The following is a 288,358-nucleotide window of genomic DNA, read 5'->3' on the forward strand; positions in this document are numbered from 1 at the left end:
TGTGGAAGTAAACTCCTACTAATTTCATCTTAGTCCCCCTTACAGTTTTAAAAAAGAAAGACGTTCCTTCATTTACAGTATTTTGTCTCAGAACCTGGATCTCTGACAGATCCTTAAAGTGCTAGCATGAAAGTAGTAAGAGCCCTACGATTACTAACCTTCAGTCTTTCGAGCAGCTCAGATGGCTCGTGATTTTCAGGTGCTAAGAGTATTCCTTTTAGAAAATTTGTCCTCCAGCTTGCTTTACATGCTGTAGACAGAGCAAAGCAGATCTTATTTCTTCTTCTGATAGTCAGAAATCACTCAGATGTACTTGTTCTCAGCACAGTGACTAAAACAGCCTCCGTGGATATATCTTTTCAACAACTGACATGGTCTGTTTGGAACAAGGACGCAAGTTATAATTCTCGGGAGGAAAAGAATGCCTCTTAATACACGATTTTCATCATAACCAAATCAAAGGAGAGCAGATTACATCAGAGATGAGGTGCAGCTGATATACTGATACTCATACACAGTTGCAGGCAAACTGCCTACTGGCTATTTGAGATCCCCAGCATAAAAAACAACAAACTAGCAGTAGCAGAACTAAGTATCTGAAAATAACAGCTACTGTCAAGATAAAGATAATTTTGCCAGAATGTTAAACGTTTTGTTAAAGGTGAGATGAAATAAAGGATCTGAGCACTGCCTTCAATCTTTTGCTTTTTCTGTCCTTTTTTAAATTTGGAGAGGTAGTTGTGGAAATTGAGTTTTTGAAAAAGTATGTCAGACAAGAAAGGCAAGTACTGCACATTCAGTACAGCAGCTTCACCTTTATTCTTCATAATTTTTTACATACCTTAATGTCATTTTTAAGTTGCCTAAGTTCTCCTTCCTCCCAGAAATGTATAGCATGGAAATTTGCATTGATAAACTCAAGAGCTCAAAACCTTGAGAGCTTCCTACAACAATGGTTACAGGAACTACTTGAGAGTTTTAGGAAACATATTCCTAGAGACTTCCCTGAGGACACATGCTGAACTTTGAGGGTAGAATTTCTCTTCCGAGAATGTGTTTCTTTAGTGAGTATTCTGGCATATATCTGAAGTAACTTTGACAAACCATGAAGGGAACCACGCAACATACTCATTTCAGCTTCTTCTCACACAGCACTACATAGATTCTAATACTTCTACAATCCAAAGGTTTTTTTCTTCAGGTTGTATAAAAGAGAATTTGTAAATGGAGTTTGATAAAGAAGACATAGCAGAGCATTGTGAAACTTCTCCAGATTATTTGGCAAGAATTTGCCTGGTTATTTGTACGTACATTTCCTTTCCAAATCACAAAATAACTTATCACAAGAAAGATTTTGCTTTCCTCATTTATTCAGCAGATAAGCATCTTCAGGGTAAATATTGTGTTTATCCTCCAGGGGCTTGATCTGCTCACTTAGATTTTTTTATTACTTCTCTGCTGAAATCTTACCAGTTCTGTAGTGGAGACAGAACTTACGCAAGTTTCCCTAATTGTTGCCTAGAGTGCTTCCAAAGAAGCACAGAAGGACCTATGGAACCTATTAAAAGACAGAAATGAAATGCTAATTTCTGATACGTCCGATAACCTTTGCAATTTTCAATTACTTGTTGCAACTTAATTTCTAAACAAAATTCTGTAACCAAAATAATTTGATTCTCAAAAGTATTTCTCATATTGAATTTATCTGTAATTTTTCTAGCAACTAATACATGGCCTGCAATGAAAAGCTTGACATGTATTCTTTTTTTACCTGATTGGGTAACACTTGTTTAGTACCTATTCAGGATTTTTGTATTCAGTTTTAGTAGTCTCACTTAAAACTTCATTTTAGCCTGCTTTTCTAAGAAACAAAGGCACATGTGACAAAAGGCAGTATATTGTGTGTATCTGCTGGTGTTTGCCTACACGTCTCTTTGATCCCTGCTAATAATTTGCAAAGCCATCATTCAGGTTTAACCAGGTTTTACAGAGGTGTAAAGTCAAAGACATTGTGTTTCAACAAGTTCCATGAAAACTAGCGATTGAGTAGAGGAAAGAGACCCAAATTAGTGACTCTAAGCCCTTTTTTAAGTACCACAAAATCCACAGAGAGCTATTCAAAACTAAGTGTAAATGGTCATAAGCAGAAGTTAATGTTAGTTATAGAACAGAGTTGATCCAGAAATAGAGCAAAGCTAAGGTATTGAATTTCATTTTTGCTAAGCAAGTTGCACAGCACTGTTTCTTTACACTAACTCAGGGAACTCTCTAGCTTACAGAACTTCAAGATTGAAAATGGCAAATAGAATAACCCAAAATTTCCTATAAGGAATACTTCAGCAAAGTGAGCTGAAAAAAAAATCATTTGATTTTTATCTTACATAAAATCACCCCGCAACTGTTAATTATATAATTTTTTCAGTTCAAAAGAGGAACACCGTTTGTAACTATCTAGCGAAACTATAGGAAAGTGGATGTCTCCAGATTAAAAAAAAATCTCTTTATTTAAAAAAAGCATGATTACCTATTTGTAAGATAATCATAAGATGGCAAAAACTGCCTTAAAATTTTTTGGAAATTATATATTTACTTACTATGGAAATGCTGCAAAAGGTAACATTGTCATGTTTGAGACAAATAAAGGGACCATGAGCCTCCATAACTGCAGTAATAGAAAAAAGAATGTGGCCTTTTGTACTGATTACAGATATAAGTGAAAGCTGGGGATCTTTTACACATCAGAATACATTTAGAATAAATACTAAAGTAACAGATCAGATATTTTTTCCCTCCATAACTTTGCGGATGTGTGATGACATATATTTACAAAGTGACAAAACACTCTGGGGGACATACAATTCAAAATGGAAAGATAAGGCAGTTATTGTGGGTGATTTCAGCAATCAATTTTACTCTAAGGGGCAAATCTGATAAGAAGATCGAATGTTCAAAATTGGTTTTAATATATGTGATCAGGCTTTCTTACTATAAAAATCCTAGAAGACGGCAGTCCTTGAACTAAAGCTCACCAGTTAGATGGAAGTATATCTGACGGAGCTTGTTTGTAAACAACCAACATGTTTATTGATCCTTAGGAAAAAACAAAAGCAAACCTGAAAACGCTATAAAAATGTAGAATCTGTAGCCCCATCTATTGGCAGACCTGAGAATGCTTCTGACTAATCTGCAATAATGAAATACAGCTAAGAAAGAAGAAAATAAGGGAGAAATGTGATAATTGGGCCCCAATGTGTGACTGACCTCACTGGTACTGTTTACCCCACCACTGTCTCTGTGGAGGGTTCATTGGGAGGGGATATTCTGCAACTGGAGAAAGGAATCAAATGGTACTGAGTGCCAACTAACCATTTTTACAGTGAGCAGAGCCAACCTAAAACGCACAGAATCAAAGTAGCTTTTCTATATGTATCCTTCTAGTTGGGACGACAGAAGAAGGAACTATGATAAGGAACCGACAGAAAAGTTTTGATGAATTAGAAAGTCTTCAAAGCTAATGTGGAGCATAGAGCCTCATGGCAGTAACTATATCGCTTCTGTCTCTTTGGTTTCATCCAGACTGATCTGATGTGTTGTGTGGCTCAGTCTTGGTCTCTGTCACCCACAGCAGCACTCTCAGCAGCACACGATACTTCCGTTCAGGCTGAGATGAATGCTTGGCTTCCCTTTCCATGGGAATCAGGGAGGAATGGGGTGCGGCTGGGGTGTCTTGGATATTGCCACAGTATGGCTTAGTATGAAGCCAGGGTACGTACACCCCAGGATCTGAGACGGAGTGGGGGAAGTGGGAACAAGCAAAATGCAAAGTCAGGTATGGGCTACAATCCCAATAATTTCAAAATAAAGGTAGAAAATATTTCTCTATCCTGACAGGCTGAGATATTGGTTTAAAATAAACCAAAATTAAAAATTGGCCACTATAAATTGTAAAACAGTGGAAAAAAGATGGGAAGGGAATAGAATTCAGCTGATGCAGTATTCAGTCTTTATTCAGTGTGCTATTTTTAACAGTATGTATGATCTGGGGCCTCCTATTACATGTATCTCAAAATCACATGATCTTTCAAGGGCTCTTTAGTACCTTACAGAATCAGTCCCTGCATGCCAAAACCTCTTGGGAGGTTCAGGCATTTTTACACAGATTGTTCACTGAGTTTAATATGCTTCAGTGACATTGAGAGAGTAGCCTACGGCTTGTGACCTGCTGTCACTTTTGCTTCTTCTTTTCTAACACATTGAATTTGATGTATAAATATGATGGAAAAAAAAACCCACCAAGGCTCTGTCATTTTAGGGAATGGCAGCCGAGAGGTGAGACACTTGTGTGCAAGTCTCTGCTCTAATTAATATTTTAAGTACTTTATACAAAGTGGAACAGTGTCTAGAATAGAACAATGTTAACGAGAGAGACTGAGAGTAATTCATCCCAAAATACTTTCTTTCGAGTGGGCATAAACATGGAGTGAAGCCGGGTCTCTCATGCACTGAGCAAATGTCTTAATCAGTAGGCAGAGAACCTCTTTCTTCTCCCTGATGCTTTTTACGACTAAAGCCTAAAATGGCCTGTTATTTCCTTTTCCCCTTCCCCCACTTTTTTTTGGTTTTTTGCACTTGTTAAAATGTTCTAACTAGAAATATTTCATTGAGAATAGTTGAAAATTTCTATAATTATATTGAACCAAGGAGTTCTTAAAACAATTTTGCTTCTATGAGAAAAAACAAAGACCAATTAATGACAGCTCAGATTGAAATGAATTCCCTTCCACTCGCAATTTTCAGTTCAGCCTCAGTTATACTCAGAGACCAATTCAAAGAAGCAGTCTTACCGGAGAGCACTGGAGTCATTCAGCAGTCTACAAAGGAGAGTCTACCTGAAAGAGGAGTCTGGATAAGGGCACCAACCTAATCGTGCAGAAAGAACTACGCAGCAAACAAGTACATAGAACTCATTCGTTCTCCAGCCACAAAAGTCGTTTGTAGAATATGTGGTACACAGCAGCTACTCTTAATTCAGTCACGTTTTAATTCTGTCACATTATCATCACAAATGGCTGCCCTATGTCCTTTCACATTGTTGCTGCTAAAGAACTACTCAGCCCGAACTAAATATGACCTTTCTTATCCTCTTTATTTGAAGTAGGTCTGCATACAAAATGAAAAAAAAAGGCTTGATTAGGTAGCCAACTTGCTCAGGTGTGGTAATGACATTTAAAATTACTATAATATACTTTTTTCTTTTGAGAAAATCTAACATTCTGAAAGAGGGAAATCGAACTGACTAGGGCACTAAGGAGAAAAAAAAAAAGGAAATGGAGTTAAAAAGTAAGTGCACAGCAAAATGTCATGCCCTAAAGGCGAAACCTATTTTGAATCATAATTTTGTTACCAAAAAAATAAGACAGAGAAAACCTAATGGCAATAATAGCCGACTGAATGTGTGAACTTGCATACTTGCAATCAAGAAAAAAAGGTCAGAAGCTGTATAAAGATAGTAACCAAACAGCTATCTACATAATGATTCCTATTTCCAAGGTACCTCACACAGAATTTGATTAACCCAAGTTCTCAAGAGAATAACAAGCAAAGATACATACAAAGAATGATGGTGCACCCATATTATTCACAGTGATTTCTGCTGGTGAAGAATCACATGGTGAGTAGAACCACTGTGCTTCCAAGAAAAATTCCTTGAACATAACACGTAGCTTTTACGCACCGACAAAACCTGATGGAATAAGCCTTATTCCTTAACACATTGAAAGAAATAGCATTCAAAATATGACTTGCAACATTACAGTGTGCAGACAGCCATGACCTATTCTCCTTTGTCTTCCCCTGTTCTACCAAAAAAACCCAGAGCCTTTAGTCATGTTCGGAAAACGAACTAAAAATTAAGTAAAAAAGGATAAATGGATAATTAGCTGAATCTGCAGCAGGTCAGAGATCACTAACCCCAATCACTGTGAACACGACAGTTATGCAGCTATGGAATTTAGCATTTTGTCAACATACCATAACATTTTGTACTTCGCTGGATTTAGAAGTCTTACCGTCCTTAATTTACCTGTGTTGAAAAAATGGAGCTGGTGAGGAGTTAGAAGCCTTGAGACTGCTCTGGCATGCAAAAAGTAGAGATTTGCCTCACAGAAGCAAGATACTCTGAAAACAGCTTTCACAATGGAAAAAGTATGCACAATCTCAATACAGTAAGTTTCTGGTAGTTACTAAAAGATGTTTTTTAATCTCAGATAGTCATGGGACTTAAAAATAGGAGGAAAAGGTATTAGCAAAATCAAAGAAACAAAACCCTTTAAAACCCCTAAACCCTCCAGAGAATTTGGGCATAATTGCTGAATTATATCCTCTTATACAAGAATAATTTGGGTCAATGTTTGTGTTTTGTCTGTGTAGCTAAGAAATAGATTTAATGAAAAACTGTTGTTTCTCCTTCTTAGAATTGTATGCAGGTCTATGTATGCCAAAATGGCAAAGGCCCAAAAAAGAGTAATAAAAGGGTGCTCAAAAAAGAGTAATAAGTCAACTCCGACCCTTTTCAGTTCAGTTTATTCCTCAGGACAGAGATGAGAATTTTCTACAGTGATATTTAACTTTTTGCTTCATTCAATGGGGTTTTCACTGTTTGCATTCCACTGTAATAACTCAGAAGGAGCCATTTACCATCAAACGCTTTGGAAATGATTAAACCTATGGATGGGACTTGCCTTCTGGTTAAGTAAGTAAGTAAGAACGACAGTAAGTATACACACATCTAGTTAGGAATACCTTCTTACGAACTGTCTAGGAACACTTTTTAACGAGGATATTTAGAACATGACATCTAGTCACTGCTATTTTCTTAATAAATTAGAAAAAATAGTTGTTTTATAAGTGAACACATATACATTTTTTAAAGAATTATAGGAACAGCATTTGTCTTACTAATAGAAGAAAGAAAACCAAAATGGAGTAACATGGTGTCTAAGTGTACAGCAAAATAACTGAAGCACTGGAAACTCTTCAGAGACTGCTGTTAAATCACCTCAGTAAATGGTATTACCACACAGAAATGGGGCGGGGAAGGGCAGAAATGACTGAAAATGCATTTTTTAGTTGCAAAATTTTCTAAGGTCCTATATAGAAATGGAGTCCATATTAACTTTATTCTTACCTGTATAAAAATTATACGGCTTGTAAAAGGGCTGTGAACTCACAGATGTAGTTATATCAATACCTAATTCATAAATTTTACACACATGTAAATATACATTAGTATTATAAATCATATGTAAATTAATAAATGATTTAATTTAATTACTGCTACCAAAACAGAGTAATCACGGTAATCAAAGCAACCCATTGCCTTTCGGTAGAAATGCTTAGCCATCCAAAGGGGAAAACAGGGTATTAATAAACTGAAAAACGCCAGATAATTTTGTTTTGCAACTTTTTGCAAAGATGTCTGGTCCAGCTTTTAGAGAGGAAAGCTTTTTATGCTGAGGCTGAGGATAAAGTAGTGTCCGCAGTCACTCATTTCGCATGGCTTGTGCCAGAGCGCTGCGCAGGCCAGGGCTGCCCAGAGGCTCCCAGCGGGGCAAGCCTGGGCTGCCAGGACCGCTGGGCCCGGCAGGGCTGGGGCTGCCCTCAGGCGACTGGCAACTTGCATGGAAACGTGGGAGAGAAAAGGTTAATATGCAACTAGAGTCTTCCACCTACTATAGATATACGCTATCAAAACTCCTTTACAGAAATTATAAAGAAAAGAAACCTTGTTGTTTGATAGAATAAAGTTCCGTTAAAAGACTGATTAACCTGAATGTGCAAATTGTATGTACAGGTTGCGAAAAAAACACGGGTGGGGGTGCAAATAGATCCCCAAGTGCAATAGCCTGAAATCCAAATGCCTCCTAGTCCTCCCAGTTCCTCAGTAGTGCCTTTTTACTTCACCGTAAGCATTTCAGTCATTATGTCTGGGAGACCCTTCCCTGCAAATGGAAAAGGCTGTAAACACGGAAGAACACACCTTTCTAGGCAGCTTTTTGAGATAAACTTTCTTTCAAATGTTCGGTTGGTTACACGGAGCAGTAGGACATTTTATGACAGAGCCATTAGGTTGTGCCATAGGTGTTTATAAAGAAGATTCTGGAACAGAGCTTATAATTTGGGGTTAGTTTTAATGAGACAGGACGTTAAGTTAAAAAACAAGCAATGCAGATAGTTTCAGAGGGAAGGGATGCCTGTGGAGCTACTGGCGCCAACGGATGCTTATAGCTTCTAGCTGAACCTAGAACGCAGGGGCGAGAGGTCCTTGCGCGTCTGTCCCTCGAGCCTCCGCAACGCAACGCTGCTTGCAGTGTTCCCAGCGCGTTAACTATTAGGAGAAACTGTGGCATTTAGGCATTTAGCGGTGTGCCGCAGTCATGGTATTTCATATTTGTAGCAATCAAATCACCGTCGTTAATACCTGTCATCACCCTATTTGATTTTTCCTTTGCTATTTCTACATTTTCATTTAGTTTTGTTTCTCTATAATCTATATATTTTCTTTCTATTTGTACTGGCTTCTGTCCTAACACAACTTCCCTCTGTGAGAACGTTACTTTTCTCTAACTCGTTTTCAACCTCAGCGTAGACATTCCCTTTCCTGCAACACAAATTTTATCTTTTTGAGATTTTCTTTTACAACTACGTCTAACTGACAGAATCAAAGCAAGACTTACTGCCCAGCAGAATGTTATGCTTTCTACCTGGATGTATTCAACAGGATGGGATTTTAGCTCAAACACTTCACTGCAATTTCAGATACTACATTCATCTTTGCACCAGAATCCAATTCATGGGATTGGATAAGAGAAGCATTATATTCAAGATGATATTTCAGCCACTAGCTGTTGGATTCATTCGACTATCTGCGCAGCTGTAACCTCATTTATAATACAGATGTCTACGCCTGAGCTAGTCCCTCTAGGCTACCTATAGTCTCTTCCTATCATTAGTGCAAACTAAAGGAACTTGTAGGGTGATATTCATCTCACCATAAGGCAGAAGTCTAAAATCAAAGGAATTATCCCTTGAAATAGCTATTCTTCTGCATTTACTGCAGAGAGAAATCACGGTGAATAGCCTAGAATGATTTTCGATATCTAAAGTTAGGCAGTTTTTTGAATAATTCCCCCTCAAAACCACTTGCTTTTTCTCTCTTTAGGATATACTTTGTTTCTACTCTGTTTCAGTCTTTAATTTTGCCAGCTGCAAAATAAAAGATCTGTCCAAATGCTGGACCTGGGTGAGGTCTATGTTTTCTGCTATGACAGTGAAATCTTTTGTGCAGCATCTTAAAAATAATTTATTTGGCAGATTTCTCTATGAAATCTTGATTTTTACTTATTTCATTTTTTACTCGGAATATTTGTATGGGTTTGTAATTGGGTAAATCAATCTGCCATATTATTGTCTTGCTTTTCTTCTACTATTTCAGAAGGGTCTAGTTCTGTTCCAGAGCCTCGCACATTACCATTGCTCTCTCTTAAGCCAGGATCATCTCTTTTTCAGCTTTGAGATTCCAATCGCTGATGTCATGTTATAGATTCACAAGCAGATTCACAACTGCATTTTTAACTCAAAAGTTTTAAATCCATTACAAGAGCTTCAATTATTTGTCCTTTTGATTTTTTTCATGTAAAATGTATACCTCCTAAAAGGCATAAAGTTATTTTATAAGTGTAGGAAGGTCCTTTGTGCATTATAATACATTTTAAATTTCTTTCTTTTTCTGTCTGCTAGGTAGCCTGCTCTCCTTCACTCATCTAGAAAACATGAATAATATCTTCAGCTGCTGACCTAGCAGTCTTCAGAAGAATGACCCTATTCAGGAGACATGAGGAAGATTCATGAAGTGCCATCTTCTGCCTGGGGAGTATGGTCAGCCTGTTCCACTGCTTTTTTCTTTTAAAGACACTCACTGCTCATGATAAAATAAATGGTTATGTGTAATGTAATGTAATGCATAAAATGTAATGTTCAAATGTAATGTAATCTTTCAGTAATCCTGAATCCCTAGATCTCACATGCCCATGTATTTCAAAAAGTGTTTTCTGTTTCATTTTCCATTATGATCATCTTTCCATTTAAATATCACTAAATGTCTCTACTTAGGGATTTTAAAGATTTTTTTTCATACTTTCTAGAGAAAGAACTTTTTTACAGATCAACCCTTATCAATGTTTCAAGCATTGTGAAGTAATATCAATCTTCTTTAGCTAAACAGCTAAACCTTGTATAAAATTTCCTTTTTAGGCTGGGTTACTAGAGCCAGACAGTTGTGAACCATGCCCTGTGCTTAAACAAAGTTTGGAAACTAACCTTAGAAGGCAGTACACCAGAAAACTAGGAACTGCTGGCATTTCTAACTCTTTCTGAAAGAGTAAAAAAATCTACTTTCAGAGTTACCTGCTGTCTATAGTAGTCCACTCAATTTATTCATATTGTATTTGTATTTGTCCTAATGAAAATGAGCAGAGATTCAAATGTGAGGGCAAAAACAAGTATCCAAAACTAGCCAATTTTATTAGTTCATAATTAGCTGGAAAGTCTTCTCTAGCACGACTTAATTTAAATATTAGCAACTGAGCTAAGATTTATTGCTGTAGTAAATAACAACATAAAGTTAAACCTTAGCAAGAGGGGAAACTTCTGTTTACGAATCTACTTCTCAAGAGATTCTCATGACGATATACATAAATTTATGTCAGATAGAAATTATTTTATCTAGTCAGCACTTTACCACATAAGAATTCTTTAACTGAAGTTCTAGAAGATGTATTTACAATAAAATAAGACCTTTTTTTCCTCATTGCTGGTTTTTTGGTCAGTTTGATGTTCCCCTCTCTCATTAATGAAAGCTATGTGAAAGACTTGTGAAAAAATCTGAAAGGAAAAGCAAGGTGACGCAAGGTCATGTTCACACACTTCACTCCTTAATGTTTCTGTTTGATTCGTTTCCTTGCAGGACTCAAGAAAAATACTCTATGCTCTTATTTAGTACTTTGAATAGTAAGTAAAAATATTTAAGCGGAAAAGAGTCCTTTATATTTCCTCTGTATCTTATAGTACAGTTTGATCATGTAAGTAGTTTGAAAAAGTGCTTATGAAATGAATGCCACACTGCTTAAATTTACAGTTTTAAATATAGCTTAATATTTACTACTAGTAATTTAGTTTTATCCCCCACTTCTACAGTAAATGGCGTCTCATTTGCAGATCAATAGAGCATTTTACTGTTTTAGTGCAGTCTTCAGCACGTGCTCATGTGTTTGGTTTTGAACATACTGTGTTAATAACCTGCTCCTGGAGGAAAAGATACTGGCTGCAGTGGCTTTCAATTAAGGGTGAAAAGAAATTTTAAGAAATTAGGAAAGTTTAAAAGAATAACTTGGACACTTGGATTTGTATACAAATATAATTTGGATATTTGGAGATCTTTACATCCACCCTAAAAAGTTACCGCCAAAAAGCAATAGTTTCTATTGCCACAGAAAAAGACTGTGTCAAAGAGGCAGGCATCCTACCAGCTCTTTAACATGTGAGTCACAGATCTCCTGGAACATGGATATGATGCATTTACTAGATCAAAAAAATTTTAATGTTACTAGCTCTTTTGTGGTCCGCCTCTTAAAGCAGAAGATAGCTTAATAAGATTTCAGGCTCTGTGCCTTGCTAACCAAAAACATGCGCTTTGATAAACTGTCTGAATGAAGACAAATATAGGCCTGAACAACGGGATTGCAATACGCATTGAAATTCTTTTTGATTATTCTGAACTATTTCTTATTGCTTTTTTACACTGTATTGTTTTTGTTATCAGCGAATGAACTAAGCAGGCACTCCCAGGAAGTTCTGATGAAGTCTTTTACTGCGAATCATATCTGGCTACGGCCAGGAAGAATGTCTATGTATGTCTAGAGAGATCATCCAATCTTTCACAGCATATTGTGCACTTATTTTGTACTTTAAAACTTTTTAAACCATTTTATCCAGTAACCTCTGGATGCATGAATTCATTACACTCTTGAAGCATATTATTTCATGGCTGGTAAGTGCTTTTTATTAGTTATCGCTTACATGTGTCTAAACTATACAGTTATTCCCTGTCAGGGGCATAACAATCTGTGGCAACAGAATGCTTAAGTAAAAGGAGCAGTCCCAAAAGAACAATATAATCATTAAATTAAATCAGTTTGCAGAGAGAATTGCTTCACCCTCTTATTTCAAGAAGGTAAGACTGATATTATTAGTATATCTCTAGGTCATCATTACAAAATACGTAGTTGCAAAGCTAATGAGATAGAGTCCCAGAGACAAATAAGATTGAGATATGCTTTCTTTAACTAATATAGCTCCTCTTTCAAAGTTTTTGAATGTGACATAAATGGCCTATTTTATTTTAATAAGAAAATATTTACCATGTAAATACGGCATTACAGCGGCAACAATTTGTGAATGGAATTTTTGTTACAACTTTGGGCTGAGTCCTAAAGCTATATTTTTGCTCCATCAGTTGTCCAAGCTATTCATTCTCGCCAAGCAATCCCACTAAATTTAATTCCAAGTCTCTCTGAGCCCTAGCTAACAGCCTGAGATGACTACTCAGCTCTCAGCCTCAGTAATAGGTGAGTTGCTTGGCTTACTTACCAGAGCTTTTCCAGGAAGCAATTACTTTGAGAATCCACCACTTCCCACGTGCCAAAGGTGGTAGGACCATAAAAAAAGCCAGCTTTAAATACACAAAGAAGGTATTCCTAAATATATGCTTATTTAAAAAGTCCTAAAACATTGCATCAGCAGAAATGATGCTTGCATCACATCACAATTTCATCCTTTCCGATCTGTTACAATCAGCAACACAAATTACAAATGGATCAGTAAGCCATATGTCAATCTTTGTTATTTTGGTTATACAGCTGTGACAGATTCTGACTAATATTTACTTTTCTAAGTATATGAATAAATGCTAAATTTGAATTGAATGTAAAAAAATAAATAAATAAAAATGCTGAGTAAGCAATCTAAGACAGTATCTCCTCTGCTTCAGTTTAACCCCTAAAATCACAATAAGTAGTCCATAGGCAGAAATATTAGATAGTCACAATTTGTAGTGGATTTTCTGAATACATAAATAGGTGCTTGCAGAATAGGTGCTTGATACAGTGACAGGCCTGGCACCAAGAAAACAGAATACTTCTTTTGACTCTTAATATACATTGACAGTACAAGTTCTGACCTTTTGAAAATTTACCTCCTATATTTCATAAATACGTATGGGATAACTTTGTGTTTCAATAAGAAGGAAACTCCTGGGAGGGCAGTCAGGTATTTCCCCTTCAACATCCCAGGTCAGTACGGCCAGAGCAATCAGCAAGGTTCTGTTCATCTAAGAAAGAATGGCTAATGGATGCTCTCCTGGGCTCTTTGAACTTCAGACATAAATAAATACTGGAATCTTAAAACAACACATATTTTGAAATAAATCTCATTCATCGCATGGTAGGCCTAAAATAGAAGCATTTCACAGAGTAGCTAGAAATATATGCTTCTAGAAAGAAGCAAAACAGAACGTTATTACTTAGATCTAGGAAAATGACATAAACATGTATTCTTTTACATATACATTTTTACTCTGATCTGGTATTTCTTTTTTTTTCACTGTGCAAGTGATTGCACCTGACAGATTGTTTATATACACAGAATTGTTCCTCAGCTCTCATTCTTTCACCTGCCTTAGCTCAGTTCTTATTCACTAACATAAATCTTATGTTAACATAGGCCGACTTATTCAAAACAACAAAAATTACTGAGGATAAAGGAAGAATTAGACATAACAGAAATCTACACTATTGGATTATTCGGTACGGCTATATCTATACTGTGAAGAAGTGCTGTGAAAAGACCGTCATGCTATTTCAGGTTCTGAAAGCAGCATAATCCACCTTGATGAATCACTGTCCAGATTCATGTATCTGCTTCTCTGTGTGCCACTGTGTTTTTCTGTAGGTATATCCTAATACAGTGCTTTCATTTATGTTGTATGTCTCAGCACAGAACTCAGTTTCAAAAAAAAAAAAAACCCAACCTTTTCTGCATAAATGGATAACAGTCTTAATATCCTGCCAAAAGCCTACAGTTTGTGATATTTTTGAAGCCTGATCAGACATAAGTGGCAGCAGAAGATTTATACACTCATTACTGTAGGTAATGAGTTTCCTTGGCTCTTTTGATGACACACTTCTATTTAGAAAGAAACAACTACAGCAACAAAACACCACGTTTTCTTTAAATCATTTACTGGTCTTGAAAGATATTTTGAACTTAAGGGTAGGTCTTCAAAGCAGTCAGAATGAATAAGCACTTATTTCGTGATGCTTGGACATTAGCTAGCTCGTACATGGAGAAGGTGCTCCTGCCCCTTGCACAGGCTTGTCTTCAAGATGACCATATTCCATTAAGAGGCAATGAGAGTTAGAAGCAATTCTTTTAATTCTTTTCTTCTTTGAAAATCCCAGCACAAAGGAACAGGAACAGGGAGAGATTAGAAAGAAATACTATAATGTACTACATACCGTCTGGTTAATATATGAAATCATATCTACATAGTAAAAAAATCTCTAGGAATAATACAGCTGAATTGTCAATACCTGTTCAACCCTGGCTTTTCTTCTGAGCTTGCAACCCCAAAAAGATGTCAAATAGATAGAGTTGTGGTAGTCTTTATTATGCTGTGAACACCTGGTACGAGGAGAACAAACCATTTCAGATAAGCCTCAAAGCTACTATCAAATGGCATTTCTTATCTTTTGCCCACAATAAACAATGACATATTTCATTTATATTCATTTTGTAGGTGACATGGAGTTTTTTCTAGCACTTTTCAACAGTTAAAAATAATTCACAGTTATTTTCAATTCCTGTAAACCAGTTTAAATTTAAACCACCTTTAGCTTCATCCAACTTTTCAATTAACTTAAACAGAATAATCAGAAACTAAGAATTTGTTTAATACAGGTAAAATCTCTTTCTTTATAATTTCATTTTTCTACAGAAAAAGCAGATGAGAGATTTTGACTGTAAGATTATACTTTCACAAATGTTATGTCCACTTAGTTTTGACTGAAAAATACCTTCATAGATTTTCAGTTTACATTGTAGAATCCAAAATGAATTCTAAAATGTCATGCCCTAGCACACTCATTCTGTGTTTGGTTGTTGTTTCTTTCTTGTATTCTTGTTTTTCTCATGGCCCCGCTATTAACCAAATTACTAGAATAGCTAAGTTACCAAAATGTCCTGGTTTTACCACAAGGGATTTTTAAGAAACTGAAGCATCTTTCATTTTTGTCTACATTTTTCTGCTACTGTTTTATGTAGTTTCATAAAAAACTATTTTTCTTGTTTTTCGCATGGCCTCTGTTATCAGCTTGAACCCCTTGCAGGAGACAGGGAGCTTGCATAGGCTCCCTGGGTCACTTGCGCCCCTACCCAGCTTCCTCCAGGGGAAAAGGGCTCCTTACTGGCGGCCTGACCCTCTCCCATCCCACTTTCTGCCCACTTTCCCTCACCCTCCCACCATGTGCTGCACAGAAGAGTGTGGCTCTGTCCCCCCGATAGCCCTCGTAGGCACTGCAGGTTGCTATTAGGTGCCCTGGTAGCCATCCCTGCTCCAGGCTGGACCAGCCCCAGCCCTCAGCCTTTCTGCACAGGTCAACGGCTCCTGCACCCCCATCTGAGTGGCCCTCGATCCAGTTTATTGATGTCTTTCTTCTACTGGGATCCCAAAACCGGACAGTATCTAGATGTGGTTAATTTGTTCCTCTTTCATTTTTTCACCAGCTTTACAAATTCTGGCTTTTGTGTCCTTGCCATCTGCTATTACCTCTATTTTCACTAGTCATTATGATAATTATTTACAAAAACAATGCATTTCAATTCTATTTCCATGTATCTAGAACTGTTAGTCATGGATCAGAACGTTTTCAGCTTTTTTTTTGTCTACTCAGATGTGCCAATTTCTTAACCTTGCCAAATATATAAATAATTCACCAATCGTAAGGACAAAATTCGGGATCACTGGCTCTCAGTTATTCTGGTCAGCTAGCATCTTTTGAACATTAATACAACAGTAATTTTCTCGTGGGCTTCAGAGATTTCCTCAATATTCCAAGATTAAAAAAAGTTAATCACAGACCTTATTAGTCATGTCTTTTAGAGGCCATTTATTCAGATTTTCTGGTTGTGTTTACTTCTTTGTAATCGTTTTTCAATAGTAGGAAGTCAGGAACAGTAGTAGTAGTAGTAGTTACAGTCATAGTCATAGTGCTAGAAGAAAGTCAGTAGTATGTTCTAATCTAGATTAGAAGGAGGAGTCACTCGTTTTCTTATCATAGTCCACTATAGCAAAAATTATAACCAGAATGGTACTGAGCAAAATCTTCACATAGGTTCTGATTTTTCCTGCCTTTTGAAAGTAGTTATTATTTTTATATTGCTAAGATCAGTGAGGTCCTTTCAGAAAAAAATTCACTGCATTTGTAAAAGTATGTAGTTTTAAAGCAAGAAATGTTGTAGAGTATGGATTTTTCTAGATAAATGCCACAGGTAAGTGCTAAACTACTGTGTAGCTGTGAAGTTTCACAGGAAGTAATAAATACAAAATCAGTGTGGAGGACTGAGAATAAGTGCTAGCAGTTTTATAACGTTTTTGAGAAGGAAGCTGGTGAAAGATAGCAGTGTTACCTGGCTGAAACTAATGCTTCAGCTCCATCACCTCCTGCTCTGTTATCTACTCACTGTTATTAAGTCTAAAGCCTGACAAAATCAACGGTTAATAAAATGGTCAAGACAAATTTATTTCCAGTTATCCTGATACAGACTTACAGTTCCTTATCCAAATATATTGCCTCAAAATTTCAGTGACAACTCCATAGTTCCTTTAACAAAGACTACACGCCATAAAATCTTGACTTCCTCTATGATTTGTCTTTTACAATACAATCACTGTACAGGTAAACAATAATAATAGCAATAATAATAATAATAACAATAATTGGATGGAATAATAGAAAAGAGGTAAAAAATGAGGAGGTTTCTTGATGGGGTAAATTTGATACAGTTATAGACGACTTCCCTCTTGCTATTACAATTTGAAAACTTCATTCATGTGTGATAGAATACATGAAAAACATAGCCTAATGCACAGTTAATATATTCTGGGAAGCACACTTGTACTGTTAAGGTAAACTGATTTCTCTTAATATGGAGGCAGTAACACAGGGAGAAAATAATAGAAAACAATAAAATACATTGGTGACCTTCTTCGATCAAAAAGGTAATGAAACAATAAATGAGTGTAATAAAATATTACATTTGCTTCCAAACATAATTACAGAGTAAGTGTGGAATTCATGATGCTAGCATCTACACTTGCACCTGTTTCTTCTGATAAAAGCTAATTAACTAGAAAAATCCTTTCTTTAATAAGTAGATTAACATACCTTTTTGTGAAAACATTGTTATCTTTTTTAATTTATTTCTTCTTTTAAAAGTACATGAGATATGAGTAATAGTTAAAATACCCACTGCTGAAGCAGGCAGTATTTTCATGAGGACAGAGCATGTCCTGTGTTTAATCCCTATTCATTTCCTTCCTGAGACATGCTTTAAGGGTAACTGGAATAACAAATCTTAGTTTAATCTTCAAGCTGGTTAAGGTTCTCTTTTTCGACTTTCCTTTTCTCTCGACCATAAATACAAATGCCTCAGGGACAACACAAGACACTGTTTTGTAATTAGAGCTAAGGAAAGATTCACCCGCTGTTCCCCCTTATTCAGCAGTAGAGGTAAACTGAAAATTAAGAGACAGTGTTTCCAGGACTACTGGTAAGTATTGTTTTACTTGAAATAAGTTGGTGGATTACCCAGCCACATACTTAATGTGTTCATTGCTTGAAAGCTTGGCTTAATCCTACTCTTGAAAAGTACTCTGGATCATTATCTTCTGTTACTTAAAGGAAAAACAAAAAACAACAACAAAAAAAAACAAAACAGAAATATGAGAAAAGGGGATTGAGAGAAATTTTCCTTTTTTTTTTTTTGGACTGCGGACTTTAGGCAACGTAGTCTGAAGCTTATTATAATCACTTTTCTTTCTGTAAAGAAAACAGTGGAAACTCTCTGCAAGCTCTAGATCAGGTTTTCCATTTTTTCCCTTGCTAAACAGTAAGGAATTTTGTGAGGACTCTCAATTGAACTTAATATCAAAGGTAAGTGACTATTCAATGTGACTTAGAAGCATCCAGTGATTTAACCCGTATTACTCCCTAACCACGTTCTGATCCTTATCGAAGAGTCCACTGCTATTTTTAGTGAGTAAGGGGCTTTGCTTCAGCTAACTGTTAGATCTTTATATTCGCCTTTTTTTTAACTAGTGAAGAGACAAAGTGGCCAAAAAAATAAAGCTTATAATAAAACATATAGTAGTAAATAAAATATATAGTAGAACTGGGTTTTTAGGATGAATAAAGTTGATTTAATTGTATGAAATTTTTCTGCATTTACTTCAAGATAGCTAGTGACAAAAATATATTCCAATTTTTCTGGTTCTTCCTTTCATCATTTTTCTCAATAAAGAAGTGAAAGAAGGTGTTTTGCAATACTTCATGAACGCTACACTGCTGTTTGAAGGTGGTGATTTTGAGATTCTACCTTATATTGATTAGAGTAACAGAATCATAGAGGAATTTCATCTGACTCAGATAATACTGAAAAGTCCACCTTGCAGTATCACATAGAATTGCAAATCATAAAAATATTGCTTGGCACTTTTGGATGTCATCTAGCCTAACCTCCCACCTGAAGCAGAGCTGCAGCCAGCAGCAGATCAGATGCAGTCACGGCTTTACGTAGATGAATCTTAACCACCTCCAACAATGGAAAGTCCACACCCTCTTAGTAACCCGGTCCATCCAGGGCTGCATTGCCCTCCTAGTGAGAAGTTTTTCCTGATGTAAAACCTCACCCTCCCAGCTTGCAATCTGTGGCCTTTATCCCTTGATATATCATCTGCCACCACTGAAGAAGAGTTTGGCTCTGTCAGCTTTGCAATTGCACTTGAAGTAGTTGTAGCAAGCTCACCTTTTTGCCTTCGCTTCACCAAACTGAACAAACCCAGCTCCCTCAACTTCTCCTCAAGGCTGATGTGCTCCAGGCCCCGACCGAAGTTTGGAGTTCTGTCTTTTGTTGTGTTAATCACTCTGCCCAATATAGTGCCATTCATAAATTTGCTGAGAGTGCTTTCTGTTGCATCACCCGGGTCTCTAATGAAGATACTGAACAATATGGGGTCTATTATTGACAACTTGAATGCTTCACTTGTAGCTGGCTGCCAACTAGTCAATTAATTACAGTCAGTCACTGATTATCACCCTTTAAGCCTAGTGGGCCAGCTACTTGTCAACCACCTAACAGTACATTCATTCAGCCTCTGCTTTCCTGGTTTCCAGAAGAGAATGCTGTGGGACACAGTGTCAAAATTACTAAATTCAGGAATATTATTGTATCTACGGCTCTCCCCTTGCTCACATAACCAATCACAGGAGGCAATCAGGCAGGTCGAATATGCTTTGCCCTTAGTTACACCATCGGGACTGCCTCTGATTATGTGCCTGTCCTTTGCACAACTAAAACTGGAGCCCGCAAAGGTGTGCTCTGCGACCTTCCCATGGTCTGACTGACAAGCCCAGAGCTTCCCGGTGCTTGCTTCCTGCTTTGTTTGTCCAGGGTTGTTTTATTCATGTTTGAAGCTACTTTTCTAAGCAGAAGCATGATGACATTGGCATTTATAAAGCAGATCATAGTGAGATTAATAGAAGATACTGAATCAAACAGCTTATAATGGAAACCGAGATGAATTGCAGGAAGCATTTAAGATCCACTTACAAGAGAGCAAGCAGCAGGCACAAAGGTCTCAGTCACTTAACATAACGAGAAGTTACCAAAGACTAATAAGGCTGTCACTGACAGTGATCTATATTTATTGACTACTCCAGGAGTTACTATTTCTTTTTGTACCCTTGCAAGATTACCACACAGAATTAATAAAAGGGAGAGCGTCTCTTAAAAGTTCAGTCTGACAGGTAGGAAGAAAAAACTGCTAATGTTACAGGAAGGACCTGGGAAAACCTTGTTGCTATTGTTTTTCAGAGCACAGAAAGGTAGAGGACAATACAAAACCCTTTTATTTAAGGGAATTTTTCATATATCTTTTTGCCTCCACTTGCTTATAAAAGTCCGTAATCTCCTCATTATTTTGAAGGGTTTTGTCCCTTTATGTTGCTCTAACTTCACCAGACTGAATGAATAATCTTTATGTTCTAAGTTCTGACCTATGATCACTACAAAGCACAGTGTTGTACCCACAAGAACGTTGGAACAAAATCTTGAGGAAAAAAGGAGAAATGTTACAAATTTGATTTTGAATCTCTCTTCTCTCAAAATACATCTGTCCTGTCTTGGAAATACAAGGTTCAGGCACTTTGCACTCATTAAGCTGTGAACTTACTGAAAATTGTCCTGAAAGGATCCTAAAGCACAACAGCAGTTTTATAGAAGACAGTAGTTAGAAGAAACCTGTAACAGGTTGGAAAGCTAGCAGAATTAGAAAAAACAAGTGCTTTCTCACTAGCAAAACAGCAAAGTTTTATGAAGTCGTTAAAATAGAGGGAAGTCCCTTCATAGTTCAAAACCATATAACAGATACTTTGCTGCTTAGAAACGATCAAAGGAAAGCATCTTGAAGTATTTCTCACATCAAATTCATGCCTGTCTAGAATTAATATAGAACTTCTTCATGATCAAAAGAATTTCTAGGTCACAGAGATTGATTTCTCCTGATCGTCCATATTAAAAAAAATCTTGCAAGGATTTTTGCCACTTAAATTAAAAGCACTGACATCGTGCCAACAAAGAAAAAAGTGGCCACGGTACAAATGCAGTAATGTTTAGAGACACTTACTGGGTAATAAGATTTTGAAAAGAAATCCTTGACCATCTTCCAGCAATTTGTTCTGAACCTCCACTGTATAAAGTAACTGAGTCACTGCTTTTTAGTATGAGTCACTCCTCTGTACAGACTAGGAAAAAAATTAATGTTTTTTAAACAGCATTACAAAATTAAGGTTACTCTGTAGAAAGTTGTCAATGTAATTAAATCCTTACACACACAGACAGAAGAAAAACCTAAGTATAACTATTAAAGATATATTCAATTTCCAAAACAAAATAATTTGTATATCTCTAATTAGCAAACAATGACAGAAAGATTTTTCATATGGTTTCCTTCAACCCTAAAGACTTTCTATTAGCTTCTTTGTGAAGATAAAGTACATTGCGGTTAGACTTCTCGCTGACAGTTTGTTGTCAGATTTAACAGTAGACCGTGGCAGTGAAGAGTTAGAGTTAGAGCACATAAAAGATAATTTATTATCTAATAATCTATTTCTGTCTCCTCGTAATGAGCAAAAGGTGAGAAACAATACAAAATTTAATACTAACCCCTACCATCTAAGCCTCTCCTAAATTTTCATTCGCTGATTAAGAGATGACTACTTTCGGGGTGATCAGCAACACAGAAACCTAGCTTTTTACTTTTCATCACATGAGTGCATGTTTACGTACAATATTTTACCAACAAATAATATGTTTTCCTAATATGTATTAAATTGTAAATAATTTACCAACTGAGTCTCCTAAATTTTCAATATTTTATTTTAAAAGTAAGAGTGGTTTTAATTCTCATAAACATCATAGACGCAGCTTAAAGCAATTAACATCATCCTCTAAATAATAAAAACTGAGAAAAAATCTCAACAGAATAATAGGATAAAAGACAATTTGTAAAAATTAGGGTCAAATCACCCACTGGGTGGGCGGTAAACTGGAAAAAAGCCAGCAACCTTTTGCATGAGCCATGGTATCAAAATATCTATTGGCAATATAGCTGCACTTTATAAATTGCAGAGCCAGAGCAATAATGATCATATAGGATTCCTACTTTCCTGAATACTTGCATGTTTGGATATAGTGTGAACAGTTCTTCTAGACAAGTGGAGGCGTGGGAGTTATCGAGTTTCCATGAAGAACTATTTCCAATTTCCCCTTATAACCCCGTTATTGCTAAAGATCCTGAACGTTAACCGAACTTTGAGGTCTTTCTGGATCAAGATTAGAGTCACATTGTGCTCAAAGTCGTTTCTACAGACTTTATTATCGTTGACTCAGGATGATACAAACACAAGATTAAACCGTGTCATTTTGGATAGTAACTTGTGAAAACGTAGTATTTGGAGCTAGGAGAACATGCTCCTGCTAATTAAGGAAAATAAAGAGAACATCAGGATATGGGCTGCACAACTGAAGAAAAAACACACAGGTATAGGAGGCGTTACAAAAATTAAATTTATCGTGCCTATAAGGTTAATTACAGAGGCTATACACATATTTGAATAGAGCTAAACTGATTTAATCAGAGAAAGATTGTTACAAACAAAAAATTTTACCACTTCAAAAAACAAATCACATGATAATGTTTTCTCTACATATAGTGGTGAGCCTGTATCTTGGAAGAGCTTATACAAAACCATGTATCTCCTGAACTTCAACTTTTCTATTTAATGACCATAAATGACAACAAAATATTAGAATTTGTTTGCAAATAGAGAATAACATAGAAAAAAAAATGCTACAACATGGGCACATCATGTACACCTATTTTGAATATTGTTTTGCCACAAGAAAAGTATTAAATAACCTAGGACACTTCATCTTGGAAAACAGACAACTGAGGGGAATACGTGTATAAAATTCAGACTTGGATAAAGTTACCAGTGAGTGATTGTTCATTGATTCTTCCAAGACAGAACAGAAGGACTAACAGAAAAGAAATGCACACAATACGTAGTTCATCTGTAGAACGCTTTGCTACAGGAGATTGTGGAGGCTAAGCGTTTAAATGGGTTTAAAAATCCCCTGTTTACTTCAGGGACTTCAAAAAGTCCATGAGCCAAAAATCACTGGATATTGGAAAAGTAGGAATTGGCGCTGGCCACCGTTCCCTCCCTCTCTGTGACTCAAATGATGTTAGAGGACGTTGCTGCCCTTTTTGCTTAAAATTTTAGAATCTGACATTCTTCAAAATACACTTGTTCTGTAGGCACTGAGGCTCACAAACCCTGCATGCATAAATTAGCTAACTTAATTGGACCTAAAATATTTTATTGTTGCTGACATTTTAGCCATGAATGTCACATGCTGTAAGAATATTAACTTGTGTTACATATCACATTTGACAAGTTCAAAGAAAATTTTTCTTATTGAGCCAAATGTAAGTTTCAAATTGTCCTCCAACATCATGTTACTTTACTTCTGAACACTAATATTGTAACTTGATTTACATCTCTCAGCTAGATTCAAGTGGTCACACAACCAGTCTCCTATCTGGAAAATCTTAGCTGCTAAATTTTCAAGCTCATAAACTTACATTTTGGAATGTTCTAAAATGAGGGCAGTGCCAGACCTCTGCCAGCTCCTATAGTCATGGGGTTCTTCTGCTTTCGTATTTCAATTTTGAAAAAAAATCAAACCAACTTTGTGTTCCCATAGCTTTTATTAGGCCAAAGAAGTCCTTAATAATTACCGGATTTCTCCTAAACTAAACTGAGGCCGCTCTCGCTGTTGTGCGACAGCTACAGCACGTGAATCACTTCTTCCAGTCCAGACCTTCCTGATATTGCCTTCATTACTGGCGCTGCAAACACCAACTTATGTTTTTCATGTACTGCCTCACTTCCGAAATGCTTCTGCCCGTCACACAGTAAGGATAATTCTCTCCTCATCATAAAACTTCCCTTCTTATTTGCACTAAATAAGTCATTTGATAAACTGGTACTAGAAAATACTTCACTGAACTTCCAGACATGAATTCGTTGCCACTATCTTCTTTCTGTTTTGAATTAAAAGGCAGCTAAAAGCAGGCACTACACAGGCAAAAACAATGAGTAGTTGTTCTGTGCTTCATGAGATTAATTTCTATGTAAATTCTCACAGATTATTTGCTTAAGGCTAGGTTGAGCTTGGGAAATAGTAATAGTGTATAAAAGTTAATCAGAATTCAAAACAAAACCAAACTCAAAGGGACCCAATGTACTTATCAACCACTCTTATAATGACAAATAATCCTGTAATGTGTTGACCTGGGAAATATGACTGTTGAAAGAAATTTATAACCTTTCAAATTGCTGATGAAAAGGGCTTTATTATCCTCTTTTAAAAGTAAATGATCATACATTAACTAGAAATGAATTGCAGCCAGTCTAAGTCTAAATGTCTCCATTGTTTTGAGGAATTCAAAAATGAGGTTCCAGACTCGACTGAACTCCAAATTTTTAATCTGCAGGCCTGCTTCAGGGCTGTGACTAATTTTAAACTTGATAGTGAGCAGCTCAAACTTACCATGAATATAAGAAGTTTCCCTGATCTCTGTGAAGAAACAATAACACAATGGCATAAGGTCAGTGCCATTGAATCAGTTCTAAGGCGAGAGCCAGGCTACAAGCAATAAATCTCCAACCTTATTTCTCATTTTTATGTAATTCTGGTCTCCCAAGTTGGATTAGAATTAGAAAATATTCAATAAGAATAAGGTCCATGATAAGATAATTATTCCAGACTCTTTACACTCATAGTAGCATCTGAAATCTTGACCGAACTACACCTTTATCTGTCACCTATTAAAACTGAGGAAAAAATTGTCGAGTGCTCAGGTCTAAAGGAAAACTGTTATATATCATCATAACCTCTGTCAACTACTGAAGAAAAGGAGCAAATACACATAAAAATTAATGGATTACTCCACAAAGTATAGATTATCTGACTATTTAACATACCTTGATGTATGATGCATGAAGACCTGTTCTGTCATTCATGCTGCTTCCCTGATCAAACAGAGTTGTTCCTGGAAAGGGAAATAACACAGGAATTAATTATGGACATAGCAATTACTTAATAAAATATAATAAAACTTAAGGGAGATTTCAATATTTTTACTAATCCTATGGTCTATGTTTAACCTTTATAAAATTTCTTACTGCTGCATTGCTGCACTTCTCCTTACTGTGCCATCACACGAACCCATGTGGACCTTGAAACTTAATGCGAATAATTTTCACTGAACTTTATGATTTCTTACTTACGTTTTGTTATTGCTTTCACATTTTTCCTCTCATTTTATCTATACGTTCACAAGCTCCCATTTTCTCTCAGCTTTCCATGACTCTTTTTATTTATATCATATTTACATGTTTTCTGGGTTTCTGCTAGATGTTTGCAGGAAACAGTAAAGAATTTCCCACCTCCCAAAGATACCCAATCCACTAGATGAACAGGTCAGAAGGGGATTTTCCTCTACGGTTAGAATAGGAGGGTTTTTCCTTCCTTACTTTGTATTATTCTATCATTTGTCAACTGAATCTATGCAAATGTATAAAATGGGAAACTTTTTTCCTGAAAAATACTGTATTTTGCAAGGTGTCTCCCAGGATAATCATTACTGGGACACGTACAACTTTTAAAACAGAATAAGGTAAAATTCATGCCTGCAAATATCTTCTGCATGAGACTGCTTCACAGAAATTATAAACAAAGCCAGATTCAGAGATTTGCAAAGCAAAAATTGTTTAACTATGCTAATCTACTTAGGAATCAAAATAAAATTTTAGGGGCTTACTAATAGCTAGTGTCACTAAATAATTACAGTTTTCACTGTCCATAGATTTTTTTTTTGTAAAACAGGAAGTAATAATAATAATAACAAAAATCTCAAAGTACTCCAATTTTGCTTTTTAATTTTTATTTATATTGCAACTATACTATTTAAAATATGTTATTATATAAAAATTATTTTTTATCACAAATAATGATTTTTTATCATAAATAGAATTCATTGAATTACTTAAATGAATAGTTTTTTTCGCATTACTTAGTTTCAGATCCATTAAAACATGTATGTTATAGTCTAACTTAGAGAGATACATGAGATTTATTCTAGTAAACTTTTACAGTGCATTCATTACCATATACACAGCGGTTCTGGTGTTCAATATAATCACACCTCCTTTTACCCACATGGGCAAAGGTTATTCAGGAATTATAAAGCATGAGGCAGAATTCAGGATAATCAATGAGCAGCTCTCAATTAATTTCAGTGGGTTTTGGATCAGATCTTATTGCCTTCTCTTGACACAGACATCTGCATCTGCATTGTGCCAAAAGAATACTGACAATTAATTTGCTCCGCTATGAACTACTCTTTGATCAGTGTGGCACTAGCAGCTACAGAGTGAGAGAGACGCTTGTTTCATGTTGAATTAGTGAACTCCTACAAGCTACCCTTGCCAAAATTAAGCAAATCAAACTCTAAAACACCCTACTTCTGCAGCCAGCTTTTTTGCTTTGTAAAATGTGATGCCAGCAGAAAAAAAACTTTAAAATGGAAGAAACTCAAATATTATATGACAAGTGGCCTTTTTGTTTGTTTTGATGAGTTAGAGAATTACATTCCTAAGACTTTTCTGAGAACGATAATGAAGGCAAAACTGACAATCAGCATTGCCCCTTGCCGCTTTGCATTAGCCATATTGACATGCTGTGATTCCTTGTATAATATGGATTTTGTCACCTTTCTAATGCATCAGCACTGTTTGCTGCTCTGTTTGATAATGTGCCTGGAAACAGCTGTCTCCTCAGTCAGCCATTTCCATATTTGCCATCGTACATTTATGTTTTCACTTTCCTATGGAAAAAGATGTTTGCAGTTGACCCAAGCTGACCAAAGATGCCACACTGCATGGGGCAGCTGCACTTTCACTCAACAGTTTTGTGAGCTTTTAAACTGGTAGTAATTGCTTTCTACATGAAACAAATTCAAAGCAGAAAAAGCTGAGGGAAACAACATCTCCAGGCAGATAAGACATTAGTTTATTAGTGTTTATTAGTGCACATTTCAGGAAAGGGGATCATATTGTACTCTAATGGCAGTGCAAAGTAAGCTGGCTCCAGCATCCATTATTACAGTGGAGATAATATAAGTCAACAGCTCCAGCCATGTTCTACCTCCCTTCTTTCCCTCCTTTTCCTTTTCCTTGAATCTCAAATACACTTTTCCATAGGCATGTTTGTATCCCACACTTATGTTTGGTACATCTTTGACAAAAAAAAAGGAGCAGCTTCTCTGTACAAACAAACATTTTTGGGCAGTAAAGACTGTCAGTTAGCAAAGATTCACAGTCAACACATGTAACGTTTCATTGTGGTCTCTCACATGTGCCTTGAGCATAATAATAAAATCAGAATGGTTTCATTTCTGCTTTTTGGATATTTCTTGTCTCAACAAGCTGCAGACATGAGGTTCCCAGAACATAATCAGTATGTAGCACCCAGCTCTGGAAGTTGCATGTTTACCTATCACCGCTGCTAAAACACAAGCAGGTGCTTATTAGACAACCTGAATACCCAATACGGTTTGAAAACTGAAGCGCAGCTACCCCAGCTTTGGTATCCCAAGGTTCTGAAGTGTTTTGGTGAGCAAAATTCCCTAGACCAAACCCTGCATTGACTTTAGCTCTGTGCAAACTCCCCGAAGAGGTTAAGAGTTCGGAGACTGTCGATCGGTCAACAGGATTGACTGATGTTGACTATGTTGAGCATAGTGCTGCATGTAAGAGGAAGAAAATGCAAATAGAACAAATCAAATATACTTGTGGCCCAAGATATCTCGAAATGTTCCATTAATTTGCTTTTGGTAAATATTCAGATTCACATTTGCTTCTCTCCTTGTGGATGAAAAAGAGAAGGATGCTGCCACTTCTCAGTTGTATCGTTCGGCTAGGTTCATGAAACGTAAGGAGAGCTTGCTAGAGTCTTTCCCTGGCCAGCAAAATTGGTAAGTAGTTCCGGCTGCCTATTTCTTACTAAGGAAGGCAGGACAGGTAGTAGCTTGGAGAGAGTTTGCACAACTGGTCTTAGGAAGATATGTTGAATAGTTATATACTGCTGAAATTCAACATACATTATGTTTTGAAATAACAAATAGGAAGCCCCCTCCCCCTGCGCCACTCCTACGGAATTGCTTTCAGAGCAGAACTTGCACTTTAAATAATAACGTTTGTGTGCATAAATCCTGAATTTCTTTGAAATTTGCCCCTAAGGAACCACCGGCCTTTGCCATGTAGCTCTGCAACTGTAAAAGACTAAAGTCAGCCACAGGGCTTCTCTGAATAAACAGCTTTTATTTCGCCTATGGGACTGTGGAGTGGAATAGGTATTTTAGTGAAATGCAAACAGCAGTGGCCCACTTCTCTCTACTTCAGTTTGCAAACACTAATTTATTTGAACCTTTTGGCATTAGGAATCTTGATTTTTCCTATGTGATTCACTAATATGTTTTTCCACTAAGCCTCTCAGGATAGGAGCACTGGACCTATTTCCTACAAGAGGATAAACACGGCCTGATTAATCAGAACGCAGATATCGCCAGGGGTCTCCTCTTACTCAGCAGTTGTGCTGCCCGCACAGCACCAAGACTTAACTCTGAGACTCTTCCTTCTCTGCTCAAGCTTTTCCATGCCTATATGAACTGGACTGCATTACAGTTGTGCCCTGACTTAGGAAGGTACCTCAGCCCCAGTGAAATAACATAGTAATAGGAGGAGAATTAATGTTTTTCTGTTTTATGTATTTACTATAGTTTTCCTACCTACTCTCGTTACTCTGAACGCTAGCATTAAGTGGTCCAAACTGCAATATATGTAACTATTTTCTTTTTTTTATTTTTAATTTTACTTATTTTAACAGTGGACTTTTCCATTACTTTCCATCTCTGCCAAGAACAGAAACCTAAATGCTTTGTATTTTATTACCTGTGCTCTGCTGAGTGGACTATATTGTGTTAATTTTTATGTTGCTAGACAAATAGTACACTGGAAAACTGATCAGCTCACAATTTTTTTTTCCTTATTGTTATAATGTGCTTTACAGGGTCATACTGAAGCAATGGGGATTTCATCTGTCTGTGTTGTAGCCTTAGGAACAGCTAGTGTCCTTATCAAACAGATGAACGTCCGGGAAAGGCTGGGCCACGTTTCAGGAGATTAAACAAGGATCTCGAATTAATGTATTCAATCTATTCAAAGTAGTCTCTTCCTTTATAGACAAAGATAAATCCCAATACAAATATAACCAGTTATTTTCCTTGCCATTTCCCTAAAATGGAATGTATAAAATACATACAGCTGTGTTATATTTTATTATGAGTCAAGCCTTTGTAAATTTATTTATATGAGTTTCTGGCTTGTATGACCGGACAACAAGACTAAAAGATTGTCAAAGGGCAAAATATAGGCTGTTCTGTTCTTCAGTAGATTTAATTTATATCTCATATCAATGACCAGCATGTAAAAACTCCAATTGCTCTAGTTATTTTTGGAAAGGAATCCACTGCTCTTTGGCAAGTTCACAATAAAGGATGGCACTTTTGCATCAGAAATTTCTGCAAAATTAACAAGGTTTCATGCGTTTCAAGAAAACTTCCAGCAATAACTAATCTGGACTAACAAAGCGTCCCAAATCACTCTAAACAGGAAAGGTGATTCATTCAAATATTTCACACAGCTCTAACCACTACACAAGAATAAAGCAACAGAACCCATCACAGAATCACAGAGCGGCCAAAGTTTGAATTTGTGACCTTTTCACTTCTGCTACCGGTACGATTGAAACCTGGTTTATAGTAGAAATGGATGTTCTCAACATTTGTGCTTGTGTTATATACCTTATTTGACAAGAGACGTTCAATCTCTAATACGCTGCAGGTATCAAGTATACTGCAAAAAAATCAGAAGAAATACATGCAGTAGCAAACTGAGTCTTAGATACGATCTTTAGAATAGGTTTACCTAGCTTCACTTCGGAATCCATAGAGCACACAGTAAGATTGGATACTTTCTCTTGAAATGAAGAGGGGAACACATTATTTAACCTGTATGGGTTACTTTTCCTTAAGGAAAAAAAAAGTATCATGTCTATAATTATGGAAAAAAAAATGGCTGGCATAAGGCAAAAACTGTTTAAAATCTGTACAGTACGTTAAGGAACCCACTGTGTTTGATCCTTTGCATATACATAAGACACTTTACCTGAAAAATTATTGTTTCTATATATCAGGCTGTTAAGTAGTTCATAAAAAAAAATACATAGAAAAAAGGACAAAATAATTGGGAATTTTTAGCACATTGGCTCCTAGTCACAGTTGAATCAGTGTGCAGTCATCACAGCATGCAAGCATGCATTACAGCAGAAGTAGGATACTTAAAACTGGAAGAGGAAAGTGTAATGGTTTTGTAGAGGTTTTGTTTAGGTTCAGATTTTCACAGGTCATACAATACCCTTTAATTCAAATATTTCAGTGAAAATGAGGCACATTCGAGGATTTGAGAATCTGGGCCTTAGTGCCTAAAACAGTTCCTTTTTTTTTTTCCTTTTTTTTCCTTTCTTTTTAGTACATAGACCTAATTTTAAGTACATAGACCTAAAACTAAATCCCCTTCTCCCAGACATGGGCATGAAGGGGCCATCTGATCCTGGATTTAATACCGTTCACCTGTTCACAGATCATAAGGAAATGGCAAAGTGAGCGTATTCCTTTGCATGGAATGCAGACCAAACCTGCAGGGGATTCCTCCTATGCCATACCCAACATGTGCATGTGTGCATGAGTGTATTTTTAAGATAGGAAGGGAGATAGGCCAAATAAGAGGGCTAATCTTTCCCTTCCCATCAAGAATTGTTACCACTATATAATTCAATGACTCAGTTCCTGCTCTATGTTCTGCAGGGCTATTAAGCACTTCACAATTTTTTTCCAAATTACCACTTTTCAAAGTCAAACCAATTTCCTTAGAATAAATGTTAGGGAAAAGATTTACCCTGCGGAGCAGATAGTATAGCCAAATATTAAGGGTAGTTTTTCAGCACTGTTTCATTGCAGTCCAGGATTTGAATTCATCTCTAACATGCTGATGCTACTGTAGTAGATACAGAAGGAAAGAAAAGGAGGTTTTTGCTCTATTAGGTGTGTACTCCTTCAATAGATGTATTAACAGATTCATCTGCCTCTACCTCCTGTTCAGCCAGAATTTGAAGAGTTTGCATCATTTTTAACAAACTTAGAAAATACTCCTAGCATCCTGTTGTTTCTGATTTTTGCTGTCTGAAGTTGAAGAAATCTTATTACAACTGTTCATTTGCAGACATACACACTTTAATTCATTGCTTGCAAAGTGTTTTAGAACGTGAGATATGCCACAAGCGTCTAACATTCCTGAGACTCAACAGAATAGCTCTTCTGTGTAACATGAAGTATTAATTTTATTTAAGTGCCATCGTTATCAACCTTTGAACGAATATCTTGTGACTTGTTCATTTGTCTTATACAAAGTAATCTCCTCTTCCTGATTTCAGTGGAGAGGCTAGTGTGAATAAGGATGAAATTATTAGGGACAGTATCCTTTTTTCAGACTTGAATATTTATGTTTTATCTACTTGGATAAAACTGTCCCATGTAGCTACATTAACCCAAATATTTGAATCTGAATATGCTTTCTCTGATTCAACTTATGAACATTTTACTCACCTTAGTAATAACTTTTTAAAAGTTGAGAGGAGTTACCGTATTTTTCATCACTATTGTCACAGAATGGCAGAATGGGCAAGTAGGTTGGGGGTGGTTGTCCATTTTGGGAGGCTCTTTCTGCATAGACTGGCTGGCACTAAAGATTATTTTGCAAGAGATTTTGAAAATGACTCAATTAAAAACAAGTTAGACCCTCTCTCACTAGACTCTCACAGATAATATGGTTCATAGCACTTGCAGATCTACAAACATTTATGCAAGTGCTGAGAATAACATTATGTTTGCTTTCTAGATACCAGGATGATTGACAATGACGTTCACCCTAAGGAGACCAAAAAACAAAGCTTCGAAAGTTACAGCAGCGGCATGGAAGGGGGAACAGGTATTTTTCTAGAACTAACTCTTCTTACAGGTAGAAAACAAATATTTGTTATTTATGGAGTGGTTTTAGTCTATTCCTCTCTGGGAGTTTATCCTTCAAACCAATTCTTTTTGAAAATGCTAACATAATTTATTCAGCCATGAGAGAAATATGCTGTGCTTTCTGTTCAGCTGCTCTGAATGCACAAAATGTTTGCTTCCCTGTAACTTTCACAGTGGCCAGAGAACATGATAAACAAGGATAAAGACTAAAGCTGGAAAGCTGAGTATCACGGGGACCACAGGGATCTACGCTACATCCTCGTTTACTTAACACCTCCATTAATTCCCTGCAAGGGGAATAAACTGTTTTAATGAAATCTGTAGATGATTCTAAACTGACAGAACTTGTAAAAACCAATGAGAACAAAAAGAATACAAAGAAATTAGCAGAAACTAGAACCACAGACAGAAAGCAACAAATTCAATTTCCATTTGAATGTGCCAGAAAAACGTTAGGAACATGAAAGGGGAAGAAATCTTTCTGGACCATGAGAAGCAGTCCCCTGCTATTGAATTGTTGCATATATCCCACTTCATAAATGTTACCCAGCATCTTGTTATGCCAGCGGTCTGTCCCAGGCTGTTCCAGCTTCTTATACATCATAATCTTTTCTCCTGCTCAGCTGACAGTCAATAAGAGGGACGTGGAAAAAGATTCTCCAGTGTGGTGGATAGACAGAAAATTAGATACGTTTTTGTAGAAAGATATGAAGGCAAAGGAACTCAATGCAAATTTAAACTCGAAATTAATATTCCATGCAGTTCTGTCTTTATAAATCATTGTCACTGTTTAATCTAGCATATTAATATGAGAACCTGGAAAATTGGAAAATTGGAAAATGTTCGGAGGAGAGCTACATGTATGAGAAAAGGTGATTTAAAAAACACTTCAGACGCTCTTCACTCAGTATGAAAGCAAGAGGGTGCCAACACAGGTAGAAGCAGGTATTTTGGTAATGCCAATGGATTTCAGGCCACATAACCCTGGACTGAAAGAATGAACAGTCAGAGTCATAAGAAGTCTGCACACACAAAAGCAGCTATAATAAATACTACTACTGAGATAGCATTCAAGAGTTTAAATACACCAAAATTAAAATTGTGAGTTCAATCGCAACTTAGCTTCCTGATTATATGTGTATAACCTATCATACACACTACAGTAATTTTAACTGCATGTTCCTTTCTTTTATTCCAATTCTCTGTAAACGTTTTGCTTGCTGACAAAAAAACCCATATTTTGACGTTTTTCATTTCTGGGAAGAAAAACTAAGAACAAATTTCAGTTGATCAGAAACACATTTAAGAATTACTCTTGGTTTTTGGTTAGGCAGCTGACCTAAGAACTTAATTACTCATAAAGCTCCAGGGAAGGCGTCCAGTCAATCCACCTGCCCAAATAAGTGCCTTTAGTTTGACACAATGTAGTTTTCTGCGTGGTGGTGGTGGTGAGGGGGTTGCTTTCCCTTCCCTAAGTGCGAGGAGAGCTTAGATTTCCTCGAGGAAAATTGAATGCACAACTTCCTGCTGTATTTTTACCCCTGAGGAGAAATCTTTTCCACCTCTTTTTCATCCATAACCGAGAGACATCTGTGCAACTCTAATAAGTAATACATATTTAATTGGCAAAGGCAAAAACAGACAGTTCCCAAAAGTTTTAAAATCTGAGATACCTATGCAAGAGCAACCTCAGGTCATGATCCAAGTACTGCTTTTTCAGGTTGCAAAAAACACCATTTTTGCAATTCCTTACTGACCAGAACAGAGTCTATAAACATCCAGTGTTTGCCTTTTATGAAAATACAGAATCTCAGGACATACAATGTCTTAAAGTCAATAGATAACAACATAATAAAAACAAAAATAATACATAAGATTTTCTCTTATGCGTGAAAGAGAAACATATGACAGCTTCAGTTACTCTGCAGTATCATGAACTGGTATACAAGGGGATGAATATTTATGTGGGTGAGTGGTTTCCTGCTTTTTAAGTATGTATGATTTTTGAATGAGTTATACAGCCCACAAAAAATAATGAAAAAAGCAACCTCCTAAGAAAGGTTATAAGCCAAAAATCCTCACAGCTAGGAAAAATGTGTATTACAACTTCAAGGCAGATCTGCTGGTGAGATCTTCAAGTGAGCAGACCAAAAATACCAGAGCTTTATTGGATCCCACCCACAGAAAATAACCTTTGAAGACAGACAAGTCTGGACGCGCTGGGGGACCCTGGTGACAGGAAGGGGCCTGACTGCAAGGCCTGGCCTCGCCTGGCAGCGAGGGCCCGCCCAGCGTCCCCGTCACGGCTGGAAAACACCGGGGCCGCAAAAACCGATCTGCCCAGCCACATCACCAGGGACACCCCCTTCCTGTCTGTCAGCGGGGCAGCTGGCAGGAGTGAGCCCCCTGCGCACTCGCCCCTCCGCCTGACTTACCTGAGGGAGGCGCCGTCGCGCCGTCGCAAGATGGCGGCTGGGGTGAGGGGAGGCGCTGTCGCACCATCACAAGATGGCGGCCGGGGAGCTGTTTGGGCCAGGCCTCACCAGCCGGCCCCATCCCAACGCCCCTCTAAGGGGAGCGGGGCTGTTACGGGTTTTTTTGAAAGTCTGCCTCATATTGTAACAGGGAGTTGTATTATATTTCTTTTTTTTTTCTTTCCCAAAAAGCTTTGCAGAACTTTCAGCACAAGCATTTTTGTCAGCTCTACAGCTATCTTTTTTTGAAAACAAATAAACCTTTGATTTATTTAATACTAACCTAAACCTGTGTTGCGGCCAAAAACTGTGTCAACCTTCAGTGGATTTATCCGTACTATACTCCCAGACACAATCTCTTCTGACTAAATATTAACGTATTAAATAATACAGAGCCATCAAGCCACTTGGAAAGCAAACAAACGGAAAGGGGTGACGAGGCTGTACGGAGACAAGAGCACGTTAAATAAATAAAAAGGGAAGTCTCTGGGAGGAGAACTGGATGTCGCAAGAGCAGTTGGAAAAGAAGAGAAAACCAGTGCAGTGCAGAGGTAAGTCACGGGCAGAAACGGGCCACGTACACAGCTGGGCTGAGGGTATCGGCTGCGTCGGCTGCCACCCTGCCCGTCGCCGCCGAGCTGAAATACCACCCCCGGCAAGGAGTACTTCCTTTTCTCACCCGCTTGCCAGGGTAATTTTCTGCTTTTGGCGGGAGGGGAGTCAGATTATGTGATCAGGTTAAGGGCCGCAGATAGGGTAAAGTCAGCTGGGCGGGTAGGGGGAGAAGGGACCGTGTCACGTTTCTTTCAGAGAGCCGTTAATTCAGCCCGCGTCGTCTTTTGGAAGCCGGCGTTCACGCCTCAATCCTCTTCCCGGCAGCGCCACCGTAACTCTCCCACGCCTGCCCCGCGGAGGGGCAGGATTTGCCCCAAAGGTTGTGTGCTTGGCTTTAAAAAAATTCAAGAGTCTGTATCCTGCAGGTTTGCTTGGGTTTGTGTGGTGCTTTTTGGTTTTTGGTTTTGTTTTGGTTTTTTTTTTTTTTTGGTTGTTACCATAAGTTGCTGCAAATAGCAATACACCGCTGTTAATTTTAAAGATTTTGGAATTATTGCTTACCACTTCTTTTACACATTAATGTAGTACTTACTGGGCAGAGCTGGTTCAGCATATTTAAATCCCAGTTTCACACCTGAAACCAGAGCTTACCTTATAGCTGGATGCATGCGCTGGGCTCCGAAGGGGCGTCCTCTGCTGTCAGCCTCTACAAACCCCGGCACTCTGCCTGGACTAGCTCTACTTAAGGCACTCCCAAACAAGTCTCCGCTAAAAAGAGGCACAACTCATACGTACTATGACAAAAAACCCTATGCAATCCAGTAGAGGACAGTCCTAGTTTGATGGGAGCACAAATCAGGGTAAGAGAAGGGTCCACTCCAGTTCGGCTGGTTGCTTTGAGCAGAGATGATGCCGGTGGGTAAAGGCTGGGAAATACGCAAAATCCTCACTGCTGGGCAAGAAAAAGGTGATTTTAGCTATTTTTTCAGGACTTATGTCAAATATTTTGCAATTCACCCAGTTTGATGGGTGATCTGAAACGCTGCTTTGGTGTTCTCAGTCAGGCTGGGAATATAAAAATATGGTAGAATAAGGATGACCATATATTTTTCTAATTATGAATTTGTTCAATTTTGTTCAAACTGCAGAAGTTATTCTGAAGTAATGGTTGTCACCTGACAGCAGTTCCTCCCTTCCAAGCAGACAGTTGTTTGCATAAAGCTTCGCTTCCTGCTTGTCAATTTGTAAGTATTGAATCAGAATTTAAAGCAGCTCTGTTCCTAGTTGGATTAGTTACAATTAGGAAACATGCTCAGCTGAAATGGAAAACAATTCTTTCAGGCTTTTGTAGAATGTAGCCGCTTTTTAAACTTTTGTTTTTTAATAGCCCTATTTTTATAAAAGCTAGAAGCTTGTCGATTCTGAAGTTAAACTTTTTTCTGATTTTTTCTCAGCAGACAAACCTTTGTGTTTCTTTACCAATTTCTGTTACAATTAAGTTATTAATAAGCTTGCAATACAAAGAGCTGCATGATTGCATCAAAGCGCTTCACAAAAAGAGATTTCTGCTCACAACTAAGAAATGGATGGTTTTATAATGAAAAATAAACATGCACATTTCAAATGCAACTATCGAAACATGTAGTTACTGAGTATCATCTCCTAATAATCCAGTGAAACACAGCCAGATCCTGGGTATTTCTCTGTCCAAAGGGCAGGCTGACCCTTTCTGAGGCTACTCCAGAGTACACACCTTTGAAATGACAGGTCTCAGTTTCTACCTGAGATAGGACTCCATGACCCTCCTCCGGGACTCTCCTCCTTGGTGTCTCTGGATTATTTTTGTCTAGTTTTCAGCTGTGATACCTTGCAGTCTCCGTGGACATGGCATTTGCAGAAGTTTCCCTTGAAAAGGCTGTAAATAGCAGTTGGAACGTAGGGGCACAGAAACAGCATTTGAAAATAAAAAGTGTGGGTATCGGCACAAACCTGTGAGACAAAGATTTTACACTAGCGAGATCTATATGCAAACTACCTTACCTGCGCTTGCCATTTCACTCTGTTCTTTATGCAGACGTGATTTGGTATTTATGCCCTTGATGCGGGAAGTGATGGACCGCTGGCTGCAGGCTCAGCGCTGGATCTTGCAGAATCCCAAGCTGGTAAATCCGTACAGATCAAACCACTGCCTGCTCAGATCAGATCTAGACGCAGTATAAGCACATTAACTTAAGAATTACATCTGAACTAATAATCCCCAAGTCTCAACAGGGCTCCAGAGCTGTAACATCTCTGCACCGTGTCTGGACTCAACCCAGATTACACCTGACAGCTCAGTGGTTCTGCTTTCAGTTGCCATGCGCTTTTCAGGCTGTGGTTAGGACAGATGGAGCCTGTGCCCCACGCTAGCCCTCACTGATGTTGAATTTTTGGTTTCTCTGAGCTCAATAAAACTGCCTCCTCTACTTTAGAGTGAGGACTTGTAATGGTCTAACATTGATTCTAGCTTTAAAATCAGAAAGAATAATCCATTTTAACCTGCTTTATAGCCAACTTGTAATTTCCCAGTTTCTGCTCAGTTATTCTTTGCCTTTTTTTTGTATCCTCTTGCCCGTATATCTCCTTTAACAACTCTTTTAAACTAAATGAGGAGCAAATAACCCATCAAAAGGAATATACGCATAGAAGCAGGCATCATGGTTGTAAAAATAAAACAGATATTCCCCAGTCTGTCATCATCCAAATTTATGGTTGTCATCTTGATGCTTTTCCATTGATGGAATTAATCCATATTTATGACAGTATGAGTAAGAGCCCTCATCTTTTAAGGAGCCAGGGGTGATTTTTCCACGGGCAAGATGTCTTTCTCACAGAGGGAAACCGATACAAATGTCAGCAGTGACAGAAAGACATAAACAACCCATGTAACAGAACGCATAGCTGACTTTAAAACAGCTTCATATTGGCCTCTTAAGGCAATTACATTCCCTGTTGGTGCTGGTATGTGCAGAACGTGCCCACTCTGGTCTACAGGACAGGCAGTACTTCATAGGTTGAAGCTCAGCTGGGTTTTGGGAGCCCAAAATGGCTGTTTAACACAATGAGGAAATGCACTTATGCTTATTGTACTACTTGTACTGCTGGAAGTGACACTTTACAATGTATATTTTTCTTCTGGCACTTCTGTTTCATGCTGCACAATTTTATTTTCTCACAGACCACTGAAAGATACAAAGTGTTCATTTCAGATGCTGGGTTAGTTCAATAACATTGGTCAAAGGATTTTCAGTTAAACTTAGTTTTTGGCAGCAAATTAGCTCAGGCACAAGTTCCCTCTAGAAAACAGTTGGCATCTAATTTAATACAAACCAGTGACACTCAGGCTTCAGCATCCGGGGAGCATTTTTTGATATCTAATTGAGTTTCATAGAGCTGCAAAGATTTTGATACGACACAGTTTTCCTCATTATGTTGCTATTGCATCGCTGTGATTCAGTGCCTTGAAACATTTAATACAGGACAAAGATGTGGCAAGACAGCGTTTGTCCTCTTTTTTCTCACCCCCTTGGAGCTAACTGTATCCTCTGTGCTTCTGAATATTGACTCCGTTGCTGCTCGGAAACCAGGGGCTATTAACCTCGCGTGTTTTGTCAGGACACTTTCCTATGCCTCGTACATTGCTGTCACATGTCATGAGAAAAATTCTTAGAGGATGTGGTATATTTTATTTCGGTGCACCACCATTTCTCAGTAGTAATTCAGAGAATATTGCCTATTTTATCTGGGATTATGTATCCTTCTATCAGATGAATGTAGCCTGCAAGTGTGCTGTGATTTACGGAAAATTGTGTTCATAACAGGTAATCTTTCCAGAGTAAAATAGATTAAAACTTGCCCTCAGTTATACCAAAACCTTTTCAGATTGTCTCTGTGGTCCTCAATGCCACTCAAAGTACAATTTAGGATAATTTGGGGCATGATCCTTGGTATAACTCAATATCTTTGTGCTGATCTCAAGTTTGCTATTTGCAAATGCTCATTACTATAAGATACACCTCAGGTAACAGAAAATTACCATTTAAATTACTTCCAGTCCTTGCTTCCCTCCCCCATCCCTGCCCGCTTAGGCTCTTTTCTATGACATTTTCATACAAGGAAGTATATGAAACTTAAATACATTTTGTTACAATTTTTATGTTAACTGATTTTATACAATATGGCCATAAGAATAGAAATAAGCAAATAAACTTAATTCCACTCTCACTCATACATTTTTAGAAGAGCTGGTAAGGACATTCTTACTGAAGAGTCAAGTCTGCCTTCATTTACACCTGAGCAATGCAGTGCTTTGGGAGGGAAACATGGAATTTTAAAAAGTATACAATAGTTATCACATAGCTGTAATCAAAGGCAAAACTATCCTAGATAATCTTAGCAAGGATGTGCAAATCAGCAAAGAAATAATGCCTCAGTCTTACGATTTTGCACTTTGGAAAGGCAGGTAAACAGAGCACTTTTATTATGGATACTACTAAAACACAAAAAACAAAGAAGGTAGCGATTGTGGGTTTTTTCACAAGTGTTATGACTGTGCTTTAGATGAGGAGTTTTGGCAATTGTTCTGTTTGCTTATGGGACAAAAGAACTCTTGTGGGCCAGGATTTTGTCTGTTTACTATTAATGTTTAAATTGACTTTAGTGATTAAAAAGAGGCCAGATATGGTAATTAATTAAAAATATGGGATAGATTACAGAATCACAGAATGGTTGAGGTCAGAAGGGACCTCCGGAGATCATCTAGTCCAACCCCCCTGCTCAAGCAGGGTCCTCTAGAGCATATTTCCCAGGATTGTGTCCAGGCGGGTTTTGAATATCTCCGGGGAAGGAGACTCCACAACCTCTCTGGGCACCTGTTCCAGTGCTCTGTCACCCTCGCAGTAAAGAAGTTTTTCCTCAAAACTTTTGGCCCGTACAGGGATCGAACCCATGACCTTGGTGTTATTAGCACCACGCTCTAACCAACTGAGCTAACTGGCCCCACAAGATATTAATTCGTATTGATATAAATCTACTGGTATTCTGCCAGCTTAATATCACATGCACCATTATAGTCACACTGCAACAATCTGGGGAATTAGTATGATAGCAAAGAGGTTGCGTCCTAAGTAGAGGAACCAGCAATGCATAGTTGGTGGTTCTGCAGAATTTCTGTCCTTTTTCTTCCGTACTCCGTCATCTTCCCCACCTGCCTGGCAAGGTAATCGTAGCGCACCCTGTGCCTTATTTGCAGCCGCTCTCTGACTTGCAGGTGCCTCAGACTGGATCAGGAGCTGGGCTATAACTGTGAAAAGGGACATGGATGTTGCATTTTCCTTCCTACCAGCCTCTGAAACATCAAATTTGGAATCCTTTGCCCTGTGTCAGATCTGGCTGGTGATGGCCAAGAGTTCAAAACTAAGATGAGCAGGCGGACAATACAATTTCATAGGCCTTGTTTCCTCAGGGAACCAGGCAGGAAACCCAGACAGTAGCATAAAGTTCAACTGAAATAAAATAAGCTATGCAATCTGTATGTGAAAGCTGATTCAGTAGAGACTCACTTTAAACAGCAGGTCTGCGGCTGTTTTTTCAAGCTTTTGGAAGCAAAAACTATGCTTATTTAAACCTACACAGATTAGCATATCATTTATAGGTTCAGACTTCTGTTTTTCTAAATTACTGGTAGCTGCTTTTTAATCTGTGGTGTTTTAGGCAGAGATTTAACAGATGGTTAGGATTTCATGTAAGCTGTCATGGCTGGCTGCTGCGTTAAAAACAACCCAAAACTTGAAAGAAACACATCTAGATTAGAAAAAAAATCAAATACTAAGTAAAATAATCTCAACTCATGCCTGTTCTGCTTGGTTTACTGAAAAGCATAAAAATAACGGGAATGCAGGGCCATTGATCCCGAAGCCACATGCCTGGCTACCTGATTCATGGCGACTATATTGTCTAGAAACTGAGCTTCCAGCTCCTATGCCCCTGTCCCTTCCGCTTCTGGCATATAGGACATAACTAATACGATAAGAGAGATATTCAGAGGCAGGAATAGAATAAATATCCTCCTTTTAGTAGAGACTTACAGGTACTATGCTTGGTCTAGAGGAAAGACAGTGCCAATGGCGTTGCTTTTAGTTCATTCCTGCTAAGCATTACATTCCAGAATGATATGTTTAAGACGGCTTTGCAATCTAGAATAGTTTCAAGTACAATATTCTTCACTAAAATACACTTTTCTGTAACAACAAAAAAAGAAAACAAATTCTCTTGCTAGCCCTTAGCATTATTTAAAAAAAATATGGTATTATTGTGGGCCTCATACGCTATTTTAACACAAAGATCTAAAACAGCTGACTGCTAACTTCCAACTCTTTGATTCGGACTCCTGGTAGGTAGATGAAGTTGTATATTGACCAGAACATTAGAGAAAATTGAATTTAGATTCAATTCCAGCTCCCCACCATAAGAAACAATTACATTCTCTACTCTCTATAGATATTTGGAGTTTGAGATGACTGTTTATTCTGGGAGGATCTGTGATCACACGGAAGCCAAAGAAAATTTTTTTGGCTGAAATTGGACTATTATCAGTGCTTAGTGGCCGAAAGGCTGAAAAGCTGTGGAGTCACATTGTATCTTGTCAGCTAAACTGCTGCATGCTGGTATTCAAAATAAATGGCCTAAAACTCAACATGTTTCCAAACCATACTCATAATCTGGTAGAAATAGTATGTACTGGGATGAATCATTTATTCTTTTAACAAATCTGATAGCTATTATGTAGTGAACTGGCTGATTTATTTCTTTAAACATTTTGCCAATAATCTCTTCTGAAGCTTCTATATTCTAGTAGAGAAGAGAAGCACTTTAAGCACACACTTCTATTTTGGTGGAATAGACTATTTCCTATAGAGCACACTAAAATGGACTTTCTGAACATTGTCTTTAAAAATGAAAAAAACCTCCACATACTATGGATATGGTAGCAGGGATCTGAAAAAGCTTACCACAGTTCAGATGCCGAAAGAGGATGTACACTCCTTTTCCCTTTTGCATCTTCTAAATGGCTAAGCAGTTTTTAACACGAAAAGGAATATTAGGTAAGTACTCAATGTTGCTTAAGCAATCTTAAGATGCAGTTCAGCAGCTGAACTCCAGGAAGCATGCCAGAATCCTATAACAAGATAACGTTGCACAAACCACCAGAAAATACTCTATGGATCACTTGTTTTAGATGATATATCAAAAACAGTATGCTCTCTGAAAACACAGGCTGATTTTCATGCTTTCACACTGTAGCAACTGTCTCTGCCTCTTTTCTTATTACAGTGGTAATAAAAAAGTATCTTGGCTGCAGACTGAGATGACAGTTTTTATTATAGCTCCATTGTACCCTTACTGCAAAGTCCCCAATATGTTACGCTTTCAATTTTTTTCTCTGTAGGGGGATTTTGCAGTTCTATTAATAATCTTTTAGAGACGTTAAGGACTCAAAGCCAAAGGAAACATAACCATTGTTATTGCAGGAAAGATTTACATAAGAACAGCTTAATGGGTTTTAAACATGAGATTAAACACTTTTTAACAGAAAGGTGATGATATCCCAGGTTAGTGGAGTCATCCTTAAGAAATGCCTTGCTACTGCACACAGTATAATTTCAGTATTAATGTCCTTGTCAGACTGCTTAAAAATACTTTGCTTAAAAAAAAGAAAAAGAAGCAAAAGAGGTACTCAGTATGGACACTTGTCTGAAGTAGTCTTGTTACCTGCTTTATGTTCTGGAATCTGGTGTCATCCAAATACCAGTGACAATCATCGGGCCTATGAAGTCATTTTTGATTAGAGTCTCCTTGCTTCCTGTAGCCTCCAAGAAAAGTAACTACCAAAGATTTATGCTGTTACTGCACAAATTGCAACTGATTTAAGCATTTGCAAAAGTTAAGCAAAATAGAGCATCCATGTCCTTGACTGTCCAAGTGGTGCGCATCTGTGGGGTCTAGTGGATTGACTCTGGTTTCTGGATTTCCCACTAACATTTCCCTGAACAGAAAGAGCAAACATTATTTTCCTCTCACATTCAACTCAGATACGGTTTTCTAGCTGTATATGACTGCCAAGACAGATTAGTTTAAAAAAAGGGGGGGGGGGAATCAGGGGTGACCTTGAAAAACTTCTGGAGACAGAATCAGATTCACGATGCAGCCAACGTTCATTCTAGTGGACGGGCAGACAAGAATACATCTCTACCTAGGAATCCGGTTGGGAGTTTAATTGGCAGCCTATGTCCAAATGCGCAGTTGGTATGCTTCTTGGTGTAGCTGTACTGTTGGTATCTAGCTGTTAGCTCGATGAAGCTAAGGAAAGTACATTCTTGCTTAAAAGCTTTTCACCTGATAAAGTTCAGCAAGAATAGCTCAGGGGGGAGCCCAGGGCTCAAATGTTATTACTTCTGAGACATTTTTACTCCACAGGATCTGAGAAAATAAAAGGCTTTTTTCCATAGGAGGAACTGATTAGACACACTGGAAGGGAAGGAAGGAAGGAAAAGAATCACTTTCTTCATGAGTAGTTTGCAAATATGTAAAAATCCCAAATTCCCCAAATAAAATGGATCTGAAAAATAACTGATAGCAACAAATGTGCACAACACAAATGTCAAGTCCTACCTCGGAGAGGGATCTTGGTGTTCTAGTCCACAGCCAGGTACAACTTAGTCTTCATAAAATTAGTCTCCGAGTGTTTTCGCGTGTCACACAGTTATTGGGATGGTGGAACGTTAACGAGCTCTGGAACACCGAGAATTTATTCTCATGTTCATCAAGGGCCCAGGGTTCAGCAAACCAGAGCAAAAGGTTCTGTCAAATGAAAATGGTCACCCGTAAACTCAACGCATATGGCTCCTTGAAAATGATACACTGCTATAGAGTGGCATGCTACATAGCTGTGCTATATTGCTGGAGGGCTTTTCAGTGCATTTGCAACAGCTGAATTCCAATTACTTTTACAGCTATGATAAAACGTGGAAGACCTTTAGAAGAATAAAGGAAAATTCAATAGTAGAAATACAACAAAGCTAAAGCCAGAAGGGTTTTTCCTCTGCCCACTAGTTCCTCCTCCATTTTTATATCTGAGCACCCGAGTTTCAACATTTATCTCATTTAAGTTGCTATACTTAAGACAGAATCAGTACTTCCTGCATAGCCGTCTCCTCTTGTGTTGCAGGGAGGTGAAAATGCTGTTGTTTTGTTGCAGGTAAAGAAAGCAGAAGTGACCAATACGTGTATACTACAAAGTCAGTGATGCTGATTACTATTCCTCAGATGCCCCTCTTTCTCATTTGGTGTGTAAAAACAGAGCTTTAAAGCTCTAACACTTCATTTGTAAATTATATTACAAGAATAATAAATCACAAGAATAGTTAAACTGGCATTCAGCTGTCATCTTAGGGAAGCTGAATATTAGAAAGTAATTAATACTGATTTATTTTCAAAGAATAATGACATACTTTTCCTCATATAGAGAATTCAATATATATTGCCTTCAATATATATGTAGCCCTCTTGAACTGAAACTACTAATCTAGTTCATAAAGGGTACATATACTATGAAATCAGATGTGTATACTTAGGCCAAAAAAGAAGTTAAATTGAGCAATAATTATCAAGTAGAAAAAGAACCCAAGCATTTAGAGAAATATCAGGATCTCATAGAGCTTTTCAAGGTTTTTGGTTTTTTTTTTTGGATGGGACTGAGATTCAAGAAAATAACAAGTTCTGTTCACCCAAATAGGCTTACCTTCCCCTCCTGCCTGTTTAATAGCAGGCTCAAAGAAATTTATTCATTAATTTTCTCACTTGGCCATACATTAGTGCTGCCCAAGGTGGTTTTCATATTCCTGATTGCTATCACTGCTCTTCCATTTAGTTTGTTTTATGTACACACCTATGTGCACAGAGTCAAAGCCAGGGTACTGGAAGGCATGAACATTTTCATGTTTGCCTTTCCTTTAGCCAGGCTTATTTTTACTTTTACATCTGCCCTAAATGAAGGATGGTGGCAAACTGATCCACTTGAACAAGGCCACTGCAAAGCAACACAGACCTCAGGAGAGTCAGCCGGCACCTGCCTACCGTCCAGCACCCAGCTCTTTACATCATGTACGAGATGTGCCCTTTACAAACAGACCTAGCTTCAGCAGGACAGTAGGCTGCTGTGGCATTAGTAAGGGCAATGTTTCACCAGCTTAGCCAAAAGTTATGGTACTAGGTACACCGGAAGGACAGTTTAATGCAAAAGTCTGCTTTCTGAAAGCAGGACCAACTCACCGGGCAGGATATTCTGCTCAATTTCTTCTCACTCTAAAAGGTGGAATTGTTTGGTTAAAAAGTGAATTTTTCTGAAATATCTCCCCACTCAGAAAATACATAGATAAATCCCCCAGCTGCCCAGCCACTTTTCTCAGAGGATAATGAAAAAAAATTGAAGCCGAGTCTTCCCATATCTTGGACCAAAGCATAAAAGTCTTACATTTTCATAGCAAGAAATAATCTCTGCCTGGTGGTTACGGGAAAGTAGTCTTAAGGAAAGTGCCTTCATTTTCAGGAAAATGGGTATCTGCAAGGCATACCTTCCATTAGTATATCGTAGGCGTGCCTGCACTGCCCAGCCTTGGCAAAGAGTCTGGATAAAAGCACCTTTTAAGAGAAAAATGTGAGTGTAAATTGCATGTGTGTGAACTGAACACACAAAACTGGTCATGTTAAAGAGAAAGACAACCATCAACTGGATTAAACAGTAATGAGGGGATCGAGAGCCTTCTCATACAAAGGAGTCAATTTGAAAAGACACGTAAAAGAAAAATGAAGTTTCATAACCCATACTGCCTAAGACAGTGTGTGTATGTGCGTGTAGGGGGTGAGGTTTGTGTGTATGTGAGTGTAAGTGATGTGAACATCTTGGGATTTCTTACAAAAAGGTGTTTAGAAATTTGGTTGTTTATTAACAGTTTGTGTCTCATGTTACGGTTTATCTGTTCTGTTGTTGATACTGACCCTGAATGTATAGCTCGTTGATGATCAATTATGTGTCGGTAATAATTAAATAAATGAGCAGGAAGTAAATAGATAAATGTTGATCCTGATGAGGTTTAAATTGTGTGAAATAGGCGTTTTTTCTCTGTGACAGTATATGTACGTGGAGTTCATACAGTGCCACCCCATACATAAGACATGCCCATGACAGGAGTATTTCTATTAGATTGCATCTCATTGAGTATTCTGGCTTCTGTGCTCCCACTCTGAAACATTCATCTTCCACATCCTGAACAAGGAGCCCTGCGCCCATCCATTAAGATATATATTATTTCGTAGACTAAACCAGAGAGGTTTCCTTTTGTGTCTATTGAAGACCTGAGCTACCACAGACGTCATTTTTAATAATGTCCTAATATTTATCGTTCTGAAATACTGTTAAATAATTTGCATTTGACTAGAGCTTTTTATTTTTTTTTTTCTATCATATGATGTATTTATAGGTTTCCCTAAGGTTCTTGGATTCCAGTACGTGAGACAGATAGAAAAACATGCCCTGGACAGAGACTGGATTTGAATTTAGAGGCACAGAAATCTTCTGTATATGGGATATGAGATCTCTTAAGTGCTACTTCAGACATACAGCCTTGCTGTATGCATAATTACTAGCTAGCAGAAAGTTACACTTTCTGGCAGGGAATCAGCTGATATTTATTTCTCTAATTTGAAAAGGCATGAAACCATGATGCTTGGAAACCTATTCAGTCTACGATTTCAGTCCAGATATTGTAGGAGTTGTGTTAGAGCCACGTTTAGTTAAGGGCAGAATATTCCTCAATGTAGAGGCCCTCTGCTTTTTCATTTCTTTTTTTTTTCCTTCTTTCATACTTTAATAGTATTAGCACACTCTGTGCACCATCACCCATAACATGTCTGCAGGAGACGGAATGAGTATTACAGATGTGCTCATAGTGGTACCAGTATCATATGAGGTAGGTACTCCAAAGTATCCTTCCTTACCAAGAACGAGAAAGGAAAACGAGCACACTTGCAGCAGACTTGCACCAGACGCTCTGTCTCCATTTCTCAGAAGCTCCAAAGGAACATTTCTTTTATGAAGATGTAACGCCGTCTGTTTTAATGAAAGAGCTAAGAAGCAGTACTGATGCTTGGATACCTATTCAGCTGCCACTGTTTTCTCCTGTGCTTTTTGAAGGCCCAGAGGAGACCTATGGACATAATTTAGAAATTCAGGCTGTAGGGGTCTGTGGAAAAAAATTTAGAGATCCTCTAAGAAGCATTAGACTGATTTAGCAGACACGGTTCTTTCTAGCAGATCCTAAGGCGATCAGTAAAATAGGGCTCTGCTCCCATAGCTATACATTGGTATATAATAGCATAGACTTCCAGGCAGCAGAACAGTAGTCAAGGGGAAAAAAAATTATTAAAGGCCGCTCAAGTAAATACGTCCCTGTGTTTGCTTTAAAGGCTGTTACAGTACTTTCATGACATTGGCATTTTTATAGTGAAAGAAAAAGTTTCTTTCTGTGTTCAGAAAACAATTTCTTCATATTTATCACATTTGCTACTTACGCCCCTTTTAAAGTGGTACTTTAAAAAGTGCCTCCCTCTGAGTGGTTTGCATATTTCATTAGCTCACTTACTACTTTCCTTTAAAGAGCATCTTTATCAGAGAAATAGCTGTGATGCATTCAAAGGAGTAACAGTCCAAGAATTCAGTGCCACTGAGACTTTTAATTTTAACTGGTACTAAGCATATTCTGTCTCCAGATGAATACAATTTATATACAAGCTTTCTCTGAGAAGCACTTCCTTCTGGAACTGCAGCTCCATGAAGGCTCAGGAAGCACCCTTAACATCGTTTGTAGATTGAATATTACATTGGAGATGGACAAAAAATTCTTCTTATTTTATCTAAAGGAAAAGCATCTTTTCTGTACTGTGCAGCACTATTGATCCATTAATGTTGCCTGATGAATAGTCCTTAGTGAGGTATGTAACGTGCAATACTTGATACCAATACTTATTGTCATTTCATTCTTCAGCAAGATATTTACCAAAATGAATTGCCCTTGGCAGGATGGCAATGAAGATAAATGTCACAACTTCATCCAAAGCTAAAAAAAAAGCATCTAAACATGCAAGCTCTGTGCCTGCAATCACTGTAGTTCTAAGTATTATCTATACATTTCAAACATTAGGATTGTGTTTTTGCAACTTCATCTACCCCAGCATAAAATATATTTGAATAAATAAACACGTATATAAATAGATGAAATATCAATGCGACAAAAACTAGTATGCTATCCTCACTGAGGGCAGCTTTTAATAAGGAAGGATATAATTCAAAACTGTTGAGCAAATAAACTTATTTCATTTTCAAAAGAAAATTAAAGAGAAAATGGATAAATGCAGAAAAGAAGCTCAGGTCTGATAAATACCAAAACAAAAATAATAGAGAGGAACTTATGTGGGTAAAGATGGCCACTTACATTAGCTGGTCCTGACGACCTATGTGCCTGAGAACTAAATGAGACTTCAGCAGGATAAAATACTTTCAACTTAGTTATTCCAGAGAATTAAAGGAGATTGCAGATCTCCAAACAGGATTTCCAGTCCTCAATAGGTAAAATTTCAAAACTGATGACAGACAAAATAAGTCCCTCTGGTAAGCTGATTATTTCTACCAGGGCAAACACACTCCAGGAGAGCAGCAGGTGCTGGCCATGGTCCTTTTCCTGGTAGGCTTCCTTTCACATCTATGTCATAAATATACTTTTATCAAAGACATGGCTCCAGAGGGTACAAGAACAGAATATACTACCCCTGAAATTCATGCATTTGAAAACTCCTTGTGTTCTTTATGTATGTGCCTGGAGCTCCAGTCTTTCTGTCCTTCGAGACATCGTTAAACTGCTTTTCCTGTTACAATCAAAATTAAAATATCGTCCCTCAGGGATTACACTGATGCCCATTTCATACTAATGGGGCCCTGAAAGGTTTTGCAGACATCTTTTCGCTTAGAAATGTTCACACTTAATTTACATAGTCTGAGTAAACACAACTCTCTGTGGCTCTGCATCATCAATAGGAGCTCAAATAAAGAAAAATATGATAATTTCTAGGATAGGTTCTAGAAAGTCTTATTAAATATTAATGCAGGCAAGTGGAGATGATCAGCTAATAATATCTATTTGAATCTGATGTGTATGAGACACTGTGAAGTAGATGTCATCTAAAAGCTAAACTCTTTAAAACAACTTTATGGTTTCTGTTAGACAATGGGTTGTAGCAAATGTAAGAGGGGTATACCAGAACACTTTACAAAAGAGATATAACCATAAAGGATTTTTTTCTGCTATGTCTTACAAAACTCCTGGTAAGAGCGAGTTCATCTGCTACTATTACTGTTCATGTTCACTGAATCCGGCAGTAAATTACTAACTCATTTTTACACATGACCATTAAACATTGGCCAAAACTTATTTCAGTGATTTTTGTGAATAAAGAGAATTTATGAAAATTTGCATGTCTTACATTAAAGTAAGATTCATCTTACATAACTTCAGCTAACTTAAAGTGCATTGTCCAATTTAAATCCGCTTTCCATCTGCTCATGCTTCATGCCAATAGGAGGAGATATATATCCAAAACATAATTCTAATTCTCACATAGTACATCTTAAATGATCACAAAGAAATATCACATGTTCTCAGCCCTTTTCCCACTCACGTTTAACTGTGATTCTCCAAGAAATCATCCATCCTGATTCTACTTTAATACAGGAGCTATGCTGCAACTGGCTAAATTGTCATTAATTAGTCAGTTTGCTGTTGACTATGATAAATAATTGTGAAGAGTGAAGGTTTTATTTTCATTTAAGTAAATCTGGCAATAGAAAGTAGAATTAAAGTGAGAATAAATGTTTTTTACAGCCAGATCCCTGGAATATCCAGATTAAGTGAAAGCAAAAACCAGGTGCCGAGTAATTTAATTTTTTCTGCTCTTGGTTTTGATTTTGTCCACACAAACAATCATCTACTTTCATATGCATATGGACTGAGTACAAACAAATTAAAAACAAATTCAGATAAGGCATTTAAAGGGGTTCAGTGCTTGCCTGCATGACAGACTTGGTCTCAAATCTGCATTCCGCAGAACAGGCAATACTCTATGTCTGCAAATTTTCACATTTGTGTAGGCTTTTCTACAGTGCTTTGATTATAACGTTTACTTCTTTTATAAATTATAACAACCACAGGTTTTCTGCTTGAGTCACCCTGCTGTATCAGGTAGTTGGGTTGGTCATATTCATGCGCATCATAATAAACACCACACGGCTGCCTGAAATCCAGACGAGTAAGTGGGAAGTGTACCCTTCAGGTTTATTCTTGGGATCTCATCCACCTTCTACCAGGTTGCCTGCTCCTAATTGATTAGTGTGTTCGTAATACTCAGATTCCAACTCTCATCTCCTGATTGACAGCTTCTCTCCCAGCCATAGGAAGGTCATCTAGACCAATCTCCTCCTCATGAACAACTGTGCATAAATCTTTCCTGCCAGATTACTGTTTAATCTGTTCTTCTCAACCTCGAAAGCACTGAGACCTATTCCAGTGCCTTTCTGTCCTAAGAAACTTTCTTCTCTTACCCAGCCTGATCATGTCTTGATGCAATTTAGCAATGACTTCTTGGCCTATTCAGTTCGCCCAGATGGCTGCTTCCACTACTCAGACTGAACTGAGTATCTTTACAAAATACATGGGTAAAGATTTCTGAGGAACGGTAGGCAGGAAAGAAGAGGAGTTGAAGCATCTTACAAATACTTGAAATGCAGTTACAGAAATAGCAGAGCTAAACTCTTTGCAGCAGTGGTGGACAATACAACAAGAGGTGATGGTGTCATCTTGCAAGCTGAGAGGACATACAGAAACAGCAGGTTGGACATACCGAAACATTTCTTCCCTAGGAGGGTGGTGCGGCAGTGGACCAGGTTACCCAGAAAGGGTGTAGATGCTCTATCATTGGAGATCATCAAGATAAAGCTTTAGCTGATCTGACCTACTGTTGGCAATACTCTCACCTCAAAAAGGAGCCCGGAACAGATGATGTCCAGAAGTCCCTTCTTACCAGCATTTTTATCTTTCTATGGATTCCCTATGAACACAGTTATGCAGGTTTTCACAACCTCTCCACTTCCAGCAAAAGTTTGAAAGTTTGAATGCAGTTATACACATTTTATCTTTTATTATTTATCAACTCACGTTTTAGGAGGCCTCACTTCCAGGAACCAAACATTCAGCTTGAAATTTCCTTTTACTCTTCTCCCTGCCGCAATTGAGTAGTTTCTCAGTTACAGGTCTTAAAATATGTTTTCAGTTCAAGTATGACTGCGCCTATCCCAAACAAATGGAATTTTCTTCTTTTTTTTCTTTTTACATTACAAAGATCTCACTTTCGCCACTCTGCATTTTCACATTCTTGGTTTGTATGCTCTTCTCTGCATACAATGAGAAAAAAATAGAGTAATTTTAAATCTTAATTAGAACTTTATTTTAATGTGAGCGAAGACTATCTCCATTGTCACAAAGGTTGCCTAAATTTTGCTGAGGGTGGAAACATTTGGGAAAAGGTTAGTTATAGAGTGGTGATTCCATTCAGTGACACCAAAACATCACCTGGTTAGTTTAAGTGGAACAAAATCATAACCAGGTATGTGGAAACACTTCTCATCCATTCCCAAGATATTCTAAATTGACTTTGTTCTTAGAAAGGTCTGTTTAAATTGCCTGCAGCAAAGCCACTGCCTTTAGTTAGATTTTCCAAACAAATATCAAGTATTTACTTCTCCTTTTTTATAAGATAAATTCAGTACAAGCTAGATTAAACTAAGACCGTTAACACAAGACCAACACACAATGCCTGCTTCTCAAAGAAAAGGACAATACATACAATCAACAGGCAACAAATCTTCAACAGATGAATTAAGTTTGTTTTATAAGGTCACAGATGACATTTGTAGTTTGGAAATAGAGGAATGAACAAAAAAAAAGCCAGTTGACAATGTGAAAGCAGATGGCCTTATTGGGGGGGGGGGGGAAGGAAACATTGTTCTAGGAATGACAGATGAAAACCAGTTTTAAAACAAAACGTATTGCCTTATATCAGCAGTAGCACCACAAACTGTGACACAGACACACACAAGTATTTTATATTTACAAAATTGTAACAAATAGAAATGATATACTGATTTGCCCAGCTTCAACTTTTAAAAGCCTTTTCTGTATGAAAAATATCTTATCTTGTTATACAGTTATTACTCAGTTATTACTGATGAGTTCCCCCATAGAGAATAATTCCTGCGCAGGAATCTCCCAAAACCTGTCTATAGTGAAAGCAGAAGTAAAAGATTAAAATAATTTTGTCAGTAGAGCTTCTTCTAAGGGCTTCTATTTTCTTTGATTATCTTTTGGCACTACAGACTCTTTGCCAGACTTCCTGCTGCTATTTTAGAAACAGGATTTCTTAACTTTTATATCTCTTGCAATTATTTTGGTTTGTCTTGCTGTAGGTTTTTTTTTTTTTTAATATGTTTAACCGTAAAAAGTTTACAGTGCTTTCCATTTTCTTCATGAGACTTCAGCTTTCTGAAAGATACCTTCTTGCTTTCAACAGTCTGTGCTACCCTGCTGCCTAGAGCCACGCTGGCTTCCTTTTGCCCTTTCTCCAGTCTTCCTTGCTGAGCACAATGTATTTGCCCTGTGCTTCCAATACGGTGTCTTTAAACAGTCAGCATGCCGTGTGCCATGACTTAACTCTCGCAGTGATTACTTCCAGTTTCTTCCTTGCAGGAGTTCTTATTTTTATGTATTTCCTTTTTTGAAGGTGAGTACAAGTGTGTGTGTGTGTGCGCGTGTGTGTGGGAGGGGAAGGATGTTGAATCTAGAGAGGCTCTTCAGCTAAAATATTTTGAACCAGGCCCTCCGCTATGCAAAAGTCTAGATCCTGCTTTTCCTCTCATGAGATCTGCAGCTATCTAACCTATGAAAACTAATAATTTAGTCTCAGTGAGCCGCCAAGAAAACTTGTGGTTTTTACTGTACCTTATTTGAATGTCACTCTGTTCAGTTTAATTTTTTTATAGATCTGTTTTGTCCTTCACTCATTCCTATAGCTTCACCCAAGTAGGTGTGTAATCTCAAACTACATGTTCTTCTGCACCTACTGTCTTTTCCCCACTCATTCGTTAGACTCACATGTGACCTTAGTTTAAACGTCATCCCTTCTTTATAGAGTCCAGCATCCTCAAAGTCGCCTCGGTTCCTGTTGAAGCTGAACCTTTTCCTTACACCGTTTTTGCAGTTACACATCAAAATGTTTCCTCCTAGGTGCTCCGTAACTCAGGAAAGGTCACTGCAGAGATCCAGGTCTGCTGCGCCAATGCTGTCGAACCACTGCTTTAGACACTTAGTTAGAGAAATCACTCATAAACTAACAAAAGGACAATGGTACTTAAAATCAGCCACGATAAACTGACCTTTCCCCCCCAGCCACTCCGTAATTCAGAGCATGTTATGGAAGAGATAGGGGTTTACAATCTTCTTTCCTGCCATCCTAAATTTTGCCTCCAGAAGCTCTTGCCTCTGGTTCTTCTGCCATGGGCTCCTGGAGGTCCCCCAGCAACAGGCTGCTTCTGCAGGGCTCACCGGCAAATTACCTCAACCCCTGAGGAGACATCCTACCTCGCACTTGCAATCAGCGGGCTTGTTCCCACATAGCTGTCTCCGGATGAGCTTTGGTGTACCTTCAGTGGCAAACGTTCAGATGTTGCAGCAGGAACACGGCTGGCCTGCCACCCTCCCCAGGCAATGCCCTCCTGCACCAGAACCAGGATGGGTTTTGTGCATAGGCTTTATTTCCAATATCATTGGAGAGCTTCGTTATGGACCTTGTGTGTATCTTCCTCAGAGACAAAATTCTGTCCCTCGCGGTTACATGCCCTGTGAGACTCACAGCAACCGTTCGAACTGGGAGAGAAACACTTTAATAGCAACATGGTCATTATGGTCTTCTCCAGATTTTCACAGTTGTACTCATCTATCTTTTCCCTCCGTTTTACAAAATAAGTATTTCCACGCATGTCTATTTTTCTCATGAACTGAAAGAAACTGCGGACAGTCTTCATGCTTAAAGAAATACAAGTGCTGAAAGCATGTCTCGTGGACACGTCCAGAATTGTGTTAATTGTGTGTTTTTTCTTTCTGCACGCTTGACCATTTCAAGCATACTGGTTGCTTCAGATACACTTTAAAATGCTAAATAACGGAACAGTGTGCTATGCTAGAGCCACCTCTGCAGACATTCTCTATATACATCACCCTTATAACCCTGCAAAAGGACCCTGATGCTTAAAATTAGTCGTCATAACCTTTGCCCTTAGTCAAAAAGTTCTGCTGGTCTTGTCAGAGTGCTTTAACCTAAGATTATGGGAAAAATATGGTGGTTCTCTGGGCGTGGTGACAACAATGTACAAACTTAGTGTAGTCTCCTCTGGTTTTAAACTTTATGAAAAATATTTCAGTGCTAATTATTTGCCAACAGTTTCTCAAATCCCAGTAGAGTTTTACTTTCCTATGTTGCAGTGTTATCTCAGCAGAGTATCTGCATAATAGACAGACATCAGCTGAATCTAAATCACAACACTTTGCTGCATTAAATCTACAAAAATTAAGGAATGTGGATTTACCCTCGTGCCACTGACAGAAGGCTCCGATATCGTGCGTCTGCTGCAATTTCCATTCTCCAGTGCATAAACACTCAGCGGATGCAGAGCTGTAACCAGCAGCATGGGGATGACGAGAAGCATGATTTGCAGCGTCCTCTTACAACTATATTTACGTCTCTTAAATTAGGCTTGCGTGCTTTTGTATGTTTATTATTTTTCCATCATGCACATAGCAAAAAACCTCTCCTGGCACCAGGTCACTACCAATCATATCTGTTGCGTTTTTCTGAAGAAAATTGTGTGCTTAATTTCAGGTGTTTTTTGTACAATACAAATACCACACAGAAGCTGATCTAGACCTGGGCTAGCATAGCAGAAAACTGTTTGCAGGTAGTAATGCATTATTTCACTAGATTTTTATCGGGTTATTTCCAAATATTAGATGAACGCACTTCTGTGAACAAACATAAGAGCTTTTCCAAATATCATTATTAGATAATCCTGGAAGTGCTCAACTTATCATTCTGGAATTTTCTTCCTGTTTCTATAAGGTTGTCCCCTCATAAAACAACTATGAACATTAGTCTGAATTTGAAAGAGTAAGTTCCTCAGTTTTAAAACGCAGGTTACCCAAAGAGGGAGCATGCAAAACCATGCAAGTTGTGTGACCCAATACACGATTCTAATGACATAAAAATGAGAAGTCATAGTGACAAGACCTAGCCAACCCTAACCTAAAACGTGTGGGAACAAACCACGGCCATCATCCTTTAGCATATACAAGGATTTAATTATCCATAGCATGAATGCGAAAATAAAATAAAAAATAAAAACAAAAAATAAAATAAAATAAAATAAAATGGATATGATCCCAGGTATCCCAGGTTTTGCTGAAATGGGAGGGGTGAGAGGGGGGAAAACATTAATTATTTCATTAGGTAACTTCCCGACAAAGCCATTTATGGCTTCAGAAGCACAAGCAAAGGCAGAGCTCAGGTATTTCTCCAAAAAATACAGTAACATGAGCATCTTGTAGTAACAGGGCGTAGGGCACTTACTCAGCAGGGCTGTCACTTCATTCGTCAGTAGGCAACGGCACGCACACCCGCACACAGACACGCACAAGTTAGTACATTAGAGCAGGGCAATACTTATTTAAAACATCTACCCATTACGAGGCTAACGCACTGATAAAAAGAGGTTTGGATGTGCCATTGTTTGTTGAAAGAACATGCCTCTGTTAGTGTGCACTTATTTAACAGGTTCCATAGGGCAGCGGAAATAAAGCAAAACCTATTCAGCTTTATAAACCAGCCACACATGGCTGGTGTGAAAGATGAATACTTTCAGTGAACCTGGAATCACATGCTTTACCTTTCTCTTAAAATTACACACAGGCTAATGGACTAAGAACAAAGGAAAATATATATTTTTATTCAAAACAGCTCTAGCATCGAAATGTGCAATGACTTGATAACAAAACACTCCAGTAGATGGACAACAATGACTGTTCTTCACTGTTAGCTGTAAATGCCTGTAATGAACAATCTCTTATCCTGCAGGTTCTCATCGGTTGTGATCACACAGTATTATCTTTACGGTTTTGCTACAACGACGACGACGACAACAGCGAAACCCAACCCAAACACAAAACCCTAACACAAAACATAACCCAAAGAACAGTTCCTGAATAAAGTGAGCCAGCTGATAAAAGGTTTGTGTGTAATCTGGGAAACCGCCACTGTTAGACTACATTCTTTTCATCCTTAAATCTCCAAATCTTCACTTGCTAGAACCTACTGAAAGTAAAAAACCTATTCCATTATATATTTAGATTTCTTCATGTGGCTATTAAAATAAACTATGTTCTGAAATTAAGAGTTAAAATACCTCCTCTAGTTTTCCATACATATTTGCCTGTATAAATATACTTCATCATTTTACAAATTACAATATTTATATTAAAGCTTTCGGTCTGCAAATCATTACAGCTTAACATGAACAAACAATTTCTGTGTTTTGGTTCTGTCTTTAAATTATTTTTGGAGATAATGAAAACCAGCCAAAATGAGTGACTGCAAATAATATAAACAACACATTTATTTAGAAAAATAAACTGAAAATGCTGTTTGTCTGTTACATTTCTCCATGAAGTATAGATAAATGGCTAGAAAAATTCTATGTCAAATACATATTACAAATGACTTCTTTTCTTTAACAGTTACAAGGAGGATAATGTCAATGTTCAAATAGGAACATTTGAGATGTATAATTCAATAGTTTAAATTTCTTGGCTGCTAATATGATAAAAAATGGATGCTATTAAAAAAATATTATATTCCCTTTTTAAATCCACCTTATCATGTTGATGCTTTTTCATATATATACATATATATCTATACAGATGTATGTATATGTATATATATACATTTAAACCTAAGAAAGAACCATAATCCTTTCAGTGGACAGATCCCCACTGTGAAAGAGAGAGCAATTCTTGTCTTCAGTTCTAACTGCTTAATTCCTTTCGGAGCCCCTGCAAAATATCGCTTGTTGTGGCCAAAAGTCTCCCGGGGCCATCTGTGCAAATGGTGGCGCACATCATTACCCTGAATGGAAGTGACAGTGCAAATACTAGAAGTGCATTGAGACGCAATCTGTAACAGCTGAACTTCTTCAAATCTGGGTGGAGGACAGGAGACGGCATCCTTTGGAGCAATTTAACATCACCGGTGTCCTGTTCCTGTATGGCTTTGAATATATACAAGGGATGACAGAGGTCTTCTTTCCCCACAGACAGCAACATTCCTCCGTTACAGTAAATGCATTCGTTTCCTGCTATCCCCTAAGTGCTTCATTTTTCCTTTTGGCTACATATTGAAATATTTTTTGGATGCTGGCTGGACCCCATGAAAAACTCACTGTCTGTTACTCCGGTTGCTCAGTGCCGAACCCGAGGGCCAGGCTAGGAGAGAGCAGTTTCTGTAAGAGGGCAAGACATTTAGTCCCTTCGATTCTCTGTTCTGACTGAACAGGATTTAAGGCTGTGGCTTTTGCCAGGACTCAGCTCATAGCTGTCAGGTCTGAGACGGACGATTCAGTGCCGATTCCACTCGTGATCGCTTGTGCTCCAATGCCAAGGGCTTCTCCGTGCTCCAAGGAGGGTCAGGTTCCTGGCTGCTTTCAGATCTGGCCTGCAAGAAGTCACAATGACGAATCTGATACGCAAGAAATTAACTGATGTGCCTCCAGATATAGATATTCCTTCAAGCCTGAAGGTGCTGTTGAACAGAAAAGAAAACAAGGACAAAACTATAAAAATGGTACTTTAAATAGACAAAGTCAATTGCAGACAAACCAGATTTTTGCACAATAATCCCTTTTTCATTTAAATAAGAGTTCCGATAGTTGCAGAAGTTTAAAACCTTAACTTTTGTAGTTGTACTTCATTAATGATACAGGCCTTAGTTCTCTGCTGGGGCAAATGGGTTTAACTTCACTGTTTTCCTTCAAATCACATCAGATTATATCACCTGAGGAACTGATCATTAATACCTTATGCCTCAGAGTAATGAGGGTCTTGGAATGGATGAGTTGATGCATGGTTACCCTCATGAACCTACCTAATGCAACGATTTGGCTTAGCAATCTGCCTTAGCTTGTAAGGTGAAACAGGAGTTCCTGAGATCTTTACTGACAAAGAGCAAAACGCTAAGCATTTGAGAAAGTTTCTAAAAATTCAAGTCTAATTTATCCTGGAAACCTGGATTCTAATCCCCATCTTCAAAGTAAATAATGAATTTCAGCAGGAGTTTCTCACCTGACAGATGTGTTTCCTAATCACTGTAACACTATATTACATTTGACTTGGGTCTTCCACACTCCCTCCTGTGAAACCGTTTTCATCTGTAGAACACTCTGAAATAGTCCTTGAGACAGCAAGAGAGAGTAATGCTCCAACCCAGTGCCGAGGTTCACTGGCTCACTGAATTTACTCACTCTATTTACTAGACAAAATAAAACAGCATCAAGAGGAGAAGCCTTGGGATAGTTACCTTACGGTAGCTATGGCGCTAACGTCGGTTAAATAACGTAATTCACATCTCCTGAGAAAAAAACTTCCTCTTTCAGTGTAGGTGATTTATACACAGAGCTACCTACTGCAAGGGGGAAGATAATTACTTCTTTGCCTTCAGTTTTATGAATCTAGCCCTTCATATGCATTTTTTCTTATTTCATATTGACTGGAATGCTTCATTTTGATAAAAATAGTAAAGGAGAAGGGCAGCATTTCACTTTGATACCAAAAAAATAGGATCGGAAGCTGGTATGCTGGGAACCTTCTTTTATTTTTTCCCCACAACTAACATAAAATATCAATTATTCATAGAAACTTAATTACCATTCAGGAATGTAACAGTGGCCCAGTGTAGCCCAGCATTCTGTCTCTAACGGATACGGTATAATAAGTTTATGATAAAATTGGCCGGGAGGGGAAATTTCTTCCTAATCAACCTATTTAGGGTTTGGCTCGCATCATTAATCAAAAAGATGAGTGTCCTATACATTCTTTTAGCTGCATATTTTTTTTTAACTGAGGACAGTTTTCATACCACTAGAAACACACAACCCTTTTTCAGCTGTCACAGTCTCTGGCTTCAATTACATCTTGGACTAATGATTCGTGCAAGTTAATACCTCATAAAAACCACAGAAAACGATGGTGCTGCCCTTGAATTCATCTGAAAGCTCATGAAACAGGATAGCTATTATACAACAAACACACATATAAAAGTAATAATAATAATCAAAAGAGAAATACATAATATAAGCAACATTTATTCTCTGTCAGGAAACAGTTGCCTCAAACTTGTTCAGAACAATACTGAATACCTGTAGGCATGAAACTCACAACAACCTTTCTCTTTTTATCTGGGCTGCAATTCATAAGCATACTCAACTTCATGCACATAAAAACCATAAAAAGTATACCAGCTATACCCGTACTCCTCCAGCATCTCTCTAATTCAAACATCAACCTACGCAATACGATTCATTCCCCTTCCTAAAGCCATACGACATCCACCTTAATTCCCTCAACGTTCCACCCAAGAAGAAAAGTCCGTCTTGTGTTTCTTAATGATATCTCTACTAGAAAGCGCAAATTGCACTGCTGTGAAAAGTTTGATGGACTTCTTCATATTAATACATATTTTGTTCAGATTGGAAGATTACTATTAAGCTTGCTGAGGGAAGAATTCAGAAGGTGAGGAACGCCTGCATGAAAAACAGAATAAGCAGTTCTTTCCAGCTCCACAAATCCTTTATTATGAATCCGTTATTGTACAGATGAACAAGGCAGGCCAGTCACTTAAAAATGCGTCTACTAATTACAGATTCCCATTCTGAAATGTCTGGTTTTTAAGTCTACAGTTTTTAGTATTTTGACAAGGAGCCTTTATATTCAAATCACTATATTTAACTCATCATGAAATATCCCTTTGTCACACCACACCTGCCAATATCCACATAGTCTAAAACAAGGGACCTAAATAGGGAGCGAGAGCTCAGACAGTACACAGGAGACCACTTGTGTTCGTCCCCTCCCTTTTGTCAGCACCACTGGGCCATTCTCTTCCTTTCACAGCATCACTCTTTAGTTTCAAAAAACAGACACCCAGAGAAACCAATATCATTGTTTTCCCATTCAAAAACAGATACCTACTCCTCTCAGGTTCATTTTAACTCTATGGAGGTATTACCCCAGATACACCTACTCCCTTTGCTTTCATTCAGTTTGTCATATGGTTTTCTAAAAAACTGGCCAGGGGTCCAGTGCAAGGAGATCGTCCTCCAAAGGGCCGTGACCACAGACAGCTGTGGAGGACATACACTGGGGGAGAAGGCCGCAGGAGGGAACCAGCCTTTCCCCTTAGACCTAGGAGATTACTTTGCATACGCTGGTTCACATAAAATGAACGGGGATTCAGAGGTTTGGCCCAGAATGGGAGAAGTTCATAGGAGCAGGTGATATCTTCTACTAGACGAAGCGAGGTTGTTGAAAATAACGGGCAAGTTTCACCGAATTTCAAGTGTATCTTCCGTTCTGAAGCAAAGTTCAGACTAAGTATAGGAAGGGAACAATTTATTCCAGCTTAGCTGAATAAACAATAAATTTTGTTTTAAAGTACAGGGATATTCATTCGGGTTCAAATTACAATATTTAAGAACAACAAATGCAGTTTTATTCTATAATGGTATGATAGGAAGATATCAAACAAATAAAACAGAAAACATTTATCAACCTTTAACTGATGATTGCAGTGATGCCTGCCAACGATCACAAAAAAGGATGTTTTAGATGCCACTTCCTATGCTGGTTCTAATCCCAGTTATCAAGAACAAGTGAGGAAAATATTTAGCAAATCAGCTTCACATTCAGTTGAGAGAGAGAAATTTCCTTGATTAGGATTAAGCTATATAAATTCCGAATCATCTGAAGAGCCTAATAAAAGCACCTGAAAGACTACCTTATTTAAAATCCTCTGTTATCTGGATCATTTTAGCACAGACAAGATCATTTTGATGTACGCTCTTACCTGGCATAAGCACAGCAGCAGTCAGAGCACAAGCCAAACTATTAGTTGCATTCACATATATAAGAGGAAAAGAAGCGCTCCTATCAAAAAAAAATCATTTAGTAGTAAATCCTCCTAAACCTAAGGTACATATTTTCCAGGTATTGCTAAATAATAGTGGTATCTCTTTCAGCTACTCAGTTATACTTCAAAGCTATAGAAATGTTTAGATTCAGATATACTGTTTTATCAAAATTACTTTTTCTTGTTCCTTTCAAAATAGATGTATTAATATGCCCATTCTTTCAATAGAAGCAACAGTATTGAGGGGAACATTTTTGCAGAGCTTTTTTTTATTCTTCATGTCCATGACCTTTGATATCTTTTTTTGTAGACAGAAATTTAAATAGCGGATTAAAGAAAATACGTAATTTTAGCCAGAAGCCAGAACATTTCAGACAGAATTTTGCATGTTTTTCTGACTACAGCAACTCTGCCAAATGCAAGAACAATGTTTTTACCAAACATTATACTTCTCCTACAACGTATTAACTATATACATCAATGTTTACATTTTTGTGTTCTGTGGTGCAGTACTGTTGAGACATCTTTCTCTATAAAAACTTTCATGACCGAATCTCAACAACACAGAACGTTAACAAACCCACTGCTGCCCTTTTTTTGTAGCTCTTCCAGGTTTCTCCTCAGAAGATTCAGAGTACTGATTCACGTGTAATAGCCTTATCCTACTGTTTCAGTCTGTATATGATTTGTATGCCAATATGCAAACAAGAACTCCCAATTGCTTATTGAAAGTTGTTTCTTTTATAGCTTTGAAAGAGACTCTGACAAGGCACATAGCATTAAAATAGCTACATTTATACAATTTCAGACTGTCTTCTTTTATACACTGTAACCCAATCACACGTAGACAGCATGTATTAGCTCCTCTTCTACACTACTATCATCATCTTGCTAATCTCTCCTAGAAACACTTTTCTAACGCAATTAAGTTATCACCTAGTCCTACATTGTTCCAGCGTTAGTATTTCTAGGGCTTTCTCTAAAAAACAGTTCTATTACAAGAGAACTATTTCCAAATAGAAACCTGCAAACGATCTCCGAGAGGATATGAAGGAAGAATGTATCAAATACCCCAGATAGCATTTCCCAGCTGAAGTCATACAGCTTAAATAATGCATTTGTACAAGTTTAATGTCTTTGTGCGTTCACACAACAAAACATAGACCATCAGACTATTGGCTCTGGGAACTACTCTACAACTTCTTTTTTAAATAATGAAAAACCAATGGCAACAAAAGCACCATGCAACGAATGTAAGGGGCATTGTGCTTGTCCATGTATGACACTCACAAAATTTCCTATGCTTATTACTTATGAACTGTTGGCCAAATTGCTGTAGTGCTTTCTCAGTAATGTCCCAAACAGTTCAGACTCGAGAAAAGCAATCTGTGGGACTAACAACAGGAAATTAAGCCTTTTTTCTTGATATCACTGGTTTCCAGCACAGCTGAAATCTAGGCAACCAAAGCTACCAGGTGATATCCTGACACCATGGAAGTCTACATTAGGGATTGTCACAATCACTGCCCAAAACATCAAAACTCAGGCTGAAAAATGCTCAAAGGGGAAAGAATAGCATTGGAAAAAGTTGAGGGAAAAACAAGGCAAGTTCTGATGATGCATCCTAGGAAACTTTGGCAGCCTTGCTCCCTTTGGTCAGAAGCACCTCCTCGAGTATAGGTAAAATTTACTAGAGAAGATCTTTCTCTGTGGCTTGTACAGAAAGGTTGTATAAACAAGCAACTTGCAAATTTCTCAGACGTATTTTTGGTTGAGATCCTTTCTGTTCAGCATCTTCAACCTTATGAAATATTTTTATCTGGTCATTTTACTGACATGACCCTCCTGCCTTTCACTCATGTTTTCATTCACTCATCCCCTTAGAGGCTGGAAAACAATTTTGTGCAACACCACAAAGCACATCTGAAGATAGAACTACTTATGTCACAGGTGATTACATTCCTAGGAAGCTAAATTCTTTTTTTTTTTTTTTAGTTAGTTTTTGGATATGTTACAATATATCTTTCATGAAACAAGTACTCACTAAAACTCTCTCTCTTCTACTAGAAAGAGCTGAGCACAGGACAGATACTGGACGATATCCACCAGGCTGCAAATAGGCATATTGCAGTTTGCCTGGTCCCATCCAAAGCCACAGTTCAAGGGGCCATTGCAGTTGTATCAATAGCAGTAGCTGAGCTGCTGAGGTTAAAACTAGATTGGGTCTGTCTATATAGAAGAAGTTGCTCTTCACCTTAGATATGTCCCTAGAAAAGATCTGCTGGTGATACTATGGAAATTAATTTGATGTATTGACAGCCACTGCAATGTCCAATGATGGTACTCAAACAAAAGATAACAATCATTTATCCATAAGATCTTTTAATATAGCAAATATTCTTTGAGTGATTTTTTTGAGGATTATTGAAACAGTTTATACCAAATGTTCACTGGACAATAATGAAAGAATAAAGCTAGAAAAAAGCATTTGAGGCACTTAATTGGGTAAAAGGAAATTTGGGTTCACTTTCTGGCTCGACTGCACATTTCCTGTGTGACCCAGGCAATTCAACTAATCTAAACACATCACAAGTTATTGGTGTTTTATTTTACTTTCTATCCCTTCCGCTCTCCACAGATTTTTGCCTTGTCTATTCAGAACGTAGATACTCCAAACAGTAAACATACAAACACAAAGACTAGAACAAGAGAGTTCTGATACATGTTATGGACTCTCAGTTCTTTTGAAACAAACAAACAAACAAACAAACAAAATCCCCTACATCCCTACTAGTGAACAAAAATTTGCTTCTTGCAGCATCCTTTTGGCTGGGTATTGGAGGTTGTGGCAATGTATGGGCAGGCAAACCTGAGGCCTACAGTCCCTTTCCCTGACTGATGCTCTGTATCTCAGATGCATAAAGAGAAGCTCCTACAGGAAATACGGAAGAAGTCGTGATCCAGGAAACCCAGGCACCCTTCCTGCAGCTCTTTAAAACTACGTGTCTCTAAGCATAAGAACCAGATAAAGTGTGGTGCTGTTTTAACCTTTCTGCCCTTACTTTTTGCCCTCCTTTTCATGCTGAGGCAAAGTAAGTTTCATTAATTAACTTGAATGCACATCCGTGTCAAATGGAGGCAGAATGAAGATTAGGAAAAGAAAGAAATGCAGAAGACAGCTAAGTATCTAACAGAAGTAATTTTATGCTTCAAAAGATTAGTGAAATGTTAGCTGCTAATATGCTTAGGGAACTGGCTAGAAAGTTTAGCTATCGAGCTTAACACACGCGAGACCACAGCAAGCAAATAATGAAACAAGGATATTAAGTGGCTTGGTATTTTGTGATGAGCTGCCAAAGAATTTCTTGTCCAAATTTTCCTACCAATGCCTATTGCTACTTAGGCTAAACTAAGGTCTTTGCTATCATTGCCTTCCGTTTACTAAAAGTGCCTAGCTGTTTTCAAAAACTCAAGCAGAGAGATGGAAAGTCTTAGACTTAAACCTCCCGTATGTGCCAATGCTTTGTTTATTCTGTCAACATTAAGGTTTCCAATGGTTTACTTTCCAAATCAATCAATTCCTGAAGCTGACTATATCACAGAAAATCAGAGGGTCATATTTATAACAAACCTCTATACTCAGTGAATACAGAATAATAAGATTAATTTACTGATTCCTGATATTCAGTGTTCGATGAGACTTGAATACTTTCAACGTATATCTTTGCTTTCTTTGAGTACAGGGCATAATCTCCATGCCACTGGTAGAAACCTTTATCACTCGCTGAAATTGACATTCTTCTCCAGACACATGAAAAATTTATATAGAATAATTAAATGTTTTAAAGGACTTGCATCTACTCTTAATGTCTTTCGAGTTTTTTTGTTTTAATTTTCAGAGTTTAGAGTTTTTTGCACAATTACATGTCTTGAAGTGACATGTGACTGGTTTGAAAACCATTCTCTGTGGAATACGTCTTCCAGTTGACAGGTGTAACCTTTTTTTCTTCAGCCTGGAGCTAGGAAGGATGGCTCATCAGTGAACTGGCAGCCCTCCACTTGCTTATTTTTAAAAAATGTATATGGGTGAAAGGAGCCATGTATAAGATAACATAACTATCAATATTTCTGCTCTTTTTGACATTTACTGATCTTTCATCTATTTCTTATCACTTGAGCTAGGCAGCAACCTTGTAGGATTAGACTTTTCCAGCCAGAAAAATTTAAAAGACATCAGAAAATATCTGTAAGTACTTTGGTTTAGCCTTTTTGCAGGTTTGTCTGTTGATGGATGAAATAATTTATGATTCTAGCCGACACCTTTCTGTTTGCTAACAAATGGTTTACAGGATTTGCTTTTTCCTTTATCACCTGGTGCAAATATTTCACCACAGAAGATTAAAAATGAATTTGACTGCCAGCAGAGATATGGAGATTACTGAAACTGCAGTATCCTGCTCTTCCCAAACACGTCAGAGTAACTAGAAGGTGACACCCATGCTGCAGTGTACCGGTTATTCAATACCATATCTTTAAATTCACATTTTTTCATCCAAAAAAGGCCATGCAGCAATGGGGTGGTGCCTACTGCAAGCCCCTGTGCTCCAGCAGCCTCCTGGAAGACTTCTTGACCACTGGCATGACATACTGAAAAACATATTCAAATTTCTGCACGTGAAATTACCAAGACTTAACCTGCTTGCTCCGCTGTAGAGTTTCCAAGGAAAGCATCATATCAAGAAGAAATTGAATAGAAAACGAGATGTTCTGGAAACATAACTGGATATAACCTTAGATTGGATGGTGGGGAAAAAAAAAAAGTCATGGCTAATCATCAGTAAATGACCTAGCATCTGCATATGGTTTGTACTCAGAGCAACAATATACATATGCAAGAGAGAACCTGATATGCCATTTACATTGAAGAACAAGAATTAAAGAATCTCCTTACGGCTAGTGCTACATATTTTCTGGGAATGTACAAAATCAATTAATGTAAGCCTTGGTAAATAGATCTGATTTGTTAAAAGTTACATCTCTGTTACAATTTGCTGACTTTCTAGATTATAAAAATAGACATATAGAATACAAGAACCTAAAAATTTAGAAAATATTCTATGATTCAGTGTGAACTTTCATTCTGATGGATGTAAAGTTTTGTTTCTACATTTTTCTTCTAATAACTCTATATAAAACTGGAGATGCTATTGTGCATCCTCTTTTAAAACCTGCCTCTTTATTAGCTGTCTTGCTCCCACTTATCCATCACTCAGAATTAACAAACCATATGTGACTGATGCTTAAAAGGCAGATATCAAGGACAAGCACAATTAATCTTTTTCTTAAGCACCCAAAATAACGCTTTTTTATTTATTTTGAGTAATCCTAAAAATGAGTTTTCAGAATTTTGCTATGTTAGTATGAGATAACATTACATCTAAAACAAAACATACCATTTTGGGGCACCTCTGGAAAAAGCAAAGAAAATGAAGGTCTAGGTTTGAATACGGGCTTTCAACCTTCCACCTAGTCTTCTCATTTTACAGATCTGCCATAGGTCAATTTACTCCTGCAGCCCATTTTAGCCATTAGCCAAAAAGTCTAGAGTTGAATGAAATAGTATCTCTTGAAAATTTTAGCGGTCATACTTTTTTCCTCTAATGATGCCTAATGATACATACAACCAAACGGGACAATCGAGCAGCACAGGCTCAGCAGAAAGGTCTACCTCTGCTTATTCTTTAAGGAACTTAATTTCTCTCTGTCTTCAGCACAGAGCGCCCTACGGAAATCAATGGGTATAAAAAGGTAATAAAGAACTAGTAGCATGTGGGGAACCGCAGCAGGAAAAGGGGATGATTATACAGGCAACTGCCTCTCCCAGTTCCAGATCCCTTTCATTATTACAGGAAAACTTCAAAGCCATAAATCACCTCAGCAGCAGACCTTTCATAATGTCCATCGATACGCTCAAAGGCTTGACTTGCAACAAACGTCCAGTTCAATGAACTGGATTTTTTTTTAAATTCAGTATCAACATTTGCAATCCTGAAACCTTTGCTGGTGACTGAACCTGGCTGACCATGCCTGCCTCAAAACAAGCATCCACACTTGTCTGGCTTTGAACGATTTGCTTAACAAAAAAGATACTCTGGACAATAAAAAAAGGTCAGCAGTCAAATACATCCCCATTAAGCTCTTCTGCTAATTTTACTCAGGAAAAGGTTACTAGCAAAATGTGCAATCCAGTGCTTTGCATCTTATGCATAGGCCTCAGATATAGTGTTTACCTTGCCAGTAAAATACCACAAACTATTGTGCCAGCAATTCTGTGTGCTCTTCACCAAAGGGACGGACTGCTTTGAAGTCGAAAAACAAAATAAAAACTATGGATCTATCTATCTAAATAACTCTGATTGATAGTCAGATATATAAGAAAGCCTGTTGCAAAATCCTGATTGCAATCATAGTGGTGGGATGTGCTCTGGGCTATCTGCAGTTGAATTATGTTTGAACTCTTAAACCTACTCTATGCCCACTGAATCAAAGTTGTTTTCCAAACCAGACTTCAAACTAAGAGAGCATGCAGCTCTTCAAAGTAAGTCACAGACGGTACTCTGCACATTTGATATACATCTTCAAGCATTTCCTCCTCTGCACAGGACAGAAGGCCAAAACTACTGATAAACAAGATTTTTTAAAAGTAGGATGGACTTTCTACCCGTCCTGTTGTAGATATTTGTTTCTGTATCCATGCACTGAGAAATGATTTGCTTTTTGCTGAGCAAGTCAAAATTGTTAGAAGAAAGCACTTAATGCTGAATACTTGCACACCAACCTTCAAATGTCTACGGTTACAGTTAATGCCCAGGTTTCCTGAGTTTATCTGTCCAGTCTTACCCGCTGCTGTTCTTTAAACTGTATCCTATAGTCTCTAAACTTTCTATTTTTGGTGTTCAAACCAACTAACTCCTCACGTAATTCCAAGGCCTAACACAGACCCAGGTTTGCTGCCATTACCTTGCATTAGAAGGTGATGTCTTCTCTTAGAGTCATTGGAAATTGTTGTTTCGATGCTTCTGCAGATACTCTGAGAGGTGTCAGTGTGTCCCCCGTGTCTTCCAGGTCCCTCCTTCCTTTCCATGGAACGAACAGGGTAAGAGGAAGAAGCAATACAATAAATAAAACTGGAAAGACACGAGGAATCTCCTAGAAGCTGTGGCTGCCATCTCTGTCAGAGCCTGGAAGACAGAGAGGAAGAGTTCGAGAAGGAGCACCAGAAGACAATAAATTGCCTCCTATCTATCAGAAAGGAATAAAAAAAAGGCCCTAAAAGTAGATTATCTTTGATTTCTCATAATTATAGCTTTTCCTGTGTTCCTTCTATCCTTTTAATACTAAAATTTCCAAAATATAAGCATAAATATTCATTTAGACAGAACAATAATAGCAATCATCTAAGGAACTGATCACGTATCAGCAGTCCAACAGCCACAGACATGAGACTGTTGTTTGAAAGAGAAATATGACAATGGGAGAATTAAATATATTTTGTGAAAAGCAGCAATATGGTCACTACACTGAAACTGGTTTAAGGAATTTACACAGTGGGTTCTTAGTTACCCTGATGGTGCAGTAAAGCAGATGTAAGAAAACAAAAAATGCAATATAAAATCTATGTAAATTAGGTCATCGGAACATTAATTCATTTTTTGATAAACCTTCTGGAGTCTTCTGTAGAGAACAGACACAATTTTAGACATGAGTGAACAAAGCAGGACCTGGTGAAGACAGCACGGACCTTGCACTAAGCACTAGGCGACGCAGCGATCTAAGCAGGAGTGAAAGAGGAAGGCAAACCTGCTTCATCTGTAATTCAGATAATCCCCTTGCAAATATTTGAAAATCAGCTCAGCTCGAGTCACAATGCGTTCTGCTAATTTTTTCAGAGCAGAGAATCGCGCGTTAGGCTGATGGAGAGGCTGAGTATTCGTTTGGGATTCTTAGCAGATGACAACGGCAATGAAAAATAAAATGGCTTTGTATTTCCTTTGTAAACCAAACAAGCAATGCCAAATTTGGGTCAGATGAAACTTGCCTTTAAAGTTAATATTAAAAAAATGAATTCACCCTTTATATCAAATCTCTTAAAAATATTTAAGAGCATTTTAACTCTGAATGCCTAAAAGAACATATGTCCCTAGTCAAAAGAGGTCTGAAAACTTCCAGCTGAAGGAAATTGGAACAGCTTGCTTTTCCTAACTCTAATATTTAATTATTTCTGATATTTATCATGTTTCCTAGCGACAAACATGTCCTGGGACAATACAGTGGGATAAAAAAAAAAAAAATCATCTGCATCAATAATTAGAAGTACATGCTTACTGTTTACAAATAAATACTTAATTTACAAAATGTGTTCCCTAAATGAAAAAACAAAACATCAATGAGTATGCATCAGCAAAAGCAATGATTTTAAATTTACCTCTGTGAATTTTTTTACCCATGTTGTTTAATAAGGCAACGAGTAAACTGAAAAGCACAAAGAAAAATAAAAAGGTCCTAGCACTGCAGGGATATAAACCACTGCGCTTATCGCAACTGTAAATCAGGCAGGCTGAAAGCTCATTGCCACATAACAAAATCTTCACGCACCATGTCAAACCTGTGCAGTACGTAATGGACAAATGACAAGCTGACAGCTTGCAGCTGAGAGGCTTTCTTCCACAAGGCCAGCTCCCATTTCGAGTGACGCTTTACCACTCCTCCCACCAACACAGAGCACAGGCTGAATGGCAAATTGCTAGCTGTATCCTCCCGCAATCTTCTATTAAAAGTCTTAATATAATTGCAAACTTATTTTTCTCTGAGAACCGAATTCTAGACTATTTTTAGGAATGTCTAAACACATGCCAACAGAGAGCAGATGAACCGAGGCTCAGCTGGCCTTCACCGCTGCAATGAACAGCAACAGAGCTTGCCTTCCACGGGTGGGAAGGGCGGTAAGGAGGGGAAGATGAAGAGAGTTGGAAAACTTCATCCTTCTCATCAACAGAGTCAGAACACTTCATCCCGCTCTGGCTTGGGAAAAATCAGCTGCTGGGGAGGGACCTGAGCAAGAGGGACAGGTAGGACAGGACTTGGCTAAGGCTTTTGTTCAGTGACGTTGGACTTTTTGTGGCTGCTTGGCAGCCGGGGAGAGCTGGCACAAGGCCAGACCTGGCCAGCCGCGTTGGCACAGGGAGCCTGCAGGAGCCTTGCCGGGAGCGCTGGGCAAGGGGAGGTTGTAAGCGTGATGCTCCCAAACAAGGGACTGCCCTTGGCACTGAACCCTTGGCCGTCAGATAAACCAGAGAGGACATGCACCTGTGGAGGCTGCAGAGAAGGAGCTCAGTCCATCCCTCAGGCATAGGTAAGGTAGATGAGAAAGGAACAGGCTCTGTCCTCCTCAATGTGGTACGTACGACTTTTCCAAAACACAAAAGCTACTGCAGCACACACGCTCTCCTCTCTCGCTGCGGGACATCACAGAAGCTAGAGGCGCAGCCATAAGCAGGCTGCAGCCACACCGCTCGCTCTGCAAACGTAACGTACCCTTAGGGCACCAGGGAAGTCGTGAGTTCAAAACGCCTCAGGCAGAGGATGCAACTCAGTTTGGGCTTCTCCTCTCTCCAGTATCGGAGGGCAAAAGAAGAACAGTTGACAGCCACCAGCTCCTTCCTCAGCAATCTGTAAGTCTAGCACATCTGCCCCATGCTTTATTTACGAGTGGATGAAATAAAACAATTGGATTTGTGTCAGCTGGAATATCTAAATGCTGAACAGAATGACAGTTTGCAGTTTTTCATTTTGGCCACACAAATACACAATCCGCATTTTACTTTATGCTTGAGTCAAAATATCCTGGCTTTCCTTCCAGAGCTAGAATTAAATAGGATGGGCACAGGCAGCCGCTTTGGGTCCTGCTGGCTTGTGTCGCTTAGAATAACGCAACCTAATCGCCACCTCAGAGGCTGAGGATAGTGGAGAAATGAAATTGTTGCCTTCCCTTCACTTTTTGATGTCTTGCACTATGCAGACTCTAAGACCAGTGCTGTGTTGGCTGCATTTGTTGTGTTTCTAACTTTAATGGAAACCTAGCAGTAGAGCTAAAGACAGCAACCAAAAAAGCGAACCTTCTCTCCTGCCTGTGGGCTGAAGTCAAACTATGTACTTATTAATAAAGGGAATTATCTTGTATGCAAGGTTTTTCTACAATAGAGATTAGAGATGCAAAATTCTTTTTATGTATCATCCTCCCTTCTTTATCCTGTGAATAGCTCCCATAAATAGGAAAGTGCAGAAAGCGCAAACTGATTAAGAGTTAGCAGAAAGCTCTAGTAACTGATAAGAATACATCAGCAGTAGCTAAAATGTGGCTTCTGCTTTAGAGGTTTTAATTGAAATACAAGTCTTCTGCTGTTTGGGTAGTAATTCCATAGCTGTCAAATATTACTAGTGCAAAAACTATGGATAATGCTGAGTTTCAGATAATTTTTTTCTTTTTAAAATGAGGCAATCCGAAATGTAATATGAAAACTTCTGGGGAAGGATCAATACGCTCTTGATCAAGACGATACAACCAAGTTTTTCACACAAAGCCTTTCTTTAATAGGATTTTTAAATAATGGGCTATTCACTGAGATGGAATTACAAAAGGCAAATCTAAGGAAGTTTCTTATACATATTAACTAAAATGGAATTCCTAACAATGGTTCGTATAATAAATAGCCAATGCACTAATCATTATTAATAATATTTTTAGCTTGCTGTTTAATTCTTCAAGAAGTCAGGAGACAATTTTAAAAGCCCCCTAAGACTAAAAACAAAAGCTAGCATATTTGGAAATCATGCATATTCATATAAATATCGGTTACCTTCAGGTCTGTACAAAAATATCTGGATACTTATTAAAAAAAAAAACAACCACCATTTGATTTAACCACTCTTACACTGGTTCGACAGCGATCCTCCTATCCCGCTATAGGGTAGATCCCGCCTGCCCGGAGTGCCCCAGCTACTGCAAGGAAGAGGGGATTTGCAGCCGGGCTGGGCTCGGGCTGCCAAAAAGAGCAGGGCTGCTGAGCCCCAGTGTCACCTACGGGGACCTTGCCGCCCCACAGCACCCGGGTGTCCCCGGCTCCCCACTCGGCACCCTGAATCTGCCGGGGACATAAGGTTGAAGTCACAGGCGCCAGAGATGCCTGGCACAGCCAGAAACAAGCTCCCTTTCCAGTATGCAATTTGCAGGCTTACGCCCCTGGAACCTGACCGCGGCCTGAGTCAGAGCGCTGGTAATTATAGTATACGCTTTTACTGGGGAAAATTATCCTCTAAACACACCAAAGAGTGGCCATTTCATTTCATTTCTTCTAGTATTTGCTGAAATACTTCCAAAGAGGCATTGTTTAATAAAGATGAAAGGTAGCGCTGCCACATGATGTTTCCTATTCTGCTATGTGAAAAATGGCAATTTTCTCACCATGCAAATTACTCATGAGTTTTATGAGTATTACTCATAAAACAAGCCCGCCAACCTGCTGATCTTTTTGCCACTATTCCATTTCTATTTGGAGTGACCAGAAGGAACTTCAATATTTCTAAGTATTTTTTCTAAATAAAGAGCGATTCAGATACGGTAAAAAATATTCATGTACGGATGGGTCTGTAAGATTTCTTCATCTCTATTCTTTTCATCTCTGTGGATTTTACTAGTTCCACAGGCATTTACAATCCTACCATTAGAATGAATTACTGTAAAACTAGGTATTATGTCTTTATCGTCACATAATATGTGTGAACTTGTATTCACTCTGCACATTAGGCAGGTGATAACCAGAGCGTATTCCAGTTATGCAAACCGTAAATTTAGGTAATACCACAACTATATTACGTGTCTTTCAACAAATGGGAGTTTTCCATTCTCTTTGCTTGTTATTCCAATTAGCGTTCATAATAAAGTCACTGAATTGCTACTTCTTCAGTTTCTTTATCTTACTGATTGTGTTTTCTACATGCCTTCTTAGTCCTCTGCTCTTGCATTGCTTAAACCTCTTTTGGCTGTTCCAGTCAATCTTCAGACAGAAGAGTACGTTTGCTATCTACTACGAACAGGTATCCTCTTCCTGCACTTCTCTTCCAGTGATCCCACTAGCGGATGATGTACAAAAGAGAAATATTCACCAATTACACAGCCAGTAATTCACCTCGTGTATTTTCTGCCTTATCCTTCCTCTTGTGCACTCTCAGGGATCTCTGAAAATGCCATTTCGACTCTCCTCTTCTCTAGCTTTCTTCTGTAGTCCCTGAAGCATCAATAATCAATACAGGCAATACCGACCCTCTGTGGGGTCTGCAGCTCGCTCTGCTGATACTCACTCTGCAGCAGCTTAAGTAATGCAAAGAGCTGTTGTTCTGCATATGCAATGTTGCTGCAGGTTACGGATTCAAATACATTTCACACTTCTAATACCATTTGAAAATATTATTTCCAAGTATTTATTTTTTTAATTTTGGGACATGCAGAGAAACCTATTTCTCGTACAAAGTGCAAAGTTCATTAGCCATAACAGCGCACTCTGCCTTGGTGTCAGATGACACGGCATTAGTTATCACAGAAAATACATAGAACAGTGATATTCAAATCCGAAAGCACAGGAGACTTATCCACTAATTTTATGAAGGCTACAGCAAGGAATTCTAGATTGAGCATAAAAAGTAAGAAGACATTTTACTGTCTATACATCATTAACCCCTTTTTGGTTATAAACTCATAAACCATAAATTCATTGTGTTTTGTGCCCACTGCACAGATCAGAGAGAGGGCCAGAACCTGCTAAATAATATATTTAATTATTTATTCATAGGATATCTAAATGCAAATAGCTACAAAGGAGCCAAATTCATCCTCAGATATTTAACCCAAGGTTTAACTGAAAAATGCTTAGGTTATTTAAAATTTCAGTGTTTAAATTTAACGTTAACTAACCTGCCAGGCTAATTATAGCAAATCTCACTGTAGTTTCCAGAGGTATCTTTTATTTGTCCACTATTTCACTGTGATAAACCCTGCTGAATACAGAATTTCCAATGGTACTAATGCATTTTAAAGATAAGGTGCAGAACATGTAATTGCCTTTTTTAATCAAACAGTAAAATGATTCTATTTGCTTAGGCCCTCCTTCTGGGTTGAATAACAAAACATTTAGTTGTCACCTTGAAACTTTCTATTAATAGTGTTTCTCTGCAGACATAATGCTTTTATTTTAACTGCCTCCATTTCTGTAAAAGGTGAATTTCAACAAGTCAAAGTGCCGATAACACGTCTGAAGATAAAAATTTGTGTATCATAAAAGATTTGTACTATCAGAAGGAATATGTGAATACATTGACATGCCTGTAGTCCTTTGCAAATGCCATTTGTGGCTGTCAGTACAGCAACAGCGGAAGTTTTACATTTTCTTATATTTCACCTTCAATTATTTACATTTTGATAGTATTTTCTTACCAGATTATCTGTTTATTTATTTTTAGAGTTATACCATTCTGACCTTGCCTAAAGGACCGAAATTGGCTTGTACTTACCCAAAATACCTACATTTTACACAGCTGGTGTCTTTGCACACTACATGATGCCTCTGCTTTAAAGATGTTCTGGGCTATGAATCACAAGTTTCTCTGTCTGCACTGCAGACACAGGCAGGACAGGTAATGTGTCATATGCAACTATTTCTCTGCTGAAAGGAAATATTTTCTCAGCAATTAAAATTCTGGAGTTTTTGTCTCTCTCAGCCTTATCCACACAAACTTAGAAACGTGGACTGAAAAAGCTCGCCTCGGACTATCTTGAGGTTCATCTTTGCTGTAGAATTAATTTAGCTGTATGATCAGACTTTGCCCTTAAATCGATGCTCATTCACATACCAAACCGTTGCTTCTACTGTTTTCTACCTGACCTGGTTGGTTCCCCTGCAAGTGAAGGCTATTACTATTCTTCCTGGAGATCTTGCAACGAGAGTGCCAACTAAAACATTGAAATGCTGACACCTGTCCACTGTTTTTCCACAATCCCCCCGCAATTCCAGAAAGACAAAAAAGTCCTCCCACACCTTATTCTGAAAGGAATGGCAGGAATCACTTCATGTTAAGAATCAGAGAGTATGATAATCGTGAGTACGACCACATTTATCCCATTTGTCTCGCGGTGGTGCCACATACCCAGTGTTGGGCAGACACAGTCGCCTGAGGACTTGCAAGCGGCATGAAGCCATTGGCCAGTCAAAGACCTCACTTCTCACCTAAGCACTGTCATTCCCAGAACTTCACCTCCCGTTCAAGGGAGCTGCAGCTCACTAGTATAAGCATACTAAAAATAAGCAATGAGATGGCCAGAATATAGCTATTATTATGAAAGGAACTGTGCAATATCAAAATTGTATATAATTATACTACCAAGGTACAAAAAAGGAAGTTGTCCCCAGCAAAGTTAATAAAATGCATATTCAAAAGGATGTAGCAAAACTGGGGTAGCCTGAGGAGGAGGAATTTGTAGTTATGGGGAAAATGAAATATATCAGAAGATAGAAGGAAAAAGCCTTTGTCTGGGCCAAACTGTTTTCCTTTGCATCATAACCCCTCAGGACAGAACCTATACCTATTGTAGGTATCAAAGTAAAAGTTTGAGTTGCTCAAAACAATTGTCAGAAAATCTAAAGTTAGTATGCAGAACAAGTATTCTCATTTCCGAATACTTTTTAAAGAAGGCAAATTGTTTACACATTCTCAAATTAAATTCCCAAGACGCAAGATACTATACAAAAACAAAACGTTGCATTATGGCCTCAATGTCTTTATCGTAGGCAAGGATTCCAGAGGGTCAGTTAGCAAAACAAGATACCAGCCATTCAGCAGCATAATTTCTATAACATATGCCCCATAAAGATCCATTTCAAATAGACCTTGCCAAACAATCAACAAAACAGCAACTATTTCAGTTAAAACCGAGCAGCAAGGAACAGTGCTCTGTCAAGGTAAAGAACAGCAGGACGAAAAAAGGAAACATTTAATTTTACTTTTCTTCCTAGGCAAAACTTCCTTCCTAAGTTTATTAGGATTTCAGGTAGGGATGCAGTACAAGATCACTCATTTAGGTTGGAAGGGACCTTTGAAGGTCATCTGGTCTCATCCAACCCACCACAAGTCAAATCCAATGGCACACACGCCCAAAAGACAACACAGACGCTAAATCAAAACTACTACCTTGAATGTCCCTTTGTTTAGCGACTACTGCATCCCGGCGACGCTTTAACTTAGTAAAAGTTGCAGCTTGGTCCTTTTCACGTTTTTTTTTTTTGTACATAAGCAGAAGTACTTTGCAAGGCTGAGCCACTTGGCTGAGCTCCCATCCACGGCTGAGTGGGGCCCCGGAACAGGCACACTTTCACCCAGCTTCCCCATGAACACACGCTTTCTTGGTAAAAGCCCATCAGATCAGCTCCACTCAAAATGAAGTGATTGCTGCCATTTCCTTTTGAAATGCATCCAGAGGGGAAGGCTGGCAAGGCAGAGAGGGAAGCAAGAGAATGGAGAAGGGGAGAGGTGAAAATAGAATTTAAATGTTAAAATACCTGCCTAGGAGCAAAAAAGCAACGTTCAACTCCCTTCTGCGACTGGATTTTAACCCTGGTCTTCTGTTTAACAGACCACTAGGATCCTTAATTACAGATTACTCCGAATGTGGGATTTTCACCGTTCCTTCTGCTGAAACCATGCAATTTTGCAGAAAACAACGCATGAGTCACTGAGCAAGGGGGAGTAGGGCTGCAGTTAATGACTCACCGCAGGTGATGGAAAGATTCTGATGAAAGAGTATAAACCAAGAAACAGGTTTTGTGCTAAAAACACACTTGACCCCTCCTCATTTCTATCCTAGTACTCTGCCACCCAAATTTTGACTGCTGCCCTTGGGCACTGAATAGAGAAATTATTAGCGAAGATGCTCTCACAGGACCTGAAATGGGATAAAATTTTCTGGTGGATCTGCCCGCATCTTTCTTAAACTGAGCACACTTCAAATACCAAAAGGACTTGCAGTCTCTAATGCTAGGTTTTGTTAGGGCCCAACTGGAATAAGGTAACATTTGGAAAAAGGCAATTCAGATCTTTCATGCGGGACTGACTCAAAATGAAACGGACTATGAACAAACCTCCCCAGTGGCCGGTACGCCCTCCAGGCTTGCTCTACATTCAGCATCTTTTTTTGGTGGCTTACTAGACTTCCTAAAGATGAACTTTAAAAAGTCTTTTTTTTTTTTTTTTGTCTTTATAAGTGCCTATTCCTCAGCGCCTGCCAACCGGATAGTGTTAGATGTTCTTGGCGTGCCCCAAAGTCCTCATCCCCCAAGCCAGCGTGTTTCCCTCTCCAGCACCTTTTGCTCTTCTCCCAGAAGGTGCAATCTCCCCTCTCTCCCTACTCTACCTGCACTCACACAGTACCCAAAAGTAAAAAAAAAAATACCCACACAGAACAGTTATACCATCTGTCAGACAGACACATGTAATGTCCTAACAGTCCCTGCAGTTTACTCCATGCAACTAAACCGGACAACTCCACAGTCTCATTGCAGAGTCGAACCTAAACCATCCCTATCATGGCCTCCTCATTTTATATTCTTCTTGATGACTTTGACGGTAATTTCTTCAGGATCGGGAAGACACAAGGAAGCTTATCTGCTTGTGAAAAGGCCTGACTTTTAGGAATATAGCAAAATAATACCAAAAGCAGCCATTGGCTGCTTTTTCTGGATCTACTGAACCACTAATAAATAAATAAATACAAGAAACATATTCCTATAGATAGAAACAATATAAAATACCAGATAACGATCTTAGAGTTGTAAAGTTTTCTAGGTAACTGAATCTTTGCAAAGAGTTTCTAACTTAAGGAAGCAGGCAGAAGCTGATTTCATGTCAATCAAGTCACTGCAATAAGAGACTCAGGAAGCAATTGGGTGCTGAGATTTCACATTTATTTATTCCAGTTATTTGCGTTCATCAGTACGTGTAAAGAGCCTGAGCTGCTGCCTGTAGTCATTTAATCACTGAAATTCGCAACCTTTCCTCTAGCCCGAGCATTTTATGAGCTGGCTTTGGGATTATCTTATGCACTTGTGCTTTTCACTCTCTGCAAGGCAAATGAGAGTGCAAAATAAATGAATACTTTCATGAAAAATTATCCTATAAGATCTACTGTTACTTCAGCAATGAAATTACTACGATTTCCATTTGTAAAAAGAATACATTGCATCTCCTGGTAGCTTTTCCACTCATGATTTCAAGACAGTGATGTTTGCTAGTGCTGCTGGAATGCAGCAGTAATATTTGCAAATTAATTCCAATTGTCAGATATTAGTGACAAATGCTGAAATTGCAACTGAAACACACGGACCCAGAAGTGACCGTCTGAAACGTAACTTTACATGTTCCACAATCTTTCAACACAGGCAAACGCACAAAGGTCCCTTTTTCTCAAACCTTATATACTGGTATGACAAAAATATATTCTATGCTAGTTTTATTAGTAAACTCAATAAGGAAAAGATATATTTCTTATAGTCAAAAAACAACTCCCCAAAATGTCTTTTCTGACCAAATACTTCCTACGTAATAGTAATAATCTATCTCTCAAAAAAAACCCCATATCCAATCACCAACTCAATATACTACTAATGTTATGAATTCAATGGGCCACAGCATCTACAGCCAGTACAATGAGACATTATCTATCAGTGCTAGAGCGATAAAACACTCGTTCTTATGTTTGTATTAAGTAAGGGAAAAAAAGCCATGATTATGTTCAAAGATATTACTACGTAATAACTCAAGGAAGCAAGTGAGTGTTAAATTATAATATTGCTGATAGTCTCATTAACTAAAACTAATGAAAATTCTGATAGTTACACTTTCTGCTCCAGCTATCAATAATAGTGACATACAGTACAAATGATACAGCAACACACGGTGCAACACAGTGTTTTCATTTCAGTCACAAAACAACACAATTAAGAACGTATGCTGTGTCGGGAAGACTGAATCAACTGTGGAAAGCATTCGGTGAACAGCCGTAAGGGACAGACTCGTGTACTTACAGCAGACATCCTTAGAGCAGGAAAAAGAATGGTGCTTGATACGACTTCAGACGATACTCAGTGTTAACAGAGAGAGACGGAAACACAGTCTGCACATTTATGAAGGAAACTCAGACACACAGAAACATACACTTCATCTTCTTGTGACTAATTCAGAAATTAAGACCGAACCACGCAGAACCACTGCATCCATGAGAGAATTCTAATACAAGTTTCTTCAGATTGCTAAATCTGAACTAGTGCATGGCGTACACATGCATCGATACCTACCTCTCATAGCACATTAATTTCTGAGCAAAACCAGGCTTAATACGTGGTTTAGAAAATATATATTAACAATCTCAACCTTTAAATCATCTTCAGGGAATTTCAGGTTTAAACTAGGTATTACTATTGCTATCCAACCATTAACGAAACTCCCTTTGTTGATGGATGCTGGACAGGCAGCAACTTTCTAAGCCAGTTTCTTCCAGATGATCACTTTGGTTACTTCCAGCCAGCTCTTTGGGGCCGACACAATCACAGAAAAAACAGCGCTGGAGGAAACATATGGAGGTCATCCAGTCCAATTTCAAAACCAGAGCAAACTTTAAAGTTAGACCAGGTTGCTCAGAGCCTTGTCTGAAGGAGTTTTGAATGTCTCCAGAGATGGATATTACACAGTCACTCTGAGAAACAGGCTCCAGCGCTTACGTGCTCTCTGCGTAAGAAACATCCATAAGTACCCGTATTTTTAAATTCTCATATATGGGGATATCATTAAGCCATTTGTTGCAAAATCAAAGTATAAATCTATAAAGGAATCTGCAGCTAAGGCTCGGTACATATCCTGTACTCTTAAAAGGGATTTTGAACACAGCATGATGGGGATTCCACATTAACTGCTTTTTTGAAGGTCTCCACAGTGCCTCAGCCTACAGTTAACCAACAGGTCAGGGCTTTCTCCATACCTCAAACGCTTGCTATCTTGTAAAAAACACTTTTCTAGAGTGATATGATTTCAGAGTTATTTGCTGTTGAAGAATATGCAATCAAAAGAAGCCTCTTCAAAAGTGGATATTATAATTCGCAACAGAATTCTTATTTTGTTGCAATGAAAAATATGGTAAAGAATGTTATGCCACGCTCATTTTCTTCTACTCTATAAAAAAAATCAAAGTAACAAAGTCTAAGAATTTCCACTTTTATTTAAAACTACAAATCTAAGTCATTTTAAGGGTTTAGCACAATCCTCTTTCAAATAGCAGCAGAAGAATGACTTTTGAAATTTGGCTAATGAGAACATGAAGGGACAAGGTACATATCCACCTGTCCTCTCCTGTGTTAAAGGATACACGAGGAAAGAAAGTACAGTACAAAGTTGTCTGTTGGGGAACTGCAGTCATGGCCATCTTTGGATATGTTGCCTCATCACAGTCTGTCACTTTTTAACAACACAGTTTCTTTTGCCAAACGCTTTTATGAACTCAAACCATGTTAGATCTGTTAATTCTGTATGGAAACCGATTTGTGCAATAACCACCGGGAAACAAACAAGTCAATTTTCTTCTACTTTCCACAGATTTCAGCAGTTGGACTGTTCTGCTTTAGCTCTCTGGGAAAACGTTTCTTTTGATGTAGAAATTGACTTTTCAGTTTGTCCATCATAAGAAGTAGCCTGCCTACTAAAGTAGTTTCCTTTGCTGTCTATGCTAAAATGTTTGTGTGACTCAAGATTGAACTTATCCTGTACCCGCCCATACACATAGTTGAAAGAGACATAATTTTAGCCTTTCCTTTTAATCACGCCTGTTTTCTGTCCGCCCTCCAAGGTCTGTCTAGCTGCAAGATCACTATGCTAATCTGCTGTTCCTTCCTCATTATTTAAATATTCTTCTCCTCCCTCAGATTACAAATTTAAACCATACTTTGGACTACCCTCCCTCTCCCCCTGCCCAAAAAAGAAAAAAGTGTAAGCAATCTCAGTAAGCTTAAACATCTAACATGATACAAGCATGGTCTCAGCTTTACAATATTATTTCTTACCAATTCAAAAATAACATTTAGCAGAAACTTAGATCTCTGCAGAATTCACATGAAAATACAAGAAAAACAACATTGAACATTGGTTTAGAGCAATGTTCACTTGAAAAATGTCTGTACAGTGTTACAAAAAGGAAAAAATCCTCTGTGAAATGCAGAACTATTCCTATGTCTTTTAAAAACAGGCATTTAGGACAGAAAACGTTCTAGATACTGCAACAATTCCAACTTCAGAGTGTCTTTCCAAAATGAAGCAGTCACATGCCTGAACTGTACAGTTTTGTAATTCACATGAGTATTTTCCATTTCCGATAGGTGCATTTGTAAATAAATCTGTGGACAGATATTGTTTTTTAAAAAATGTCTATATCCCCCAGATTTTTCAGGGGATAAACGAATTTCATCTATAAAATGAAAATAGCTAAGGAATATCTAGTAGTCTGCATTACAGAGTAGTACTAGCTATATAGTGTCTCCTTTACTGTTTCTTTTTATATGGTAGATAAATATCAAAAAAATAAAATATACAAAGAAACTGTGAAGATGAAGAATAAATCCCACTGACAGTCATGAATTGTTTCAGTGCAGAATAATACAAGGCTTGATAATTTACAAGGTTGTAGGAGGCTTAGATTAGCAGTGCACTTACAACTCTGGAGAATTATATGTACAGCAAAAATCAGTATGGACCAGAATAGCATATGTGAATCATTGCAAGTCTTTCTTGGGAAAATACATATTTTGGTAAAGCAGCATAATAAAATTTGTGAATATACCTAAAATTTATTTTTTTTTTTGGGGGGGGGGAGGGGGGGACAGAATTTATATCATGTTTTATTAATTTTTCCTTGGCATCATTCTTGGAAATTCTTTTGGCATAGGTCTGTCCACTTTCTTACTACAAATCTGGGCTTATGTCCACCTGAAAAGCCTGGTTTAATTCTGGAGGAAAACCTCTTACAGACTTGCCAGAACATTTTTGGCAGGAAAGAACAGGCAGGCCCCTTATGCCATTGCAGTCAGAGGCCAGACCCTCGGGGGAGCTTACCTTCGCTTCCCAGGACCTTCCTGAGACACACAGATGTGCATCACCTTGCAGTGATGCCATGAGATCCTTGCAGACCAACTTGTTTCAAATTTAGGAACCATGCCGCAGGCTGGAAGTGTTTTCTTTAAATAGGAAAAGAAGATTTACTCTGAAAACTCTGTTTAAGCATGCTTTTTGTTAAGGAAACAGTATAATTGAAGCTTTGATTTACCACATAGATTTCAAACGTGTTCATTGTCTCAAATATTTCAGGAGAGAGGGCATGCTTTCAAGTCCGCATTATTGGAATGTAGCTAGCTTCAAAAAATATTTAATTTATTACTTAAAATACTTATAACCGTATCTCCTCATTCCTCACCTGCACAATATCCTCCTGTTTTTTAAAATTATTACATAAGCTGTACAGAACAGAGCTGTGACATGAAGTGCATCCATTTTCAAGGATATCTGAATATAACAGTAGTTCTTAAGAAAACATACTTTTATAATTGCACATAGAGCTGAGCGCGCCACAAAAGAGAATAGAACAAATAGTCTTTACGCTCTCTTACAAATTAACCTTTTTAAAATTAAAAAAAATCAGAAAAACAATCTGTGCCTTTAAAGAACTCAGTTTTTTAAATCTTATGAGCATATAGCTAACTAGTAGCTTTACTGTAACTCTATAATTGTGCAGTTTTGAAACATTTTGCCCTAGCGAATCTACAAATTTTGCCTGACAGCACCGTTTTGAATAGGACTCCTCATACTCCCTAAAACTGGCAGAGGAAATATTTATGCTAAGCCTTTAAAATGTCAGAAATAGCAGGCATAAAAAAACTATTTAAAAGCAAAGTCCTTTTAACCACTTTAGGCGAACGATTGGTAGGATATACCTGAACTGGAGGAAAATTGCAGTAATTTATCTTTGAGAGCTCATAGATGCTTTTCAGTTATATAATAACAGAGCTGAAGAGCACCTCATTTGTGGGAAAGCTGATTATAGGTCTCATGGTTTTAATGGCCCAAACCCACTATTTCTATAAATGGTTATGCTGACTCTAGTGAAATTTGCCTGCTTGTGCCAAGGCAGAATTTGGCCACAGGATTAAAATAGAGCAGGTTGCCCTGCACTACAGCCACAAAGCATCTAACATGCTGAAGGCAACAGGTTGAGACTTACTGCAGTGGAAAGGATCTTCATGATGAAAGACGGTCATTAACCTCTCTGTTCAAAGTGCAGGGTGCAATTAAAAACACCACGACATGGTTATTGGCAAATTTAAACCTTAAGCAAAATTTATGGCAGGGCAGACTGAATGCAAAATATTATTCTAGCACACAAACTACCATGTGCATTTGAGGTCGCAATCATTACTAAATTAAGTTATATTTTTAGTATGATTCCTGGTGAGTCAACTGCAATTCCATTACTGTTGCACATTTAACTGAAATGTGCGTTATATTCTGGAAAAATAACATGAAATTATCGAATCATTTCCTAGCTTCCAGCCTGTCCTACAGCTTTTACCCATTGCTACATAATAACTTCCAGCAAAAAAAATCCAAAACAAAGCAAGCCCCCCCCCCTTCAATCAATTAAAAAAGAAGTAACAATGCTGTTTTTGTAATATTCTTATCTGATTTTTGAATATCAGGTTTCATCTCACGTTCAAATATGCAGTCTGTCACTCCTGAGTATTACACTTCTCAAGCATAAATCTAAGCACAAAAGGAAATATTAACATTCTTTATATTCCTTTCTCAATATATATTTTGAGGGAGAACTAGTAAAGCAGTTAACGGTACTCCAAGGATAAACTTACAGAATAAAAGTTTCTGGGACACCAGACTGATTTTATTATCTTATACCCGAACAACGGTAACTGGTGGTGTCTATTCTGGATGAAATTTGATATATCCAGTCAGAAATAAATTATGAAGAATTTAATGTAAGAAATGCTCTTAATCTTAAAAGTCTTGATGTAGAAGATAAAATGAACTGATATAAAATTTTGAACAATTAAACTGCGAAGACATGGAATAGCACCTGAAAAGGAACTATGAAAATCCTAAGGGCCTTGAAAGGTGGAGAGTGCTAGGGGGACTGGTCATCCTCAGTATTGCCAAAGATAGGATGGCAGGTGGGGAAAAGTTGCATAAATGATGTGCACTCAGAACATCTGGCATTTTTGGATTTCTTTCCTCTAAAAGTGCAAAAAGCAGCGTGATTTTACTCCCAGCATATTCACAGCTTTGAAACATTCGAATCATACACACCATTACCCTGAACGCTGCCAGTTATGCGTTTTTTAACGATCAAAATGCAATTTTCCTTGTGCAGTGACAGGTAGAAATCTCTGGTCAAGCAAATGACATTTCTGGTTATCTGGTGTGCAGCTTAGGGATTCGATCAAGGCTGCAAGTAGCTTTCAAATGCTGCGAGTCCAACCAGCAAGCAGCTCCTATAACGTTCTCCTGCCATCAAAGACTTACCTGAAATGCTATGGAATTAGCCAAGTTTCAACTAATCAGGAATTTATGATCCTAACTTTTACCCAGACACATCTGACACTAGCTAGAAACCTGAGAATCCATATGCTCGTCTAACAGAAAGCAAAAATGCCACCTCTCTCTGCATTGTCCTACCTAAAAAAGGAGGAACCACTGCTAGAAGTGGAAGTGGAAAACATGGCTATGGAAGGCATACCTTATTTGAAGACCTGCAGGAAAGAAAAGTACTCAAATCAATATGAAAAAGCGCAATAACTGCAAAGATAAGCCCCTATTTCTTACTATCAAGCTTCTAGATAATTCAGGTCCTCAAAATGGAAGGGTATTTGAATTGATAGTAGTTCACTTATCTCTGGTTTTAAGAGAGCTCTAGAAATACTGGTATAAAATCCATTCTTCAGAATCCACTATGCATCGCTATAGTATCTCAGCACAAGGTGCATAGACTCCAACTTTAAAAAAGTCATTTGTGTTTTAAAGTACCTGTATGTTTGTGCATACACATATGTGTAGACATATATACATACACACATATTTATATCTGCGTGTTTAGAATATCTAGGTTATAATCCACCGTTTCCACATCTTTAATTTCCCAAGCAGTACCACATATCTTTAGGCATACCCAAATGCCTGCATTTTATGCTCATGCTCATTACATATGTGTAACAGCTACATCGTCTTCCACGAAAGGAGATGAGGAATGCTTCGGGTCAGCGAGGCTCCTCTCCTACAGTGCTTTCCACGTTTTGTCTGTGGGTAGCTCCACACCGTGGAGTTGGATGTTTGAATCGTGCTGTGGAGTCCCAACCTGGACTCCACTTGTGCCCCTCACCTTACGGCTATCTGATGGTCTGTCTCTCTGAGCAAGTATTGGTCTTAGATGCATTATTTACTGCATTCTTTGGTAAACACACTTTAGAAATAATCCTATAACATGCCTCCCAGGATCAGAGGCGTGCCTTGAGTGCTGACTCAAGTGTAGGCAGTTAGCTTTCGTGAAGTCCTGTGAACGCAGTCTTTCTCGAGCAGGGGGTTAGGAAAAAGTGAAACCACCTCAATAAACTTAATAACCTGGCACAGGCTGACTGTTGGAAGTAATTGCTGTAATTCTACTAATATATGAAGCAAGATTTTAAGAGAAATTATTAAATGAGTCTCTATGTTTCAATTTTGCCAATTCACACCTCAGCATGGCAGTGAACAGAAAAAAGTTTTGGGGACAGCAGGCTTCACCTGCATAGATCTTTTCTCATTTGAAGAATCTACTAAGCGATCTCAAAGCAATAACGGAAATACATCATAGACACACTCTTCAAACATCCTCATGGCACTTATTTTCCCTTGAACATATTCCCTTTTTTACTGACACCTCTTTACAAAAAAGGTGAGAGCATGGTTTTTGCTAAAGACAGCGACTATGTCATACATTTAAAATGTTCAGGGTACAGCAGTTTGTACTTTCAATCTTTTATTTTTCCTAATGATAACTATGAAATGAAATACAAAATAATGAAATGCTATCATTAGAGCTAAGCAGATCTTTTCCCTTGAGAAGTCCTTTAATGGAAAATACTTTATCCCAAAGCAAACTTTTGGGGAAAAATATAACTTGTGACAAAGTAATCAATATTCCCATAGTAAATGGGAAAGTAAATACAATTTTTTACTTTGACTTGGAATTTCAAATTAAATTGCCTTTTTTTTTTGTTTGAAGACAACTGCACAACAAACTGAAGTCTGACAGAAAACACTCTGAATTCTCTTTAAGAATAACAAAATATTTTGAAAAGTATTTTTGCTATAAATTTGCTCTGTAAAACACCCAAGACTCTGGCAAGGTCTACTTTCAGATATGGACGAGAAAACAAGGCAAAGTCTTAGAGAGCAAGAGACAGAATTGGCAAATGGACAAAATAGGGTTTGACAGAACCAATGCAAAAGTATAAATATATACATATATATATATGCACACACACACACACACGCACACATGCACACATATGGATATATAAATATATATTTACGAAAGAAAGCTTTCTGCCACCTGTAACAGATGGCCTGGAGGAGCTGGCTGATAGTAGAAACAGCAGTCCACACCCAGGACTCACCCTTCAAATAGCCTTAAGAATTCATGCACAGATCTTCACATGGCATTTTCAGCTATGGAGAAAGCCTTCATTACCAGACGCTTCCTTCTCCCTTTGTACTTAAGCTCCTGAAGTAGACCCAAGAGTTGCTGTAGTGACACTTTTTCCTGGCACTCTCTCACCCTCTCTGCATCCCTTCTTGTCCTCTTGTGTTTTCCATCATCAACTGCTTTGCCCAGTAGCTACTTCACAAACGTATCATTCTAAAAATGCTTCCTGACATCTGTTTCCAATTCATCTTTTTTCATGCCCTTTTCAAGCTCTATATCCTATCATCAGTAGAGCGGGCCATATTCATCCTTGATATAACTAATATAGCCACTGGCTCTAGGGATAGATTTGGCCTTATCTGTTCAGAGGGTTAATTCCTGTCTAAGCCATTTAAAATGGCATTGCAATGCAATTCCCTCATGAGTGTCGTCATCTGTACGGGGCACCTCTGTTTCTCCTGTAACACCATTTACTCTCAGGATCATCTCTTTGTTTTTTATCAAAGGTTACCTATTTCATGCTGCACTACTTTCTTTTGAAATCACAGCAATGCTCTTAGGCTTTTTGTGGTGATATTAGTCACAAAAGTTCAAAAGGAAAATAACAGTTACCTGGTCAGTCACAAGGGCTTCCAGACACTACAGTGACATACATACTCACACAGGCAAATACATGAAGCTGCAAAACTAAAGTGAAAGTCCCCTGCCTGTTCCCTGCAATGTTCAATAGAAAAACAATGATAAATTCTTTGTCATCTCATGCCACGTGGCCTTCAGGAAAGAAACTTCCGGGAAGAAGCCACTTAGACTTAAGCTGTAAAACTAATCTCAGCTAGGATGCAGACACTTGCTGCTGCAGTCGGAGTACTTTCCAGTTCTGTTCGGCTGCTCTTCCACACCTCTTTCACCTTTTTTCATCTCTGCTACACCCTCCGCTTTCCATTTCCTCAGGGCTCCTTCCTTTCATTGCCTCTCTACCTTGCTTATTCATCCTCTCCAAAGCTCTCCCCCTTTCATCCCTGCAAAATAATCATGGCTTGAATTTGACTCTGGTCATTTGGCAGCATTATGTCTTTTTCTTCTGCCCTGTTTCTGTGCTGTAAATTAAGGTTTGAAGCTTTTTGGAGGCTCGGGGACAACTTTCTGTTGATCTGTGCGATACTTAGTGCAATGAGTAGCCCCTCAACAAGCATAACTGATGCCCTAGGTCCAGATTCTGGATGATCTTCAACAGGTATTAGAGAGACTCAAATTCATATAAAATGATACGTCTTAGTAAGGACAAGAAATGATAGCATTAGATGGCACTTGCTACAGCATTGTTGTATACAGAAACGCACACAGAGAAATGTCTATAAACGAAATTATTTTAAATCTTTCATGTTTGAACCAGTAACAAGCTTTGCTATTCAAGTTGAAGCTTTGGCTTGCATAAATAAATGATTAAAGCACCATTCTAAAGTGATTTGCCAGGAAACAACTCTCATATTTTGAAATATTGACATGAAGAAGCATTTTTTCTCAATTTTCCTAACCTCTAATATTTTGTTAGCTACACTTAAAAAGTTGCTTGCATATAAACGTGGGCTTGCCATAAGAGCTGGAGGAAAGACAATTTCAACATCATGCCAAAATACTTGCTACGGAACATGATGCGAATGGTTCTAATGTAAAATGAATGCGGCACCTGTACAGTTTGGACTGCCAAAAAAGCTCTCTCTGACAGTAAGCAAAAACAATGAAAAATGAGTGGGCCAAAATTCTTAATTTTTGATAACTCCAGTTACTTTAAGCTCTTGGGTTCAGGAAGCCATGAATAAGTAATAAGATGTGACCAAAAAGTTCTCTGAAGAAAAGAGGCCAAACAAAATTTCACTGTCGTACATCACAAGAAACATATGGTAAGTAATAAACAAGTTACTGCAATGAATTGGACCCAAACCAAGAAACCAAGTAGTAAAGTGAAGCACTAAATCCCATTCCCAGCCCATGCGGTACACAAGCTGCACTGTATACCCAATGGCTGCAATTCTTTCTCTCTCTCTCTCTCTCTCGGTTCCTCCATGGGAAAAGGGACGGGGCAAAATCTGCTTCTCCTCACCCCCTCCTTGGGCTCTTCCTCGTCATCTCTTAAGCACTTATTGCTACTTGCTCCTTTACGTGGATCCAGATTGACTCAAATGTGCATCTGTATCAAAAATGCGCTTTTGACGCAGATCTCCCTACTACCCTCACATGCTGCATTTCGCCTCAGAGAGGACGAAACAGGTCCTCTCCAAATGAAACAAAAAGGGTGTGTGGAGAGCACCTCATGTGCTCCAGCTGCAGACAGGCATTTAAGCCCATAGAGCCAGACTAGAGCTAGCTCAAAGTAACCCTGCGCCCTAAAATGTGGATAGCGCAGACAGGAGGTCCACAGCACCCACAAATGGAATCTTTTTAGTTCTTCCTACATGCTAATGTTAATATAGCCCCTGTGAAGACAAGTCCTCTGTACCATGGGCTCTCTGTAGTATAGAGATACTTGTGTTTCCTCTGCAAACCTTGAAAGAAACCCATTCCATCGGGCTCGTGCTGCCATTTGCTACCAGTCTTCAAAAAAGTAGTAGGGAAGACTCTACTCGTTACTAGTCTTTCCACCCACGTATTAAGTTGACGCTGATTAGCTAGAGCAACAATCTGATGCTGTCTGCAAACTGTAGTTTGTGCTATAGTATCCCCCCCCAGCGTGTAACAACTACTTTCGATTGCAATCGAAAATCATGTGTTTTATTTTGCTCATACTTGGTATAATTTGGGGAGGCACTTCTGTAGATGTAAGGAAAAAGACTAATTGCTTACCTTGTGTATCACCTGATGATGTACGTGAGCTCTATGCTGTAAAGTGTTACAGCAAATTTGACCTCAGAAGCCTTATCTAGAAAGGAAAGAAGTAGCTCTAGTTTTGATAAGCTTTTGCTATTGGACCATAAATAAATGATTGTACAGTATACAATTTCATAATCAAACCATAAATAGGCAGAAAATTTCCTGAAAAATTAGCTATTTCCTTTGCTCTGTGTCCCTTCTACTTAGTCTTTCTAACGATAAATAGTATTAATTAAAAAGCTTAACTATGTGAAAATAAAACAACAAGAAAAGGCTTCTTTGATTTTACTCATGTAATACAGCTTGAAAACAGATCTGGTATAAACTGTTTCTCCGAGAATCAGAAAATGGCTGTCAGTGTTATGGTTTGCTTTCAATAATTTCTCACTTGCTTCTGATTTCAGCACATATGAATTGCAAAAACACCAGAAGTAATTTGACAAAAACATTAAGCGTGGAATTCAGCCTGCCAGAATACTACTTAATTTACATTTTAAGCATTAAGAGTACACACAAGATTTCACTGATTATGTTTCTAGTTTGTATCATTTTTTCCTAATTGCCATTCAACTTTTATTCCCTGGGACAGATTCAAAAACCCCTCTTTGCCTTACATTCAGCGGCACTGAAAGAACAAAACGTTATGTCGTGCAAGAACAGCAAAAGCTAGTCCTGCGTAAGCTCTGCTGCGGTTACTGGGTCTGTCCAAGCGGGAGGACCCCAGGAGCACTCCGAGTTCCCTGCTCCAAGTCTGTGTCCCAGCTACCCGATATCCCTCCCAGGGCAAAAGCCTAGAGCTCAATGTTACCCTTCCTCTGTCTCCTAATTCCTGCATTCGTGTCTACACAAAGATGATGTAGGGCGTGTGGGTCACAGCCGAGCTGCAGGGGCATCCGCAGTTCCCTGGGCTTAACAGCTGGGAAATCATCTTTCTCCACACCAAGGCATGAACCCACAGGGCAAACTAGACAAGGGATGAGACCGTCTGTGAGAAAAAGGCAGAGATCAGATCTGGAGTTCATAATTTTTACAATCAATATTGATGAAGCAGAGTGGTGAGAAGCTGATTTATCTAATGAGCAATTCCCTGTGAAGTACTAAATCAATACAACCCTTTCCTACCGACCATACTTTTTAGTTTGTTTGTTTTGTTTTGTACCCTAGAGTCTTCTGGCGCTGTGATAAAATTCTCTGCTTTGTATTTCAGGCATTTTAAGGCTTCTACAGACATCAGATATTCCCTGAATATATGCCACACACAACACAGTTCCTGAAGGCTCATGAAGTATTCACTTTAACACGATTTAAAAGATTCATTGCATATCTGAGAGAGAAATAATTAATCTCTACATGAGTAATAGAGAAACAAACCTATAAAAAGAGATTTTAGTATATACAAATGCTTTTCTAATACTTTCCCTGCCTCAGCCTATGAGATCAGACTATCAGACCATCACTGAAGCTTATTACTTTGGCAGTCCTCTTTCTAGAAATCACTGAGCTGGTTGTAATTTATCTACAGCCTTGTTTCTTCTCCCTGCTCCCCCAGCCCCTACCTTAAAAGAAGTGACTGAAAAGCATGTTTTTGTATAGCTGGAGCTGAATATCAGGAAAAAGAATAGAGAGAAAATGAGCAATGCACGTAAAATCCACTAACATTACAAAATTTACATTTGGAGCCTTAAGCTTATATGAAGTTTGACTTACCATATTTACTGCTTTGCTTCAACTTTTTTCAGGTTTAATACTGCTTCTGCCTCAGCAATGCAATTCAGATTATAAAAGCTGTTTTCCACATGGAGGAATGGCAAACCGTATTAGCAGATTTACTCCCAAGTATAAATGTGATCAGAATTGACCTCAGATTATACTTGATTATAAACTACTTCGAACAGAGCCTGTTGTTTTCTGTATTTTTGCACTGAGCACTGTCATAATTGGCCTGTATACCACACTGGCATGTTCAAACCTAAATTACAATACAATAAAATGGAAATGTATGTTTTAAGAAGTCTAAAAAGATGAAGTCAATGTTAACTACTGGCATTCAGATGAAGACACTAGATTCTTGTCTTTTTAACATGGGTTTTTCATCTCTTCCTGCCACTAGTACATAGTATCTTTTCCCTCTGACATTTTTACGCATATACACAAAAATTTATTCAATAAATTCTAAAAATATATTTTTCTAATTAGAATAATGCATTGTAATAGCCCAAGAAAAGGGTCCTTTCAGTCATCTTATGACTATTTTCCCAGTTTCTGCAAAACCAAATATTTAATAGTTTTCAAATAGTACAGCTAGTCTGCAAGCAGTATACATCACAAGCCTGCAAATTGCACACACTCTTGAAATCATACTCTTGTATTTGAAAATAAGGTCACCTCAGAAAAAACAAGTCATCGTCTTTCAGAATTGAGGATCATGTTAAGCTGCTGATACCGACTTCAAACGTACACATTGCACACTATGAATCATCATAGCTGCATTTTTAGTAAAAACTTCAAGTATGGAAATAAATGCATGATCACAATTTGGCCCCATGACCTACAGGAATCTTCCTATAGAGACTCATAACAATATTACCAACGAATTATTGCTGCAATGCTGGTAAAGACACAAAACATGCCATATAAAGTCTTGGAGGAGCCTCACAATTTCTTACAGTGAGCCATGACCTTCGTTGCTGAAAGACCTGGGAGCAGTGAATCTTTATCAAAGGTGTCTCTTATGCAAACTATTCAGTAACTATTGATAGTACATATAGTTTTAACATGAAGTTTTAATAAAACTTCAGTGAAATTATTCTTCTTTTGACCACTATTCTCATCTTTCAGGAGCTGTTTTTCACTAATGTTTCAATTTTCAGAGTCTCTTGGGGAAAACAAAATGCTAGAAATATTGAAGTATTTAAAAAATGCAACACTGTGTTATATGTCGTATGGTAACAAAAATGTCGTAGATTTTTTCCTTTTTTTTGGTTAGTTTTAAAAATAAATAACACAAACTGCAAGATGAAGAAAAAGGGAAAAAAAATCTCCTCCTTATTCTTGATAGGACAAAAACAAAAAACTCCCCAACAACTCCTTAGCAAGGAAAAAAAAAAAAAAAAGCATGACTACTACCTTACCAATGCAAACATGAGCAGGCCTACCTCTGCAGCTAAACAGTTGTGTTTCAAGCATATCTGCAGTGATTATATTTTAGAAGATAAACATTCAGGAGAATTTCCTCCTTCTATATTCACTATTTTCTTGTTATTATGACAACTGAGTACAAAGATATGAGTTGTTACAAATTTCTTAGAAGTAGCATATTAGTGTGCATTAATTTTTATGAAGAGATGCATTTTACTAGAAAGATTAGTCAAATCACATTAAAACATACTTCAAATATTTTGATTACATTTTCTCCTCAACTATACGGGTGAAGCCTAACCATATACTTCAAATATATCACGGTACGTATATATCAAAACATTTCTCCTATGTCCTTATATACTGTTCAGACACTAGTCAAGACAAGACCAGAACACACACACCTAATACTTCTGTGACATAAAGATGTTTTTCTTCATTTTATAGTAAAACAAATAGAAGCACATAGCTTCGGTTGTCCAATTTTATTTAAAGGGGTTGTTAGAGCTCTCTTTAACTTTACATAATAACATCTGCACCTAAAAGCATAGATCTCTAAGCATTAAAAAAGTCCTCTCCCTCCTCTTCCACTGAGTACTCATTCCTGCCCATAGATCACTCCCTTTTTTGTATCAACACCATTTTTTGGAAAAATCGTTCTTTCAGACAGCTCGATTCCCCCTCTGGTTCAGGTGCTTTGCCACAAAAAAGCTTGTGGCATTGTAGGAATGGCACAAGAATGAGCATGGGAAGGGGCTTCAATTATGTTTTCCAAAAACCACTGCTGGGTCCAACTCATACCAAACCACATCAGCGCTGGGACCTGAGGAGCGTTTGCCTGTGGCCGCATCCGCAGGCTGACGTTGACTCCCAGATAGCAACTAGCAATTCAGTTGCTTAAAGGATTTGTCACCAGTCAATACTAAATATGCTGTTCTACTGCAAATTTTACATATGGATATCGGAAAGATGGTTTGCTTTAAAATAATCATTCAAAGAAGTACAGAGGCACATCCAAATGTATCCATAAAAAGCTGGCATTCAACCCCTTCATTTTACAGCACAGTCTAAGTAGAAGCAACCAAATAATACTCTTTGTACAATTGGTACGGTGTTGTGCCTATTTATAAAACCAAAGCTTGACATTTTCATTTTCTATTGCTCCTAGCATGCTTAACTGCTTTTTTCATCTCTCTTCTTCATCAAGTACAAAATTGCACTGGCCCAGAACAACAGAAAGGTATATTTTTCATCTATCTTTCAATGAAAGGTGTTTTTTAATGGCTATCAGGGATCATTAAGGTAAACTATTTTGTCCTCTGGCTTACCACTGCAGATTTTCATAGTGATTCCCTCAGACTTGGTGTGTCTCTTTTTTTATGAGCTGTCCTGCTTTAAATTAAAAACTTTATAGTGTAGATTCCTGACTCCATTTCTAAGCAAGTTGCTCCAACAGCTATTTGCCTCAATGTTAAGGATGTATAGCTTATTTCCAGTTTGATGTTACTAACTTCAGCAACAGTCCTTTGTTGTACTTACATTACATTTATAGGCCCTCTGCGGTCAGAAAACATTTCCATTTTGTTCACGAGCAAGCCTCCTTCTAAACCCTTTCTTAGTTAAGTTAAACCGACTCATATCCTGAAAGTTTTGACTTCTAGGAAAGTTTTGAGGTTATAAAATCACTAGTCTTGCCCTTTTTTCTGAATTTTTAATTCGTATCACCTTTTCTTAAGACCAATCATAAGGAAAAGAGATTTTTCAGTAACAGCTTCACTAGGTCCTGGCCCTCTTAGACACTGCTCTGGGTGTTCAACTTGTTCACCAGGAATCACTGTTTTCAGCCTAAAGCCACTAAACCCAGCAAGTCTAATCGGGGGGCTGGCATTTGGCACTGTGCTTGACCTCATTAAAATCACATTCTCTAAAAGAGGGAATCCTCATTCACACTCAAGCAGAAGAGCTCATGCCTTCTTTGAAAGGTAGTAACAGAACATTTGCCATCTGCAAATGTGTAATGCATGCCTCCTGTAGGAGCCACTCTGCATACGTTTTCCTAGTATTACATATCTTTGCTGCAAAGCCTACAGCATTTTTGCATGAAAGCTAAAACATTCCTATCCTTTTCTTATCCTGTTAACTGTGGTATTGTGATGGTTTTCATCTACTACTAACTTTCGGGTAGGAATATGTACTTTGATCTAGTAAAGGAGGTGAAAGGTTGAAGATGTTCACTCAGTGAAAGAAGTAACTCTTTATCTATCTAACCACTGAGAGAAGTTTTTGGCAGAGACTAAAATGGTGCAGAGAAGTCAAAGATTTCTCCTAGGTAAAACATTGGATTTAACCTCCTTTCAGTTTCATCACCACTCTCCTTTCCTTACCAACTGCTTTAGACCACATTTGTCATAACAAAAATCTTTTACTTTGAGGGAAAACATTACCAACTACCATACTACCATGGTACAAAGGCATCACTGTGAACGCATGACTTGTGTAAGATGGCACCATCATATCCTTAGGTAACTTTTTAAAAATACCTGAAGACTAACCATTTACTTTCAGGGGCATGAGCCAGGGCAACATTTATGCTAGAACTCACAGAAGCAGAAGTTCATTTCTTCAGGCCTTTGGCCCAAACTGATCCTCCCTGCACTCCACTAGTCTTTCATAGCTCTTAATCACAATTTATCTGGCTCTCCTACCATCACACCTCAAGTAAAAGCACCTATGTGACTAAATACAGTCACCAGCACTTTAGTGAGCTTCTGCTTGTAGAAGCGCAAGAACAAGGAACTCCATCACTGGACGTTTTAAGGACACACGTGGGCCAAGGAATGGGGCAAGATCAAGGGCAAGACTCAAGTAGGCCTACAACAACGCCAGGGATAATAATGGACTCCTAAGATTGCTTGTTCCTCCTATGAGAAACTTGGCTGCACCCAAGCCGAGCCCGGAAGACAGCAGATACGATCCGGCACTGCCTAGGATGCTCTTTCAAGGACAATCCATGCCACCGGAGGAAAAACAGCCAGCGGATAGCACAAACACATCCTGTAATGCTACACAACCTGATGAAGACAACCAAAACTGTACCGTACGCCCAGGTAACTGAAACTTGACCACGCTTGCATACCCGCGCCAGATGGGAGTTGCATTGCAGAGCTGCCTGGTAGCAGGCAGACCAATTGCCAGCAGTCACAGAGCAACAGCCAGACAAACAACACCTATCCTGGAACAGAAACACAGGGGAAGCCAAGACATGCAATCCACTTTCAATCCCTCCGGCTAGTCCTGTTGCACAGGGCTGACCACATTAAATCTCTCTCTGCTATCTTTTAGTAAAATATAAAACTTTGCTTTTTTTAACATTTTGTAGTGAAGCTAAAATGAAATGTGTGTTTTGGCCATTGGGCAAAGGCCTTTTAGTTCCCCTTCCCTCTTTTGACACCTAATTCAGTGACATCCTTTAATCTGTTTGTCCTCCAGATCACTTGATTTCGCCTCCATACTGATGAAAAATGAGCTAAAAGCTTGGAAACTGCTGTATAACTATCTAAATGTGAGAACTCTATTTTATCTCTGTAGAGATCCCTTTAGGTTCCCTCTAAATTAAACATACATTATATCGCTGCCTGTGATTTTGGAGGATGGATCCTGTATGGTCCCTCTAGCACTATACTTTCTTGTACCTAAGTCAGCTAGTATAAAATTAGCTTGATAGTGTCAGATGTATCCTGAATCTAGACTAGTAAATTCTCTAGGGGCAGAGACTGTCACCACCCATTTCTATCACCAGATTATACACTTAGGCTTTAAAACTTAGACAAGAGGAGATGAAAAGAAACTCAGTAGTATTGTTCCTATACTTTAAAATAGCTACGGTATTTTAAATATTCATTCCTAGTCACCCTTCAAACAGATTTGTAAGCACGTTAAAACCCTATCAAAGAGATATTTGTTGATCATTATGTTTGGACATCTGGAGTATGCAAAGCATTTTTTTCCTGTACTTTACTGTTTGGTGATAGCCACACATTTAATACTACAGCTCTTTGGACATGGATGAAAAAATGAGGGGCTGATTTGTAATACAAAAGCAAATTACACTTCCAAATTTGTACACAACATCCTGCTAACGTTCATTGGGGAAATGAGGGTTGATATGAGAGCAGCAAGCAATCCTATGCTCCACTAAACAAACACACAGGACAGATTTTACATTTGCAGTAGAGTCATTCTGTAAGGTTTTCTCATCCACAACATATGCTGCCTTAAAGACTTGACCTGGACACAGACTAGGAGCATTTATATTCGTAAGGAATTATAGCATTTTGACAAAAGTTTTCCTTTCACCTTTAAAAAAAAATAAAGAGTCTTAAAAAATTTCATGGAAACAAATACACCATTAAAATTGTTCAAGGAAAGAAGTGCTTTGTTTTATTTCAATTTTTCGATGGCATTGCTACTATAATCTATAAAAACTGACCTCCTAAGCTACTGAAATTTTAGTGGGAAATTCCCAGGAGAACCACAGCCCTGAATACATACATACATATATATGTATGCATGCATGTGTCTGTGTGTGTGTGTGCATATATATATACATATTTTTTTTCCTGCCTCACACCCAGTGCACCATGAGATATATAATATATGTGTGTGTGTGTGTGTGCATATAAATATATAATAATAATTATACTATATATGTTTAGCCTGAATATATATACATATACATACATATACATACATACATACATATACATACATACATACATATATATATGTATGTATGTATGTATGTATCTTTTTTCAGGCTAAAATTAGTCTTAGAGGCCAGGACAAATCTGAGAAGAAACTCTATGCATTTTGGTTGGAAAGCTCTCTGTATTTCTGTAAGAAGTCATAAAAAGTGCCCATTCTCTCTCCTTCCCCCTATTCAAGCATGAAAGATGGCATCAGAATCTTTATTCTGAGTATTTAGGACAAAGAGCACTGACCACAAAGCTGTAAATATGCTCAATTGTGACAGACACTTCAAGGAGTCCCTCAGCCTCTGAAGTTTAACACTTTAGCCTGTGACAACCGCAGAGACCTTAGCTTCAACCATGGGCTTGAAAGAAAATTCAGCGCTAGCGTTGGGAGCTGAAGGCCTCCGTTCACCAACACACTGGCTGCCCTGTATCAGCCAGCGCATGCTAAGGGAAGGAAGACAAACTGTTCTCTCACCATGCGACTCCTAGCACTCACTGTTGATGACAGGCACATTTCCAACTAAAAGTGAACTGAGAATACTTAAGCTGACTTTGTACGTGTTCTTATTGCCACAGCTAATCAGTTCAGCAATACTGATCTGCCTTAAATTAAGCAAAAGACTTAAAAGGCAAACTTTTTTCACGTTCTCTCGCTATTATGTGTATGTGGAGAGAGAAAGGGGGGAGTAGGGAAGGAGAGGATAACGATGGGTATCAAAAAGCTGTAGTTTAGACTACATAAGTACAAATCTGGGAGAATTAAACCCTGTGCTGGGCAAATTGCAGAGTTTGTAGTGCACTGAGGCACTGCCCTCTTATCATCCTGACCTGCAAAACTGTCTGGCTAGGCAAGCTATACAGAGATAAAATATCTCGCACAAAAGCGATGGAGTGAGAGGAAGGGAGATGCAGCAGGGCGAGGAACGCAGTCCCTGCAGGAAGCAGCAGTCTGCCATTGCCTCCCAGTGCTCCTCCAGGGCAGCGCGCCTCTGCGTCCCTTCGTCTTCCAGGCTGTAGCTAAGGGATGGGTCCTGGAGATATAATAGGGGTTAGTATTGCACTACAACCCCTTTTCCCATTTCTCTCTTCCTCTCCCACAGGCTAGGATTTCAAGCAACCTAAATTCATTTTTATTTACTGTACGTTATTAAATCTCACATTCCCTACACGCTCTGCATTCAATCTAGAGCTAATGATAAAAGTCCCCTCTATAGCTAATTATACAAGTCCTATTGAAGACCACTGCGATTTTTGTATTATTTCTCCATCTTCAGTTCCAGTACAGGAACTGACTTTTAGTGAACGTATCATCCTTATTGCCCAGCTATCCTAAACAGCAAAAGTGACTTCTGCTCCTTTCTTCAGTCAGTGAGCTAAAAAGACATGAGCGTTTCAAATACTTTCCTTTCGGTAATGTAGCACGAGTTAAGGTATCAGTATGTTCACTTAGGAACACTTTTCAAAATGTCTATACTTTAAAACATCTTGTAGGAATAAACGGAGCCAGCTTGGAAATACAGGTCAGCTCTGCAGTTTCGAGGATGTACGGAACATCCTGGCTCTGTCTGCATTTCCAGTTCTGCCCCAGCGCTCCCGCCGTGGTTGACTCATTTCATAAGCACATGCATGTCTCTGCTTATAAAAACAAAAACAAAAAAAAAAAAGAAAGAAAGGAAAAGTAACTGGTCCATGTTTTTTCGATGCAGAGAGGCCCATACTGGTTTAAGCCAAAATAAAAGCAATATGAAGAAAGCAAAGCAAAATCATGTTATCTGTTTATTCTTCGGTACTGATTTAACTGGCCTGGTTTAACAACACAGTATGGGGAAGCTAGTACCTGCAGATACGGACAAACTTTGAAATTGTCTCCAACCCTTTTCCTTCATATGTTTCATCAGTACAAAGAGATGTACTGGTATATCCCAGTGCAAATGGGAAAGAAACCTATTTTCCTCTGTAGCAATTACTATGCAGTAGCAGAAGTGCCTTTCTTCTTTATATGCGTCTTTTTAGAAACGAAGAGATCTATTTTCCAATATTGACACCTGCTCTATACTTTTCTACAGGAGTAAATACATGATATTCTGAGCATCAGTGAGGTTTTGCTTTTACTGCATACTATCTTCAACAAATCAATATTTGCTATTATCAAATATTAGCAAATCTAATATTTACCAAAAGCGCTGTCACTGTGGACTGTTTTAAAAACTAGAAAGTGGAACATACCCAGGGTGTACAAACAGCCTTTTATGCATTACCAGGAAGATTCTGTAACCAATTATTTGCAATCTGAGTGAGCAAAGTACACCGGTTTTCTTTTAAACACCAACCTCCATGGGCGTTAGCTTTAGTTTCTCTTAATGGCTGCTAAAACACGTCTTTTTCTCATGCAGGCCTGAAGCCCAAAGTTAACATTATAAAGTTGAACAATGCGGTTATGTTGAAATTGTGGAAAATGAAGGAAAACAGTCATCCATAAAAATTACAGCATATGGTAGTTACTCTTTGGCAACAGAAGACAATGCAATTTGTAGCTCCAGTACACAACCATACACTGCATTTGCAAAAATGAAAAAGAAAGGAAAAGAATCTGTAGACAGCAGAGATTGTATAAAAAAGAAATAATCAAAATGTTCTGTTTTTCACATGCTAATTTATTGAGGAAGGAGACTGAAAAAGGTGACATGAATGAATAACTTATTTAGCAAAGCCAACACTGAACTAGGAAGGAAATAACACCTATGAAAAACTCTGCCACTGACCAGCTTTTTCTTGCTCTCTTATGCTGAAAGTGATTCAAGATTAAGTTTAAAGTAATGATAATGAACTCACTTTGGCAAAAACAAACTCTGGGATTGATGCAGTCTTCATCACGCGGACACCACTGAAGAGCTTACCTACTATTTTCTCCTTCATATGGAACCGGTCTTTTCTTTTATTACTTGCAAGATTTAAAGAAAGGTGAGTCTAGAAATCAGGCAAAACAACATAAAGGGATCCGAGATTAGAAAGTGATTATAAAAATATAATTGCATAATACGACCATAATTTACAACCAGCAGTGAAGCACACTGTGCCCAGTTCCTTAAGGAGTATCAGTATATAAATGAAATATTCCAGGATAAAAGAAACAAGCTTTCCCTTATCAAGAGGAGATGCAACAATTTCTGAAGCCTCTTTACCATGGGCTCTGCTCTTTTTTTTATCTTCCCCAAGTGAGGCAGTAGTATGGTCCTGAGCTTAACCATTATTTGAAATACTCCTGCTAGCTGGCTATAGGGTAGAAATTACGTTGTATTTCTCTTACTGGATCAGACCTGATTTATTTCCATATACATATACACATACACACACACACACATATATAAAATTTATAAAAGCCATTTGCACACCAATAAAGATCCATACTTGTGCAATAATAAAAACAGTCCTGCAAAAAAAATGAAAAGTTGTATCTCCTGTAGGTCATATGTGCATATGCGACTCGCACCTTATTTTTATAACCCGACAGGATACTGACCGCCCCAGCGAGAAGAAATCACTGCCTCAAAATTTCCAAAGCTTCAATATCACCACACACCGGGCAGCCTCGTACAGCCACGGTCCCACCTGCTTATGCCCCTAAAGTACCACAGCCCACCTGATACACAGCACGGGCTGCAACTTCTTCCCAAAACCAACGCGAGTTACTCGCACACGCTCCCCAAAGCCATCCCAAGGTGGACTACCACAGATACCTCGCCAAAATTACGACGGGGCGACAAACCTGCTGTCCGCCTTTGGGCTCTTTGTCCATCGCAAAACAGGCCAGCAAGATCTAGCGCTTCCCATAAAAAACGCACATTGCCAGGTAACTGCTGCTGGTGCGGAGGCTGAACTGCAGGGGCAAGCCTAATCGAGCCAGAAACGCTCGGCTGCCGCGGGAAATGACTGTACGCTCCGTATCGCACGCTGCCCCGTAAAATACAACGTGGCTATACAACAGGCGACAGGTATTTTTCAGATTAAGTATTCCAAATATTGTGCTTACCGTAGCTCTGTTCCTCTACTACGTGTCTTCGCAAATAACTCACTCACCTCATCTTACTTCACTTTAAGCCGGATGGTTTTATTATTACTGGCTTGAATAGAAAGACTATTGTAAACTTCTGTACAGTTTCCCCTCTGGATTTACACAGTGAATAAGTATTTTCCATTTACATCCACGCACAGCCCCCCACCCCAAAACCAATGGATCATAGCATATATACAAGCTGGGGATGCGAAACGCTTTCACTGTAAAAATATGTGCCCTGTACTCTTGCCTACTTTAAAGAGTTAATCAACAGAGTCAGTTAGCAATCACAGCGTGATTTTCTCGCCACATGTAAAATTGCTGTTTGCGGTGTCACCGCAGAGACAGCCACAATTAGTCCAGGGAAACAAAGAGATCTGTGCAGTCCCAGAGGATGTCTGCAACTCCCTCTGGTAATTCAAGAATATACACGGTACTCTGCCTGCTTCAAAAACACTAATCGAGTTATCTGAAGGAAGTTAGACAGAGCTGTAGCCTACTTCAGTCACTTCATGTAACATTTTAAAAATGAGCAATGATTTAATCATTAAAAAAAGAATGAAGATTTGGGATCTTTTCTCGATTCTGAACAACGGACCACGAACAACAAAGCTGTGACGAAACCTGTAACAACTTCAGACCAAACAAGGGAGAAGAAAGAACAGCGATTTGTATTTTTCGAGAGTTTTGCCATAAATCCTTAAAATATATTGTTATTTGATTTTACTCCTCTGGCATTCTTTGCGTAGAAAACGTTCATGAGCTAACTGTTTATTAACCAGTGCTGTTACTACAAAATAGCAATTTACACTGCCTATTTCTACCTTCCCAAGCTTGTTCCCTTCATTAAATTGACAGAAAACACCAAAATCCATTTTTTTTCCCCTTCCATTTGCCTCTGAGAAGTCTAGATCGGGGCAATTCAAACTTTAAAATACCACCGGGGAATCAAAACTGAGTAGCAGTCTGAAACAACGGTAAACACTGCTGCATTAAAGCTCCGAATACTGTAACTGGCTTTTCATTTTTTCTGTACACAAAATCATACATAAACTTTCGCACAGAAATTCAAAGTATTAATATCTCTGTAGTGCATTAAATATAATCTCAAAGACATTACATTTTAGTTTTAAAAGACAGACAACTACTATCTGGTTCTTGCTAGCTTGGTGTGTTTTCCTAAGAGGTGAAGCACCACGTCACTAGTATTTAAAAACGCTTCACAGAGATTATATTTCTACTTTAAATGTAGGGAACATTACTGCCTGAATATAACATTGCATTCCCTCTTACTCTATTTTAATAAGAGGCTTCCAGACAGTGTTGTAAAGCTTTTAGTTAGTTGCTTCCTATGCTTTGCAAGTTTGTTTGTTTTAATCTGAACTTTATTCTGTCATGTTGTAAAATTGTTATACTGGTAAAAATAACTCACAGTTGGACGCAGACAATGGAGGGTTTTGTTATGACAGAAGAATTGGCAGACCACTTTGATCCATTAAAGAAAGCCTGGATTAGCAAATGTTGCAGAAAAAAAATATACCCTTCACATCTTGAAGCTTGCTTTCTGGCCAAAAGCAGCATTGCATCTGAAAAGCTGCATATTTCATCGACATAACATAGTATTTTTTGCCCATCAAAATGCATAACAGGCAGCAGTTTGTGAAACGGTACTGAGGAAGCATGGGGAAAGAGAAAGTGTCTCTGAAAGAGCGGACAAAGCCAGAAGAGGATCAGGCAGGAGACCAGGACTGAACGTCAGTGGGATTAGCAGAATACAAAAGCCAAAACTGAAGGTCAGATGCCCTTAAACTTTACTACACAGAGCTGAGAACTGTAAACTCGGCACCTCAATGAAATATACCACGTATATCAAAGCACATCTAGAGAGCATAGCATTTAACAGGGTACAGAAAGCGGAGTACCCTCTACTACCTTCTCTGTATAGTACCTGCAACTATACTTGGACAAAGACTAAATGCTACAAGCCTAATGGGATTACTAGCCCAGATTTCCTTGCTTTCATCAAGCTAAGAAGCACGTAGGATATACTGATTCTAACACTGATCCAAAAGCCTTTTCAGTTTTTAGGAGAAAAGATTAATGCTACAATTCAGACTTTGTATTAGAAGTTGACTGCTAGAGCAGTTTAAGAACTTTTACATTTTAGTACCTTACAGCACCAGGTTTTCGCTCAAGTTGAACTACCATTTCCTGATTCATAATAAATGTTTTAAGCAAGTGCTCCAAATAATCTTGTTTGCCTTTGTAAGGTGCAGCAAATGCAGTATAATAATATAATAATATGCAGTATGTTGCATTATTACTTGAACTTACTTATTTCTAACAGAGAGCAATAACCGTTAAGTAGATTATTGTCCTTAGTCCTCTGTCTTGAAGTCTATCAAAGGACCATTCCTGTGTATGCCTTTTCTGTAGGGAACTTGTCCACTTGATAGATCCTTGTAGAAATGAAGATTTTGTTTATTTTGAATTCTAGTTGACTAATACCCTTAGAATAAAAATGAGTAGTGGCAGGTAACATCAAAATCAATGGCAAAAGTCTTATTTCGTTCCATACAAGGAGGACAAGCGGGTAGTAAGCAATCTCTAGAAGCAAGTGCTTTGGAGGAAATGGGTAAAGAGTAAACATCATAGTTTTATGACACCAGCCCTGGGAGAGATTGTCTGGGTAGGGACCATATTAGAACAAAGATAAATATTCAGCTGAAAAAGTTTCATGGGAACAGTAACATTTTCCTCAGGCAGAAGACATAAAACAAATTAGACTTATGACCGAGTATTGCAAATTTCCTAGAGCTAACACTCAAAAAAAAATAGGACTAGGAGTATATTAAATTAAAGGGTACAATGAGATGACAGATGAACAGCAGATATATGCAATGACATCCACTAGCAATAGGAGAGAGATATTGAATGGGCCATCCTATACACAGATCACTCTCTTAGATGACGGACTAGAGCACACCTACAACTCCAGAGAGACATGAAACTACCGTGGTCAGAGCAGAAGGGCAGAGAGAGGAGAGCTGGGGCTACCTCTAGGCACATCCTCTGTAAACTGGGCGCACAGAAGAAATGCGAAAACATCTTAGCTACAAGATACACCCTGGTATGATGAGCAGGGGAAAAAATCAAGGTAAATGTGTGCAGTAGAACCTCCCCCCACCATCTCCCCGCAATATTGAGTGTTATTTTCCTCAAATTAAACATGACACAAACATACTTGATATGAAATATGCAGTATTTGATTTACATTTGCCTATAATTTATTGTACGCAGTAGCTCTTTGAAGAAGGAAAAAAATTATTAAACTAGCTTTTAAGGAGTAGGGATATGTTCTTCACAGTAGTGATAAAGTCAGCATCACAACACAAAGTTTCTTTTTAAAGGAAAAAACTGTAGCTTCGCAGTTTTTATATGGGTATATCCACGCACTGTTTCACTGACTATAACTTCTATGTACAAGTGGGGGAGCTGCTGCAGCCTCTGAGGGCCTGAGCAGAATCCACGTGACAAAAACTTCACTAGGGCAGCAAAGACCACACACACCCCGAGAACTAGTTACTGCCTCCCTCTGCAAACACTAGCGCTTCATTGACAGCGGAGCTCATGAGGTTAAACATAGTGAAATAATACAAAATGTGAAGTGCATAACTGACAAGCACGTGGGAAGCATTTGGGGAAGGCGTGATTAACCATTTGAGGTAACGACAATCTTGCTTCGCGATTTGTATGTAAATAATACAATATGAAGCTTTAACCCTACATGGCACTTTTGTTTACTGTACAAGTTTTCAAAGAATTATTATCTGTTAGAACTTTTGTTATGATTGTTTTGTTTGGTTGGTGCTGTTTTTTTTTTTTTGCTTAAATTGTATATTACAAATATACTATAAAGTGCATACAGGGAAACTACCTGAAGACTGGTTGTTAAGTTTAATTCCTATTACTGTATGCAAATGGGAATTTAACTTAAATCTGTTTTGACTAGTAGGACTCTAGAGAAGCCAGCTGTGATCAAGCCACAGAGTACGTTTTATACTGCAGCTAAAAACATATTGGTTTTACATGGCATCTGCTGTTGGGCCATCTGAGAGCTTAATTTGGCTTGACTTTTGTAAATAACAGATTTATTATCAGATTTCCTTCATTGATTACACGGGTTTTAATCTCTAGATCCCAACAATTCTCTTTCTGAGAATAAGAGAGTATTATTTCATAAAATAATTAAAAAGCTGAAGACTTTAACTAGTAAGAATATTAACTGAGCTCACAACCAAAATGTGATAACATGTGAAATATCTTGTTTTGCATGCTAATGCTTCGTAATTGCACAGAGCTTTTCAACTTCAAAGCTCTTTACATGAATTAAGTAGATACCCCTGAAGGCCTTAGGCAAAATTTTATTTGCCTTCCAAAAGAGATTTGCACCAGACAAAAGCCTTGTGAAAATTTCAGGACTGTGTTTTGTTGCTTTAATCTCCATTTGACTCACGTGAGATAAAATACTACCACCACTTTGCAGATGGAGCAGTGGAAACAGAGAGCAACTGAATGGAGCTAAGCCTGTTTCCCTGAAAAGTCTGCACTTCACCCTGGCTGTGGCAAGTTGAGCTTTTGAGAAACAAAACATGAGGTAATTTAGTTTTCCAAAGTCATGTCAATATTACCTTCCAATTATTTTTTTTACTTCCACACCAAAGTTCAAGCTGCCTGAAAGGCTGATAATTACCTCCTCTTGCACAGCTCCACCACAATGCCTTCGCTCAAACAGTCAGGCAGAGCAAAATGCGTTTGCTAAGATTCAATCAAAAGTCATTATCGGGTACACCACTCTGCTTAGTCAAATGACATTTTAAAACGTATTTGCTAGAAACAGTTGTTTCCCAAAACCCAACAGCACAAGTCTGCACTAGTTCCATTATGTCAGGCAGACTGAAAACCACCGTGAATCGCCACACAGTATTTTCAAGCTGAACCTTTTTCCCACTGTTTTTTGAACCCCAGTACAGATATGAAACTGCAACAGAAGTTTACCACCTATGAGCATGAACATTTCTCAGCATCATTTTTAAAAATGATGTTTTTTGCTGAGTACTTGTAGCATCAACAAGCATTTTTATTTGTACTTACCATGTGATTTTTATGCCACTTCACTGGACGCAGGGAGTAATATTTTGGGACTTTTTATTGCTTGAGTAGAAAGTGCTCATTACCTATTTATGTTTATATATAGGAAAAAACAAAGAGTTTCTTCAAGTGGCATACATCACACTGTTGTAGTGGTTGATTTCCTCAAGATGGTCTTCTGGGGTTTTGGTGCAGTTTGTGGAGGCACAGTCGCAGGTCTCGGAGGAGGAAAGCTATTACTGGGACTTATCCCCAACCCTCCATTTTCGAGGGGGAATGGAGGCAGGGGAGGCGGAGGAAGCGACAGAGGAGGGCACTGGTGCGGAGGCTTCCCCGCAAGGCGGGCAGGCTCGCTGTGCAAGTGCACCTCCCTGTTTTTAATGTTATACCGAACGTCACAGTCGGGGCAATAGCCATGGTACTGCACTTTTTCACTAAATCGTACCCGTTCCCTCGTTCCTGGTGGTGGACAACGTTCTTTCTCAGGTCTATGCATCAGAGGCTGCATGGCGACTTTGTCCAAATTACTGTTGGGTATACAGCATACATCCCCATTTGGGATGCGGTTCGGCCCTCCTGGCAAGCCCCCATTTCGAAGCAGGGTCCCGTTCGTCTTCACAGGGTTGGCAGAAGGAAGTGGCCTCGGAGGCTCGTCGCACTTGACCGGTGTCAGCCGCGGCGGTGGTGGCGGCGGATTGGGTTTCCTCAGCACAGTGAGGATGGCAGAGGGGTGCGCAGGGGGCTTGATGAGCGGTGCGCTGCCCCGCACCTTGACTTTCTCCAAGCTGGAAGCTGTGGTGCTGCTGGAGCTGCTGTTGAGCGTGTCCGTCTTGGAGCTGTCCGTCATCTCATCCTCCAGCTGCAGGTCAGACGTCAGGGTGTCAATCTGGTCAACCACCTGCACAACAGCCAGAACAAGAACGGTGAGAAAAGCTTGCCACAGCGAAGGCAAGGAAAATAAAAGTGCCATCTGCAATCATTTTTTTATCCCCTGCCCAAAACTGAAGTATTCAACTTTTTTTTTTTTGATTGTTACTCCTTTTTCCTTTCTTCCAACTTAATAATAATAATTAAAAAAAAGGGACAGCTAGGTTGCTAGTTCAACACCTGAATACAAAAGACATGCCACCTGAAACTCTCTGGAATGAAATTCTGTTCCTTTCCCTCTAGGGTTTACTTGGCAATATCATTGTATGCTAACTGTAATCCTTCAATAATATGTTTTGCCTTCCAGTGCAGGAGGAGACTGAATTATTTAACTTCGACTTATACACGACAGTTTCTGAATCCCAAGCTACTACAGGATATTTTTTAGCTTTGACCTTTTACAGAATCTAGACTTAAATATGCATCTCAGTACTGGTGATATTATACATGTAAAATCATAAGTCTGAGATACTCCTTTTTGACTATTTTCAATGTAAATAATTCAGGTATGGAGAAGCAACTACCCCGCCGTATCAGACTGCATTGTCTCCTATTATGAATATTTTCCTTTAGATTTGTGATTCTCTGAAGCAGTCCTGAAAAAGCATTCCTTGCAAGAAAAGTAGCTTCGTTTCCAAAGTTACACGTATTTATAAACTCATGCATTTTATTCCATCTCCTTCACCTCCCATATTCTTGCTTTGTTTGTTTCTACAACATTTGATCTCTTTTAGTCTCCCAGCTTCCTTTTTTTGCTCACTTCTGTGTAGGACATGCAACTGATGGTGACTTTGCTAGCTAGGCAAAACCTGTAATGTACACTTTGTTTCAGTCTTTCCTTCAGCATTTTCTGTTTTTTCCCAATAAAAAACAAGGAGCAAATTATACCCTTAGAAGACAGATACTTATTCCCCCAAACAATCGGGATTTATAATGTTAATTCATGAGATGGATAGGCCCAGATGAAACCTCTGGCAACAGGCGGATCCCAACCTTCTCCTCCAGGGTACAGCATATGACTTCTTTTGGAAATTCCAAAATAAAGGCAGATAAACCATGCATGCAGTAAGACAACACAAGGACCATAGCAAGAAAGATAGCTTACAAGAGAAAGAACTCACATTATCACCGTATGTTACAAAAGTAAACTAAGGCAGAGAGTCATGAAGAACTTCTCAAAACAAAATAGTCAATCTAAAGGAACAAGGAAACGACGTGTGCGCAAGGAACTAGGAAATTCACGCACCCCTCCACAAGTTTAGTATGCATTTCTGTCAATATTAGGGCCTGCCTTCATATGACTGAACGTATCAATGAATCCCCCTCCTGGCATCCAATAGCTAACATTTTTATAAACAGTCAGTAATAGCTACAAAAAGGATTGCTGCAGTACACACCAAAGAAACCACCTGGTAAATAGAGAGAGACAAAAAAAAAAGACATTAGGCAGCTGAAAGCAAGAAAGAAAGGAAAGACATAGCTGTAAGGATGATCAGCTCTGGAGCGTTTGGTAGCTTGCAGATGTGAAAGTGGATTGGCCTATATTACAGTATCAGATAATACTATGAGTCAGGATTTGGTTGTGCCACAGTATTTCATAAGAGCTAAATTAAAATGCCAAGAGCAGAAATTGGTGAGTTTCTTTTGAGACTGGCTTATTCCAATAAGTCCTAATTTTTTTCTTTGCCTCTATTTTATACCACCCTCAAAGCGTTTCAGTAAGCATACAAGGACCATAAAAACCAATGTCGCACGTGAGGAAAGACGCAACAGAGGACTATTGATGTGGTTATGGCACAATCAGCCATGGACAGATCTCACAGAGATTATCTGAAGAAACTACTAACTCTTCCTAGACTTAATAAAATTCATGGAGAATTTCCACTATTAAATTCCCAATAAAGAGGAAAATAAACACACGCATTAAATTCTAATTGTTTTATTTTGTTTCCTGCACAGCCAGTCACAAACGACAGCTTCTTGCTCTAGGCCTCATGTACGTGACAAAAAGATGGTCTCTGCTCCACACTGTATAAAATAAATCTACTCCATGCACTGTAATACTGCGGAAACAGAAACTGCTATTTATTAGTTTGTGACTGACACAGTAGAAGTTATATTCTATTGCTGCTATGAGGATATTGCTGTAATTATGTATCACTCCTGTGTCATAAAATGGCAGATATTGATGATGACACAGTTGGAGTCCGTTCAAACCAGCCTTTGGACAGGGCAAAAATTTTCTCTGCAATAACAGGGAAGTTGGTCCTTAAGAACGGTCCTTGAATTTGAATGACTATAGAGTTTATCTCTTGCCCTCCAGCAAGTATGTAGTACGCATTTGAAATTTTATGTCACCTACCTATTTGTAAAACAGAAAAAGAACACAAAACAGCTCTGACAGGACAGCAGAGTTTATCTGTCCAGATTAATTCCCACAACAAGTTGTGATCTTGTCTACAGTTTTGTTTTGTTTTGGTTTTTTTTGCCCCTAAAGGAAAAATTCAAATAGGATGAAAAAGTAACAGAGAATAGGTGACTAATACGCTAAAATTGATGCAGTAAAAAAAATGCAAATTAAAAAAAAAAGTCTCCACCCTGCGTTTCCTGTGGGACTAAGAGAGAGAATATTGAAAAACAAAAAAGCTGCTGTAGTTCTGCAACATCTCTTCGTCTGTGTTAATAAATGCACTGAACCAAAATCTTTTGACCTCACATCTAAACTCTTTAACAAGGCAAATCTTTGTTTATATCATCATTTTAATATTAAAATATCTGTGAGTTTTCCCCTTTTTTTTGGATAACAATTTAGCATCTTCACTATACAATGAGCAGAAAAATCAACTGCTTGGGTAAAGCAAATTTAAGGCAGATACTTTGTTTTTTCTTCACCTCCAGTTTATTGATTGACAATTATTTTGCTTTTGCTTGTACGTTTACATTTTTATGTAGACATGCAAGCATTTCTTTCTGGTATTCCTAAGACTAGAGGGAAGAGCAACAAAGGTAGCAGCACTGGTAAAACGGGTGCATAAGAATTATAATCATCCTTTAGAACAGGTAATCAATCATATTGAATTAAAGCTCCTCTCATCTCTAAATTCAAACAGCAAGGGTTCACTTAAAATCTAACACTAGCAAACGGCAATTGGCAAACACAGAAAATTCTAAGTGAACAAAAGTAGAATGAGATAAAAATTACATTCAATAGATCTGAGGAAAAAAGTTAACTACAAACATAACATTTAAGGAACAGTTAAGAGCCCAAATGCACCAATGCTCCAAAGTCTGTTAACTCAGGCAGGCAGGACAACTCACCTTGCAAGCCACTTTTCCTTCTTGAGTACCTGAACACAGGAAAATTTAATGTTGCGTGACCATAAGATGACAGATCTTGGCTAAAGCAAATGAAAGCCACTGCATTTGAGTTCTTGCTTGCTAATACATTAACTTTTAATAATTTTTTTTAATTTCTCTTTAAAAATCTCTACCACAAAAAGTTTCCTCAAGATATCTACAGTAATAATTTGAATATGATTGAGTGCAGAGATACAAATTTGAAAAAAAGATTGTAGGAAGTAGCCTAGGGTATTTTCCCGATACCAGCAAAATCCAAATCTTTAGCGGATGCTATAAATACTTGAGAAGTTTTACAGACAAGTAAAATAAAACATTTCTCTTTGTTTCATGAGCTTTCAGGTTTGGATTAGACACACAAAATTAAAGAATGAGAACAAAACTAAATCAAAAAATAAATGATAGATCAGTGGTTATAACACTGAAATTTGTGCTTAATTTCAATATTCATCTTCTGTTAAAGAAAGGTTATGAATAGTATTTATCAATAAAATACAAATAAAAAGGATTGGTGGGAAGATGATCAGAGACAATGTGTGGCAGTGAGCTCTGTGCACTCCAGATAGGACGTGGATGAAATAAAATACCTGTTCAGAAGCTCACAAATAGCCATTAAGAAGAGGAAAAGAAAACACTAAGTCAGCAGGGATTGCTCGGTGCTGACAACTTGCCAGGTAGCAGTTAGGAAGAGCAGGTAGTGAGGCTGGATGACTAGGTTTAAAGATAGAGGTGCAATATAAAGGAATAACTGCACTCTGGACGAAGTGAACCTGGGGATGACTGTTGCAGATACGAACCCTGAGAAAGAGACCCAACAGCATCAAGAAAGCTGGGAAAGAAAAGGCAGCTATGGACGAGCGCATCTCACAAGGGGTTAGCCATATAACATTTTTAGTTAACAGCTAAAGTCCCAGGAAGATCTGTGAGAAGCACTGCTCACAGAAAGTTTATACACATAACTTTTAAACATTTATACATACATATATACACACATATACATATGTAAGAGCTATAGTAAAGTGACATGAGTTTTATTCCCTCCACTAAAATTGAATATGAACTAAACATGATTTGTGTGACATTTATAAGATGAACCGTAAGTAAATTGGGATTAAGGCTTATTATCTGGAGACAGTGCTCCTCCCTGATGACTCCCTCCTGGAGTGCACAGCATCTTAAACTGTTACAGGAAATGAAAAGCTCCTTGCTGCTGCTGTAGATGGATATAACCTTATGATATATAATACTATTTCAGTATTTAGAAAACTTACACAAATGTGTGTTTAGAGTCAGAGAAATTCTGTGTTGAAGCCATGGTTGTATGGGAAATGAATTGATCCTAAGAAAGTAATTTAATCATGAGGGAAAAAAAGGGAAAAATATTTCCCCCAGACAAAAGATCTTGGGAGGAAAAAAAAAAGACATTGAAATTGAATTTGCAAACAGTTTGTAATGCAAAAATATCCTATGATTAAATTCATCCCCTCAATGTTATCAAATTTTTTTAGATTAAATTGCTGAAACAATACAGACCTGGCATAAACTGTTGCTTTTCCATTAAGGTCAAACTGCAGCCCCTGCTTAAAGCATCTGAGAATAGGGTCCAAGAAAGCATCTTGGGATTATCAAAAACCGTCAATGCTGGCCTAATATTTCTCATGTTTGAATTGCATTTATAGATTTTGCCTGCCTTTTACCTCCTCTGCTAAGGTGTATTTGTGGGTGAAAATATTGACTCAACTAGACCAACACTCAAAACTCAAAATTTCTTACTTGGGGCCAGCAATTCTTTTTGAGACTCCACGTTGGCATCCACGTTGACTTAAACATGACACAGAAAGTGGCAATCACTATTTCTTTTACGTCTTAATTGTATCCCTAAGCTTATATTTCAAAAGAGCATCTACAATTAGTCATAAAAACTTTCTGCAGTGCTTTTATTTGTGCAATTATGCAATACGCACCCACAAATGCATATTTAATCTGCTGAGATTTTTATTATTCCCCTTACAACAAACGTTTCACCAGGTGCGTTATTCCACCTTTCTAAAGGCTGAGGGAAATGAGGCAATAAGGTGCTGACGTTCAAGGACTATATAAACCATTGGCTGCACTCAATCCACCCCCGACAGCTGCTGTGCTTGCTTTGTTTTTAGTGGTCCCTACTCTGGTATAAAGAAAGAAAGCAACATACTTCTAGACACTCATGAACTTTCCAGTCCACAGATTTTCAAAACTGTAATTTTTCCTGCGGTGCCCCTCCCTTTTCACTGTTTTGAACTTTTTTCATGTTTCACATGGTTTTATGAATAAGATTTCTTTTCTAAACTGACTTGCTTCTGTACAGGCTAACACCTCTTAAATCAGCTGCACATGCAAAATGCAAAGGGGAATTAGCTGCAATACTACTTTTGAGATGGAATAGCTATAATCCACATATTACTATTTAGTACTATACTACAGCAGTGTACAGCTCTGAGATTGGATATAAAAGCTTGCTGGAAACTTTCTAGAAAATGAACAGTTATGTGCAGACACAGATTTTAAATCAACCACAACTCAGTCAGGTCACGAGACTTTTTACTTGCTCACCTTAAACAAAAAAAAAAATTAATGGAAAAAGGAACAATATTTGGTGGTATTCTTTAGTAAGAAATTAGTAGTCTTTACTAACAAACTAGTACGCTCATTCTTTTTGCAGCGATCGCAAAAAAAAAAAAAAAGAAACTTCCAAAGTTTGGCACGGATTTTTTTTTCCGCTGCACGTGCAGAATTAAATACGTGACAAGTCAGAAGAAGAAACATGTAGTTAACAATCAGACAGCCATCACCTCTAGCACAAAGAGGCCATCCTTGCCTTTAAGTAAAGAACTGGCAAACACGCTATGTCAGTAGCTCTAACCTCTTCTGATGGTATTTCTAAGCCCACAAGAAATTGCTCACTTGCTATAATTACTGCAGGAATCTCTAAGACAAGCTGTCAAACTATTTACCTTCTCATCATCTTTGCTCATTACATCCTGTAGCTACCGGTCTTTTGTTGACAAAAATGAACGCTCAATACAACTAAGGACAGAAATGAAGGCTTTCCCCCCCTGCTAAGTCTTTCTCTGTAATTTCTGAACCACCACAGAGCTAAACCCAAATGAAAGGGAGGTCCCTGTTAATACCGAGAGCGCCGGTATTTCCCTCTGCTTTTTAAAGCCGCATGACATCAGAATAAGACCTCGTTCTCAGGTGTTTACAGTTCAAGCTGCAGTCATCTGTGCTTACACATATCTTTGGCATTTGCCACAACTAACTTCTCCCCTCGCATCCCCAGTTCCAGGTCAGAAAAATGCATTCTTTTTTCTTCTTTTAAAAAATAATAATGATGTAACCATTGCAATTGTACATGGTTTAAAAACACTGGATATTTTGAAGCTTTAGAGGATTTTACCGTTATATTAAATATATTTTGGTATATTTTTAACTACTGAGATGGGGAAAAAATAGTAAGTTAGATAGTAAGTTCATGCAATCACCATTCCTTACACTTAGGAGTCATTATGTTTTAATGATTTTTAAGTTGCAAAATGATCATAATGGGTTCATTTTTTAATAAAGGAAAAGAACAGACAGACTTCTAAATGTTCAAATTGCTTTTCTTGGCAGATTTTAAAATGTCTTTTGTCATTCAGCTTTCTATTATTTCTTTCAGCACTCTGTTCTTGATTACCAACACAAACTGAGAACTATTAATTACTTTATTTTCAGAATACTTAATGAAGTGCATTGTCAGAAAACACAGAAAAATATCGCTACCCCGCGAGATGAACTTCTTTCAAGAAAGAAAAAAAAAAGACAAGTGACTAATAAAAGAAAACCTCTTCTTGGTATCAGGCATATTGGCCACACTTTGGTTTGTAATCAGGTTCACTTCCAAGCTTGCTGTGGTACAGTATTATCAACAGTTTAGAGACTTTTGCTCTTGATAAGCTTTTGCTTTAATGAACAAAGGACACTAAGGGCAGATAGTGCACGTTTTTCTTCTAGGATAAGACCAACTACACCGTTGCTTCTTAACTTTGCATAGCAGATTACGGAGTATGTCAATTTTTAACTTGTATACACAGGATGTAGTGATGTCTCCTTCTATATTCACTCCTGTCTAACCAAGCTATCATGAATTGTATTTTCTTCTTTTATTAAGGCTTACACAGACTCAGCTCCAACTTCAGCTGCCTCTTCACTGAGGTCCAATATTTGATTTTTGGGGGATGCAGGGGGATTAGTTTCCACTGGATCAGTACCTTGATCTGACTTCTTCCAAGATGGCAAGGAAGCTCCTGCTGGCCCAGAGATAGAGTTATGGCAGGCAGCCAGCAACAGTAACGGAGATTGCATCACCTTCTCAGGGATAGTTTGCACAACTGTTGGTTTAAAGCAACTGGAGTAACATATGTGAGAGAGTAGCCGCTCCTGTTCAGCCACATTACCAAACACAGCACTGGCAATCTGAATAGCACAGGTTTTCCAAGGGGAAAAAAGGAGGGAAATAAGGATGGTAATTTCAAAACCGATCTGAAAGTTCGGGGTAAAAAAGTTCACCATTGAATCTAGACATCTAAATATTGGTCAGATTTTCAAAATTGCCATGCATGCAAGAGGTCTTCGATTTTGCTGGGAGTAGCTGCCTGTGCCAAGAAAGACCTGTAGTAACTGAGGAGGGAGAGTATGAAAATGATCAGAAAGGATTTTAAGAGTACTCACAGATTCAAGTCCTGACTGGTGCATTGGGCGAGCCTGAATTTAGTAGCCACGAAAACAGCACGACAGTGTAAAAAAAAGTTCAGCAGGATGGACAAGAGGTTACAGTAGTACAAATTAACTTCTATGGAACCAAATTTGGATTAGAAACACATTTATAAAGTTTTCTAAGCCAGGAAATTGCAAATAGAAACCAAAAGAAGAGCTGCATTAGGAAAGCCCAATGGTTTTTTTAATTCAACTTTGTCAAAAATACCAAAAAGCTGATGCCTAGGCAAGAACATAAGAATAGAGAGGTCACAGAAGTATTTCTGCAGAAACCTATTTGAGCCTCAGACAAACCTATCCCAGTCCTCTTCTTCAAGGACTTAATAGATTTTGTATTTAATAGATCTTGACATATTTATCTGCCATGAACTTGCCTAATCTCTCCTCGAGTCCATACAAGTGTTCAGCATCTACAGCGTCCTGTGGTAAGAAGTTTCTCACCTTCATTACATGGATGAACTACCTATTTCTGTTTCCACTTGAGAAAAAACACAGAAGACTACAGATGATGTGCTTCATGGAACTGCATAATACTAAACCGCACCTGTTTTGTAAAACCATAGTTGTCTTGGAGGTTATTTGTCAAACCCCTGATGAATGTCTGTAGAATACTGAGTAATATCTTTACAAAAGGAAACAAAGACTCAGAGTTCAACTAGCCGTCCTCCAATAAGCAACAAGTCACAGTAAAGGTTTTGCAGCATAACAAGCAGCATCTTGGTATCTGAAGCCATATTAATAACTAGTTATGTATGTTTATTCTAGGGTATTGTCGTGCAGCACTAGGAATGAATCCAGTATTTCAGGAAATTCACATTTTTGGGAACTCAGAGGAGCAGCTCAGAAAGGAGTTACCCACACTGCAGCACTAACCAGGGCAAGGCTTGCCTCAGATCTATCGCTGTTAAGGTACCTAACAGATCAATACTACCTTAAGCAAACTCATGCACATCTCTACTCTATAAACAACAGAAAATACGTATTCAGTTGTTATTGCCAACAAAAAGATTTGCTAAATAAGCTGTTAGTAACTTCGGAAAGCTAGTATTACCCTTTGGAGTATATTATACAGAGCCATTGACTCCCCCTCTGCGCATGCCTGAGTTCAGAAACATCATTTGCAAAGATAGACTGTGTTTAACTGCACTCTGACATTTGGCAATAGACTGAACATCAAGCTGGGCTAGATGTAACCTCATAAATGGAAATTTAAGAATATGCTTGAGGAATTAAAGAATCGTGGGAATCTAATAAGGTCATGAAAGCTCTGTATCACCTTAGCATTTCAGTGAAGGTGAGCTGGGAAACCCATTCAAAATCTGGAAAGAAAAAGCTTCCCTCTGAGGAAAGGGGGGAAAAAAAAAACAAAGAAAAAAGAGAAAAGAAGAAAGGCAGTGAACTACTCTCCTGGTGCACCTTTAATATCTTACACAGGAATGGCAATTTCTCTGCTTACCCTTTGGGGTGAAGTTTGCTAGAGAGGCTGCCTGGAAGAACAGAGAGACAGAGCGGCAAAGCCAGGTATTTGGCAGGTATTCATATCATGAAGGATAGTGCAATTACAGTTCCTGTCACGGACAAAAGAAGAATCCTGATAAAATGATGATGAACAAACAGAAACCCTGGGAAAATACAGTTTTTAAAAAAAAAAAAGCTAGAAAAGTAGGTTTAAAAGAAACCCACCAAAAACAGTTGTTTAAAAGTATTAACTGAACTGTAAGTTAGCATTCCTTATGAACGGTAACAGAATTTCACATCTCCAGTGAAACATTTGCATCCTCTCATATTTGCTACATAACAGAATAATTAGTTTTAAGAAAGTTAAAGGGGATTAATCTGTTCCTGCGTCACATCCAGTGATGCAAAGAGACCACGCTGATTTTAACTGTGGTAAGGGAATGCAATGATTTTCCACATAGTCCTTTACCTGGACTAAAAGACAAACTGCACCTCAGAGTCAACCCTGAAGAAAGCTCTCTCTGAATTATCAGCAGTCCTTTTGCTCTGCTTCCCTCTCCTGCCCAGTAACTTAAAACAGCCTTCAAAACCATGTAAGCACAGCAAATCAATCTACATACTTGAAATGCAACATCGGGCAAGTACCTCCTTGGACAGCAGTGTTAATTAAGAATTTTTCAAGAACAGGGTCCAAGAGCAGCACGCGAATCTGGCCCGGCGGGTTCAGAATGGCAACACAAGATTCGCAACAGGAAAAAAAGGCTTTCAAGTGCTGGAGAGAGGAACGGGGACTATGTAATAAAACATGTTGGAAGTCCAATTGCGCAATGAAAAATGCCAGTCAGAGAAATTTAAGGGGAAAATAAGCAATTTTCCTTTTATCATTACTCATGTTGATTGGGAACAACTTATAACTCTACAATATAAAAAGATTTTTTATTAGTTGTAGTATTTTTTTTTTTTTAAACTCTTTTCAGGTTTAGTTTCAATAGTTTATATACAGCCTGCATGACTGAGCTCATGAAAGTAATGGAAGAGTAGAAAATGATCATTTTCTGTCTGGGAACACTGCAATCTCCTATTTATTCTATTTCTGAAAGTGGCTAATGTAAGAATATATAAAAGAAAGTGTACGACTATTTTATTATTTTGAGTATATTTCATCCTGAATTTACTGAATTAAAATCTGTATTTTTGAAAACACAAAGATTGCAGACCTCTATTTTTTATGTAATTAGATAAGAAGGTAAAAGCCATTAAAAAAAATGAAGCTACACATGCTAAACATGTATCCGATCAACTGTATCTGTTTAATTCATTGGCACAAATCAGGACATTTAAAAGACAAATTGCCAATCAATATTCAGTGCTTATGTGCACGTGTAAAAGCAAGCAAAAAGGCTTCCCTGTAAAAAAGACAAGAAACTTAATGTGGAACTGTTTATATACATGCTTCAGTAATACTCCTTGACAGTGAGTTCCATGGACTTTTTTTGTTTAACATACAGAATTCTGGAACTTGAGACCATGGTATATCTGCTGAATCAAACCTATATATATATATTTTTTTTTTTTTTTAAATTAATGTTTTAGAAACTGCTGCTTACCACTGTTTTTATTCTAGAAACAGGCAACGCAACTGAAAATGGTTGCACACTAACAAAACCTACGTAATGATTAGTCGGTGCGTTTTCATCATTCCTAGTTTTTTCTGAAAAAAAATGTTGTAAAACAGACAAAAATGTAACATTTCAAAGTGTTACAGATTTTTGTCTCTATATAACAATTTCTGCTGGAAATTCTGGAGACTGAAACATAAACAGTTTTCTAGGTAGGCTTTGCAGATATGCTAATAAAAGCTAGTACAAGTAAAATAAAGTTTTTGAATCAGGTAGTAATACAGCTCTGAAAAACAATTTCAAACACCCGGCATACCCGTAAGCATTTTTTGAGAAATTGATAAACAACTCTACCGCAATTCCTTTATATTAACTCCAATTTTATGCATTAGGTAGAATTCTTTGACATTAAAAAACCACCTCACTGGGAAGACTATTAACCAGAATCCTTCCTTTTCCTCTAACAGCCTAAAAGAGGCTCCAGAAACAAGCCTTTATCATCCTTTCATTCTAAAAACGAAAAGCAGTTCCCAATGAATAGCCAGTACATCTTTTTGGAGACCATGTGCGAGACTGCTGGGTTTTTTTGATTAAAAGGATTTTATTAGCAAAATACTGCTCTAAGCCTAGATGGTCTCTGCATTTCAATAGTTCAGCACCATTTCTGTTATGGTTCCAAAGCCACTTCTAAGCACAAATGCAATGTGAAACGAATTTACATTAATCTGGAAGTACTAACTCTAAGCCTGCTGGATGCTTATTAAAATACATTTTCAGCAGAGCTGAACAGAACTTGAGGATTTAGCTTAGCAGACACGTTTCCAAGCAGCTACATTGGCTTTAAAACATTGCACAATCCATTAAGTTCCATTTTTAATTCACAGTTTGGACAAATCCAAAGTTCACAGCAAATTTTAGGTGAAGTGAGAACATACTCTGCTTTTCACTGTGAAAAGCTACTACAGCAGCAAGGCTTTTTTTCCACTCAGATAATTCTGAAATACTCCTTAGGTTGATGCAGTTTCGATGAAAGAGCGCGCGTCTCTTCATGCAAAAGGATAACGTATGTGCCTTGATAAAAATAATTTTAATGATAACAATGATGATGATTAAGAAGTTACGTAACCCCTTCAGCTGAAAGCTCTTAAAACATGGCCTAGACAAGCACCCTTCTCTCCTTGCTCTCTCGGCAGGCCAGCGCTTGCACTCCTGCAGGCCAAGCCTGGAAGTAAATGAGCTTCAGACTCGTTCCAAGAATGAGAGAACGAAGGAGCTATTGCAATTATCGCGATATTGACCCTGCTGAAGGCTTTCGGGCACTCAACGTGACTTCTCCCATCTAGATATGCGAGGCAGAATACATGATGTAAGACAGCCCATGATGAGGTTACGCCAGTAATAAATAACAGTAACAAATGAGCTAAATCCTGCAATGAGAAAAAGTAAATCGCTGTGAAGCATTTAGCTTTGAAATGAATACTTGGTTGCCTTTTAATTATTAGTTGCTCCAAGTTAAATGACTTCTGCTCACATTGCATCACGCAATACTTAAGGAATTTAATTAAAAGGCATAGAATAGTCTATTCTGAGCAAACAGCTTAATATTCATGGATAATTTTTTTTAGATCATTTTAAATAAATGCTAATGCACACAAGGGAAATACAAAAATAAGGGGTTTTATGTCATTCTTCCTTTGATATTTTCTACATATATCATATATGTCACAATGCTGTAAAAGGTTATTGAGCCTCACCTGTCCATGGCTTTGGTCTGAATTACATTGATGCAACAATCTTATTATTCAAAGAAAGGCTAATAACAATATCATCTAGACATAACATGATTTTTTTTTTTTTTTAAATCCTTGGCAGATACATAAATCTGATTCTTCCAAATCATTACGACAGTTTTATATATATTTTAAATGCTGAATAAGAGCGAACTCTAACTGAAGTTATTTCTATAAATACAGTTAAAATAATTTAGCCGTAATTACACTCTTCACTTTAACATAACACGAACACTGCAGAGAGAGCTGTTTAAAAAAATTCAAAGTAAATAATGCAATCTAATGCTACATGTTCATATAGATGGTTGTTTACTCTATAATTAAAGCTGAATTTAATCAAAATCTCATTTTTCAGAGCTTGAAGAGGCTTTCTATTTGCCCTCCAGTGCAAATAACTTAACGAATGCCATAAATTAAGGATGCACAGAGAGGGAAGGTGAAGGAGGAGAGGGTAAAGCTCACATCTGCAATCAGATACACACTCTATTTGTTAAGCCTTTCGAACGCTTATCAAACATCTTTAAGAGGTCTTTATGATTTGAAAGCCTTCTGTTTTCAAATCTGTTTTCAAATTTGTGCTATTAAACACCTCAAAAGAGAAATCAGGGAGTCTGGCTTCAGAAACATCCTTGGAGAGTATCTCCAAACCCAATGGATGCAGTCCAGAGCAGGGGCTCAGCCCAGGCGATCTCCAGAGGCCCCTGCCTACCACGGGCACTCTGCCCTTCTCTAGCTCAGAGGTTTCAGGCACTTTTGAAGGTGGAAACTGTTTCAGTGGGTCAAACCACAACACTAAGGGCTTTAAAAAAAATAAACAAATAAAAATGATTTTTCCCCTTCTGATGCATTTAGCTCATGTGGTAAACATCAGGCACGTTATAACATAGGAAAATGGAAATCTTTCCTTTGCATTTGAACAGTTTGGACAGAAGAAAGTTCTAACCAAAGCAAAGCAGTTAAACCAGCCTAACTTAACCTGCTGAAATATGCATGAAGTACAAACAGCTTCATTTTCACCAGGATTTTATGTTGAGTTAGTAAATTCAAGTTCACTGAGCAGGCTCTTTTCTTGTGATGAAAATACAGGCTAAGATGCTTCTACATTGTTAGAAGTGGCTGATAACATGTTTAAAAAACAGAGACACAGTTTAACTGTGCCAAATAGCTCAGTCACAGAAAGAGCTGAGAATCTGTAACGGATTTATACTCCCAACACTACTGAACTATTAAAGGGAAAATTTTACCATCTCCATCTTACAAATAAGGAATCAAGTGTACGTTTTTTGGGGTACAGCACCGTGCCACCGTATTTTCACGGCTTCTGGTCCAGCCCCTCTCATGTGTATCCAGCTCTGCGCCAGCCTGTTGTCACTGCAAAGAGATGCCTTGAATGTGGCATAGGTTTCCCTTGAGGGTACCAGCTTTTGCTATTTTTTAATGCAAGTGAAGCACAACTTGTCAGAAGTGTTTATTAAAGACCGAAGGTGACATTCAAGAGGTCTATTTCCATCAATAAATGAGTAGTTGCATCACAGCAAGAGACTGCAGTAGTGAGCTACAATGATATGGAAGGCAGAAAACGGTTTCAGAAGAGATTTGCAAAAACATAGCGGTTAGGGGGGGAAAAAGCAATGCCCTGTCTAGACTGTGCAGGGTAGCTAACTACAGTCAAGATTCAATGTAACAACCGCAATGTTCCCTCCCAAGATAAGGTCAAAGTGATTCCCTCCCACCTTGAAACAAATAGGTGATACTCAGCCTTTGAGGCTTCGCTCTGGGTTCTGGCTTTCCTGCTCAGCCGTCTCAGTTGAGTGAGCATACTAATAAATAAATAAAAAAAAAAATCTATGGAATACTTATTTTAAAGCTATGGCTATTAATAACTACTGTTATGATGACTATTACAATACCAGGAAAATTTGACCCAAACCTCAATGAGAGAGGAAAAGAAAAGAAGTTTTCTATGCTATTGCTGGACCTTCCTTTTGCATTATTTTCTAGAATTTATGAGACATGAATATTAGTTCCTTAGTTGCTGTTGTTTTTTTTTTTTAAAATACATATATATAACATGCCAGCAGCACAGCTTCTGTTCAGGTTAACTATGCAATCTTTCAAGTAATAAACCATTTCTTTGACTGTCACTCACATTACTAATCTACTTTGAAGAGTCCTCACACCTAGTCCTTGTAATTCCCAATCCCTTTCTGATAATTGCAGTACTTGTGGCAGGGGGAATTAAATGTTTTTGTACCTACTATGTTAAAGCGGTTCTTACATGTAAAGTGTGGTATCTTACCCGTGCTGATGGCAGGATGCACAGAGAAGCACTAGGAAGATGCCTGCTTCTGAAAGCCGTTGTCCTACAGAGGTCATCTTGGTTTGCTTTATTTCAAATAAAAATGCAGTCCTATCTTCCAACAGAATATGGCTGGCAAGAAAAGACCTTACGTACACCAGATCTTTGGCACATACCTTAATATTTTACCATAAATTTCACTTGTGATTGCTGTATGTAACAGACAGCACTGAACAAGTTACCGTTTTGTTTTCTGCACTTTTAGTAAACAGAAAATGATTATATTGGCAAGCAGTATGGCTGCTATTCATATTTTAATACTGAGACCTAGAATTTCAGAGTTGAGATTTGATCTTCTGGCAAAGATATATTTCAAACCCAAGGTAAACATAAATTTCAAATGCATTTTGGGTTCATATAGATTCACAAAACAGGCCTGTACACTAAGATAAAGTGCATATACATGTAATACATTGAAGTGCTGAAAACTTTAAGATATAACATATCTGTTCAAAATCGCTGAAAATCTATGGACGTGCATTTAAGTTTTTGAAAGGAATAAAAGAGGTTATTAGTGTAAGCCGAAACAATTACATATATTTAAGTTCAAAGTACAAGCTCTGACACATGAGGCAGCTCAAGAACATCAGCAAGAACTCTCTATCCACAGATAGGTAGGTTGTATCTTCCTGGTAAGAGTTAAGACGTTTCGTTTTAGCTGGATAACACATATTAAAGACAAGAATTTGGGAATAATGATAATTTAACATATTTCAAGTTATCTTTTAAAGTTTTGTACATTTAAATTACTACTAGTTAATATCATATTCATACAACATTAATCATTAATATTATGTACTAAGTACTGCTATTATCAGTGTCTAATTTCATTGTTTGTTTCTGTGTAGCGCGATTGCGACATGCTACAACTATCTTCTAGACACAAAGTGCTAGAGAAAACGTCAGGAGAAAAACCACTTGAACGTACAAATGTGGACTACCGTTATTTCTACTGTCATTAATGTCAGAAAAATTAAGACAAACTGAAGTGCTGCTGCAAAGCATCACAAATATCATAGGTATTTAGGCTTTCCTCAAGTTTTCTCACACGTATACACATAAAATAGACTTAGGTCTGCACTCAAATAGTTATGTTATCCTTAGCCTGGAGATTACTGCTTCTTTTTTCCTTTGTTCTTTCTCAGGAGGCCAGTAACATACAAAGGCTGGATTACATTTTTAGCCGAACAATTATGATAGTGGCTTTTTTGCAGTGATTAAACAGTTATTAAAAATGTTTCCCCTGATGGTTCCATGATTATAGCACATATCTTTGTTTAGTCTTCATTTTTCTTAATTTCTTTAAATCAATTATTTCCTCTACCTTCAGATCAAGGAGTATAAAAATGATGTACCAATAAAACAAAAGAACAACAATGCCATTAAGTCATTAAATATACTATCCAATCATAACTATTGCAGCAGAAGAAATAATTGATAACATTTGTCTCATCTCTTTCCCTGTTGTGAAAGAAAAAAACTCATCATAATTTTTTGAATGCAGCTGTTACTTATTCAAACAAAATATCTGCAGATTACGTGAAAGGAAAGAACAAGAAACAGAGGCAGTGTAGTTTTGTGCCCAGTGGGCTGTAGTTTCTAGCTCTGCTACTGACATAACTGCTGTGCTAACTCAAGAAAGGAGCTTCATATTTATATGACACTCTTTTTCTCCTCACTCTTTTTCTGCCTTAGTCATTTATATGGCACACTCTGGACCACAAGTTATGCTTCGGTTGTGTGCAGACCCCCTGCAAGCTATTGGTTACATATTACTGTTATCCTGCAAGGGGTAGAGCGATGTTGGCTGATTTTGTTTCCTAACAGGTTCTCTCTACAGCTGGGTGAACATAACACTTAAGAGTCAAGTTTTAAGTGTAGATGTTTCAAAATTCAAATATGCCTTTAATTAGTTTTCCTTTGCAACATATGCACTAGAACATTGTTCGAAAAGAGAGAAAAAAAACCCCGCAAAACTCAAAAGCCACTTCACAATCTAACCACACACTGTGCAACTTATGCTGTACTTTGCAGTCACTTAAGTAGCTGTGGAGAGTACTTATCTTCAGGAGTAAGGTAAAACAAATGATCTATTACATTTCATCACATGAGAAGTCCCCACTGCAACACTGACCATGTTGCACAGTTGCCCTTGCTGACCAGCAAGCCCTCACTGCGTTCTCGCAGGCACCGATCAGCAACTTGTAGGACTACCGGGGGCCTTCTAACCTGCTCCATGCAGCACAGGTAAGTTATCCAGAAGTTAACAAAGGAAAATGCAGGAAGTATTACTTTTTCCACAGAGCACTATCAGAATTTGTAGCGAGAATTGTTACAAATGTATGACAATCCACACCTGTGCGGTGTCTCAGCGGACAGCAGAGGTAACAACGGCATGCTGCACAAACATGCATCCATTTAACTGAACGTTGCATGAAATATTACAGAAAACGCACATTACATCCATATACACATACAGTAGCAGCAGAGAGGTAAAGAAGCATAACAAAATGGTCGGCTTTTTCATAGGCTTGAATTGTGGGGGCTGCCTAATGCACAGGTACATGAAGAATTCAAAATGTCAAGCTTCTCAGACATGAGTAAAGATAAATTGTAGAAACAGAATACGTTAACACACCTTAAAACAGAAATGCTGAACTGCTACTTCTAAGATGAGAAAACAGTTTCTGTTTGTATTAAAAGAGAATAGAAAAAAAGCAATTGAAAACTGGGCACCAAGAAGCATTAGCAGGATTTTTCACTTAGACTTTAAGTAGTTTGATTTCACTATGAAAATTGGAAAGAATGAACTTTCCACCTTTCATATGAAAGTGATTCAAAACAAGATGGAGAGCATCTTTACTGGTGGAGTTGCTACCTCAGGGACATCCAGTAACACAAGAACATCCATGCGCCAGGCAGAGTCACAGACCTAGGTAGGGCAGCAACAAGGAATCAGTGAGTATAAGGCAGATTTCTTTTTTTTTTAAATAAGGAAAGTGACTGAAGTAGGCAGCGAGGATGTTTCTTCCCTAGTGAGGCAGCCACTATTCAAGATCCAGCTCTTTCTGAAGCTCAGCAAAGACAAAAGCACAGTTACGTACCATCGACATAGTTGCAGTTTACAGGCTTTCTAGATTTAACAGGATAAACGGGGTTAATAAGCAGCATAGCCTGATAGCTAAAAGATTAAATCTTTTAATATTGAGACTGGCTAGTCTGATTTTTGCAAATACTAAGTACTCCCCCATCACAGATAATGAAATAAGCTAGGACTTAGTTCAACTCTTAATGAAATCACTATGTTTCTATCCACTGACATCAGATCCTGATTCCACAGAAAAATGCTGGACCCTCACAAGCAATAAATATGTTCTGGAAATGGTAGCTTTATTATCTAAAAAAAGAGAACGAGAATAAAGAAAGCATCGTGATGATATAAAGGACACAATAACGGGGAGATCCAGGAGCCAAGATGTTGTGGAGATGCACAGAGTTTGCTCACGCTGACAGTTGTTACCAATGGAGTAGAAGGAAGAACTGTAGAGCATATAAATCTATCTATATATATTTATCAGTGGGCAGGAACAAAAGGGTAAATCCCAACTGAGAAAGCCCAGAAATGCAAGCTTTTGCCATTGCCAGTAATAGCAACAGAGCTCCCTTTAATCCTTATCTGTGCTCTAATTTCAGAGAGAATAGAATTGTGAAAATATAAACCAATAAATCAAGGTTGTGGGAATTAATCTTCTGAAAAGAAAGAACATATATTTAAGACAGGCTGCAATTATTTATAGCATTCATAATTAAACCAGGAGAGTTTACTGAAAGCTATTACATTAACCTTTAATTTTAAAAACTCACCTTAACGAGACACCTAAGTGCATCTTACTCTCAGATTAATGTGTTTACTTACAAAAAGAAGCAAGCAGTAATATCTTTATGAGACCAGCTGATGGCTGGAACAAAGCACACTGGCTTTTAGACATAGAGGATCTTCATTAACTCGAAACAAAACAAAAGAAAAAGCATTAGGTTTTGCTTGCCTCCGGCATTCTGCCTGGTTCAACTCCTTTATACATCCACTTCCTTCTCTCAAGGAAAGAGAAACTTAAAAAGACAGAAGGAAAAAACATCAGATTGCGTTATCCAAACTCCTTCCTAAAACCAGACGTTATCTGCCTCCTTTTCATTTTGTGCATCCTCTCAAAAGAGAGGGTGAAAACTAATACTTCTGACTGCAGAGGTCAGGGGAGAAATAATTTCTTTTCATTATGAAAAATGAGCATGTAGCAGTCTTCCATCCTGAGCTATGAAACGGTTTGACCAAAAAAGCAACATTTAAGGAAAGTTAAATGAAATTCTATTTTCTGTTGACTCACCTACTGCCTAGTGAAATCTTCTGAAACTTATTATCAGCAGATATTGCAAGTGTCCCTTACACTGTCCTCTTCCATCATGCTATTTTTAACCCCCCCTTGTTTTGATTAAATGAACAAAATTAAATATACCTTTCATGATCTCAGTATCTGACATTTCACACATCTATTTGCTCTTCAGATCTTTGGCTGCTAACTTTTGCCAAACAATCTCCCTGCAGTTACAGTTTGGTACGAGATATTTAACATTTGAGCCAAAGCAAAAGTACAACCATGTTAGTTCAAAGCATGTCTGACATTTATACTAGTCGAGCTTCAGAGCAGCTACAGCTAAACTGAATAAAAATCACTTCATGAATATACACTAATAAAATAAAATTAATTCTCTTTCCATTGAGCTCCTGTTCTGTTCCCTGGCACAAGCTAGTACATTCATAAAATGTGAACATAGCGATTTGCTAATAGGTATGGTGGCCAAGACATCAGTAATCCAGACTGTACCAGTGAAATACCGAAGTAACCACACTGATGACAGTAATCTAGTCATTAAATTTCTCATTTTGAGTAGTACCATGCATACTCGACATTCATGTAGCAAGTAAAAGAGCAACTCAGATTTCTCAAAGTTTAGTAATCACTAGTATTACCCTTAAGAAGAATGAACGCAATGACTATCCCAACACCGCTCCATGTTTCAAAGCTATACAAGTCACGACCTTCAAAGTAGTGAGCATATTACTGAATTACAGACAATTCCCTTGCTTTTTAATAGAGAGTACAAAGACAATGCAAAAACAAATCTTTGTAAGAAAGAGCATAACGTACCTGCTTCTCTCGAATGTGTGATACCTGCAAATACTGAAACACGCAGAATGACTGAAGGGAGAAAATTGTTGCATGGTGATTACAGGTATCTGAAAGTAATGATACTATACAAATCAGCCAGTTGTAATATATCCATATAATCTCTTTCTCAGTTTCCCTACTATCATTATCAACAAGATGATGGAGAAAAGACTCTGAACAGCAAGACTTCTTGAAAACGTGTTAATCTTTAAATATAACTTGAAAAAAAAAATCTCATGACAATTTTAGGAATCCATCTTAGCTAAAAATGCAAAAACCATTCACTAACTTAATGTAAAGTGACCGCGAAGCACTGCGTGTCCCTTCCAGACCAAAACCTTTACCTTACGTTATTCACTGTGCCTTTGCCAACATGGCCCAGGTCGCCGAGGAAGCTGCACGAAGACCCATGCAACAACAGTGCCTGAGCACTGGCACCACGGTGCCCACCCTATGGCCAGCCATCCAGCTCCAGAGATCGAGCTTCAGACCAGCTGCACCCTACCAAGCATTGCTAACCTAATTGCATTGCTTAGATTGCAAGGAAAAAAAAAAAGGTTTCCTCCTGCAAGGAAGACTTCCTGACCTTCTGTGGGCAGAAGCGAGGAGCCAGCAGTACGGGCCAGCAAGAGGGGCTCTTGCCGGCTTGTGCAGCACGGGGCACAAAGTGAGGCCAGCCAAAAAGCCTCCATGCCAGCATGTGCTGCCACCAGTCAGGGAGAGCCTCTGCTGCCACCCAAACGCGTCCAGCACCAACACGGCAGGAGACTTTGCTGTAGGCAAAACGTGCAACGTGCAGGGGTCAGTACTGGATCGTCTTACAGCGCAACACCTGCAATAGCTTCTTTTTTGCCCATCATCCGGGAAGTCTCAGCTCTGGACACCGCCTTCACTTCCCACTCCCGTCTCCTGAGATACCTCACAGGCTGAACTGATTTCCCCTCACTAATGTTATCTGCCTGAGGAATACCCCTGGAGCTTCTCTTGCATTGACGGCTGTCAGGTTTTGGGAACAAGTTACTTTGTCTCTTACAACCAGACACGAAAAGCCCAGGATTTGCTGCAAGGGAGGAGTCTGTGAACATGGTTTTTGCTAACATTTGAATCTTAACTTATAGAAAAGAATTTGGTTCTCTTGAATGACAGAATTGTCTGCTTAAGGGGGAAAAAAACCCCTACAAATAGAGTCTGTACTGAAGTATAATAAGCAGATCTTCTAACTTGACTTTTTGGAATGCCCTAAAAATTGCATGGCATCAAAAAAGAAAAATATAGATTTATTGAATAGACGTCAAAGTATTTTTATAAGTTACAGTCATTTTTTAAATCTGTTTATCATATAAAACAACTTTTCTTCTTTTCTCCCTGAGAAGACCAGATATATTCCCACTATCTTGGTTTACTAGATTCAAATCTAGCATTGATTCTGATTTATCTTCATCAGATATATTTGCATTAAATACTATTTCTGATAGACAAGATATAGAATTAATTTTTTTAGCTATGTGAATTCTACAAAAAATAAAATAAAAAGTTCTCCTTGCTTGTAATTGGCATATTCTTTCTACTGCTGTACATTTTTTTCCTCAGAACATACAGCAACTTTAATGAGAATTTGGTGTACCGGAAGTGATATTATATCACTGAAAGCAACAGGGTGAACACGTGGGGGAGATTTTCAGGAGATAAAAAGATGGCTCTAGAAAGTTGCAGTGGGGCTGTGTAAGAGGTTTTCCTTAACACATTGTCTGTGTTATTTTTGTTCACCTTCCAGGAGCAGGTGACCGCAAACAAATAAATCACAGAACCATGCAAATTCACCCATCAGTGAAAATATTTCTTTTGTCGATGTGTTTGCTTACCTACTTTAATTTTTGAAGAATGAGAGAAATATGAACACTAGAACATTGTACTTGCACTCCTTGAAATGGTGGCCTAATACTGAATTGGAAAATACTATGATTAGGTTTACTTCTTTGTAAAGCTTCTTACGCTTCAGAGAAGATTTACATGAAAAAGACTAAAAGCGTACTCAGAAGAGTGAGTACTATTCCCTATGAGAAAGAAATATATCCAAACACTAGTTAACTATTTAATACAGTTTAATGGTCATATGGCATTTTTGAGGTGACTGAAAGAGGAGATTACCCTGTTTTTAGAAAATATTATTAAAAATGCCATTCACTCTTCATGCTTGAATTATCCCAAAGGATAAAAAGAAGCAGACAGTCCCCCCACCACACACACCTTTTTTTTTTGTTAAGTGAGGCTTTACCCTTAATTCCTAAATCAAGCAACTGACATTTCACAAACAAAAAGCCCCAGACTTCTGGTTCAGCATACATGGCCCAAAAGGCAATTGAATCATGCAAGCACAGGTGATTTTAGTGGGTTTCTCCACTGATGATAGGCACAGTATCCTCTGTTCCTCCCTTTGATGTCTTAGGGCGACGAGGTAAAAGCCTGAGGAACAAACGTGATCACAGTTCCTTACACCATATTCTTCCTTCCCGACTCCCATATCTCACATGGCAAGCACATCTGGGCAATTTTTGGGAGCCTCAGCTTGCTCTCTCAATCCACTAAACCTGTTTTACAAAAACAGGCCCCGTGGTCAAGGTACTGTGGACTTGCTGTGCATGTCCAAAGATATGCTGTGCATTGCTCAGTTAAATTCCTAGAATTTTAAGTGCTTCACATTCAGCAAAAATGGGAATAAGCCATTTAGCATATTTCATCCTTACTGAATGCAGTGCCTGGTCTCAAAGACATTAATCTGTATGACAAATATTTTTTGTCTGAAAAGAGGATTATTTTGCAGTTTATATGCATATTTATATATATCTAGTTTATTATGAACATTGGCACACATACACAAACATGGCAAGTATTCTGTTAACTTCATGTAAGTTACTGCAAAACAAAAGTCTACAGAAGCACACAACGCATATACTCATAACAACTGACAAATAACGAAACCAAAGGAAAATTTTAGGTTAAGCCAGCAACAAGCTGTAGCCACAGTGTGTTGCAGCGGGGAGGGAGGGAGGGGAACAGCACATGATCTCCCAGACATTATTTGACTTCATTAATGAAAAAAAACAATCTGTTTCGAAGATGTGCTCTCATTTTTCAGAGTAAGCACAGTATAGCACATGTATAGCGATGTGCTATCCTCTGCTGAGGCAGCAGGTGAAATCATTTGAGGTAGCCTGCAGAGAAACAGCCCCTAAACTGTTTTAGGGACAAACAGCTTCTGAGAAGTAAAGTCTTGGAAACACTAAATAGAGCTAAATATCTCCTTATATAAGGCATCCTGGCTCTGATCTTTAAAGACGTGACCAACTGAATGAATTCAAGGAAAGAAGCAGCAGATTCGGAGAGACCTAGGTGGCAAGGGGAAGACTGCCGTGGGCAGCAGAGCAGCAGCTCAGTGACTGGAGAGAGGAACCAGGACAGTCTCACCCTGGGAAAGGGGAAAACAGGAATGGAAGTCTCCTGTTCTACAGAAGGGCCAAACCAAAAAAAAAAAAAAAAAACACATAGACAGGTTTCTCTGTTTGCCTATGCAAATCATACCGAAAACATTAAAAGTGTACGCAGTGAGGTCAGCCAAGGGGAATGGTAAAAGGCACAGCATGATAAGACATTTCAAAATTAAGCTTGAAAAGCACCAGCAAAATCTCATGCAGTAAAATTTGATGCAGGAACACCATAAATGACTTAATAAGCCAACATGATTTTCATAGTCTGAGGTTAGAGTTCAATGTTGATTACTATATGATTATTTTTAGAGTAACAGCATAAATTATTGCAATTCCAAGTTGAGATCTGTATACTGAATTTAGGCATTTATTCACTCATAAATATTTGTGATTATAAATGGCCTGTTTACTCATGGAAGTTTATGAGAAGAAAATTCAATCAGTTAATCTGTACAAATACTAAGAATATGTGTAAAAAAATTCCCCATAAACACTCATAACTGGCAAATACAGAATCTAATTTGTTTGCTACTCAAAATCAATTATAGATTAGTGCCCACCATGAGAGAGACAACTCAAACCGATCTCTTATTTACTCCTGCGGTTCCTTATTATTCTTTTCCAGCTAGAATAAAGGGTTGAAGCATCAATATGTTTCAAGAGCTCCCCAATTTCAGCATTATTTAACTAGAAAATAGCTTTACACTAAGACGTCTCCGCACACAACTGCCGAGAGTGGTGTGGTAGGTTTCTCTGGCAGAAATTTGCTGAGGGCTGGAATTTTGCCTTATATAGTCTCTTTTTCATTTGTCTCTTTTTTTCTAGGAACATCCATTAATGCCTGTAATCTTCCCAGAACTGATAAAGAAAAAGATAACTAAAACTTTAAAACTATTGAAGTCATAAGAGCCACCATTCTGCTTCTATTTTTATTTCTTCCCTAAGATTTAAAAATCAGAAGAATAAAAATCCCAGATTTTTGATGTCATAAGCACGCCACTAGCTATTTTCTCAAAAAGCTCTAATATTACACGGTACAGAGAACATTAAACTCCCTGCATGCTTCAGTATGACTGTACCAACCTGAGATGCTCACGTTCACCCCTTTTCTCCATTCCTTTCTTCTCCCTCCTTCAAGAGGAGGCATCAGAAACCCAGCAGGGAGGCTCTCAGCACAGGGTAAGCAAGCCCCAAAACCGAGTGAACTAACAAGGTAAAGCAATTTTGTTGCAATTAGAATCTAGTTACTGAGAGCAGGAGGCCACTGAATAAATCCAAAGTGTACCCTGTCTGGAATAACATGCTTAGTTCTTGTCCCTCATCTCAAAAGCTATGCAGTAGAACTAGAAAAGGTAGACAAAAGGGCAACGAAGACAATGAAATGGCTTTTCCACACACACAAAAAGAAAAACTCTAAATAGACTAAGCTTCTTCAGCTGGGAAGAGCAACAGCTGAAGGAAGATGCAATCAAATCATAAGATGCTATTCACCAACACCTTAGTACGAGTGACTAATCTTTTCCTATCCACCATTACCAAGGTAAAGATTAGTCACTCACTCACAGAATACAAAAACTAAGGAGCATTAAATGAAACTATATAGATGCAATTTTCAGATGCAGAGCAACCAGGATTCTTTGTCTTGGCTAAAATCAGTCATTCTTTTGTAAGTCCTACACTCCTCCTCAGTTCGGAAGATTCTTTCTTTAAGAAAGTTGGAGCAGAACTTGCATGTTTTCAGTAGATTACCTGTCCTTTGCTGCTAAATTTTTTTATTTTTATTTTTTTAAGGAAAAAAATGAAACCTACAATATTTTGATTTAAATAAACTGTTAGATTACCCTCTTCACTTCTGGGCATAGACCCCTACCCAAAAAGGGAGACCCATGAGTTACTGAATGAAGCTGGGTCTTTGGGGCAATCAAGGATATCTAATTAAGGATATATAACCCAAGGCTTGAGCTGAGGGTGGGAGAGTCACATGATCCTCCTATGTGAATAAATGTAAAAACATGAAACAGGAGGGATTAATAATCAAGATAGAACAGAGATGCAGAAAACCAGAACAAGTTGCACTCAAGAGTATCTTTTCCAGACTACTCTCCTTTAACTTCTTCCTCAGAAAGAGCTGTGCTGGGAAGAGATAAGACAATGTCAGGATTCTTGCTGACTTAACTGATGGGTCCAGCAGCCCCTATCAGCTCTCCTTGGAGCACATGTAACTCAGGGGCATTTGTCCATTAGGCTAAATAGAAAAACATGTTCAGCTATCATTTAAAATGATAAAACGGAAGAATTAAATATATTTGCATTAAATTAAAGACTACCAACTGATATTCTGCTTTTGTTCGGACATAACGAGATAAGAGCAACTCCTCCTGATGAAGTGCATGCCATTTCTGTTCAATTTCTTCACAGTCACAAAACCCATCTTTTTATGTAAGTACTCCAAAATAATACAGTTCAGATGCAAGGAAGGCACTACTTATAGTGCATTTGCTTTATTTATTGTAAGTTAATTCATGTAAATCAAGTCAGGTCTTAAGGGATTACAGTCATTCTGGGTTAACGAGGAGAGGTGAACATCTGCTTTTATTTTTTTATTCACTTCTGATTGGCTGATTCCAGCACAGGTGATTTCCTAACACAAAATATACTACTTTGATGCTACTTATTCTTTCCATTTCATCCTCCCCACTAAAGGGAGAAAAAAAAAAAAAAGCAAAAGAGACATTTTATTTAAAGAAACCAGCAAGCTGTTAAATACTGAATATCATATTTTAAATCATATACATACTCCTATACACTCTGCTCAGAAGATATTTGCTAAGTTACTTATCGTCCTATTCATTTTCCATTCAGGGTTCTAATTTTTCCTCAAGGAAGACTTTTCATACAAAAATGAGCATTAGAATAATGGAACACTAGGAACGTAAAACCAAGGCACTGTGTTCATCACACTCAGACAGCTCTTATTGAACTGAGGGAAAATATTTTTAAAAAAAAGTTCTGTTTGAATGAAGACAAATGAGTCTAATTTGAGACCCTTTAACTCTGTGTACCGTACCGTTTGCCTGAAATTTAAACAGAATACAAACAATTCAGAGACTGTTTTGTGTAATGTCATCCTCTGTCCCAAGGCAATGCATACACAGAAAACTTCACTGTTGAAAATTCAATCTCTGCAGATATTGTATAATTAAGCAAACCCATCTCCATATTAATCTGAAATAAGGTGAATCTGAACTGAAATTTACGGAGAGAGAGTTCTCTGTGAAAGAAAAACTATTACACTTCCTTTCCCTCTCCCTTCCAAAAAGAAACTAAAAAACTCTTCTAACTGCATTAAGAATCATTGCTTTTACGAGGGTGGGCAAAAGAAGAGTTGAGTTCCCTTGGGCATTCAATTTGAAGAAACAATTCACAGGCACTATTCCTTCAGCAATACTCCTATTTTGGATGACATTCATGCATGTAAAGCTATAAGCAAGTAGCTTTACAAATTTTAGCTTTGCTTGAAACAAATGTCAGGGCTTAACAGTTGAAATGAGGAAAAAAGTCTATTCGCTCAGAAACATTGAAAGATAATATTATATTAGTGATGATTTTAAAAAGAAAGCTTATGAAGGTACCACATACAAAATCACTTTTTCGAATGTTCATCCTTTGTGGTTACGTATTTCCTATACCTACAAATATACATTTATATACAATACATATGACTTCAAGTACCTCTGCTTAAATGGTGGGCTTAGCCCTATTTTCATTCATATTCAAAAGCCATCTATATCAAGTTCCAGAAATGTTACTGAAAATATGTTCATGCATATTGCATAAGCTATTCTGTGGAAATCCATGTGATTTCCAATATAGCCAGCAGTAACTACAAATCAGGGCCAGTTTGGACTATGTGAGGGAGGGCAGAGAAGCAGCCAGCATCTTTGCTCCGCCATCTCATACTCATGAGTCACACTGGACTTTCTGGATTTAACATCCCACATGCCACACTGGAATTCACAGAAAAGCTTCAGAGAAGAGTAAAATTTTATCATAACCCTTTTACCGTTTGACTTGAGGATGGAAGTGCTCTAATTACCTATTTCCGACTGCAGCGAAAGAGTAAAAATAATGACGCTGAAGAGGAACAATTGAGTGTTTAGGGAAGAGCAAGGGAGCATCCAGCCCAGTTTATTCCTCTGCATCCTTTGTTGTGGGCATTTTTAAACACTGGGGATCTATAGATTGAGGACCAATTTATATAGTTCATAATGTGGCCCGAAATGATGCAATGAGACTTTTGAAACATTACTAGAAAACTGCTATTTTATGAAACTTGATGAGGCTCAAGTTGATGACATGAAGAGATGAAGAGACTGGAAGCTTCAGAGACATTTAATTTTCTCTCTTATCTCCTAGTCTTCATTTTATAGATGGTGAATTTCAAGCTATCCTTTCCACAGAATGCTGTTCAATAAACACAAATTCTGTATTTCTTCCATGCCGTCATTACACAGGAGAGAAGGAAAGTACCCTTTGTGAAACCTTAACTTTTCCTCTTTGGCAAGAGGAAAAAAGAAAATTAGTGATCTTATCTATCATTTGCTTTAATTCTATTACAAATTCACATCTGCTAAGTGTAAAAATTCCTTTTACAGTTCTATATGATACTTTTTCTTGCTCTTCCCTCTTCTGAGTTAATAAACACTGCATAGCTGAAACTTCCTGAGAAGGAAAGAGCTTCTCTCTTTCTATCTTCCCAGTTTACCCGTAGCATTGTTTTCCCTGTATCATCATGTGAGGATGCAAGATTATTTAAAAAAAAAAAAAAACTTAAAAAAATGTACTTGAACTCAGGTTTCCAAAATAATACTGATTGGAAGCTAGGCTGAAAAGCCTCTCACAGGTGCAGCCTTCTCTTAGAGGCTGGCTGTGCATCTAGAGATGTAAAGGACTGTCCTATAAAGGACTGTCCGATTAAACTGGAGTGCAAAAAGGGATAGCCAGAATTTCAGAGATATTGAATACTTACTGAACTACAAAAGCCAAGAATTCTTAGCTTACATTAGAATCAACAGTCTTTATACGCCATTGTAAAATCACCTAATTAATTTCTCATGCATGGAAATAAAAAGCCCCATGAATCTCTTTACTGAAAAGGCATTTCTAATTTAAAAATTTCTAGTGAGCACATATATTTATAAATGCAGGATGATGGCAATTATCATCTTTGATATGATTTATCATTTACCATTATGTATTATTTGACCTCTACGGAGAGGCCAGCTATTCTAGTTTCTGGAATTAAAGGCATGAACTTCTCATCAAATAACATTAAGCAACTTTAATTTCTCCTCATGGCCACAGGCTGCCTTAAGTAATAGATTTAGAAGAGTAGAACCTAATTTCAGCCAGATGCCACAGGATAACAGGCTGCAATATAAATTCAGATTATTTACTCTCCTCTTACATTAAATTTTACAAGAACAGGGAAGCTCATTTTTAAACCACGGTACATCACCCCTCAGCTCACAGTCGCTGGACTTCTGTAGTGGGGCCAGACTTCTGACTGACGTTCAGTCTCGCAGCCTACATAACACAGGCTCTTACCTGCGCTCCTCTGACCTGACGCTGGTTTGCCATCCAGCACAGACCACACGCCAGAGGCTTTACTGAGGATTCCTTCCTCCCTCCCCAACCCTGACATAGTCCTTAACTGTATAAACACAAACCCTGAGACTTAAGCAGCACTATAAAGGTGAGGACTGGAAAAGCACAGCACCTGCATGTAATTTCCTCAGTGTGCTGAGGCTTTTGCACAAAGTCTGGGTTCCCATTTCTCCCTGCTTTTCTGCGTGACTTCTCTGTCAGGGCAATGAACAGCCTCTTTTTTTCATTCTCTCTCCCCTGCTTCGCTTTGCAGCGTATTTTCTTCCATTTCCCCCAAGAAATGATTTCTTTGAGTTCCTGCCCTCTTCCTTTCATCAGATGAGCAAAAATCCTCTTGCCCAGCCACCTGTTGCTTATTTACTGTTCCTAGGAGGGAGTCTTTCAATTTGAAAACCTCCTTGAACCGCACAGTAGTTTCACAGAAAACGACTGAAGTTGAGCAGCTTTTTGTTACTGTCTGTGGAATTTCAAGCTAAGAGAGAAAACCAAGAACCGAGACAGATATCCAAAGTTTGCAGATTGATAAATACACATAGAAAGCCCTGAAATCAAAAGAAGTCAAAATTTGCACAGATACACTCACAGCCAGCACTAATGGCAAAACACAAGGTAAAATGCAACTAAAAAGCAAGATGGGAGACACTCAAAATTTCAGTTGTAGGGTCTTAAACACATCCTTTCTCTCTCTCTTCAAAGTAGTATGAAATACCAATACCAATCCCAGCTTCTTAGGAGATGGAAACAGCATGAGAAGTTTCATCTCACAGGAGAGCCTGCCTGCCTGTCACCTCACATGAGAGGTGACAAGAAAGAGGATCTCCTCCGCAACCCCTTGCCTCAACCATACCAAAGGAGGTCCCAGCTTGTCTGATTGGGAAGCGAAAACTCCCACAATGGGGAAGGCTGGAAGCTGGGGACTCCTGGCCCCTGGAGGATGGCTTCCGCTCCACCTGCATGTCCACAGCTACAGAAGAGCTCAGTGCTCTGGCAGCACACACGGAGCTGGGACATTTGTACAGCCATTGGGAAGGGACCCAGATCCAGAGTCTCATTTCACAGTCAACCTGCAGTAGGGTCCAGAACTGCCAGAAGGTGACTAAATTCTGTCACAGAGACAAATCCTATTCCACCATCCCTTTCTAGTTGACAACTGAGTTAAAAATAACAACAACATACACATATAGAAACCTCAAATATTTGTAACGTCAATGCTATTTCATTTAGCTCAATGATAAGTCAAAGTATACAGCAACTGGGAATCAGATTTAATGTCTCTTTTTTTCCATTTCACTTATTTGTCTTTTGTGGTCTGGCACAGAAATGTAATGTAGCCTCTAAGTATAATTAAGCATTAATATGAAGATCATAAATTATCTCTCAGCCCTGTGGATAGAAACTCCATGTATGCGTTCAGAATTAAAGAGGAAGAAAACACAGCCTAGGTGTATGACTATAGACTCACATTTTTAAGATGATTAAAGCATCATCTTCAATTATGTGCCTGTACTATTTCTTCAAAACGATCACTTTCTTTCAATATTGAAGTTTAATTCCTTACCACATTATTTGAACAACACAGAAACTCCTGCATGCCTGGAACGCATCCAGGAGTTCTCAGCACATGACCAATACCTTTATTAGGCGATCACACAAAAAGATGTTCCTGACATACCACGTAAAGACCTTCCTTGGAGTGTGGTCTAATTTTGTCCTTATTAAAAAGCGTTCAACTGGTTTCCCATGATAAGTCTGTTTTGAAAGACTGTTTTAAAAAAACTCAGCTGAAAATCAACAGCCACATAACAAAATCACTGAAATTATAAAACCCAACAACCATAAAACAAAACTAATTCTGTTTCAGAGTTATTAGTCTGGGTTTTGGGAATTTTTTGTTTTTTTATTTATTTAAAGAGAAGGACGTGAAGGACACCGGATTCTACAAAGCCTCACCAAGTCTGTTTCATCGAAAAGTGAAAAGGGCATGTCAACTACAAAATCTAAAAGCAGTATTAGTCCCTAACCACAAAACTACTGTAAGGTATTGCAAGGTTTTTCTAGAAGTTGTACAACTGTCTTAAAGATCCTCATGAAGGATAATTTTAAAATAAATTTTAAGTGAAGTAATTCTTAATTTATTGATACTACTCATTTAGGGTTGATTAGAATACTCCTCAGATGTTTTTTGCTAATAAATGAGGAGTTTTTGTGAGTAAATACTGCACCTGCGCTTCTGCTCCAGTGTCTGACCACTCCTACTGTGAATTTATTTTCGCCCTAACACCTAGTCAGAATTTCTCTTCTTGCAACATCTGTTGTCCATGATCCTTCTGCTGTGTGTGTCTGAGAGTCTGGCTCCATCTCCTCTACAAGAAGAGAGCAACTAGACCCACCTGCCCCTTTAGCCTTCTCCTCTCCAGGGATAAAGCCAGCTGGTCCTCCAGCCCCCTGCTCATCTGAACACCCTCGGGGCTCCCTCCAGCCTGCTGGTGCCCTCTTCATGCTGGGAACCCCAAAATGGATCCAGGATGTCCAGATGTAGTATCACATGCACCATGGCACTACTAATCCCTTCTTGTAGCTTCAGTGGTATTTTCTGATAGTGCTGAAAAATCAGCTTCCCTTTAGACAGCGGGCTGTGATCGGAACCTAACGTTAAGTTTTTTTAAAAAGTCACTACTAACGTGTATTGCCAGGTGTATTGATAGGGGGAAAGAGGAGATTGGGAACGATGCCTGCTCTTGCTTTTGAGAAAAATAAATTGTGTATATAAAGGAGCAATAAAATACAAAGATCCTCCTCAAGCATGCCTGCCAAGCTGAATTTATCAAAGTAACATTTGTCAAGGAAAAAAAGCAAAGAAGAACTGTAAACACTGAGGGCAGGAGAACGGACGTGATTTCCAGAGGCAGCGAGCTTCGGCCTCCCCCAGGTACAAGGGACATGATAGAGAGCGCAGAATCCCTACCGCTTCAAATTGCTTTCGGGAGCAGAGACCTCTGAGAGCGTTGCTGCCCGAACAAAAGACCTTTAGAGGCATTATGAAGCTGAAGCGCTCTCCAAACATTCAGCTGCTTTCATTGTTTTAATAGACATTATCTGCAATGTGTTTTGCCAGCATTTGATATATGTGATTGATTCCAATTGCTGCATACCTAAGAAACAATCCCTGAAACTATGAAGCGCTCAGTATCTTTGAAAACTAGTTCTATGACAAGGGGTAGGGGTTAGGTTTTAAGCTATACTGCAGCTTGCAAAGGCTTAAAATGAGATTCCCCTATACAGCAAATAATCTGGAGAAGAAAAACAGACTTTCTCTATATAGATCCAGCAATCCAGAGTAGTAATCTTGTCAAAGAGCCAAGTAAGGATTTCACAAAAAGAAAGGTCAGGATAGCAATGGTGCATCGGTACAGGGATACTCTGTGTTCACGATTTTTTAGTAATATTGATTGCAATTCGTTTTTCAACATACTGATTTTTTAAATAATTTTTTTTATTTTCTTTTTCTGAGCTCAGTATGTTCTGGAAATTTCCAAAAACATTTTTGTATGTACAGTTCTCATCATTTATGTATTGAGTATTTAAAATAAATTTATCTTGCCATTATACTGCTACATTTTCTAAAATTCATAGCAAAATTTCCTTGAGGAGTTGTTACTTATCTACTGCAGTTTCAAAGCACAATTTTGTATTGGCACAGACAATGCACTTCTAACAGCATGGCAACATCCATCTGTTTTTCCTCTTGCACTTAAAAAAAAAGTAGAAAGAAAAGAAAAGCCATTCTCAAGGACAGAAATAAATAAATCTTCTCAAGAAACCAAAGTTTGCTAGGTACCTACAATTGTAAATGCATAAACATTTATGTGTTGGTCAACTTTCCAACAGTTACGATACTAAACAACAAAAATAACTAGCACTGCTGACATACAAAAAAGCAGGAGAAAGGTCAATAGAGAAATATTTTCCTTATGTTTCAAATATCAGTTCAGGCAACTCATTGGCAGCTCTTCCATCTGTGACCTGTGTTTTTTTCCAAAAGAATAAAAGGGATGCTTCTGCTTTTCACTTCACTATTTGTACGTTTTGCTTTAATAAATGTAATACTTATGCTCAAAACAACACATTAGTGTAAACTGTTCAAATAATGCATAGTTTTAAATAGATCAGCTTCAGTATACACACTGAGAGTTACTCCGAATTTCTTCTTCCTGAGTGTTAGACACATTTTATAAGGTCTGTTGCTATTTATATTCTCAGAAAAGCTAATATCAAACACAACATATGGTTTTCCGATAGATTCTATTAATACAGCTTCAAGGACCCTGGTATGCAGCACAAAATTGGATAATTTTGGTAAAAAGCAGAATGTTGTTGCAGCAGGACAACAACAATTTATTTGTTCAAAATAATAATTTTTACACGTAAAACTCAAGCAAATGAGGCTATGTAAAATTAACGTGAACTGGGTAGAATGCAAAATTCCAAGTTTTCAGTTGAGTTACACTTCTTCTCTTCACAGAACAGGGAGGTTGGCAGGGACCTCTGGAGACTGTCTAGTCCAACCCTCCTACTCAAAGCAGAGTCAGCTACAGCAGGTTGCAGAGGACCATGTTTAGTTTTGAGCATCTCCAAGGATGAAGACTCCATAACCTCTCTGAGAAACCAGTGCCAGGGTTCAAGCACCAGGAAAAGAGTTTTTTCTTGTATTCAGATAGACCTTTCTGTGTTTCTGTTTGTGCCCGCTGCCTCTCATCCTGTCACTGGGCACCACTGAGAAGAGTCTGACGCCATCCTCTTGACACCCTTCTATCAGCTGTTTATAACCGTTGATAATATCCCTGGCAAGCCTTCTCTTCTCCAGGCTGAGCAGTCCCAGCTCTCTCAGCCTCTCCTCCTATGAGAGATACTTCAGTCCCTTTAACCACTTTGAGGCCCTTTGCTGGACTCGTTCCAGCAGGTCCATGCGTCTCATGTACTGAGGAGCCCAGAAAACTCTTATACACATAACTTTCCACTGGGAACACGCTCTGTACTTTCTTTCTTCATTCAGAGCTTCTCATAAAAGCTCCGGCTCTCCTAGGCTAACATGATTCTCAGATTCAGCAACTTCCCTCTTAAAAAGTGCATGTTTCGTTTCCAGGTGATACAAGTTAAAATAAGGCATGTATAAAATAAAATGTAAAAAGCAGAGTTTTCAAGAAGCTTAAGTAAACAGGCCAACTAACCTCACTGAACATCCATACCAACCGGAATATTATTCCATTTTAGCATCCAGACGCATCACTTGGAAGATGTTGATTTGCTGGGTAGAAGCTTCTTGACTGTATTGGCAACTTGATATTTTGGCACCTCTGCTTTAGTATTTTCTGTCATTCCAAATTTACTGATAATGAGGCATTCAAGGAAAAGGACTTACGTCATCATCATCATCATATAGAAGCCATAAGATACCTGACAGAGAGTTTTGAAAGTTTTTTTCAGTGCTACTGAATGATCTATTTTTTTCCACTTAACTCTCTTTTAGCTTTAACCTAGCAGTTCCTATTCTGGAGAACTCTTACAGTTAACCCTACTGCCTAGAACCAAAAGTACACAGTTGTACCTAAGTTTGAATTACATTTAAAGAACTATAAGAAAACTGTTACACATATACTGAGATCTCACAGCAATTAAATAGCTAGATCAGTACTTAATAACTGGTTTCCAAAGAGTTGTAAACTAAGTTTTGGTACATTTATCTTAAACTTTGACAATTAACAGTGACAGGAAAAGGATAATTGAGAGAATACACAGAAATTCTCAGGGAAGGCTTAGAGCTGCTAGTCGTTAACTTCAGAGCAGGTAATTAGTCTTATAGCAAGACTAGCAAGGCTTTTTGTTACCCGAACTTAGACAAGAAAGCATTAAATGCTATAATGTCTCCTTTTCCTGAAATAAACTGCCTTTCTATAGCTAGGGTCTCAGAAACTTAACAGTTATTTATATAATCACGTGGACAACGTTAGTTTTAGTGTTATTCTGCTTTTTTTGTAAAAAACATTCTATAACAATATTCCTATATTAATATTTGAAGAATATGTTTTATAAATAAAATAAACCCCCTTTAAATAAATATGTTGTGTTCTGATTCTGTGCCCTGTTTTTACTGAAAAAAACCATGAGTCACAAGAGCAAAATCCTTAACAGTGGTGTCTCAAAGGCACTGAAACATCAAAACAAAGGAGTGTTCAGTCTGTAGGAAGCCATGAAGAATTACCTGCAACACCTTCACACACCATCCCTTTGGTAAAGAGAGGGGTCAAAAGACTTCAGGCTTCCCTCTAGCACTAGCAGATCCACTGAGAACAATGTTTCTGCATTTCCCTAATGCCATTTATTTTCCATATTAGATTCTTCAAACCCATACTTGAAGTCCTCTGCCTATATGAAGAAAACCATATATTTGTACCCCCCCTGCAAAAAAAAAAAAAAAATCAAAGTCAGATCTGGAGAGGCAATCTAAGACTGAACTCATAAGACATTAGCTAACCTGTGTCAAAACTCAGGGTTCTGGGTTAGACATTTTCAGATATGAGAGGTGTGAGCTTTATTTTTAAGCGTTACCAACTGCCTTGTAGAAGTAAGTCTGCTCCTTGACACACGGGGTAAAATGTGACACCCTTAGTGCAGGCTGGTTAGCCAATTTTAGCCTGCAAGTAAATAAGGAGGGTGGCACATTCTCCTTTTTCTCCCACCCCATGCACATAAGTTCACATTTGCTGATCCATTGTTACACTGCAAATAGTTTTGCTCTACTCTGGACACAGAGTTATTATATAATACACAGAGCTCCTCCCAAGTCAGATATGACCTTTTATACTGAAAGCACGGCTTCACTGGGAGGCCCTGAGAGAACGAAAATTTTAGTAAAATGCCTTATCTGCTCTAGGACGCTATCTTAAAATGTCTGTATTCATTTGAAAAGGAAGATTCTCGTCTGCTCAAAGGAAAAAGGGGAAGGGAACAAAACAAGAGGAAGTTAGAGATAAAAATAGTGGGAGAAAAACTGTTCAGAGCTCCTGCATAGTTAGGACTGTGGAAAGAGGTCCCAGTTTCTCTGCACCTGTGGAAACCCTGCTTATGAAGGACAGGTAGAAAAAAACCATCCTGAGAGTCTGTAACTAGCATTAGGAAAACAAAAAAAATGTATTGCTTTAGAAAGTAAAACTAAATAAAAACTAAAATAAAGATATGTAATAAGAAATAAATACTTTCAGAAATCCACATATGTATAAAAAAGTGGGAAATAATATTCTATGAACCATTGCTTTTATTCCTATGATACCATAATCTACTCTAAAATTCAGGGATGCTTACAACAAAAGTGTCTCTGTTATTTCACACTAAATTAAGTCAGAATCAGAAGCACACAAAATTTCTCAACTACTCAGTAAAAATTTGCAGTTCATTCCTGTGCCACCTCTAATCTCTTCTCTCGCAGGCTTCTGGTTCTCCTTCCCCACTAGAGGCACAGCAGGATCTATACACTCCAGTATATAAAGAAAAATTAAGCCTACAACTACACAAGGCATACTTAAGATTACTTTCACTAGAAACCTAGTGATTTAATTTCAGTTTAATGTATTCGTGAATAAAAGGCTGAAAATACGTAACAAAAATAACATTGGGAAGCTTAAGATGTTGAAAGTCTCCATGAATGAGGACATATACATAAACCTATCATCAGTACTTTTAATCCCTCTATGGTATTAAAAAGATAGGGCTACTTAGGATTAGGAAATGTAGGGCTAATATGACACTTCAAGCCTTGCTTGCAACTGCAAGGTTTTCTCTGTGCCACCTGCACAGTGCAAACACCTCTTACAAATGCAGGGCAAAACTCTTCTCAATAATCCAGAAGCACTGATCCTACATTCACCTCTACAATATGGCAGAAAACACCTCTGCTCTTGTATCTCCAGTGTGGCATGCAGGAGAGCTGCATTCATTGCTTTATTTGGATCCATTTTCTCTAAAGAAGTAGACTTGGACTCATTTTCAATATCAGACAAAGTAAAGAGTGAAAACAGGTTCGTTCCACCAAGTCAGAAGGTTAGGCCTCAACTGCAAGCATGGAAACGGGGTTGCAAACAACATAACATACAAATGCAATCTTGATTTAAGTTTGATCTAGGTCTCTTTTTTAGCATTAAGACTTCCATTTTCTCACATCTAAGATCCAGCAGATATGAACCAGCCACTCAGTGTGTAACTACCACCTTTACTGAATCTCATCCTCTACAACGAAAAGTAAAGCTAGTTTTAAAGCTGGTGACATGCTGCCCCCGCTCAGCTGTCCGGCCTTCAAGCACTACTAGTCTGTGTTCCGAGTTTTCTGTTCTTTTTCTTTTTGTCTTGGTGCCCTGCTTTCGAGCCATTATTAATAAAGCTTTTTTTATACTACTTTTTATATCAAATTTGGCTTTTTCCTTCCTGTATAATAAAAACGTAACTTTGATGATACATGTATCCTCTGCCTATTGTCTTTGAAGTCGGGTTGCAAGACGAAGAAAAGGCAGAGGGAGCTTGTGGGCCTTTTCTTGTTATTACCTAACTCTACCATGTTTTTCTGTTTCTTCACAGTTGGCTTTAATATTAATTCATCAGATTTCCAGATCACTAAGCGTTAAGACTGCTATACAACATATTACAGATCAATTGAAGTAGTCACTGCATATATTTTGTATTATAGCTCTGTAGCCCTGTAAATACAGTATCACCGTTGCTAGTAATAGACTTCATACTAACTCTGAAAGGCCTCAGGACTTGTCAGGCTTTGTCTGAATATGTCTTGGCATGCCTGGAGATTTGTTTTAGCTGGCTGAGTTGTAAAAGTCATTTTTTCTCACGACTGGATGGCTACTACCTAATTTGTTTTACTTTTAATTATCTTTGTATAATCATGTGGTATAACCACAATTTTTATACAGCCAACAAGCATTTAGTCTGCATAGAATTAAATATTTATGACCCTCCCATAATGGTGTCATGTACAGGAAAAAAGGCACTGTATTGACCACAGAGGCCTCGAAAGCAGGGCCACAGGAGGCAGCACAAAGGAGTACAGCCACTGGAGGAGAAGAGAGGGCACAGGATGACAGTGGAGACCCCATGGCTATAAGCAACTCACCGATGGTCAAAGATATGCAGAGCGGGGAATGGTGCTTTTTTTTTTTTTTTTAAGGGAGAACAAAGAGGACACAGAACAACTATCCAATATATGTAAAACATATCAAATATAGCAAATTCAAATATAAAGTGAAGTTATAGATCAGTGAAAATGAGCCCGGAGCAAAGCATGCTAGAAGCCCCCAGTGGACCCCAGAAGGACAGGGAAGACACCATCAACATGGACATCGTGCTTTCCTTGGCAAAGGGGAGGAAGAAACCCGCACCATCAACATCATACTCACAGGGCGCAGGACTAGCATGCTGACAGCTTGCTAAACCTTCACCACCCACCCAAGATGGAAGCCAACAGCCTTAGGTGGTGGAAGGGTGAGCATAACACCAAGGAAGATACTAGGAAATGTGTTTATGAAGAATTCTGAGTGTTGCTGCTGAGACTTTTTCTGTAATGTTATTCTTTTCTTTTCCTATACTACTTAGATCTGTACTAATAGTACTGCTAATTATTTGATTAGCTGTTAGCTAGTTTAGACTACTATGCTGCTATATAGGCTTCAGCTCCAGATAAGAACTCATTGAGAAATTCTAACCCAGAGACATCCCTCCAGATATTTGTACTGAGGCAGTGCTTCCTATAACAGGCCGGTCTACACTAGAAAAGCTGTAGTGGCTTAAATGATGAGATTTTAGTTTAGATAAATGCTGATAAAATCCTTATGCAAGGATTTCTGTTTCATTAAAATACTAATAATAAAAAAAATCAGGCCTATGCCAGAGGAGTTTTTATTTTGAAAGAATCTGAAATACTACAGTAAGAAGTCGCTCTTCAGTTGCAGCAGTGTTGTGTAAAACAATTTAATAAAACCGATGCAACTGTCTAGTGCAGATAAAGTTTTGGATGACTGGGAAAGATACCAGATAGACAGACTTGGAATATATGTTAATGGTGCGGGCCTGCTACAAAGTACATAAAGAATATTTCTCCATATACTTAGAAATATATTACTCCAACTGAAGCACTGCAGACTCAGTTTTGTTGATTTTGAATGGGCTAATTGCAAAGACAACTGACTTTGAAGAGTTTGTGAAGTCATTCTTTTGATACCAGGTTCCAGAATATTTTAATTGGGGAAAATATGTGCACTGTTTCTGAAGGATAGAACTTTGTTGGTTTTAAATAAAACAGACAGCTAGTCTGATAAGTTAATAAAAGTTACCCTATGCAACTTCTCATTGCAAAGGTTAGAGAAGTCGCAGTATCACTCTGAGCTGATCTTGCTAAAACTCTCCCTGAATTATTGCATTGTATGAAGAAAAGAAGTGCCTACTTGAAAATAAATTCTGAGATTGTCAATCAAAGTACTAAGTGTGAGCTTGTCAGTGCCAAGTTTAAGGCTATACGCTGTAAAAGGTTTTCACTAGTTATCTAATAGGTGAACAGCTGATCTGAGAAAGAGGCCCTCTGACAGGTAAAAACTACTCAGCAGTTACAATCTAAACATAAGGTATGACAAGGGAAAGGAAAAGATGACACAAAAATGCATGGCCGGGGACACTGGGACACTTTCCTATTCAAAATATTTCTAAGAGGCAGCACAGCAAACCTTGCAGGAAAAGGTGGCAGAACTTACTGTTGTGTCACTATATGTGACGTTACAAGAATCGCTGACAAACAAGGGATTCACCCAGTATTACTGCTACCTAGTCAGTGTCTCTACAGCCATTCAAAATGAGCACACCTATAAATGTCCAGCAGTTCAGTCCTACCGATAGATTAGATTATGGAAATAATAATTTCAAGGGACTACGAGAACACCTGCCCTCTGACAGGTAACAAATCCAAAGCTATTTGCAAATGCAGCAAAACAATGTAACCGCTGAAGTAGGCTCTCTCTCCCTTACCATACAAATCCAGCAGCAGCTCCATCTGTCAAACACCATAGCCCACCTGCGCATTTCAAACCTGTCTAAAAGGTTGGCCAAGAGTTTGCAGATAACATCCAAACACACAACAAGCAAGCTCACCTTCAGTATACTACCATGGAGAGTTTAAGCTGATTTGCTCTTTAAGGAACAACAACAACAACAAGAACAAGAAAACAGCGTTAGTGACGAGGTTTGAAGCCTCCTCTAGAGAATCAAAATAGGCCACTTGCTTCCCTAGGTACAGCTTAGGTTATGGTTCAGAAAAGGCCCTAGGCACACTCCTGAAGGTAGGAACACTATCTGTGGACATGAGCCAGTATGACCACTGCCATTCTTGAAATTAAGCATACACTCTACTAAAATATGGTGTAATAAGCATTATCCTTCAAAAGTACAGCTGCAGGAGGCCAGGTATGCCCAGGCAAAACGTTACAATAACAAGACACAGAACAGAGGCAGATGCAGCAGCTTGTCGCTGAGAGTGGAACGACCAGATACAGGTGAAATTCCAAAATTCACCGGGACACAAATAGAGTTAAAAAATATGTTCCTCCCAGCATCAGGGAGAATGGAAGCTAAACCCTTTTATCACTGCTCGTTAAGGGGCTGGACAAAACGGCACTTACGATTAAGGAAAATGAAAAATCTCATCGCTTCACCTTCAGGGTATTCCTTCCCCCGCATCTCTTGCAGGGATGTGCCCAAATCTAGCTTTAAATTAAACTTGCTAACAACATCTCCATGGTAACCTGGAGCTCAGCCTTTGCCAACCACCTCAATGGTTAACAAATCCATTATATAAAACCTGGGTGGGTTTTGCGCCCGCACCGCTCTCGCAGCTGGTATGGCGGCGCTGCTGGCAGAACCCACACTACAGAGAGTGCAAGCCAAGAAGGTTATTACGTACTCAAATAAAACCAAGAGATTTTATATGATGTCCCATCTTAAACCAGAAAAAAACACCTTGCCCCTGTCCTTTTGTGTGCCTGCTTTGTAAGATGCAGGCCATGCAGCTTGGCTGTCCTGAGTGACTGGCAAGGCAGCACATTCAAGCTACCAGAGAGGATGAAGTTTTACCCCACTGGGCGTTTGCCCACTGCTCGCAGGCTATAGCAGAAATTAATCCAAGGGTTTTCCTCTGGAGAAAAATGTCATAGAACGAGCAAGAAAGTCGCTTCACTTTTGCTTGGCTGTCCTGGAGTTGTGCCACGCTCACATCGCCGCAGCAATGTCACAAACGTGGCTCCCCTCTCCCCACGGCACCCGTTTGGCACACAGTCGTCACCCGGGCCAGCGCAGTTGGGCTCCCGGCTCGCTCGGAGAAAGCCTCACAGCACAGCACTTTGGACAAGTTGCCAAGCCTATTATTAAAAAACAATAAAGTTTTATGATCTTTTTTACAGAGATAAGCCCTTTTGTAAAAGAGAACATTTGTGTATTACAAGCAATGTAATCTGAATTCCAAAATGACCTGAAAACGGGGTATTTTCCAAGTAAGAATTTGACTGGAGACATCACTTAACAGAGATAGTGTTGGCTCCCTCTGGAAGGTGCTGTGTGCTGCGGATGCACAGAAACGTTCCCCTTGTATGGATGGTACACACCTAAGCGATTAGAAGGTCACATAAAGCGTGTCTAACTTGCTATGGAGATGCTGCTTGTTTTTCCTTTTAACCTGAAGAGCTATATCATTGACGTGTAGACTAGCAAAACGTGTAGTAGCATTTGTTCAAAGTCACTATGGGACTAATTCAGACTTCCACAATTTGTTAAAGAAATTTGCGTTGCTTTCCATTAATTATGGCTATTTTTAATCTCTCTCTCTCTTTTTTTTTTTTTTTAAGCAAAACAGTGAAATCTACAGCAAAAGAACTGAGTTAGATTTGAAAGCAATCAGGAAAACCACAGGTTATCACTTAGCTGGTCTTCAGAATATCATTAACATTAAATTATTTTGTAAGTTTCACATTCACTTTTACACAGAAAATTAGACTTTGGAGAAAAGGAAACCAAAATATTAGTTGTTTCATACACCACAGAATGACTGTAATGTAAGCACATACAACCTGTAAATTCATACGAACGGTCTTTAAAGGAAATTGGAGAAAAAAAGAGGATGAAAACAATGTTCCAAATTGAGCTTTCTGCCTGGCCAAACGCAGTCATCTGTTTTCATAGGCAGATAGGTCTACAGTTTGGTATGAGAAACACAGTACTATTTAATCTACAAAATTTGTCATCAATAGTAGGAGGTTAGTTTTAAAGCTGAATGAAATTGGGAATTTTCCATTTTTTGGAAATTAAAAAAAACTTTTCCATAAAATTTCGCAACCCTTCTAGAAAAAGCCCAGTTTCATCTAGTTTCTTAGAAACTAATTCATGGATTTTTTTTTTTTTTTAAAGCGTATCAAGCCATTTCAGATCAACAATTCAAATATGAGACAGAGTCAAGGCAGGAAGCTTGAGAGCTGAAGCCAGACCTCTTAACCACCTGGCTGAGAGCCTAGAAACGCTTCAGCGTAATCGTGGGCTTTGGAGTCTGTCGGCTGTCAGGATGAGACCAGGAGGGCAACCTACACCGCAGCAGAGGTTACCAGACGTTACTTAGTCAGGTACCGCTGTCAGCAGCAGAAGCTCCTGACCGCGCACATGCCAGCTCCCACGCTGCGTTAAAATAACTTCTGTACCATTAGCATTATAGGCACCAATTTGGAAGGACAGTTCAGCATACTAGTTGTACAGAAAACCATTCCCCAGCTGGAAAAGCTGCAGTTCATTTGTATGGTTATATTTTCAACTCATTTTTCAAAAGCAACATACAAACTAAGTATTTCAACAATCAGCTGGGTCCCTGGTTTAAAAGATCATTTAGCCGTGAAGCGCCAGATCTGTGTTCATATACCGTCACTGCATACGAACGAACGATGAAGGTTGCATTCAAGACTGCTCCATGGACCTTGAGGTGTTTAAAGCCTGGCCTATAATTTCTCGTTCTGTTTTTGACACAATATATCATCCATTCCACTTTCAAATAATTCTTAATATGAACTGAAGTGACAAAATAAAGAATATAGCAAGCTGGCTTGGTAAGTGGTACTTACTGCCAAAAAATGGGGGACAACCATATACAACACACAAGTCATTTCTGCAAAGAAAAGTCTGACCCTGGTGTCTTGCCTCTCATGAATTATAGCTTAATTTTTCCTGACTGGAAATAAATTATATAGCAACATACAGCTTTCTACTGCTCTGTGCTGCATTTTCCCTTGTTCACCTCCTCTTCTGTAAGACGGCTACAGCAAACATGACGTTAGTAGCAAGCGAGTGGCAGTGAAGAGGAAATTGAGGAAAGTGAAAAAACATGATCTCACTGGAGCTGAGTATGCTGGATTTGCTGAGTTGGTTGAAGATTATAGTATGGTAAAGACAGGATTTTATAACACACCAAAACCTCGCTACCAGGTAATTTAGGTAGCATGACAGTAACAGATAAGATTGGGAAAAAAAAAATCTTACTTTAGCTGCTAGACTTAATTCTGAATAAAAGGGAGAAAATGGTTAAGATCTAAAAGGTAGCTCAATGTGACAGAGAATATGAAATAACACAGTCATTCTTAGAAATAGAAATAACTTGATCTGAGAAACCTGACTGAAATTTGAATTCAGCTCTGTTTAAAGCAGGAGGTTAGATTAGACGGCCTCCAAAGGCCTCTCTAACATTTTTTTTTTCTAAGTGATTCCAGTTATGCTTTCAGCATAAAGGCAATCGTCTGCAACAGACAGACTTCTATAAACTCAGAGAAAACAAGATCCCATGGGAAAAATGAATTAAAGAAAAAAAGTTTCTTAGTTTCTTAAATAATGTTAAGGTATAAGCACAACATAGCCCAATGCAAATAAAAATATAAAAAGAAAGCAAATGGACTAAAACGCGATTTCCTCATTCAGCTGAAACTCAAACAGGAATTATTAAAAAGAGAGTAAACAATAGTTCAGATGATTATAGATAAGTATGAAAACAATAGCAATAGAATTGTATGGATAAAATCATAAACACCAAAGATTTAAAAAAAAAAAAAAAATACCCACACACAAAAAAACCCCACCATAACCGCTAGGTAGTGTAAGGCAAGGTAAAAGGTATAAAGAAAATATTCCTTGAGAACACTAACAAGTACAAAGACGAGAAAACAGTTGATCCATTAGTCAATTGCAAAGAAAAATTAAAATCACATGACTCCAAATGGGTTAACATGCTTCATTCTTAATAAATGAATGAAATTAAACAAACACTATTAAAAAAAAACAGGAATAGGAATCCACTTTAGATTAGCTGGAGAGTCTGGAATCTATTCTGTTAAACTACAGGCCTAACTTATCTTGGCCTAACAAAAATCACTCTAGGATAGTTAAGGAAATGGCTGAAATAATGGCACTGCCTTTTAATAATTATTTTGAAAACCTGTGATAGACTGGACAGATTCAAGATGACTAAAAAGGGACAAACAGAACACCTATCTTTAAAAATGAACAAAACAGCAATCTAAAGAATTACAGAAAAGCCTTCAATTCCCAGAAAACTACTGGAGGAAAGAGTCAAACCAACTACTTGTAAACAATAAGGAGATGAGTAACGGCCAACAGTGATTTGTCAAGAACGAATCATGTCAGCCCAAACCTAATTTGCTTCTGTGACAGGGTAACAGGTATAACAGATAGGAAAAGACAAGGGTGCCCTATCTCGTGGCTTCTGTATGGCTTTTTCCTTGCATGTCATCCTTCTAAGCAAATACGGTCTGCAGCAGATACAGCTGATTTTCATATGATAGTAGGTTATTTTTTCCCTATTTACCTGTTCGGGACTAGATCAATCTAATGAAGAGATTCAATAACCAACTCCCCATTAACCAAGACAGAGGGAAGCTGGGAAACCTCAGACGCAGAAAATGCAGGTGGCGCAGACTGCGTGACATCGCCCCACATGGGGCAAACGCGCCCATGGCACAGAGCAAGGCTCTGCATGAATTACTCTGGGCAGCGCATCAAGGCCACGAATACTTATCGACACTGCTAACAATAAATACTTCTTATCACTGATCCTGGAAGCCACCGAGATATGTCTAAGCCGTTCTCCCTATTTTTCTAGGACGCCTTCAAAGCGGGACTCCCATTTCAGAGGCTGCAACACCAGGTAAGAGGTGGGAGAGGACAGGGAAGCTCCTAGATGCCCGAAATCCTGCCACAACCCTTGGCCCTGCTTGCCCCTGCCGCTCTGCTAGCTGCAGCGTAGGGCAGGGTCTCAATAACAGCTGGACCTCCGGAAACTCTCCTTCCAGCCTGTCACCCTTCCCAAAGCAGGCTGTCACAGGGAAGCTTGCCCACAGGCTCCAAACCAGCTTTTATAAGGTTCCCACTACACCAGCAAAGTCATAGCCTAACCAGGCTTTAAGGGCAACAAGCTTTCATCAGCGCCGCAAGACAATACACCATTAAATAATAAAGATGTTTTCATTCATAGCTGGGTTGTATCAGTGAGAGGTTTTTTTTTTTCCTTAATCTGAATATTCACTATCCCTGAGATATAATAAGTCATACTAAGTAAAATGGTGCCCCGGGATACTGTGATATTCTCACACTCTTTTGCTGAGATTTCTCTAGCCTGGCAAATAGGTTGAAGAGTTAATATAATTTCTGTATTAATCCTCAGAAATTCTTGTTTCCTGAAATCACCTCAGAGCCACTCCAATCCAGTTGCAAATTTCAAGCCAAGAGAAATACAAACGTTTTATCTGATTTGACCTGCTTATGAGTAGATTATTATATTTGTCTGCAGAGGGCTTTAGAAGATTCTCTGAAAGACATTATTTCAAAACAATCCAATCCAGAAAACTCTCTAGGAGAGATGGAGCAACAGATGTGATGCAGGACAGATGGGGAAAAATGCTTACTTTCAGGGCAAAGAAGAGACAGAAGACTGAGGCATAGACTGAAACAACAAAATAAAATCTCTTTTCTTGTTTGGCTGATTTTGTTTTATTTCAAAATAGAAGGGGACAGAACCATGGGACCACCATGAGCTGCTGCTGTTTAGCTGTCATCCTCCCACAATGTCAAAAACCACTGCTGGGGTCAGTCATCATAGGCTCAGTCCAGGCAACAGTTCTGCAGACGGAACTAAGAATTTTTGCCATTTAGTAGCCTCACACAGTACAAAACTGTTAGGCTTCATCCAACACTCCCATACATACGGAGAAGCAAGGGATCTGATGCCAGAACTGATTTATACAAACCAGCAACAAGACTGTGGTGTGAGATCTTCCTTTAAGAAAGCTAAGCAAGCTTCAGAGGCCACACCTGAAACTCAACTTTCTGTTCTTCATGACTAGGTAGTATTAGCATGTTGAACACTATTTCTGTAGGAAGCAGGGCAGAGAGCTTTACGTGCTGCTGCTTCTCTCTTTCTCTGTCCTAAATTGAGGACAGGAAAGGATAGAAGCCAAGATTCAGCAAATAATAAACTGATTTTACTTTGGCATTTGAATCAGCTGTAATTTTACTTGAATAAAAGAAGTGAATGGATGGAAAAGAACATTCTGATGTCTCTGTCTCACAACTAGGACACTACGTTTCCTGCTGCATGCCTGTATACACAATGACATTAAGAGATTAATACATTTTCAAAGCCAGGAAAGACGGATATCCTTAATAAAACAAGTCCATATGACTTCTGCGGTTGTTAGAAGAAGAATTATTATCGGAACAGAGGCTCAGACTTAAAAAATAAAACCATACTTATTTAAAGAATTTAGAACATTGCAACATGATTATTCTTTTCTAACTTCATGCAATCAACAACCATATGCTATCTTAAATTATTATGTTAACTGTGGGTCAGCATTTTTCATGACTTTTATTTATTTTTTACTAACAGCATGGCATGGGAGAACTTAGTGATAAGATGAGACAATACTTTTACGCACTACAGTCATTTCCCATCCCTTTACTAAATACATCTGCTAGAGAGAAAGCATTTTTTTAAAAATTGAGAAAAATAAAACAAGCACCGTTCAGGAGAAGTCAAAATGAAGCATCTACTGGAGATATATCATTCTGGTGTGTCTATCTGTGTCCTACATATTACATAAAAAGATTTAAGAACGCCTACCGCAAGCAGCAGTCTAATGTAGCAACAAGAAAGGAAAAAAAAATCACTATTTCATCTTTGCAAAGGAAATAAGGCACTCATGACAGAGCTGTAAAACTTCAAAAGTGGGATGAGTTTCAGAATAGGCCATGATTCAGCAGTCTCTTTCTTGCATTTCCTTACTTCTGAAAGGTTCTTGATTGACCGATACTGAAACAGTACCGTCCTTCTGCCCAATACAACTAGACAGCAGATGTGCCCTAGAAATTTCACTGCCAATGTACTTCAGTCGTTTAATAGAGAGAGACCAATCCAATCTTCGATTTCTAAGTCTTTGCTATCTCCATCAGAACTGTCACATTTGTACCAAAAAAGGGCTTAATTCTTCAGATATGGCCACCTGTCCACAGGAAACTGAACAAAAATCATCAGACTGTTTCACTAAAGCACTAGATAACAATTCAATTGCTATTAATCTAGACTTCATCCAAATTACCAATACTTTATGCTGAATGACCAGTTTCTAAACCTAGGAAAATTGTTATCCCTTTCTCACCATCTTCATGCTTCTCTGCGGGCTACCTTTCCTTCCTACCATTCTCTTCTCTACCAGTCTTGCATACTCCCTAGTGCAATAAGACTGAAAAATTGAAAAAGAGATAAGAACATTTGAAAACAGAATTCCAAAGCTCCTGCAAGACGTTCCTGAAAAAAAAAAAAAAAAGAACTCGTGCTCTATCCAACAAAGACAGTGAGAAAAAACCATCAGCTTAAATTGCAGAAAAGAAGAGCCCATTAAGACAAATCTTTGCAGCAGTAAGGACAACGAAACACTGGATCAGATCAACTTGGAATTTTGTGTAATCTACATCATTTGAGATCTTCAGAGATTACATGTTTTTGATCCAGGCTTAGAACAGAGAAAGGGCGAAGGAACATCTCTTAATTTGCCTTTTGATTTCAGGATCGGAAAGCTAGATTCTTTAATTACTTGGGCAGATGGATCTGAGAAAATCATTTCAGAGTGGCAAAAGGTTTTAAAAAAAAAAAAGCCTGCAATATAAAAATAACTTTTCAAATCTCACTACTTGTGTCATGTATTTTAACATTTCATGGATACATGTGTATTGCAAATATTATACTAAGTATATCTCTCAATACTTAGTACAACTAGTTTTTATAGACACGCTTGTCATTGATAAATATACTATTTTGCAATGTTTTAAACTTAATAAGAATGAGGAGTAAAACCAAAAAAGCAGGATAACAAATACCTGTCTTTAACAATATGAAGCAAATATTTTGTCATTTCAAAAGGATCCATTAACATCAAAAGACCTGCGACTGACTCACCGGAGTTATACACATTGCTTTCATAGATGACTACTTAAGACAAATTCTCAAGCTTCTTAAAGTGCTTTTTCCTTTTAGGCATTAATGCCTGGGTATACAGACACGCATAATAGCCTACGTAGACAGACACACAGCTGTAACCTTGCCTATTCGTAGCCTGGACCAGTGCAGATTAGTCTCAGCAATCCGTCCTCTAGCGCTGCAGATCAACGCAAGGCCAAGTAAGGCACGTAACTCCTGATCTATCATCATTTTCTACCAACTCTCTTCCCTGACATTTTTAATAAACCTACCTCAAATCCCTGCTACCTTTTGGAGTTTTTGCACTGGATATTGCCCAGTGTGCGACAGCTACCTGCTTCCCGGGCAGCTTGCGCTGCCTGGCCCCCAGCTTAGTGGCCAGTCACAGCATCTACTTCACTTCACAGCATCACTTCAAAGAGTGAATGTGTTAACTTAAACAGAAAAAGGCACAAACGTCTCATGAGATGATGGTCTGTGCTGAAGAATTTTACATCAAGTACAAAAGCAGTCAGTCAGCAGTAAATATCACCTCTCTGAGAGCTGACAGGTAACACTGATTCTTTACCTTCCACGAAATGGAGGCTAAAACCTCCTGAAGTTTCCCTTGGCTCAAGCCTACCCTCTCTTTCCTCCTTCAGCCGTGTTCCAGCACAAAGCCTCCCACCAGCAGAAGGCAATTATCACGGTTATTTTTAGGTACCACCTCCTACATGCTTCCTGGCATTTTCTGAAACAAAGCGATGCCCCCACTCTGTTTACAAAAGGAAGCACGCGCTCTGGGAAGGAGCTGGACACCCAGCCCCTGAGCAGAGGCAGGATTAAAATACCTGCAGCGTCGAAGCGTCACAAGCATTTTTGCTCAGCTAGTCCAGCTCCCATTCTGCCTGTTGGCTGCTGCGACCTCCATTTAGATGGGCCTAAACCTCCCTAATCGTTGTACAAGGAGCTTAAGTACTCGGGTGGGTGGTTTCTGCACTGTTGCAACCTTTTCCTATCTACTGCGGGTGACGGTGCCCAAAGTCCACATGGCACAATGACAAAAGCTGAGATCAAGGCTTACACTTGGGCTAGAGTTAGACGAACACCAATACATTGCTTCCAGACCTCATGCTGCCTGTATAATGCATGGGCCTCTATATCTGTCATGTCTTTAATGGTCCCAGCCTTACTCCCTAAAGCTACATCTATACTGCAACTGTGAAGATGAAGGCCCAAATTAATAGAACATCCTGAGAGATAATCAAATTAAAAAAAAAAAATCACCCAAGATCACAAAAAGTGGAATGTGTTTAGACAGGCATATAACTAAACAGAATAAAGATCAGTTGATCATCTGAAAAAAGTTTAAAAGCTTATGGGCCAATATTATTGTCAAAATTAACAATGCCGCCTTTTCAAATCACAGCCTGGGAAGCCCTTTTTTTCCCTTCCATCATCCCTCAAATAATACATAATACCAATGCGCTTTGAGTAGAATCAGGGTAATCAAAAGGCTAATCAAAACACCAAAGTAAAGTAAGCAAAATTAATCATGACATCATGCATAGCGAGCATTAAATACAGGGAGAAATATAGATTTTATTACACAAATTTCTTCCCCCTGTCTTATGTCAGATTAAGTCCCTCAAATGATTTATTTCAAAAGGTAGAAATCAAATACTGAGCAATATCTTCCATCTAAGAAAACAGAAGCTAAAATTCAAAATAATATTTTCCCTCTAAGCTTTAATTTGACCAAGTTACACGTACTACAATACAGTTCAACTCATCTTGACCACCGGTACCAATATGAGCAAGAGAGCAAACATTTTTAATTCCTCATCTTAAAGTCTTATTCAAGGCAGATCACTCAGATGATGTTAAAGAGCTTATTGATCAGGGATAATTCGCTCAGTCAGGTTGAAGTGCAGTAGTAACAGAGAGCAATTTTCCCTCCAGTCCTAAAAATAGAGAGCAGGACTCCTCCTGTCTCCTAGCCAGAGCAAGCAGCTTCTCTCCTCGGCTCTCTTCCCTTCACAGCCAAGCCTCCCTTTGCTCTTTCAATCTACTTTAGCCCAGTTTAGCAGGAAGAGTAAATGTGTCTGCTGGCATAGACAACTAACCTGGGCTTCCATATGGTTTCAGTTAAAGCCGCCCCTCGGACACATGCAGTGTATACACATGGAAAGCCTGCTAGGGCACTTTTTCCTCCATGTCCCACTTTGAGAACCGAGGTTTTAATGAAATACCAGTGAAAGCCTTGACACTGACATTTTCCTTTCCCAGTTTCATTTATTCTTCGTAATTTATATTCGTAAGTACTTGGCACCCAAACACGCAGCCGGAAAGCTGGAAAGAACAGACACAAAAAAAGGCACTAGTTCTTGAAAATGGCAACAGAACAGGCATAAGACCACTTCTTCCACAAGCTGGTTGTCACACTCCAGCAGCTGACAGAGGTTAGCAGTTTCCTCCCCTCTTTACCTTTGTGAGTTATGAACAATTTTTTGCTTTGCTAGTTTTTTGGGGTTTTTTTTTGGGGGGGGGAGGGGGGAACAAATTGCTTACAGTTCCAGTGTAACATTTAGCCTTTCCAGCAAAATGCTCCCCCCCCACAAAATAATCCCATTTCAGCAAGCATGCATTACAAAGAAAATGAAAGTTTCCAAGAAAAAGGAGATGTCTTAGAGAAAGCAGGTAGGAAAAAAACGAGAACTTTGTGACCAGTGTTAAACAAATGAAGGAAAGACTTCTGTTTCATCAAAACAAAGTTCTAACTCTACATACAAAACAGAAGGCCTGAGTTTCCAGCACAGACTTATTTTAGCTGTAGCCATTCCCTGGCAAAAGTGAGATGTCTATGGATAAAAGTCAAAAGTGAATAATAAACAGTATCAATAATAAACATTCTATCTAAGGATAAAAACACAAAAATATCCCAAGAAAATGGAGTTCTAAATTGATGACCCAATTTATGGTTTACATTAGTAGTCTCTCCTCCGCAGCATGGACTGTTTCCATTATCCTTTGTAGACGTCCCTCATTTTAAAGTCTGTTGAGGCATTTCTGTTCATAGAAAACCGTGTTTTGCCCCAGTTCTCCCAAACCCAGGCCTGCTAGCTGTGGCCACCTGATGGAGCTGCAGTTCAGCGGATGCGACGCTACACGGGAAGGGTCGGCTCGGCACTGGTCCACCCAGCAGCTCTCATACCGGCTGCATCCTCACTTCACTTCAATACACTGAAGAGACCCGGCATAACTAAGGGCTCCCACAGTTTTGTGAGACCTTTTCAACACTGTTATATAGAAAAGCTAGTTCGCCCTTTTAATGCAAACCTGCGTTTTTATCTCCAAAAGCTGTCAAGATTTTTCCTACATGCACTTTTCTAACTTTACATAAAAATTTTCATGATGCCAAATCCTCACCTATTTTCCAGTTAGCTTGCTTAGAAAAAATCCAGTCATCATCCTACAAATGTCTTGCAATTTACTATAATTTTGACAGGAATGTTTCATAGAAGTGATCTGAAACAGTACTACACTACTGAAAGATCTAATTACGGTACCTTTTTAATTAAGATTTAAAGATATACATATTTTTGAATCTGTGCTAACTAGCTGAAAAATCAGGCTAGACACTCTAATTCTTAACTTGAGTTCAAACTTTCATAATTTATTATTAGAATCCCATGCACTTGTTTCTTTTTCAAAAACACTTAATGTGCTATGTGGATATATCTGTAACTAGAAGAACAACACGAAGAAATTACCTCAATTATGAGTAATGAATGCCTGGTTATTGCAGCTGAATTCATATCAGCCATCTCCCAAATGAATCAAGATTCATAAAATATAGCACATGGCCTAGCTGTGATATCAACGTATCACTGCAGTTCCAAATTATTTTCATCCAGACAATGCAAAAGATTACTCTTTTATTTCACAATACAATAAAAAAAAAAAAAAAGCTTTGACTTACGGACTCTTTGAAACAGGATTAATGACTGGTAGAATTAAATAAATGGATTGGTTCTACATTAACGCCCTGTGTACTTGCATTAAGAAACAGAGTTGCTTTGAGAAAGCAGCAATTAAAAAAATCTATATTAAACTCATAGAAACTAGTTAAAGTTACAAAGATACTACATTTCTTTAACTGTTCATTGCATTTGTTCATTGACAAGTGCACAATACTCAGTCATCTATTGTAACAAAAAAGGTTCCTTGCTCTCACTTAGTCTTTTCTTAAAAAAGTGGTTCATGCTTTAATCATTGTAAAAGAACAGTTTTTACAAGTTTTATGAATTTAAAGTTAGGGGGGAAAAAAAAAGATTTTTTTAGAACATATATATCATTAGTCCTAAACCCTATGAACAAAGTTTGCAGGGTCTCAGAGAAGATTGCCATGTCTTCAGTAAGAGTGATAGCTTCACTCAGCTGCTGCATTTTTCACTAGTAAATATAAAATTCACCACTTCGTTCTCTTTAGGTGCCTCTCCATCAACATTTCTCTCTTTGAGCATTATGGCCTTACAAACCCATTACACTGATTTTCAGTCAGCCCTGCCTAAAGTAGGGAAGATCGTTCTCTCCTGTGTCTATAGGATGTTAGAGAGGATGAACGATCGTCATTAGCCGCAAGCTCATGGAGTGACACACCACTCCCTGAGACCCCAGCCCATCACAGCAAACTCCTCACAAACTCACTATTACATAAAAGCCCATTACGAAGTTGACTCTCACTTGCTGTCAGTCCATTTTCCACCTTCTTGTCCACCAATGGACAAGAAAATATGGAGTGGAAAATAATGGTCTTCCCTGCTAGTTAAAATAGAGTAAGATTGCCTGTTTCCTCTATGGTCTGTGCTATTCAGGATTTCCACGTCAGTTGTCCTAACAGCTTTCGTTACAACCATAACAGGATGGGGTTTTTTATTGTTTTGTATGTGTTTTTAAGTCTTACAGTCTATTTAATTTACGAAACAGAAACTCCTGATCTGTGGCCTCATTTTAAACTTATTACACATGGGATCAGATTTAAGTCTGGTCAGAAAGAACCAGATTGTAACTTCTGTGGCAACCCCACTTTGTGGGATGCATCCTCTTCCAAAGTTTCATTAGGGTGGTGGAGGTCATTACTGACCTCCAGTCCAGTTCTGCACAGTTAGAACTGTCCCCCCTTATTTAAAACCTGCCTCCCACATACTCTGCTCCTGCCTTGCCTGCTGGTGCTTTGTGTCCCCAAAGCCACGCGACTCATCTTTTCCCGACCTTCTCCCCCTCAGACTCACAGTCCCCAGCTGCCAGCGCTCTGCAGCCTTGCACTCCTCCCGTGAAGCGGGGCAGCACAAGTTGCTACTGTGTTATATGAGAAAGAACAGGTTGTCTCTCCTGTGGCCTCTGTATCACAGAGGGTATTACTAAGAGAAGCCTGGCAAAGGATGAGGATAATCATCACTACTGAGATTCTTATTTGCAGTTTAAGACTAGGATCTAGAGCCATCTAGGCTGTGCACTGAAGATGTGAGCCTCTGGAAGAAAGAGAATACCTCTATATATGGCTGCAAACACAAATTTAAAAGCTCATGTTCTGGGCCTGATTTGTTTTCTGATTTGTTTTCATATACCAAGGCTCCTGAAATCATAAAAAGAATGAGTCTGTACTTGGAATTCATGCATTTCATTCCTGCTTACCTCCTCTCAATTTTGCCCATCATCTATTTGCTGGCAAGGACCAATCTGAAAGTGCAATCTAGATAGGTCTAAACAGCAATCAGCTAATGCAGTATTGCATTACACGCTCTACATCTTCTGCCAGTGATATTTGCCAGGCAAGAAACCCTTAAATCATCAACTTTCTTGTTTTTGCGAAGCAGGACATCTGTTAGAGCATCTGTTCATACTAAGGTTGCTTCAACTAAGCATGTGGAGGTTGTAAAGGTTCTCAAAGCAATGTATGTTGCTTTAATCTTCTCCAGGGCAATAAGTCAGTTTTCCTATCCAAACAGAAATTCTATCTAGTGAGCTGGTGAAGTTCTTGATCAGGGAAGGAGCAGTTCCGTTTAATTATTGTGGACTTTTAGATCTGCTTTCCCAGTCCCTTGTTTTTTATGTGGACAAAATAACTGTGTTATGACTTCCCTAAACTCTGTGCTGAACAGGTGATTTGAATTCATAGCTTCTAGGGATGGATTTCTCAGTTCTTACATTCAAATATCTGGTGCTGTTATTCATTTCTGGGAGCCCTCTGGAGGGGAAAAAAATCAATGAACAGGTCTGCCATTCTAAGCAGAATCTCAAAGTGCGCTGGTTAAAGGAGTTTGTCCCAAGCACTCTATTTCGTGGGAAGGAGACAGTCTCCAGAACAGAGAGGAGATGTGAAATCTAGCTGAATCCTATCTTTGCAATGGAGTCATCTTGACTAGGTCACAGAAAATCCAAGAACAGCCTCATGACTTCACTGAACTTCAGATCAGTCACCTCACCATTATTCCTCCAATAGCAAAATATAGGTAAGTATTCCATATGACACAGGTTGCTGTGCAAATACGTTAACTGCTAAGTACTTACAGATAAAGGGTCAGATAAATTGAGAAATTAACAACCTAGCAATTTAAATTAGTACTAGTTCATGCCTTCCATGAATGTATTCCTATGTTCGGCAACACTGTGGAACTGCAACATGGCCAGCGTGTTCATGCAGACCTGGAAAACCAGAAGCATTCCCAAATCACGCTGCTTAGACACAGCCTATATGGCCATGGCACTAGACATAAATGTAGATGCTGATGCACAGCAAAAATCTAGCTCAATCTTAGCAGGCTCCACGACCCTCAGTATGCCGCCTCTGCCAACACATGATAGAAATTAGGAGTCCAAACATTAGCCTTTCTTAGCCCTGGGTCTGATATCTGCTCCTGCTCTGGATCCACATTCATTTACCATTCTTCTGTGGCTGACATCTAAGCACTTTCTTTGAAAGACTTGGAGAAAAGGAGGACAGAAAGGAGAAAGAAGGACAAAAAATTACAGTAGCATTTTTTGCTGCTGCTGCCGCTTTATATATTGCGATGAACAGTTTAGTGGTTAGAGCATCTACCCATAATATGCAAGATAGAGGCTCAAACTCCTTTTGTGCGTAAGTAACCCGAACCCTTACTTCCTATATCCAAGGAGATTACCATAAGCATTAGGTCATATAGCACTGTGGGTGTATGGAAGGAGAAGAAATAAGGGAAGCAGTAGATAGTCATTCCTGTTGACACCATTCCACATTTCACTACAGATTAAAATCAGACTGCATCCAGGGAAATCGGCATGTCTCTAGCCTTGTGATCGGAGCTCTCAGGCAAAAGAACAGAATTTCAAGCACTCCATTTGTAGTCAAACTAATTATTGCCTTTTATAGAGCACACAAACAAAATCTGGATCATGAAGCACAGTTTACCCAGGAAGTGCAGCCTTGGTTATTTTGGATGTTATACCCCCATTCTCCCTAAGTCACAGCTAGTGAACAGGCTACAGACCAATGCTATGGCTTACTCCTTCCGTCTTGCTTGATCCCTGTACCGCCTTCTCTAACCATGCTTTTAAGATAAGTGGCAGCAACTGCATTTTATTTGGAGAAAGACATAGATCAGGAAGGTTGTGTGAACATCCACCAGATGAGTCCCTCAGGCAAGTCTGTAGGTACCCATTACCACAGCCCAGTCAGCTCTGGTTTTGAAATTACTCAGCAGCAGTGAACAGCTGGGCCACCTTCCTTTAGATACCTGGTGAACATTAACATGGAAAACTTAAAAACCTACTGCATTTAGACAGCTCTGTGGCAGGCTAGAGAGAGGGTCTCAGTTTTAGACAAGCCTATGTCCTTACGGGGAGCTAACCACAAAGTCCCTCTTCAGCTACAGATAACAATATAACAATATAGTTAGCAACAACAACTCTGAGCCACGGATGGTTTTTCAGATATGGATGCTATTGAGATGCTTAGGTACTATGAAGTCACATAAAACTCAAGAAGCGACAGAAGTCCCTAAAACATTTTTGCCTTTTATGACTTCACATGCTGGCATATGAAATATTGAAATGCCTACCTCCAACTCATCATTTATATCAAACAGCTTCCTACCTTCCCATAACTAGAAAATATATTAGAGGTTTAGTCAAAACCTCCCACTACACCCTCTGTAAATCTGTGTCTACTATACTAACAGGTTTTTTAGGCTCAGCTGTCTGGGCTAAATGCAGTTCAGTCATGAAATCTTCCAGTTTTATGAGAAGCATGAAACAGTGCTCCAAGTATAATATGAAGATAAACAGTGCTAACCAATCCAACTGATTTTCTTCGAAGAATTTTTTTTAAACTGCCCAAGCAACTCAACAGTAAGGACTGAAATTGTTACAAAATTGCCATAAAAAACCTCTAATACAAGCCTGACATTTTCAAATAACTGTAGGCAACTGTACCACTTTTACTGTACCACTTTGTGCCACCAATATTTTTAATATCTTTCATATTTTGCATCTGCAAGTGCACAAACGGTAGCATTGAGATTTTTTTTTTTTTTAACCAAATAGCACCTAACAATCAGATACATAAATGTCTGTATATGGACTTTAAAGTGCAGTCTTCCAATCATGGGAGTAAATGCTACAATTGACATTTAAACCATGTGACTTCACTACCTTGCTTCTATAAAGTTATAGGGATTACAAACACAGACAGAAATTTTAGGTTAAACTTCCACATAGCCTTTCCCTCATTTTATTGCGTCTAGCTACTATAACAGCTTGAGATATTCTCAATAGTTCTTGGCTAATAATTTATGTTAGTTTTTCAATATATATAAAAGCTTTATGCATTCCAAAATAAAATATTGTAATTATAGTTCTTGATACAATAACAGATCACATACAAATATTTAACAGTTAAAAATACAAGGGAGATTATTTATCTGTTTTCTGTTTTTTTGGAGGTTAAAGAGGCTTTGCTTACAGAAAAGATTTTTTTTTTTTTTAAATCATCCTGTAAGGCTTTTCTCCCCACGGGCACAAGACATAAGCTTAGCAGAAAATCACAAAATAAATTTTATCTCTAGACCACTAACATGATGGTTCAGCTGTTAAGTTCTTTCATGCCAGCATGCACTCTTAGGGACCTTTAAATCATGGATTACTGGCATAATGGACTATAACAGCTTGTGTCAACTCCTACTTAGGTCGCTTTAATCTGAGGATTACCAACACAGGAGAAGCATCAGAGCTTCAAAATAAATGTTATGTTCTATTTTGTAAATGAAACATTTTCATTAAAAATAATAGTGTGGTGATACAAATACATATCAAGCTTTATGTATCACTGTCCCCCCAAACTGAGTACAAGTGTTCCATATGAAAAATTATTGCTATAGAAAGGTACACTAAATCATTTTGGAATACAATAAGCTTGTTTGTTTGAAACGAAAGCAGTTACAAACATGAAAATATATCTGAAAACAACACAATTTCAGCCTTCTCCGGTTTAAAGAAAAGAAATTAGATTTCTTGCATTACATTAAAAAGAAACCACTTTGCTTCCTGGTTCAAATCCTTCCAAATTAAGTTTAAAAATATGGAAGAAGTAGACTAATAGTGAAAGCAGTTTATAAACATGTAACTCAGTTGTGCATGGCCTTAGAAAAAGTGGCTAGCAGATCAGATAAAGCCATCTGCGTTTAAATAAAATCTAATTTTCTACAACTTCTGGGAATACTAACATGGAATGAAGAAGGTGGCTGGACTACACATAAAATTACATTAAAAGACACATTTGCATGTCTGTAATGAAAATTGCTTTAATATTCACAATAGTGCACCATTTCAGCTGAATTTAACATCAATAAGAGAAACAACAAAAAGTACTTTGAGATGGCAGTTCAGTAGTCTAAATTTAGAAATATTCTCTGCAAGATAAATTGTTGGAAATTAGTTTTCAATTTTACCCCCTAAAAACTAAAACCAAAGCTAGTGACTTTGTCAAGGCTATGAAATGGACTATGAAGTCCCTTTCAACAAAAGAAAAATTTACCAGTTTACCAAGTTTTACCAATTTTAAACAAAATTTATTACTCTTTTTTTTTTTTTTTGGTAAGACTTGCATTTATTTTTACCCTCTGAGTCTCCCAGACTTCACCAAGTGCTCTGCTACCTGCTCAACTAATGGCTCTACAAAACTTTGAACATATGAAAATCTACTTAAGCAATAAGTGCCATTACTCTCCTAGAACCAGGGAAAAGATGGCCAGCCTACATCAGAATAATCACCCAGTCTAAATGTATTAGTATTTCATATTCAGAGGAAAGCTCTTAATATTCACAGAAAATATCCCAACAAGCAAAACTTCTTAAAGATTCAAATTACCAATCAAGACAGCAAAGGCTATCTTAGCATTTTTGTTGCTAAGCACAGAAATAGTAACTTCCTAATTGGCTTTTACAGCAATTCAGTTTCATAATTTACTGAGATATTTTATTCAGCCACTCCTGGACCTAGATACAGAGTTTAAAAAAAGTGATTTTGGCCCCCTTCAGCATGTCTGGCTCCCTATCAGATCTCCACTAGAGCAATTACATATGTTCTTCTTCTCTTTTTTTTTTGTCATTAAGCTCCCTGAAGCTGGTACTGTGCCCTTCTGATTAACCAGCTGTAACCAGTATCCCAGAGCAGCAGTTTTCTGGAAGGAAAAAATAAATAAAAACAAACAAAACAAAAAACCCCACCACCCTTCAGAAAGCAGAGAAGTTTAACTAATCATGAAAGGAGAAAAAACAGAAAAAGTTGTACAAATGACTGATTTCCACACTACTGATCTTACATTTTCCGGAAGGGAAAGCTGAAATTTTTGACAACGGCCAAAAAACGCCCTCAATCCATAACAGCCATAGATTTTTTTCAGTCAACTTTTTTCTTGTTTTAATTCTGTTTGACTTGATAACAGTCAAATTTAATAACAAGCCAAACTCCGTAGCTAATCCAAATCATTCATATTTCCACAGTGTCAGTGAGAAAACAGACTTCCTTATACAAAGGAACATGAGCTATAAATATTCTTATGATAAAAAAAAGTGATGTGCAGTTCTCAGCAGCTGAGTTCTCAACAAAAGGCCACCATATATCATTCCCTTAAGCACAGTATCTCTAAAATGTAGTTTACTCCAGACAAGAGGCTAGCTCCTATAGAGAAACACCGGTTTGTCAGGAGTCAGAATCACTACTACCCAAGAAAATCACGCCGGGTGCTCTGGACGCTGCTCAGGTTATTGGCTGGGAAGCTGCGAGACTGCCAAAACTGAGTCCTTTTGTTACCTGATGGTATTTTCAGTAACTCGAGGTGTGGGGAAGCTCCCTGGGGACCCCTTCCCAAACACCAGCGGACTCCAGAGACTCCTATGGAAATGGTGACCTTAAACAGGGGTCTGCATTTAGGACACTTGATTTTTGCTACGATACCTAACTTTTATTTTCAACTAAAGGCAATGTGGTGCTGGTGAACAACGTAAGACTTCTACTGCTTGTATCCAATGCCTCGAGCAGCAGAAACGCACATCTTTAGTACACCTGTGGGAAAGGCTACACTTCTGCTACAGCTTGAATATGACACAGCAAAGGCCAGCCCAGCCGGCTGCTTGGGGAACGGGATTATCCTTCTCTGCGCAGCACTTGCTGGACCACGTCTAGATGCTGCGTTCAGTGGTGCGCCCCTGAGTACAGAGAAAGTATCCATAAACTGGTGAAAGTTCAGTGGAAGGCCACTGAGATTGGCGGTGGGAGCTCTTGCCTTGCGCGGAGAGGCTGAGGGATGACGGGCAGAAGCTGAGACGAGAGAGGGTCGGGCTGGCCGTAGGCAGGATGGGCAGCTCCCGGCCTTGCTTCAGCCTTCGCAGGCTTTACAAGCGTGCGAGGAGGATCCAGGAAATGAGTTCCCTGACAACAGCCTGGCAAGCGGCCAACAGGAGACGCTTAGCTCAATGTTGGCACAACAGTCGCAAACAAGGACGTTTGTGCTTTTACTGTTATTAAGGACTACAAAAAGATTTAACGCTAACAACATCACCCTTCTCCGGTGTACAGCTTTGCCACGCTCGATCACACTATTTTCTTTTATCTGCTACTGCACTCTTGGGCGCTGGCTTTGAAAACCTTGAGACAAACAAACCAGGGGAATCCCATCCTTCGGACATCTAGACTCTGCAGATCCCCCTGAGCCTTAGGTTTATGACATGAATTATTAAAGCTGATAAAACCTAAATGTTTTAAACTTCAGCAGCTAGTCATGTAGGTCAACAATAATAATAAAATTGCCATCTATCTGTAAGTTGCCCCTCAGTGACTGGTTGTGGCAGAGGCTGCAACAGAGTAAAAGTGCGGATAACTAACTCTATTCGGTAATAATTACAGTTCTTTATACAACAGAAGAAAAAGGAGCCGTTCCTTTTTCAAAAGCATTTATAATTTGAATGTTCTAGCCAAATCCCGATTTACTTTTTTTTCCCCCCATTTATTTGTAATCTTCGCTTTTATATCCAGTAAAACTCACCAGGCATTAACAATTCTAATCTATCTTACCTGATCCTATTAAGTCTGTTATTTTTTTCCCTTTGAAAAGCAGGCTAAAACTGGACGCTGTTCCAAATCAAGCATTTCTAACACATCGCTTTTGCGTTTTTAGCTTCAAATCTCTTCTTAATACATCCAAGCATCTTACTTGCATTGTTAACTCCTGTTGCTAGATGTAGTTAATGCTCAGATCAAGCTGTGATGTTTTCACTGCAGGAAACAGTGACCCTGTGAGTAGTGCAATTATTCCGTTGTATATCATCACAGAAAACGATGCATGTATACGAGTGGATGTCAATTCAGTAAAAAAATGCCTGTTCCAATACCTTTAATGAATGAGGTTCAGTTAATAATAGCCCATTTTTACTAATATAAAAATGGGTCTTTCATTATTGTTGCCAGATTACATTTTTCAGTTACCATACAGGCCACACAGACAGACATCAACAGAAACAAGAGAGTGACCGGTCGGCCGTAAGGAGCCCTCTTTCCCCCTGAAGAAGGCGAGCAGGGGCACAGGCGGCCCAGGGGGGCTAGGCGGCTCCCTCTCCCCTTGGGTGCTTCCAGCCCCAAGAGGACGAAGCCCTGAGCAACCTGGTCAGATCTCAGGGCTGACCTGGCGGTGATCAGTATTTTTACTCATTTCTCAAACGCTTCTCAGTGTGGCACTGAAGTACCATTCCAGTGTTCAAAACAGTATGCCACCTCTGAAAGTATGACCTCAAAATTAAAAATACAGCAAAACACAAAAACCCCACACAGACAGATACAGCACAAAACACTTTCAGATGCAGTTTATGCCTCTGATTACACAGAGATTTGCCTAGGCTGAAGATTTGCTTCATGACTTTAGACTAGAGTCTCTGCTGCCTCGCAAGTCTCTGCATTGCACTCTGCTTTGCGCTACAGCAGTACGCTAACATCCAGAAAGGCCTCACTGCATCTCATTTCTCTCCCCAAATCGACTTCGCCTACATACACTTCAGGTAACATCCAGTACGTCACATACTCCGCGATTTAAAAAAAAAAAAAAAAAGCGTTCTTACAACGTTACTAACTAAAGGTCTTAAATTACATTCAGTTGCTCTTGAGATTATTTTTAGAAAAGTCTTTGTAGAGGAGTGGAAAATAAAAAGATATATAAGTTTAAAGGGAATTCTGCAAAAACGACTGATCTATTTTGGTCAAGTGTTCCACCAAAAATATCTTCAGAAATGCTGTTGGCTGGATGAAAGGCATCAAGCATTTAAAAGAACAGAATACAGCGATTAGAAGGGGAACATACAAGTCATTCGAAAAATAATTACCGCTGGCTTGCTTTTAATTAATCATTATATAAACATCGGCATAGTATTTTGCCTTTTTTTTTTTTTTTAAATGTTAAAATTGGCTGTCAAAGTCAATCCTGGTACTTGCAACAATTCTTCTGATTTCTGCTTTTAATATCAGCTTTCTTCCTTCTGGAAATCAGGTTTTCTGAAGGTCACAACTCCCTATTACCAAATATAAATAGAACTATATTAAACTTTGTAGAGCAGAAAAGCAAGGAACCTAGCACTGCTGAGCTGTTAACTCTCCAAACGTTTGTTTCGCATATACCTTCCTTTATATCCAGTTTAAGTGCAGACAGGTTGACAGCAACCTCCTGCCTTTCAACTAAACTGAAATCAATATTTTAGAAATTCTGTCATTCGTGTTAAGTTTTTTTTTTTAGAAGTGCAAACCAAGTCACAGAGCAAGCAGTTTATTCGCTGTTCACTGCGATACCAGTATGAACCTGCATGACAGAAATTCCCTCACTGATCCAATTTAGAGAAACCAAAGGTTTTGGCAGTTGTGTAACATGTTCTAATGCAACGATGCATCTTTTTTCTACTATAATTGATTATTTGGTACCAGGATTGTGAACTTCATCTCCCGTGTATTGTGCACATAATGCGGCTAAATACACTTCAGATTCCTTTTTCTGGTGGGTTTTAGGAGTTTAGGTAGTGCACAGTCAACTCAGTTTTATGCCTCAATATAATAAAATTATTTACCCAAGTTTTGTTCCAGCAAGAATCAGAAAACTAAGAAGCTATGGAAATAAAATGATTTGAGGCAGAATTAAGCACATGTGTGCACATATAATTACGTAACCTGATACAAATCTTTTTCCTGAATGAATTTAACATGGCTGATTTCATACGAATAGAAAAGTCATCAGTGAGTTATGCAGGTCAAGCATTTATCTAATGCTCTTGTCCGTGTAACTTCTCTGAGACAAAGTCTCATAAATCCTTATCAAGTAATCTATTCTTAAGTCAGTACCAGCTCTACATACATGCAGTAATTATATTAACTACGTATTCCATACATATTACATAGGCTATTTCATTCACTAAGGCTTGCTTTCTGACTATTTTTGAACAATCAAATGCAACCCATACTTCGCTGTATTTAGAATAAATATGGAAATATAATGATAGAATTTAGGAAACCTACTACTGACAAGTGAGGCATGTCTGCTCTAGAGCTGCAAGGCTCTCTGTGGCATTTAGCTGTGTAATGTTGCAGCTGTGCTACAATGTGTGTCACCATTGCTATCCTACATATGAACATATATTTGCAAGTGAACCAGGTCTTTCTCTGCTGAAAGTCCACCTTTTAAAATGAACACAAGGCATTAAAGAAAAGGAGAAGAAGCACTCTAAGATGTGAAAATATATTCTGTTCCACCTCCTTAATAAATCTGGGGGGAGGAAGGGGAGGAGAAATCCATTATTAATGTAAGTGGACACTTGTCTTGACAAAAGTGGCATTTAGAGAGAAGAAAAAAAAAGAGCAGTATCTATTTTAAGAAATATTTTAGTAAATCACAATTGAAACAAAACACTGACTAAAGCAGGTCATCTAAATCCTTACTTTATTTTTCAGGCTAGCCTGACATGACCCACTTTCTGTCCCTAAATCAATCTCATACTCAAGCTGTGACATGGGTAATCCATTCAGATATCTGTCTTAGCATATCAAAAAGGTATTAAAGGGAACCATTTGGAGGAAGAGCAATTGTCAAATGCACATTTAAACTAAGATAAGCTACGTACAGGTTAAAGGAAATCAGATTATAAACAAAAAGGTCATTAGCAAAGCTCATATCTGCTGAAGACAAAGGAAAGCGAGGAAACTGCAAAATATGATGTCTGTTCATTTTTACTTTCTTCGTCTTCTGCTGTTGCTAGGTGGAATAATACCCGCAATGTGGAACTGTATGGAATAGCAAACGAACTCTCAGGAAGATGAACCCACACGAACTGCATTATTGAAGAAGATGTTTAGAAAGATGGCACAGATAGGTGTCAAATCCTCCCCACCAGCACATCTGTATCTCCTTTTCTTTCATCACAAGGAGTGGGGCTGGAGCACTCATCACACTGTCACGCCTGAGTTAGGGCACACACTCACGAGATAAAACATTTTTTCAGCTCCTACCAAATTCAATGGGGTTTTTTTTGAGTGCTCTCAGTCTGAATAAACTAAGCTTTAGTGCAATACAAAGAGTACCAGACATGGCAACATTAAGCTCAAATCAGTGGCGTCAAAGGGACTCATCCCACAGAGCTGCTCAGTCTCTCCTGAAAAATTTCCAGACATCTCAAGGCGAAGCCAGCAAAGCCCCTGCTAGGTGTCATGTGGCTACACCTGCTTGGGCCGGGGTTTGTTTGACCATGTTCCCACGACACCTGCATCACAGTTAACATTTCCTAAGAGACCAAAATTTTCTGGGTCTCTAGTGCCACATGAGCAACCCAAAGCAAGAGGAGAGCTAAAAATAAAACGCAAATATCAATTTTGTTTTTCTATATGGTTTGGCGGTCACTAGACTCATTGCAAAAGGACTTTGACGTGCCTGGTTTAGGCAGGAAGCTCTACTGTCTTTCTGCAATTTCTCCTTCTGAATCTCCTCATGAGTTAAACCTGTGGAAGCTGTGTTAAGAATCCAAAAATTTGCACATAGTGGAATGGGCATCGAGTTTTCCAGTTGATTTCTCACTTCCCTCCCCTCTGATTTTATTTAAAAGAAAAAGATACATAAATCCATCGGAGAGCAGGACTCTAAACTCTGAAGGTGTTCACTCCAAGCTTGAAAGTAAACAAAAAAAAAAAAGCCCAGAGGCTTTAAGAGGATTTAAAAATAAGTTTCGTATCAACAAAATGATAGTCATCATGGAGCAATTTTATTCTGTCAGTTTTGAATGTATTGTATGTAATCTAATTTTAGATTTGCAACAGAGTGGGTCTTTTCACTTCAAGAGGCATTCACATCTTGGAAAGCAAATTAAGTTATGCTTGTTTGCCAAGATTCCCACTGTCTTGCCTTATAAAAAAACAAATGGGACAGAATATTTAACTAAACAGGTTTGATACTTCATCTTTTCACACAAATACCACAAAAAAAGAGCTTATATTTGCAAGATTTTTCTACAGAACACAACATGCCAAGCAAAACATAAGTAGTAACAAATAATAACAAAATTAATCTACAAACGTATCTGCTCAGGAAGAGGGATGGTAAGTATTAGAATCTATCTGCAAATCTGGATCTGAAAAACCCTAAACTGAAAGAACTTAAAATATTTTGAAAACAGAATTTCAGTTTATATTATCAAATCACTAAACTGAAACCACACTATCTTCCCTGAAGAAAGAAAGAGTTCTTTACTTACTTACAGATCCCAGTTCTATAAAATAAACAATTAGAGAAGTCTATATATCTCTCAGAGCCCGATGAGAGAAATGATGGCTGAAGAAGTAAAGGAGAACATTAGGTAAGCAAGCTTCAACACTGACGGCTACTTATGGCTACCTCCTAGTGAGGATATGCAGGTGGAAAAAAAACAAAACAAAATGAAGCAAAAAACCTAAACCCTAAGGTCCTGCCACTTACTAAAAACATCTTTGAACAGCTTGCAGTTATTATTTATATGTAGTATTAGTTGAATACTAACCTTCTATCTCTTGACCACTTAAAAGGGATAAAAAAGGAAGGGGCAATACCGTATAGCTTTCAATAGGTGGTGCAGAATGAACGGCACTGTCAACCACAGGTATGTCCCAGGGATTCCTACATCAAACAGGACAAAAGGCTCTGTGAACAATGCTTTAAAAATGCAAAAGAGTTTCCTCTTTGCTTGTTTGTTTGTTTTATTCTCTACACTCCCACACCCCAAAAATGCACTATGACCTTTCCCACCCAAGTTATGAATAGCACCATCCTCACATTAACTTTTCATTGTTAACACAGGTGCAGGTTGGCTTTATCTGAAGATGGTTTGCTGTGAGATCCAACAGAACTCGGAATGGCTGCAAACTAATAGCGTTTTTGTACCGACAAGAAAAAAAGGGGTTGATCACCGAAAATGTCATTAGTTCTGTTAAACTACAGGAGGACTATTTTACTTAAGAGAATGCACAGATCTTTCTTGCACATTCCAAGTCAGAGATGTACAAGTGTACAGCAGATCCATTAAAAAAAAAAAAGTAAAGGAAAGAAGATACATCATCAACCTCTTATAGAAGTGTATTAGAATTCACATGGATCCTCATGATTTTAAACTTGCATTATATCTATGCTGGCAGTTTATTAAAATTCATCTGTAGAAAAGATTTTCACTGCCAAAATGTTAATTATCCAATGTTGAATCTTGTTAGAAAGGATGATTTAATAAGCCCCCAGGTTTGAAAGCCCTAGTGCCCTCCATGCCAAATGATTAAGTCATATGAAATTTCACCTCATTTCTTTCATTTGCAAGACAGAAAATTGACATACTTCTTTATCACTTTTTGTGCACTAGTCTTTTCTTTAGAAGAAACTTTAAAAATAAGACCACAAAGACTGACAATGGAAGATTGGAGTATCTAACTGGTATGTATAAAGTAGTGTTCTCCAAAGTGGACTTTTGCTATCATGTCATAAGCCAACCTCTCTCTTGCATTATTAATACATAGTATAAAGAAAGCTCTACACAACTGGTTTGCCCCCTAAAGGTAGCTTCACTACTTTGATGATGCAGCTTGTCAGGGATTAAAAATGCCTTTCTGTTCAGTAAGTTCCTCTGCTGGGATCATTCTTATTTCACCCTCAACATGCAACCAGTAAGGAAAAGGGCCCAGGGTGCCCCTGCGTTGAGTACTGCTTACCACCCAGGGCTGCTGAGATAGCCCAGAACTAGTGCTCACCTCCTTCTAGGAAAGGATGAGAACAATTATGAGATAAAGGCAATTTTCTGAAAGATACTTCAAATTTCCCAAACCAAAAAAAGCCACACAACTCCTCAGATACTAAAACACCTCTTCCTTCTCAAGAGCTTTGGTCAAATAGGCCATGATACTACTTGCAAAATGCTTACTGAGCCTCAGTAAGGAGGAATAATCTTTTCTCCAAAGTGACTCTTAACGTTTCTACCCTAGAAATTTCCATCACCATATTTACAATAAAAAAGGAATGGAAGTTACACATAGCCACCTTTGAGAAGTACAGTGCATCTGTAAGATGCCTCCCTTTTACTTACCAGGAAGCTGAAGATACTCAGCATCCCTGACATAAGGACACGAGAAGAAAATGAGAAAATAAAAAAAAAGTTCAGAAAATAAATCCTTTTTAATTATTCCTCCTTTTCCTCTCTAACCTTCTAAATCAAGCATTGGACATCTGCAATACTCTGCAAAGAGATTAAATAGTGCCATACGTGCGGGAACACATGGCTAATGCAGACAGATGTCCTTCAGTCTGTATCTGCTAACCAGCCTGTAGTCTCATTTCTTAAAGAGAAAAATACATGCAAGCACATTTTCCTTCACCACCATCCTGGTCACACACACTCTATAACATGTCAATTAAAGAATCAGGAGTATCATCTGGGATCTTTGTCATTTCACTCTACTTCATTTGCTTCAAAAAAAGAAAAAAAAAACCACTCACAGCACTCCTTGGTTTCTAACACTTCATTACAGCTGAGCAGGAAGTGGTTTTCAGCCATTTAAAACAAAGTCACCCCCTTTAAAATCCTTTCTGTACTGGAGGAAACTATGACCTTGTGAAATTTTTCAGGAAAATAAGATGAAAGTAGCCAAGAGTGCAGAGCACTCCGCTGGATAACAACAGGGGCAAAAACATTTCCTCTAAGCCCCTCCAGTCAAACCTACTTCAAGGATCAAGTCCATTTGCTGACCGACTCAGACAAGTGATTCAAGATCTGGGTCTCCAGTGCTGCAGGCAAGGACTGTAACCACTAAAGCAGCGTGTGTTTTACAGAACTGCAAGGTATTCCACCCTGGACACAACAGAATATTTTCGAAGGAGTGTTAAAATCAGTATTTTACTCTCAAATGTCTTTTAACAAGCCAGTATTTTTGTGAAAACAAGCTGGATAATGAAAACCAAAAAGTTTTTGAATCTTACAGCCCAAAGGTGTTTTTTTTTTCACCCCACTAAAACTATCTGACAACCACAGAAGCTGCATTAACACCTCGCTTGGCTGAGATGGTGTCTCATGTGTACAAGTCAAATGAGGTAGGAAACAGTTTTCCCAATATGTCCTTTTCTTTAGACAGTGGCCTAAAATCCCTGCTACGCAAACAACTTCTGAGCCACAAATGGGGCCTTTTTTATTTAAAATTAGGAAAAGTAATATTTTCCTAATTTTAAAATGGCTGATTGCTACCTCTTCTAAAATTCTGTTCCTTCTTTCCAGGTAGTATCAGAAGGCAAAGAGTCCGATCCAAAGAGCTGGCTCTTCCACCTACAAATTAGGGCATATTTGAAAACCACCAAAAAATTACTAGCATATATCCCTGCCAAGCTGTTGGCCAGTGGTGTAAGCACTGCAATATTTCTCCTTTGTAATCCTTTTTCATCCTTTTTCCCTCTCTAGCAAAAGGAGAGTTCTTCAGCACCCTAATACACTGTTAATAGAGAAATTCTTCTACCTCACGAAAAGAATCCAGCTCCGGGACTGGACCATGACAGAAGAGGAAAACCAGCCTGGAGTGACAATGAAAAAGGAAAATGAATTAATTTGGTGGGAAAGTTGCAAGAAAAGAGCATAAAGAGTGAAGGGGGGGAAAGGAACCAACAAAAAGACAAGTTAGGAAAGAGGAAGCAGTATTAACATTAGTTAATAAAAATCATTAAAGGAAAAGGAGAATAACAGGTTGAGGAGAAGAAGAAAGGAGGAGGAGAAAATACTGAAAATAAAAGCTACGCTAGAATAAAGTGAAGAGTAAGAAACGTGATGGACAAGACAACTGGGAAAAGAATAGACGATTCAAAACAAAGACAACTTAATTTTCAAATGCACACACAGACACCATGACCAAAAGCGCAAAGAGCAATACAGGCCATTGCTGAGAATGTGAGACATGCCCAGAGCTGTACAGAAAGCAGCAGTTTTGGGGTAAATCTCTCAAAGATTTCTGCCTGGCATAGGGAACAAACTGAAAGCTAAGCAGAATCAAAGCTACAAAATATGCATGTAAATTGGTGTCTTTCTGCCAAAAGCACTTGAGCTGCAAAGATCCAAACCTACAATGTTTACTAGATATATGGTCTGAAAGGTCTGTCCGCTCATTTCTTGCATTTATAAGAGAAAAACTCCCCATAGGAGGCCTCCTATGTGACTCCCTATGGATTTGGTATGTCGTCGCACCAGGGCTGCTGAAGGATGCTGCTGAACCAGGCAGGGCAGAGGCAGAGGCGAGCCTCGGGGACGCCAGCCTGACCCGATCCTTTCCTCTCCAGAATGCACTGGCAGTTCCCTACAGATGGGACAATTTCATTCCCAGAAAAACTGAACACCATCTTCATGAGATCAACGATATCCGTGAGTGACTCATCCAAGCCTAGACAACGCGCATGGGACACAATGGAAGAAACACCTTATACAGCTGGCACCTCAGCAAGTCCCACAAGGACAGCAGGGAAGTTTTGCCGGGACACTTTTCCAATGCTCTTCAGAAGACAGTAGCTTTGTTTTAGGGGTTTACACAAAGTATTCCAAATAAATTCCTTTTTCTCCTCCCATCCATTAAAGTTCTGCTTGTTTAGGCCAATTTATTTACCTTGAATATTGCCAGCATGGAAATATTGTTTCTGGAGTGCTTAACTGTAACTTGGTCTCCCAAGTTGCTAGTGGAGAGGGTCAGAAGCTGGAGCTGGTATGTTTTATAAGGACACCTGCATAAGGATGCCTGCCTCAAGATAAATGTTTTTAACTGCAGCAGTAATTCAGCTTTTTTGAGTAATAGAAAGCAGGGTCTTTTTCAGACTTCCCAGTCTGAATATATTTAAATCAAATTTAGTACAGAAGAAAGTTGTCATTTCAACAGAAAAAAGGACCTCTGTATCACCTGTGGGTTCCCATAATCTTGTTACACAAACTTCCAACTGATAGCACGGAACCATCTCGAAGCACCAGAGGTGGATTCACCAATCCCATAAAGAAAAGTTAAATGTTACTTGGCTTTCTTAGCCATGCTGAAGAAAAAAAAAAAAAGAAGGGGGAGAAAAAAAAAAAAGTAAATGCTCCCAGGAGCACTAAATTGCCCCAAATTGATATGCAGACATGAAAGAAAACAAGGATGGAAACAAGGGAAAGACAAGCTTAAGACAGTAGTTTAAAGGAATAAGGTATATAGCCTCTCTAAGTATTTAGCCACATTATCTGAAAATAAATGATATACTTTCAGAATATGACTAAACTGAGCATGCGAACAATACTTATTACAATATTAAAACTCTCAAGCCACTCCAAAAAGCTGAAAATTGTTTCCTGAACAAATTGTTTCTTCTCTAATTGTGTGGAAGGCAGAAAGAGGGGTAAGAAAGGTAATCGAGGGAACAAGAGATGCCAGCCATATGCTAACATATATTAACTCTAGACAAAGAAAGGAAGTTCACCTCTCCAAAAACACTTGCAACAGTAAAACCTGCTGAAGTTGATTTCAAAGCTGTGTTTGCATTTTAGTGATGTTCTTCCATCTCCCCTTTCTTCTTGTACGCCCACCTCAAGCTACGTGAAACTTCAGGGAGAGAGGAGGGTGGAAGCTGCTTTCTCAACATTTATTCTGCACAGAGCCAAAATACAAACTGAAAAAGAACAATTGCCCTTCAAAATACTTGAAAAATAAATATTTCTAGGTGACACATTTTTATAAGTTTATGTTTTTTAATAGGGTTTTGAAAGGTATTTTTCTTCAGAAGTCACTAGCTTGACACATTGCTGATGCTTACTTCACAAAAACAAATTAAGCTTGCTCCAACCACACAGAGAAGTCATAGAAAACTCAGAAAGGAGCATGTTTGTAAGGATAAAGAGAAACTGCTTGAACTTTCTGAACTACCAATTGCCAGACAGGCAGCAATACAGCCAAAATAAAACATATCTTCCAGCTGCAAAATGACAAAACTCTACTATAATTCTGGCAAACAAACAAGTCACCTAGTCTAACCTCAGAAACCTACTCTAATACGGCCACGATGGGAGACTCCTCTCCAGGCTTCTAATGAGCCATGAGGAAATCTACCTATGTGATATGCGTATGTCACTTGCTTCAGTTTCCCAATTCAAAAATTAATGACAGTAACACTTTCATACTTAAATTTGAGTTAGGAAGATTTTCCATGTCATTTACAAAAAATTGGCTGAACGTTAGCCCAGATGCATCCTGTTTTATTTACAAGATTCAAGAAGATCTCTGTAGCTGCCATTCAGCACTTGCATTATGGAAAAAATCAAAGGACTGGCTTTTAATAGGCCAGGCTTTGAGATTTAGCTTTAATAGTGCTAAATCTATTCCAAGTTCCAAGGCAACTCTTAGCCAATAATACACTAAAACTCCTTAAAGGATGGTAGGTAGCTGGCAGCTTTTACTCACCAAAGGTATGCTTACAAGACAGGAAACATTTCCATTGAAATAGGTGACAATTTTTCTCTTAGTCACATGCCTTTTAGCATATTAACTCATTCACTTTAAATTAACCAAGAAAGGATTATAATGTATATATTTCTCCGATTTGTTTTAATTCCCTTGGCTAGTAAATAACACATTTAAATTACAACACAGAAAGGAAACTGAACAGAAAAATATTCATCATATATCCTCTTTCGGTAAGGTATGGCATAAGTTTCCTGCTGCTACTCTTCCTCTCTATTTGATGACTAAATATATTGAATAAATTGACTGAATAAATATAAAAGGAATTATACATTTTACAGTTACATATATAATTGGAAAATGTTGGTGAGGGAAACATAATAAAATTCATACTTTATCCTTTTAAATCCATGCTAAAGTTCAAGCATGTGAATTTCACAAATCAATACATTGGAAACAACATTTCATTTCCAGTTGAAACATTCACCCCTCTCCAGATCCTATGACAGCATATTCTATATAACCAGACTGTATAATCCATAAAATAAGCTCATATGCCCAACATACAATGTTGTTTACATGTCTTCAGTTTTTCCTTTTCAACAGTTCCCTTTTTACACAGTGGTAGACATGGGACCCATTGTGTCTCTCCTCATACTCTCTTCTCCATCCTGAACTGAAAGTAGCTTGCTAAAATAACACAGCAATTACTTTGAAGTCAAACTTCCTTTTACATATCAACTTACCTAACCATTAACAGCCCCTTATACAAGAATCCTACCTTAGTTCTGCTTTTGATTGTGAAGTTGAAAGTAGAAAGCCAACAAAAATAATATTGAATACTAGGGACTGAGGCACGTGTCATGCTTAGAAACATGAAAACAGACATATAGGTTGTGACTGTGTTATAATTTCCTCTCCCTTAACACTACAAGGCCTTGAAAAAACTTCAAAAATGTTGCTCGCGATTTATTTCCACTGTAATTAGCATTCTGATAAACTCACTCTTAGCAAGTTAAATGTGGAATTCAACTCATTATAGACACCAGTTAGCAATCCTTTTATCACTGCCTTCTCATCTTGCCATACCAAAGCTTAGCAGTACAACCTCAGTAAATTAATTATGCTCTTCAGTGTATTTACATACTTAAATATGTATAAAATGATCAAATACTTCTATGACTACAGAGAACGTATTCTGATTTGTGCGGGTTTTTTTTGACTTTCACAAATGTTTATTAGTTGGAGAAGAAAAGCCTTAAGAACAGAAACTTTAAAAAAAAATCAATTTGTTGACAAAATAATCTGGAAAGGAAAGGGTACTGGAAATGAATGCTTCCAACCTTCAAATTACCACAGGTGGCCACTGAAACTAAGAGCTATGGCTGCATTTGAAAGCTATCATTTTCACAGTTATTTTGCTAATTATTTGTCTTCCTCCCCCATTAAGAGGTTAATGCCAGAAAAGAGCCAGAGCAACATACTCTGTATTTTCACTTTGCCTGGTCACTAGAAAACAACCACCAAGTGCAGGATCCTATTATAACAGTTTATTACCTGCCAGGTTTCTATTAGCCAGCTTCTTTTCTTTAAGTGGAAAGGGAATAAGAGGAGAAAAGAGCAGCTATTCTTAAAAGCATGCATTTTTCTTGCTCTGCTCTTAATGCTGGTTTTCTCAGCATTAGCTTCCAGGAGCTTGATTTTGTTTTCTCAGCTTTTTTTCAGATGACAAGTCACGTTGTGATAAGTCACATCAGGCTGCATCAGTCATGCAGCAAATATACTGAAACTCTAAAAAATACTTTTTCTCCTCAAAGCCATACTCAAAGCAAGAAAGAATTTTAAAAGAGTTTGATAGGGAAAAAACATGCCTGCATGGTCTGGAAAAAAGTACGTACAACATTAATGGCCAGTTGAATCCCTACGTTAATTCTGATTATTCACGGGAGCATAATTCATTTCTGATGTTTGCCCAAGAAGAAGAAAAATGGACCTTTTTTTTGGTCCCCTGATACAGAGGAGATGACTCAAAATTGATCCGCAAAAGTAATTTTGAGCAATGGATCTCGCAAAAGTAATTTTGAGCAATGGATCTGTGCACACACCGAAGTCAACCCAAAAGATATACAGTTTTGTAGATCACGTATTTTGAAACGTCTCTCCTGTCACCTGACTGAAAATCATACTACACTGCAGCCTACACTGAAAGTACAGCTTGCTGCTGCAGTACTCATTCCCACGACACCTGGCATGATCACTGCTGCATGTTATCCTCCTCCATATTCCTGCCCCATCTGACCAGGTCTGCTCTGACAACCTCAAATGAAACTGTTTTAAAAGTCCTAAAATTACCCTGCAATGCTTCTTCCTCCAGGAAAAGTCTTAATAAGCAGTTAGGATTGTGCAAGGCAGAGGACACACACCTAGAGGCATCAGTCACAGGCTTCCCTCCCCGCCCCCCTTGCCCTTTTTTTATATATAAATAAAGGGATCACAGTGTTGAAACTCTCTGGTTTCTTTCCCTCTCTGCAGGGGCGCTTCTGAAATCTGTGGTCATAAAAATGGGAGTGTGGTATTACATGTGAACAGGAACTGACAAAATTAGTGCAGAAATGTGCTAATTGCCCTAACATATGGGATATCACAGGGGAGCTTTGGGAAGCCTTTACCTCTGACTAAGGAGCTCAAAAAAACAAACCAACCAAGAAATCAGGCTCCCCAAAGTCACAACAACAGCTTAAATGTTAGATTTTTCCAACAGTGTATTTCCATATCTTTGCTATCTGCTCTTTACACCCTTGCAGGTCTCGCTCAGCTAACGCACTACAATGCATTGCATCCACTGCAGTGATGATGGCTAGAAACCTTGTAGTCTTTGGCATTAACCCATCCTTACCTTTGGGCTTTTGAATTTAAAAAACAAACAAACAAACAAACAAACAAAATCCAACACACACACAAAGAAGCATCACAAAATAAGGTTTGGCAGCAGGAGCTAGTAACCTGGGGGGGTGATCTGACAGCACTATGATGCTGAAAAGAAACTGGCTTGTGTGAGGATGACAGTGTCGCCTTGCAAAAATATCACAGGGCAGAGCAGGCTTTGAGAGAGCAGAGAAACAGCATATGGAGAAACTACTTTTAATTGGTTTCTGTAGTTTACAGTCTTGTGGTGGGTAAATTGTGGGAAGACAGAAAGATACAGCAATGTCATTTGTCTACTAGGATTTCTGGCTTCACTAGAGAAGGCTGAAATTAATTGGGAGGAGGTGAGCGATCAACACCGTTTCTATCCTTGGTTTCTTGCTGGGCTGCAGTCACTTGTTCCCAAAGACAGATTCTGTTGCCATTGACAAATCTTGGCTTATGTTCTTCAAGACAGACTGATTACTGATGGAGAAAGGACAATTATTCAAAAGGGTAGTTATTCCATGATATATAACACCTACGGGTATTGCTGGGCACTCTTACTCACATACCCTGCTGAATAGCCTTCATAATCATTACAAGCCAAAAAATATTGTTGTGTGGAAAGCTTACAAAAAATACCTGTGATTGCTAGGGAGGTGGTGACTGAAGGGCACTCATCACCAACTTTACAAATTACTTCAACATCCTTTTGCCAGACCTTGAGAAAAAGAACCTTGACTCATCCAGAACCATCCAAAATGCTGTCGCAAGGATGACTCACGTAGCATATCTTTTTAAAAGGGATTCTTCTCTGTATCACTCTGCTGGAACTCCTTTTCAAGCATTATCTGTTTGTTTTCCCTTTCCCCTCTTTCTCTGTGTGCCCTCTCTCTGCCTCACAGCAGGAACTGCAAAATAGCAGGGTTCCATGATTAACCCATAACATTACATTCTCAAGTGAGAATTCATGGGCTTTCTCCTATGATGTCCCACAGATGTGGAGAGGAGATTCCTGCAGAAAAACACACTTTCTTTCTAGTCCTTCCTACAAAATCTATGAAAATATATGAACTGATCATATTGATTAATACTGCTTTCTTGCACTTCCTGTAAATACTCAACCCTCAACCTTTATCTTATCCTTACACTGTAAGCCTTTGGAGATGTTCTTGAATAGAATATGGTATAATATGGTCCTGATACATCACTGAATGCAACAGTAATATAAATAATTTTGAGTCACAAAACACTTGTGGAAGCAGCCTGTATGTTTCCTTCTCTTCTCCACCTAATTACTGACTGAGTCAATTCTACTTTCCTGCCCAAGGTGCTCTGTTTTAAGTAGCAATGTAAATACTTGCAAAAAAAACTATCAAGCCTCCTGGCAGGTATTGGTTGTCCCTAATGCAAAATTAGATGGCTGTGTACAGACTCCTGTCAGCTAGTGTTTTCTGTTTTGTTTTTTCCTACTAAAATATTTCACACATAGAACTTAAAAAAGACCCAGTACGTTTCAGTTCATCCTTCTTCCCCCTCCCATCCAGTCCCTGCAATGATTTAGATCTGCGCTTTTGGCAAGGACATGCTGCAGCATCAACTTGTTTGCAAGATAAAGATGTTTAATAAACAGCATATTTGCTCAACATAAAATACTTCCTGCACATTTCCCAAGTGAAGTAAGACTGTCTCATGTAAAGGTTCATAATTGTAATTTTCTGCCTATTTCTGAAATTACTGCATTGTGCTTTTAGGTGATTCTGCATTAGCCGTAGGTTCTCCCCCTCTTCACTCCCCCAGTTATGCATGTCTTACAACGCTGATGTTAAGGGTCTAAAACAAACAAAATCAAAAGAGTCAATTATCATTTAAAATCATGCTGGGTCACAACGGTAAAAAAAAAAAAACAAACCACCTTCTTGGAAACAAATGTGACATGACTGATATTTCTGTTGCTTCTCTTTCCTTTATTGTAAACTGACAGCTCTTTTCTTGTTAAGACTTTCAATATGATACTCTTCAGGATGTAACATTAACATCTTATTATCATCAAACCCGTTAAAATAGCAGTTTTGTCTAATTACCACTAGCCCTACATCTCTGGAGACTGGATTACATCTCAGGAAAGTCACAATAAGCTTTATGCCCTAACAAAGTGTCTTAGCTCCCAGGGTAAATGCCATCACAGCGCACTGACAATTCAGTGTGCTTACTGAGCATAGGAATGCCAACCTTTCTACTGCAAGAAAACTTGAGATGTCCCTGTGAAGCTGCATGAAAGTGTTCACTCCAATCTACCTGTGGCAACTTTAAACCAAATGCCCACTTGGACTTGAAGCTGGCATAAAATTTAAAATGTCCAGGGCACTGTGCAGTATCATACGGAGCTACATGGCAATTAATTTTTTAATCAATAAATTATTTGATCATCAGAACAAATTTCAAAAAAGAAATTCTTCATGCAGAAATGATCATGCTTGCCATGACAGTGTAATACAATGGATGGTGCCAGTGAAAAGAGCCTTGAATCCTACAGAAAGCAACCTGCTAGGTATCACCGACCTTGTGCTATTCCTCCGTTCACCGAGCAGGCCCTTCATTAGAACTCAAAGCAAACAAAATATCCCACTACCTCCATTTTACTTTGGATTAGGTCCAAATATTCCCCAGTAACATCACAAATAAGCATTTCATTCATTCCATAAGACTTACTCCCATATTTTTTATCATATACAGAGTGAATCCTTACAGAAGAAATATAGCTTTACATATTTGAAAACTATCAGCGGAACTGCTTGTGCCTAAAGGCTAGAACATGGTTATATATTTTCCGAGTTGACAAAAACTTTGCACTGTGTCTTGCCTGCAACATCTGGTCATACTACTAAAAACGTCATCTATTAACCAAAGCAAGGCATGCTGTATTTCTGTTGCTCAGTCCATATACTTTTTGCAACAAGACATGCTCACTTGTACTGCCAAGTTAGTGTGCCCTCATTGTAACAACAGTATCTGAAAGAAACCCCAGAGAAAAACATTTCAATAGCATTCTAAGGTTTATAAAATAAATCATTCTGTTTTCAAAGGGAAAATATTTTACAAAACAGAGGCTCAAGTGATTTATGTAGTCGTTTAAAAATGTGAACTAGCACAAAAAGTAAAAACATCTAAAGCCATTCCAGCTCTCTTATCTCAGCAAGAGCCAAAAAGAGTCAAAATTCACCCTAAATCATCCAGTCAGTCAAATAGTCACTAGAGACAAACCTATTCCATACCTAATGAGATAAAATTATCAAGACTATATCTAATTAGGGGATTTTCAAAGAATAGGGCACAGGTAAACACTTCTAAACAAAACTTCTGATTATTCTCCAAACCAAGAAGAAACACAGATTTAAGTACCAAAAATGACCTTTGACTGTAAGACAATTTTATATTTTTAACTATTTTCTCCCAAAATTACTTGGGGCTAAAAATAAAAAATTACAAAGCAGATTTCCACACTGCATTAATAAGAACCTCTAAGGCTGCCTTTGATAGAGAAGGGGGCAGATGCTTTTCGTTCTTCCCCTGCTTTGCAAACTTTACATAAAGAATTACATTCCTGCTGAGTGACAATTTCTTATTTCTCAAAAACAGTCATTCATTTGGTCTTTTTTTTTAATTTCTTCACAGAAATAGATTGTGATGTTAAAACACTTTTTAAACACAGTTACATAAAACTACTTGGAAAATAAGTATTTTTGCTTTAACTCTCACAGCACTTAGACATTTGCATCAAGAGTGTTACAAGTGGACTGAATATTGCCTTCTCTCTCTCTCTCATCTGTGCCACTGAATTTTAGCTTCCAGCTGATTCTCTATTCCACATCATTCTCCTAATAAACTGCCATTCTTCTAGTAACCAGTGGCTCCACGCTGATCTTGGAGTTGGAAGAGGCTTGTCTTTTCAAAATTACAGATTACGGATCACAAGTTTCACGTAAGACTAGTAAAAAAAGAAAGGTGAACGCGGCCTCTCTGTTGGCAGAAACCTGGTCAAATCTAGCATCATGATGAAACTCCCTGTAAGTGAGAATTAGCCATTCCTATGCTGACGGGGACTTAGCTGGCTTCTACAGACTTAAATTTAGGGAGGAATGTCACATACCGAAACATACCCCATGTCCGCACTCTAGCTGCAGGATGACTTCATCTCAAGATGGAACTAGGAAGAGCTTCCAGTCTTTAATGTCAGTTCATATCGGCAAGAGAGCCGTATTCCTCCTCTTAGACGAGTGAAAAAAACATATTTGCCATTTGTACACTCATCTCTGATTTTGCCTATAAGCTTAAAATGCCCAGTGTGACAAACTGCAGCATTTTACCACTGGAAGAATTTGTTTCTGCTGAGAACCACAAGCTGTTTGATATTTTCCTTTGAATTATGAATCAACTGCCTTTGAACTCAGTTCCAAAAGACTGATAAACTCATTTCTAATATAGGGAGCGCTACAGTACAGCATTAAGATCCTTCTGTATATCATTCCTCCTCTTACCATGGAAGAGGACCCTACTTTCCAGAGGTCCATAGCAAAACTCTGCATGTATTAACAGTAAATCAACATCTGAAATATTAAATAAGAAAGCATGCATAGTGTATTTCCTGTTGTCACACTCCTGCCCCCAGCACTGTAAGAAAGGTGCATGAATGAGCAGATCTGACAACATATAGGAACAGCCAGAACATTTAACGTTTATGAACTAAGAGCCTAGAACTGAAGGGAACGCTTAAAACTGCTTGGACTACATCAAACTAAGGACAATCATCCCATAGTCAGGATTTTGTTGTGATGAACAAACTTCTACATCTTTCAAAAGTTTGCACTATTCTATTTATGAATTGAGAGTTTTAGGAAAAGAGGGCTGCTGTGGGCAATCCGATTAGTGCTCTTTATGCTAGATGTTTAACTCAACAGCAAAAAGTTACGTGAGAGTGCTAGATTAGTTTATCACAAGTTTAATATGTACAATAACTTGGAAAGTTGTTCGTCTGTTACTCAGCTTGAATCTGTCTGCTTTGTTGGCTGCTGGTTGTTTTCTGTTCCATATTTCATGTTTGCCAAACCACAGAAAATAGTCCTTCTTAAGCTTAACTGTGTTTTGCATATGTTATTCACCTGATGTGCTTGAACCATCTCTAGTAGTTTCTACCAGAGGAAGGAACCTGTTGACTAGGTTACACCCGGTGCTGAGGGTAACTTCACACAGACCTTTTTTCTGCTGTCCTCCATCTACTCCAAGTGGTAGAAGAGATTCTTGTTTCCTTGGAAGCCTCTTCTCCCATGGTTGCTCTCACCCTCTCTCATCTGCTCATCTCTCTGGGCCTATATAAAATACTAACTTACAAAATAATTAAAATATTTGAATACAAGCTAATTAAAATTCAGGAGGAGAGTTAAGAAAGCATAACGGACCTTGTAACTTGCAGTTTTATTTACTTAAGAATGTAGTAAAACAACAAGTTTTTTCAGCATGATTAAAACTGTGACTTTAAATCACTTGAAATGTGTGAATTAAAGCATATGAAGTGTTGTAAACTAGTTCCGTGATACCGAGTATTCTATCACCAAGTCTCAAGGATAGTGAGAAAGAGATGATTTCCCTGGCTTGGGTGGAAAAGAGCTTCTTTGCTTTTTTGTTTTAAATAACAAGCATAAAGAGAGGGAGAAGAGAAGCAGTAGGGAAGAATTAATGCAAATAAACCAAATGGCTCTAGAGAAGAAAATAAACACACACTACCTTTTACATATTTAGCCATATACACACAAAAAAGACTGAAAAGATCTTTTTTTAATTGGGTTGCTAAATGAACATTGTTTGAACTAGGTTTAGCAATTGCTAACGTTTGAATTATGTTTTAAATAAAAAACACAGGTTGCTTACTCAGTAATTACCATTTCATATAATGATGTTATTTACAACTTCAGGTATACAGATTGCAATTATTATATGCAATAAAAAATTAAGAACTAAAGCCTTATGGATAATACTTAAAATACAAACATTTGCCCTCCCTCCCCTTCTTTTTTTGCCAGTGGTTAGACACGTATTTCAGTAAACATGTTAAGAAAGAGCCTACCAAAAAAGTTCTGACAAACTTCCAATACTCTTTCAAACAGGATCAGACTTCTTAGAGGGATATTTTAGAGCAAGATGTAGAACATGAATGAATGTACGATTCAGACACTCGAGGAAACCCTGCACCTACCTCCACGGAGCAGGCTGTTTGGGGCAGGCTGCCCATGGCCGACCACTGCCAATCATAAAAACCTTGTTTTTACATAGTACCTATTATGCTAAGGACCACGTGATACCCTATCGGAATGAGACCAACACAAACCGTTATTCCCTTGATAATCTGCAGGTCATGTCCTACAAGGGAACCTCTACAGCTCCCAGACAGTGGAAGAGCTGTTATTTTACCCTGTAGCCTTTGGGGGATCCTGAACCCTGAAGCCACAGTGGGGTACGCAGCCAAACGCAGCAGCACTAGGCCTAACTCAGACCATAGAAGATACAGCATATTAGTTTATGAAGTATTACGAAAGACAAGTGTTAGCTTAAAATCCCACTGGACTGTAACAAACCCTCAACAGAAGGGTGATTTTAAGATGATGCCAATCCTGTTTCACTCCAACTGCAGTGACACACTCATCTTTTAACAAGATTCAGAGTTTGTCATCTTACATGGATCTCATCTCGCCATCCTTATGGCAATTTTTTCATTCTAGTTGAGCACGATATGAATGCATAACAAGAGAGCAAGATGCATAGAAAGAGTAAACCCTGGAAATCTTGGAAAATAAACACTGGCAAATTTAGTACATTAAATCCTAGCAGCCCTGCATATTTATTCAGCACAGGCACGAGGCTTCACTTCAAAATCTGTCAGCACCGTGGACAGTCCCTATAGCTGTGTCTGTTCTGTAACGTGCTGTGTAGAAGCATGATGCGTTTCAACAAGACAAAGCAACGCGCTAATGTACTATTTGTGTGAACTGTCAGCTCAGCGAGGGAGTAGATTCTAAACGGTTTCATTTAAAAGCAGATACGGACACCGTAACGTTACAGAAGACAATCTTAGCATGCACGTGTCGTACTGTTACCGTTTAGAAGGCAGATCTGATGGATGCTCTAAGAGCAAACTTTCAAGCTCTTGAAAGGGAAAAAAATTGCAATAATTATCCATAAAAGCTTAGTGGAAAATTTTCTTCCATTGGTTCTATTAAAAAGTAATTAGCGCTTGTGCAACTGCCAAAAATTGGCAATTAACATTGCTGCATAGTAGAACAGTAGCACTTAATCTGGTTAGTGTTCTCAAGAAACCCTCTAATGCACTAATGCTATCTGTCTACTCATCTATCTTTGGTACTTACATGGCCCCCATTACCATAATATATAGGCATTTTACAATCTTCAACGCATTTATTTTCACAACACACTGGTGAGGTCAGAGAAATACAGTCAAACCAAGCACATAGATGTGGAGCTGAGTTTAACATATAACGCTGTACAGTGTTTCATTTTCATAATCCTGTCTCGGGAGATTTTTCTGGGTGGACTTAATGAAAATTTTGTAATAACATCTATAACTAGCCAAGCAAGGAAAAATAATTAAATTTAGGGTTTCATTTCAAACATATAATCCATTTTAGACATAAGAGTGGTTTCCAAAAAAAACCTACTGCAGTCCAAGTTGAAAGTCTGGACCAAGACTTGTTTTGGAGGTTTGCTGCAATAACAATTCCTGCTTCCCACTGAATTTAAAACTAAGTCTCCTTCAGCTATTGAAAACAGAGTCATTTTAGCATCAAAATAGATGCACAGTGAAGGACAGCAACAGTGCAATAACAAAGGTGACAAATGGGCCTTGAACACTGCTGCAATGGTTACTCAGAGCAAATGGCCAGAAGATCAGAAAGAACCCACGCAAAAACCAGCAAAGACATGGAGGCTCTTCTTGTGGGTGGGGGCGAGCACAGAGAGAACAGATAGTGGTGCGAAAGTTCTCTGCGTGGCCTGAAAAACCTCAACGGAAAGCACACAAGCTAAGTACAAACCAACAAAGACTTGTATCAATCTTTTCAGTTTTATGTGCTGACTTAGGCATAATTTTAGCTGTAAGCATTTTAAACATTTATAACCTCTAAATTTGACAAAAACATCCAGTTTCCCCTTTCCTATCACTGCAAGTTGTGATGAACCTTTCAATACACGTGAAATAAAGTATGTCTCTGACTTTGGGTTTATCTTGCAACACATCTCAGGAACAAAAAATATTTTGGAGTGGTAGCAAAACAGCGTCTTCCTTAATGGTACATTATCCTGGAGACTGTTTTACCTTTATAGTTAGAAAGAAAACACTGACAATACACCGTAAGAGAAACGGTGGAATAGCAGAGCGGTAGAAAAAAAGGGGTATTGTAGATGTTTCTTATCTTCATTTTTAAATGTTCTATTTATTGTATAATGAATACAGTAGAAGAATGTCAAATGTGCCCTGGAAGCAGACTATACTATATACTTAGTTCACATATGGGAAGAATTTCTTCATTGCAATACACTTGGTTTTTTGGATTTTTTTTTTTAAATAAATTTCAATTTGCAATCTTAAAGAGCATCTATGCTAGACCCTGGATGACTTTGCTTAATTAAAATTCCAGTGAAAAAATATAACAAATCTGTTTTTCCAGTATGTCTTACAAAAGAGAACAAACAAATACTTTTTTTTTTTTTTTAAAGAAACACTTTCTTCTGTAATGCATACACTTTGATCAAGACTACCCATAATTAGGGAATAAAAGATTCCCTAGTATTTTTAAATGTAACTGCAAATCAAAGCTAACATAAGAAAAAAGTGAACATTTATTTAAGATCATCACTAATTTTTTAATAAAAAGAATTTCGATCATCTTTGAGCAATGAGATGAAACAAGACTGAAGTTTAAACCAAGAGATTTTTACAATGTGGATTGTAGGAAGGAAAAGAATGTCTCACATCTGTAACACAGTGTTAATTTAACACAATGCAATTCAGCTCATTTAAAAACTGTTTACACTTATTTTAATCAATCCTAAGTGAAAATACTTCCATAAAATGACTAAGTTCATCAGATCCTGATGTGCCTTGGCTGACTGCTCATACCTGATCCCTATGTGCTCAGTGAGCATTATGCAAGCGCTAGAAGATCCTTCTTCCAGATGTTCCACAGAAGGCATGCTAAGAACATGGAATAATGAAAATACAAGGCTCAAATCTCTTTCCCATAATACAGTCAGCTATTTGGTGGTATCTGCGCCTTTAACACTTACAGACTGCAATAGTATTTCAGCTGAACACAGTTAACAGTTAAACACATTATTCCACATGTCCATAATTCAATTAATTAACGTTAGCTAGCTGTTTATTCACTTTCTATAATCCATCTCAAAGCCTATCATTTTTAGTGGCCTCATTTCAGGCAGAGATTTATTTTTAATCTTGAATTCAGTACAATTTATAGACCTAGACCATTTATATTAATGCAAACTTTGCAGCCTTTAGCGTCCTTCCTACCAAAGTCTAACGCTTAAAATTCAGAAAATACCAGATCAAAATTACCTCTACCATTTTAGCTGGATCCCCTAGCATACACACATCATGGTCCAGACTTGGATCACCCAGTAGTTTCAACACAAGCTATGCCTGATTGAGTGAACAGAGTCAAGCCGGCCTGAAAACAAAGCAGGTCCACTTGGTAAAAGAGCCTCTGCCTGATGTGTTGGAAGGTATGAAGGCAACAGAGGGTGTTTTTTTTTTTTTTTAAGAAGGGGAAAAAAAAAGACTCAATAGCTAATTTATTTAAATATCATTTCAAAAACCCTAGTCTACCCCTGTCTCTGCCACACAGCCTGGTGATGCTGTATGAAATCACTTCAGTAGCTCGTAACTGTGTATTCCTTATTTTCTGGTATCTGTCCTGAAATACTGATATCTGATTTGCTAAAGATAAATCAGTTACAACTGAAATCAATGGAGCTATGTAGTGCTTAGCACACTGAAAAACGAGGTCTGTAGTATTTCACATTTGGCATCCTTTGTTTTTATATCTGTGAACTGAAGATATTACCCCTTCATCTCATAGATGCACTATGAAAATAAATTCATTAAACATTTATGAGACCTTCCAGGACCATAATGATGCTTATCACAGAAAAGCCCACTAGGAAATTATTCCTCCATTCAGAGAAACTTTGAACACTGTGCTTTGTATAAGGAATGGGGTACCACACCAAATAACTCGGAGAACACCACAGTATCACACAGCTACTTACTTAACAAGTAGCAACCATCCTCAAATACACTAAACAAGGTAGAGTTACGAGAAGGTAATTTGCATCAAAACCTATAAAGAAATGTTTCAAAGTTACTCATCCTATGTTTCGTTACATCATATCTCCTAGTTTAAAAGAAAACTAAAAAAGGCAGAAGATGGAGTCCATCATTTGGCACCACATCAGCAGCCAGTTGAGTCATGCTGACAGAAAACCCCTGGCACACAAGGGAATGAGATGATTGATGGCCATGGTATGCAGGATTCAAGATCGAGATTGGACCTTTTCCTGAAGGGTTTCACATACATTTAGTGATCAGGAAGAGAGAAACTCAGGGATCCCAGGTGCCTTTTCACTCAAGCATGCTGAAGAAAAGGGACCTTGGCATAAGGCTATACATGCCCCTCTCCTCATGGTCTCATCATCATGTCAGTCTTTTCATTCATGGTCATTTTCCCACTCCCTCTGCTGAGTTTCCTTTACACTCCATGCTAAACTCTGTGTGCATCTCAGCAGCCTAGCCGCAGGTTACTCCCAAGCTGCCTTCAACCGTCTTTCACTGCAGCTATGTACCTTTCCCAGCCAGTTTAGCTCCACAGAGCGACGTGGTTTACTCAGGGGAGGAAGCAGGGAGAAAAGAAGACTCCTTACACTTGGGGGTTGGAGTCCTGGACTGAGACTTGTCACAGCAGATCAGGGGGGGCGTTTATGTCCCTTGGTTATGCCATACAGACTTTCATGATAAATATACAGGCTACATTCCAACGGGTCAAACTTCAGTTCCTTTGCGAAAGCAGAGGAAAGAAGGGGAATGAAAACTTTCAAGCATGAACATGGAAAGCAGGATGAAAACAACAAATTTTTCCCCACGCTTACTCCTCTAAAGTAGATCTACCATTTAAGATTGAAATAAAATTTTAAAAAATCAGCACGATGGAGAACTCCATAAGGAAAGTTTCAGTCTGAACTATCGAGACTTAGCAAAAAGTTACAAACAACTGAAGATGGAATTTTATAGTGGGAAGCACCTGGCAATCTAGTAATGTTATACTCCCTTTACCAGATTATATTTGCCTACAAAGCAAAACAAAATAAAATTAACTGAGCAAAACCAGGTAAGCTCTTCAGAATGGTATTTGATGATCTTGAAAATGTACCCAGCCACTTTTGACAGTGCTCCTTTGACATGACTATACAGCATCAGGCAAATCGGTCCTACAGACATTATTTTACTTCACTAATAGAATAGGTTTGTAACAACATGCAGAGACAAATGCTTAATGTCACTCCCTTATAAAAGGACACCACTTAAATTGCAATGTTCAGCTGCTATCACTCTTGTTTTTAATTGCTCATCTTAATACAACATTTCCCAGAGCTTGAGAAACCTTACTAGAAGTCTGTTAACTGGAGAGAGGGAAAGGAACAAAAAAATCTGCCAGAGAGGACTTTCCAGCAGGGTGTTGTCATTCTTTGGCCATAGTTTCACAACAGATGACTCATAACCCTCAAGGAAGACATGAAACACTGAGAAAGTTCACTCCCCTGCTCAGAGAATTAAGGGACTGCCATAATGCAAACTAGGCCAGAAAGCCTAAAGGTCGTTACTTAGAAGTATCATTTTGTCTTAGAACAAGGACAGAGTTTAAGTGATGTAAACAGCTTTCATTTCCCATAAGAAGTATTAATGGAGGAAAAAAGGAAAAGATATTTTGATTTTTTTTGGAGGGAAAATAGAAAGCAAGCAGAGAAAAAGCAAAACTACAGCATATGCTTTCTCAATCAAGCATACCCAAGAGATGCACAGTATGATTTTATAACTTCCAAAGAACAAAATAATAACAAACATCCCAAAAGAAACAGGAACATATATAACTCTATAAATAACAATAGGAGAACACCACTCTGGAAAATTTACGAGGGAAAATATCCCTTCACAAAAGTAAGAGCTGCAATTTAAGGTGACTAAGAGGAAGTTTATATAGGCAAAAGAAAATATAAGAATAGCAAGGATAAAGGGCATAATTTCGGAGAAACCCCTCCTGTAGCTGGATTCCTGACATTACAACTTGCCTTGCCAGACTGCACAGACATTACTCTGACTCTTACGTCCAGTTTCCTTCATTTTGTCTTTTTGTTTATTCAGTTCATTTCTTTACAGTCTCAACGTTTGTCACTGAAATTATTGCAATATTAAGTAATTTAATAATACTACTGTAGTGTGACCATTGTCTCAGAAAAACGTTTGCAACTATTATTCTTGGAACTTCTCTGACCAGCTGAATCTGCTGACCCTGCTTTATTGTCCAGTAAACTAATAAAGTACTCATTAGCTGATACTTAAAAGTTCCATCTCCTCCTAACTCAAGTACTTCCAGTAACACATGCAAAGCTACTATTATTAATGGTAATGCACAGGTATTCCTGAGGATGAAACCAGAGATTTCCTTCTCAACTAGTCACTGTTTGAGAGAGAGAGCATACTATTTCAGACCTTCTTTCAGACCTTGTAGAAAGTGCAGTCACAGAAATAACCCTGCCTCAAGTGATGGCAGATTAATACATTTAGTTTATAATGAAAGAACAAACAGAAATAGGTGTGCAACCTAGATCTTGGCTTTAAGAAAGGCAAACTTTGACAAACTAAAGGGACTGATTAGCAAAGTTAACTGAACTGAGGACCTCACGGACTTGGGTACAGAGAGGCAGTGCAATTTATTCATGTCAAAGTGCAAAAATAATCAGGATTATCATAATCCTAAACCTCCAGAAGTAATTTGGTTAATAACTACCTCAAAAAGCATATAGAAATAAACAGGCCACCAAGAACTCATGGAAATAAAGACGGAACAGTAAAGAAAGCTATGTCTCAAAGACCGAGAATGTTTAGTTAAAGAGATAATTAGCAACCTAAATTAGACTTTGAAACAGATGTTACACAGTGAAATGTTTCTCAGATGCGTCTGAAGAAAAGGAAGGAAACATGGTGGTGACTATACTTTAAAGATGGGTACAGACAGATGGCCTCCAAATAATTTGTATCAGTTTTCAAGTGTGATGGTAAAACTACCTGGCTTTTATTCCGACACTGAGTATCAGTATTGCCTATCCAATGGCAAGATAAATAATGGAAATGAAACTCTGAGCAGCAGAGATAGAAGTGAAACCCTAGGAACCCAAAGCACTAAAGCGACCAGCGTGAGACAAGCTTGGCTCTGCTACTCCAAAGAGCTGACGGATTTATTTTCAATTCCAGTACCATGGCCTTTTAATCTTGTCAGTCAAATGAGATATCACATGAGGGGAAAAAAAATGTTATATTACTTTTATATTTAAACTAGGAAGATGGCAACTAAAGGTTGATAGATCTAAATTGAAATTCATAACTTTGGAAATGGCTATGAAAAAAGACAAAAGGCAGTAAGTAAAATGGGCTGAACTATAATAAACTACATAGGAATGCACATACTGGGTCAAACCAAAGCTCTACTTAGCCTAGCATCTTTCTCCAGTGGTGACCAGAAACAGATGCTAGAGAAAAAGTACATGAACATGACAAGTACTTTTCTCAAGTACCCTCCCAGGCTACAGTCACCTGAGGCCCAGGATTTTTGTGATAACTGTGCTTCATTCTATACATTTAGCAAGCTCTTTTTCATTAACATTGTCCAACCCCTTGAACCCATGAAAACTCACATCCTCCATAGTGTAAAATGGCAAGTTATTCCACAACTTAACTACATAGCGAATGAAAAGCCACCTCCAAGGTAGATTGCTGTTTACTTTATACATTCACTGATTTTCTAGATGTGCAAAAAGAAGTAGATTTGGTTCAGGAGGAAAAAGCAATGAAACACCTTAACCAGACTTAGACTGAACTCATTTAATATTTTTATTAATAACCCTGTCACAAATATTGTAAGTGCTATAAAGAAATTTTCTGATGACACAGAGCCAGAAGACTATAAACAGATGAAGTAAATCTCACAGATGCTTAAAAGCGGAATAAAATTCACATTGTGCAATATGTAATGTCATAACTGCAAGGACAAACACATTATCTTTGTGCTACAAACTGGAAGTTCATTAATTCATACAACTGTGTGGAGAAGGACCTCTGTGCACAAGGTGATCATAACATGGCTATCATCTGCCAACCTGATACAAAAATCAAAATGTAACACCAGGATGTACCAATAGAGATGGCCCAGTAGGGATAAGAAATATTGTGCAAAGCTCTAGTTAGATCTCACCTATACACCAATACATTTATTGTATACGCTTCTGGAGGCTGTTTCTTCAAGAGAAGGAAGAGTCTATCAAATTACTAAAAGGAGTAAGACTGTTCTCTGTTACTGTATCTAAGTATAAGCTGCAGGTAGAGGAAGAAACATTCAAGAAATACTTGAGCTGAATGACAGCACTAGCAAAAATAACCTGAGTATGAAAAAGAAAAAAAAAGGTAAAAATATTAAAGATTCCTAGCTATTACTCAACTGTCATAAAATAATCTTCCAATGGGAACAATATCAAGAAAAGAAAGCCCCCCAAAAACCTAGGTATATTTAAAATGGAACTAGATAAACTCACAAAAGAACCGTATAATCTGCCTGCATTAGAAGGGACCTGGTTTCAGTGATGTATTATGTTCTTTCTAGGCTTCTATTCTTAAATAAAACATACAGGCCACCACATGGAAAAGTAATAAAATTAAAAAATATATTATAATGGGCCTGCCAATCTAAAAAAGCTGAGCTGATGGCTGGAAGGTCTTTGACTCCAATTTCATCCTCCTTTTTATTAACTGGAGGAAACAGTCAAGCAAAGCCTTCTGTTCTGCGCTCTGTCCTCCTCCACTCTCAGCATTCCTCCTCTTTCTTACCTTCTTTCTTCCTGTGGTTTCTCTGAGCATTTCATTCTATGTCAACAGTTTCAGCTCCTATAACTCCCTGAGATTTTACCTAGAAGCAACAGAATTCACTCATAATTCTTATTCCTACTTTTTACGCTTATAATTTCCTTCCTATCTATAGTGAAAATTACCAATCTTGTTACACAAGGCAAGGAGGACTAACAGAGGCATGAGAGCAGTCTGCAAATCAAGATGATAACCCTGTATCAACATTCATCCAGAATGTATTCTTCACAGAATAAAAATACAGAACCTTTATAAAAAGAAAATGGTTAAAATCTTGCTGAATGTAATGATGCATGATGCATTCTCCTTCAGGAAAGCAGTTTACTCATTTTTAAGATTTCTTTCCTGATAATGTTCATACCGGAATAATACAGGAGACCAGACAAGAGCAGACTATCTCAGCTTGCAAATACTTCTGCATAGCCTATGAGTCTCTATACAGTTCTTTTCCAGTTTCATTATTCCTCAGAGATGGTACAGAAAACACTAAGATAATTTGTTCTCCTTTGACGTCCTTGAAGGAAAGCATTTCTTCAGAGAGATTTCCTACAGAGCTATAAGCAGGATACGCTTCCTAAGAGAGAAGGATGCCTTGTGCATTATCTACAACCACTTCCACTGGAGAACATACATGCCTGGACAGAGAAAATCATGTCAAGTATATGTCTATGTCACAGGAGACAAGTTCTGCAATTAGTCTAGCCACAACACACCAGTGCTCCGTGTATATTAATTTATCATAAATTATCATTAATTTATCATACATAATTTGTATCTTGAACAGACACCATACAAAAAATCAGAAGCAGAACCAAATCAAAGGTAAGGGTACTGCTAAGGGAAAAGGACTTTGTGATAAACTTCTTCATAAGCTGTGCTACTACTAAACCTGTAACAAAATTTTATTTTCACTGTTTATTTGTCTATTTGAGGGTTTTACCTGGATTAAACAATTTACTTTCCCCAAAAGACTGTACTATGCTTCCTGCGTCTGTATCACGTGGCAGTCTGCAGCAGGAAGCACATGACTCCAAGAATATCTCCTTCATATGATGGAAAAACCTTAAAGCCACACACATTTGCTGCTTGCTCAGAAGAAAGTAAGACACTATGGTTTTGTCCCCTATTATACAGGCTTGCTACAGTCTAAAAGAAGGTTCTGTAATGAAATAGGACTCTCTATAGTGTTGCAAGACTATAGTTACTCTACAAGAAAAAAGTAACAATTTCATCTGCTCAAAATAGACATTTAATTATCATACAATGTAACAGTTACTGCCACTTGATCAAAATTTAATTGGAGTATATTAGCATTTATGTAACAGACAACTTGGTTCCATTATGAACAAGAAACCATGCATAGAAGGGTGGAATATCATATCTATAATTCAGAGTGATCACAACAGTGCCTCACTCTTCATTAATAAAATCAATTAAGCTGAAAAATAAAAGATGAACTTGCAAAAAGTACTCTGCGTGTATAAACCAAGCAGATATTTAAACAAGAACTTGATTTTGGAACATTAAGACTCAAAAACATTCCAAATTCCCTCACAGCCTTGCTACCCTTTCAAAAGAGAGCTATAAAAGAAACAAAAAAAAAGTTTTTGAAAGCTATCATACAATACTGGGACGCTAATACTATATCCGAGATGTTACTATCACAAGTGGTGTAATCTAAACCATGAGAAGCTTGCTTTATACTTTGGAAATGATCCACAAAATCTACAGAAATATAGATCCTGTCTTCTTTTCATAATAAACGTTATTAACTATGCCTGGATTTAAAATACAAAGCATCAAGTCAAGTTTGCTTACATCTTTGCTAAAGAAAGAATTCACTCAGAGAGAGTTTTATTATCTTTTGCTTTTAGCATTTTATTTTAGTTTATGCCTTTGGTTGACTAAAATCTGTTAAACAATCAGTCTCAGAAATAATTCATATTCTAAGCTAGATGTAGGTCTGCAACAGATGACTAAAATATGGAGAAAATAACCTAGAATGTATATTAAACCTGCTGTCAAAAGTATTAGAAAAGTGGCACCCTCTTTTTTTCCTCCTCTGACTTTTAAGAAACTTGAAGTCAATTCTGATTCAAGATGCTATCAAAGTATTCATCTCCTAGAAATAGTACACTGCCATCATTTGTTAAAATGCAGTCAGTTTTTCCACTAGGATGCTACATGTAACACTGATAGTCTTGCAACAGTTACCCAGAAAAGATTCATTAGTGAACAGGAGATGTACAACAGCCCTTTTTTTTATGACACTTCAAACAGCTACCCGACATCTAAATGTAAAATTCCTACCTATTTCTAATTTTAATCGATCTCAGACTATGATTCTTTGGTGCACAGTGAACTTCAGTTATAGAAACAAAGAATTGTTACCTCAGCACTGCAATTCATATTATCTGTAAGAGTGTTAAGCTTCTAATTTTTCCTAACAGGAAGAATATGGATTCCTATGAATCAGCACCCAACTTCAAACACAAAATAGTCTCCAGAATGAGTGGCACTGCTTATGGACAACAGGCCAGTGTTTGACTTGATATGAACTGGCGTGGCTCTATCAAAGTCAAATTAAGTTTATTCAGTGTACACCTGCTTAGAAATAGGAAAAAAGCTCATACAAACCATTATTCTAAGTTTACTACGGTGTCCTCAGTTTCATTATGTCCCTCAAACCTTCCTCAAAAGTAAATCTGAATATTTTGAATACTCTCTCACAGCAGTTTATTTAATTCTCCAATTGCTTACATCATTTTATATCTCATTCTTCCTCCTGTTTTCATCTGAAGAAAGAAACAGACTATGTAAAATCTGTATTAAATAAGCATTCACTCTTGAGCGGTAGACTTTTTCCTAGTTCACTGTCTTCAGCATCTAAAGTACTATGACTTTCTGTTGTGCAAGTTAAACACCCATCCCCACTGTAAAGAATGCCCTCTGTAGCAACAGAATGGGACAGAGGGGGTTGAGCAGCTATACTGCCTTAATCACCTTTAAAAGGACATTATGTACATTTCCAGTACACTATATTTCCCACAATACAGAGCAAGCTAATTTCAAGTCTCAGCTTAGTCAACTACCTCGATGGTTACACAATACTGCATCACCAAAAGCTCTTCCTGGTAAGACTTAGGACAGCTAATAAAAAAAATATTCATTAACTGATGTCATTTCACATGATTTCAGGTGCTTACAACCTAAACCATTCCAATTCTCTGAAATGTGTTTAATGGACCGAACTGAATAATAATCATGTGAAAAATAAGCACACCCAAAGCACTGGTCAAGAGCTGACAACAAAAGCAACAAACTACTGCCAGTCCTCATAATCTCGCCTCAACAGAAATCTCCCAGCCTGGTCAAATACCAGTTTTCTGTAAGCCTTCCAGGTTCATCGTACCATCTGTACTTCAACTTCAAGGAACAGCTGTTGTTTTACCACCTCTGCTAAGGTATATGTTCCTGTATAGTTCATTTCTTTCAATACAATCTCAATGACACAAACCACCAGAAACAGCCAAGGTCTGTACACAGGACACTTCTTCATCCAAATGCCATTGTTTTAATGAACCTTAAAACTGTCCCATAAAGTGTCCCTGTCCTAAAAGTAATGAAAGACTTTACCATCCCAGTTATCAAAAATAAAGGATACAGTAGCACCAGCACAGACCACCTACCACCATAAACCTGGCCCATCTAAACAGTCTCTGCGGTCATCAGTAAAAACACCTAGAGAAGAAAAGTACACTCTAGCTGGAAACTGAAAATCACTGTTAAAGACAGCAGCACTGCAGTCTTTTGAGGAAAGATGCAGTGAATTTTAAATACTCTGGACACTGACCTGGAAAGCTGCAACGCAACAGCAGTTTAACCTGTCATGAACTTTAAAGAAAAAGCTTTTGCTTGTAATAACAACCCAGGTAACTTTGGGATTCAAACAACAGGGCTTTCTGTTGCTATATCAGCTCTAAAATTGAGATACAAGCTATGCTAACAATACCTCCAGATCACATACCGAATAATCTCCTTACTAGCATGCAAAAGATGCATGAGAAAAAAAGAGCAATTGTGTTACCAAGATAAATGTTACAGAAAAGCATCTGAAATTCTTAAGATCAAGCTTAGAGTTTTGATGTTGACTTCTCCAATTCAATATTTAAGAATGCAGAGCCAAGCTCTCTCACATTTTATGACCCTGATGCCTTTTTGATAGCCATTATTACTGTAATACATACAGGGCACAAGCTTCAGGAGAAACAGAAACTGATATGAAGGAAAGGAGCAAAAGAAAATGAAAAGCCCTATTGAGATGGAGGGGTTGGTATGATAAACAAACAAACCAACAACCCAACTGACAGCTGCAGAGGTTGGAGCACAGGGACAAAATTAACTTGAATGGTTCCAAAGTTAATCTGAGCAACTGCATTGGGTTTGCCAGGACTATGTAATTTGGAGGTGGAGAAAAGGATATACCACAGTTTCACGAAACAGTGTTACAGAGAAGTAGCATTCCTGTAAGAGCAGAAGGAGCTGCAGCCTTCCCTTCCCAGCATCACTGCCCAACGCCTCATGCATGCTCCAGTCACGTCATACGGCTGCACGCAGCCACAAACATCAGCTCCTAACTCTTGCGTGCCTCCATCCATTAAACTTGAATAGGAAGCTGTACTGCAAATCTGTTACGTATTGTTGGGTCTGAAAATAAGTAAAACCGAGATTCAGTCTGCAAGCAATGCTGAGTTCATAACTCTTTATTACTGCAACTTTAAGGAAAAAGTAGAGTAATACATTCCTCAGCTAATTTTAAGTTTTCAGATTAAGAAATGGGAAGCTAATGTACATTGCACAGTATTTTTACTGAATTTACCTGATTCTTTGAGAGTGCATCTGAAGTGCTATGTCCGGTTCTGGGCTCCTCAGTACAAGAGAGACACAGAAACGCTGCAGTGAGTCCAGCGAAGGGCCCCAAAAGTGATTAAGGGACTGCAGCATCTCTCATACAGGGAGAAGCTGAAAGAGTGAGACTGTGTAGCTTGGAGAACAGAAGGCTTAGGGGGAATCTATAAATACCTGATATGTGAATAAATATGCGATATGAAGAAGACTGAGTCAGACTCTTGTCCATGGTGCTCATCAACAGGACAAGAGGCAATGTGCTCAAATTTAGATACAGGAAATTCCACTTAAACATAAGAAAAAACTTCTCTACTGTAACAGGGATTGAACATCAGAGTAGTCAAGTTTTAACAAAAAGGTAAGGAAAAGCAGGAGGTATATAACAAGAAAGAATTTAACTGGCAAAGTATGCAAAGAAAGAATTATACTTGTATCATATTGCAACAAAGAAAAAAAATATTGGCCTTGATTTTTCATATTTTGACAATAATTTTGTATAGAAAGGACGTTGAGTCACAGGGGTATAAACCAATAAATTATCCTGCAGAAGCAAGCCCAAATTGGTTATTTGTTCATGTTTTCAGATCTTTTCCTTTTTTCCCCGCCACTTGCATCTCACTGGTCAGATAAGCTGCCTGTTTTAACACATTGACAGTTCCAATAAAGTATAAATGTTATAAAATACCAAGATATCACCATTTTGAAGATTTTAAGCACTTCATCTCTCTACAGTTCAGTAGGAAGCCAAACCTGCCTGTTGGTTCCCCATCACAAGTTTTGGAACCACATGCAGATGATCTCACTTTAATCAAACAACTACCCCATCACGCTGTTTTCAAAGGTATAAATTCTTCTTCTCCTCTTCCTTATTATACAAAATTACTACAATGTGAGTAAGGATATCTTACTCTGATCCTAACTTGAAGCTGCTCCCTGAAAGGCCTGTAAGCACACTACACTAAGGAGCAGAACATAACAGTAGAGCAGATACAAGACTGAAATAACAATTGCAGAGTTCTCAAAAAGAGATTTAAGGAGAAAAAAAAGACAAACAAGTGTTTAAATTTGCAAGATTTTTCAGAATACTGAGAAATAATCTACAACGCAAACGAAACAGCTCAGTTTCAATGCTCTCAGACCTCATAACACAATGTGGTGCATGCTGCATGAAACAACAGATGAGTCTGTTAACTTTTAAAGACATGAACATAACTATTATTTTTGCAAAAGCAACAATTGACAGTACTCCTTCTGTTTGGAGGCAATTGCTCTCCATTACTCCAATCTGCTTTAGTACAATAATTACAAACTAAAACAGATGCCACCAGCTCAGCCACCAAGCCCTCCACTCACTGCGATTCAGCAACGGCAGACCCACATGGGCAAGCTGCAGTAAGAGATATGCTACGGCTGTCTCAACCCCTTCACAACAAAAGCGGGCTCTGCTTTGGCTCTCCCCATGCGTATAATAAAAAAGGGCACTTGGGGGCATTGCAAGTACTGCAAGGAAACTGGAAGAATAACCAGAGTAAATGATACATAGAGCTGGATACAAGCTGTTCGAGAAAGGAGTTTGTGTAGGGTGCAGCCCTTACCATTTAGCTTTGTGGTTGGTGCAATAAAAATTCAGGAAGAGAGCTAATACACACTCTGCGCTGAATTTTGAGTGAAATGCTACCTCAAGACCTTTGCCTTAAGAAAATCACCTGCATGAGCTGCAACTTAATTGCATATATCAAAAAATCCCCTCCTCCCCCCCAAACAAAACAAAATCCCAAACCCAACTAGTAGCAGAGTAAAATAAAGCCTTATCTACAAGAGGCCACAGTAAATGACTTGATGTTACCTGCACGGCTGAATGTCAGCCCTAAGTTATGCGGCAATGACAGCACTCTGTCTGCAAAATACACCTCTTTACTCTAGCTGCCTAGTAACAACCACCTCTACTGCAAAAATGAAATGGGGACATCTGAATGGGACATACAGGCATTCTAGGCAAGGTCACCGTTCATTGGGTTCACTTGCCTTTTGAAGATCAGAACTAATATCCAGAGTTACACTATGAGCCATCAATATTTTGCAACTCTAAAAGAGAGGAAAACTAGAAGACCATAAAGTTGCTGTTCATTGATGTATCATGGTTTAGGCCCCAATAAGGGGAAGTGCTATTCAAACTCAAGGACAAATCCCCCTTCCTCCCCCCAGGAAAGAGTACAAGTTAGTTATGTATAAACTGACTGAGTAGTCAGTTGACTGGAAGTTTTTGATTGCAAGTGGGAAGGTTATTTTAGATCTTTGTCCAATGTGAGTAATGGGAACAGAAGTATTGTTTTGTTTTTAGAAGAAACTGGCAAAAGTCTACAAAACTTCATTGAGGCTACTCAGTGAAGTCCTTATTTTTGAACAACACATCCACACGTACACACATACACACACAACTATTGATTCCTCTGAATTCTGAAGTGTTAAGACAAATTAAGTGCCCCCCAAACTAACCTCTGTCAACTTGAAACTCATTTTTGCTCCTACTGAAGTCAGTGGCAAAACAATTTTTGATTGCATCAGACAGAGCTCTTGCCTTACTACTTTTGTTTTCTCTTTCACTGTCAGTAGTGCATGAACTGTGTGAAGTTCATGTTTAGCAGGAAGATAAATATTTTTACTGTGGTACTATTTTTATTTGAAAACTGAATTTATATATGCTCTATTTAGCTCATAGTTGTACAACACATTACTATCAGGAGCTTAGTATTGCATAAAAGGAATGAAGTAGCTGACACGAGCATTTATAAAAACAAAATAGCTAGCATAACACTGACAGCATGCCTCCTTCTGTCAAGCCTCTTAATGTTAATAAGTAGTGCTCCCTATATAGGCTAGTTATTCTTTTCATTGTGTTGTACGAGAATGAAAAGTTACTAATTGTTAGTAGCTTTGATTACAAATCAGATGCAAAGCAACATCACCTAGTACTATACTAGCACTTAAAATGTTCCTGACAACCTGAAAACATGTTTTTAAGGTTCACAGCTACCTATTAGCTTCATTAGCTTTATGGATACTACTGACACGTGAATTTTATCTTAATACATTTGCACTTTTGTACTGTGTATAATTGTATAAATACTTCATAGACCACAAGCAATAAAAAGGAAGAAAAATTATGATCCAGTTAACTGCAACAACTATTTATGGCCCTGTTTAGACCTCTGGGCAGATCACAATAAAGTTGCTGTGCAGCGCTTCTCTTACATAATGAATCATTCTGTGCACTTGCAGCAAACACCCAGGTAAGGTTCACGGTTGCATCTGGCACCAAGGACTATAACGAGGAATCACGAAAAAGGTTTGCTGCTGCAGAGATTAGCAAGTTTTGGAACAGGCAATGCCATCAGTGATAGGATACCTTCGTCCTGGTACCTAAACTCGACTCCAGCCCCAGCTACTGCTACGCAAGCCACTGGCAAGCTCCAGTCTCCCTCACTGATACACCCCTTACTGACCACATTTGAATACAGAGTGCACCCCTGAAGCAAGGCCACCGCACAGGCAACACTGTGAAAAACGCCTGGATCCCAAACCCCTGCGTGACAAGGGCATCTGCATTTGTTGGCTTTCTAAAGGCAGGAACATATAGACCTGAAACCCTCTTCCTTCGGCTGCCAATATCTAGAAAAAAAAGAGCTGCAGGTCCTCAAGGGCTGGAAAGAGCCCGAAGAGAAGGAGAAGAGGCAGGAATCAGCAGGAAAAGAATCAACATATTAAAATGTCTTGCTTCTGTCGTACCCTACCTCCAGGTCTCCATGTAGCATATTCTGTTCCCAAACTGTAACCACTCCCCACCCCACTGTCATACAATCCCAAAACACACTGGTAACATTTGCTGCCTGCACATCACAGATACCGATGCATGACTGATCACCATTTCTCTAATCCTGGTCCTGGATACAGCCTACAGCTGCGTAGTTTCTCAATTAATGGGCAACAACCTGAAGCACCTTCGTGCCAACAGGACAGTTGGCTGAACACAAAAACTACAAGAGAATGGAAAACGTTGGTGCCGAAACTGCAATATGCTCAGGCAAGCTTGATCCAGAAATGAAGAACATGGAATCCACAACCCCCTCAAAAAAAGATAACTGACCTAGTTGAGAAAACAGGTCTTTCACCCCATAACAATCTTAGCCATGTATTTTTACATCTCCTAGTTCCACCCTTGCCCCAGGAAACACTGTTAAGTCATGTCCAAGTTTTATATATGACATCTTTATGGAAAATAAACACAGCAGTTAGATGAGGGAGGATTATTCATTTGTTCTTTCGTCAAGACATTCTGGGAGGATTTAGAGCACAGGAGGTAGACTAGGAAAGCCTGGAAATTTACTGATGCATGTGCAATGCCTATTACAGCTTCTGTTTCTCATGCACCTCCATTTTGGATTATTCTAAACATTGGCAATAGCTACACAGCTGCTTCCTTTTGATAAAAGGTTGGAGCATATTCAGCCAATTAAAAGCTATGCAAGTGTTTCACACACAACTTCCAGGAATTTGTTCTGCATGATGAGTTTTTATTACTATAAAAAGTATTTACCAAATGATTTAGTGAAGTATTTCCTTAATGTAAACAAGTGTAGAGCTCCAGAAATGTGTGATATCATCATAAAATGTGAAAGCAGGGAAGTCTTCAAAATGATAATATCAGTATTAAGACGAGACAGATCTCTATACCCTGTCATCCACATGCGCACCCTACTTACAACCTCTCCTGAAATCAGCCAGAGAATCATGCATTTTACCTCCAAAATAGTTCAGCGAGCATGTATCTCCTGGTTTCCTGCAGTGCTCATCACCTCATTATTTAAGTACTTGACAGACAAATTTCATCTGCAAAGCAAGGCAGTAATAGCCATCCTTCTAGACAGACTGCAGAGAAAAAGGTCTTTTATCCAATACTCTGGAGGAAAACCTAAGTTTAAGGATTCACTGAATTAATTTTGAAATAGCCTGGACTAAAGGAATATGCAGCATTACTCAATCCTCTGGCACTGCTTTGATTTCTCTTTGGAATATTCATCAAATAGCAGCTACTCAATTCCTTTTAAACAGTGATTCCTTCCAGCACAAAAAACCACATCCTACTGTTCGTGCACACCCACCCTGTGTTTCTGTGTAGCAAGGAGACGGGAGCGGCCGAGTTCCTCCTTGATGAGTTGCCCCTGGAAAGGATGAGACACATATAAGCTGCAGCTCTGAAGCTCTCTTTAGCATCATCCCATCGCAGCCTGTCCTCTTACTCAGCCCTTCTCCAAGCTCAGCCTCTTGTGGTTACTTTAGCCTAAACAGACCAATAGATATGGGAGAGAGACAGACATTCAACTTCTAAGACACAGTAACTGCTAACATGTATTTGTCCTGCATCCCATGATGGGAGGGCAGTGGATGTTGTCTACCTGGACTTTTAGTAAGGCTTTTGACACTGTCTCCCATAACGTCCTCATAGGCAAGCTCAGGAAGCGTGGGCTGGATGAGTGGACAGTGAGGTGGATTGAGACCAGGCTGAAGGGCAGGACTCAGAGGGTTGCGATCAGTGGCGCAGAGTCTAGTTGGAGGGCTGCAGCTAGCGGTGTCCCCCAGGGATCAATACTAGGTTCAGAATTGTTCAATATATTCATCAATGACATGGATGAAGGGATAGAGTGCACCCTCAGCAAGTTTGCTGATGATACAAAACTGGGAGGAGTGGCTGATATACCAGAGGCCTGTGCTGCCATTCAGAAGAACCTCGACAGGCTGGAAAGACGGGCAGAGGGGAACCTCATGAAATTCAAAGGGAAGTGCAGGGTCTTGCACCTGGGGAGGAATAACCCCATGCCCCAGTACAGGCTGGGGACTGACCTGCTGGAAAGAAGGAGGAGGCTCCTTCTCTGAGGAGAAGGACCTGGGAGTCCTAGCGGACAACAAGTTGACCGTGAGCCGGCAGCGTGCCCTTGCGGCCAAGAAGGCCGACGGTATCCTGAGCCGCGTTAGGCAGAGCGTTGCCAGCGGGTCGAGGGAGGTGATCCTGCCCCTCTCCTCAGCCCTGGGGAGGCCGCACCTGGACTACTGTGTCCAGTTCTGGACTCCCCAGTACAAGAGAGAGATGGAGCGCCTGAAGCCAGTCCAACGGAGCGCTACAAAGATGATGAAGGGACTGGAGCATCTCTCCTATGAGGAAAGGCTGAGAGAGCTGGGCCTGCTCGGCCTGGAGGAGAGAAGGCTCTGGGGAGATCTGATCAATGTGTACAAGTATCTGAAGGAGGGTGGGGGATGTCAAGAGGATGGGGCCAGGCTCTTCTCCGTGGTGCCCAGGGACAGGACGAGAGGCAACGCGCTCATACTGAAATACAGGCAGCTCTGTCTGAGCGTGAGGAAAAAGTTCTTTGCTGTGAGGGTGACTGAGCCCTGGAACAGGTTGCCCAGAGAGGCTGTGGAGTCTCCTTCCCTGGAGACATTTAAAAGCCACCTGGACACAATTCTAGGCGATGATGCTCTAGGTGACCCTGCTTGAGCAGGAGGGTTGGACTAGAGGATCTCCAGAGGTCCCTTCCAACCTTAACCATTCTGTGATTTTTGTCACCTGCTTTTACAGAAATATTTATAAACTTCATGGGTTTACAGGCTCCCACCTTCTCCATTCCCCCCTCCCTTGTTAAACACAAAAACTATTAAACCAGCCATTAGAAAAAAAGCTTTGGAGCAAAGAGTAGATACAAGAACATTAATGTTAGTAAACTATAACAAGTTAAATGCAACATAACATAGGAGTAATGACAGGCATATTCCTTACAGTGATAAACTGTTCTCTTTGAAGTAATGAATCTTTCAATTTGACAATACTTTGAATATAAAGTCATACAAAGAAAAGACTAGAAGGATGAGAGTACATCCAGTCGATCCCATTACCTAAAAGGCTAGATCAAATGTAATTTAATAAATACACTATAATTAAGGGCAACAAACAGGTAGATGTAAACAGAAAAATCTTGAAGTTCCACAACAAATGCCAAATTTTCAATATAGCAACTACACATATCCATCCATAACTGCACACATACACACACACTACAGACCCATGACCTACCTCTACAACAGAATGGAAATCTTCCTGAAAAAAACAGTGAAGAAATAAAAAAGAACGAAAGGCTGTTTTCAGAATACTAGATTAAAAAGAGAGGAAAACAAACAACAGAAAAGGTACTACAACAATCTGACTCTTACAAACAGTAAGTGAAGAACGAGGGTAGGCTAAACATTTCCAGAAGAACGAAATTCAAAGTGAAAAACAGAAAGGTGTGATCTTAGGTCCTCTAGTTCATTACTTTGCCTGGTCATCCAGTAAGGAACCACATACTAAGTACAACTATGCTTGTGTGTGTAACATAGCAAAACTCTAAAAAACTTCCTGGATGTTTTAATGAAAGATCTGTCAGCGCGTTCCAACACCTACAAACAACCTCTGAGACAGCCTGATTATTAATTTATATAACATCAGTTACCTCACTTTCACATAAAAAGGTATATATTGCAGATGTATCAAAGAGGTATTGCACAGACTGAGTCTATGCTATGAATGGTGGACAATGGGAGTCCACCAATATCAGTTTGCCAGTCACATGGCAAACTTCTACTGACTTTTCAAAATAAACAGACTACCAAGTGTATTTAACACAAAGATAATACTGTAAATAAACACAGGTAATTGCATATGCAATGCGTATTTGTCACCTATTTGGAGAAAAAATTACTCAAAAACTCATGAGTGATTATGAACAAGATGTGACTCTCCTTATTATAAAAACATTTCTCTTTTCTCAAAACACAGTGATCTTCTCATCCTTTAACATGCACACAGTTGTTAATTGAGTTACAAAATCATATCACTACAACTTCCATTTTGCATTTCACTTCTGCTTGGGAAAAGGAGTTCCACAAAAGCCATTTCCCCATGAAGCAGAGGTAAATCCAGTTTTCTTTTGCAGATGCAGTCAACCAGAATAGACAAGTTTGCTTAGATAAAACATGCCACAGTAAATGATGACACATGACCTCCACCTACAGAAATCTTGTTTGCTCAGTAGAGGAAAGCTAGGACTGATTATGTGCAGAGCGTGATTTACATTCATGGGAAGGATCACAGCACATCCTCTCCAGGTCCTGAAAAATGTGCTTCTGCAGCAACAGAAGCCAGTTCGCTCTGCCAGTCTTAAAAACGTTCAAAGAATTGCCCTACAAACAATGTTTATCTCCGTTTGAAAATATCCACAAAAACTATAAAACCCAAACAACAGCACATTAAGGAAAAGAGATATTATAGACATATTTTCAAGAAAGAGTGAGAAATGTGGAATCGTGGGTGAGAAGTAGTACAACAGCTGTGATTGGTGAGCAGTGCGTGAATATACCTTTAAACGTTATACAAGCGCTAGGTGAATTTCAGACTGCCTCGGAAGGCAAAAGTCTGTTGAATAAAACTTGTTGACAACGTTGTTAAAACAGAAAACTAATATTTGATAGCGAAAAAACACAGCTCACTATAAACGTCAAACACAGAATTAACAAAGCAGCGCACGGAGATTTTGGACTCGAATTTCGGCGCATAACCCAACCATCTGTCGACCAGTTGTGCAGCAAAATCAAGATAACGGGGCAATCCCCGAAAGGACGGCAGCATTTCGCCGCTTACCAGCATCCCCGCGGTAACTACGCTCCGCCGGCGGATTAACCTCGGGGAGACAACGCTCGCCACCGGCAAAAGAAAGCCGGCAACAGCGGTCTGGCCAGAGAGGCAAGGCGAACAGGGCGCTCAGCCCCCGGCGGAGCCTGGAGCAGCCAAGGCAGCCGCGCCGCGCCGGGGCCGCCGAGCCGGGCGAGGACTCCGCACCCCGGGGACCGCGGGGGCGAGCCCCGGGCGGCCGGGACCGGCACCGCCAGCGCTCACTGGCCGGCAAGGCCGAGGGGGTGCCGCCCGCCGCGATGCGGGGCTACAGCCGAAAAAGTTAATTTGCCACTGCTGGAGGGGAGTCGCTCCCACCCCCTCTGCCACCGCCGGGCAGCCGCGGGCAGGGCTGCGGGACCCCCCCCCCCCGACACCTTCCCTGCGCCGCCAGAGACGCCGCGAGACCCCAGCAAAAACTCCGCGGGGAGCCCCCGCGCAGCCGGCGCAGCACACCCGGCCCCGGGGCTCACCCAGCCCGGCCCGGCCCGGCCGCGGGGCGGCTCCATCGCCCTCGGGGCTGCGGCCGCCCCGACCCCGCCGCGGCCGCCGGGAGCTAGCCACGGCCGCCCGCCCCGGGGCGCGGCGAGGGGCCGCCCGCGCCCAGCCCGGACACCAGTTGCTCGGCCCGTGGCGAAGAAGTGGTGAAACAAGTCGCCGAGCCGCGGGGGCAGCGGGTCCCTCAGCCCCACAGGCGCAGGGGGCAGAGCGGGGCGCGGGGGTCTGCCCTGCCATGCCGCCCGTCTCACCTCCTTAAGTTCCTTGGCCACGTCTTTGAGGTCCCCCAGGACTAATTCCAAATCCTCCACGATGATCTTGATCTGCTCCTTCACCTTGGCTTTGGAGGCTGCCGGCGGCCCCTCGGACGGCGACGAGGAGGAGGATGCGGTCCCCTGGGACTGGGCGGACATCCTTCGCGGAGCTCGGCGCGGCCAGCGGGGCACGCAGGTCAGGCGAGCGCCGCGGCCGCCGGCCGCCTGGCCCCGTCCCTCCGGCTCCGGGAGCTGCTGCTGCTGCTGCCGCCGCCGCTGCCGCCGCCTGCCCGCCCGCGCATCCCGCGCCGGGGGCGCCGCGCCGCGCCGCTCTCCGCCGGGCGGCCGCGCTGTGCAGCTGCCATCGGCTCCCGGGAGCGGCGCGGGGGCCCGGCCGCAGCCCGCCGTGCGCCGCGCCTGCGCCGCGCCCCGCCCGCTCGCCCGCCACCGGCTCCGGCCGCGAGAGGGGCCGGGGGAGGGAGGAGCGCCCGCCGCCCGCATCGCCCCCCGCCGCCGCCCGCCCAGAGCGGCACCGCGGCGGCTCCGGCGGCAGGGGCGCTCCGCCCCCGCGCGCCGCGGCCACGGCCGCCCGCCCGCACCCCTGCTCCGCGCCGGCCGGGCCGGCTCCGCCGCAGGGAAATACCCACCGAAACTCTCTCCCCTCCCCTCCCCCCCCCCGCCCCGAAATAAAACGCTTTTAGCGGCTCGCAGCCAAATTCCCGTCGAAGGGCAACGGCAGCGCTGCCTGGCTCTGGCGCAGAAAGTCAGGCGCGGGGTGAGTGTCCCGCACGGCGGAGCGCCGCTCGCTTCGCGCCTCGACGGGGCAGCAGCTCCCGTCAGGAGGCAGCGATGAGGATGGTGCCCCCAAGCTGGTTAGGGGCGCCTCCGTCTCTCTGCACACCCCCATGTACCCGAGCAAACAGAGTGATCAGTAGACCCTGTTCTCCTCGGGAAGTGAAGGTTACACATCCCATCAGATAGAAATAAAAATGCATGTGAGCAAAAACAGCTTTTAGGAACGGTACCTGGCTCCTTCTCTGAAGCAGAGGCTGGTGCTGCTTCTGAACACGCGCTGTTCCTAGCTTTATTCAGAGATCAGTTTGTGGGGCAAAAGGAAGAGGTTGCTAGGTATCGCTCACCTCCACCGTTTTTTCATCTTACTGCAAAAAGGTGACATGTTCAGGTAAAAGGAACTGTTTCAGGACTTTCTACCGCCCAGTAGCCAAGTCCAGCAAGAAGGGGGCATGCAGCCAAGCCCTGCTTCGAGAATCACCCTGCATGGGTGCACCTGACTTTGATACTGTAAATGCTTCTGTTTCTGAGAGAGTTTTGGCAGCTTGAGATGTTTTAACTTAGCTAAAGCAAAAGGGGGGAAGCAGATACATTGCCCAGAGCAATGTCTGCACCTCGGTGCATGAACCGTTTGTCTTTGGGATAGGTATGGTGCTGGGCTGTGAATAGACAGGAGCTGACAGCACTGCTTAGCAGGATCCCATGCTTGCTGTCCTAGTTTAGGTGGAATTATCTTTCCACTTTCACCAGTATAAAATCTGCAGTGTTCGGCTGAAATCATTTTTTAGTACTGGGCATATATTAGAAAAACATTTTCAATTACTACTTCATGGGGCTTTTAATTTCAAAGAGGCCATCTTCAGACCCCTTATTGCTTATTTTCCTCAAGTTTAATGACAGATTTTTTTTCATCTCACCACAGCAAAAGCTTTTCAAACATTGACTTTTAAAAGCTTTCCTGCTGGTTATTTTTGCTTAATTGTTTCTCTATGAGCAACAACATCATATGATTTTTGAAGCTAGCCAAGTAATGCAGTTTGAATCTCTAACCTGAAGTCACCACCAAATTGAGAAGAAAACAGCCCACAAGATGTTGAGCAAGTTTAAAGTAATTTGTATGTTTGAATACCCTTCCTTGCAGGCATTGTCTGAACAGAAAAGGGGAAACGCTCATGAAAAGCTTTTAGTGACGCGATCCGTGTGGAAGCCAGTTCACATCCAGCTGATAAATAGGGAAAAAGGTCTGTAGCATGATAAAGCTTTTAAGGATACTGTAAAACTATGCAGTATACTGTATACAACTATACGTAACACGGTTTAAATAGGTAAGAGATTGCTTCTACTTCTGTAGGGATCACCAATGTTGTCATACAATTGCCACTAGATTTCCTTTACAGACCCTCTAAATTTTGTCTAACCTAACCGAATGTTCGTGATTAGACCTGTTTTTCCTACACAATGACTTCTTCTCACCACTAAATATTTTTCCTGTAAGAAATGAAAAATGTGTCTGTCTCACCAGCTGGTTTTAAATCATGACAAAGCTTTACCCATAATCCTGTGGTTATCAAGTTTCCCTAATCCATGACCACATTTGGAGACTTCCCAAAACTTTTGAGGGTATGATTCGCATCCGCCTCCCCAATTCCTCCACTCGTATAGCAACATTCACAAAGAATTGTAAAGGTAGAGGGAGAGAGAGTAATTTTTCTAATAGTTGTGCAGGCATATAAAACTTTTTCAGAACTTATTTTTCTAGGTCCTGAGTAAAGTTCATTGACCTACCTGAGAGTCATTTGATGCCATTAAAAAACTGCTATGCCTTGGTAACCCATAGCTAAATAACAGCAAGTGTCCCAGAGCAAAATAATGTATCTAATTAGCTGCTTGGTTTCTTTTGCTTCCGTGTCTGCAGATAAATGTTATTTATCAGTTTGTTACCAGTTTCTTCTTTTTCTGAAGCTTTTCTGACTGTCACCTCACAAAATCTGGAGTGGCTATTCACTAACGGGGAGAAAAGGACTAGTTTCTTACCTGAAGTTTGACTCCTGCAGGTCTTCAAGAAGATGCAGAGAATGCCAAGTAGTCTCCTCAAAAATCAAATCCTCCCACAGCACAGAGGAGTGATCCAAAGCAGTTCCTGCCACCTGGGAAGAATAAACAATATGATCAGGGACCTCTACCGTGTCAATGCCAGAACTGTTCATAGATCAGGATCACAGAAAGGAGAAAGGAGAAATATTAAGAACTATTCAGCTTTGTATTTGTTGACTCATTTGCAAATTCCCTGCTACACCTTACCGAGACGAGGATCTCTCTTTTTTCTTTCTTTTTCTTTCCTGAACCTCATTTTCACCCCTAAAACTTAACTGCATTTGAGAAAGTTCTTTTGGAAGTAAAAGCTTAAGACCTTCAAAGTGCAGTTCACTGATCTTCCACTAATACTTTTTAATCCAGAAAAAAAGCACCCAGACAAAACCAAAACACACATTAAATGAACACTTAGTGAAGTAATGTGGCACTCAGCCATGCCATTGCCAGCTGTAATCTCATTAATCTCACAAGTTGGAGTGGAGCTTGGCCTGCTCAGTAATTGGAAAGGACATCTCTCAGCAAAACCTCTCAAGAGGCTGCAAAATTTTGTTTTGGTGATTCAGTAGATGGCACTTTTCCTTCTGGGAAAAAAATATTCTATATCTCAGCCCAGTGCCACAAATAGAACTAACTGAACACACTCACACAAAGAGCAGTAATTTGATTGTGCTATTTTATTTATGCTGTTTATTGTGTGTATGGAGTCACAAAGGGAGTTGGAGAACATGCAGGAAATCATGCTTAATTGTAAAATGTGTATGAATCACAAATAATTTTTATGGGAATCATCCAGATCAGTATAAACAAATACAGTAAATTTAACTACTTTTAAATGTAGTCACTTGTAAGTCTCTTATTGCAGTGGAGGGAGGGAGGGACTGCAAAGCAACCAGAACCCCCAAATACTTACCTACCCGGGAGAAGCTCATACAGTACCACAAACATTTTAAATTTAAGCATACATGACAATACAAACAAAATGATCAGTTTGCAAATTATGTAAGTAGAACTGTATCCAGCATATCCCAAGTCATAAGCATTTCAGATACAAGACTTAAAAATGAATTTCCTGTTGCGTGTTGGAAGTATTTTGTTTGGTTTTGTACCATTTATCAAAGATAACAGCAGAAAAAAGTCTTCTAGGTCAGATAAAGCATTTTTAATCCAGATGTTATGTTGCATTTCAAACATCTGCAAACTTTCCAAAGAAAATTAAAGAGTTTACTGAACAAAAACCTACCTAGATAAACAAACTCAATCATTCTGAAGATGTTAACATTAAACCTTGTTTTCTATTCTTTTCAATTTTTCCGTAAAGGAAATATTCAGTAACACTGATACAAGATAGGGAAGCACTGAAACATCAAACTTCATATTAAAAAAAAAAGTAACATAAGCCTTAATTCAGTTTCCATGGGCTTGCGAATTGAACACACGCTAATTAAAATATTCATTGAAATCTTCAAAATTAATCAAAGGTTAAACTAAAACAATGAGTTAAGATATAGTACAAAGCCACTAACTGACCCTCACGGTACTTGTAAAACAAAGGTTTTGACCTTTTATTGTTTCTGTCTCAAAAGAACAGTGGCATCTGTCCTGATCTCTTTCCAAAGTGAATGTGGTCCTATATTTAACTGAATATGGTGTTCTTCTCTGAATTCTTACATTTTTTGACAATTATACTGAGAAAGTCATACTGGCTGTTTAAGCCCCAAAGTACAGAGTTGTAGTTCGTTTGGGCAGAGGCGGACACAAAGCAAAGGCTCTGCCTTTGATTAAAGCAGAAAAATTAAAAGCACGTTCTGAAGTGTAGTATAATTAAACAACATGTTATTTTACTTCTTTAAAAACCAAAAAGTTATTCCCTTAAAAAGAAACTCTGAATCACACCAAAAAAAACAAGACACTTGCTGAATTCAGTTTGCTCATTTCCGAGCAATAACTAGTAAATATAACGGAAGTCAAGATTAAGACAATGTCGTAATTCACACCAAGTTCTTGTCTTACTACTTACTACAACATTTTTCTTTTTAATACTGGTTTATAAACAGGCATACCATATGCTTAGTATGTAACTAGTGCTACTACGATTTAATCAAGTACACAATCCACACATACATTTCTCTAAGGACTTACACATTGGTAAAGATGGTACAAGACTGATTATTTGCACAGCTGAAGTCTAAGCGGGGGGCTAAGATTTTAAGAAATAGAGCACAGTTTTGACTGACTGATTCTGCTTAAGAAATAAAGCAGAATTTTATGGAATCCAAATCTATTTGCGCTGCACGTTGTTTGCAATGCACATAATCAGGGTGGCAAAAAAGTTAACTTTTCTTAGCTGGCAACTTCCTTGGTTGGGTGAAATTATGGGAAAAAAATCACTTAGCTGTTTTGGCCTAACTTAACAAATCCATGTAAGAATCCCTCTATTAAATATGAATAAAATGTCTCCCGTGGGTAATTCATGTTCCAGTTCCATCAATTTGCTCGGGATGAAGTGTCACACCAGTTAACTCCGTTCAAAGAAGAATCCATACCAGGTCTCTGGACTGGAGTGCCAACTCCCGAGATTTATTGCCTCTCACAGGGAAGAAAGAAATACTACCCAGCTGGAAGACAAACTTGCTGAAACTAAGTCCTCTTTGAAGCACTAGTGTCCTGTCAGGCTTCCTCGGTGAGCTGTAAAACACCCACAGCAAATAAATCATTCTCTATCTGGGATATTCCCTGGGTGCTACATTGCGGTGGGCTTTTCTGCACCAGATTTCAAACTAGTGATATTTGTCACAAAGTGTGATAAGCTCTGAGCAATACACAAGAAAAAGGATTTCAATACTGATTTTCTGCAAACTAGTCTGCAAACTACAGTATCTAGAAAAATAAATGGAATGTCTTATAAAAATGTGTGCGTATCAGTTATTTCTGTGGGTTTTTTCTGATTCAATGAAGATCCAGTCTTCACTGTAAAATGCAGAACTAATTATGGAGTTAGTAGGACAACACACTAAAACTGAAAGCAGTTAGACTACAGGTACATAGAGGTGGTACTATGTGATGCAAACTATAAATGGCTTCTAACACTGTGTAAATCACTCTCTGTACAGTGTTTTACTTCCACAACGAGTCACAGACAGGTAAGCCAAAAAAAAAAATTCCATTAGGAAGAACGAGACAGTTGAACTGTATGCATATACCTACTTGAAACATGCAGAAATCTACTTGCTCTCACAGTAAGCTCTACAAGTTCAATGTCCGTTCTTGTGTTGGAGAGAATTAACAAAAAGGGCTGTCTTAATGCTACTTGGTACAATGTTCTATACGAAAAAAAGCAGGAAATGAATCAAGTAAGGAAAAAGATGACTGTATCATGCTAACTGCTTCTCTCTTGCAAATATCCATTAAAAATGGTTTTAAAATACAAGCATAATGCAAGATGAAATGCATTTTTTCCCTCTGTTGCATATATTCTGTATAATTGCTTGGAAAGAAGTGAGAGTTCCTTTTTTCTGTTTAGAATGGAAAAGCAAACAGGTTGTAAGACTGGAAGGAGAACGGTGGCTGAAAATGTTTCTACAGCAATCCTAAAGCAATAGTTATACTTAGTTTGCTTATTTTTCAAAATCAGTCGCTGGAGGTTGTATCCTTAATCTAATTTTGCTACGCTCCGTTTTTTGTTTACTTGTTAACTGTCAGCTAACAAATTTGTACCTTTTTTCCCTAAGGAGCTATTGCTTGGTGTCAGATGCAAAGTATTTCCTGTGAAAGAGTATCCTTTTACCACTGGCATTCACTTTGGTAGTACATTATTGCAAACATCTGGAGCATGCAAAAAACCACTGTCTGGTTTCTTTCCTAAAGCATCTTAATCAGAATAGTCCAAGCAAGAGAAATGCCTCATTGAACAAGTAACCTAAACATGGAAAAGGGCTATGGAAAGGTAAAACTGAATACAATAGTAAGACTGCAAAGGTAAAAATTGCAGTTCTTTAATTTGCAGGCCTACGGTAAATATACGCATCTCTGTTTTAAAGCCCACTCCAGTTACTGCAATCAAAAAATTGTTTGTTCTGCGTCACACACAGTAAAGCAAAGGTGAACAGTTACACGTTCAAGACATCCATTTTAGACTGGTGAATTATCTTCCGACAGACAACGAATCTCTGCCACTTCCTCCCCTCCTCCCGAGATTCAAATTATACTAAAAGCCGTGGTACACACGACGTGGAAGAAGCCAGAAGCATAAGTGGGAAGGATCAATTACTCACTGATGAACATAAGAGCGGACTGTGCGAGTGCCAAGCAGCCCTTTGAGGTACTGACTGTTCTCCAAGCTGCAGCGTGAGAACACGCTGGTTCTGGCCGTGCCTCGCAGATCTGGGCCCATCGTGTCAGAGACCTGAGCGCTCAGAGGCTTCAAGAGGAATTTTCCATACTACAGACAAATATTCCCATATTCTACTCCTAAATTCAGACTAATTATGAAGGAATTATATGCTCTCTCCCTTATTCAGTGTCCACTAATTATTATATAATAATTAACATGATCTGTTACTAGTATCTGTTATTAGCTGTGTGGACATTAATGCTCTTCCATTATTATTTTTTGTTTTAATCAATATTTTCTATTAAACAAACTCCTTGCAAATTCCTAAAATAGATTTACCTGGGATGAGTCAAATCATCTCTAGCGGTCTCTCAAGACCTGGGACCTATCTTTAAAATATCAGTCACACAGTGATGCATAGCAATGTGTACATTTTATCTAAAGCTTCTTTTAGAAGCGATGCCAGCTATTTTCCAGGAAGTAGCACTTTCAGTGGGTATCTGAACGTCTCATCCAGCAATCATTCAAACCAAGTGGCCATCCTTGCTTAGCTCAGCTCTGAATTTGTTCCAGAGAATCTGCAGTTCTCTGCAGCTGTGCTGGGGAAATACAGAATTCCCCTTCTGCCTAGGTAAGTGCTATTACTAACAGTAATCCTCAGAAACAAGTTCCGTGTGTGCCATTTGCTGCCTTGGTGATTACTGCTGGTCCATTTTTAGCCACTGGCTTAGAAAAAGGAGGGCTCTAGAGCCTGTGCGCGCTGTGTTGTGGTCCCAGCTGCAAGGTACGAAGCAACACAGTTGCACAGCTCTAAGATTTTCATGGCCTCAAATATGTATTTTTGAGCAAAACAGGGGAATAGTTCCCAAACTTCCTAGCAAGTGTCAGGAGAAATTAGTAGCACTCAGGTGCTGGCAGAAGGGCAGCTTTCTTTTACTCCTTTTTATGATTTTTTTAAAAATCAGAATGTAACGCTGCAGAAGCCGAGAAAAAGAATCTGGACCAGACTGATTTTTTCCCATTCACAGACAGAACGGAGTAGTTTGACAACCGAAGCCTAGATATTATACACTAGATTAGGATATAATGTATTTAATCTGTATAATTTTTTTTAACATATAGAGATAAAAATGGGCCGGCCACAGTTCTACTCTCAAAAAAGCACCCATAATTAAACTTATAATTAACACGCTATATCCTTTTGTCTTCAGTGTTGCTACATCAACTCATATTACCTGAACACCTGACCTAGAGTCTAAAAGCATCCACTGAAAGGCGACAGTTTGAGCCAAACATCTATAAAATGTTTTGTGATACCTCTTCAGTATGCCCGATCTTATCTTTTAGCACAAAGACACAACTTCTGGCTAAGAAAGTCTCTGAGCCTCAGACTGCAAGAATAATGTGTTTCTTAATATCTATCCCTAATATATGCTCTATTCTTATACTACTGCAATTCAGTACTACCGCCATTCAATATCAGACACAGGATAGTGGACTAAAAGATCTTTGGTCTTACCCAGTACACCTGCATTTCTGTTCCTGAGGTCTCAACCTTAATCAGTTATAATCACTGTAAAATTATATTTCTGAATACTTCTATCTGTAACATGTTACATCTGTACATTTGTTACATCTGTAACAAATAACTATACTCTTTTTTAATTAAAGTAGCATTTTCAAAAGTAGCATGTGAGCAGCATGTTTAGTTAGTTGTTATGTAAATCTCCCATATTGCCATTTTTTCACATTATTAGCATTGAATTTCCTTGCTTTGAAAGATCTTATATAGAAAAACTACTCTGAAAAGAACTTTATAAAGCGTAAGTAAAGTGGAGTGAGAAGAAATTTCCACATAGTATTTACAGTCTGAAAGATGGGAAAACCCTATTTTTTATCCCTTCTTTTAAAATGTACACTACTTGTATATAGAAACACCAAACCTATGCATAAAAAGGATTATGCATACAGTTTGCTATCTAGAGATTAAGAAAGAAAAAGTGGTCAGAATTTTCTTTAACTCTTCTGATTGCTCAGACCATTAACTTTTGCAGATACCTTGCTTGTGTTATTAGCACTATTTTTAATTTTCCTATACCAATTCAGATTTCATCTAGCAATAAAACTAGTAAAGATTAGAAGGCTTAACATAAACATGTTCATTTGTGTCTCTGTGATAATTGCCATTCTTTCCTCTGTACTTGAAAAACATTGCATCAGTAGTGCCTGACACACCAGTAAGCCCTCTTTAACATTATTTACCTTTGTAAATTCATAATTTCAACGAGCTTGCCAGTATATGAATTAAGAAACAGAGCTACAAGGGATTCTAGAAACGTTTCCTTAAAATTATGCTCGTTTTTGCAAACTGTTTGGAGTGAACTGCGGATTAAAGTTTCCATCAATATTTCAGAGCACCTACCTTCTGCTTTGGAATTTGCTTAAGGTGGAAGCACTGACAGCAAAAAACAATCCTAAATCTGTATCACCTGATAAATCAGCCCATTAAGACAACAGTTTAAGCAGTGTACAGCTAGTTTGGCCTGGCTCGGCTTATTCCTGAGAACCTCTCTTCTTCCTTATGAGCAAAGGGGTTGTTTCCTTGCTTTGACGGACATTGGAATCTATAATCCCGTTCCTGATTTTCCACAGAATTACACCTTCTCTAATTCACTTGTAAACCCAACTTTTATAGAAATTGCTGGAGTGATGGCTTATATTTGTGATTTTGGGATCCAGACTTTTAGTGCGTTCTTAATCATTTGATCCTGCACAAAGGATCTAGGGTACAGGATAGAGATTTAGAAATATAGGGTTTATTTATGCAGTCCTGCTTCTAGAGGAGATAAAGGGCATTTGAGCTCTAGAAGCCCATCAGATGAAGCATCCTTTCTCCATATTCAATAGAAGGGAGATGCTTAGAGGCTGCTCTGTTCTCCCACCACATCCCAAAGTCTAGACAGAAGGTCTTTTATTGTTGTGCAGGCTGCATAAGGGCATTTAGTTCATCTACTTGATTTCCATCAGTAGAGTGAAGAACAAACATGCAACCTGTGCATTGTTTCCAATTTTTGACACCTGTGTATGTTTTATGCAGCAGAAATGGTGTAATTATTGTGGCTGTTTATTCAGGAAGTGAGGGAAAATGCATACTCATTTCCAGGATCCTCTCCAATGATCATTTATTCTGAAGTGCTGAAATTTTTATCAAACCTCTGCTTTTATGTGATGCCTTTTGAGGTTGGTAGACTTTCTGACTCCTTAAAGTCTGGTGTTGCTATGCAGCAGTTTATTATATTTGAAACACTTTTGCATGTTACAGATTCTAAGCCTTTGTGCTCACCAACCTAAGGCCTAAAAATGAGTATAGGCCACAGCATAATCAGAAATGAATACAAAAATCAGCTCTTTGATTTGGTTTTTCCTTAGACAGGACTTCATATACGCACAGACACAACGGCAAGAATCGCAAATCATACTACAAAAAGGGTCTGTGCAGAATTAACTGTCGTGACTCTTCTATGTATCTTTTGGGGTGACTCAGCTTTGGTTTTCTGCAGCGCTGCCAAACCAGGCATCAGAAGGCTTGGTAACTCAGTGTCTGTCTACTTTTTGTCTTGTGAAAGATGTGTGCTTAGCCATGAGATTATGAGCTTTAAGTTCTCATATTTACGGTTGCTTTTACTTACTGCATGTTAGAATGTTTGCTATCATAACTGCATTTTAACCATTGGATTACTCCCTGTTCCTGTGGTAATTAGACACCGAAGCAGGGATTAGAGCCCAGATTTTGCACTCCTGAGTGGATCGAAGTCGCACAAGCTCTAAATGACTATTTAACTGATATTTCCCAACTGGAAACTGAGTTTTCAAAGCTTCGAGACAGCTCAAACTCCCCCAATAATTTTGAAAAACGCCCTCTGGACTTGTGAATAGACCTTGTCCACAGAGACAGAGAATCAACTCTAACACTATCACCATGGTCTAAGGCTGAGAAAAGAGAGGACACAGTCATCTCTTCCTACATTTATCTTTGCTCAAGGAGGCACGGGCTGTACGTGAAGAGAGGGGCTTGGGTGCAGAATAGGCACTTAATGATTCTGATTTCACCTTCAGCAGTTAGGCTTCTGAGCACCCTTAAAATCGGAAATTCAGATTTCTACCTTTCGCAAGTACGGATCTTTAAGAGTCAACAAACTCTAGTTGCCTTCACGCTTAGGTGACACCTGACAGCACCAACGGCTGTGGAGGGTGGGTGGGAGCTGAGCATTTGCCTCTTTGTTAATGGCTCTCTTTTTCCCTTAGCTTCACTGGTTGAAATCTTTTCTGAAGTTTTGGATTCAAAATTTGTAAGCTATGCAAAAGCTTAGAATTACAAAAAGATTCTCTTTTTTTTCCCAGTGCAACACAAAAGAGTCCCCCCGCACCCCACCGCACCTTACAGAGGCTTCTAGTCTCACCTCTACTGCTCAAGTACCTAGAATGTGATGTCACAATGCATAAACTTTTGGGTTTTCCCCACTTTTCTCAGGAATTAGACCTATGTTTAGCAGCATCACTGGATGTCTAGCCTATCACCGTAAGGACTGGAAAAAACAGCAGCAGCTGGGGGCAAGCTACCATTACCTGCACATTTTTTCTGACCTGCACCCTGCTCACAGCCCATATCAAAGGGTGCTCAGAAGAGAAGAAGTCAGGAGCATCTCTGGAATCTCTCTTAATTGAGCAAAGTTACATTAAAGTCCACAGAGGTGAAACCGAATTAAAATGTTGAAATATATGGTATAAGCTGTTGGTTGTCATGCAAGATTAAGTTGCAGATCTGCTGTCAGAGCAACAAAAGATCTTCAGAGAACAGTTGTTGTTGTACATTTGTCTAAATTCGTAATGTTAAAGACAGTTGGAAACTGTGCTTCTGGACATACTCAGAAATGCCAGACATGATAGCGAAGCACTATCTGAGGAGATGTGAATCTGCACCTTTGTGAATCTGCACCTTTGCAGAAAATGCCTTAGTCAAGGCTGTCAGTGGCAGTGGTGCTCAAGTTTTCTGTCATTTCAAGTCACAAAGTCTCTCATGGATACATTTGTGGGCTGAACAGACAATAAACCTAATGCTTTTAGGATGCAGATCAACTGTACTCAATATAATGAGTCAGTGATACACTGCACATGCAATATATTCAGCGCTTGTCAGTCAAACCGATACAAACATATATTTCCTTTTTGTACATCTATGCACATGGCAATGACATGTTTAGCCAGTAACAGGCAGATTTAGCCAGAAAAACTAGGGCTGCCCTTTCCTGTGCTTCTTTCATAAACATACGAGCTGTAAACAGGCTGTAAATTAGAGAAATTGTTCTGGTAATGGTAGCTTGCTCCCATCTGCCATCTTGATTCAAGCCCCATGAATTCCCTCCTGCAATAATTATTATCTGCTATTAATGCATGTAATGTTGTCAGTTTGCATGTAACGTTGTCAGTTTTGTAACTCAGTGTATCTACTATTTGAAGATTTCTGAGCCAATCTTACCTCAAGGAATGACCAAAATGTTTGGTTGGACAAAAAGAACTCAGGCAGGTTTATTATCCACCAGGTATGACCTTACCATGCAGGTCTGACAGGGTTTTAGTGAATACAAGCCGTAAGGCACCCGCCCAATGGGAGTCTAGGACAATACACAATATGAGTAGTTTTGGACTCCCCTTGCTTTGACCCAATTGTCAAAACAATTGCATGTTAGATTTCACCTGCACTCTACTATAGATGTTCCCATACTATCACTCTCCTAAAAGCATAGTATTTACTAATTAATAGCAAATGTTTAATAATCATGACTCTCTTGCTCTCTTTTGTCCCAACTGCACGCATTGCACTATCCTCTTAACCTTGTTGACCTATTCTTCATAAAAGATCCATCAGTCACAGTGTTTATGGTACCTACTTTAACTGACGTTTCAGCTAAGCCTTTAGATAAATATGCATATTAAATAATACTCCAGCAAGGCACAACGTTCACAAGATGTGATTTGCACCACTGGATGGTGGGAAGAGGCCAATAGTCTCCTGGAAAGAAAGCAGCTGGAAATCAGTTTGGTGGTGTCAGTTTGGTCCCCTGTCCACACATGGATGGCACAACAAATTGAATGTATCGTTGTACAGGTGGAGCCTGCACGCCATTGATCTCTGAAACTTTGTGGAGATCATACTGTGCTTTTAATCTTTCTGTTAAAACTGTTTGAACACTTAGAGTAGTTACATTCGTTATCTAGAGAGAAAATACAAGACTGAGACTCACTCATGCATGATAATTAAAGCATTTGCTTGCAGAGATGCCTCTGTCACTCATGTCTAATATTGGAAACGTTCTTAACCAGCCAGAACTGGAATACAGGTCTCATCTTTTACACAGTCACCTGCCCTAACAGATAAGTTGTATAGAACTGATTTTCAGCTAGTATATTCAAGTTATACCTAGAATTTAAAGACACACTTGATAACTAAACCAGTAAAGTTTAGTTAGCGGGTAACTGAAAGGTTGCTTTGTTAACACTTTAAATGTAGTGTTTGGCAATGAGTTGTGTGATGTATATTGCAAAAAGGCAGAAGTGAAGATATATTTGAATAGTGGTTCTCAACCTTTCTAAAGACGTTCTCATTTTCAACAGATGCGAGAACGTTTAGTCGTTCTTAAGACTAGATATTTATCTCTCTGGACATATCCTTATTCTCTGCCATCTTACAGATTTTTAACAGGTAGAGCTGGTGTCTGAGTTTTTTTGATCCTTGCCAGAAACCGGAGGCAGAACTTGGTTTCTGCAGGGACAGCCAGTAGGGACATGAGGTTGTGCGTTAAAAAGCCAGCTAACTCCACCTCAGTGGCAAAGGATAAAGCAGCAGTAAGTCCCAGCAGCCAGTCAGTGTACTTGCAGTTTGGATGAGTGGATCTGAAGGCTTGTACTGGAGCCTCATACTGTGTTTCTGCAAACAGTAGCTGGGAGGTTACGGATAAGCCCTGGGGGCCTTCTGGTGGGGATTTGTCAGGGTACTTCGGGACACAAAAGGTTTGAAACAGGACAGGATGCTGCAGGCTGTGTGATGTGAGTGCTGAGGAGCGGAGGGAAAAAGCCTTTGATATCACTTCTGGTAAAACAGCTTTGGGAAAAGAAATGCTGGCAGTTCTGGAGCTGTAAGTGATATGATTGTGGATCACTGTAAGGTAGGAATACAGAGCAAATAAGACTGCTCCCTTCTTTCCTGTCACTAATGTCCTCCATTCATCACAGTTCTGTTTTGAGATGTGGAACTATGCCAATGCTGTTTATAATCACGCAAAATTAGACCCATTTCAATAGGGATTTGAGAATACAACTGCTGCAAATCCTTAAAACCCAGCACAAGGGTCATTTAGTCAAGAAAAGGAAAGACCTGGATTCCAGCACCTGCCCCAGAAGGACAGACTGGGATATAAGTATCCTCAGAGAGAGGGAAAGCACTAATGAAAGAGGCTTCTCATGTCCCTGGGTGAATGAAAGTGGGATAAACTGCTTGCATGCGTGCCTTCCAGAAAGAGGCCAGATTTTTAATTCCTGTTTGAGAGAGGTGTAGCCAGAGCAAATCGTCGAATTCTTAGAGAGGTAGAGCTAAAGACTGTATAGCAAAAGACCATTTAGCAAAAGAACTGTTGAGGACCAGCTTTGCAAATGCTTACCTGTCCCCAAATATTGAACAGGGAGTTTAAAAACTGAACCCGAATCAGTGCTTTCTACAGCAGAGTCAGGAGCCTTTGGTTAATTTCTGCCACACCGAGATTAAATCATTTCTGCAGATCTGCTCCTGAGCTTCCACTTCCTATTTCAACAAGCTCCCATTTAGCAAAAATCTAGCTTTTTACACCTAGGTTCTTGATTTCAGATAGCTCTGTCACCTAACACTGTACTTACAGAAACAGAATATTTACCAATTAGATTAAAATAGATACTCTGCAATTTTAAACAGTTAAATTTTAAACATGTTTAAACAGTTTATACTGAACGCATTAGTACATCCTTAAAAAGCTGTGTCATACTGTAAATACCAATAGAATTAATCTTGCTAATTCTTGGATTAAAAAGGCAAGGTCTTTCACCTTGGAAAGCCACAGGTTTTCCATCTTCCTGAGGTTAAAATGCTTGTAAGCAGTAGTATATAAAATATTTATATTAGTTGAATTAAACTTCAACAAAATGAATATATTCCTTGTAACCACATATATTTCAGTAAATAAGAAATGTATCCTCTTGTCACAAAATAGTGGGTTCCAACAACTCTAGCTTTCTTAAATCACTCTTACAATGACTGAAATTATCTAATTTGCACAAAAGAGCAGTGGAAAATTAATTTAAGAACACATTTGGTTTCACATATGTTTGCAATAAAACTGTTGTTTTAAATGACTTAATTAAAACAGTTTGTCATACTTACTGGAAACTGGCATAATGGCATCACTGCAACTGCAGAAGTCAGAGAGGGAGTGAAAGGATTGGGAGGGGAAGGAAGAGAGCAAGTGTCTTAAGATTCCCAAAGTGTTTATCAGTTCCAGAGGCAAAAGAAAGTCCCCCCAAAAAACAAAGAAAATCCCCATACTCAACCCCAGTCACATGTCTCTGTGTGTGAACACAGAGATTTAGTGTGTTTTCTAGAGTTTTTATGTGATTTTTTTTAACAATGTTTTTAATGTGTTTTACTTAGTGGAAGAATTGCAAGTGTGTTTTCTACAACGCACTTCATCCTCGATATGCCATATTCACCAAATGTGGTTCCAGCTATGCTATGTGTCTCATCATGGCACCACACAGAGCAAAGGGAAACCCTCCTGCTACTACCTCTGGTTTTCTCCATGGGATTTTCCACTTGGCAGCTCTAGTTCCTGGCTGGGTTCCTCAGAAGTCCTTCTAACATATTATGGCAGGAGAGCTGGTGGAAACATGATGGCACAGAAACCAGCAGTAGGGAAGCTGAGCAGAAGCTTATGGAATTCAAACGAAAGTCATTTACGGTTAACTTCTGCAGCTGCCCCCGAAGCAGGTTTCCCCTTACAGCCACCCAGAGAATAAAAGTCTGCCAGACATAACTTTCTTTCCCCACTAGCTCCCTAACGTTCATTCAGATGCTTCTTGCCACATGTCTTTACTTCCCTCCTTCAGGTACTTTCTGTAGTATCAGCATCAGTGTGGCAGCACCGCAGAGCCCAGCTTCTTCAGACAGCCCCATTTAGACTTACCTCTTCCATTTTAGCCTTCCCCTTTCAAGTAACTCTAGAATAAGACTATTACCAGACTCAACTTTCCACCAACAAAAACACACTAGTGTTTTCCTTGCCCTTTCTCCAACTGAAGGGATATTTTTCATTAGCTCATTTCCCAGCAGTAGCAGCTGCCACACGTCCAGACCACCGTTGCCAGCTTCAGTCAACACTGTGCCTCCCAAATGCTCCGTCACCTCAGCAGCACCTCATATAAAAGCTTCGGTGTTGTTTTCACAGTGCCATGGGCACAATATGGAAGCTTAGTCAGACCGATGAACAGAAAACGCATAGGACCTCAAAGCATTTTAAACATCAAGGGCTAATATATAGTAATATGGGGTCAGATTTGAAAGATGCTTAGATATTTAAAAAAGCTGATTCAATAGATGTTTCAAGAGATATTCATATATGTTCAGAAAATTAATTAACATTGCAGCAAATGAAAGTTAGAGGTGTATCTTTTACAATCTTGGTAAATAGTCGAATGCTAAAGCTGAGTGAAACACGGGAAGTTCCTTCCCATTATAATTTTCATTTAAAAAACAATCCCTCAAATCAAGACAAGCCAAAGCCATACAGTTCTCTCTTGTTTTCCTGAACTTTCCCTTTATTCTCAGAAATCAAAAGTAGATTCTTCCCCCTTTTTCTCTTCCAGCCTAAGCATCTTCCAGGTAGATTGGCAATAACCTCATCTTAAGACTTCTCCAGCGTCCAAGCAATTAGGCAGGCAGGCAGATGGCAAGCTGGGAGTGAGCAAGGACACATTTATCTGTAAGAAGAAAATTCTCCGTGTTTTCCTACCAGACACTCGTTTTTTTCCAGTAAAAGGAATTAAAAAAAAAAAAGGAGAAGTTTTCTTGGGAAGGGACAGAAATAATGGTCCGAAAATCCCCATTCAGATATAACTTGCTTCTGCTATGCCTTGTGCTTAACTTATACCTCCTAATTCTAAAGCTTTGCAGGTCTTCTATATCATGCAGATGCTTATTATAAGCTACATTTTGATTTATTTCCCCCCAAAGTATCACTAAGAGCACAAAATAATATACAAAAGCAGTAAGAATCTGGATCCATATGTATCAATGTCATTAGTAAAATCCACACACTCGAAATGAAATAGCAAAAATTAAATTAGAAAAATAACAGTGAGTATCAGCCTACTTCTTCCCCCCTGCTTCCCCTTTATTTTATATCAGAAATGGAAGCTCTTATGATCCTCTGGCTAAAGAAATGAGTCTTTTTGCATAGACCTCAAAATCAGCACTGAGTCTGAATCACAGATGGAGTGAAACAGAGAGCTCTTGTCTCTGTCTCAGTTACATATGTCTTTGCTCAAATAGAAAATACGGTTATCAAGTCTGTAGTATGGCTTTCTGTCATTATCATAGTCTTTAGAATTAAACTCTTCCATGAAGCTTATTTTGATTTTTATAGCCTCCAGAGATAGAAGGAATTACATTAGAATTTAAGCAGTGGACAAATGCTGAAAAGATTAAAACTAATCTAAAAGGAAGAGGCTCAGGAGAAAAATACTCATAAAGTAAAAAAAACAAATAAACAAACAATATTCAGGATAAGGTTTGAATTCTGTGTTCTCAAAAGCAGCCATGCTTTCAAGAAATGCCTTTTTTTGTCTTTAGGAAATGTATGTGATTCCAAATGACCTATTTGTTTCTTCAAATTCAGCTTTGGAGTGGAGAACATGCAGCTTCTGTCCAGTTGCTGGGTATGAAAAAGGGAAACAGCAGAAGTCTGTTAGAGAAGAGATGATGTCAAACGGAAATCAAGGGTCATTTATTCTTGAGCCTGAATAATAGGGAATTTATAGAAAGGAGGAAGAAAAATAAGGTTGTTTGTATGTCAGCGGGTTGTGTAATCTGTCTGCTACAGTTATTTTTCTTAACAAATCTGCCCATGCTGCTGCAAGTGTTCCAAGCAATGAGGCTGGTAAAAAGATGAAATCTTCTGGAGATGCAGTTATATATCCAGTTCAGTATGCATTTCAAGTGTGTGCATCTTTGACAGGACACTAAGGATTACTCAGCAAGTAATTCAGCAGGATCACTGAATAATTGCAGTAATAAGGGTTACTTGTCCAGTAATAAGTAATAAGGGTTACTTGTACAGTTAGAGAATGATCTGGCTATTCTCTTGCCCCACAATCATACGCACGTATTGCCTAGGCTGAGAAAAATTTCAGCCTTTCCAAGTCTGTTTTTTTTCACTTGATGCTGACCTGGGACACAGTATTAGCGCACAGCCAGAATGGTTTGTTTGTAAGCTACGCATGCTTCAATCATGCATTAACTGCCAGGTCCATGAAATAGAGAGAAGGCCCCAGCGATTTGAAAGATGTTTGTCCTTTCTTCTTGTGTAACATGCTATCTTTGAGATTCAGGGCTGTTAAAAAGAGATGGAAACATGATATGGTACTAATATTCTAGATGTCTGCCTAGCTGAATAATAATATACATAGTGAAAAAAAATATATAGGAAATATATCTCATTGTTGAATATTAATTATTTAAGTCGTAAGAGGCTGGTGGGGGATTTTTGTTTATGAGGTTGCTGGTTTTGCGTAAAATACTGTCATAGTGTTGAAAATGCAGAGAGAGGCCGCAGGACTGGATTTTTATATCTTTTCAAAATGGGCTCTCCATTTTTATTTTTTTTGCCTGCTGTAGAAAACTTCAATTGACCGTTGGCCTTTAGCCAGGAAGCTCTGCTCTTCGAAGAAAGTGCTCAGGCACCTGTTGCTGAGATGGATGGTAGGCTACAAGTCACTTCTGACTGAGCATGGAAACAGAACAAGCGCAATTCATTACGATCATCCGTGGTGAGCTAAAAAACCACTTAGCCTCTCAGTAAAAATAATAGGTAGGGCATCAAATTAATCTTAGCTCAAATATACATTCAGCTGAGGACTGAAGGCCTTACAGTAGATATACTTTGGACTAACTATTGTCTCTGTATAGCTTTAGTTAACTCTTTTGTTTCCAGACAGGACAAGAAAAAACTGATAGAGAAGAAGGGCAGAACTAGATACATATATTTTAGACAGACAACTACCCAGAACAAAATCTTGTGGAGATGCTGGAAAGAAATAAATCAGTTTGGGGTAGAATTAAATTCAAAACTTTTTTCCTAAGCTCTCAGATCAGTAAAAGATGATTGACTTGTATCCACATATTAACAGAAAGCAGACAAAAGCTGTAAAAGTAAACCAGATTTGTTTTCTTATGTCAGAAGATCAAAGAATTGCTTTCCGGACACCTCCCAAATCAAGCGATATTCTGCAGGAAATTCTCAATTTCCATTCGTAATGAGCCAGACTCCACTGCCACCAAGGGTGGGAAAACTTTAACATGATAAAAAAAGGTAATTAGGCTATCTTCCAGTGATTATTTGGAGGATATACAAAGAAATAACCAGTCTTCTCAAAATTAATAAACAACCACTGTAAAGAAAACTCGGCCTCTGCCTCTTTATTTAGCTTGTGCTCTCTGCATTACTAAATGGGAAACTTTAGTCTTCAGATAGCCCACGGCATGGAAAGTGCTATGAAAATATGAAATATTACAGCTCTGCAGTGTTTAAGAAAAGATTTATCAGGGTTATGAATCATACCCAGCACCTGTCTTCATCACTTTGACAATGAATTTCAGCTATACGATTGAGTTATAGCAAGCAGCACCATGTAGCATACAAATCTTTCTTTGATGAATTGGATAAAACTAACAAACAGTTCCAGGGTAAAGACATTATCCCAACCGTTAGACAGATGAAGATTTCATGCAAACTGCAAAACCCTAACAGACAAAGCATGTGGCACTCTCTTCCAGAAAACATCAGAATGCTTCCTGTGAAAGACAAGACTTTTTGTTGGAAAAATGCTAGTTCTGTTGAAACCAAATTTTTTGACAAGAACAAGACAGCTTAGTTTTGGTCTGAATCACAGTTTGGAGAAAACCCATTCTATGATTATCGTCCAAATACTACACAAAGCCCCTTCCAAATTGTTAATCATTGGCTATCTAGGGCAGAGGAGTCCCCTGTCTTCCCATCTCAGGGATGATAATACATAATTTCAGGGGTGTTTAAATCATCCATGAGAGAAGGTTTATAAAGAGGGTGAGAGGTATCACGATAGTTTCCCTCAAGCCAGACATGCAATTTGTCTTCATATGGCAATGAAGATATTCAAAGAGAAGCAGACATAATATCTCAGCTATCACTAACGAATAGTTCCAGTACAACCACAGGGACATGAACTGGGATGAGGAATACACTGTGCTATGTCCTGGAGGTGAAAACACGGAGTGACCCATTATCAAAGTTCTTGCACTCTAAGAGAGGACAGAAATCTTTCGGTGCCAGGAATCACCATCCCTATGTCTAAAGTAATCTGATTACATTCTGCCTTAATTTGAGCATTTCTCTGCTGACATTGTATTTACAATAATACAGTGGGCATTCAGCTCAGACCCTACAGATCTGAACATAAGACACCAAGGAAGCAGAGACATAGAAAGCTGGCTGTACCTATAGATTTATAAATTAGCAATAGAATTTACTTTAGCATGTGGTATTTGACGGAATTGTTTCATTTAATCCCTGGAAGAACTCACAGGAATCCATGTCATAGGAAACCCACCTTATTATCAACTTGAGCTACATTGCAAAGGCATCTATGCAGTTGTAATCTAACATGCCTAGCTTCGTTCCTTGAGGTATCATGCTTACCCTTGCAAAATTCAAGGTACCGCAAGGGTTCACTCCAGAGACCTGCTTCGTACCAGCTCACAGTACAGGCCACTGCACCACAGCCAGAAAGCTAAGTTTTGCTTTTAAACATTTGGGGTCAGATCTTCCGTGAATCTGAAGTTTTGTAACTCTACTTGAAAATAGAGTCAGAGATTTACACCAACAGCACATTAGATCATGTGAGTGCTCATAATCTACTTGCTCAACACACTTAGCTAAAGTGCTTTCCAGGCTGCAAAGGAGAAAGGAGTGCACAACGCAGATTTCGGGTCCAGGGCACAGACCTGCACTGCTGCTTTGCCTGGGATATTGAACCATATTCAGGTGCATCCTGGGAACCTATGCTTCTAGGGCACTTAGTAAACGTTATCCCCCTTTTTACGGCAGGATGCCACCTCACTGCTATGCTTTTCAAAATATACGTAAGCCACCCTTGGCTGTCTTGGGCTCGAGCACTGATAAGCAGAAATAAAATAGGGGAAAAAATGAAGTGTTTTGATAGTCATCTGTGCCTTCTACTCATAGTACAAGAGTCCTAGAAATCACTCTGTGAGAAGTAAAAATGTATATTTTTGGCAGTTAAATATAATTCTTCTGCTCTGCATATTAGGTGATCACCACTCTAAGTGATGAGTATTTGAGCAATTTAGGAAGACATGCATACCTTATCAACCTGCTTGCTTTATTGACTCGATATTTTTTTTCATTTTAGTAAAAAAAATGGAGCTTGTTAAAACACAAAAATCATACTTTTTTAACTGATTTTTTTTTAAAAGATCTTCTTTTCAGTAAAATACGATTGGGTCTATAAAACTAAATGGAATTAGTTGTCTATTTTTGTAAATCAGAATATGACAGACTTAGAGTGAAAGTCTCTTCTGGGGATTATGCAATGTATCTCACAGTTTAGTAGACTTAAACAAGATGTGGTTATAAGGTTATTTGCTTGGAAGACTTCCAAGTACATTTGAAGGGATTGCAGTTCTTGCATTTCAAGGCTTTTATATGCCTTCGAAGAGGATGTTTACAAGGAAAGAAAGGAGACATAGCTCCACTATCAAGTCTAACCAAAGGGAATATGCAAATATGAAGTAACAAATTTAGTTTCAGCCACATTAAAAAGGGCTGAAATTGAAAAGGTTGATACTCTGTATAGAATTATATGTAACTTTTGAAAACCAACTTCATCCTCTTATAATCCAAAACTCAAATCAGCTGCAGTGAATTTTAGCATGGTAAACATACTTCTGTCTGGTTTCTGTAACAATGTCTAGAACTCAGTGAGCTTTTCCAAAGCACATTATAATATCTCTCAGATACATGTTGTAGACGCTCTGAAAGGCGTATGTGCAAGGTGCAGGTATTGGTATCATTGGTCATGGGAGTCTTTAAACAAACAAAGAATCAGCTTTTGGCTTCTGAGATCTGCCAGTGAACCAGGTAGGAACAAACAATCATTTCAATCATTTTAGGAAGGCATTCAGAAATTGCTAGGACAGTCACACTGGAAAACTTTGAAAACAGGAAGGTTAAAGCTGGATGACAGACTGGTAAAGGGTAAAGTTTCTGAATAGTCGGGCATTCAGAATTTGAGTAGTCTCCCACAGAAAGCTCGATTAACTGCTTGAATTTATACCATTTCTAGAGTATATTTTGTAGGCACAAAATTAAATTAAGCAAACTGTTTGAACAGATTACTTAATCAAAAGGGGAAGCTGAAGTCACACAGCACAAGGTGCCTGCAACTTTAGCTTTGCCACAAGTCTACACACATGTCAGAGCACAGTCACAAAGCCAGTATATATCAACATCAACATATCTGCTATTTACGGCAGCTCTTACGTTGATTTTTCCATAGCTCTTTTAACAGCCAATATCTTTTCCTTCTGCTCACTGCAAATATTTTCTTTATTCAAAGAAATCTTTATAGGTGGTTGGATTATCCCCTATAATTCTGCACTCACTGTTTCCTTTTGGTCTTCTGTCCTTCAATTTTTTTATGATTCCCCTTTCCAGATTGTTTGTATTACTTAAAAGCCTTCTGCTTACTGCTTACACTAACTTTTTACATCCTCCTAACCACATTGGCCTCTGTTTCCCCTTTTCCTGTTTAAGTTTGAAAAGAATTAATTTCTACTATAGCCTCTTTAAAAATTTTTCTATATTTTCCAGTGTTATGCTGGCAACCTCAGACATTAAAGGATTTTGAATTTAGGGTCCTTGACATGGAAAAAAATCATTTTTCAACGTCCAAGAGTACATCTTCACTGATATAAATCTATATTATTTGTATCTATCATGATCATTCTGATCATACAGCAGATGCTCTCAGAACTTAAATTTAGTGAATTAGATTACTTACTGGGATGACAGTACGCTAAAACTGGTATCATTTAAAATAGTGGACAATGTATATAAATAAGCAACCCCAAATTACATATCTCTTTCCTTTGGTAATAGTGAGATTATTACCATAGTAACTACATTTCAGTTGTCCTCAACTGGAAGAATTTCAATAGATTCACAATCATTATTTCAAAAAAGCAACCTGACGGGGTTTTTGTTTGTTTGCACCATTTTTCTCACCCTGCACTCTGTCCACGTATATCTGAAGTTACCATTTACTTAAAGAAATTAAAAGAAAAAATATTCAAGGAGCCTCTTCAAGGTGGCGATCTGCCAAGCGCCATGTGGCTTACGAGTGCTTGCTGCCCTGCTCTGAAGTTAGTGGTGATCTCTGATTTTCTAGGCCAACTAATTACCAAGGTCTGCTAACTTGCTGCTTAAATGCCATCACAACATTGTCTCAGCTTTTAGTTTAGTAGAATTTTTGTGACAACTTTTTTTTGGTGTCAGGTCTGAGGCTTAATCCTCCAGATTTACAAGATGCTGTATTTTAAGGCTGAAAGGAAACATGGGTTTAATTTCCTGGTGAAATTGGTTAAATTTGTCACACATGTTATATGTTATTATTTAAAAAAGAAAACCCGTCTAAGAAACATCATAACGTTTATTTTATTCTTGCCTCTCTATTATTTGTATGAATGTGAGTTGCTTGGCTGCCATTAGTACATTAGGGGATTCAGGGCCTTTTGGAGTGCTCTACTTCATGCAGTTTATGGCATTAATTTAACATAAAATAATAGGTGTCATTTTGAATTAATATTTGTTGGCATATTTTCAACTTCCAGTTAATTATTTAGACAGAATACATGATCATGGCAAAACACTCTGAGTGCTTCCTACTGTACTTCAGTGAATCTCACTTCAGCTCAGGACCAAAGAAAGGTCACTGCCCCAGATTACTATGTCATTATTACTTTACACAATGGAACTGGGAAATATAAAGCTTCCGGTTGAGTTTATTGGAGGAGAACTTGAGCAAACACTTTGATTAGTCTTACAGAGCAGGCACTATCACCATAACACACCACTGTTTCTTGTATCAATCTTAAAACAAGCTCAACTTGGGGATGTTTTTGAAAAGCGAGCATAGGCAGAATTTTTCCACAGCACTTGCTAAGAAAGACAGTAGCAAATACACACAGAGACCTTTCCATAGCCACTTTCCAAAACTCTGTAACAGAAAAATAGAGCGAGAAGTATAAGGCTTTTAATGAAAAAACTCTGAGTACACCCTGCATGCATAAACACATCAGTAATACCGGCGAGTGAAAATCAGCCACTGTGAGATGACAGCTCTGAGACATTCTGAGGTGGCATTCGGAAAGCAGCAGCTTTGATGGAAAAATCAATTTACATGTATGATAAATGTACTACAGCTCTCTGCCACATGGATGCATTTGCATGATAAAGCGTCAATTACTGTATTAATAAAGATACGTGTTTAATGAGCACATTCTGCTGTTCTGTTTGCACAGTGGCGGAAAGTTTATTGTACATATTTGGCTTCCTTTGTTTGAGTTCACAGCTGCATTAGTTTCAATGCTTTTCAGGGGTCTGGAGGTGCAGTATTTCCGTTAAGTGACACAAAACATATAATCATGTATTTACATTTTGCACGATAAACAAGAAGCACTTGTTCTGCATATTCATACAATAACTTATACACCTAACTGTGCGTGTGGTTTACTGTATAATGGTATGAACTGCTTTGTGTGGATAAATCCAGCTCCAGGAACTTAATCTGCATTTTGGAACAAAATGATTCAGAGAAAAAATGAGGCGGAACTGGTGTTCCAGCAATAGATTAGGGCTTCTCCAACCCTTCAGACCCTTCCGTCCGTCCCTCCTTTCCAGTGAATAATAATAAAAAAAAGATACTAGCTGTGAAAATTGAATGGATGATATTCTGATGCAAGGGGCTGTTTTAAAACAAACAGAAAAATGTAGCTCTCTCTAGGATTTAAAAACTAAAAAAAATGTAAACATAGACCATCGGAGAAGGCAGGTCAACCAGTATCCTAATGTGGAAAGAGACATGCTGCAGCTGGAGAGCAGCAGTCATCACGTATGAGGAATCCTAAACCTTCAGAAAGAAAAACATATTGAAAGCAACACATCTAATGATATACTCTTGCTACAAATAACGTTAGCTGCTTTGCATTTGGAGAACAGTACAGACAACCCAGAATCATCACCTCGTAGCACCAGATTAATATCAGTGAAGCTCTCACTCTATAACATGAAGACTCTCCTCTTGGCACACAGATCAACTTTCTGTTGTGGAATAGCAACACAGTGTCAGTGATGAACTCTTTTTGCGACCAGTTCTCTGGAACACCTCTGAAACGTTATCTTCTCTCAGATAGCTTTGGCTTGTTTTCTAGGAAAAAGATCATCTGCTTGAAAAAGAAATCTCTCAATCATTGGCTAAAAGGCTGGCAAAACAGTATTTCTCCAAAGAGGAAGCTCACATGTGGCAAAAAAGCTCCAAGGGGTTGGAGAAATTTTTTTTTAGTGATGGGCAGCTTCTTCTTGATCAAAATTCATTTCCCTGTCTCAGTAAACTTTTCAGAGTTGAAAAGCTCAATAATCTGTTTAGTTATAAACAACCCCTAATTTTTCATTAAAGGAGCTGTCAGAAATGACCATAATCCTTATTTCACAAAAGGGTGTTTTATTTCTCTCCAACTTGTTCACACAGTCAGCCAGATTTCTATCCTCCAAAATTACAGCAATAAAACATGTTATGAACAGACACAAAATTCTCCAGGTCTGATGCATGCATATCTGCCATTTGCATCTTGGCTGAAAGTCCTCTGCTCTCTGCTCAGTGACACACTAAACTACCTAGTCCTCCAATTTCCAATGGGCCAAAACTAAGGGGCATGTGTATCTGTGTGTTATCAGCAGCAGGGTTTAACAAGATTAGCTAAAAACAAACAAACAAGATCCCGCACACCAAAAACCACACAATCCTCCCATTTTCCTCAAATAGGGCTTCCCTTTCTTGTTACCAAGAAAAATTACGAGATTTCACCTTGGGTCCGAATGAATTTGCGCCTAATATCTGGGTAAGAATTAAAAAGGAAAAGAACAATTTCTTGTTTATAAAAAGCTGCCTATATCTTTCTCCTCACAATTAAAATCCAAAGAATCGACTATCTTTTTTCTTTTGAAGTTATTAAGTAAATATGACTGTTAATCGATTAGAATAGGATGAAAATATTAGCAAGGCATCCAGATTAGTGAAGAGATGGTTCTGTGTGCAAGAAGAATTATTTAAAAACTATATGTTTTTCTTAAAAGAACAAAAGATTCTCTTTGTATAGGATCAAAATCAGTAAGATGGAATTCTTTTCCTGAAAAGATTTAACTTTTAATGAAGCCTGTCGGTCTCTACTCACTACTCGATGCGCTGGATCACGTTGCTCTTCATACAGTTAGAGCACTCCCTAGGCAAGTCAGAAGGGAAGTCAAGCAACCTCTAGCGGTACTTGCAACAGTCATGGCATCAGTCTTGTCCCATACTGAGAATTTGGAGGAGAAGGAAGACAAAACCCAAGAGTATTAGTATTATGCACGTCAAAGGCCAGGCTTGAGTAGACTTATGGGAACTGTGTGTAACCCTTAGCAAAACCAACCAGAAAACTATTTAGTCTGGTAATTAATTTATATTTCTCAAAACCTATTGATATAAGTATCAGTCTTGTACCAAAGTCAGGCAGAGTAGGTCCTCCTAAAAGTGTCCAACAGATCTTATTCCAATATGCAGTAAAAATCACTAGTGTTTCAATCTACAGTGATGGATACCACTGAACTACCTGAGCCAGATATGATCAAATGCCAGTGATCAGAAAAAGCCAAGGCGAAATACAGCATCTCACAACCTCCATTTCAGAATGGCTTTCCATTAGGCCCAAGCTCAGCAGTTGATAGGGTAATTGAATCAGACTGACTAGGTCATTTCTTTTCCTGTCAGCATGTCAAGACTCTTAAATCAAATTTCAATTCAAAGCTATTTTGCAGATTCTTATCTAACACAGACTTCAGATTTCTAGCCTCCTTACTGTTAAAACAGTCATGTGATGGCTGTATGTTCCAGAAAAGAAAAACAGAAGCTAGAATATCTTTCCAATTTGGGGGAATTTTCCCCAAAACTGCATCTTTAAGCTGTTCTATAAGCCTTTATGCTTAAGCTAACTGGCTAACTTTTCAAATATGGGGATAATCACAGGTTTGAAATATGTGTAAAACTTTCAAATTGTTTGTTACCTAAACTCATAGGCTCATAAATAAACAAAAACAAAAATCCAATTCCAAATGCCTGTAAACTGGGTCAAATCCAAAGTATTGTAATGCAAAGGATGAGTCTGCAAAAACTTGGATACTCTGTTCACTTTAAGACTATAAATACAAACTGAAGTGTTGCAGTTGATGAGAACAAAATAATGGCCCCTATAAGATTCTGAAAGTGAATTTCCAGGGAAAAGGAAAAGTTTCTGACCAGCTTGCAGGCACTCCGCAAGGACTCCATAGGCTCTACAAGTGAAAATCTCAGATACAGTAGTTTAGCAGATTGGAAACACGCAGTTAGATATGAGTGTTGCTTATCTCATTTTCCAGAGGTGACGTGCACCTCTAGTGAAAGGCAGGCTCTCACCCATGCAGGGTCAAAATCGAACATAAAAAACAATGTTCTTAGTTACCTAGATGTAACACACAGAACTGAGAGATAAAGCAAACTGTTCAGAGTAAAAAATAGAAGGTATTAGCAATAGTTTCAATTGGCAGTTTTACATACATGTGGAAGAAGTAATTAGGCCCTTCTTTAACCACTCTCAGCTGCAGCAGTGTACCCCCCACTGCACACATATGCAAGTGACAGAGTATAAATCTTAGTATTCAATAATATGAGAAGTATCTTTTATTTTTAAATGAACTGAGAGGGCCATTTCCTGAAACGCCAGAAGAACGTGCGTAACTTTTTCTGGGGTCTTCCTGTTGGCTGATGATTGGAAACTAGCATGTAAAGTGGGGCTTTTTTATTTTGCATCATCACATTTTCTGCCACTTGCTTCAAGGCTGAAGAGATTTCTTTTTAGAGCTCTTGTTTCTGACTTACTACAGACGTGTTCTTAACTGCACTGCTCTGCAAAAACAGTTAGATTCTTTGTGCTACAGCAGAGTGCCAGCGTGGTGCAATTAAGTACAATCTTCCACTTGCAAACGCTTCAAAGGCAAGACAGAAGTATCAGTAATGTAATGATCTTGGAACTGAATAACATGGAAGGAGCCAAACAAGGTACCATATTACAGACTCTGTGATTTTGTATTCATAAATATTCAGATGCTCTGAACTCTTTTTTTTTTTCCTTAGCTGTACCAGTGCAACTCTGTTAATTTGAAGTGGGACTTAATGTGCATAGTGAAACAGGAGTGGTTCATTTGCATAAATAACAGTCAACGAAAGAGAAAGAATACATTTTATTCCAAACCAGCTAATTACTAGGAAAAAAATATTAAATTATTTCAAAAAGAAAAAAAAATGCTCAGAAAAGCAATCTTCAGAATAGTCTTTTAAAGCATGCTGTTGTTGTATTATTTGTATTATGGTAGTGTCGCAGGAGTTTTGACTATTGTCTGGCAATTTGGTGGGTATAACAATAAAGCAGAATTTAGGAAGGTTAACTGAATGTTTTTTTCCACTAAGCATATTTCCAAAGGGTGAGTTTGAGCACAGGAGAAAGCAGAGAGATGCTAGAAAAGGAGTGGAAAGAATTGATATTATGGGCTGAGAGAGATGATGAGAGTGATTGAGGATGGAAATGGAAAGGTGAAATGGTGAATATAGGCACTAGGGCTCAAAAGCAAAGACAAGCAGAAAATGCCAGTGAAACAGATTATCACAGGGTGAAAACAAAAAGCTAAGAAATTATTTCTTGTAGCAGAATTCTGAGTCATATGAGCAAAGTCATAGAAGGCTGGAAGAGAGATTTAACCATATGGCTACTTGGGAAAGAGTTAACCATAACACCCACATTTTAAGTTATTATATTCACAAAAACATCAGGATTTTCAGCAGATTCCAGATTTGAAGAATTTAGAAAGTGAAGAGGAAGATGACAACCACATTGCATGCCTGAGTGATAGGCTGGATGGTGGTACTGTAAATGCCAATCAAGAAACAGAGAGAGTGAGAGACACACATAGAGATTGTAGATTAGATAATAGGAAGATAGAAGAGGAGAGCGGTTGATCCGCAAGCTGTTGTCATAGAGATTCACTAAATTCAGGCTTACGGATTAAATCAAATTTAGAGAGAAAAATAAGGGAATTGCCTGAAGAACCATGAAACTGCCTTTTGATGTTGCAAAGGTGCAAGGAACAGCTGCAGAGAATGGAGAAAAATCAGGAGATGACAGAGTAAGGTAAACCAATAGAGGACAAGATCTAAAGAGGAAGAGCACAGATCACTTTGGATGAAAACTAACAGTGGTTTTGAAACTTCTCAGAAAGGAGGAGTCTTAATAAAAGCAGAGTCAGGGAATTAAAAAAACACAGGACATAAAATGAAGTCGTTCAAACATGGAGATGGGAAATGCGACACAGATACTGGAGAGAGCATTTTAAATTAGCTGGTAAATGAAAAGGAGAAGAAAGTAAGGTAATAGCCAGAGGCAAGTAGGGTCAAAGGGTCAAAGACCCTATCTTGACATATAGGTATTTGGGTATGTTACTACACCAAAACACATAGTGTAACAAGTCTTTACTAATTCAGTCACAATATTCACAATAAATATTTGCAGAAAACTTCTAGTATTAGCAATGAGGCTCTCTTTCAGAAGAGCTAAAACATATATCACACAGTATACCAAGTAATAATTACCACTAAATATATGTTACCGCAGCCAAGTACTTAGTATGGTAAAAATATTTGGTATGACACTACCTCAGGTGAAATGACCGAGTTAAGGGAAAGAAAATAATGACATAGTATCTAATTTAAATATATAGATGTACTGTACGACTTCTGTGTAGACTGTTATCACCTTGGAACATTTTTAGAGAGGATCAAATTCAGTAGGAAAAAATCCCATTAGATTCAAGGTCAGTGACATGAAAATCTGGTACAATGTAAGAGGAAAAAGTCAGGAGATAAGAAATTATAATGTAATCCCTTCTAAATGTTCAAATTTAAAAACAAGCTGACAGCAATTCCAGATCAGAAACCTGTTGACTCCAAAGCATATGCAGAATTGCCTTGACAATGGATTCTTAACAACCTACCCGAAGGACATGTACGAAGTTCACTAATTGTCATCATCCTGTACGTTGACATATCTCTGAAAATTCAGCTCAGTGTTCAGCAGCGGACAAGGTAGCTCATATTGGCTGTCACTGGGGAGGGTATGGAGATCAAGATAGAAACATCATTTTACTTGTATATAAGACCTTGCTGTACCAACATTTTGAACAGTGTTTGCAGATCTGATTTGTTCATCTCAAGAAGGACACAGTGCAATTAGGAAAGGTACAGAGAGAAGCAACTAAAATAATCAGAGGATAGAGGAGCTGCTTGTGAGTCGAGACTGAAAATGCTGCGATTCTTCAGCTGGAGAGAAGAGGATGGATGGGGAATACGATCAAGTTTACAAAATCATGAAGGTGCAGATAAGGTGAGTGACTTTCACTGAATTCCACAATATTCAAACTTCAATCATGGAAAGTAGAAGGAAATCAGCTTAAAACAGTTAAAAGAAAGTACTTTTTTAAAACAGTACCTAGAAAACTTCTGAAATCTCTTGCTGCAGAATGCTGTGGAGAGATTAATACCAGATTCAAACAGGTGTTAGACAAGCTCGTGGAGAGTAAGTCCATGAAGGAGTAGGCAAGGGTGTACCCTCTAACACCCACAGTACCACAGCTGTAGGCTCTGGGAGAAGCAAGCAACGTGGAGAGCTGGCTGGAGAGCTCTCCCTAAAACAGGCCTTTCGCTTCCACCAGCTAGGTGAATCACTCGACTGACCCAGAGGGGCATCTGTAATCTTCTGTTTAAAAACAATTTCCTTAGTAAGGTTGTAACTTGCTCTTCTCAAATTAAACACACACACACACACACACACAGATGGTATCACAGAAATTCACACACTGAAAAACTTTTCTAGTGTTAGTCATGCATTTGGCACAACTCCTACATCTTTTCGTCTTACACTATGAGTACCAAAGATATCCATACCTAAACTTTTAACATCTCTGCGTAGTGATCAACACCAGCACTACCTTAACCTGACTCATCTTTTCCAGGCTCACTCTCCTTCCTCTTGGCTTGATTTCTAGCATTTTTGTTTATGGTGGGAGTATGCAAAATGCCATTAGCAGAGCAGGCCTTTGTTAAGCTCACCTTCTGTCACAAACTCATTCCGCTGCACTCACTGCACAATAATGCGATTATCAGCATGGCCAACAAAAAGGCTACCACATCGTTTCAGACTACTTCATTATATAATTCCCTTACTAAATAAAAATGCAAGCACTCGCCCTTGAAATATATCTGAATCTCAGCCAACGAAGATACTCAGAAAGTATTTTTTCCTAATTCTTTCAGGATATATTTCTATTTAGTGTAGTTTATCTTCTTTGTTTTTCTGGCTGGACATCAGAATGCAATCTGAACCCTTTTTTTAAAGGAATTTCTTCCTTGTGGCATCCATATATCCTCCTTACCATACCTTCAATCATATTCCTCCAGGGATTCAATAGACCAGTTTTTAGCATCTTCTCTTTCCAATGATTTGGAAGTTATGATGCTCAGGCTCTCTAAACCAGGCCAAAAATTGTATTGATAGTTTACATTTTTGCGTATTTATTCATACATAAAAAGCAAAAATCTGATTTTAAAAAATTGAAGAAAATAAAACACACACTGTTTATATTTGTATGCTTAAGCTGAAAATTTTTGTGCTGGTATTAGTGGCTGTGCTCATTCCAAACTGATCAAGGCAGTCATACACGATTTGAATAAATCTTCTTTTTAAAAAGAAAGAAATTATATAAAAGGATTAAATAAAAAGAAGAAATTAAAGGAATGAAAAATGTTATGGATGCTCTTCATCAGAAAGACCTGTGATGTCCTAACCTCTGTTTTAAATTATCTATAGAATTTTGATAATTATGACTAGAAACATTTAAGATTATAAAGAAGAAACAAAAGAAAAGGTAAAAGTAATTACAACCAGATCAGTCAGCTATGAACTTTGCTTCTTCTCATTAGCTCCCAGACTTCACTTTCAAAAGTGATACTTGGGTAGATGGAAAAAAAGGGAAGAATGGACAATGATCTGAAATCTATTGCTTAGCAAGTGTTTCAGGACAGTGAAAGGATGAACAAAAACTCGTATATGGGCCTTAAATAAAACATCTTCTACACCCAAAATTTTGACTGTACTTTGCAGAACAAAAAACAGGGATATTTCAAACTGTAAAATCTGAAAGGTTCTTATAAACCAAACTGTCCTTGCTAGAAAAGATTCATCATTCACACCAGGCAACTTTTTGATTAAATAATATAACAGAAACCCTGCAGCTATGGACTATTCACATTTTTTAAAAATTCTGTAAAATAATTATTGGTACACTATTAACACTGATCAGATACCTGCAGACCATAATCACATTTCAAATGGAAACACTTGAGCTGTTAGGTTCTGCAGCTCTGTGATTTCTATATAATGCTGGACTAACAGGCGATAAAGTTTAAAATGCTTTAAAAAAAAATTCAGTATATTGAAATCTATTAAAACACATGCAGTTAATTCACATACGGCACTCTGTCCCTGATTCTGGAGCTGTGCACATGAGGGGCTGGCAATTCTCTACAGAGACCTGAAGATTTACAACGTTCTAAATCTTAGGACAAACACCATCGAGAATAACCAGTGAACCAGCAGCACTGCTTCAGTGCTCAGAGTACTGAACTCAAGTTTAATACTCAGGAAGAATTCTGAGTGTAAGTATGGCTACTGAGATGAAAACTATTAACCTATCACTAATTTGCATGATTTAAGAGTCCTCTAGTATTTTTAGGAGATTCTTGTCAATAGATTTCAGCAGATTTGAGTAAGGTGGTGCAAAACATTTGTTTAGGACATTTTTCTCACCAGAAATCTAGTCCTAGCTTTAGATGAATAGATGAATAACATGTATCCATTTGGCTTCTTGCTTTGGGCACAGAAAAGAGTCGAAGATGCATAGTGTTCTGTGCAAATTGCATCAGATGTTTATGACATTTGTGTGATTATATTTTTGGATCATCTTGGATGCTGCTACCATCTCTCCAAAACTTCGCTTTTATACAGACTTTCCCTGCTACTTGTTACACCACTGCCTGACTTATCCTAACAAAGTATGACGCCAAACCTTTCTGGGCCCTAAGTATCTTTCCTCTTCCTATCACTTATTGGCTGTTGATTTTGGACACAGTGCCATTTGTGATACTTCCAGCAGTTCACATGTACTTCCACTGGCCATACTAAATTATTCTTGCAGTTCTAGAAATGACCTAATAAAATATTCAAAGATTAATAGGCCATGTACATTAATTAGCTCTTTTGAATATAAATATTTGGTAACTTGAAGTAAATTTCTTAATGAAAATCAGCTGGGAGTATTCAGATGAGGAGCTTATTATGACATCAATTCTGATTCTTCCTGCTTTGTAGGAACTCGTGGTGGCATAAAGAAAAAATTGTATTTTATAAACAGAAAATAATCTAAACAATTCAGATAAAAAATGCAGACTCCTGTTGATTATTCCTTATGCCAAAAATGAATACCAGCTATTTACTAATATGAATTAATCAAAATATACCTCATGGTTCTGATTTTCCTTCTTTGCCAATTGGAAAATACTTCATAGAAATAATTGAAATTAGATTTCTGTTAAAAAACAGAAACAGTGCCTAGAGGCACTCTAGGCAACAGTGCCTAGAGAATAAACTTAAATTTATGGATCCCACTGTGCTCTTGTCACTCTTGATGCCAAATAACAATTTTTTTTAGTTATGGCAAACAAACTATTAAAATCAGATGTCACACACTGCAATTGGAATTTCACTTACACTGCACTGTGGATAATGACAGTGGTAATTGATCCAGAAAGAAATATTGTTGGTAAGACAAATACAACACTTTTGAACATATTCAGAGACTTGTTTTTCCTCTGCATATCTAAATATCTTAAAAAAAAAACTATATTCCATAATAATTTTCTGGGAGTAGACTGAACCGACTCCCCTATTCCAGATCAGTACCGAAAACCAACACAGTTCCTAGGCAAGCTTTGACTAATACCACATTTGATTACCTATTTCCAGTAGGAAAGTAGCCTTTCTTTGACTGAAAATTAAAATGAACTGGTGCAGAGGCAATTTTTAAAGGAAGTTTTCGGGCTTAAAATAAGAAGGAAGTGCACTTCAGGCCTTTACCCAAAACATAAGCAACTGCTTAGAAGTGCTTAAACTCAGTTTAGTCTCATTTTCATCAGCTTAAAAAAGCTCTCTCAGCTTAAAAAAGCTCCTTCTGGTGCATGGGGTTATTCATCTCCAAGGGAAGGATTTTGCCCATTCCCTTTGCTGAACTTCATCAGGTTCCTATTGCCCCTTTTCTCCAGCCTGTAGGGGTTCCTCTGAATGGCAACACAGCCACCAGGTGCATCAATCACTCCTCCCAGCTTTGTATTGTCTGGGAACTTGCTGAGGGTGCACCCTGTCCCATCATCCAGGTCATTAATGAAGATATTTCACAGTATTACATCTCACAAGTTTTACAGAATTCTAAAAAATGGAAAAAAACAAAAAAAAGAAAATATGAACTACTTTTGTAGATATTTTCCCCCCCAACAATTTTTGCTATAGGCAAACTCAGTCCATATATAATTTTTATGTGGATGGACACTGCAGCACTTTCTAGTGGCACGCTCGCTAAGCCTATGGAGAGGGACACTCACAATTCAAAATATGATTTTAAATGATCATAACTGACCACAGTTTCCTCCACTATCTGATTTTTTGAAGAAGAGTGTTTTAATGTCAGATTTCAACTTGCACGGCTCAGCTCTTTTCAGAGGAATGTTCAAAAATAGGTTAGATTTTTATACTGCAAAAAGTTTATGTTTTTCTCTACTTACTCTTCTTCAGAAACAACCTAACTGTGCTACCTTCGACTTTTAAAAATCAGTGCAAGGCAAAGATCAAATAGCAAAAAGAAGTATTTCAGAGGAGTTTAGAACAGAAATCAATAAGCAACTTCATTTAAAGTAGTGATTATTACTGTGCTGTAATAAAGAGGACAAAAAATCTCCATTTTATTCCAACATGAGGAGTCTTATAATTTATACTCTTCTTACCTCCTATATACTTCTCCATCCCCAAAAGCTTCCAGAGATGCTAATATTAAAAAGATTAGAGAGCTGATTGGCTATCACAAAATACAAGTTTTATCTGTCCTTAATGACAAAGGCCATGAAAGAGAATGAGGTATTCAATGACTTCTTTGCCTCTGTCTTTACTAGTTAGACTGGCCTTCAGAAATCCCAGGCCCTTGAGGCCAGTGGAAAAGTCTGGAGCAAGGAAGGCTTATGCTTGGTGGAAAGGGATTAGGTTAGGGCATATTTAAACAAACTGGACATACATAAGTCCATGGGACCTGTTGAGATGCACCCATGAGTGCTGAGGAAGCTGGCCGACGTCACCACTCCTGATAATCTTTGAAAGGTCCTGGCCATTGGAGGATGTTCCTGAGGACTGGAAGGAAGCAAACACACTCCTGTCTTTAAGAAGGGCAAGGAGGAGGATCTGGAGAACTGCAGCCTATTCATTTTCACCTAGATCCCTGGGAAGGTGATGGAGTAAATAATCCGGAAAACCATTTCCAAACACATGAAGGACAAAGAGCTGAATGGGAGGAATAAGCATAAATTTATGAAGGACAAATCCCATTTAACCAAGGTGATAGACTTTTATGATGAGATGGCTATCTCAGTGGATGAGGGGAGAGCAAGTGGATATTGTTCATCTTGACTTCAGCAGGTCTTTTGACACTGTCTCACATAACACCTTCACGGACAAACTGATGAAGTACGGACCAGACAAACAGAGAAAGAAGTAGAGGGAAAACTGGCTGAACTATTGGCCTCCAAGGGTTGTGATCAGCAGCATGAAGTCCAGCTGGAGGCCAGTCACTAAGGGTGTGGCCCAGGGGCCAATACTGGAGTCCAATACTGCTTAACAACTTCATTAATGACCCAGATAATGGGACAGAGTGCACAGCCAGCAAGTCTACAGATGATACAAAGCTGTGAGGACTGGTTGATGCACCCAATGGTTGTGCTGCCACTCAAAGGGATCTCAACAGGCTGGAGAAACGGGCAGGGAGGAACCTGGTGAAGTTCAACAAAGGGTAGCGCCAAGTCCTGCAACTGCAGGAGAACAGGCCCATGCACAAGTATGCACTGGGGGCTGACCAGTTGGAGAGTAGCTTGGCAGAAAAAGACCTGGGAGTTCTGGTGGACAATAAGTTGAATATAAGCCAGCAATGTGCCCTTGCAGCAAAGAAGAAAGCAGCATCCTGGGCTGTGTTAGGAAGAGTGTTGCTAACAAGTCAAGGGAGATGATCCTTTACCTCTACTCACTGCTGATGAGAAACACTTCTGGTGCTCCATCCAGTTCCAGGCTCCCCAGTACAAGACAAATATGAATATACTGGATTGAGTCCAGCGAAGGGCAACAAAGATGATTACGGGACTGAAGCATCTGACATACAAGCAGAGGTTGAGAGAGCTGGGACAGCTTAGGTGTGAGAAGAGAAGGCTCAGGAGGGATCTTATCAGAACGTATAAATGCCTGATAGGAGGTGTAAAGAAGACAGAGCCATACTCTTGGTGGTGCCCAGTGAAATGACAAGAAGCAATAGGCACAAAGTGAAACACAGGCAATTCTGTCTGAACTTGAGAAATAACTGTTTTACTGTGAGGGTGATCAAACACTGGAACAGGTTGCTCAGAGAGGTTGTGGAGTCTCCATTCTTGGAGACATTCAAAACCCAAGAGGACATGGCCCTGAGAAACCTGCTGCAGTTGACCCTGCTTTGAGTAGGATGGTTGGACTAGATGATCTCCAGAGGTCCCTTTCAACCTCAACAATTTTGTGATTCCATGTGATTCTGTGATAATACACAGGCTTCTTCCTGCATTCCAGACAAGATGAAAACTGACAGTGTGTTTTAACTGATCAATTATCAAGAAAACGTGAAGGATGGACAATGTAATTGCTATTCTTGGACTGGCTGCCATTAGAGCAGTGTCATTCTATCATTCAGTCCTACCAGTGGGATTCATTTTAAGAAATTCTCAAACGATATTGACTTTTTCATTTTTTTTCCCCTTAATCTATTTTCTGTGCAATCGGTTAAACTAAATGACTAGCTTGGTGGTTAGAAAACATTCTGTAGGGTTATTAATTATAGAAATCCTACATGCTTGTCTGCAGAGATGCTGATGGCAATATCAGCAGGCAGTTCGTACTGACTTCCAAAAGATCAATGAAGAGAAAAACATTTTCATAGGGAGAATAACATGCAGATTGGCAGGTTTGTACATCTCTGAAAACTTTTTGAAAAATTGTGAGTTCCAATTGATTCAAATTCCGGCACTGAGCATATCAAATAACACAATTAAGTGCTAAAATACTACTAAAATACTCTATCTCACGCCTCTCCATCAAAATAGTTATGTGAAGGGTATTGTCAGGTTGCAAAGTCAAGCGATCAAAACTTAGCAAATAAAATATTTCCTAATGCACAAATGTTTCTGCAACTTTCATTCTTCCCTTACGCATCATGGCTGTGCTCTAGATAATGTAGGAGTCCCATAGGAAAAATGATTATGTAGTGATATAACTAAGGACTGTCTCATAATGTATATGCACAAAAGAAAAGAAATGATTGCATAACTTGAACCATTATATTTATAAGAAATCATATTTATTATATACATATTTAAGGAAGGAAGGTTTGTCTATGTAACTGTGACAATCCTGTAAACATCATCACAGTTTAACCCCAAGCCTTCAGCAACAAAGTACAGGCTCCTACCACTTTCAGTATTCAGTAATTGCATATAATTAAGAACTTACACTCCTATGAAGTGTATTTATTCTTTCTCCTCCCCCTCAGTAGAATATTACAGTAAAATTACATATCCATTCAACTTTTCATAATTTTCCAAAGTTAACCATTAGAATTTCATGTTGTGTCAATTGCTCCAAATGACACGTAGAAAATCATGGAGTGCAATTTGCTGTCAGTCCATACTTATTACATGTAGCTATGACTGATAAGTTTTACATTGATCTCTACAAATGAAGAAAGCAGAATCTAAATTATGCTTATTATAATTTAGGGTTTATGCTGGACAATAATCTCAAATATACTCTGTAAAATTTAATTCTGTTGAAAGTTTACTAAAAGAATTAGTCATGAGATAGAATTGTAAATGGTCCTGGCCTATCAATTAATTTCACAAAATTGAATTTGCTTAATTAAAGCAGTCTCAGTAATGACTGCTGCCTGTCAACAGAAGTAGCAGAAGCATCAAGAAAAGTATTCCTTGGGCCTTTTTAAAGGGAAAAGGAAAAACTGTTTAATGCTAATAAAATCTAATTTTTTAATTCAGAGTCTTGAATAAGTAGATAACTCAAATACATACAATCAGGATGCAAATACAAAATAGAATTAAAGCTCAATTGCTACAATAGGTTTACCTGTGATGCCAGTTCCTACCAATTATAAGCAGAGTCACAGGCTCTCAGGAATAAGACCAAACAATCAGAGAGACATTTACTAATAACTTTAGCATCTTTTGGATAACAATTGCAAGATCTGTTGAAATTTGCAAGAAAACAAGAGTGCCATAAAACGCTTTTCTTGCTGAATGATCCACCAACAAAGAGTAGGTGAAAAGAATGTTTGTATCAACCACTTAGTAAGAAAAACGTATTTTTCCCATCTTTCCATTTGAGTTAATATGAAAAAAGAAGCCACACAGAAAGAAAAAGTCCTTATAATACGTTAGAGAGATTTTTCAGGATGAAAACAACTATCAAACAACTATCTCCCATGTTTACTATCAATGTGCAGTGGCTATTGATAACATAATTTCTTCTTGAATCGCAAAACTCTACAGTGAACTTAAATCACTTAAGTGAACAACAACTTTTTCAAACATGTGGCAGACTTTGGCCCTGCTGAGCCCCATCCAGCTGTGGCAAGCTGAGCAGTGCTTAGCTCCTCCATTTTGAACTGTCCTAAGCTAGGCCCATTTCCCTGCCAAGAACACTGATTTCCAGGAAGCAGCTTAGGCAGACTCTGCTGCCAGTATGTAACATTAAGGGAGAGAGGGAACTACAGATCCTTCAATAAATCGTTTGACAGGGAATACTTCTGAGGATCCTCTTGCTGACCTGCCAGGTTCACCAGCTGAGCCTGTGCTGAGATTTGTTATAATCTCTAACTAATTGCGCTACTAAATCTAGGCAACAATGGCAGAAACCTGGCAGCTGACTCACAGTAGCACTAATTAAGAGCTGCAGAAGTGGACCAACATCAGTTGTGGTTTAAAACTAGAACGTTTCACTCAGGTTTTCATTGCTGGTAATTAGGGCCAGTGTCCCAACTAAAAGATAAAACCACTTTCCTAAATTGTGTAGTAACAAGTGACATATTGGGAAGGAAAATAAGACTTTGCAAAAAAGTAAAATGCAAAGATAACCTCTAAATAGCTCAATATAAAGAAACAGTTCTAATACACAGCTTAATCGTTATGCATGAATGCTGAAGAATGTAAATAAATTAAGCAAAAACCAAACTGCTATACCTTGCATTTGCTGAGGGAAATCAACTTTTTCTGCTTTGTATCTTCTGAAGTTGATGCTGTACAGAAGTTATAAATTATTGAGGGATGAAGTGCCACTGCTATACAGAGTCAGTGTTTCCAGAGAAAATAAACAGTGAGTGTGGACTATGAAAAGTAAGAAAAGGGTTTGGTTAGACTCACGCTTCTCATTTATCCCTCTGTGACCTCCCTGTCACAGAATGCAGCTTCAGTTTGAAACTAGTTCAAAGCACTCCAACAGGCAGCTCCTCAGCTTTAAATGACAAAGAAATCAAGGCTCTATTCTCCTGTGCCCCCCTGGCAACACACAGCAACCACAACTTCAGTTAACAGCACTAGAACAACTTGAGTGATTCATGCACGGTATTCAATCAACTACATCCTCGATTTTGGCAAGACAGGTGTCACCAGGGGAAAATGGACATATATCCTCTTACCCCAGAAGTCTTGCAAATCCCTCATTTTAATGGTATATTAGGACGGCACCATTAATAAAATTTCCTTTTCTTGAACCTCTTCCTTCTACAGCATCTTTCACAGTTCTCTCTTTAATTTTCTTTTAAACTTACTTCTTCATTTCTTACTGTTCACCTTACAGTGGACAATTACAAAAACAAACTGTGACCCTTTAAAAAGTAATTAATTCTCTAATTATTCTAGAATCTCACTGGAATTATATCTTTTGACCACAGAAAAAAATCTTTTTTAGAGTTTTGCAAAAAGCAATTATTTATCTCAGTGCTAACTGCCTGGGGGAAAAAAAATTAATTGTACCTTAAATTCATCTTCATATTTTACTTAAGAGGTACTCCTGCTTGCCAGGAAGGTAGGAAGGTACCTGCCATTGATGCACTTTGAACAGGACAAGGCCCGTAAAGTAAATTTGAAATAGTGACACCCAAATTTGAAATGAAATACCGTTGTTAAAAATTCCTTGGGCAACATAGGTGTCACATGGGAGTAGAAAATACAAGCACATACATCAATCAGAGATGTTAAAAATATTTGAGAGGAATAACCTTGAACACCATTGAAAACAACTAATTTAAGAAGACTGCAGAAACAGAAAAAAAAAATACATAAATGAGGAACAGAGAAAAGGATGAAATAGACTCTTTGGTAGTTCTTCTCCAAAGGGTCTGGAAAGCTTTACTGTAAGTTGCATCGCAGCCAAGGTCTTCAAGACTGTCCTGCACTGCCTGAATCATAACTTCACTATTGATGCTCTAGGGAGCAGCAGCTGATGAACCGATATTGAGGGGAATGCATTGGTCTTATCAGGGTTTTACCTAACCCTACAGAGCACCACTTCACTGATCAAAGAACGTAACAGCCAGTATCAAGGATCTCCCCTTTCTTACCTAGCAGAAAAATTTCTTTTCCATAAACCATGGGCACACGTGCAGAAGGATGCCTGGAGAAGATTCTCCTGATCCCAGCTATGCAGATTCAGCATAAATCAGCTTCCAACTCCAAACACTGACCACTGTTAAGAATCACTCATATCTCATCACATTTCTGTGAGAATCCTATGGGATTTGTTCTTTCCATTCCACATACCTTGGACTGATTTGCTCTTTCTAGGAGCTAGAATCTTCTATATCAAGGAGAAAGGCTCACTGGCTTAATTATTTGTCGATAACTAAATAAATTAGGACCTGAGGTGGCTGCAGCATGACCTAATCTCCCACATGCTGCAAAATTTATCTGGAAAAACTATACTATCTGGTTTCCAAACATGGAAATGAGGTGCATAATAACACTGTCTAAGACTTTCAGAACTGATGTGTAGCTGTAGCTGTTAGTGATAGTCTTGGATCATCGATGAAACCTGACATCTGAGAAACACAGCACCTTTGGATCCTTGCATGCATCTAGATAAATTGTTCCACTGAGTAAATCTATGAAGTTTTCTTACCTCATGGGCTTTCACACACATTACAGAAGAAACTGAATCTTATCTGCTATTCACTGTGATCACCTCTGAGGCCGTAACTTCCCTGCTGCGTGCTGTTATCCACTTTCACTCAGTAGTACACATAGACAAGACTGTGTCTCCAGAAGCAGAGCTGCCAGTAGCTGCATAAACATCATCATCGAAGGGACAACCAGAAGGTTGATTTCTGCCCAGAAATGAGGGGATGAGAGAGAAATGGGGAAGTTTGGACCTTTGCAGTGAAAAGCGTACCAGGAACATGTAGATTTCCAGGGAGGAATTTTCTGTAGGGTCTGAGCAGGATGGGCTGAGTGTGCACATGGCTCAGGAAGTCCTGAGGTTACTGATTACTGAAAGCATATGATGGGAGAAATATCATGCTATATACAAGATAGTTTTCATATTCTGCCTTAGGTGTAAGTGACTGTCAGAGACAAGATACTAGGCTAGGTAAATTTTTGGTATGAATCAAAACGGAAGCTCTTATCTTACTGTCTTCCATTTGCTCACAGATAGGGCTATCATATCTTGATACCAGATTAGATAAGGGGCACTACTATAATTTACTATAATTTACTTTACACTGTTCAATTTGAATGAAGCCATTTCCCCAGCGAGCAGTCACTGAGGTGCAATCAAATCCTACGCTGAATGAAGATGTAGGCTGAGTGCTTTTTTTTGTGCACCTTTTACAAGCCACAGCCAGCCATGCTTGGGGCTTTACTCCTAATGCAGCAGCTTTGAGCTGTTTGTGAGAGATCAGCGTTCTGGGGTGGGGGGAGCCCCTCCAGGGCACTTCAACATTAAAATATCCAGCTTTGCTGGATATTATCTCCATTTACATATATATTTACAGTATGTGCCTGCTGTGAAAATGTGTGTTCTACGTATACAGCTGTCTTTTTAAAGGCCTATTCAGGGTGTAAAGCACAGCAACAACAGTTACTTGAAGATTAAAGTAAATGGTCACACACAAAAACTATTCTTAAGTCTTCCTTTGACTTTTACTGTGAGCCAAATTCTATTGTCCGCTACACTAACAAAAGCCTGAATAATATGGCCAGTTTTAGTATAATTGCTCTGGATATTTACCAACATACCCTGTAAAGTCTAAGTTCGTTCACCTTTCAACTAGCTTCTATGATACTTCCTTATTTATTGTAGTGCGGTAAAATCTATTTTTGCTCTTATTTTTAACTACGTGACCACTACTCCAGGTCAAGGCTTTACTTGCATCACCCAAAGCTACCATGCTATCCACAAAAATAAGAAATAGATTAAAAAAAAAGGAATTGTATTTTTATTAGCCATCATCTTAAGAAGGGGAAACATAATTTTATAGGAGATCATCATTTCACTGCCTGGAAATTGAAAACCGGAGCGATCTCCAGTCACTACAAACCAGAGTAGGAAGAGCAGAAAGATTGGATGACATTTTTATACTGGCAAGGTCGAAAGGTCTATCTGCCCAGGCCTGTGTGAAACTTGTAACAACTGTCAGTCATCAAAGAGCCCAGAAAGGCAGAGAAAGCAGGATTAACAATATTGGAAGTGTGCTATTCAAAGCTTAGCAGAATGGAAAAACACTGAACATACAGAATTACACACACATGCTGCAATATGTTATATGTCTGTAGCTTGTGCATATCTACGGCTCATGGCATTTATACATTCTCCCCAGTAGTAACGTCCCAGCTGTGTGAGCTGTAGACTATAAGTATTCTTCCACAGCTGTGTTGTGCTTGTGTAAGAGATCACCAGCACTTGTTATATCACCTGATCTTCCTCCCGGATATTAAAAAAGATTAGAAGGCTCTTTTTGTGCAAAGAGCAAGGACAAGGTTTGGCCCATACTGATCTTCTATACTATTATGTTATACAGTGTGGCTGGCAGCTTTAATATAAATTGCTTTAGTTTGATAAATATTGTACGTATAAACACAGTCCACAACGTGGCAGATTTACCATCTACTAAATGAAAGGCAAGGCTTTTCATGTCATAAATGAAAGAGTTAAAAAAAAAAGTTACCTTAGTGTCTTACAAAGGCAGATGTGTTCCTTTTCTATGTTAGATCACAGGGACCTAGGCAAAATTGACTGCTTAAACTCTAGGGCCCTGTTCATAATTTTTTGTAGTAGTCCTATTTGCATTCTTGTAAACAAAATTCAAGCTGTCTCTTTTAGAAATGGGCCAGATTAACCCTGAAAATCAGTGTTACTGGCCAGACAGATTCAAAGATTGGCTTAGGGTCGTATAATGCACGAGGGAAGAAAATGAAAGGCTTTGGAGGTGATGATGGACATTTCTGAGGCTCTTCTATTGAAAAAAGTCCTTATGCTTTCCTGAGACACTTTAAAATAAGCCAACCTACCATAGAACTGCAAAGGCATCAGATCAAAACAGCAACACACAGACATATTTCATTATAATTTTCAGTAACTGTCTTGTCTTAAAGTCATGAAGAAGTTAGGAGAACACTACACTTGAATAAAAAACATTACTATGCATCTTCTCAAGGGATTCAGTAACGGATTATGATAGCTAGTAAGCTCTCCCCTGTGCTTTACTGCAAAAACAAAGGGAAAGGTTGAGCGTATTGTGTATACTAGTTTATATCTAAATGACAATAATAATAAAATGTGTGGGTATGTACGTATTATCCTGAACAAACCTTGAGTGGCAGCACTTAAAATACCAACCTAAAGAAAAGTAGTTTCTCAGTCTGCTTCTCCTTACTGCTTCATAATTAAGCAGTCTGAATCCTCCCATATCTTTTAGCATGAGCTATTAGCCTTGAGGATGAGAGAAACTCTTGTTCTAACCAACAGCTTAACATTGAGGAAGGAAAAGATGTAAATGTATTATATCTGATGAAATTCATGTGTTCCTTTGGTACGTTAGGAGAGGCATATAGAGTAAGGCTATGTGTGGGAAAATACCTTTGTTCAGAAATGTTTAATTCCATACTGGGACTGATTTGTTTCCCATACCACTACAAGCAGAAGTGAAAATTGTTGTGAAAGAAGAATGAGGGAGAAGATTTTATGTATTTTTCTTGGTTGTGATAAAGATTTTATTTTTTTAATTAACTAAAAAAATGATGCTCAGAACTAGTCCTACCTCTCGTAGTTCAGCAGATGGTATTTTGGAGTTCTGTTGCAAGACTGAAAGACTCTTAAGCTTAGAAAATAACTTAGAGTTGAAATTAAAGAATAGTTCAAAGGTACGTGAACTGTATTCAATCTGATTTTTTTTCTCCGTTTCATGAAAAAAATGAATCCTGAAACTGTGACTGAATCAGAGGAGTGGCGCTCACATAGATAAATAGTATTGGCATCTGCTGAAATACCTGATCTTCAGTTGCTAACACATGTGCAGTCAGTAACCTGTATTCCAAAGTACCTCGTTTGATTATTTATTCCCAGATAACATAAAACAGAGAAAATGTAGAAGATGGCAGTTTTGCCTGCTGCAGCCGCAGTTATGATGATTCATGTGACATGCAGGGAAAGATAATCCTTGGTAGGACCTAAGAATGAGATACTGGAGCATGCTAAACGGTCTCACTCATTATTTCATAAGAGAAACTCCCATGATGAATTACTGCTCTCTCATGCATCAGCGATTAGGCATCTTGTCATTCAGAGTCTTTTGCATACTGTATCCAGGAGAAAAAATATCCCAGCAATACTAAATTCTGGGATTAATATTGCCATTCTGGTTCTGTGATGGTGTTCTCATGAAGCATCAAAACACAGAAAAACCCAGCAAACGATACCCGATAATTGTTACTTTAACTCTTCCTAGAAACAGACTGAGAAACATTATACCAACAGAAATGTGTAAGGATTACAAAAATACCAACTAACGGTGATTCTAATTCTTTCTATAGTTCTGTAGGCAATATGATCTTGGATTTTTTTGATTAATGTGTAGGAATAAAAATGATGCTAAATAACATTATTTTTAATAGAATTTTTGGTCAGGCTATGTGTGCAAAGTAGAATTTTATATTCATTAAGCGTTGCCAAAATTTAATCCTAACTGGTTTGTGCCTTTATAACGTACGTACTAATTGACAATGCAGAGTCATGGATCAGCCGAAAGAATTGTAAATTAATTAAAAAAGGCTCCATGGGAATATTCACTTAATGATGGTAAAATTTATTCTCAGCTATACTCAATGGTATCTCTATAATTACAAAGTAATAATTTTGGAGAGGAAGTTGTTTTAATATTATGGTCTGTTAAACTGATAATACACTGAGAATCTGTCTTGTGAGTGGCTTATTTTATGGGGCAGTGAACCGATGATTCTAGAAGGCTTAAAGTTGACCCCAAATTAATCATGTTGGAACAACTGCTGGATTACAAATATGACATTACTAAGTAAAATAAAGTATTTGTTTTACTTGCACATTTGCTAGCGTTGGCCTAAGGTCCTATCTCCTTTTCATTTTCTCCCAGACATCTAAAACACATTTTCACTAAGTTTCCTGGAGTTTGCCTTAAAAAAGAATTCTGTTCTTCAATTAAAAAGACGGAGAGGGAGGGTAAAGCTGAAATATCAATACATCCTCAACAGCGCTGCACAAAAGAAAAAGAGGGACTGGATATATTTCTTTGTCCCCTTACCTGGGATGAGTAAGCATTGCCTTTTACTCCTGCCTGAAGTTACATTTCACTTGTGCATCTGCACACGTTGGATCTCAACTTGTCACTTATCAGCTTGCCAGGCTGTACTGAAATTTGTGCTCTATTGGGAATTTATTTCTAAACTGTGGAAACGGAGCAATTACTTCTGATATGAGGTTTGTGCAAAATGGATCAACACCACGCAAATGTATTTTGAAAGTGCATGAGAATCCTTGAAAATATAAAGTAACAACGATCCTGCTATAAAAGAATACCCAATACCATGAGAATAGGGTGGAAATCAAACCCAGCTATGCAGAGCAGAAAAGGTACTGTAACACTTAAAGATTTTGCTGCAAGCCCTGAACTTCAACAAAAAGTTGTGTTGCTTCAAGAGGCAGCTTGCAATTCAGAATCAGAAAGTAAAAATATTTTTGTATATATATTCCTAGCTTATTCTTGCACATATATTCCCAGCTTATTCTTGCACATATATTCCCAGCTTATCGTTACTAATGTTCACTTACTGATTAATAAGGGAGTTGTATAAAAGCAGCACTCTTCTTAACAACATGATTATAAAGCAGCACCAGTCGTGAAGTCATTCATGTACAGAGGGAATGCTCAATTTTAGCCATGGCATTGGTGTAGTCTTTCCCAAACCATCTTTACTGAGAATATGTCTCACACCATTTTATTTTGATTTTAATAACCAATATATTTTATTCCAAAAGAGATTATTTCAACAAAAGACCAAACTTTAATGATTGCAAGTTTGTTTTTTGCTTGAGAGAAATAAAGTCCTCCCCAATCGGCTTTACTCTCACACTACTTTTAAAGTTTGTATACTGCATTAAAGTAGCTTGGAATGAAAAGAAAATTTTGAATCTCTGTGTAAAATGGGGCACTGGGGTTTTAAATTTTGCGTAGAGAACCCTGTTGTCCTCTCCCTTCCCTCCTCCCTGCGCTCAGCTTTTATTCCTGTGCCTGCTTGTCTGAAATGCTTGCAACACTTGCAAAACAGTTTAGTAGCTGGCAACTGCCGGGCGCTGAAAGCCCCCGCGCTCCAGTTCAGCAGCCTTGTGTTTGCTTAGTTTGTTCCTTTGATTAACTTCTCTACCTATTGCTCCATAATACAGGGATGAGTGAAGTTGTCACACCATTCTCTCTCCTGCCTTTTACCAAACTACCACAATTGCCCTGCCTCACCTGTAGCCTTCATAAAGCAAAAACGGTCTTAAAATTCTTGATCTGACTTCATTTCTCTATAAATACTGCCAGTCCACCTATGCAACTTGCTATTATTATCAACCATGTATGCAAGGATGTTACTATGGAGATGCAATAAATTCCTGGCTGCAAGTGCAAGCTAATAATGCAGGCCCTTTAGGCTGTAAAATTTTCAAATCCTTTCCTCACACTGGCATAAGCACAAGATACTTCATGGCAAATCAACCCAGTACTGAAGAGATGAATTAGATCAGTGATTTCCTTTCTAACAAAATGCTTAATATGGACAAAAAGAGCTATAAGCTCTTGTGGTGGGAGATTTTTGACTAATGTCTCTCCAATCTATATTACCATGACAGCTTCAGTGACACTTGTTTCGATTTGAGGCTTCAAGAACAGAGTTAAACACCCAGATAAGACAAAATAAATAGAAAAGATCAAAGACAAGAATATTTAGGTACTGCAGTTGTATCCAAAGGTGGTGTTATACAATTCGTAACATACAAATAAATGTGCAGAAAGAATGAGTAAATTGGCCTATGTAGAAGTAAACTAGTCTATGTACAAGGGACTTCTGTAGTATTTTAACAAGAATACTGTTCAAGATATTATACAAGAAACCACTATTCCTTCCTCAGAGGAGGAAATCTAGGTCCTATATTATTTAGACTGATATCAAATAGAGAAGAGCTAGCGAGCACGATCAGAGAGTGAGTGCTCTGTGCTCCAGATTTGATTGCAGATTTTGTGTCACTGAGGCTCACTTTTACTCCTTTATGCATACGGCACTCCTAAGCTAACATTTTCAAAAACATGGGGAGATAAGACACACTAGCATAGGCTGGTATTTGCTAAAGTATTTTAATCTGAGAAGTGCAGCGTATCTGATAACTTCCACAGAGACAAGCAACAGTTGAAAAAAGTTAGATCATTTGACCCCTAAATATGGCTTCTCTGGGAAAAATGTTGATTTCAAAAGTGTTAACATTTGATAATGCAGATGGAATTAATTTTTCCACTGTCTATATTCTTTTACTAAATTTCATCAAGTCAAACTGTGTAAACTTTAAAAATAAAGTTTAATTTTTGTTTCTGTCTGCTTTAGACTGAATCTACTGATTTGGCCTAAGCATTCATTTCCTTTAATAGCTGCACTGATTTAGATACAGGGAAAACTTTATAAAATAACATGTCAGAGATTTAATATGGATTGTCAATTCATCTATCTTCTCTTATCCTAGAGAGCTGGTGGAATTCTGAGGTAATGATTAAACCATAAATTGAGCTCCTACCATAATTATCTTGCAGGCTGTCCTTAGCGTTCAAGGTAAACGAGAGACCCTCTGTGCAACAGAGCCCTGAAATCAGGCAACAGGAATATTTGATACCAGTCCTGGTGATGCTCTGAATCTTGCCTTGGCAGCAGAGATCATCATCTCCACCTTGGAGAGATCCAATGTACATTGGGCCTGTACTTTGGATTTTGTGTTCACAATGAACAACTAAACTTTGCTCATAATGCAAAAACTGCAAACAGGTAGAAACTGCAAACATCTGGGTGGATCAAACAATTTAATACGCAAAATCGCTATAGTTCTGCTCTCTTTCCACCTCTCCCACTTAGGAGCTTTGAGGTTGCTAGACTAGTGCTAAAGGCAGCACCAGACAAGTACAGAGGCTGTAATCCTTGTTCTGACTGTGGTACAAAAGAGGAAGGATGGAGGATCCACCAGATATCCACAACTGGGGAGCATAAAACAAAGCTTTTCTGCTCTTGTCCTGGATTCACAGCATCACCAGCAGGGCTATTTTTCAGATCCTCTGTAAAAGAAGCGTCCTCAGATAAGGTTGCTTCAACTTGTTGTCTGCTGAATCTGCCCAGAAACAGCTGTGTAAGTTCTCCCACACTCCCATACAGTGGGTAATATTTTCTTTTGGCAAAAACTCGATTGACTTCAATAGTGAAAGGTGTTACATACAAATCTATCATATATTGACAATTTACAAAAAAAGAAAAACATTTGTGATGTCAAAGTAAATGGTTACTGAAGGTCAGTAGTCAGGACTACTGACTCCAGAGAATAATCTGAGAAGTCCAGAGAAAATCAAGGGATTCTGTCTTAAGACAAGAGATCAAGGAATAAAAAAGGAAAGGAAAAAAAACATTAGCAAAATTTCTTCTAAATAGAGTATTATTCACACTTGACATGAGGGGTGAGAAAGCACTTAAATTGAAGCCTGAGAATCTTAATAAATCACTTATTCTATATACCCTGTTACATTAGCACTTCTTACTCAGTCTGCCATGTTAATGTTTAGCGTAGAAAAATGACACTGCAAACATTTATCTGCAGATATAATTCGCAGCTCAGAGATTAAAAAATAACCAGGTGATTTATTTCACTTTGACAAATGCACTAGAACTATTAGTGCTTTAGTTTCCATACAGTGTTAGCCTTGAAACTAAGAGATTAGAGATCTATTAAAGTCTAAAAGGGGTCCTGAGGGACAGCCCATAAGGATTTAGTCGCAACTAGTCAATGAGCCTGTTCTTTACTTTTTACAGAAACTTTGACTTCTCGGTCAATACAGACCAAACACAGAGATCAAATTGTTCACTTAGTTTCTTCTAAGCATCCTCTCCACACAGCTCCGCCAGCTTCATGTGCATTTCCACCATAGCACGCGCTTGCTCTTTCACTACCTGAGTGCTTTCAGCACACTCTCTTCTTCCACTGCCACGCTTTTATCAACAAAGCTGAAAGGAAGCTCAAAAACACTGGGTAAAGTCTTAGCTTCCTTGCTATCTTCAGTGCCTATTTTTCAGGGGCAAAGGAAGGAAGAAGCCTTGGACAAGGGTTCCCATTTATAGATCTACCAAAGCACTGATGTCACCTCCAGAAAAAGTGAACAGCTTTAGAAGATGCCTGCACGGTGCCATGTAGTTTTGTGAACAGTTCACTCTGCAAGTGGCAGTAGACTAAACCGGGTCAGCAAAACCATTAGTTCTGCTGAGAAACTGGGACTATTAGTCTAGGTAGGTTTCTGTATTAATATTACTGCTTTGCTTCCAGGATCTAGGCTAGTATTTTGGATGTAGGAAACATAAGAGTATTTCTATCTGCAGACCACTATATAGCACTACGTAAACATACCTACTTTTCCTTTAGGTAGAATATGGGCAGTAACATTCACCCTCTTTTCTGAGGTGCTCTCAGATCATTGCATAAAAAGCTATAGAAATATATATATTTTTTGATTTAGCTATTACTATCATTACCTGTCAGAGGAACATAGTTAATCCACATACTAACATACCTGCAACAGTATGGGTGAGGGAGTAGGGATCATGTTACAAGCTAGGTATTTAAATTGTGCTTAAGCTAATACTAACCAAAAGTTACTATTGTTACCATCTGTTGAGAAATGATTTATACAAAATTCAGGAGTAAAATCAATTTGTTTCCATATCAAGGAGAAAAAAAGGATACATATTTATTTTTCTATGTATTTATCCTCCACTGGCCTGACTCATTTCTCTGGCCTGAGAACTCAGTCGTGGAACAGTCCCTCTAGCTTGCTTTTGATCGGTTTGGCTGTATGTCACATTGGCTGAATAAAAAAGCATCACACTGGCCAAACTACAGCCTGTGGGGCATGAGCTGCCCAAGACTGCACGTACCACTTCACAGCAAGGCAATATTTCTAACATAGTTTGCTCACAAACTTATCACATGCTACTAATATTCAGAAATATTTACAAAGATCTAAAAAATAAGTGCTTCATTTCAGTCAGTTAAGTCACAAGTCTTTTGCAAGTTTCTACCTCTTATTACTCAAGTTCATCAGCATTTTTACTAGTATCAGCTTTCTTAGGCTTTAGTTCACAGAAAAGTTCTGCCTAATCAGCTGTATAACTTCCCTCTTCAATTGTAAGGATTTTCATCAGCTGACTCAGACGTGTGATTGCGACAAAACAGAGCTGTACCAGCATTACCAAAAGCAGCATCTGAAAGAGGGCAAGCTCTTAGCAGCCATTAACAATGGGTTTTCATTTCAGGCAGTGGTTGCCTAGGCCACACACCATACTTGATTTTATTTGGTGGCAACCTTAAAATTAAAACCCTTTATGGAACACAAATATACTCTAAAATAACATAAAACAACTTTCAAAAGAAAAGCAGCTGGAAAACCAGAAAGTAACACTTCCATTTTAAACAGAACAGTAGGTCGGCAATACCAGTCTCAGCTTCATGGACATAATCTTGATTTTTAAGAACTGAAATGAGGTTAAAAAAATTGGAAGAATAAGGGCATAATTGAAAGTTTTGAAGGGTATGTATAGAACAGTCCCTGAATGTTAAATCAGTGGCATCTACAGTGAAGGTAGAGGAAGAATTTCAGTGCGGGGCGGAACCTACTAAATGTGATTTTTTTCCTGTGTTCCAACCTGGCTACGGAAAGACAAAGGCTCCAGATCCAGAACTCAGATCTCTGGAAAATTTTAAAGGCCCTGTGGTCATCTTCACACAACTTTCCTCTTATAACTAGAGGCAGCAACCCTGACAAACCAAGGGCTCCAAAAATTGGTCTTCTAAGGAAACTTTCTGGGGACTTCAAGCAGGTTTATTACATTACCAGATTTCCAGTCAAGAATTCACAAGTAATGGAGAGAAGAACTCCGCTGGATATCTTTGATTTCTATACCCACTCTTTCTTTTTATCCTGCAATTGCATTCTCAAGGCATATGGACTTTCTGTCACATTGTTGTAAGGGTTGTTGTGGGTACATCAAAGAGAAAACAAACATTAGAAGAAAAAAGGAAGAGACTGCTTAAAAAATTTCTCTAAGAATGATTTTTGTTTGGTTGGCTTGGTTTGCCTTTTAAAGCTGGAGAAACACCATTCTCAGGTGCATGAATGAAAAAAAGAGAAGGGGGAAAAAAAATCACTAAGGCAGATTCTGAGCCAAATCACTGAGATAAGGAAAAGCTCTGCCTGTTCAACATGACACAGTCATAATCTTCAGAGTTTGCCAGATGGATTTGGACAACAAATTTGGAGTTAGATTTGCATATGGATTGGCTAAAAATAATGGGATTTGCACATGGAATCCATTAGTTTGCCATGATTGTTCTCAGTCTTTAGCACATGTTCTCTGTGGGGGAGCAAGAGATGTAGAGAGCACCCGGTAAAAAGCTTTGCAGCAGCAGGATATTTTTATTGCTGTTCATATTAAAACTAAAGTAAAAAGAGAGGCATTCTAGGTGGAACATGAGATGTTAGAGGCAATTATCAGGTTTTAAAATCTCCTTTAGAAACAGATTCAGAGATATGTATTTGACAAATCACTTTTAATTTCTTAAGACAGTTAAATGGGGACTTGAAGACTAACCTAATCTTCCCTTACAGTGGTTGTCTGGGTAACAAACAACAGTTTTATGCTTCTTGGCAACAGATCCTTTCACACCAGGGTAAGAGGCTCTACAGGAATGAGCTAGTTAATATCCTATGGTATCAATTAGTTTCAGGATGACGTTTTCTGAGAAAAGTCTTTTTTTTTTTTTCTCCTATCAAGGAACACAAGCAGCAAGTTTTGAAAATTCTATAGGCAAACACCAAATATTGCCGCCTTGCTTTCAGATACCCAAAGATCCTAAGCATCTAAGTTCTGCTAGTAAAGTTACCCAAGTGCCTAGAAAGCCTGCGGGCTTTCTTAGAGCCATGTGCTTGTTGATATCACAAGCAGGTGCCCAAGATGGAATAATCTTGATAAATTAGTCAGGGTTCTGCCTATTTTCCTCCAATTCATTAACGCAGCATACCCTTCAGATCACATCATCCAAATAACAAGAGTATTGTTCTGTTTTTCCAGTAGCATCATGGTTAGGATAGTTACCTAAGATGGAAGAAGAAAACCTAAGTTTAAACCTTCCCTCTGCCTGAAGAACCTTGCATCTACTTCTCCCACCTTTTAAGAGATTGCCCCTGTCAACTACTCCTGTCCGAACAGTTTCATTTCATACAAAGCATTTATGCATTTAGGGGCTGTTACAGGCATATAGTGGTGTTTTCCTAATGATGGTCTATGACCAGGGCTTTATGGTTATTCTCATGCCATCCCTTTCTTTGGTCTGATTAATATTTCCCTACTCATGTTGATTACTCTGTTTTAAAACCAATGAAGTTATTTTAGACAGTAAGTAAAAAAATACAAGCAGACAGAAATTGGTAGTTTGGCCAGTAAATGCTGACTGGACAGCTGAGTGGCTTCTCTGTAAGGCTTATCACGGGGCTGAAGGTAGCACCACTCTCCTACTCATGCATCTGACCCAAGAGATGGCTCCTGTCTCCAGTCATCTAGAAACAATGTTCCTTTAGTTCTCTGTTTTAATGGGTCTAAGAGATTGAATGTGCCTCGTGTAAATTATCTGTACCCATAACAACTCCTGCTTTACATAAGGTGATTTAGACAGTTTAATTCACCCACTGTAACCATGCAATGCATAGTAATCCAGAGCCCCTCAACTCTTTGCTGAGCCTTGTGCATGTGCACAGGGAGGAGGAAGGATACCAGTCTCACCATTTCCTTTCACTTGGAAGTCTCAGCTACAGTGAATATCTTTTAGTTATTTGATGCTACAGTATCATGTAGAATTAGATTGTCATTCACATGCTTGACCATAAGGGCACTAATTGTAAATGAGATGACTCATCTTGATCAGCTTCCCCAGAATAAGTCTAAAAATAGGGCTACGGGTGTTAGAGTGATCACAAGCTAATGCAACAACAGCACTTTCAGATTACTGCCTCTGCTAAAATCTCTAACAACATTTTGTAAGAGGAAATGAATAATGTCGTTTTAAAAAGCTATATAAACTGAGAAATGAGGCTGCTTCAACTCATGCACTGCAGTACCACTAATTTTCCCAGTGGAAACAGAAGGAAATCCCATTTGACTTCAAGGACAGACCATTCAGTTGTGTAGGCCAGTGGAAATTCCACTGTCACCCATGGCATTTAGTTTTAAACTACATATATTTTTGGACACGAAATGTCCACAATTCATGGATGTTCATATGTAACATTTTTGTCATGCCATGTTTTGAAAACCTTAAATTATATGCAGGTATTATTGATGGGCACCTATTTTAGAGAGAGAGTTAAGAATAAAGTCCTGCTTCTTGCTGTGCGCTTTGTAAGTGAACTAGTTGGTGTTTGGACAGAAAAATTTGCTCCCCCTAAAAATGATAGCGGAGAATGATCTTTAAATGGTTTGAAACTACAAGAACAGACCGTGAGCTACTTAACCCTAGGGATGAGGAAACATCTGATTACCTAACAAGAGAGAGTCAAATATACTTTAAAAAATGTACTCGCAGGGTGAATAGTTGCTTGTCAGGAGTTTACAATGTATTTTGAATACTGTATGGGTTGCAAGACTCAGGTACCTGATTTAGGGTCTTCATTTCTGTTTTGTATCATGAGAAACCCCTACAGTAGCCAGCCTATAGTGTCAATAGCCCAGCAGTGACTCTATGGCAAGACAATTATTTTCAGATTAAAGGATTCTCAGTCCAAGCCCTTGGGCTTGATGGAAAATTCTGCCTTGGAGACAATTAATGCTGTGGAAGTAGGGACTAAATGGATTGTGGATGCCTAGGTTTCTTAGACAAAATGTAGTTCTAACTGAAAAATAGATCTTCCGGAAAAAACACTTTCTGTTCAGTGATTAAAATGAGAAAGAGAGAGAGAGAGGGAGAAAAGAGGAAAAAGTGCGTTCACAAAGCCAACATTTGAATGTTTCCGCAGATCAAAATAATGAAGTTTTCATTTCAGGCAGTCAGCCCCCTCCTTTTTTTTTTTTTTATTAATGTTCATTTCTACTTTTTAAAATAATGTGGTTAAAAGCCTTCACTTAACCTGTGCGTTTTATTCTCAAAAGGTATGATTCTCATTTTGTTATTGAGCAGGATTCATCCCACCAGATTTCAGACATGGAAGACAAGTCTATTCTGAACAATTCATTTAGATTGCTTTTGTAGCCAATATAAAGACACAAACATCTTCACAAGGAAATGGATACTGCCCATCTTATTTTTGTTAGGATAGGATGAATTCTCCCTCTCTCTCTCCCGCTCTTACCCTCTCCTTCCCTCCCTCTCCAGCATTCACTTTATCGTGATATAGGCAGCTGGCTTAAAAAGGTTTCTGCCTTTCGATGGCTACAGTAAAATGCAACACATCCCATTTTTTGAGTTTCGCTAGAGTTATCTGCTTGACAGTTAACTCATGCTAGCTAGTATCTGTGTATGGACAGTAGTCTAGGTACTCAATAAACGTTGATTTCAAGTACAAAAATATACACATTTTAGAAATAGCCACCCATAAGGCTGTCTAAATGCTTAAGAGAAGAGAGGTTTGTGCTTGGAAGTCACTTAGATATTGTTGGAGGATTATTCTCTATTTCAGAAAAACAAACTGTAAAGATTTATCCTAAAGAGAAGTCAAACAGTAAAGATTTATCCTAAAGAGAAGTTTTTAAACATGTAACAACATAATCCAAATAGTCTTTCATTTTGTGAAAAACACATTATGTTCCTGAGGTGAACTTTATATGCCAAAATTTAGCTGGAAACCACATTTTATGACCATGCTGTAAATCTCTGGAATAGGAGAGGTCTCCAAGGGGAAGACGAGCTCTCACACAACAACGGCACAAATTGAACCGGCGGTCAAGTCCTGCGGTTTGAGTGAACATCTGGAGCTCATGTGTTTAGTGCTGAAAATTGCCAAGACCTAAGACCAGAGCATAGGAATGGCTTGACTTCTACTAAAGAGTAGGAGAATGAAAGAAATATAATCGTGTACTGTAGTAATGGGGACTTCTACATAATGTATACATTTAAATAGGTTTTTTTTTTTTGAACAGCTGTGTGTAGAGCTAGCTCAGTCTAACTACCAGCTTTGAACTCTTGATTACACAACAAGTAATGTCAGGTTTTCTCAGATATCTCCTGTCCTTGGCAATATCATTAGAGGATATCATTAGCAGATTTTATAAGCAAGGTATCACTTAGTTTCATTTACTTGATAAAATATTAAATATTTTAAATATAGGAAAGATCTACGTGTAATTAAGATTCTCTTGTGTAATGCAGAAAAAAAAGGGGGTTAAGTTCAGTAATATTTCATGGCTGGGATAGCTATTATCCCCTTAAAAGGAAAAAGTAAACAGTCAGGGCGATAATGTGTTCAGGTGCTCCCTACTCACTCCACTAAGGATTACATTATATGAACAAGATTTATCCTCTTCATTAAGACTGCTTTGCATTACTCTGCCACATCATTTGGTATGGCAATTTAGAAGCTGCAAGCAGCTGTAAACTATAAACAACCTCTCAAAATAATCTGATCTGAGATAGGAATGGGCTTAAAAGGCACTGTCCTCAAGTTAGCAGGGTGAAAAAACAGCCCTAAAGACAACCTTCATGTGTTCACAGCTGTTTTCTTGCCAAAGTTCTGCTATGGGACTGAAATGTTTAACTCTAATAGAGAAGCAATAGGCACACAATGTCTCGGTTATAATCTGCTCTGAAGTTTGAACCTAGTGCTTTCATTTGGTCCCATCTCTACGTTATACTCCTAGAATCCGGAGGAGGAAAGAGTTCACTGGAAGAAAGTAATTAACCAAGCAAGTTATCTAAAGAATAAGCACAGCTGCTGGTATATTCACAGACAATTTCAAAAAACTTCATGTTTGCTCATCTCAGAAACATAATAAGAAATCTGAGGAGATCAACATACTGAATTACAGGCTATAAAAAAAGAGATCTGAATTTTTGCTTCTGCTCTGAGGTTAGGGGCTCTCTCGGATCCTGTAGTTTTATAAGAGTGCTCGGCACACTAAGATACATCTATGCTGAAATTCTGCATGAGTTTTGTGAGTGACCATAGGTTTGATACTGACAAAGAAAAAGATATAGCTAATAAAGCCAGGCAAATAATTCCTAATACATCACTTCACAATGCATGCTTGGGAAGGGCCCTCATGAGCTAACTGGAATAGAGACACATACATCTGCTGTCGGGGAGACCTTGCTTTTCCTCACATTGCGTGAAGCTTTGCCAGCAAGTAATTTCATCGATTTCAACAAATATAATTTATAGCTCCAAAAATGATCAGAGAGTTGAATTTGTGCAGCCAAGGAACAAAATGGGAGTAGTGGTTTCATACAACCTCGCCTATATATTTCAGAACCCCTATTCTGCTACGAAAAGCTTTGTTTTTACACTGTTTAAAGGACTGATCTTCTAAACATCTACATATTGGTTTTCCTAATTTGTGGGAAAAAAAATGAAAAAAGTTAATTTATTTTTGACTTGAAATGTATATGCCAAGATTAAGCTTGGAGCAAAAAACCACATTGCTAAGTCTTAAATCCTCAAAATAAGATGGGACTCTAAAGAGAAAAATCAGCTCTACCACAACAATGGTACAAAACAGAACCATCAGCATTTTATAACTCTCTGAACATCTGGAAGTCATGTGCTTACTCCTGGGCCAGTAGGGGAGCCCACATATTATTTTATCCAGTCATTTCTTCTCGTGAAATGAATTATTCTTCACTTACATAAAACAAAACAAATAAACAAAAAATCCATATTAAGTCCAAATAACATATGGCTAAAATTGAGAAACTCCTTTTGAAAAACTGCAGTCCTGGCTAAAAAATTTCAAATAATGCTGAAATCACCCCTTGCGTTTATGTTCCTTTCTGCCCCTTTCCTTTCTCCCCTTCCTACTGAGTCAATCAAAGAGACCCCAAACTTGATATCCTAGAGCAGATACAGGCCCTATCAGAGAGGGGAACTGTATGACTATAACATATAGCAAGCGGTAACTTATATCATCAGGAGCAAGTTACAGTCCTGGAGACTCTTACTTTTCAATGCTGAAACTGCCAAGCATGGGAAGAAACCTTGCACAGCTGCTTCAATCATTAGGTGAGAGCTATGCCCCTGTTACTCTTTTAAAAATAATTATTGTGGTTTGTTTATAATGCTCAGATGTCCTGTCCCAAAATCAGAGCTCCACAGAAACAGGAGGATGAAAACTGTTCAAGTAAGCAAAAGGTACAACTGAAGAAGCATGCTGGTAGTACTTTGAAAAATGAACAGATGTTCAAATAATTTCAGGAAACTAAAGATGATGGTCAGTCCTCAAGCAAAGCAGCTTTTTGGTGGAAGAAAAAGTGTACTATTAGCTTTGCTATAATTAAATGCTACTCTTAATGATGTCTATGGTAGTTGGAAGCACACGTTTACCAGAGTAAGTATTCTTTGAAAATAGTAAGGAATATGCAAAACATCAACAATATGTTTTGCAAAATTATTATGCATAATTTGGCCATTTCTTTTATTTGCTTAGCGTCTTCTAGAGAATAATTTGGATAGAAAAGTATGCTGTTAGTCTTCATTCACCTTCTCTGATGCGATTCCAAGCAGTATAATAAAATTATCTCTGATTTATACTTGCGTAAGAGCTAGCTGTTATACGGCATATAATTCCTTGTGCTGTAACTGCATGTCACTGGAGCTGAGGGTGCAGTGCAGCCTGGGTGAAGGGAGCACTGCAGTTGATGCCTGTGCAAGACCCAGCCTTTCTCTGCTAGAGCTGGAAATTATCTCTTCAAGAGGTGATGCAGGGCTCCAGGAATTCACCCTTGGAGTCCTGCTGGGGAGGGAAGAGGGGAGAAGGGAGCAGCAGCACCAGGCAGGGAGCCAGAGGGATGAAGGGAAGATGCCTTCTCCAAGGCTAAGTAGCAGCTAAATCTATCTCCTTTTTTCCCATTGTTTGGCTGTATAAGCAGCAGGGGAATGTTGCAGTGGGGAGAAGGATGCTGCAGTTAGGGATCGCAGATAGCCAAAAATTACCATGGTGTTTTTCTTTAGTAAATCTGGGTCCTTAAATCTGCACACCTCAGTGGAAACCCAGCCAAACTTTTGCATCTGGGTTAGATTTCTATGATTGGGATGTATGTATTGTTTTTTAACAGTAACACTCTCATGGGATGTCATAATTTGCATGTTCAGAGATGAAAATTGAATAAAGGGCAGATGCTGATCCAGTAAATGAAGCTAGAATTAATGACAAAGAAAAGCTTATTTTTCCAGTATGGTTATCCAGATCACAGCCATGGCAGTTAGATGCTAAATTGATAGTTATATCAAAAATTTCGAAAGTCTTTTCCACAGAGTAGGTGATCTTTCACTGAAAACATGGATTCTGCTACAGTTATCAGTACTCTGACAATACAGAAAGAAAGAAAGTTTTTTTTTCTCTGAGACCTGAATAAACTCACTACAGCAACACGTATATCAAACAGATCAACCTTATGGGTAACTTCAATATTTGAGTAAAAGAAAGCTCCGCAATTGGTGGTGAATAGCCGCATAACTTCAAACTGGAGAGAAAGGCAATAGTCTGCTGTTTAATAGACATTGAAGGCAGCAACCTGTGATCACCAATAGCTCCTTTCTCTTTCCAGATAAAGGCAAAAACCGTAATCTGTACCTAATATCCACTCAATGGCATCTTACTGAGCATGTGATAGTTCAGTATCATGAGTGAAAGGGCCCAGCAGCATGGGTGGAATAGGCTGTGGCAGGGCTGCATCTGACCTCCTATGAACTGTTACAAGAGAAGCTTTGACAATCAGTAACCAAATCCAGTCAAACAACTCAATGTAAGGCATTCAGCAGAAGTGATAGGAGTGCAATTTTGAGAAAAAAAAATTACAACAAATATTACAAGAATTGTTTGATCTGGCATCTCGTGGTTTGTAGTGTAAAGAATGACTGATTATCTACACACTACCTTGCTACTTGTAAAAAGACATTAATGAAATGAGGTAGTAACCTTTTATAAGATACAGAAAAATCACTTCTAAATTCTCATGTAATTCCTCTAGGAAAACAACCTACAAATTTAATTCAGGCATAAGTGGGGTCACCATTCCTTGATAAAGACAGCAACGCAATGAAAATGTGAAATGGCCTGAATTTGATGATATACTAGCAGAACTATTTAGATAAAGACTAAAAAGATTGATGTGTGTCTATACGCTTCTTCTCAACATACGGAAAACTGAAATATCTCAAGACTTAAAGATGCCACTGTTGTCATCTATAGAAGAAAGATAGATATAATTGCAGTAGTATATTACCACTCATCAACTGTGGCTTCTAACTCAAAGGACATACAGGTAAAATTGTACTTAGTGCTCTTCAGTTGAGGCAATTAGGGTAAAAGGCCTGTTGTATTCTCTGTCTTCAGAAATCTGATAAATACATTTACAGGTGTCACCACGCTTCACGTCTTGACATTTTGGTTTCTACAAAAACATACTGATAACATGACATCTCAAGATCGTTCCATGATGGAGCATTCGGGAGGGTCAGTTAGAACAGTGTCCTGACCAACCCCTTCCTCATTGCCTTCAGCTAAAAGCAACTAAAACAAAACAAAAAAAACCCACACCCTAGAGCTCAACTTGATTCTGTCTTCCAGCCACGCTACTCATTGATAAGCAAGGAGCTTGACCATTATACTCTACATACATTTTTCATAATCTGGAAACTTGTTTAAACTAGTATTGAGACCCTTGAAAACCTTTTTAGACAATTGTGAGGTATTGCACACTAAAAGCTTTGCCATTGAGGCTCAAACAGGAAGACAAGTTGCTGATTATTGGCTCCACAAGCCTGTTTGTAAAGAGGTAGTGAATCATTATGAACCTGGAAGAACACTGAAGTGACAGATCCATAAGCCTCCACCAGGTAAAGTTTAAACAGCAACATATGGTTGGAAGCAATCAAATAATTTTATGATCTTAGCAACGCATCCAATGGCACCCTTTTGGACAAAGGCCTGACAAAACACCCTGGCAGAGATGCCGCATCTTTGGTTTGATTAGCCGGCAGAGTTTGGAAACAGCAAAGCATTCAACTTCAAAATAAAACATCAGCATAGTGGCTGGAATATCCAGTTTGCTATATGGATGTGAAATATTGCCTTAATATTGATGACATATACAGCTTTTAAATGGGTTTCATCTGCACCATCTGTGTGCCATATTGTGTGTAATATAGCAGAACAACGTTTGTAACAATAAACTTTTGGAGCATAGTGATCTTTCAGGGAACAAAGCCACAATCATCACAGAACGGCTGTGCTGGGCCAAGCATGTGTCTAGGATGGAAGACCCCAAAATGCCACAGCGAACGCTGAATGGTGAACCACAGGAGGGACTGAGATAAATGAGGAAACAACTCAGGGATTCACAGGCACGCAACCCTGGGCAATTTGAATTTGACGTCAGTAACTAGCATTTACTGTCAACACACAAATCATGCAAATACACAGTGGTCTGAACATGAGTCTGTTTGAGAAGCTCCACTCACCTAATGCATGAAAAACACCATTTCCAAAACAGCAACGCATTTAGCAGGAAGATTCTCCAGCCTAGGCAGGAGAAACTTCCTCTCTTGCATCAGGTTTCCTATCAAAGCACATGCACGGAAGGCACTTTTCTTCTTCTTCTTCTAGGGCCTAAAGCCTAACTAAACCTTATCTTACAGGCTTTTTAAAACTTATTCCATGTGGTGTCAAGGTTCCATCTGAAATGTAACTAACACTCTTAGTTCTTATCGTTTTCTGTGGGAATTAAAAACTCTAAAAACATGATTAGCTTTAGGTCCTTTGAGAACTAAAGTCTTGTTTTCTGTATGTCCAATTAAACCAAAAGTAGCCATGAGCCTTTTAAAAAGAAGTGATTGAACAAGCCCTGCAGAGTATGGGAGAGAAAGAGGAATTACCCTTCAAACATAAATTACTTCTGACTTTGCTCTTAAAAGATATGCTGTGTTTTAATAAAGTCATTACAAATTCTAGGAAGCATGTTGCCTTAAAATAAGGGTCTTCATTAAACACTACTTTTTTTAACCTTATCATGCTTTTATGTCAGCTAATTAGAAAACAGGTTGGCACAGAACCTGCAGTCTTTGACTAATCATGTCTTCCTTTCAAAAAATTGGGATCTCCACAGAACACTTTGCTTGTTATACCACCTTGCTTAAGTGCTGGACCACTAATTCTTTTTAGACAGCAGCACTGACGTTCATTAAAGTGTCATTTGCTTTCCTTTGGAAAAACAGAGCCTGAAACTGTTAACGTAACAGAAGCATTGCAAAGCTCCTTATGTGAACAAAAACCTACTGGTATCACAGCAGAGAAAGCAAGAGAGCCCATCTGAAATTTCTTTGATTTGGAAACAGACTAGTATCATAAAGCACCAGGCAAAATCATTCATTCTTTGAAAAGAAGGTCACAGCCCATCATCATCTGAGAAGACGCTATGTTGCTGAGAGACCTAGTTCGTTTTAATGATGACCATCTGGGGAAGAAGGGAAAAAAGAGCCATCTGCAAGGGCTTGTAAAATATATACACAGATTCCTCAAATATTAATGCTTTTACTGAGTAGGGACAATTTTTATATTTAGAAATGAATCGGAATCCAGCCCACAAATCCAAACATTTGCAAACATTTGGGGAGAAGATTCACGTTCCTAATTAAGATCTTGATTCACATTCCGCACCTGGATTTTTTTACTTAAATGGTTAAAAAATCTTAATGACTAATATCTTTGTGCACTTATGGAATTCTCTAAATTCCAAGCTGTATGGCATGAAGCCCTTTTAATAATGAAGTATATATTCATATTCTACAAATCCTCATCAAGAAGAGATTTCATGCGACTGTATCGAAAAAAGGAAGTTTTGCTCTTTCATAATGCTCATATGTTAAAGAATAATATCAAAGAATAATACTAATAGATCTAGAGCCTACACCATACTAAAGGCCTAAGTCCTTCACAAGGGTTCGTGTTTGTCACATTGCAACTCACCATTTTAGAAAGAAAATCAAGCAAAGGAAAATGCTATTATAAACTCTCCAAACAAGCTAAATTAGTTTCCATGGCAAAATTGAGTCTAGTGATGATTGGTACAACACTGATGAGGTTACTACAGTGTAAAGTAGAACATGCGGGTTTCAAAAGGCTTTTATAAACCCCTTGATAATGCAATATAACATCCAAATAACCACTACGGAAGCATGAGCTAATGACTGAAATGGAAAAGGTTCAGCATGAAACTTCCATAAATTATTGTAGGTGCCTTAAATTCAGTTGTTTATTCAAACTTTCCTGAAGTGGCCAGATCCTTTCTCTTATACAAGTTTGATCCCTTCCCTGTTTTAGGAATTTCATCTAAAATCTATCCAGTCAATCCAAACAGCCATTTGTTATGCTGTACTTCCTTTTTGCTCCCCCCCTCCATCCCTCACCCCCCCCCCCCCAAAAAAAAAGATGTTTTCGAAGAGGAGAACTGTACTGAACCAAAACTGGAAAGATGATTTACCTAGGTTCAGACCCAAAGGGAATTAGCGTAGTTCTTATTCTATGAGGCCACAGGAGATTCATTCCTTTGTATGTTATCTACACTTCTTTCACTTTCTATTACATGAGAATTTGCTCTGAGACAGCAAGTCTGAAACCTTTCAGCATCTCCACAGGCATTGTCTCAGCAGAAGGTAGAAAGGGCAGATGACATCTGTTGGTCCATATTCTCTTACAGTTGATACTACTTCTACTGAATGTGATGCCAGCTTGTGGGACAGCTGAAACAAGAAGAGTTTTCTGCCTCCTAGCACTACAGCTTTTTTTGGCAGGTTTCTATTTGCTGCAGACTGTGCACATGGCGCAGAAGGAAACTTAACCTGCACCTTCTGAGATCCTGCCTTCTTCTCAAGGGAGCTGAATTTTGCTCACCTGTAGCTGCAGGTGGGGCACTATTATCTGGTTCATCCCAAAGAATCCCCTAACAGTCTCCAGGGCTCAAAACCGTAGGAATTTGCAGCAGAAATTATGAAATTCAGTCTCTCACTATCCTGTAATGTTATACACAAAATACTATTGGCAACACTATTGATTTGTTGTGTCTCAGTGTTGCTTATATATGTCACATGCATAAAACATTCACATAACTAGCCAAACAACTGCTTTTAAGTAGTAGCTCTCTGAACTACAGACTTGACAGAGACTGGTTTCCACAGTTCATTATCCTGTGGCTCAACATCTCCTCCTGCAAGGATCCTGGATCCTGCCATCCCTCAGTTACCCTATATTTTGTTGCAACAGACTTCAGAGGATTTCAAAACTCCTTCCCATGTCCTTTCCCACCAGCTGGGCAAGAGGCAGTGTGCTATGCCTGGCTCCAAGCTCACTGTGTGATGGGCTGGCAAGTTTGCCAGCATGCTAGCCAGCAGGCCAAACAGGAGAGAGCTCTGCTGAGCTCACACTGCAGCTTGTCTCTCTGCAGTGGCAGTGATTTGGATGTCTTTACTCTGCTTATTCACCAATTTTCCCCAAAGCTGTTCCTCTCTCCCTTTGTCGTACTTGAGGTAAATTAACCAATGCATTCACAAGCTAGTGGCTGGGTCTAGGGAACAGAAAAGCGGACAAACAGTATTATAATGCTAGGTTTTGCTTCCTTAGGAAATCGGATCAAGCTGTAGGAACTGCTGCAGACTGACACTTAATAGTGCTTCCATCCCCTTGGCCATTCTTTTTCCAAAGTGAATGGCCAGCATGGAATATTTCAGGAAGCACTTCTTATTGCTGTGCAGTATTGCTGTATTACTGGATTTCAGGGCCTACTGGGAAGCAGAATCTTAAACAATGAGGACTGAAGAGTTTAAAACTGTTATGACAGTGTCAGTCTGAAAATCTCATTCAACTATTAGAAAGTTAGGACATATAACTCAATTCATCTGCGTCTGATTCATTTCTTCGGCTGAAAACATCATATAGATGAAAGTATTCTCTTCTCAAGTAATTATTTTCAGTGTGATATTGTTGAATTAGAAGATGACAAAGGCAATATATTCCTGTATTAGACAAGCATAATGTATTTCCATGAAAAAATGATGAAAAAGTACAGATTACTGTGTATTAAGAAGCAATACCTGGTATGCCCATGAACAGCGCTGAGGATCATATTGCTTCTCTACAGTAGATTTGTTGACATTTTTAATTTTGCATGCATCCAAATCCCATAGCTTTATAAAGCATCAGTAAAGATGCAAGAACAAATATAGCCTGTAGCTAGCTCCAGAGTCCCACTGTTCCCAAGTCCCACTCATTATATGACTGTCAGCCAAGCATCATACTGTTTTCTTCACTTCTCATATTTATTGCAATAATATTAAGACATTTGGTGCAAGCAGATTTAGTTTAGGCAATTATTTTCATAAAAGAGAAATTTTACTTCACTCTCTTCCTCTTGATTTTTACCTGGCCCCCTAAATGGTGAATTCCTCCAGCGCACTTAATCTCCTTGTCTGCTCCTGCAGGCAAAGCTTTTTCATGTCATGCCCAGCTCCCTTGGCTACAACAATGGAAAATGTGCAGCTCAAGTTAGGTGGAGCATCAAATCGTATCCACTGCATTAGATTTATACTTGTCTCTCTCTCTTCTAGTACCAATATACTTGCTCTGAAAAGTTTACGAACAAACTTTACCAAACTCGTTAAGTGGATAACACCAGGAAAAAAGAGGTATGACTGGAAATCCATCCACCTTTCCCAATGAGGTGACAACTGCCATTGTTATCTAGAGGATTGTTTGCACCTAGCTAACACAGAAGAGAGAAAATAATCTTTATTTTTTACTATCACACTAGATTTGTGCATTATTATACAGAACTTAACAGTTCTGTTGCAGCAATATCTTGATCTAACATTTCACAAGGATAATTGTGCTCAGACTAATAAAGAAAAAACAGACTTTTCTCAGCAGCACATATGAAAGTCTGATTCTTTACTTACATTGCTTTATTTAGAGAGACAGTCAGACAGAGAAGAGTGAACATATATAATAAGTGCTCATGAGTTAGAACCTACTTGGAAGAGAACTCCTAACAGGAGAGTTAAAAATAATACCAATCACAGCAACAGCTAGAGTTTACATTACATTATTAGTATTCATATAAAATATAAAAATACAAAAATTAAGGCTTCTGTTCTTCCACATCTATTAACATCTTCATTCAAAAGGGTAAACAGAACTAAAGAGCAGAATTTGGATATAACGATGTGTTGCAATTTTTCCATATTATATTAATTTATTTAGGGACTGTTTCTCACTGACCATCTTCCTAAGGCTTTCTAACACCCCTCCATAATGCCCAGCTTATCAGTGTTCCAGGAATGGCACTTAAAGAGTTAATCTGTGGCTTTCTGAGAGGGAAATTAATCATTTCCAATTATATCCTAGAGAAGCATTCCTCAGAGAATGACTAGGAATTATCCTCAGAAGTGTGCAGCCAAAGAACTTATTTTACGCAGCATAGCTGTATCAGAGCAAAGCACAAGCTAGTTCTGTATGTGCAGCACTGTGCGTAAGCTAAAGCTCAGACCTTATATAATGAACGCAGTGCAAGTCCTAGGTAAAAAGATATTAATTGAAATCTTATCCAGGAATGGAAAAATTTATGAGAATATTTGAGGTCCATAAAACCTTTAGGGCTTCTCAGAAATCTCTTATCTGGAACGTGACCTAACTCTGAAGTTAGCTCTGCTTTTAGCAATAGGTTGGACTAGAGACCTCAAGGGATCCCCTCCAACCTAAATTATTCTGTAACTGTATGATTCAGTTGAAGGAGTTAGCGCAGAAAGGGAGGTTTGCATTTGCCTAGTCGTTTACATTTTCATTTTTGTAGTGCCCGCCTGTATACTCAGTACGTTTAGATATTAAAAAAAAAAAACTGTGAGAGTAAATAAGAGTAGCATACTATATTGTATAAAGTAAATAATCTCCAATTTATAGCTTTTTGGCTGGAAAAGACCAAAATAATTCTTTGGTAACCTTACGTAAATCAAAAGCATAATAAATAAATAGGAAACACAAACTGAAGTGTACATGAGATCAGATCATTTTTTATGCTTTGGAAAAGAGACAGAGACAGAGCTAGCAGGATGGATGAGGTCCACATTATTTCTCCAAGCCATTGCTTTAGCTTTAGGCAACAGAGACTTTTGTATTAGCAAGATCCTAAACATCAGACGCCCTAAAAAGACCTTAAAATTCTATATAGGTCTAGGAACTACCTGATAAGGGAAACATAAGGAAATAAAAAAAAGAGTAAAAGCAAAACAAAGAGCTAACATGATACTCTTTCAACATATTCTCTTATTCTTTTCTTCCCCCTCCAGTTTCACTTTGTTTGCTCAGACTTTTCCTGAGCAATGTGCTTCCCATATGTATCGAAAGTATATAGCACACAGTATACACAGGCCCCTAGTGTAGAAGACGTGCCTTGAATTCTCTGCAGTTAATGGGGTAAGAAACTTTTATAGGAAACTGGAATTAAAGCAAGATGCAATGACTTTTACATTTTCATATTTCCAAGTAGTACTAGTGAACAAAATGGATCTCAGTTCTGTCAATGAACTGCCCATTTTATCTTTGACCTTTAGACTGACTTCCTACAGCTTCTGCAAAGAAATGTACATTTACATGAAAGGTAATTTTCTTCTTTGGCAGGAGTTTTGCAGACACTCAACTCTGAACATGACATTTTAAAAGCTTTCAAGACAATACAACAGAAATATTAGTAAGAAACTCCCTAGAAATTAGGATAGCCAGTTAGGGAGGAGCCTAAAATATTAAGTTATGGATACAGATTGAAATACATCAGAATACATCAGAAATTAGAACTACTTATACATACAAGGACCTAACCATTATTGATATCTCGTGATCACAGCTCAAAAATTTTTTGAGTGGCAAATTGATTGACCTGGACAGGCTGGAGAGGTGGGCGGAGAGGAACCTCATGAAGTTCAACAAAGGCAAGTGTAAGGTCCTGCACCTAGGCAGGAATAATCCCATGCACCAGTACAGGCTGGGGACTGACCTGTTGGAAAGTAGCTCTGCCGAGAAGGACCTGGGAGTGCTGGTGGACAACAAGTTAAGCATGAGCCAGCAGTGTGCCCTTGTGGCCAAGAAGGCCAATGGTCTCCTGGGCTGCCTTAGGCAGAGTGTTGCCAGCAGGTCGAGGGAGGTGATCCTGCCCCTCTCCTCAGCCCTGGGGAGGCCTCCCCTGGAGTAGTGTGTCCAGTTCTGGGCTCCCCAGGACAAGAGAGACATGGCACTCCTGGAGAGAGTCCAGCGGAGGGCTACCAAGATGATTAGAGGGCTGGAGCACCTCTCCTAGGAAGAAAGACTGCAAGAGCTGGGCCTGTTCAGCCTGGAGAAGAGAAGATTGAGAGGGGATCTCATCAACGTGTACAAGTATCTGAAGGGGGAGTGTCAAGAGGATGAGGCCAGCCTCTTCTCCGTGGTGCCCAGCAACAGGACAAGAGGCAACGGGCAGAAACTGAACCACAGGAAGTTCCATCTGAACCTGAGAAAAAACTTCTTCACTGTGAGGGTGACAGAGCATTGGAACAGGTTGCCCAGAGAGGTAGTGGAGTCTCCTTCGCTGGAGATATTCAAAAGCCGTCTGGATGTGACCCTGGGCAATATGCTCTAGGTGACCCTGCTTGAACAGGGAGGTTGGACTAGATGATCTCCAGAGGTCCCATCCAACCTAAACGATTCTGTGATTCTGTGAAAACCAGAAACTGATAGCTACTTTACTATATCATTTTGTCCAAGGAACAGTCAGTTCCCATACAAGAGACAAACTTCCAGCGACATATTTTCTCCTCAGGCTCACTTTAGCAATACTTTTTCATTTTTAGTCTGCAGTACAACAGCCTTCTGATCCCTTAGCAAAACAAAGGTCAAAGAAACTATCTTCACTTTTAAATCATTATTTATTTAGACATTTACTGTGATTTTTGATCAGTCATCATTTTATTTTTTATAGACCTCTTGTTCTTTCTTGCTCTTTCATTAAATATACAAGGGTACTCTTTACTAGGAGTCTTAAGGTATATGAGTTCACTTAGTAGTTTCACATTTTTATTATTTAAAAAAAGATTTTAGAAGATACGTTGGCATTTTACTCACCCTTTCTATTGTTAAGGGGAGTTGCTCCTTTTTTTTCGCTCAGAAACAGATTAAAGCCTACGTGGTTTTGTCAAAATACTTGCATGAAAAATGCAAATTCCATGTCTTCCATGACCCATTTTATTAAACTGCATGAATTAATTTAGTAAACTATCACAGAGCTGTAAATCTACATGAGTTCAAAAAGTACACAAATCAGAAATAGTGACTACTGCACTAATAAAAGTACTGCTGCAAGACATTCCCCCCCAAAAACTAATTCATAAGTGACACTCAGATTCACTTATTCACTCACAGATTTGGAGCAGGTATCAACGAGTAAGTATTAATAAAATATTTGGACATACTAAATAATAATCAATGGCCTTGATTTTCCTACATCCTTTGCTATTCCAAGACTATATTTTTCATCTTTCTTTTTACTGCTATAGCCAGTGCTTTGCTATCCATTCCAAGAAGGTAAGTTTTGCCAGCCTAGCACAACTCTACCAGAGAAAACTACCCATACAGACTGCGCAACACTATCTTTTTTATGACAAATTCTATTCTGCAATTGAAATATGGAAATTAAAGAAAGTTCCTAATATAAGTATCTGGAAATATTACAAATGCTAAAAATATAACTACAGGATTACAGCAAAAATTACTAATGCTGGAAATAACTGCATAACCTAGGAAAGCGTACTGCATGATTATTACTTCATAGGTAGTGTTCTTGACTGATTTATAGTCATAAGAATATTTGATCTGAACTTGCTCTAAATCAGTTAGCAGCCATTAAAGTAAATCTATCCAAGCAATTTCTCCAGTTTGCACTCATTATAGTATCTAGTCTTTTTTTCAATAACATATTATACAGGAGTTTTAAGGAAGTCATTGGGACTTCATTTACTTCTGGATGTTTGTCATGGTCTTCAATATTCTGAATGAACTTGGGTAATTTCAGAAAACAAAATAGATAGCTTCTTCCAAGAGGCCTTTCCATGAGGAAAACTTAAAGAATATCTCTGCTTTTCCATTAGAAAAGATGGGAACAACTATATCACTTCATAGTGAAAAAAATCCTTTTAACAAATAGTTATATATGTTTTACATGTGTAGATAGCAGTGATATTTGAATTTGAAAAATATCAAGAAATTGTAAAGTGCTGTATTTCATTTTTTGACTGCATAATAACCTATATAACATTTAGAAATCACTTTCCATTTTATTGATTTCATACTTTTTTTTTTAATATCCTTCTGAATTTGTAAGCTACTCCTTAAATAAAAATCTTATGCATTTTAATGCGGAGCTTTATTGCAGGAAGCAAAAAAGCAATAATCATCAATTGCAATAATCCATTTCACACCTTTGAACCAGATCAAAACAGATATCAACACAGAACCACATTAGCATTTAATTAATGCCTTTTAAAAATGAAACTTAATAAACTATGCCATTAAGAGTGCTTTTAGAACAGAGTGCAAGCCAGCAATCCCCTAAGCATAGATTTAAGTGCTATATAAACTTCATTTAGGTTATTATAATTTTTCTAGCTAGAAGCAGATCCTTAGCACATTCCAGCAAGCTAAACCTTTCTTTTCCTTTTCTCTCTCTCTCCCTCTCCCTCTCTCTCTTTTTTTTTTTTTTTTAATGTTGCACTGAATCTGTGACACCAGAAATCAGGGAAAACAGTGAGTTTATTAACTACAGTAAACTATCCTCAGTAGAAGGAACTTCCGAGAAAAGCCTGACTAACACGTCTTGCATTAGAGAAGATGCTGCATATGTGTTTAATTGATACAATTTTAGTTCCTGTGGACTTCTACCTTGGTAACAATCTTAAGGCGTTTCAAATATGAAAGCTGCATTATAGTGCAAACATGCAAACTTGCTAAGGTGTTGAAGGTATAATGAGGAATGCAACTTGATACTCTCTGTACTTCTGCAACTAGGTACTCCCTTAGCTTTGATTTAACTGTCACTTGAGTCTTAGTGCTGCTGTGGCATTTGTTCTAGGAAAATGGTTATTTCAAACAGATACATACCTGCACAGATGTGCATTGCTGGCAGGGACTTTGATAGAAGCAAATTTCATGAAGCTGGTGACAGGCTTAAATCCTCCAGCTTATACATACTGCCATTACAGGAATGCCATATCACATTCAGGCTATTTTGTGCCCTTAAGGTCCTGTCTTCCAGAGATGATTTGAATACAGGAGAGGAAGAAAGCATTACATCTATTAGGCTGCATACCTCACTTTAGCTAGCTTTGGTTCCCAGACAAATTGTTTTAGAACTTGCTGTAAAGAAACCAAATCTTGATCTGCAAAGAAAGATCCGTACAGAGTTCATTCACTGTACTTTATAGAGGCCTTAAAGTCCCTTCTGCTGGGTTTATACTGTAATGTTGAAGCTGTAGACAGTAGGAAGTGTAAATGAAATTATTTGATACTTAAAATGTTCTGTCACAACATCCCAAGTTGAAAAAAGATAATGTAAGTTATTTGAACCCTCAACACCTGTGAGAAAAGGAGGAGCAGACTGTATCAAAGCAGTCTGCATGTGCTGTCTCAAAATACCACCTTTCTTCTCAAACTTGTAACTTCACAATTCCCTGTGAGAGTTTTCAGGGAAATATCACCTAGCCGGTGTGCTTAATTTTGCAGAAAATGAGCTTGTCTAAAGACAGCTTTAGGATTTGTCTTTCAAGTAAACGGTACGGCTTAGTCTAAAGCTGTATTTCAACAGCGTACTACAGAAAACTTATCTTTACTTTTTGCAGTTAAACTACTTGTCCAAAGATGACATTTTGGAAATTTCCTTTTAGAAGGATTCTTATTCTACGGTACTCTGCATGTTTTATAACAAGGAGAAGAGAAAGGAATCCACTCCCTTGTGCAAATAAAGAGCTTCTTACTTTTGACCCAAAGGCAAAGATGTACAGTTTCCTCAAATACAAAAGTCAGTACCCAGCTGTGCAATCTTCTTCCTTTATTGCAAAACTCCTGAAAGCATTAAAAATCAGATATTAGAGTCAAAAGTTCTTGAAAATGTCAGTTTACTCTTCTTGTTAAACCTAAAGACTAGGGTTTGTTTGTTTGTTTGTAACTAGGTCGGATATATCAGTTCTTATTCCTTCCTTAGAAAGAGAAGAATTATAGACAAAGCTAGTAAAACATATAAACTATACATATATTGCATTATTGCGAGATTACATGGGGGCAATTTCAAGTAAATGCACGTTACAGTATTACGAATTATAATATGTTCTGATTACAGATACGTATTTGCAACTTAATCTTACCGGTAGCAAATGTGTTATGTTTGTGTTCACACAATATATTATTATGTCAAGACTGACTGTCAGCTCAAGCTGCAACTCAGATTGGGCACATCCCAATAGGTTGAAGTGCTCTCCCTTCTACTCATAATGACTTGATTTGAGTTAAATTCATTTAAAAACCACAAAGTTAGCTAATCCTCTGCAATTCTGTTGAAACACTCAAGTTATTTCAAAGGGCACCAGGGCAAGGGAAAAGAATCTGACGTTTGTCATAGCAGTTTTCTTTATCAGCTCACCTGCTACAAAAGCCGCTTTTACCATTGGGCGTTTTGAACTAATATTTGCTGGACTGGTAACTACGTTCCAATTTGTCCTCAGCCATTTGCTGTTGCTGTGCTTATTGCAAAAGTTAAATTGTATTTTGCTCCATCAAGATCCTAACATTTTTCAGACACAATGAAGAGCAGAATAATAATACCCGTTAGTATATAGAATAATAGTATAGAATAATTAGTTAGTATATAGAATAATACCCGTTAGTATATC

The 288,358-nt window shown here is 38.5% G+C and overlaps 1 protein-coding gene, 1 long non-coding RNA gene and 1 other non-coding gene across 7 annotated transcripts; 1 reads left to right on the forward strand and 2 right to left on the reverse strand.

The window, feature by feature from the left end:
- Positions 1 to 35,306: 35,306 nt before the first annotated feature.
- Positions 35,307 to 56,716, forward strand: LOC138064763 (uncharacterized). The gene is made up of 4 exons (XR_011138019.1): positions 35,307 to 35,392; positions 36,405 to 36,500; positions 37,331 to 37,418; positions 56,638 to 56,716. It is a non-coding gene; the product is annotated as an uncharacterized lncRNA (long non-coding RNA).
- Positions 40,220 to 40,293, reverse strand: TRNAI-AAU (transfer RNA isoleucine (anticodon AAU)). Its single transcript has one exon. It is a non-coding gene; the product is annotated as a tRNA-Ile (tRNA).
- Positions 56,388 to 214,195, reverse strand: LOC104150540 (protein Largen). Of its 5 annotated transcripts, none has more exons than XM_068928652.1 (5): positions 213,977 to 214,195; positions 107,594 to 108,488; positions 90,467 to 90,542; positions 68,758 to 68,873; positions 56,388 to 58,356 (listed from the first exon to the last, which is right to left on the reverse strand). In XM_068928652.1, the coding sequence occupies exons 1-2, from the start codon at positions 214,136 to 214,138 to the stop codon at positions 107,730 to 107,732; spliced, it is 921 nt and encodes a 306-aa protein (XP_068784753.1). In that variant the 5' UTR covers positions 214,139 to 214,195; the 3' UTR covers positions 56,388 to 58,356; positions 68,758 to 68,873; positions 90,467 to 90,542; positions 107,594 to 107,729. The 5 variants fall into 5 exon arrangements, with proteins under 5 accessions (XP_068784753.1, XP_068784751.1, XP_068784754.1 ...); XM_068928650.1 differs by having other exon boundaries at positions 68,758 to 68,978; XM_068928651.1 differs by lacking the exon at positions 90,467 to 90,542 and having other exon boundaries at positions 56,390 to 58,356.
- Between the last annotated feature and the right edge of the window lie 74,163 nt (positions 214,196 to 288,358).

Source organism: Struthio camelus, chromosome Z (genome assembly GCF_040807025.1).
Source record: "Struthio camelus isolate bStrCam1 chromosome Z, bStrCam1.hap1, whole genome shotgun sequence".
Classification (NCBI taxonomy): Eukaryota; Metazoa; Chordata; class Aves; order Struthioniformes; family Struthionidae; genus Struthio; species Struthio camelus.

What these genes read in the sequence shown, in the direction of transcription:
- LOC104150540 (XM_068928653.1), bottom strand. Translation starts at nt 214,138, where the DNA reads ATGTCCGCCCAGTCCCAGGGGACCGCATCCTCCTCCTCGTCGCCGTCC. An exon ending in TGGCCAAGGAACTTAAGGAG is followed by an intron (nt 108,489 to 213,976) that starts GTGAGACGGGCG and finishes GCTGTTGTGCAG; the next exon opens with GTGGTTGACCAGATTGACAC.